Source organism: Erinaceus europaeus, chromosome 3 (assembly GCF_950295315.1).
Source record: "Erinaceus europaeus chromosome 3, mEriEur2.1, whole genome shotgun sequence".
Classification (NCBI taxonomy): Eukaryota; Metazoa; Chordata; class Mammalia; order Eulipotyphla; family Erinaceidae; genus Erinaceus; species Erinaceus europaeus.
This window is the reverse complement of record NC_080164.1, coordinates 142594922-142872077: the sequence shown is the minus strand read 5'-3', so window position 1 is coordinate 142872077 and position 277156 is coordinate 142594922. Positions and strand designations below refer to the sequence as shown.

The 277156-nt window shown below is 38.5% G+C and overlaps 4 protein-coding genes across 12 annotated transcripts in view; all 4 read left to right on the top strand.

The window, feature by feature from the left end:
• The first annotated feature begins 35066 nt into the window (after window positions 1-35066).
• EXOC1L (exocyst complex component 1 like) lies at window positions 35067-55142 on the top strand. Of its 2 annotated transcripts, none has more exons than XM_016193186.2 (3): window positions 35067-35384; window positions 49031-49161; window positions 54745-55142. In XM_016193186.2, exons 1-3 carry the CDS (start codon window positions 35348-35350, stop codon window positions 55009-55011), a joined length of 435 nt encoding a protein of 144 aa, XP_016048672.1. In that variant the 5' UTR covers window positions 35067-35347; the 3' UTR covers window positions 55012-55142. The 2 variants fall into 2 exon arrangements, with proteins under 2 accessions (XP_016048672.1, XP_007534680.1); XM_007534618.2 differs by having other exon boundaries at window positions 35067-35404.
• A 22541-nt stretch (window positions 55143-77683) lies between these two features.
• On the top strand, window positions 77684-146251 carry EXOC1 (exocyst complex component 1). Of its 7 annotated transcripts, XM_060188038.1 has the most exons (21): window positions 77684-77863; window positions 82134-82267; window positions 88794-88924; window positions 93793-93952; window positions 96065-96085; window positions 97684-97871; window positions 101993-102220; window positions 102636-102768; window positions 103678-103787; window positions 104669-104722; window positions 112124-112273; window positions 119561-119666; window positions 126674-126718; window positions 127919-128082; window positions 128582-128689; window positions 132271-132347; window positions 133497-133725; window positions 137712-137895; window positions 141431-141630; window positions 144004-144198; window positions 145601-146251. In XM_060188038.1, the coding sequence occupies exons 2-21, from the start codon at window positions 82144-82146 to the stop codon at window positions 145751-145753; spliced, it is 2760 nt and encodes a 919-aa protein (XP_060044021.1). In that variant the 5' UTR covers window positions 77684-77863; window positions 82134-82143; the 3' UTR covers window positions 145754-146251. The 7 variants fall into 7 exon arrangements, with proteins under 7 accessions (XP_060044021.1, XP_060044022.1, XP_060044023.1 ...); XM_060188039.1 differs by lacking the exon at window positions 96065-96085; XM_060188040.1 differs by lacking the exon at window positions 126674-126718.
• A 17133-nt stretch (window positions 146252-163384) lies between these two features.
• Window positions 163385-231000, top strand: CEP135 (centrosomal protein 135). 2 transcript variants are annotated; one of them, XM_007523852.3, is made up of 26 exons: window positions 163386-163538; window positions 166726-166882; window positions 169564-169754; window positions 174462-174629; window positions 176309-176450; window positions 179052-179136; window positions 181878-182006; window positions 184040-184255; window positions 187267-187332; window positions 194691-194829; window positions 196590-196813; window positions 200921-201073; window positions 202215-202367; window positions 206621-206698; window positions 211296-211447; window positions 214569-214684; window positions 214761-214915; window positions 215209-215264; window positions 216627-216795; window positions 217514-217624; window positions 218281-218466; window positions 220900-221109; window positions 223196-223398; window positions 224707-224811; window positions 226857-226970; window positions 229193-231000. In XM_007523852.3, the coding sequence occupies exons 2-25, from the start codon at window positions 166770-166772 to the stop codon at window positions 226957-226959; spliced, it is 3423 nt and encodes a 1140-aa protein (XP_007523914.1). In that variant the 5' UTR covers window positions 163386-163538; window positions 166726-166769; the 3' UTR covers window positions 226960-226970; window positions 229193-231000. The 2 variants fall into 2 exon arrangements, with proteins under 2 accessions (XP_060044020.1, XP_007523914.1); XM_060188037.1 differs by lacking the exon at window positions 181878-182006 and having other exon boundaries at window positions 163385-163538.
• An 11410-nt stretch (window positions 231001-242410) lies between these two features.
• Window positions 242411-277156, top strand: part of CRACD (capping protein inhibiting regulator of actin dynamics) — a 308316-nt gene continuing 273570 nt past the window's right edge. Inside the window, exon 1 of the mRNA XM_060188034.1 lies at window positions 242411-242548. The gene's annotated coding sequence lies outside the window, so the exon portion shown is untranslated. The remainder of the gene's footprint in view (window positions 242549-277156) is intronic.

Genomic DNA, 277156 nt, shown 5'->3' with positions numbered 1-277156 from the left:
TCTGTCCTATCCAACAACGATGACATCAGTAACAGTAACAATAACAACTACAACAATAAAAAAATAAGGGCAACAAAAGGGAAAAATTAATATTTTAAAAAAATCTCTCTGTGCATTTGCCTCAGGTGGATTTTATTTACACCATTAGTTCCTTGATTCTCATTAGAACTTTGGACTCAGGATGAATTTCACTTCCAGCTTTCATGGCTCTTCAAGTCCAATAACCAGTGCTCAATCAAAGTTTTACCCATCAATGATGATAATATATAATTATTTAACAATGGTAATGAGTGGGAAAATAAGAGCAGTTTATTGAAATTATTAGGAATACTTAATTTCTTTCTCCTTAGCCATTCTCATTGAATTTGTTCCCAATAAAATATCTTGAATCCATGTGCTGTTTAGTAACCCTGCCAGTGCCTTGGTTCAGGAAAGGGCTACTCATTAAAAATTCCACTGTTTCCTAATTCCATTTCATCCTGTCTCTGCTTGAAGAGACCATGTTGTTAATCTACCTAGATGTTAATTAGTTCTCTTGTCTATAGTATATGAAGTCCACTCTCTTTAGCATGGCCTCCAATATTCTATCTGACTCCAACTAATGTTTCCAAAGAAACTATTACAGCTTCTATATTCCAAAGCAGGCAGGTTCCATTAGAAAGAATGCCAGTGAGAAAGATGACAGTACAAGATATTAAAGGCATCCATCCCTGTCATCAGCGAGAATTCTAACAGCCGAAATACTCTGAATTCAAACTACCTTGAAAAAAAATCAACTTAACTGCCACTTCCAATTCCTCAGTGAAGAATTAATCCATTCAAAGAACTAACACCCATTCGCCTCAAACTCTTCCAGAAAATAGAAGAAGAAACACTCCCCAACACATTTTTTAAGACTAATATCATTCTGATCCCCCAAACAGGAAAGGACTCCACCCAAAAAGAAAACTATAAAGCTATATCCCGATGAACACTGATGCTAAGATCCTCAACAAAATCTTGGCTAATAAAATCCAACAATATATTCAGAGAATAACACATCAAAATCAAGTGGGATTCATCCCTGGGAAACAGGGATGGTTCAACTCCTGCAAATCAATGTAATCCATCTTATCAACAAAAAGAAAGATAAAAAAATCACATAGGGATAGGGAGTTGGGAGGCAGCGCAGCAGGTTAAGTGTATGTGGCGCAAAGCTCAAGGACCAGCACAAGGATCCCGGTTCGAGCCCCCAGCTCCCTACCTGCAAGCGAGTCGCTTCACAGGTGGTGAAGCAGGTCTGTAGGTGTCTTTCTCTCTCCCTCTGTCTTCCCCTCCACTCTCCATTTCTCTCAGTCCTATCCAACAACATCAACAACAATAACTACAACACCAATAAAAAACAAGGGCAACAAAAGGGAAAATAAATAAATATATATTAAAAAAAATTTAATCACATGATAAAAGTCACAGAAAAATACATTTGATAAGATCCAACACCCATTCATAATAAAGGCCCTCAAGAAATTGTAAGTGAAAGAAAAATATCTCAACATAATAAAGCAATATATGACAAACCTATAACTAACATTATAATCAACAGAGAAAAATTGAAAGCTTTCTCTCTAAAATCAGGAACAAGGCAAGGATGTCCACTCTAACCACTTCTATTCAAAATAGTCCTAGAAGTCCTTGCCATCGCAATCAGGCAAGAAAGAGATATTAATGGAATTCAAATAGAAAAGAAGAAAGATAAATTATCAATATTTGCAGATGATAAGTTGTTATATCTAGAGGACCCCAAAAACTCTGCCAAAAAAACTACTGGAAATCATCAATAAAGTGAGTAAAGTAGCAGGTTACAAAATCAATACTCATAAATTTGTGGCATATCTATATACAAAAATTGGGCCAGAAAAAAAAGAATTCAAGGAAGCAATTCATTTTTTAAAATTTATTATTTATTCATCCCCTTTTGTTGCCCTTGTTTTATTGTTGTAGTTATTATTGTTGTTGTTATGGTGTCATTGTTGTTGGATAGGACAGAGAGAAATGGAGAGAGGAGGCGAAGACCGAGAAGGGGAGAAAAAGACAGACACCTGCAGACCTGCTTCACCGCTTGTGAAGCGAGTCCCCTGCAGGTGGAGAGCCGGGGGCTCGAACCAGGATCTTTTGTCCGGTCCTCATACTTTGCGCCATGTGCACTTAACCCACTGTGCTACTGCCTGACCCCCGGAAGAAATCCATTTACAGTTTAATAAAAAAAGATAAATACCTAGGAATAAACCTAACAAAGGAGGTGAAGGACTTTAAAATTTTTTTTCATTTCTTTATTGGGGAATTAATGTTTTACATTTGACAGTAAATACAATAGTTTCTACATGCATAACATTTCCCAGTTTCCATATAACAATACAACCCCCACTAGGTCCTCTGTCCTTCTGGGACCTGTATTCTGCCCCCCCCCCCCCAGTCTTTTACTTTGGTACAATACACCAACTCCAGATCAGGTTCTACTTGTGTTTTCTCTTCTGATCTTGTTTTTTAACTTCTGCCTGAGAGTGAGATCATCTCATAGTCATCCTTCTGTTTCTGACTTATTTCACTTAACATGAATTTTTAAAGGTCCACCTAAGATTGGCTGAAAACAGTGAAGTCACCATTTTTTTATACCTGAGTAGTATTCCATTGTGTATATATACCACAACTTGCTCAGCCACTCATCTGTTGTTGGACCCCTGGGTTGCTTCCAGGTTTTGGCTATTACAAATTGTGCTGCTAAGAACATATGTGTACACAGATCTTTTTGGATGAGTGTGTTGGGTTCCTTAGGATATATCCCCAGGAGAGGAATTGCAAGATCTAACCTTCTGAGAGTTCTACAGACTGCTCTCCACAAAGGTTGGACCAATTTACATTCTGACCAGCAATTCAGGAGAGTTCCTTTGACCCCACAACCTCTCCAGCATTTGCTGCTGTTACCTTTTCTGATGTATGACATTCTCACAGGAGTGAAGTGGTATCTCATTGTTGTCTTTATTTGCATTTCTCTGATAATCAGAGACTTGGAGCATTTTTTCATGTGTTTCTCAGCCTTTTGGATCTCTTTTGTGGTGAATATTCTGTCCATGTCCTCTCCCCATTTTTGGATGGGGTTATTTGTTTTCTTCTTGTTGAGTTTGGCAAGCTCTTTATATATTTTGGTTAGTAGCCTCTTATCTGATATATGGCATGTAAAGATCTTCTCCCATTCTGTGAGGGGTCTCTTGGTTTGGGTAGTGGTTTCTTTTGCTGTGCAGAAGCTTTTTAATTTGATGTAGTCCCATAGGTTTATGCTTCCCTTAGTCTTCTTTGTAATTGCATTCATTTAATTGAAGATATCTTTAAAATTTATGCAGAAAAGAGTTCTGCCAACATTTTCCTCTAAGTATCTGATAGTTTCTGATCTAACTTCCAAGTCCTTGATCCACTTTTTACTTTTGTATTTGATGAAATACAGTGGTTCAGTTCCATTCTTCTGCATGTTTCAACCCATTTTTTCCAACACCATTTGTTGAAGAGACTCTGCTTTCCTCATTTAATAGTCTGGGTACCTTTGTCACAGATTAGATGTTCATAGGTGTGGGGGCTAACTTCTGGGCTCTCAATTCTATTCCACTGGTCAGTGTGTCTGTTCATATTCCAATACCAAGCAGTTTTGATGACAATGGCTCTATAATACAATTTGAGATCTGGGAGTGGGATGCCTCCAGTTCTGTTCTTTCTTCTCAAGATTGTTTTGGCAATTCTAGTTCTTTTCTGGTTCCAGATAAACGTTTGTAGCATTTTTTCTATTCTCCTAAAAAATGTGTTTGGGATCTTGATGGGGATAGCATTAAATTTCTATATGGCTCTGGGTAGTCTGTTCATTTTGATGATGTTAATTCTTCCAACCCAGAAACATGGAATATCTTTCCACTTCTTTGTGTCTTTTTCAGTTTTCTTGAGTAGTGACTCATACTTTTCAGTATACAAGTCTTTCACTTCCTTGGTTAGGTTTACTTCTAGATATTTTATTGTTTTGTTGCTATAGTAAAAGGAATTGATTTCTGGATTTCAACTTCTTCTACCTTAGTGTTTGCATAGAGGAATGCCACTGACTTTTGAATGTTAATTTTGTAGCCTGACACCTTACTGTATTGCCTGATGAAAAAAAAAAAAAAACCTAAAGCTTCTTGCTAGATTCTTTAGGTTTTTCTATGTATACTATCATGTCATCTGAAAATAGGGAGAGTTTGACTTCTTCTGTATCTGTATTTCCAATCTGAATTTCTTTAATTCCTTGCTCCTGCCCAACTGTTATGGCAAGAACTTCCAACACTATGTTGAATAGTAATGGTGATAGTGGGCAGCCCTGTCTAGTACCTGAGGTGGTGTCTCAAATGGTAAACTGCTGGACTGTTACCAGCCACTTAATCTCTTCCTGTGCTCCTCTCTGTCCATGAGCCACATGTGTTTGCACTCCCCAGTGATTTGTTGGGTTCCTGAAGTCATTATAGTCCTGTCTTGTTTCAGCCCCAGGTGGTCTCCTTTGGTATTCCTGGTTGACACAGGAGAGGAGAGGAGATAAACACAGCTGCTGTTGCTCTGTAGCCCCTGTGAAGGACCTTTTTAATGAAAACTATAAGACATTGTTAAGAGAAATGGGGGTGACATAAAGAAATGGAAGAAAATCCCTGTTCATGAGCTGGAAAAATCAGTATCTTTAAAATGGCCCAGCCCCCTCCCCCCCACCAGTGAAGCTGAACATCTCCCCCCCTCTCCTTCCACCCAGAGATTTTTACTTTGGTGCCATACTCCAAACTCAGTCAGAATGTGCTTTGAGTTTCCCTTTCTGTTCTTCTTTCTCAACTTCTGTTTATGAGTGGGATTATCCCATATTCATCTTTGTCTTTCTGACTTAGCTCACTTAACATAATTCCTCTATTTCTATCCAGGAAGGTCAGAGAAGGTAGGTTCATTGTTCTTAATAGTTGTGTAGTATTCCATTGTGTATATATACCACAGCTTTCTCAGCCATTCATCTGTTGTTAGGGAAGCTATTAAGGGAGGGGATTGGGTATGTAGCTCTGGAGGTGGGCACTGTGTTTAAAAGTACTCCTCTTATCCTATAGTCTTGTCAATATTTCCATTTTATAAATTAAAAAAAAATAATTCTTCACGTTAACCCCTAACATTCCATTGTTTATGTTAATAGTACCATTTTTTATAAATCCATATACAGTCTTCATAGGCTTGAAAATTGCTGAAGTAACCACCACATCAAAGAAATATCAAGATAGGGGGCTATAGGCAATGGTGCACCAGAATGAGTGCACATATTACCATGCACAAGAACAGGGGTCCAAGCCCCACCCTCCCTGCTCTCGACCTGCAGGGGAGATGCTTCATGAACAGTGAAGCGGTCTCTAGATACTGCTCTCCCTCTATCTCTCGCTCTCCTTACCTTCCCCTCCCCTCTCATTTGCTTTCTCTGTCCTTCAAATAAAATAGAAAGGAAAAAAAATGGCTGCCAGAAATGGTAGATACCTAGTTCTGGCATAGAGCCCCAGCAATAAGTAACCCTGATGACACAGACACCATCTACAAAGAATAGGAGACTAGCCCATAGGCTCATTGTAGAATAGGTGAAAAGGAAGAAGATGAAGGCATATAGAATGATAACTTACAATAGGAAGAGGTAACATATGACTCATACGCACTATGGAGGGGAAAAGTCTGGCATTAAAGACTCAGTTGCTTCTAAAGTTTCACAGAACAAGAGTACTCCACATCCTATTTTCTCTCCTTCATATTGTGTAAGTTTGGATGAGGCCAAGCCATTCTCAGCCAGGTTTTGAAGTGTCATTTGGCTGCCAGATGCCCATTATACTAATCAGATCAGTAGCTTTTTATCTCATTGACACAAGGATTCCAGGGATACTAATTTCTTCTGCATCATTAAAATTTAAGATAGCACCATACAATAAGCCATAAAATATTCATTGTACTCTAGTCTGTATTCTGCTTTTTCATTGTACTGTGAATCCAGTATAATTCTTCAAGAGCCTGTCTGAATGATGTAAAGAAATGCTAATAGTAAGTAGATGTCTCATGCTTAGACATTTAATTTTATATTCAGGACGACTTGAAGCTGTTGAAATATTTACAGGTTAATTGAATCATCATCTTTACTTTTTTTTTTCTTGAAGAGGTTATAAGATAGTTTCTCCAGTAGTAGAATACAAGCCATGTAGTGCATGAGGTCCTGGGTTTGAGCACAAGCATCAAGGGAGTTCCATGGATGGTGAAATAGTGCTGAGGTATCTATTATTGTTATTGTTATTGTTATTATTATTATTATTATTATTATTATTATCTTGTCTATCTTTTACGCACTCTTCTCTTTCTCCCCTTCCTATTCTTCTCAATCTTTCTCTTTCAAAGAAATACAAAATAACAAAAGATATAGTCTATGGAGGCCATATGCTACTACTACATATGAGTAAAGTCCTCAGTTTATTTTGTAGTACAGCATTAAAAAGCTCTATTTTTTGTTAAACCTTTAAAAACAACTGCCTTAATCTAAACATGCAGAAATCAGATAGTTTATAATAAAAAAATATTTACTATCTTCACACTCAAATTTTATTTTATTTTTAAATGATTTTATTTATAATTAATTATTAGAGAAACATAGAGACTAATCAAGACAGGAAAGAAAGATATGGAGGGAGAGAGAGAAAGAGACACAACTGCAGCACTATTTCACCACTCAGGAAACTTTCCCCATGCAAGTTGGGACCAGGGCCTTCGACTGAGGTTCTTGTGCACTGTAATGTGTTCACTTAACCAGGTGCACCACCACTTGGCCCTTTTACACTCAAAGTTGTAAATGTCTACATAAATATACTATACATATGGTTATATACACATATTAGATTCTAGAAAAATTCTATGAGCATTCCTATTTATGCTACTACTATTTATAGACAAACTGATTTATTTTTTCTACTTTTGTTTTCCATTTAAAAGGATAAAATTGAATAAAAATAACATCAGTCATTAATAAGTGAGTGCTTATTGAATGTAAAATTCCATTAAGACTGAATATTCATACTCTAAAACACGAGACTTCATGTTAGTGTTAGATTACTTAACTTTTTCCAAGAAAGAATCTCATGTGCAATGCATCTTGTATTTAACAGGTTCAGGGCTGCAGACAGTAGATTCTACTTTGATTGGCTGAAGAAAGGTTTTACTATGGGTATTGGGTATAGACCCTTGGGAAAAGTTACTGAAATAGTTTCTAAAGCAAGCTCTGGTGAAGATTCTGAGCAGATCTCAAAACCACTCTGTTTTAATCACAGTCAAAAGACCATGAGTGTCATCTCTACACAAAGAATAATGTGGTTTTTGTCAGTACTTAGCCTAATGCCCCATGTCCTACATTCTCACTCACATATATTAATTTCAAACCAAATGTCATGAAGCCATATCTGTCAAAATCTAAATTCACATATCTATAACTAGAAGGTTGGGGGTAAAGGGGTGGAAACATAAGCTTGTTATCTACATTGAGCTAGCAGGGTTTACAATGTGTGGGACTGGGAAAATGTAGCCTCTGTTCAAAGGATTCTGTATAGATCTTTATCATAAAATTTAGAGCACTTTACCTTTCACACTTTGTATATTTTTCTTCTTTCTAGATAGATAAGTGGACTATACTATCATCCAGTCATTTTTTCAAGTTGTTTTTGATAGTCTGCTTTTAAATTTCCATCTTTATGCTCAATTTTAGCTTCCTTCAGGTTGGTGCAAAAATTCATCACTATACCACATAAGTAAGTATAAAAGATATGTATTATCACATATTCATTCTGGTCAATATTTCACTTGTACCATGTCTTTGAAGTTCTGTTATGCTCTATTCACCACCTGTCATTGGCTTTCTAAAAGGAACTGCCAAGACCCAAATGGAATAATTTCATGTGACTTACTCTTGATAGATTGTGGTCTGGCAAAGTTGGAGCTGTACTTCATTTAGCAAACTGTGGAATAGCCTATTCTTCTTTATATATAGTTGAGTCTTTAAAGAAAGAGAGAGAGAGAGGAAGGAAGGAAGGAAGGGAGAAAAGAAGGAAGGAAGAAAAGTAAATAGCTCAGAAAAAGACTAAAGGAAAATGATATGATGATCTGTCATTAGCTCGGATTCCTTTAATGCTTTCAGTAACCAAAACAAGAGTAACATTTGTGTTTCCACATCTAACCTATTTTTATGAGGTAGATGTTGATAGCTAAAAATATTCTTATTTGTATTCCTAAGAATTGGGTAGGACCCTCATAGATCAGTTTATCTGGAAAGGCAGGGGACATTGATGTAGTGAGATTGTCTTCCCCCAAACTCGCATGGTTCCATGGTGCTAGTTAACCCTCACTTCTAGGAGCACGGTGGCATACAGTCCTTTAGAACTTACGTTTCCCAGATATGAAAGATAAGCCATGGGTCCGGAAAATAAAATTTAGTGTTGTCCAGGAATGTTCACTGAATATAAAGAGTCTAACATGCGCCCCACCGCCATTTTCCAAAGATTTTATATGCATTAATATTCCATCTGACTGCTCTCTTTGAGAAGGAACTGTGATGTAGTTACTATATTTTTAAAAGGTTTTCATTTCAAAAGGTCAAAAAACAAAGATATGCTCAGAACCACTAATTCACATACAAAGATTGTCAAAATGGATCAATGATCTAACTATGAGACCTAAAACCTATTAGAACAGAAAACAAAGGGGTAAACTTTCATAACTTTGAATTTTATAATGGATCCAACAAAGCACAAGCAATCAAAGAAAAAAATTAATTAAAGTTCATCAAAATTTAAAGCCTTTCATATCAAAGGACATTATCAAAAAAGGAAATAATATTACATATATAATGGGAGAAAATACTTGCAAATCATATTTTTAACAAACGTTTAGTACTAGTATACATAAAGAATTGGGTTGTCAGGAGTTGGGCAGTAGCACAGTGGATTAAGCGCATGTGGCGCGAAGCAAGGACCAGCATAAGGATCCTGGTTCGAGCCCCCGGCTCCCCACCTGCAGGGGAGTCGCTTCACAAGTGGTGAAGCAGGTCTGCAGGTGTCTATCTTTCTCTCCCTTGTCTTCCCCTCCTCTCTCCATTTCTCTCTGTCCTATCCAACAACAATGCCATCAATAACAACAACAAAAATAACTACAACAATAAAACAACAAGGGCAACAAAAGGGAATAAATAAAAACAAATAAACAAAAAAAAAGAATTGGGTTGTCAGAAAAGTCATGAGGTCAGAGGAAGACATAGTGGGGGTTTTATTGTTATGTGGAAATGTTATACATGTACAAAGTATTGTATTTTATTGTCGACGGTAAACCATTAGTCCCCCAATAAAGAAATTTTAAAAAAAGAAAAGTCTTTGCTGTAGTTTCTCTCCTGATCTTATGTCTCTATCTCTCTATATATAGGTGGAAAAAAATGTCTGGAGATACATAAACCATTAAAGAATAACTCCAGTTAGGAGGCAAAGACCTTTTAAAATGTAGGGTTAGTAAGATGGCATTGATTAGGAAACAGTACATCGCTGCATAAAACACCCTGTCCTCAGTTCTTAATCTTAAAACTTGCCTGCTGTCAGAATCCTCAGCTGGTCCCACTCTGTCATTTCTTTCTATACTGGAGACTGTCTAGTGATCTTTGTCTATAAATTACAATTGCCTTATGCATCCTCAGCAAAGTTGTAATCTTCAATGCTAGGCATATGAAAAAGTGAGTAAGTATAATATCTGTTCTCACATCTTCATGAATACACCTCTATCTAAAATAGATTAGCTTAAATCATGTCTACTTATAGTACTTTTTACAAGCTGTAAATTCACTGTCAAATTGAGAACTGTCTGCACTCAAACAAGAATATCAGTTCAGAGACTACATCAAATCGAAAAGCTTCTACACGGCAAAAGAAACCACCACCCAAACAGAATGATTCCTTACAAAATGGGAGATCTTTACATGCATACATCAGACAAAATATATAAAGAGCTCACCAAACTCAGCAACAAGAAAATAAATGACCCTATCCAAAAGTGGGGAAAAGATATAAACAGAATATTCACCAAAGAAGATATTGAAAAGGCCAACAGACATATGAAACAATGTTCCATGTCATTGATTGTCAGAGAAATGCAAATAAAGGAAATGAGATAACACTTCATCCCTGTGAGAATGTCATATATCAGAAAGGATAGTAACAATGAATGCTGGAAAGATTATGGGGGCAAAAGAACCCTCCTGCACTGCTAGTGAGAATGTAAGTTGGTCCAACCCCTGTAGAGAGCAGTCTGGAGAACTCTCAGAAGGCTAAAATGGACCTACCCTATGATTCTGCAATTCCTCTCCTGGGGATATATCCTAAGAAATCAAATACATTTATCCAAAACAATATGTGTACACCTATGTTCATAGCAGCACAATTTGTAATAGCTAAAACATGGAAACAACCCAAGTGCTCAACAACAGATGAGTAACTGAGTAAGTTGTGGTATATGTACACAGCAGAATACTACTCAGATATTAAGAATAATGATTTCATTTTCTTCACCTCATCTTGGATAGAACTTGAGGGAATCATTTTAAGTAAGATAAACCAGAAAGAGAAGGATGAATATGGGGTGATCATACTCATAGACATAAATTGAGAAATAAGAACAGAAAGTATTAACACAGGTGGGGATAGATAGCATAATGGTTATGCAAAGAGACTCTCATGCCTGGGACTCCAAAATCCCAGGTTCAATCCCATAAGCCAGAGCTGAGATGTGCTCTGGTAAAAAAAAAAAAAAAAAAAAAAAAAAAAGGAGGAGGAGGAGAAGGAGAGGGAGTCGGGCAGTAGCGCAGCAGGTTAAGCGCACATGACTGAAGCGCAAGGAGCAGCACAAGTATCCCGGTTCAAGCCCCTGGCTCCTCACCTGCAGGGGGTGTCATTTCACTGAAGGTGAAGCACATCCGCAGGTGTCTGTCTGTCTTCCCCTCCTCTTTTGATTTCTCTCTGTCCTATCAAAAAGAGAGAGAAAGAGAGAAGGAGAAGGAAAAATGAAAAAGAAAATAAGGAAGTAGTAACACAATGCAAAACTTGGACTGAGTTTGGTGTATTGCTCCAAAGTAAATTACTCTGGTTGGGTATGGGGCTTTTAGGTCCTAGTGCATGATGATGGGTAAGGACCTATTCTGGGGTGTTCTATTGAACACTGTGAAATTTTACCTATGTACCAATAACTATATTTTCTGTAAACCATTAATTCCCAAAAAAATGAGGAAAAAAATGGAATGTCAGTTCATAGCAACAATAACTTCCTTGGGTGTGATATTTACTAGAGCAGTATCCTCCCTGGCTACAGTGGCATAGGTGGATTCAAAGCAGTTGAAAACACTGACTTTTAGAAATGTATAATGCCAAGGATGATAAATACTGGTAATACAGCACTTCGATATTTTTTTTAGAATCCTCTAAAATGCTTTATATCTTAAAATGTTTAAAAATCAATATCTCTTTTTACTTAATAGTGGGTTTGCAAGACATCCTTTAGAGGCTATAACCTACAAATGTAAATTCAATTTACCTAAAAATATAAAAATTTTAATAGAAGTAGAGAAGTTTGACCTAATCTCTTAGGAACAGAAATCCTTATCTACATAATAGATCAATGAAGCAGATTCAAAAGTTAATAAATTAAAATTATAGCAAACATTCTAATAGGCTAAAAGTTTATTTACATTAAAACCCCACTGTTTATTTTTTTTTTAATTTTTTTTTTAAATTTTTTATTTAAGAAAGGATTAGTGAACAAAAGCATAAGGTAGGAGGGGTACAACTCCACACAATTCCCACCACCCAATCCCCATAACCCACTCCCTCCCATGGTAGCTTTCCCATTCTCTATCCCTCTGGGAGCATGGACCCAGGGTCGTTGAGGGTTGCAGAAGGTAGAAGGTCTGGCTTCTGTAGTTGCTTCCCCGCTGAACATGGGCGTTGACTGGTCGGTCCATACCCCCAGTCTGCCTCTCTCTTTCCCTAGTAGGGTGTGTCTCTGGGGAAGCTGAGCTCCAGGACACATTGGTGGGGTCTTCAATCCAGGGAAGCCTAGCCAGCATCCTGGTGGCATCTGGAACCTGGTGATTGAAAAGAGAGTTAACATATGAAGCCAAACAATTTGTTGAGCAATCATGGATCCCAAGCTTGGAATAGTGGAGAGGAAGTGTTAGGGAGGTACTCACTGCAAACTCTAGTGTAATCCTGCTTTCAGGTATATATTTTGCAGTAGTTTATGGATACGTGTGCACATAAGCTCTCTCTCACAGAAACTGGTGTATATCTAGGTTATGGGACTTTGTTAGAAAGTGAACTACCTGAGATGAAATTAGAGTGTACTATTAAAGGAAAGGTCTCACCCGAGTAATGAAGCTGAAGGGTTGTCATTCCACCTGTGAAGTCTCTGGATACAGTCTGAGGTGAAGCATGTTGAGATGGCAATCGTTGCTTTGGTTAGGTTGTGATCGGCGGATGCAATATTATTTGGTTTGGATTGTGAGATGTATACGGGAAAGTGGGCCCTATCCAAGGGTTCCAGGACTGGGGGAAGTAGGGGCTCTATAGTGAAGATGTGAGGTTCCTGCTGTCTTAGGGTTCAAAAAGACAATCAATAGTTAATATTATCATCACATTATTTGTTAATTGGGTTAACTTTGAAAAGTCCCTTTGTTATGGTTTGCTGTACAGTACCCAGTATCTTGTATATAGCTGTGCTATTGGAAGCTTCTAATCTACTTGGTCTAGGCTTTTGAGAGAGTCCGTATATCAAATCCCACTGTTTATTTTAAATAGATAGTACAGATAAATATAACCATGACAGGAATTCAATGAGTAATCCTTCTTTTTCTCTCTTTTTTCTCTTTTCTTTTTCTTCTCCTTTTCTTTCTTAACTTCTTTCTTTCTTTCTTTTTTTAACCAAGGCACTGCTCATCTCTGGCTTATAGTGGTGCCAGGAACTGAACCTGGGACCTTGGAACCTCAGACATGAGAGTTTCTTTGCATAACCACTATGCTGCCTCCCTTTACCCTGTTTCTTTAACTAATATATGAAATAAATTGATTTCCTCACTGGGACAAAAGAAAATATAAATATTCCAACTGTCTTTATGTAATCCAATTTTGTCTTTTCTGACCCCAAAATTAAGACAAGGATTAGAAAAGTTAAGAGTGTAAGAAAAATAATTTGATATATTTTTATTGTTATTAATCTGTTTTGATTAAAATAATAGAATAAAAACATAGTAACATTAGACTAACCATATACCAGAAGAAAAAAAAATTCTATATTTACCTCAGAGATATTTTCTTGACTTCTTAGCCTAGGTTGGATGAACAATAATTTCAGCTTTTCCACATCTTTTTTTCTGTAAAAGAAAGTGTGCATTTACATTGTGTCTATCCTATCTATACCTCATGAACACAATTTCTTTCACAAATTTGTAATCTTTATAATGCTCACTTCTGACTTTGCACCAACTGTTGTTGAAATAACTTTTAAGAAACTGACTTAGTTAAAACAAGTGAAGCACCACGTTTGAATTTTACTAGCCATGCTACAGAAAGATAGGTTTGAATACAGCTAAGAAAACGGGACCACTTAAACAAATTTAGAGAGACATTCATGATAAAATGCAATTTCTCGAGTTATGGGTATGAGTCATCTGAAAGATACAGTTTAACCTCATATCAACTCATCAGATGCCAAAATCCTGCACCTGAGAAACAAATCAAAGATACAAAGTTAAAAGCAATCCCTGAAATTCTAGGGCAGAACCAAGGTTACCAAATGAGGAATGGGAAGGGATAGACAGCTAAGTGTACTGGAAGGAGAAGGAGATTGTCACCTTGTTAATTTGTGTAACACACAAATCACTCACCTAAGACATACACAGTTTTACAAAAATAAAAACAGACTCATGAGGGCAGCTGGTAGCACATGAGGTTAAGTGCACAGAGTACCATGTGCCAGGACCTGAGCAGGATCCTGGTTAAAGCCCCAGCTCCCCGCCTGCAGGGAGGTCACTTGACCAGCAGGGAAGCAGGTCTGCAAGCTGCAGGTGTCTTTCTGTCTCTCTCCCTTTCTATCTTCCCCTTCCTTCCCTTCTCAATTTCTCTCTGTCCTGTCAAAAAACAAAAACAAAAAACAAACAAAAAAAAAAAAAAAGGAAAGGAAAGGAAAAAAGAAAAGAAAGAAGGAAAAGAAGAGGGGGAAAAAACAGCACACCAAGATAAATTAAACAAACAAAAACACTGTATGAAGGCAGACACAAGAGGCCCTGGCTCAAGTTTGATATCAGCTGGGAATACCCTAGCACGGGTGAAGCTCCAGTATTGTGCTGTCTCTCTCCCTCTCTTTGTCTCTCTCTGAATGAAAAATAAGTTACTTAGAAGTGGTCAAATTACACTTGGATAGTGCACTGCTTTGCCTGCTGTACGTTCAATTCTGGTTCAGGATAGCTCCCACAACATTGAAGGGAACTTGGGTGCTGTGGTTTTTGTCCTATCTTTTTCTGTCTCTCTGTACCTGGGGGGAAAAAAGTTCAGCCCGGAGCAGTGAAGTTCCAGAGTTGACCAAACAAAAAAGAATAAGAAATTGTGCGTGCGGGAGTCCCGTGGTAGCACAGTGGGTTAAGCGCAGGTGGCGCAAGTAGCAACAACCAGAGTAACGTTCCTGGTTCGACCCCCGGCTCCCCACCTGCAGGGGAGTCGATTCACAGGCGGTGAAGCAGGTCTGCAGGTGTCTATCTTTCCCCCTCGCTGTCTTCCCCTCCTCTTTCCATTTCTCTCTCTCCTATCCAAAAAAGGAAAGAAAGAAAGAAAGAGAGAAAGAGAGAAAGGAAGGAAGGAAGGAAGGAAGGAAGGAAGAAAGAAAGAAAGAGAGAAAGAGAGAAAGAAAGGAAGGAAGGAAGGAAGAAAGGAAGGAAGAAAGAAAGAAAGGAAGAAAGAAAGAAAGAAACTGTACATGCACTAGAGGAGTGATGGGGAGTGGTGGTAAGGGAGATGGAGGATCCCTGCTGGGTCACAGAGGTCCAGTCTGTGTAGCCCAGCCCGGTAAGCCCAGGAGGGGCAGCTTCGACACCTGCGCTGTGTTACCTTTTCATGTACAGGATGAATTTACAGACGTGCACCAGCTGCAGTCCTCCCTAGCCCTGGTGAGGAGCAGCCCTGGTTATGGCTTAGGACAGAAGCCATAACCATCCCAGAAGTGTTTGAATTCACCGACCCCAGGGACCAGCGTCGCCAAGGGTGGGCGGATCCCCGGAACCCACATCTTTGCACCAGCCTTAAGGGCTGTACTACTTGGTGGATTTCTTTCTCCCCTCCCCGCCCTTCAAAAAGCTCCCGCAATCCTACAATGAGCCCAGAATGGGGACCTTGGCTTTGTAACGGAAAATGCGTGCAAGGAAGTGGGGGGATTTGAATTCCTATTTTTCTGTGGCAACTTAGTGGAAATATCCTGGAGAAGTTGATGCGACCTTGACAGTTTTTTCTTTTTCTTTCTTTCTCTCTCTCTCTCTCTCTCTTTTTTTTTTTTTTACCTCCAGCATTGTTGGGGCTCGGTGCCTACACTACGAATCCACTGCTCCTGGAGGCTTTTTTCCCTCCCTTTTGTTGCCCTTGTTGTTTTTCATTGTTGTTGTTGCTATTACTGTTGTTATTGTTGTCATTGTTGGATAAAACAGAGAAATCGACTCTCAAAAGCCTAGACCAAGTAGATTAGAAGCTTCCAATAGCACAGCTATATACAAGATACTGGGTACTGTCCAGCAAACCATAACAAAGGGACTTTTCAAAGTTAACCCAATTAACAAATAATGTGATGATAATATTAACTATTGATTGTCTTTTTGAACCCTAAGACAGCAGGAACCTCACATCTTCACTATAGAGCCCCTACTTCCCCCAGTCCTGGAACCCTTGGATAGGGCCCACTTTCCCGTATGCATCTCCCAATCCAAACCAAATAACATTGCATCTGCCGATCACAACCTTACCAAAGCAACGATTGCTACCTCAACATGCTTCACCTCAGAATGTATCCAGAGACTTCACGTGTGGAATGACAACCCTTCAGCTTCATTACTCGGGTGAGACCTTTCCTTTAATAGTACACTCTAATTTCATCTCAGGTAGTTCACTTTCCAACAAAGTCCCATAACCTAGATATACACCAGTTTCTGTGAGAGAGAGCTTATGTGCACACGTATCCATAAACTACTGCAAAATATATACCTGAAAGCAGGACTACACTAGAGTTTGCAGTGAGTACCTCCCTAACACTTCCTCTCCACTATTCCAAGCTTGGGATCCATGATTGCTCAACAAATTGTTTGGCTTCATATGTTAACTCTCTTTTCAATCACCAGGTTCCAGATGCCACCAGGATGCTGGCTAGGCTTCCCTGGATTGAAGACCCCACCAATGTGTCCTGGAACTCAGCTTCCCCAGAGTCACACCCTACTAGGGAAAGAGAGAGGCAGACTGGGAGTATGGACCGACCAGTCAACGCCCATGTTCAGCGGGGAAGCAATTACAGAAGCCAGACCTTCTACCTTCTGCAACCCTCAACGACCTTGGGTCCATGCTCCCAGAGGGATAGAGAATGGGAAAGCTACCATGGGAGGGGGTGGGTTATGGGGATTGGGTGTTGAGAATTGTGTGGAGTTGTACCCCTCCTACCTTATGCTTTTGTTCACTAATCCTTTCTTAAATAAAAAATTAAAAAAAAAAACAAAACAGAGAAATCGAGAGAGGAGGGGGAGAGGAAGTAAAACCTGCAGACCTGCTTCACTGCCCGTCAGAGAAGCAAACCCCCTGCAGATGGGGATCCAGGCTCGAACCAGGATCCTTAAGCTGGTCCTTGCACTTTGCGCCATGTGCGCTTAACCCATTGCACTACCTCCCGGCCCCCTCTTTTTACTTTAATTATTAACTTAATAGTGATTGACAAGACCGGAGGACAAGAGAGGTTCTATTCCACACAATTCCCACCACCAGAGTTCCGCAACCCGCCCCTTCCACTGGAAGCTTTCCTATTCTTTATCTCTCTGGAAGCATGGACCCAGGATCATTATGGGGTGCAGAAGGTGGGAGGTCTGGCTTCTCTAATTGCTTCCCTGCTTAATATGGGTGTTGACAGGTCAATCCATACTCCCAACCTGTCTCTAACCTTCCCTAGTGAGGCAGGACTCCAGAGAGATGGGGTTCCAGGACACATGACATTCCTTTATAACAGTAAGTTAGCTTTCAGGGGATCCAGGGATACATTCCAGCAGCAGGGAGGTAACCTGGGGTGCAAGGATAAGAAGCTCTGAACCAGATGGTGGCACTACCGATTGCATGCACTTGTTACCATGCATCCTGGTTCAAGCTCCTGGTGGCCACTTACAGGGAAAAGTTTTGCAAGTAGTGAAACAGTGCTATAGGTGTCTCTCTTTCCTTCTCTATCTCCACCTTCCCTCTTGATTTCTCTCTGTCTCTATCCAAGAAATAAATATAATCTTGTAAAAATGAAAAATAGATGAATAATTATATTTTTTAAAAGAAACTATGAAAAAATTATTTTTGTGTGCAAGTGTTTCTTTAAAGATGAGCTTCTGATGGCAAGTCACTACATGTCTTGAGTCTCAAACTAGGAGGTGCCCTTCCACTGAACCAGGAATGTAGTCCCCAGAAACAAAAAGGGGACAGAACCCCAGACTTTTTCTCAAATCAAACTCCTTCCAAGAAATCATGGAACCTTCATCTGGGTCCTCTAGGAAAACATTGAATTAAAAAGGACAAAACACCACAAGCAGATGAACTTCTGGGAATGGGAGAGTGGAAATTAATGTCTATTGTGTTTCTAGAATAAAGAACCTTAAGAATTTCTGTTTGTTGGTTTGTCTTCACTAGTTTAATTTATATACCATTACCATTTTAGTGACAGAACTTAACAAGATTGCTCCTTTTGCTTTAAATTTCCTGAACTTAGTTAAATTTGTTATTTCTATCTAAAGTGACATCTCCAATGATGATTAAGAAATTTAGGGGTGGGATGAAAAAGAAAAAAAAATTTAATGTCAGAGTAGGGAAAGATAGCACAGTAGTTTATGCAAAGACTTTCATGCCTGAATCCCAGAGGTCTCAGGTTCAATCTTTAGTACCACCATAATCCAGAGCTGAACAATGCTCTGATTAAAAAAAAAAAAAAAAAGATATGAAAGTTTACATAAAATTTAGTTGGCTTGTGGAAACTCCTCAGCTTGAAAGTTGAAAGCATATATAATGCGTTAGATATTGTATTGATTATTACATTGAATATTACATTGTCTCTATTAAAGAATATCACCAATGTTTTATAATTTCCAATAGTAAAAGTTAAATAGTTGCACTGGTATGTTATCTTAGGTCAGTTGCTGAATGAATGTCTTAGGAAATAATATGTATTGTCTGGGATGATTGCTGAGTAAAACACTTCATCTACTTCACTTTTCCCCTGGTAGAAAATAATTTCTCTCCTTTTCCCATAACAGTATAGCTTGATTAGAATGTACAGTGTTATGTGTATATAAAATATATATCTCTTAAATGTTCTTTTATTTTGAGCCTTTGACATTGTTCACTAGGAAGATGGCTGCTTTGCTATGGCTTTCATGCAGGTTCAGGCTCTCCAGTATACCACATGGGAGTACTAATGCACCAGGGGAAGCTTCAGTGCTGTGGTGTCTCTTCCCATCTCTATCTTAAAAAGCCTCCCAGAGTGGTAAAGTCCTCCTGAAGACAAAAAAAAAAAAAGTGCTTTCTATTGTATCTACTTTCAACACAAAATTTTATCATTAGAAAGTGTGAAGATTATGCTTATTGTCCACCTCCAAAAAGGCTGGGAAAATTACAAACAAAATTGATTGGGAGTCAAAACAATGAAAGAGATGATCAAACAGGGTTCACTCATTCAGTACCCATGCATTTCTGGGTACTGTTTTACAAACATGATTTTGAGAGTTGTTTATGTCTTTAATTATGTGCATTGATATTTTTGTTAAAATTAGTGATTTAATTATGGTTCACATAATTAAAAAGTTATAGGGGAAAGTTCCACATATCAACCACTACCAAAGCACTGTGGTTTCACCACCCCAATGATAATCACCATAGTTCTCAGTATGCTAAAATGTCGATATTAGAAAGATCACTTGAGAACACAACAAGACAAGACTCAGAATACTTGAGGTACCCACCAAGTCACAAGTAAGTGCAAACATGTGTGACTCAAGGACAGAGAGGTGCCTAAGGAGAGATTCCTGGGGTTGAAATCCTGTATCTCCTTTGGAGCAACTGGTAACAGTTTGGCAGTTTGCCAGTTGAGGTACCACCTCAGGTCTGAGTTTTATTAACAAATAAACCACTGACAGTAAAAGAGAATCTCCTAAGGCTCACTAAATACAACCATGAGTCTCCATTGCTACTGTCCCTTGGAGGCTGAAGCAGCAGCAGGGTGGCCCTGTGCTGACACTGGGGGCAGAGACCTGATTGGGCAACTCAGGAGAAGACATACACTCCTAGTGGTCTGGAAGTGGGGTTTTATAATGGCACTTTTCCACACTGTTCTAATGAATTCAAAGACAACTTGAATAATTGCCTCAGAACCCACAGAGTACGAAAAGGATTTGTTTAGAAACTCACAGGGCCAGTGAATGCTGCCCCAGCTTCATTCTGGATGCTGTCATAGAAGTGAAATTGGGCCTGGGGATTTGGATCCTTAGGGGATGACAGTCTCTTTGCATATCTATCCCACACTCTGTTTTATCTATAGGTTAGGAGTGAGTAATTAAGCAAAAAAATCTACTTATAGCTAAAAACCCCACAGGCCTCCCATAGCCTACATGGATAAAGATCAAAAGAGGGTTTAACAGCTATAGTGCTTCAACTAAAGGGTTGAGACACATTGAAACAACTGTTAATTTCCACAACTGTGAACTCTATAAGTACCTTAATTAGACACAAGTCAAACTAGGCAAGTGTGATTAATGGATTGAACAGTACTGAGATAGGGACTTCATAACACAGCATATACAATAGTTAAACCAAGAAGAAACATTGGAGAAATGAACCAGAACAAAAGTCCAGATAAACTCCCCCCGAAAGGTAGAAGCATATAATAATGAGGACAAGATCCAAACACTAATTGAGGCATTAGTCACAGGTATGAGGGAAGAGCTTGAAAGCAATGGCATCAGAAATGAGGAAACAACAAATGAGACTCCAAAAGAAAACACTGACAAAAACACTGGAAACACTGGAAGTAATTAGAGAGCTGAAAGCTGAAATAGCTGAGCTAAGAACACAACTAGCTGAACAAGCTAATAGAGTATCAGAACAGAGTCACAAAATAACTGAGATACAGAAAACAACAGAGGGGAGAGAGAATAGAACAAATGAGGCAGAAAACATAATTAGCAAGATTGAGAATGAATTAGAGAAAACTAAGAAGATATCTCAAAAAGAGGTTAAGAAATACTGAAAACAAAAATAGAGACATGAGACAACATTGAAAGAAGTAATATACACATTACTGGCTTGCCAGAGGAAGAAAGAGAGGGAGGGGAAGAAAGCATTCTACAGGACATAATAGCTGAGAATTTCCCTACACTAGACAAGATAAAAAGACATAAAGGTTTTGGGACTTTGTTAGGAAGTGAACCTCCTGGAATGGAATTAGAGAATACTATGAAAGGAATGGTCTCACCCAAGTAATGAGGCTAAAGGTTGGCATTCCACACCTGACGTCTCTGGACACAGTCTGAAGTGAAGCATGCTGAGGTGGTACTCATTGCATTGATTAGACTGAGAACAGCAGATGCAATATCATTTGGTATGAATTGAGAGAAACATGCAGGAAAGTGAGCCCCACCCTAGAGGTTCTAGGCTGGAGGAAATATAGGTCTATAGAGGAAGCTGAGGTTCCTGCTGTCTTAGGGATTAACAAGGTGATAGATACTTATTGCTGTAATAAAATTATTTGGCAATTGGATTAACTTTGAAAATTCCTTTGTTAGGATTTGCTGTATCATACACATCACCATAATTTATGTCCTTTGACATTATTTGTATATAGCTGTGTCTTAATGCCACTGGTTGCTTCTGTTCTCTCTGGTCTAAGCTTTTAAGAGTGTCAACATTTCAAATACTCAGTCTATGGTCTGTGCATTAAAAAGTTTGAGACATTCAATCAATTTTGCCCCTCTCATATTAATTAAATAGTGATTTATACAACTAAAAGTTAATAGGAGTATACATAAACACCATTCCCACCACCAAAAGACTGTGTCTTAAGAGGAAAATATTGGCAAAACTCTTTTCCATCTAAACTTTAAAGGCATTGTCAATGAAACTAATCCAATTGCAAAAAAAAAAAAAAAGTTGAACAATAAACACAAAGCAAAACTTGGACCTGGGTCTGATGTATTGAATCAAAATAAAGGACTCTGGGGTCAGAAGGAAGGTTAAGAATATGATGGCAGAGGTGGACCTAGATGTGCATTGAATTATTATGTAGAAAACTGAGAAATGTGAACAGGGATAGATGGCATAACGGTTATGCAAAGAGACTCTTATTCCTGAGGCTCCGAAGTCTCAGGTTCATGGTGAATTTACCTTCTTTACCTCATCTTGGATGGAGTTTGAAAATATCAGGTTAAGTGAGATAAGTCAGAAACAAAAGGATAAATATGGGATGACCTCACTCATAGAAAGAAGTTGAAAAACAAGATCAGAAGGGAAAACTCTAAGCAGAACTTGGACTGGAGTTGGTGTAATGCACCAAAGTAAAAGACTAGGGTAGGGGAGAGGGTTCAGGTCCTGAAACATGATGGCAGAGGAAGACCTAGTGGGGCTTGTATTGTTATCTGGAAATATTATGCATGTACAAACTATTGTATTTTACTGTTGACAGTAAACCATTAATCTCCAATAAAGAAAAAATTTAAATGTCACTATTACATATAAAATAAAATAATATAAAATAATAATGTGAAAAAGTTAGTTACAAAAAAAAATTAAGTCGCTCAATTTTATAAAAAGTAAACCATGGAGAGGAGAGGTCTCTTGGCAAGGTGATTCAGTATTGTAAGTGGCATATTGAAGAGTTGAACAAACATGCCCTAAATTCAGGTTCAGCCTGGACTGGAGTTGGTGTATTGCACCAAAGTAAAAGACTTTAGGGTGGGGTGGGGGAGAGTACAGGTCCTAGAAAAGGATGACAGAGAACTTAGTGGGAGTTGTATTGTTATATGGAAAACTAAGAAATGTCATGCATGAATTAAAAAAAAAAAAGTAAAAGACTCTGGGGTGGGTGGGTGGATGGGAGGAGAATACAGGTTCAAAAAGGATGACAGAGGACTTAGTGGAGGTTGTATTGTTACATGGAAAACTGGGGAATGTTATGCATGTACAAACTATTGTATTTACTGTCGAATGTAAAACATTAATTCCCCAATAATAAAATTTAAAAAAGAGTCTTCTTCTTCAAGATCATAGGTAGCAAACAGTCCAAAACTATCAGTTGGCTTGTAATGGTGTTTGTTTTTTTAAATTTCTTTATTGGGGGATTAATGTCTTACTGTCAACAGTAAATATAATAGTTTGTACATGCATAACATGTCTCAGTTTTCCACACAACAATACAACTCCTGCTAGGTCCTCTGCCATCCTGTTCCAGGACCTGGACTCTCCCCACCACCCACCCCAGAGTCTTTTACTTTAGTGCAATACACCAACTCCAGTCCAAATGTAAAAAAAAAAAAAAAAGAAATGTCATGCATGTACAAACTATTGTGTTTACTGGTGACTATAAAACATCAATCCCCTAATAAAGGGAAAAAATAAAATAAATAAATAAAAATAAATAAATGTAAAGAAAATTCAGGCTCATCATCTTACCACCACAACACCCTATGATAGTATCTTTCTATATTCAAACAGACTTATGTGAATTCTGTTATACACTTTAAAAAAAAATATTTATTTATTCCCTTTTGTTGCCCTTGTTGTTTTATTGTTGTAGTTATTATTGTTGTTGATGATGATGTCATCATCATCGGATAGGACAGAGAGAAATGGAGAGAGGAGGGGAAGACAGAGATGGGGAGAGAAAGACAGACACCTGCAGACCTGCTTCACCTCCTGTGAAACGATTCCCCTGCAGGTGGGGAACCAGGGGCTCTAACCGGGATCCTTACGCTGGTCCTTGTGCTTTGCGCCACCTGCACTTAACACACTGACCTACCTCCCAACTCCCCTGTTATACACTTCTTAAATCACTTTTCTTTATATTTGTTAAGTACATAATAATAATACAGATCTTATTAATCTTTCTTAGCATTTTTGTTAAAAATTTAACTTTTTTTCTGTTCCAAAACCACTTTTAAAGTGAAATATTTTTCCTAATTCTCTACCATCAGATCAATAATTCTAATTGAATATAATTCCTGATTCCTGCATTCAGTGCTAACTCTCTTAGATGGTTGGAAAGTCTTTGCTATTGACATTATCCTTTAATTCTTTCTTTTTGATTGTTTTTTGTTTTTTAATTTCTTCATTGGAGGATTAATGGTTTACAGTTGACATTAAAATATAATAGTTTGCACATGCATAACATTTCTGCATAACAGTACAACCCCCACTAGGTCCTCTTCTGTGATCATGTTCCAGGATCTGAACCCTTCCCCTGACCCCAGGGTCTTTTAGTTTGGTGTAGTACACCGATATCCTTTAATTCTTGTGTGGAGCATCTTGTTCTGTCTACTTAACACTGTACAGAGAATGTTCTTGAGTGAAATAGATGAACAAGAGTCAGTTTGTTCTCTGCAGTTGCCAACTGTGAATTACAATGATCAAATGTATTGCAAGAATACCCATATTTGTTGCTCAACTTTTAAGTACTTTCTAAAATCTACTGGGTTGAGGGCAAAGGACAATTTTCCCAGTAACATTCCAGATACAATTAAGTTAGATTAGAAACATCTTCCAAAATTCCTGAATTATGTTGTACAAGGTATAAAAAGTGAACTGACCAATGTTAAGCTTCATGTGTAGTCACTATGTTAAATGGTATCTTGTAAGTGTAGGGTTTAATGGCATATTCGCTTCACAAGTAACTAGATTCAGCATTCTCTTAATTATTGCTTAAGGTGAGTGAAGGGAAGCACCACCCACATAGATTTCTCTAATTGAAAAAGAAATATTAGAGGAAGAGAAGAAGTATTTGCTAGCAGATCCAGTGTCATATAGCTCAGTGGTACAGATTCTGTTTGTCAATCTTGAAGCTCCAGGATCAAATCCCATAGGAGAGGAAGGAAATTTTCCCCTTTTATTATGGGAGTGGGGGAGCTGGCTAATGGTTTACAGTACAGTTGTTGACACATGGTAGACATTTTGGTTATTTCCAACCTTTCACTTCCAGAAATCAAGCTTTAACTGATAAGAGTGTGTGTGTGTGTGTGTGTGTGTGTATGTGTGCGCGCACGTGCGCGCATGTGTGAATACATATGTGTACATGCATGCAAGTGTATGTAATTCTGTCCACATATGAATATAAACAATGAACATGACTCCATGATTTCATAGGAATACGGAAGTCCAGACCACTCCCCCAGCACCTTCCCCTCCCCTCCTGGTGTATGTTTGGGTGGGTGGGGGCTTTAGGGTCCTGGTTCATGATGGTAGAGTGTTTTGCAGACACCTACTACAGAGAAATGAAAAATTATACACATGTGTTGACTGTACTGTAATTCATTAACACCCCCCAGTAAAGAAAAAAATTATTGTAGGATAAAATTCACAAATCGTCACAAATTCATTGGGCAGCTGTGGCTATTAGGAACAACTCCATGGCAGAGGGATTGTCTTGTTTTGTCCTGGTTTCCTTGTGAGTAAAGTAGGTGCAAAATTAACTAGTCACTTCCCAGCATCAAAGAATTTACATGGAACTCTGAAGTAAAATCGAAAACCATGCTTTTCTTCTTAGAGAATAAATGCAAAGTAGCACGGTTTATACTTGGGATGTAAGAGTTGTCACAAATAAGTTGGTGAGGAAAAAAATGTCAATCACTGGGACATTGTGACCCTGCTCTGGGGTCTCCAAGTTGACAAATTATAAAGCACTAACCATGCATGACAGTCTTTCCCCCGTATCAGCTAGAAAGACAGAAAAATATACACCAGTGCCATAAGACCCCCACATGATGGAGAGGCTTGCACTTGGGACTTGTGCATAGCAAGCCTTGAGCCCCACCCACTAAGCTATCTGGACCCCACTAACTTCTATGACAAGTAAAGAATTTCCATTTCAACTCAGTTGAAGTCACCAGGTTGGTATCAATTTTAATATGTGTTTTCCATGAGAAATATGATATCATTATAAAGAGCAGTGAGACTAAGAGTTATATATAATTTACCATGTTTCAGATTTTAGAGTAAAGCTCTGCATAGACACTGCTTCCAGCAATGCTCCATTAATTATCAGTTCAACAATACTAATGGACATCTACAAAGTAATTTTGTAAAGAAGTCTAAAGCCCTGTCATAAGCATATCCTCTAACACTGATAAAGTGTCCTTTCCCAGAGTAATGTACTTGTTGAGTCATAAATCTTAAGGCTTCTAAATAACACTTATTGTGCTTTCAAGTTACATCTCCTCATTGCAATATCATAAATTATTGTGTTCAGTTTGGTGTGGCTATTTCATCCAGGCTATGAGTTTTCTTGAGGCAAGTTGGCAAAGTACTACCAATAGAACAACTGCTAAAGCATTTGTAATATTTAAGTTATTAGTCAGAGTTTAGAATTGTGGAATATTAGCATTAAAATATAAATTAACAATCTATAGATATCTTCACCCCTTTTACTGTGAAGGCTAACCTAATATCCATTCAAGTATAGACATAATATCAGGCATTTCATTTGCCTCTCCCAAGGCAGCCCCACTAGTCAGGGGGACCAAGCAACATGCCCCAGGCCACACAGCTGGTCAGTGCTATGACCAGAACTCTGGCCAAGTTCATGGTATTTCAAGGCTTGTGCTTTGATGAAACCCAGAAAGAGAGATGTTACTTGAGTGCAGATTATTTTTTTTCCTGGGAGTCAGGACCTCATGCTTATGAGGTATCGCTGCTCCTGGGCTACTTTCTCATTAGAATAGAGAAAGGGAGATAGACAGAGACAGAGACAGAGACAGAGACAGAGAGAGGGATCACAGCATTGGAATTTTCCTGGCACCATCATCCTGGTACCCTCCCCCCATGGTACTAGAGCTTGTGCCAAGGCCATGTGCATAGAACAGAAGGCACCCTACAAGAAGAACTACAACTCTGACCCCCCATGCATATTCCAAGTTTAAAAAAAAATTAAGGAGTAAGTTTCTCTTTCTCTCCCCACATGTACTCCTGCATGTGTGTTCTCAATTTTCCTGAATAAAGTTTAAAAATATTTTTTGAGTTGCTGTTTACACTTAGTGAAATCTGAAAAGACTACACAAGTTTATTACTCCAGGAAAACTGTTACCCTAAATCAGCTTATAACTGAAAAGTCATCTTTCACTTCTTTCTGATTCCTTAAGGCCACAGAAGCTCAAGGTCAACTTACAGTCAAAGGAAGACAGGGAACTAAGGGGATGAAAGGGACTCTCCTGTCTCCTGAAACATCACTTAGTTCCAACATGCTAACTCTGTGTGTTGACAGAGGGCCCTGTCTTCCTTGTTCTATAAACTCATATTCTAGACCTAACCATGTGAAATTTCTGCAGACCCCATTTAATCACAGTAGATATATTTCAAGACTTTCAGTGGCTTCCTAAAGTTGTAGATAATAACAAGTACTATGTATACTGTCTTATACTATGCATGAACACCTCTGATAAATTTTAATTTATAAATTAGGCATCGCAAGAGATTAGCAATACCTAATAATACAATAGAAAAAAATGTAATGACATGTTGTACTATAGTTTGTTTAGACTTTCTCAAAATATCTTACTGTATATGTTTTCAGGCCAATACCACATTCCTGTGTGATAAAAACTATTGGCTATACTTTCATTATGTAATAGGCCCCCAAAGTTTTCTTGCTATCCTCCCCTCCCCCCTCCCTAGAATTCTTTTTTTATTATTTTTTAAAATATTTATTTATTCATGAAAAAGATAGGAGGAGAGAGAAAGAACCAGACATCACTCTGGTATATGTGCACCGGGGATTGAACTCAGGACCTCATGCTTGAGAATCCAATGCTTTATCCACCGCGCCACCTCCTGGACCACCCTCCCCAGAATTCTTTGCCTTAGTATAATACACCATGTCCAGTCCATGTTGCACTTTATGCCCTCCCTCCCCAAAGTCCTTGAGTGAGATAAGCCAAAAAGAGAAGGATGAATACCAAATGATCTCACTTATTAGCAGGACTTAATAAAGTAGGGATGGGAAGGGCGAGCACAAAGTGAAGCATGGGCTGGACATGGTGTACTGAAGACAACATTTTATGGTTCATCCTGCTTCTTGGGTCTGCATCAGAGTTTAATGCTTAATCTATAGCTTATGAGAGATTGCCAAAGTAGGGAGGAGGTATATAGGGGTGAACCCAGTCAGTAAAATTTCTGGGAAATCAAAGAGATTCAACTTACAAAGTATCATTCTCAAGAAAATACTGCTCATAGCTGCCAGATCCTTATTTTGTGCATCAATGATACTCTAAATCTTCACCTTTCATGAAATCAATAGACATAGACACAGCCAAATATCCATTGCCAACAAAGGTCATGATATATTACACATCATATGTAAATGAAGAATATTTCAAATGCTAGAGAAAGTTCAGTTGTCAAGGAGATCAACCTGAAGCCACCATCTTTCTTGGACATATGTGTGAGTTGGGTCTGGCTCTGAGAGGAGACCACACCCCAAACCTCCCAAATCTGTGAAGGAGAAAGGGAAAAAAGACCTGAGACATGGTCATCATTAGTCATCAGGATGCATCAAGAACTGCAGGTTCCCAACACCTAATGCCGAGTTCCCAGAACTTATTAACAGGGTAAGAAAAAAATATGGCCTCCTTGGTTGCATCAACACAGTCATGAATAATACCGTATAACTGCTACTATGATATAGAATCCCTTTAATATTACATGTAATTTTTCCTATGTGTACACACTATATATAAAAATATCTACAACGGGGGTCGGGCAGTGGCGCAGTGGGTTAAGTGGATGTGGCGCAAAGCGCAGGGACCTAAGGATCCTGGTTCGAGCCCCCGGCTGTGAAGCGAGTCTGCAGATGTCTATCTTTCTCTCCCCATCTCTGTCTTCCCCTCCTCTCTCCATTTATTTCTGTCCTATCCAACAACGAACAACATCAGTAATGGCAATAATAATAACCCCAACGAGGCTACAACAACAAGGGCAACAAAAGGGGGAAAAATGGCCTCCAGGAGCGGTGGATTCATGGTGCAGGCACCGAGCCCAGCAATAACCTGGAGGGGGAAAAAAAAAAAAATATATATATATATATATATATATATACATAAATATATATATATGTATATATATATGTATATATATATACATATATATACATATATATACATATATATGTATATATATAAATATATATAAATATATATATATTTATATATAAATATATATAAATATATATATATTTATGTATATATATATATATACATAAATATATATATATACACAACAGGGGAGTCTGGCGGTAGCGCATCGGGTTAAGCGAACGTGGCGCAAAGCACAAGGGCCGGTGTAAGGATACCGGTTCGAGCCCGGATTCCCCACCTGCAGGGGAGTCGCTTTACAGGCGGTGAAGCAGGTCTGCAGGCGTCTTACTCTCCCTCTCTCTGTCTTCTGCTCCTCTCTCAGTTCCTCTCTGTCCTATCCAGCAATGACGACATCAGTAACTACAACAATAAGACAACAAGGGCAACAAAAGGGAAGAAAGAAAGAAGAAAAAAAAATTTAATATCTACAACAAAACCCAATCTCTAGACTACTTACCACAAAACAACTGAGAAACTTTGTCCAGTTGGGAGTGCCTCTTGGACTTGAGTCCTTAGTTTTATTCTCTTACAAATTCACCTTAAGAATCCAAGTATGTTTATAAGTCACTATTTAATCAACATAAGAGGGCTCAAACTTCTTGATGTATAGACCCCAGTTCTGAGTATATATTCCTTCAATCTAAGCACTTAAGGTTTCAAATTGGTAACCTCATTGAAGTTCAATAGTGGGCTTAAACTGTTAATACATTTCTAATAATGATTTTCTTTTTGAAATATAAGATTACTTATAATCTTAGACCAGAATCAACTGGTCTTGTCAGTATAAGATAGTTATTTGTAAATAGCATAAAATGACATAAATCATGATAAGTTCTTATATGGTACACTCAATCCTAACCATGAAATTTTCAAAGTAAACCAAGTTCCCAAAGAACTTGGTTACAACAATAACTATCAATTACCTTTTTCTTTTTTTTTTTAATTGCCTTCTTAAATTTGAAGACAGCAGGACCTTTCCCCCATTCTCTATAAAACCCATATTTCTCCCAGTCCTGGATCCTCTGGGGCATGGCTCATTTTCCTTCACACTTCTCTTGATCCAAATGACCTGAATTTCTCTGCAAGACAATTATTGTATGGTTTAATTCATATATATATATATATATATATATATATATATATAATATAAAGGATTGAAACATGTGAACTTGTAAAAAAAAAAGGAGAAGGAGGAGGAGGAGGAGGAGAAGGAGAAGGAGAAGAAGAAGAAGAAGAGGAAGAAAAGAAAAAAAAAAGTAGTCAAACTGTCTCTAAGACTCTGAGAACTATGGTAGTTATTCCTGAGGTGATTCTTAAAGTGGGTAGAGGTGGTGGTGGGCATGGTATGGAACTATAGGCCTGTATCCTTATGATCTTGTAAACCACTATTCAATCACTAATAAAAGCAAGGAATAAATCAACAAACCTAATAAAAAAAACCTGCCAGCTTGCATGTAAGACCCAGGAATTAAAGAGAAGGGACATAAGGTGGTGGGTGTGGTGAGCGGGTATGAAATCATAATACAATGTTTAAATCTTATAGTGTTTAAAACAAAATTGAATCAATAATAAAAATCAATTTTAAAAAAGACTTGTAGCTTGGGAGTTGGACGGTAGCACAGTGGGTTGAGCGCACGTGGAGCAAAGTGGAAGGACCCGCGTAAGGACCCTGGTTCAAACCCCAGGCTTCCCATCTGCAGGGAAATCACTTCACAAGTGGTGAAGCAAGTCTGCAGGTGTCTATCTTTCTCTCCCCCTCTCTGTCTTCCCCTCCTCTCTCCATTTCTCTCTGTCCTATAGCAACAACAATAACAACAACTACAATAACAATGAAAAACAACAAGGGCAACAAAAGGCAAAATAAATAAATATAAAAAAACTTAAAAAAAAAGAAAACTTAAAAAAAAAACTTGTAAATTAATTAACCTTTGTGTTAACCAAAGAACCAAAACCTAGATTCTAAAAGGCCAACAACTAGAATAATGGACTGTAATTTTAAAATCTAAAAATAGTTGATATATGTTTTTAATCTTAATATATTTTTTCAGAGACTAAGAAACTATTTTTCTTTTAATGTTTCAGTTTTGGAATCTTGCTCTTACCCTTTTTCTGCCTAGTGTTTAAATTTTTTATATCTCTTGTAACCACAGAATTATATATTGGCATGAGAATTCTGGGAGAAAGTGTTCTGTTTGTCCATAAGTAACAGGACAGTAATGTGTGCAAATGATAGTGTGAGTCTCCCTTTGGCATCTTCACAGATGATAGGGATGGTAGGTTTGCACAGAGCTCAAGGCTAAGTTAATCAAGCCTCTAGAATTAGAGTTAGCTTAATAGGAAGTTTGTTGAACCAAAGTCCTCTTCTAAAGCTTGCTCTAGGTGAATGAGGACATTGTCAATATTTCCATTTTATAAATTTTTTAAAAAAGTGAGGCCCTGTCTCTCTTTGCAGAGTCTACCATTTACAAAATGGAAATATTGACAAGACCATAGGATAAGAGGGGCACAATCCAACACAGTTCCCACCACTAGAACTCCATATGCCATCCCCTCCTTTGAAAGCTTCTCTTGATCATTTGGCAATAGATATAAACTAAAGCAAGAAGAGTCCTTGAACATAGAAAACTCAAGGATAAAACTCCTAGACTTTACCTTTGGCCCCCTCCTCCTCAATTTTTAAAAAATGCAGAACAAGAGGGTGGGATGGGAAACTGCAGAATCATTATGCAAAAGACCTTCATGCCTGAAGCTCCAGGCTCTCAAGTTCAGCCAGAGGCACCACCATAAACTAAAGATGAAAGGGGGAAAAATGAGAAGAAACCATAAAGAAAGGGGGGCGGAGAGCATAAACTCTAAGCCTCTTGCACACAAGATAACAGTAAGTTCTTTCATGGATCCTTTCTTCCCCCTTTTATTTATTTATTACTTTTAATTTAGTAGAGGCGAAAAGAGAAAGAGGGAAAGGACACCACAGCACTGTTCCACCATTCATGGAGCTCCCCTGGTGCCTTCTATGGTGTTCCCTTATAGTGTTAAGGCTCAAAGCCAGGCCCCAACACATTGTAAAGCAAAGGCTTTAATGGGTGAACTACCTGCAGCTCACACTGTTAGGTTACTTTTACAACAGTTTGCGCCAGAAAAAACACCTCATTCAAATATAAACAATATGTAAGTTGAATACATAACACTCAGGTAAGATGCTGTGTATTATAAGAAAAATAGCAACAATCTGTAAGGAGGTCTTTTATTTCAAGCAATTTGCCTCCCTGTGCTTTTGCTGGGCTAACTCATCATAGACACAAACTTTATTACTTTACCAGGGTGATGGACTAGTTGGGCCTCACTAGTGAAATAGCAGCTATTAAAGATCACTTTCCTGTAAAAAATACAGTTATGGATGCTTAGTTTAAAAAATAAATAATAAAATGTTTAGAGAGAGGCAGGCTAGGAGTATGGATTGATCTGTCAATGCCCATGTTCAGCGGTGAAGCAATTACAGAAGCCAAATCTTCAACCTTCTGCACCCCACAAGGGCATTGGGTCCATACTCCCAGAGGGTTAAAGAATAGGAAAGCTATCAGGGGAGGGAATGGAATACAGAGTTCAGGTGGTGGGAATTGTGTGGAGTTGTACTCCTCTTATCCTACGGTTTTGTCAATGTTTCCTTTTTATAAATAAAAAAAGAAAGAAAAAAAATAAAAATAAAATGTTTTAGTAAAAACTACCAAATTATCTAGTGATTTTCTTGTCATCTACACCAACAATTCTATAGAGTTTCAAAAAATAAAATTATAGACTAGAGTAATTTTTGACTATGAGGATAAGATATTTTAATAATTTTATTAGATATCATAATAAATGCTTTGAGGGGTCTATTTTCTCGAACATCTTCTGCTGATTTTAGTTCCCTTAGATATAATAATATATCCTTCTTTGTATTAAGCTTATTTTATCTTATTTATTATTGGATAGAGACAGAGAGAAATTGAAAGGAGGGAGAGAGAGGGAGAGAGATAGAGAGACTCTTGCAGCCCTGCTTCACCACTCGTGAAACCTTCTCCCTGCAGATGGCAACCAGGGGCTTGAACCCGGGTCCTTGCACACTGTAGTGTGTGCACTTAGCAAGGTGCGCCACCACCTAAACCAATAACCTTCTTAGTTAACAAAGAAGTTAGCGTTTCTAAAGATTTTCTTATTCCACTTGAAGTGAATTATCATTTGTATTTCTATTAAGGTTGAATCCTTTCATTCTTAGAATTTAAATTTTTGATAAATTATCCTTATAACTAGTTAAAAGTTTAATATATTTATTAACATTACATTTTCATTATGCTTATCAGTCAAATTTATATTATTGTAGTTTAATCAATAAGCAAGTCATTACTGAACATACTTAGTTGATAGTAAACATGTCATTTTAGAATGAAAGGGTTACTATATCTGGTCCTAATCATATTAAAATCCACAGCCACTCTTCTTAAGACCTTCCAGAGAAAACTATAGTATTTCCTCTCTACGTACATTTGAGAGTTTCACAGTAAAGTCTGTGCATTCATGACTACCAATGCAAATGGATACTGAATCAGAAGATTTTGGTAAGACTAATAGTTCACTCCAGTTGCAACAAGATACCACTGCAAAATCAGCTATGCCAAAGAAAGAAGTCATTATAAGACTCCATGATTCACTCGTTTGTTTTTAGTAGTTATTTATAAATAAATTAATGAATGAATAAATGAAAGCAAGAATATCTGTAGGGGGTGGGGGAAAATTAAAAAAAAAGAATGTCTGTAAGATGCCAGCACAAGACATTATATACCCTGGATATGTGACATGCCAGAAAATGTGGTTTTTACCTCCATAAAATGAGATAAAAAAATCAAGTGATCATACAAACAAATATATAAAAATATTAGTGATAAAACTGTCAATGAGTTGCACTGATTGCCATACCAGAAGTTCTGCTCTCTCCCCCATATGAAGAAGACTTGTCAGGAAATCATTTTTTCATGGGTAAAAAGATGAAAATAATTTCTTTGAAAACCTATTTCCTGTGATTGAGTCCATTTACTCATTCTTAGATTGAAGTAGTAACTGTGTGTTAAACTGATTCTATCTTTCAGACCCAATTAGCCACAATTAGCTTATATATTTAATAATCCAAATATATTTTATATTTGTCTTCTCTTTTCCTTTTTTCATATCTAAAAGTACAGTATTGGTTTGCTTATCTATATTATTTTCATCAATACCTAGAATCATAAACAGAATAAAAGAATATTAAAATGCTGGGTGTTTTCCCTTCTTTCTTTCTCTTCCATCTAACCTACTAAATTTCACAAGAGCAAGAAAGTTAGGTTTTGCATTCCATAGTTTCAGGTCTTAGAACAGAGCCTAGCAGCGTCAGCGCTTGACAAATACTTGTTGAATAAATTCATGCCTCCAAATCTTCATTGACTTTCTGTAGAATAAAGTCCAAAGGACTAAAGCAACATTCAATGCCGTCAGTCTAGTTTCCCATCTTTTCATGCCTTTCACTTTTACACATGCTACAAAATGTGAAAACTGGATTATTTCCTATCCTTACAGACACCTTCTCTTACTGATCCAGGACTTCTGCTCACTATGGTTCTTTCTATAAAATGTGCTCCTTCTCCCCCAGCTCTTTCTTTCTTCAAGGTTCAAATCATTTACCATAACATTTTCTCTGATACTTTGTAGAAATACTATCTGAAGTCCTTTCTCTTTTGTGCCACTTACCATTTTAAACATTTATGATAATAATTTGATATATTTATCTATGCTAAATTTATAGTCTAAACTCCTTCAAGATAGGATAGGAAACTGACTCTCTCAAGAAACAGACAAACATAATGCTTGTCCCTATAGGTATTTGGTAGATGAGTTTTCTTTGTGAATGAAAGAATAAATGGCATCAAAGCAAGCCTATTTAATACAGTAAGTTGAATTCAGGGATTGGTGCTGACTACATGAAGCAAAGGTCTGTATGATTTGCAGGAGGGTAAAGAAAAGAAAGGGACTTGTTGGAAGTGTCAGGAGCAAGCACTGATGCTTTTTCTTTTGCCAATGATAGCAAAGTTCCTAATGGAAGATGATCCCAATCAATAGAACCAGACAGCTGATTTATATAATGGAATGAAGCTAAAGCAGTGGTCTTCCTTTACAGAGTGATGTGAGAGACAAAAAGGCTACTAAGCAAGAATAACCAGGGGACTCCACAAGTATATAAATGTGTTCCCCAATCAACAAACCACAGGAGAGCTCCAGAGAGCAGCCTCCTAGAGCCTGTCTGCTGGAGAGTGACGGTGGGGCTAGTGCCACCGGGCTGCTGTAATTTGGCTGCTGCCGCCACTGGGCAGATACCACAGAGAGGGGTCTGACAACACTGAGTGCTCTCCAGCCTGGCTCTGGCTCCAAAAAGAAGTGAAGAGAGTTAGGACTGACAAGTGGGCAGGACTCAACAAGGAACTGCAAAACAAGACATTTAGGGAGCAAAAGGGAAGAAGTGGTGATCTTGAGTCAAGAGATCAAGTCAAGTGGAGCTGGAGGAAATGTCATCACTGGTAAAGGAGGACCTGGAGAAGAAACTGTTTAAACCTCTCCGGCAGAATCTGTATGAGTTTATTGAAATTGAGTTCTCGGTCCAGGACAGGTATTACCTCTGTGTGTCAGGTAATCTGTTCTTCCTGTTATGATTTCAAAATGCAAATAATCCCAGGAGGTGTGGGTGAAAGAAGGGAATTTTGTATATTTTCTTATTTAATGATAGCACTTGTATCTTTTTGTTATTGAATGTAATCATGCCACACTTACATTTTTGGATTCTACAGGATATTCTTTAGTGCTAGAATGGAATACAAAAATATTGAGACTGTTTCGGCTAATTGTTCAGAAGTGAAAGTGGGTATGTTCTTTCCTGATAGGGTTACTTTGTCTCCAGCCTTTCATTCACTTGCACTGTATGCAGTTTTACTGTGGAAGAGCTCATTTTTAAAAATTCAACAGAGAGCACTCTGTATATTTTTAAATACATTGGAGAATTGAGTTATACAGCTCCATTTCCAACCAGTCTGCACAACAAGAGTTCTCCCTTTTCATGATACGAAAGATAAAAGAGCTTACAAGCTTTACTTCTGAGGGTTTATTTAAATTTCCTGGTGGCTTATTTTGAAAAGAGAAATTATCTTTTAAGAACTTTCTCTCTACTAAGGAAGCGTGTTCATTTAAATAGTGTTTTAATCACAAAGATAAAACTTTAAAGGGATGCTATCTAAACTATTTCACTAAGGTTACAGCTTTCCCTCATCCTTTAAACATTTATAAAAATTGTTCAAAAATTGTGCATATTGTTAAATAAAAAGTTCTAAGAATTCTTTAAAATTGTATATAATTCCTAGTCAGTATAGTAATATTTACTCAATAGTAAGAATGGTAATACTTCTCTAATACTTTACCTAGCAAATTTTGCTGTACATATAGACAAAGTGTGGAAAATTCATATGTTAGCAAAGTAAAAAAAATGAAATTCAGGGAAAAGTAATCAAATTATGGGGAAAAAAAACAAATGAAACTACTTTAGCAACTTAATTATATTCTATCAAATCACTAAATCTTAAAATATTTTGACTTACTGTACTAGAGAAGATGCTTATACCAACATTAAGATTTAATAGTTTTATACCTACTGTGCTTCTGCCTTATGTAAGTCATTCATTCATCTTAGTATACAAGTATTTTTCAAGAACAAACATAAAAGATAATCATAATAATACATATATCTAATTTATCAAATGCATCCCTCCAACTATAAAAATAACTAGACAGATTCTTTCTGGTATGGGGAAAGAAGTCCCTTAGAATTAAATTTTTTTAAACATATGAAACCCCCCCCCATACTCTCAAGTTCTGAGAAGGGCACTGTTAGCTGGGATCACCCACTGTCTTCTTTCATGAGATGAATCTTAGTAAGTAGGATTTATTGTTAACATGTGAGAAACATCCACCCATTTGAGAGAATTTTTCTGAATTAATCACACTGTCTTTATGACCACTTCAACTGCATTTAGACAGAACAGTGATTTGAAATAAATTCAGTGAGTGGTTAAGCAGTTAGATATAGGACTTGCATGTGGGAATCTCTAGGTTTGATCTCCAGCACTGTGATTTGCTAGTGAGAAACATGCTCTGGTTGTTGTTCTCTCTCTCTCCTCCCCCCCTTCCTCCCTCTCTTGTTTAAGTGAATTTTAAAGAAAAAACGTTCAGTGAGATGTTTGACAGCCATAAGTCTTTGACCATATTTTACTGATTCCCATTAATATGAGTCAAACAGATTACATCACAATTGTTAAGGTAGATAAGTAACTTCATGGTTACAATTTCCTCTTTATATGCATCACTAGTCAGCAATTTTTAATTTATGAGAATTGCAGGACCTAAGTAATCAAATTACTTCATATACATTTCAACTTAAAGAAGTAGTGTTTAAATAAGGCAAATTTTCTGTTTATCTGTTCAGAGTCTTATCTGTTGCTGGAATCTCACAACCATGTGGTTATGGTGTATGGTTATTTTGATGCTTTCCCTGATTAATGTCAAAAATTATACACCAATTCAGCAGAGAAGCAATTACAGAAGCCAGAACTCTCACCTTCTGTACCCCAAAAAGAATTTTGGCTCATACTTCCAGAGGGGAGAAATGTTAGAGGAAGATAACTAGAGGGTTCTGGAATCCAATTCCATCAGGACCCAAAGAGAGAAACAGAAAAAAGGAATGACATTCTGATGTAGTAATAGGTATAGGTGTGACTTAGGAAGAGAAAGCAGGACCATAGACATAATGGGTAAACAGATGATAGATAGATAGATAGATAGATAGATAGATAGATAGATAGATAGATAGATAGATAAGATAGATAGGCAGACAGTTATAGAAAGGATATTCACTCCATATCTGTGACCTTGGGAGAACCAGTGAAGATACCAATGGAGGGAATGGGATCACAAAACCCTGGTGGTGAGAACGGTGTGGAATTGTTCTCCTGTTATCTTGTAATTTTGTAAACCAATATTAAAGCACTAATTAAAAAATCATACATCATAAACTCAATCTCCCTCACTGTAGTTTGCTACAATTCGCATTAGGTATTTCCTGGTACCTCTGCTTCCTCTCATCTGAGGGCTTGCATAATCATTTCTCCTTGGGATTAGCTTTTTCTAGCCTTGAACACTGTAATTACTGGCAGTGAAAGTAATCTTCTTGTGAAGGAGAGAGGAGCTCTATTACGTGCAAGTACCAGAAAGGGATAAGCAGAATGTATAATACTAATGAGAATGCAAATGATTCCAAGAAATCCCAAAGGAACTGACACAGCAGATAAGGCATTAACCAAAACTGAATAAGTGATAGCAGGGCATGTTGGAATGGACTTAGTTATGTTTAGAATCAGGTGGGTTTGGTGTGAAACTTGACCACTTTGCTATCTGCTAGCTATGAAATTTGGGACAAGATAGCACCTTCATCTATACTGAGTGCTCTCCTGTTAAATCCTAACTTGGGAAAAACTAAATAAATTATACCCCAAACAAATTAAGGAGTAGGGTTATATTTTATAATTATACACACAAAAAATATTTTATGTGAAACACATACTGAAATATATATATGTATAATGTACTATAATAAAAATAAAATGAACAGTAACCATGTATAAGTCTATATATGTAATATAATGAAGGCTTTATGTTATATTTTTATAAGTAAAAATTACATACATATTCAGATAAGATTACTTTTAAGTATTCTCATATTTAGAGAAACACTTTTCATTCATATATTTAATTTGAAAGTAAATAACATTTACTATACTTATGAAAATGGCATTCTTAAATTCTTCACACTACTTTTTTTTTTGGTTATCACCAGGGCCTCACTGCACTGGAACTATTTTTTTAGATAGACAGAGAGAGGAAGAGAGAGAGAGAGACACTATAGCACCAAAACTTTCTGCAACACCGTGAGGTCAGGTTTACACCTGGGTAACAAGCCTGGCAAAGCAAGCACAATACTCAGGAATATTTGGCTCTTCATATTACATCTTTGCATAAGAACAGACATCTCTGAAAACCAGAGAATCTAATATTCTAACAATATGAAATAATAATATCAACAAAAAGAGTGCTAAATAAGTTAACAAGGAAAGAAACAAATTGCTCTGTACAGGTGGTCTACAGGAAATAAACATGTATTTCTCACAATACTGACAGCTGGGAAGTCTAAGTCTTTAGATTCAGTAAGTGAGGACTCCCAGTAAGGGAGAACCTGCTCCCTTACAGCCTGCCCCCTGTAACCTGGCACTACAGAAAAGGCAAAAGATCTCTCTGAGGTCTCTTTTGTAAGGACACTAATGCCATTCATGAGGCCTCTGCCTTCCTGACCTAATCGTCTCCCCAAAGCCCCACCTGCTACTACTGTCACTTTGGGGTTAGCATTGCAACATCTAAGTGGAGGAAGGACATATATATATTCAATCTCTAACACCCACATGGCCCCAATTTTTATGCAGATTTTGTTTGAAAATTACTTTTTTGATGGGAATACTAATAGCATCTCAGTGACTCCAAGACATTTTCCACATGTGGAACATTTCCACTGAGATTTTTTTTTCAGTTGGAAAAACACTGTTTTACAAGACAAAGGTACAACTGTTGTCTCAGAAGTACAACTCTACAGTCTCCACAATATGTGCCAAAACAGCTCGCATACCACCAAAGCACCCTCTCCCTATAAGCAAGGGGAAATTATATGATTCAAAGTAATAGCATTCAGTAGTCTTTGGTGATTAGTCTTAGACCTAATAAAACCAGAATACTAGTTTAAGTTGCTAAAGAAGGCATCATAAATTCTTCTCTCTTTTTTTTTTTTGTTGATTTTTTTTTTTTAATAGTGGTGCAGGGGATTGAACCTGGGACTTTGGACCCTCAGGCATGAGAGTATCTTTGCATAACCATTATGCTATCTAAACCCCCCACCACGACCGGCATCATAAATTATCTAATCTATTAGATTTAAGACCAGATTAGTTTGGCAATCTAGCAAAAAGGCCCAAAGAAGACAGATCCCAAGAAACTAATCCACCACAGGGCACTGTACCACCGATCTCCTTTTAAGCCTCTCTAACTTCCCCATCAGTGTGCTCAGATCTAGTGGTATAAATTAAGGGTTTATCCAAGTTTCACCCTATCTATTCTGCTTTTTTCTTTTCTTAAATCCTGCCTATGAATGAAATCATTCTGTATTTATAGTTCATTTAGCACAACCCTCCTCCAGTTCTATCCACGTTGTAGCAGAAATGAGGTTTCATATTTTCTTAGAGTTAAGTAATAGTCTGTTGTGTGTATATACAGCCCCATCCTTGTCCATTGCTCTGCCTTCGGGTACTTGGGTTGTTCCCAAACCTTGGTTATTGTATATAGCAATGCAATGAACATGAGTGATTCCACTAACAGGATTTTTTAAAATTTATTTCTTTATTGGGGGATTAATGTTTGTTGCTGTTGTTGTTGTTGTTGTTATTGTTGATGTCATTGTTGTTGGATAGGACAGAGAGAAGTGGAGAGAGGAGGGTAAGACAGAGACGGGGGTGAGAACATTAGACATTAGGAAGGGGTAGATAGCATAATGGTTATACAAAGAGACTCTCATGCCTGAGGCTTCAAAGTCCCAGTTTCAATCCCCTGCACCACCAGAGCTGAGCAGTGCTCTGGTAAAAAAAAAAAAAAAAAGTAAAAGAGAAAATTTAAAAAAAGATAGACACCTGCAGACCTGCTTCACCACCTGTGAAGCGACTCCCCTGCAGGTGGGGAGCCAGGGGCTCAAACCAGGATCCTTACGCTGGTCCTTGTGCTTTGCGCCACCTGCGCTTAACCCACTGCGCTACTCCTGGGGATTAAATGTTTTATAGTCAACATGCATAACATTTCTCAGTTTTGGGGAGTAAGGATCCAGTTCGCAGGTCTTTCTCTCCCCCTCTCTGTCTTCCCCTCCTCTCTCCATTTCTCGCTGTCCTATCCAACAACAATGACATCAATAACAACAACAATAACTTCAACAATAAAACAAGGGCAACAAAAGGGAATAAATAAATAAATATTTTTAAAAAACATTTCTCAGTTTTCCACACAACAATACAATCCTCACTAGGTCCTCTGCCATCCTGTTCCAGGACCTGAACTCTACAAGTTTATCTTTTTTTTTTTTTAAATCTTTGCTATATCATGGTAATTTCTCCTTTTACTTTATGTCAGTGACAAAAACAAGTATATAACACTGAGTTAGTAAAATAGCACTTGTTCAAAGTGTATCTATGTAGCTTACTGATAAGCTGCTATTCTTTTCTATGTTCTTTTGATTCTGCCAGATTATGTTGGTTCACTTGGTTAGTCTTCTTTTCATGTAATCTCATAAATAATACTATTTTACCTTGGTAATAAAGGCAATTATCAGTGACAATGTCTATTTTGTAGTAAAAGTGGAAATTAATATTGACATGAAGTTAAGACTTTAATTCTGTGAATACTAGCTAAAATTACTAAAATTGGAGCAAGCCCATTCTAAAACTTCCTGGGTCTTTAGTGTTGCTTAAAATCATAATCATAATTACATACTGGTTCCTCTGATGTTTCTGAAGCCAACTCTCCTTAATATTTTTACTATATAAACACATTACTGTTTTTAAGGCAATGTGCTAAGTTTCTACACTTTCACTGCATTAATGTGAATGTGACCATTTAATTTTATCTGGCAGCAGTGTTCAAGTGTGGAAATTAGAGGTTGGGCCCACTCCAGCCTTAAGAGATTTCCTTGGCTTTTGGCTAAAGACAATTCTTGGATCTTCCCTGGCTCCAGAGGAAGTTATTTTGCCAAATAAAGGAGGCTATATTATCTCTCTGTGCTGTATCACTGTATCAAAAGATTAACTTTTAGAAATAAAAATAGATTCACTTTTTAAATTATTTATTATTTATTTATTTACATTTTACTCAATAAAACAGAGAGAAATTGAGGGGGGAGGGAGATAGAGAAAGAAAGACACCTGCAGACCTGCTTCACTGCTTGTGCAGTGTCTCCACTGCAGGTGGGGAGTGGGGCCTGGAACCTGGGTCCTTGAACTTGCTTCTATGTGCGTTTAACCAGATGCACCACTGCCTGGCCCCTAGATTAACTTTTAAGAGAAGACCTCTTACTGTCTTAGCATTCTGTGAGTGAGACCATGACTGTGAATGTAAGAAAACTTGATAAATGATAGATTCTACCTTCTTAATATCTTTCTCCAGTCCCCTCAGTTAATCCAGCTTTTGTAAAACTATTCAAGAAAGTTTAAAATCTAAAGCTCACTTAAAGATCTTCAGTGGCAGCATCCATACTACTACCAAGTCCTCCTTGCCTGTATATATAGCTTTCAGGATTGAAAGTGAACTATTCTGCCTAGTTTCTCACAACCTTCAGGAAGTATTTACTGCTTAAACTCCTTCATACTCCTACTCACCCTCACACTTCACGAGTTATGACTCCAAAATCTCAACTGGTTCATACTTGAATATGATGGCTTTCCTACAACTTCTTCTGCCTCCCATTTTTTCACTCTGCTGACTCCAACCATCCTTTAAGAAAAATGATGAGTGATTTAATATTGATTTTAAAAGTTACATATCAACAGGGGTATAATGCCACACCATTCCCACCACTAGAGTTCTGAATCCCCAATCTCCCCACTGCAAATCACCACAATTCTCCTAAGTGTACAGACATGGGCCAGCCATCATCTCTACATATATCTACATTTGTACATAACTGGCCCCATTTCTTCCAGGTCCAGTCCTTTATTGCCCCCCCCAGCCACTCATGACACCACTACTATATCCAAATGTTCCTCCCCTTAAGAGCCCACTTATCCTCTTCCTCCTATCACTTCTCCCCCACTGGGACTATGGATCAAGACTGTGTTAAGGGTGCAGAAGGTAGGAGTTCTGGATTCTGTAATTGCCTCTCTGCTGGACATGGGTGTTGGCAGGTTGATCCATAGCCTCCAGCCTGTTTCTATCTTTCCCTGGTGGGCTAAAGCTCTGGAGAGGTGAAGTTCTGGACACTTTGGTGAAGTGGTCTGCCCAGAGAAGTCAGAATGGAATCATGGTAGCATCTGCAACTTGGTGTCTGGAAGGTAGCAGGACATAAAGTCAGACAAAATGGTTAATGAACAGAAACCAAAAAGTAAGAACAGAGCAGATGAGATTAAGGATTTTAGGATAGAATAAAGCTAGGAAGTCCATTTTAGGCATGTTTCTAGGGGCACACAACTACGGTAGTTTTGCTCAAGTTTAGTAGCTAGCATGAAGTTGGATAGAAATACTGTCTGAGAAAATGGTGTCAGAGTAGAGGAAAGGGCTAGAAAGCTGGATTAGGGCAGTGAGTAGCTCCCATTCTTGAAAAAACATTCTATGGATAAAATTAACTATTTACCTCCATACACCCAACCCAGGGCATATATATCTAACTTTTATAGTCCTTTCTTTATCTAATGATCATAGACTTCCTCCTAATTGTTTAAGCATCTAGTGGCATTTGTTGAATCCAATAAGGATTAGTTTCTTGGATCTGTCCTCTTTGGGCCTTTCTGCTAGACTGCCAAACTAAATCTAATAGATTAGAGAATTTATGGTGTCAGGTGGGAGGTTTAGATAGCATAATGGTTATGCAAAGATGCTCTCATGCCTGAGGGTCCAAAGTCCCAGGTTCAATCCCCTGCACCACCAAAAAAAAAAAATCTGGGAGTCAGGTGGTAGCAAAGCGGGTTAAGCACACATGGTGTAAAGCGCAAGGGCCGGCATAAGGATCCTGGTTGGAGCCTGGGCTCCCTACCTGCAGGAGGTCACTTTGAAAGTGGTGAAGCAGGTCTGTAGGTGTCTATCTTTTTCTATCTTTTTCTCCTCCTCTCTGTCTTTCCCTCCTCTCTCCATTTCTCTCTGTCCTATCCAACAACAACAGCTATGACAATAATAACAACTACAACAAGCACAATAACAAGGGCAACAAAATGGGGAAAAAATCAAAAGAAAAAAAGAAGTTATGATGCTTTCTTTAGCCACTTCAACTAGGATTCCGGTTTTATTAGGTCTAAGACTAATCACGAAAGACCACTGAGTGCTATTACTTTGAATTATATAATTTCCCCTTGCTAATAGATATATGTATACCTATACCCAGTACCCTAAACCCTAGCCTATATCTAGTGTCTGTAACTTTGTTAAATGATGGGCCTTCTAACTTGGATGTCGACAGTCCCATGTGTTAGGAAAGATCTCACTAAGTTTGAAGAGTTGCAAGGCTGATATCTCAGTCCCGATATTTCTGGTTACAGTCCACAGTAAGAATTCAGAAACATCATAAAGTAGGATGGTAGTGCAAGTAGCCATTTGGTTGAGGTGCCCACCATCCTTCACATTTCTGGCTACCTCCTTTAGGAAGTGCTCTCTGACCACCAGTTGGATGAAAATGTTCCTTATCAATGTCCCTGCCCATGCCTCATTCACAGCACTGTGCTCATATGTGTCTTTCTGAAGCCCTGACTATTAGTAATCTCAAAAAAAAAAAAAAGAGAGAAGATCTGGTGCTCTGTGGGAATTAATTTGTCAATTTTATTTTATTTTCATTTCTTTATTTTTAACTTTTTATTATTTTATTTATTTATCATTTTTACCAGAATACTGCTCAGCTCTGGCATATTGTGGTGCTGGGAACTGAACCCACAACCTTTGGTGCCTCAGACATGAAAGTCTTTTTTGTATAGCCATTATGTGATCTCTCCAGTCCAATATTCTCAATATTTAAAATAGCAATTTGCACAAAGGCTTCTTGAATACTTATCAAATTAATGACATTGAAAGAATGGGCCTATGGCCAATTAGCAATTTATCATAACATACAGATGAAGTATGTTATGATTCAAATTTTTATCATCCTACACACTTAATATTTCTCTATATTTCCCCACCGGCACCCATTCCTGCCAAATAAGCTGGAAACGAGACAGCTTGCTAGAACAAGAGTGTAGTAGTGTTTTGGCTCTGAGGTGAGGCCTACAAAAAGACACAGTGTCTCCCTATTAAGCTGACAGAATTAATTGTACCTCCAGTTGAATGCATCAGCTTAATTATTTGTTTTTACCAGAGTACTGCTCAACTCTGGTTTATTGTGGTGCTGGGGTAGAAACTGGGACCACAGAGCCTCAGGCATGCAAGGCTTTTTTGAATAGTCATTATGCTATCTCCCCAGCTCTTAATGGCTTCTTTTTTAATCCTCACCTCTTCCCAATGTTAACATCTAGAGCCATGAGGATGGACTTTTTTTTTTTTTTCCAGAGCTAGAGAAGCTTACAAAAGTGGAAACACACCATTCTGGGGACATGGTTTGAATGGCCTCATATACTCTGGGCCAGCTACTGACTCTGGGTTAAGATCTACTGCTTTAGATTTTCTCCATAACATGCCCTTCAATCACTCCCTCTGTCCCTGCAAAGTACACAGCCCTTCTTATTCCAAACTCTTGAATATGTTCTCAAAAGCACAGTCTTTTATCTCTCTCCTTCCATTTTTTTCTTTTTTAAATTTATCTTATGGAACCCAGGAATGGGTAAGCACTTACTCTTAGTACATGAAGGAGTCCTCTGTAAATTGTCTTCTGGCCTCATTCATGCCAGAGAAACTTCCCTTGGGGAGGAAATCAACGATCTTCACACAGCAGAGTCTGGATTGAATAATAGCTTTAATCATCAAACTGACTTTCTAAAATCACTGTTAGTCTCTGTCCTCTGGATTTCCACTGTTGGCTTCTCTCTCTCCCTCTCTCCCTCTCTCTTCCTCTCTCTCTCTCTCTCTTTCTCTCTCTCCCTCTCCTTCTCCCTCTCCCTCTCTCTTTTTCTCTCTCTGTTTTTAAATTTTTATTTTTTTAATAAGAGTAATACAAATAGAAAGTGATGATAGAGGGAGTTGGGTGGTCGTGCAGCAGGTTAAAGAACACGTGGTGCGAAGCACAGGACCTGTTTAAGGATCCCAGCTCAAACCCCCGGCTCCCCACCTGCAGGGGAGTTGCTTCACAAGTGGTGAAGCAGGTCTGCAGGTGTGTATCTTTCTGCCTCTCTGTCTTCCCCTCCTCTCTCCATTTCTCTCTGTCCTATCCAACAACGATGACAACATCAATCACAACTACAACAATAAAACAAGAGCAACAAAAGGGAATAAATATTTGAAAAATATTTTTTAAAAGACAGACAGATAGATATATAGATAGACAGACAGACACACACACACACACACACACACACACACACACACACACCAGATCAGTGCTCAGTTCTGGTTTTTGATGATGCTAGGAATTGAACTTGGGACCTTAGAACCTCAAACACAAAACTTTTCCATATAATCATTGTGCTGTTTCTACAGCCCCAGCTTTTTTCTTTTCTGATATCCTTTTGTCATACTTCTCTGCTTGTAACTATTTTCCCCTATGATCTTTACCTCTTTTCTCTTTTTTTCACATACACCTAATCTTTTTATTTCCACCAAGGTTTTCTCTAGAGCTGTATGTCTACTTTATTCCTCTTTCCAGAGATATTCTCTCCTTCTCTCTCTCTCTCTCCCTCTCTCTCTCTAGCTTTTCAAGATAGGAGGTGAAAGACAGAGTGGGAGAGATAAAGGGAGAGAAAAAAGATAGAAAAGACACCTGAGCACTGCTTCCCCACTCCTATAGCATCCCTATAGCCATGTTTCCATATAGTGGCCATGAGCTCAAATTTAGCCTTCACACAAGCCACAGTGTGTGGTTTACAGATGAGTGGCCTCCTGCCTCCCTGCACGTAGTCTTAAACCCCATCAACACAGAAAAATCCCAACTCTACACCTCCATTCATAAACTATAAAATTCTATCTCATTCTCTTCTGAGATAGTGTGTGGACACCTCATCTCTATGTCAAAAACTAAGCTCACTATTCTACCTAACCTACTCACCTTCTATACTTCCCTACTTTGATTTCTCCCAGTGTTATTTCCATCTATTGTTGCAAATGTCTTATCAAAACTTACTTGGATTAGCCATTTTTGTTTTCACTGCCCGTACCACCTGGTTTAATTACAACAGTCTCAAAAAGAGAAAGAAAGCACACTTTAACAATTTCTACCCCCCAAAAAGCATTTTCCAGGGTACAGGCAATGGTACACCTGGTTAAGCACAGACATTACAATGTGCCAGGACCCAAATTCAAGCCCCATATCCCCACCTGCAGGGGGAAAGCTTCACAAGTGGTGGAGCAGGGCTGCAGGTGTTTCTCTGTCTTCTTCCCTCTCTATCTCCTCCTCTCTTCTCTATTTTTCTCTGTCTCTATCCAATAAGAACTAAGTAATTTAAAAATAAAGAAAGCATTTTCCAAAGCTATTTATAGACTGTCTATTTTAATCTTTTTAAGATCTATTTTATTTATTTCACAGGATAGATACAGAGAGAGATCAATGCCTCACACTAGCATATGTGGTGCCTGGGATCAAACTCTGGACTCCACTTTTAAAGCCCAATGTTCTATCATACATATCTCCTGAGCCAAAATCTATTTAGCCTTTATACCTTATGGATTTGTATTACTCTGTTGTCCATATTACAACATGAGGAAACTGAGGTTTAGTGTCTCTAAAAGTGAAGTAATTTACACACTGTAGGAGGTGGTGCTATGATTTAAATAGAAAATGTTTAACATCAAAGTCCACTAAGTCTCACTGCCTCTTCCATGAGCCAACAGCTTTCTCTCTTTTTATTCTTCAGTGTGCAACAGTTTCTGAGGGCAAAAAAAAAGTCCCTTCATTTATGCTTTAATTTATAATTTTATTTATTTAGGTTTTTCTATTAAATTTTTAAATCGAAGTATCATTGTCATAGAACAGTACATATTGAGCAGTTTCAAGTGTGAATCACTGAAAATCAACATTTGTGTCCCATTTGGGGAAATGCCCCCTGACTGGGAGCCACTTTATCAGCTTCTGCTCCAGGAGCAAGGAGACCTACTGAATATGAATTACAAAATGAACTTTTACTGAACACTTGCTACAGATGTCAACCTGCACAGACTCCTCCCCCTTTCTCTCTCTTACAGGTGTTTTGTTTTGTTTTATTTTATTTTATTTTATTTTATTTTATTTTGTGTAAAGAGACCAGAGCTCTGGCATGTGTGATACTGAGGATCAAATCTAAGTCCTATTCTCTATTCCTCTGCTGTCTCCCCAACCTGACTCCCCTCTGTAGGAGACTGAACTGCATAGCACCATCCACTTAAATCCAGCTGGATGTTTTCATTACAGTCTCACCTCAACCTTCAGAGGATAATTATCCTTTTACCTCCACGAATTCTGAAACCCACACACACTATTCAAGCACCAGCCTGATGGGCAGCACTCCACCTCCCCACCAGTATAAATCACAAGACCCACCCAGCTCCCACCACACTAGGGAAGCTTTCACTCTCTCTCTTCATTTCTGTCTTTCTTTTTCTATCTGACAAAGTCAGTTCAAACCAATGAAGTCCGGATAATGACACACAAAAATCACAATACCAAATAGGTGAACAGTAACTATATATGTTTGTGTGTGTATAGTTGACATATATATGTAGTTCAACTATATATATATAGTTCATATATGTATGTATATGTGTGTGTGTGTGTGTGTGTGTGTGTGTGTGTGTGTGTGTGTGTGTGTGTGTGTAAAATCTTACAGCAACTTTGAAAGAAAGCATGCAGAGTAGTATTTACATGGTTAATCCTTAACACTGTTAAGGGTTACTGTGTAAGTAGAACAGTTTGCTTTCCTTAATTTTCTTATATTGCCATAAATCAAAATTCGAAGTTATGCTGGTAAACACTTTGGCATTGGCTAGATGTTAAAGTTTAGTCCTGTTTCCTTGCCCCAGCTGAACCCCACCTCCACTACAAAGCTCATAAGTCAAAGGACACAACTCAGTGTCCCACCTCACAGGCTTTATTATTGTAGGGTGTAACTACAATTATAGCAAAAAATAACAGACTGAGAAAATCTGGAGACACATTCATATATTAGTTTAGAAACATCAGGATTTATAGCTGGGATGCAATGGTGAGGTCATTTAATGAAAGGAGATATGCACATACTGAAGGGTGTGGTGATGGATAATTTGTCATTTAAAAGCTGGTGAAAACTAAGTATTTTTGTTGTTGTTCTACAGTGACCAAAAGTGAAGAAGTAAAAATAATTATGGTGAAACACTACAGAATAGGTTTAGATGAAAAATATGAAGTAAAAAAAAAGTGGTCTTTGAACGATCTGCAGAAGATTGATGGAAAAGAAGCAGATACAGTAAGTGGCCCTGTTTTGTAAGGAATGCATGGGACCAATAAACTCGAGAAGTTTATTATTTTACTCCTTTGACCACAGCACTGTTCAAGTCTGATTTGTGGTTGTGTTTGGGGACTGAACCTGTTTGTGGTTGTGTTTGGGGACTGAACCTGTTTGTGGTTGTGTTTGGGGACTTCAGAGCTCAGGCACAAAAGTCTCTTATATAAACCACTGTGCAATCTTCCCAGCCGTACACTAGAGACCTTTATCTTCACTTTACTTCACACCCTCTTAGTATGTACTAAGTGTTAAAATTACATGTTATTCTTAAGTGGTAGGTTTTGATCTCCTGGGATGACCTTGTAGGTCTTTCTCCTTCTCTCTCTCTCTCTATGCCTCTCTCTCTGTGCCTCTCTCTCTCTCTCTCTCTCTCTCTCATCACCAAGGCTATTTCTGCAGCTTTGCACCTGCATGAGAGTAGCAAATGTTTTCCACCACTCCTGGAAAACATTTGCTTCTCCCCCCCTTTTATTTGACAGGACAGAGAGAAATTGAGAGCAAAGGAGGAGAAAGAGAGTAGAAAGGGAGAAGAAAAGAGAGACAGCTGAAGCCCTGGTTTATTGCTCATGAAGCTTTTCCCCTGCAGGTGGGGACCAGTGACTGACTTGAAGCTAAGTTCTTGCTCATTGTAATATGTGTGATCATCTGGGTGTGCCACTGCCCAGCCCACTTTGCTGGGTTTCTTTCTTCTGTTTTTATGAATTTAAATTTGAATTTTGTCTATTGCATTTAGGCATTTTCCCCAGGGGCTCCTCCTCCTCCTCCCCCTCCCCCCTCTCCCTCCCCCTCCTCCCCCTCCTCCTCCTCCCCCTCCTCCTCCCCTCCTCCCTCCCTCCTCCCCCTCCTCCTCCCCCTCCCCCTCCCCCTCCTCCTCCTCCTCCTCTTTGTTTGGTCTGTTCTCCAGAGCTCAGATCTCACACAAACATGATTTCATTGTTCTGGGCCATTTTATATCTATATAGATCTATGCAGATGTCTATACACATAGACATAGCTATAGATACAGATATAGATGTATATCACAGCACCAGCACCAAAGTTTCCTCAGTACTATGGCACCTGTCCTGTGATGCTAGGGCTTGAAACTGGGCCCACCACATGGCAATCAAGGCAAGGCATAGCCTTCCCAGTGAGCTGTCTCTGGCCTAGAGTTTCTTTTAAAAAGAAACAAAAGACTGATTGATTGATTGATTGTAGTGAGAGGATCCAACTCAGGACTTCATACATGTAATTCTTGTACTCTACTCACTACACCACCTCCCCCACTACTCCAAAAACTCATTTCTTAAAGTTTTTATCTTTATTGGGTACAGACAGCTGGAAATCAAGAGGAATTAAGAGATAGAGAAGGATAGAGAGAGACACCTGAAGCATTGCTTCACCATCTCAAAGCTTTCCACCTGCAGGTGGGGACTGGGGGCTTGAACCCAGATACTTGTTCATTGTAGCATGTGCACTCAACCAGGTGCACTACCACCTATCCCCAAGCTCCAAGAACTTATTAGAAAATTCAGTTTAATCTGGGCTAGGTAGGTGGCTCAGCGATGAAGTATATGCACTGCATGCGTGGGGCCTCAGACTACCCTGGCATCACATAAAAACAAGACAAAACCAATGTCAGATTCACTGATTTGTCATTTTAAAAACTGACCATCACCCTTTATTTGGGGGGGGGTGTTTAATTTTTTTCTTGTTTTTTTTTCCCTGAAGCTATTAAATAACATTTAGAAATTTATAATTGATAGAAAAAGAGAAAGAGAACCAGAACACTACTCTGGCCATGTAGTGTTGGGAATTGATTCAGTGTCTCATACTTATGAGTCCTGCACTCTATTACTGCACAACCTCACCAGCTACACAAAGAGCAGTTTTTATAGATATTTCTTTCCTGTGGATGAAATAAAAAGATCTCTGTTGTTCTGGGATTTTCTACTTCTCTCTCTTGGAACTGGATCCTCAGTAGTCAGCATTTTTTTTTCAATAGCAAGTTTACTCCTAAATAATTTCAAGCCAGAAAGTTGTCAGCTAGCTTTAAAATGAAATGGAATTATAATTGAAGTCAATTTATAAAGCAAAAATAAAAATGACTAGGGATTTGAAATCTGACATGGTACAAGAGGGGAGAAGAAAATGTAGCAAAAATTGGAATTAGACTGGTTCTAATCAAAAATTGGAATTAGATCTTCCTGTCCTGGCCCTGCCAGTAACATGTGTGGCCTGGATTCCATCCCTCTGGCAATTATTATCCTGGCTACAAACAAGAGATTGCCAAATGACCTGTAAGACCCCTTTTTAATTCTAGAATTCTATTGAAAGAAAGAGAAAAAGAGGAATGGAGAGTGAATAGTAGGGAGGCAGGGAGATGGTAAGGCAGAAAAGGGAAGGGAAGGGAAGGGAAGAAAGCGAAAAGGGGGAGGAAAGGACCCTGTGTGCATATCTGCTCAAGCTATTGTTGTTATTACTATTATTATTATTGCCTCCAGGGTTATCACTGGGGCTCAGTGCCTGCACTACAAACCCACTGCTCCTGGAGGTCATTTTTTCCCATTTTTGTTGCCCTTGTTGTATTTATCATTATTGTTGTCGTTGCTATTGTTGGATAGGACAGAGAAAAGTTGAGAGAGGAGGGGAAGACAGAGAGGAAGAGAGAAAGATAGACACCTGCAGACCTGCTTCACTGCTTGTGAAATGACCCTCCTGCAGGTGGGGAGCCAGAGGCTGAAACTGGGATCCTTGCGCTTTGTTTTCCACCATGTACGTAACTTAACCCACTGTGCTACCACCCGGCCACCCAGGCTTTTATTCTTAAGCAAAAGTAAAAAAAAAAAAAAAAAAAATCTAATCTTAAGTATATACATTTTAATATTTATTCATTTTTGCTAGAGACAGAAATTGAGAAGGAAGGAAGAGATGGAGGAGGGGAGAGAGAGATAGCAGGTAACTACTAAGGGCTTGAACCTGGCTCCTTATGCATGGTAACATGTGCACTCAGCCAGTGCACCACCACCCAGCCCTAGTTCTAAGTATTTAAAAAGCATCGTGGATGTTTTTTTTTAATTTCTTTATTGATGGATTAATGGTTTACAGTTGACAGTAAAATTGCGGATATTTTCTACATAATGAGAAACATGTGGACCATGATTAATATCTGATGATAGGATGGATATGTTTTCCTTTTATTAAAATTTTCTATAGCAGTGTCTTTCACACTTTAATTAGGACAACTAGGAAAAAAAAATTCCAGGTGCGGATATTCAATTTAAGATCACATTACCAGGGGTCAGGCACAAAAACCTAGGCTCTATTCTTCAATCCCAACCTGGGGACAAAGATTCACATGTGGTGAAACAGTGCTTTCTCTCCCTCTCCGCTCCCCCCTTTCTCTCCTCCTTCCATCTCAGTTTCTCTCTTTATTCAATGAAACAAAAACGAACAGAGAAACCCCAGCAAAACAAAAGGAATAATGACTGCCAGAAGCAGTAGATTTGTCCTATGGACAGTTGCAGAGAAATGACTGGTGGCAAAAACCCCAGAGTAATAGCTCGTACTCAGTTCCTGCTCGACAAATCCACCATTCCCAACAGCAAAGAAAAAAAAAAAATCACATGACCTGGGTACATTTAGTTTTAAATTTTTATTCTTCCGTTTGTTTTTAGTGGTATAAAACAAGGCAGTATTAGCACCAATATGACAATTTTATGGGAAGATTTGAAAAAATGAGCTATCATTTATTAATTTCTGTATTCAGCAGTTCATATGAATTTTTCATATAAACTTCATAGTGACCCTAACTGAAATGAGGAAGAAAATGAGAGTTAGATCAGATAAGTATTTTGCCCATGATTCTATCAGTCATCTAAGTTTAAATTCATTTTTTTTGCTTCCTGAAATTTTCTATGTAAAATAGAAATAATAATTATATATTTTTTATTTTTGCCTCCTGTAAGAAATTTTCTTTTGGATGGTCCAGAAGGTGGCACAATGTGGTCCGGGAGGTGGCACAATGGATAAAGTGTTGGACTCTCAAGCATAAGGTCCTAAGTTCAATCCCCAGCAGCACATGTGCCAGAGTGATATCTGGTTCTTTCTCTCTCCTCCTATCCTTCTCATTAATAAATAAATAAAATATTATAAAAAAAGACATTTTCTTTTAGAAGGTCAGGTGTTGGCACACATATCACAGTGTACCTGAGTTCAAGCCTCTGGCCCCCACCTGCAGGGGGAAAGCTCTGTAAGTGGTGAAGCAGTGGTGCAGGTGTCTCTCTGTCTCTCTCCCTTTCTATCACCCCTTTCCTCTCTATTTCCGGCTGTCTCTATCCAATAAATAAATAAAAATAATAATAAATAATTGTAAAAGAATTTTCCTTTCAAAATAGAAATAGTATTTATATACTATATGGTAATAGGTTTCAGCACTGTGATTTGGTCCTTCTTCACCTTGTTGTCATTTAGAGCAGTGCTCATCAACTCTTTTCATAGGACTGCTTCAGATCAGCTCACTACGCATTTGTGGAGAACTTAGTAGTAACCAGGAATAAGTTTCAAGAATGCAAAGATAAATAATGTAACATCTCTGCCCTCAAAGAGAGTTAAGAATTGGATAACAAACATAAAAGCATTTTGTAAATGCCAAAGCTGTTTATAAATTCAAGACACCAATATTTCTACCAGTAGCAGTAGCTACTATTTTAAAATAGAGAAACTAGATCAGATTTGATGCCTATTTTTTTTCTGATACAACTCTACTAGAAGTATAACAGGACTCTAGAGCAATACAACAGAAGTGGCATTTTTAAAATTTATTTATTTATTCCCTTTTGTTGCCCTTGTTTTATTGTTGTAGTTATTATTGATGCTGTTGTTGTTGGATAGGACAGAGAGAAATGGAGAGAGGAGGGGAAGAGAGAGGGGGAAAGACACCTACAGACCTGCTTCACCACCCGTGAAGCAACTCCCCTGCAGTTAGGGAGCCGGGGGCTCAAACCTGGATCCTTACACTGGTCCTTGAGTTTGGCACCACCTGCATTTAACCCACTGCGCTACCGCCCAACTCTCCAGAAGTGGCATCTTTAATAGACTATCTGTTTCAGTCAAGTGAGTTTATGATCATTACTATTAGCTTCAAGTACTTCATTATTAACTTCAGAGTCAACAAGTTGGTCAAGTATTAATCATCCTCTAATTTCTCCTTCTACCTTTGGAATAGGAGGGGGACCAACCTCTCAATGCAGAAAAGGAGAAAGCTTTTCTCCTTTCCCAAAATATGTAAATAAGATTATTCTTCTTCCCCATCCCCACTCATGCTCTCATATTCACTACTCTGGAAAGACTAGAAAACTATGCATACTGACGCATGTTTTATTTATATAATGCAATATATTTGAAGCTGTAACTATAGATTCTAGAATCTGTAGATTCTAGAAATGTGTTTGATACAGATACTTTTGATCAATAAGCATATACAAGAGGATATGAGGGATTCAGGAAATACAGCTACTTTCCTGGCTGCAAACAAAATCATTTTTCTCTCTCTCTTTTTTCTAGGACAATCCATTTTTTGATCTGCACTTCAAGAAAGTGTACTGTTTAGAAGCATATAGTTGTGCTTCTAAGTATGCCTTTGCTCGAACTGTAAATAAGCTGAATCATGCATATCTTAAGAAGGACTTACAAATCGTGAACTTTGATTCTACTTACATTAATGATGATTCCATTTGGTCCTCCAATAACAAGGACTGCTTGGTTCTTATGAGAATATGCTTTTATGCTTTCAATCTTGTATGTTTGTCTCTATGTCCTTTGCCACTCTGAAAATACACATTCCTTCATCAGGGTTCTTTGAAAATGATTTCCTAAGTAAATACTGATAATCATAATTTTTGTTTTCTCTCTTCAGTAGTAACTTATTTTTATGAAAATAAAATTATGCCTTATAAATTGCAATGAAACATGTCTAATGCAATCATTCAACACCTGGACTTTTGCCTTTGTATCTCTTGGTAACTTTGGAATGAGTTTGAAGGTGTTTGCTTAAAAGTACTTGAAAGGCTTAAAATGAACAGAGCCCCTGTGTTTATGGACAGGAAGATTCGATATGGTAAAGATGTTAATCTATCCCAAAGTGACCTGCAGATTCTTTGCAATCCCTATCAAAATTTCTATTTAATAATATATTTATTTTTTAATTAATTAATTAATTTAAGAAAGGAGACATTAACAAAATCATAGGATGGGGGAGTACAACTCCACACAATTCCCACCACCCAATCTCCATATCCCACCCCCTCCCCTGATAGCTTTCCCATTCTCTATCCCTCTGGGAGCATGGACCCAGGGTCATTGTGGGATGCAGAAGGTAGAAGGTCTGGCTTCTGTAATTGCTTCCCCGCTGAACATGGGCGTTGACTGGTCAGTCCATACTCCCAGTCTGCCTCTCTCTTTCCCTAGTAGGGTGGGTCTCTGGGGAAGCGGAGCTCCAGGACACACTGGTGGGGTCTTCAGTCCAGGGAGGCCTGGCCAGCATCCTGATGACATCTGGAACCCGGTAACTAAAAAGAGAGTTAACATACGAAGCCAAATAAATTGTTGAAGAATCATGGACCGAAAGGTTGGAATAGTAGAGATGAAGTGTTGGGGGGTACTCACTGCAAACTCTAGTGTACTACTGCTTTCAGGTATATATTTGCCCTAGTTTATGGCAATATGGTAATAATATATTTCATTTATTTCAATGAGATAAAAACAAAGACAGAGAGAAAAACACTGCTCAGCTCAGGCCTATGGTGGTATGGGGGATTGAACATGCCTTATTGTACCTTGCTCTCAATGTAGAACAACAATGGTAGAAACTGGAGGAAGACTGGTCCTGAAATGAGTACAGGCTAGAATGTTCCTAGTTGTGACCATGGAATGTAAGCTCAGACTAACAGGGATGCAGAGGTTTCACAGGTTCCTATGCTAAATACGAATAGACACGGGCCCCAGATCAGATTGATGGGACTTAACAGTTAATGGTATTTATATAGTTTTCCCATATTAGGGAGCTACTCTCTTCCCTGATTCAGCTTTCTACTCTCATGTCCAACTCTGACACCATCTCCCCCAGAAGATACCTTTAGGCTACCTGCAAGTTAGCTGTCCCGGCTGAGGCAAAAATTAGTAAAAGTCATGGGCCCCTTGGAATATACCTAAAATAGACTTCCTAGATTTTTCCAATGTGGAGACCCCAAATTTCATCTGCTATATTCTTATCCTTCCTGTTTATTAAACAATTTGTTCTGCTTTATATCTTAATGCTTTTCAGCTACCAAGTTACAGATGCTACCACGACACCAACCTGACTTCCTTGGGCAGACAGCCTTATCAATATGTCCTGGAACCCCACCTCTCCAGAACCCTACCCCACTAGGGAAAGACAGAAATGGCTAGGAGTATGGATCAATGTGCTAATACCCGTGTCCAGCAGAGAAGCAGTTACGGAAGTCAGACCTCCCACCTTCTGAATCCCATAATGATCTTTAGTCAATACTCACAGAGGGATAAAGAATAGGGAAACAAACAAACAAAGAAAAAAGAATAGGGAAACAGGAGTTGGGGGGGGGGGGGTAGCCCAGCGGGTTAAGCCCATGTGACACAAAGCCTAAGAATCCAGTTTCCAGTCCCCTCCCCACCTGCAAGGAAGTCTCTTCACAGGCGGTGAAGCAGGTCTGCAGGTTATCTATCTTTCTCTCTCCCTCTCTGTCATCCCCTCCTCTCTCCATTTCTCTCTGTCCTATCCAACAACAACAACATCAATAACAACAATAATAACTACAATAATAAAACAACAGGGGCAACAAAAGAGAATAATAATAATTTTTTTAAAAGAATAGAGAAACTTCCAATGGAAAGGATATGATATGGAACTCTGGTGGTGGGAATTGTATGGAGCTGTACCCCTCTTATCCCACAGTCTTGTCGATCATTACTAAATTACTAATAAAAAATGGAGCAATTATACACAAATATAAATGAGAGTGGTAGAAATAATAGTTAACCCAAATATGCAACCTTAGGAAAACTGCTGTAGCTTACAATTAAAGTATTAGGGATTCAGAACTCTGTTGGTGGGAGCAGTATGGTATTATACCCCTGTTGACATATAATTACATATATCAACATTAAATCACTAATAAAATTTTAAAAACCCTGCCATATCAAAATTTCAATGACTTATTGTTGTTTCAGAAATGGAAAATCTCATGTTCAGATATATCTGCAATCATAAAACCCCTGAATATTTTAAACAAGCTTGAGGAAAAAAAATGGAGGACTTATACCTCCCCAATTTTAACATCTTAGAACAAAGCTAAAATAAGCAAAATTGTGTGGTACTGGCATAAGGTTAAATATATAATGTATAGGAGGCCAGGCAGTGGTGCACCAGGTTAAGCACAGATAGTACTAAGCACAAGGACTGACATAAGGATCCTGGTTCAAGCCCCTAGCCCCCCACCTTCAGGAGGGTCATTCACAAGTGGTGAAGCAGGTCTGTAGGTGTTTATCTTTCGCTCTACCTCTCTTTCTCTCCCCTCTCAATTTCTCTCTGTCCTATTAAAAAAAAATTAAAAAATGGCCACAGGAGCAGTGGATTCATAGTGTTGGCACTAAGCCCCAGAGATAAACCTAGAGACAAAAAAAAAGAAGAAAAAATATATATACAGAATTAAAAGTTCAGAAATAAACTCATATATCTGTGTTCATCTGATTTTTTGACAAGTGTGCCATAAACAATCAAGGAGAAAGAATAATTTCTTCAGGAAATGGTGCAGGGACAACAGGACATTCACATGGGGGAAAAAATGATGCCACCTCACTCACTCCAAAGCTAACCTTATCAAAGTAAGGACTACAAAAGTTGAATAAGGCAAGAGACCGCATGTTTTAAGGATGCCTCTTTAGTCACTATCAGGTCACCCCAACAGCTGGGACCCTAGTCGGGGAGTCCTGAGATTCTCACACAGACAAGAATGGCCTAGACCTCGAATAAATCCCTCTCTCCATTGTTACTGGTCATCTCTATCAGGAACAACACAAAAGGCCCTTCTGTGGGTCCCCATAGGACCTTGCCCTCAAGGTCCAAGGATCAACAAAGGTAGAGAATGTTCCATCCTCCAAAGGGAGGTTGGACAACATACTCTAACTACACCTGAGGAAGATGGGTCCTGACATTGGGGCAACTTGGAACATTCCTAATCTTGACCACAGAATGTGAGCTCAGATCTACAGGGATGCAGTGGTCACATAGGCTCCTAAGCTGAATATGGGCCCCATATCAGATCAAATTGATGGGGTTTACAGTCAACATTTATACACCTTTCCCATATTTAGGAGGTACTCTCTTTCCTGATCCAGCTTTCTGGTCCTTTTTCCAGCCATGACATCATTTCCCCAGATAATAACTTGGGCCCACCTGCATATCAGATGTCAGGCTCAGAAAAAAAAACACTGATATAGTCATGGGCCCTTTGGAATATAACTAAAATAGGCCTACTAACTATCTACAAAACGGAGACCCCCAAATCTTCATCTGCACTATTTCCAGCCTTTAGGTTAATGATTAGTCAACAATTTGTTTGGCTTTATATGTTAACTCTTCTTTCAGCCACCAGGTTCCAGATGCTACCACGATGCTGACCATACTTCCCTGGACAGACAACCCCACCAATATGTCCTGGAGCCCTGTTTCCCCAGAGCCCCGCCCCATCAGGGAAAGAGAGAGACAGGCTGGAAGTATGGATTGACTTCCTTTCATTCATTACTGCAGGATATGCAAAACAGTATAAATCGCTGTATAAATAGCAAACATTTGACATTATCTTGTAAAATATAGAATTACTCTTTGACCTGGCTACTTAATTTTATTCCTAGGACTCTATCCTAAAGATAATTTTCAAAGATAGCACAGTGATACATGCATAAGAATGCCATACTGCTTATAAGAGCAAAATATTTCAAGTAGCCCAGATCTCCAGCAATAGAGAATGAAATAAACAAACTATAGGGTATACATACAACACAGTACTATGCAGCAGTACAGAATGTTTTCAAGTATGCCTTGATTCAAAGCTGTTGGCATGAGAGAGTTGTGAGTACGCTAAGTAGAAGTGGGGCAAGTGGGGACAAGTGGAACAAGTGATTAACTGAAAATTTGTATCTCAATTAGAGAAGTTCTCCACTACTAACCAGTCCTGAACATCTGGGGCCTATTGCTCTAGGGTATTGTTATTTGACATTTTTGGACTGCTGCTATAGAAAGTAGTATTGCTATGCACAAGGACCCAGGTTCAAGCCCTCGATACCCACCTGAAGAGAGTAAGCTTCAAAAGTGGTGAAGCAGTGCTGCAGCTGTCTTTCCATTTCCCTCTCTAACACTCTTCCCTTCTCAATTCCTCTGTCTTATTAAAATAAATATTTAAAAGAAATTATGAAAAGAATCAAGAATAGACAAAATAAATAAATAAAAGAAGTTAAGCCCTGTCATAGTAACTTTACTGCACATGTTAATAGGAAATCTTGTTTTAAAAAGTAAATATGCAGAAAACAGTGGTAATCAAACTGTCTTGGACTTTGTGAGAACTATCATGGTTACAGGCAGGTTTATGTGGAGACTCTGGTGACATACACTGACCATTTGTGGTTGTGAAATTATGTCACTGAAACCTGATAATTTTGTAAAACTCTATTAAATCACTAATTTTAAAAAAAATAAAGGAGGAAAAAGTAGCAAGCAAGCATTTTCTAGGTTTCTCCACTAAAACCTTGAAGAAACCAGGAGCAATGAGTACCTTAGCTGGCAGGGATGGTCTATATGCATTATTTCCCACTAAAAAGAATAAAGGTTCCTTAAAGAAATTACTGATTTTTAAGTTTGAGGCAAAAATATGTACAAGATGTACACATAATAACTTCATGTGTCAAGAAGAAAGGAAGTTGGCCTTTTCTCTCTCGTCATGGCCCTCATGGGTCTGTCCCTACAAGCTTTCTTTGCACTCTAATATTCTTTTTTAAAATTATCTTTATTTACTTATTGGATAAAGACAGCTAGAAATTGAAAAGAAAGGGGTGACAGAGAGAGAGAGACAGAGACAGAGAGACACCTACAGCACTACTTCACCACTTGAGAAGCTTTCTCCCCGCAGGTGGGGACCTGGGGCTCGAACCCAGGTCCTTACGCACTGTAACCTGTGCACTCAACTAGGTGTGCCACCAACTGGCCCCTGAACTTAAATATTCTTTTTCACTTGTAACTCATGTCTTTTAATAAAGTTTATACTTTATATATCTAAAAAAAAAAAAGAAAGAAAGAAAGGATGCTATCACAGTCTATTGGGATCAGTCAAAGGTCACAGGAGCCATCCTGAAGTCATTCCTACAGTCCTAAAATGGACAATTTGAGCATTCCTAGGAAAATGACTGTAATAGAATAAGACACAGCAAATACATATAAGTCCATTAATTTCATAAATTTTATTAAACTACATTTGTAAACATTAGAACATCTGAAAATGGAGAAAGGAAGGAAAGACTCAGCACATGTCTTGTCCTTCCTGTTGGAATTTCATTTTAGGTAACAGATGGCAAGAAAAATTTTTAAGAATCCCAAGTAGTTACAGTAGGAATGATAGAACTAGAAGGGTACCATTGTGTATTTCCTAGTGAAGCTATAAATGTAGGCACTAATTATCAAGTAATGCTAAAACTATTGAGTGAAATATTATGGGAAGTTTAAGGACCAGAGGCATAGCTCATCAGGGCATCTGCTTTGCTATGTAGAGACCCAAGTTCAAACCCCTATACCACATGGGAAGTATTATCCAAACAAGCAACTCAAATGTTGATAAGTTAGAAAAGTATCTATCCTATGCCAAGTATTATATTGTTCGATCTAACAAAGAAAACTCTATCCATATAGCTCATCTATAATAGTTCCTTCTTAGGTAAAACGTTCAGATTGTGGCTAGCAAAAGTGACCACTTCCTATCTTGAAGTGTTGTATTTAAAGAGAGAATAAAGATAGTATCTTATCCATCTTTGATCATACACAGGAGGCACCTGAAATTTGTGTATTTATTTTCTTGGCATGTAATCCTTATAAAGGAAATCTAACATTTTAGGTCCTATAAAACCTGGTCACATTAGCATTGTTTTCTGTTTCTCCTCTCTCCCCTTTATCTTTGTGTTGTCTTTCCTTGCTCTTTTGTTTAAATTCTTCACAAGATAAAATGGCATTATTCCTCTTTTATCTTAGCCACTGCAAGCAGATTTGAAACTTTTAGAATTGGACTAGTGAAATAGCTCATTAGGATAATATGCTGCTTTGCTAGACCTATGACCAAGGTTAGAGCCTAGTCCCCACCTCACTGAAAGAAGCCTCAATGCTAAGGTTTCTTTCTTATCTCTGCTTTCCTGCCTGTCTGTTTCTATCTAAAAAATAAAAACAAAGACAAAAGACTGTAGACACTATCTACCAATACTGGCAGAGTCACCCATAGTATGTCACACAATAGTACCAACCCAAAGGGGAATCATTGCCTAGCCTTGAAAAATTAATGTAGATGACAACTTAAAGGCGAAACCTACCATTTCAGGCCACCCAGTCCTGTGGAGCAGCAGACAATAACACCAAGCTTTACAGACTCTCATCTGCATTCATACCGTACCAGGGAGCATTCTCTTCAAGACACATGCTAGCAGTTGTCCACACACTCTCTTGACCACATTCTGAGAATCTATATGCTCACAATAATGATATTACAAACAACTGTAAATTCAGTGACTTTTCAAAAGCACCAAATGATACCCCCTCAAAAAAAAAACAAAACCTCAAACAGTGGGGGTGGGGTGGTTGAGCACACATGTTTCAATGTGTAAGGACATAGATTTAAACTGGTGAAACAGTGCTGCAGGTGTCTCTCCTCTCTTTCTCCCTTCCTCTTCCCTCTCAGTTTCTCTCTGTCTCTATCCAATAAATAATAAATAAAATAAATTTTTTTAGAAAAATACTAAACATTCAGCATAAGTATCTTTGTATTGACTTATATGTGACAGATTGAGAGTGGGTTGAAGGAACCGTGCTAAACTCTGACTTTGTCTCATCATCAAGATGGGATTAGAAGGGTGCTGGTAACATAGAATATATTCTGCCTGCCCTGGTTCTAGAAATCGCCCATAGGTGAATTATGCAAGTTATTATATAATATGGTATTAATCATTTAGCATTCTATATTTTTATTTTAAATATCAAAAGGTATTCTTTAAATTTTTTTAATTATTTTTATGTATTTACTTATTGGATAGAGATAGAAATGGAGAGGGGAAGATGAGATAGGGAGAGAGATACCAACAGTCCTGCTTTATCACTCATGAATCTTTCCCCCTGCAGGTAGGGACAGGAGGTTTGAACCCAGGTCCTTATGCATCATAGCATGTGTATTCAACCAGGTGCACCACCAGGCCCCAGAAGGTATTCTTTATTCAAATTCAGTAAGATTTTTTTTTAACCAGATCACTGGTTAGTTCTGGCTTATGATGATGTAGGAGATTGAACCTGGGACCTCAGAGCCTCAGGCATAACCATTATGCTATCCCCCATACTATTTATTCAAATTCACGTCAAAGCATTGCATAAGCAAGGAAATGATAGCCTGAAAGGGTCAAGGACCAGTGGTCATCAGTTTTTATCTTAAGGTCCTTGATTATGCTAAAATTTTGTTCATCTTTGAGCTTATAATATAGTGGCTGTCCAAGTAGACATAAAAGTGAGCTTTTTTGGAAAACCAGATTGAATTTTTGTAACAAAGAAACCTAAATTTTTATGTTATTTTTTATTAGTGATTTAATAATAATTGACAAGATTGTAGGATAAGAGGGGTAAAATTCCATACAACTCCCACACCCGAGTTCCGTATCCCATCCCCTTCATTGGAGGTTTCCCTATTTGATATCCCTCTGGGGGCATGGACCAAAGGTAGGAGGTCTGGCTTCTGTAATTGCTTCTCTGCTGCACATTGGCATGTCGATGCATACCTCCAGGCTGGGAACCCTAAATTTTATAAGTAATTTATAAGTATTTCTTTGATTAGTATTTCTTTGATAAGTATTTCTTTGATTAGTAAAAGCCATACTTCCAATTTTCAAATGATAAATGCTTTTTTATTTTTTAAAAATATTTTACTTTCTATTAATGAGAAAGATAGAAGGATAGAAAGAGCCAGACATCACTCTGGTCCATGTGCTGCCAGGGATTGGACTCAGGACCTCATGCTTGAGAGGCCAGCACTTTATCCACTGTGCCATCTCCTGGACCACGATAAATGCTTTTTAAAAAAAAAAAAAAAAAACTTAATCAAGTAGAAGTTACATCTGTGATTCTGCAAGTCCATTATCCTGTTAGTCTTGAAGGCTTGTTGTGTGTGAAGTTTAAAAAAACTTAGTTTTCGGGTAAGTCCTGTTAAAGGAGAATTGATGACCACTTTGGCCACCATTTCCATAGCTTCTGAGAGTAACTTATTCATGAGATGAGAGCAGTAAATTTTTTTCCTTCTTGGGGAAGTGTGAGCCAAGAAATTATTAATTAACATAATCACTTCCCAGATACTGTAGGGGTACTTAAAGTGATGAATATTTTATCTGCTGCAATATATATTGTTTTGCTTTGTTTTATAAGAGAAAGATACTAGTGCTGTAGTTTTCCTATGTCCTACCTGGGGATTGGACTTGACAAGGTATGGCAACATGGCACCCTCCCAAGTGAGCTCTTTCTCGGGGCCTTGATGCACTATATTTAAATCATCTAGTTCACTATCATACCGAAAATCATATTAAAGGAAAATAACACAGCAATTGCCAGGAGCTAGGGGGAGGAAGGAAAGAGGAGTTATTGTTTACTGGGCATAAAATTTCAATTTCAAGAGATGAAAAGAAGTTTGGAGACAGATAGTGATGATAGTTACACAACAATGTAAATAAATGTATTTGATGCCTCTGAGGTATGCATTAAGACGTAAACTTTGTCATATATTTTTATGTTTATTTATTTATTTTCCCTTTTGTTGCCCTTGTTATTTATTGTTGTTGAAGTTATTATTGCTGTTGTTATTGATGTCATCATTGTTGGATAGGACAGAAAGAAATGGAGAGAAGAAGGGAAGACAGAGAAGGGAGAGAAAGATTGACACCTACAGACCTGCTTCACCACTTGTGAAGGGACTACCCTCCAGGTGGGGAGCTGGGGGCTCAAACTGGGATCCTTATGCTTGTTCTTTGTGCCACATGCGTTTAACCTGCTGCGCTACTGCCTGACTCCCTACTTTGTCATATATTTTACCATAAGAAAAAATAAACAAATAACTAGACTAAAGTAATAAACTAAAGTAATAAACTTTCCCAAAAAGTAATCAATTCTGAGAGTATTAAGTTAAATGAAGATACTTTTAGTTCTCTCTAGCTCATGTTTAGGGTATCTGCATTGCCATGCTCACAAGCCAGATTTGAGCCTTAGTACCACGTGAGAGATATTCTGACAATGGAGAGTGCTTTGGTGTCATGGTCTCTCTTTCTCTCTCTCTCTCTTTCTCTCTCTGAATATATAGAAAAAAGTGGTTCAGAGCAGTTAAATCATGTAAGTTCAGGGCTCTGGTTTCACCAATTAATAAATTATCTCAAACCAACTACTATATTTTACTATCAACTATAAACCATTAATTCCCCTCAATAAAGGGAAATAAGTAAATACATAAATTATCTCAAAAGCAAAGACTGACAAACTTTGTATATGGTTCCCTGTCAATAAGACACAAATTAAATTATGTATATATATCTTTCACAAGTAAATCTTTTATTTGGACAGTGCTAATAATGGAAGTTAGTCCTAGGTAAACTACTTTTTTATTGATTACTAGTCTGAATATCAAGTTTTTGCATTTGTTCTACAAGAAATACATTCCAAGTCAGACATCTTAGTGTAGACCACTTTACAGAATTTCCCTGAGCAACTGTGCTTTTCTATTTCATGGATTAACTCTACTCTTTTTGCTCAATACTGTATAGGGTTGCAGATTTACCAGCCCCAAGTGTGTCTTTGGCAAAAGGTTACCTTTATGGAATGGGTGCTGAAGGTAGGTTTGCCTCTAAAAGTGATTTTTACATGTAAACAGCCCACTAAGGGTGACTTCCTGGAAGACCTAATCTCCTTATAAGGACATAAATCTGAAGGCCAGACAGTTCACCAGATAGAGCACATGCCTTGTGTACTATATTAGGCCCTGTGTTTGATCCCTAGCACCATATAGTAGTATCATAGACAACATCAAAAGGAACTCCATGAATGGTAAAATAGTGCATTGGTTCCTTTCCCTGTCTATCTGCCTCTCCTTCTCTCCGACATTTTTCATGCTACTTCAATCTCTCTCTCCCTCTCCCTCTCTCTCTCCCTCTTTCTCTCCCTCTCTCTCCTCCAAGTGTACAGAATTTAAAAAGTAACTTACATCTACATACCCTGTGTCACTGTCCCTTCTTTGGTAACATTTCCTAACCGCTGGGGAGCCAGAGACGACCCGAACTGCCCCTGCGGCTCCAGACAGACTATGACCCACATAGTCAACGACTGCCACCTCTCCAGATTCAAAGGAGGTCTCGAAACTTTACATCAGGCTCAACCTGACGCTGTTGACTGGCTACGGAAGAAGGGCAAACACTAGAAGAAGAAGAAGAACCAGCTGTATTCTTCTGTTCAAAGTCCTTTGCACTAGCTAATCTATTTAAATATTGGTCTAAGACGGCATCATGAGTTATTTTCTGGATCTCACTTAGGTATGTAGAAGGTACACATATTACTGATAAATTTCTCCTTACTTTTTTTTTCCTTCTTATCAGTCTGTTTGATACCCTATCTGTGCAATCTCTAAAGACTCTAAGAATGGTACAGGACGCTTCTTTGGTGCATTGATCCTGCCAACTTTAAATACATTTTGTGAAGACTAAAGAAAATCATGGAAAATAGGTAATAAATTTATTACAGCAATACTAAATTTTGTTTTATTTACTTCCAGGCTTATTGCTGGGGCTCAATTGCCTGCACTACAAATCCACTGCTCCTATGGCCAGTTTTTATATTTTTTTTCTTTTTGGATAGGATAGAGAGAAACTGAGAGGGAAGGGGAAGATAAAAGAAAAGGTAAACAGACACCTGCAGATCTGCTTCACCACTTGTGAAGCTATCCCCCAACTCCTCAAACTGGGATCCTTGAGCAGGTCCTTGTGCTTCATATTATGTGCACTTAACCCAGTGCGCCACTGCCCTGCCTGACCCAGCCCCAATACTAGATTTTATATACAACAGTCTTAAGGATTGAATCCATATCTCTTCCAGGAAGCCCTTATCCTTAAGGGCCTTAATTGATGGCAAAAGTTATTTATCTACAGTCCCTGACACTAAGTAATGATAATAACAACAACCTTATCTTAGTTTAAATGCTACTTACTAGGAAATTACATACTGACTGGTATGTAGATATTTATTACTTATGTGATAATAGATCTTTCTATTGTTTTATCTATACAAATGTTAAACAATTTAGTGTTTTCTTGGGAGAAAAGGATGGCTGCAAGGCATAGTACTCAACCTTCAGTCTGGTGTTTTTCAGTAAAAATTAATATAGTCAAACCTGTGTAGTCATCTGTATTTATCTTGATTTGTTTACACTTCTAGGGTGCAAGTCTAGACTTGCCAGCATTACTCCTGATTTCCTCAAGTGCAGAGAGAAGAAAATCCTGAGTCTAGGATTTTCTTCTCTGGCGCTAGATTCAAGTGGATTACAAAGTCATATCAAGAATCATTAACTCCTTCGTGTCAAAACACGTATATTTTTGTTCATAGTGGCTGATTCTCAGAAGAGACTCAGAATTAGCTGAGAAATGATCTTTACATTTCTAGAGAGTCTCTTTCTTTGAATGTGCAAAAGAAACTTAGGTCTGCTCCTCTTACTGTAACACAACTCCACAATAAGTACATTGAATAAGGCAGTTGCATAAAAGTTTTGAGCTGGGAGGCGGTAGCGCGGCTGGTTAAAGCACATGTTGCACAAAGCGCAAGGACTGGAGTAAGGATCCAGGTTCTAGCACCCGCCCCCACCCGGCTCCCTCACCTGCAGGGGCGTTGCTTCACAGGCGGTGAAACAGGTCTGCAGGTTTCTTTCTCTCCCCCTCTCTGTCTTCCTCTCCTCTCTCCATTTCTCTCTGTCCTAACAACCACGACATCACTAACAACAAGAATAACTACAACAATAGAAAACAACAATGACAACAAAAGGGAAAAATAAAAAAGATATTTAAAATTTTTTTTAAGTTTTGAGCTACAATATGATTCTGCAAATCAAACTTTACTCTCCTTGCATTGCATCTTATTATACTATTTTTGTGTTATTAAAATGTGCACCTATTATCTAACTAATATTTCTTTCTAACATTTATTTAATAATAACATGCAGATAATTACCATTCTCACTTAGCTATTTCCTGACTTCCTTCTATAAAATTGTAAGAACTGGGGGTAGAGCACTAGTGCAGCGGGTTAAGCGCAGCACGAAGTGCAAGGACCAGCCTAAGGATCCCTGTTGGAGCCTCTGGCTCCCCACCTGCAGGGAGGTCACTTCACAGGCAGTGAAGCAGGTCTGCAGGTGTCTGTCATTCTCTCTCCCCTCTCTGTCTCCTCTCCCTCGATTTCTCTTTGTCCTATCCAACAACAACAACAGCAATGGCAACAATAATAATAATGACAACAAAAAAAGTAACAACAAGGGCAACAAAATGGGAAAAATGGCCTCCAGGAGCAGTGGATTCATAGTGTAGGCACTGAGCCCCAGCAATAACCCTGGAGGCAAAAAAAAAAATTGTAAGAACTAAAAGGTATTATTACATGGGGGATATTTACATCTGTTTCTAACAAAAGCTAAGCCAAATAGTAGTTGTTTTATGTGAATAGCAGTAGAAAACTATCTGGTAAATGGAATACATGTGATTCTCTTGCTTTCAGAAACTATTACTTCGTTTTCTTTGTGTTGAACTTAATGGTGTGACATCTTTGTCTTGTTCTTTCTTCCTCAGACAGGAATGTGCATAACCAGATTATATGAAAACAAAGCTATGCCACAGAAAAAGTAAAAAAAAAAAAAAAAATCAGAGTAACTGATACAGTAAAAGTGCCCAAAATTATGAATAAGGAAATAATGAAAGTACATAGGCCGACATGATTTCTTTTTTTCCCACAACTTCAGCATCACTTCACTGAGGAAGTGTTGACCATCCATCATTTGTTCAAACACTTAAAGATCCTGTAGCTGCACACTGAAGCTACAATCAGATTTAAATGAAGGGACAGTTTGGATTATAGTAAAAAGGGCCATATGGAAGCCCATTCCTGTGAGATCTGTGGGCTTTTTCACTAAACAAAATCTACAAAACCAATTAAATTAGCCACCCACTGGTATTTTATTAGGCAGAGAACTGAAGGCAATAGGACATTTGTCATTCCTCCTGCTGGGCATTCAAAGACGGGGACTTTTCTTTCCCAAAAGGTTTGAAATGCATGCAGGCTATGTTGAGTGTTCGGGAAGACAAATCTCCCCGAGCTTTCCATTTCTGTTTTACTGGTACACCCTCTCAAGAATGATTTCTCTGAAGAACCAGTTAGCTCCAGTAATGATACGTATATTGTTAAGTCATCACTATTTGCTGCTGTTGGTCACTTAAAGAGACCTTTACGTTGGAACTTGTAAACAACACAAATGATCATATGCCATTCCAGTATGGTTGCGTCATACATGATCAATAGATGTTAATAAATGCAGCTTTCTCTCTTTCAAAGGGAAGCAAGATCTTAGGATTTGAGTTATGATTATGTAATTTTCAAGAACTTAGATCCACCCAACTTAACCTCCTAAACCAACCTACATGTAATAATAGCAGCTCTACACTGAGAGCTTACTGTGTACCAAGTAATGTTATTTTGTAATGTAATATTATGAAATATGCATGATATTTCCTAAGGAATATATCAGCAAATTGCACAAGAGTCCTAAAATATGAGGGTTGTTAGCATGAATTTATAGATGCAGAAAGGCCCAGAAGAGTTAAGTAACCTGCCTCATCACCACTGAACCAGGAAAGACCAGATTTGAACACTGTGAAAACTAAATGAATATATGGAAAGTGTTTCAAATAGTGCATAGAACATACTAAATGCACTGTTAAGGGTTCTAAGAACTAAACAAAAAGATAAGATATCCTTGCCCTTGGTAGCTTACCTGGATACTGTGGCTGCTCTGTCAAGCACACCCAGGTTCCAGACCCCATCACACTGAAAGAAGCTTTGGTGCTGTGGTCGGTCTCTCTCTCCGTGTGTGTGTGTGTGTGTGTGTGTGTGTGTGTGTCTGTCTGTCTGTCTGTCTCCTTTATTATTTGCAAAAGTCAACTTCGAGTAGTGAAGCCTGGGCAGTGACAAAAAACAAAATACAATAAAAATAAATAAATAAAAGGTACAGACAGTTAAGTGCACATACTACAGTGCACAAGAAACAACGTTCAAGCCCCTGGTCCCCACCTGTGGGGGAAAGCTTCATGAGTGATGATGCAGGGCTGCAGATATCTTTCTGGCTCCCTCTCTATCTTGCCCTTCCTTTTCAATTTCTGTCTCTATCCAATAGTAAATAAAAGAAAAAAAATGTCCTTGTTCTCTTAATGATTCTCAGTGTGACTTCACAATGTATTCAAGCACCAGGCATAGGATTTTCTCCTCTCTCCACTTGGGGAATACAGAAGAAAGAATAATAACAGCACCTTGCCTCTCACCCCAGCACTAGATAACTACAGAAACTAGCCCTCCATGAAATGAGGAGCATATAGCACAAGCTTTACCAGTGTAGAAAGAAGCTGATGGATAAATGCTTTCCTCTTTCTTCTTCACTCCAGCGCAGAAATCTGAGACACATTCATAAAGACTCTCAGAAAGAACTACAGAATCAATCAAATTAGAACTTGTGGCAGGGGTCAACTTAATAAGGCATCCTTGTAAGTGATTTCTTTTCTCTGTTTTATTTTCTGTGAATCCTTTATTCTAGTCCCAGGACTCATATGCTCATTAAAAACTACCAGCAGCACACAAGCCTTTATTTTGGGCTCTGTGTTCAGAGGAATCTCCAACACCAACAGTGACTCTAGAACACAATGTATGGGATTTGGAAGGCTGATCCCAGGATACTGATAAAAAGACAATAAGGCCCCCTGCTGGTAGTGAATTGCAGGTGGCAACAATGCCTGGCAGCCTGACATACAGCTGCATCACAATTACAAGACCTTGGAGAAAAAAAAAAAAAAAGAAAAATGTTTCACTGTATTATATGGTGGTTGTGGCTGCTGAGTATTATGGAACAATGATAACTGTAAGGTAGGTTCTGGAGATTAATTAAAGATTATGACAGGTCCAACTCAACTAGCAAGCCACAGAATATGAGACATGAGGCTTCTGTGGCAGGATAACCATTGAGCAAGTTGTACTAAAAATAAGCCCTGATATATAGTCACATATCACCTAATATTTCCGCCAAAAAAGGGTTGCACACACAACATGATCCCAACATGCTATACCACAAACATAGGTGAGATAGGCTATGCCACCCCAGTTAGATTTGTATAATTAGGCTTGTTACTCTTGCACAACTACTCTGTGCCTAATAATGATGCATATCATTAAGAGATACATGATTATGTCACTGTAAGAGTAGCAGACCCTCAAAGTAGTCTGAACACATAAGCTTGAAACTATGTCAAAGCCAGGATCCTAATAAGGAAATGATGGAATCTAGAGGTCTAGAACAGGGACAGTTATGTGACATGGTTGATAATCTAAAACTTCAAGAATTTCTTTTCACCCTCTATATCAATAGAATTACTCTTGAAAAAAAGAAAGCAGCCTCTCCTTACATGGAAATGCTACAAAGAAACTGAAGCAAGTACGTCAGACTATGACTTCATTTTCCTCAATGTCTGCACCCATTAGCCTTTTTTCCTAAAACCTGTAGCAAGGTCAGATCTCAGTATAATCTATATAGGTAAGTGTAGTCCCTGCTCAAGGAAGACCTAGACCAAGGTATCTTACTCTAAGCATTAGTGATATTTTGGACAGGAAGATGTCCTGTATATTGCAGGTTCTTTATTTTATTTTTCTTTATTTGTGATTAATAGTAGATTACAAGGTTGTAAGACTACAGTGTATAGTTCCACATACATCTACCACCAAAGTTCTGTTTTCTCACTCTCTCACCTCCCAGAAGTTCTCATGAGTCTTAGGAACAGTTTGCTGCTTCTGTCTCTTCCTTTCTTTCTTTCTTCCTTTCTTTCTTTTTGTTCATGCATATAAGTTCTCTAGATGGCATATATATAAGTGAAATCATCCAGTACTTGTCTTTCATCTCTTTACTTATTTTGCTAAGTAATGTCACCTCCAATTCCATCCATTTTGTCCCAAAGGACACAACATTCTTGTTTTTGATTATAAAGTAGTATTCCTAGTATTCTATGGAAGATCTATACCATAATTTTTTTTTTTTTGCCTCCAGGGTTATCACTGAGGCTTGGTGCCTGCACTACAAATCCACTGCTCCTGGCAGCCATCTTTTTTCCATTGTTGTTGTTGCTGTTATTTTTGTTGTTGCTGCTGCTGTTGTTATTAGATAGGACAGAAAGAAATTGAGAGAGGAGAAGACAGAGAAAAGGGAGAGACAAATAGACACCTGCAAACCTGCTTCACCAACTGTGCACTACCACCTGGAGCCCTAAATCTTGATTGTTTTAATCCCACACCAACCATCTAGTTTTTAGGGTTTCTTTAAATCACGATAGTAGGGCCAATTATTTGTACTTCTAATCTGGATTTAATATTGGGCAAAAACATCTTAAATCACTCCTAATTCACAGTCTGAGTGTCTCCTTAAAACTTGGATGTAACAGCAACAACAAATGCTGGAGAGGTTGTGGGGACAAAGGAACCCTCCTCTACACTGCTGGTGAGAATGTAAACTGGTCCAACTCCTGTGGAGAATCCTCACAAAGCTAGAAATGGCCTTTCCATATGACTCAGTAATTCCTCTCCTAGGGATATACCCTAAGGAGTCAAGCACACCCATCCAAAAAGATAAAAGTACACCTATGTTCAAAGCAGCAGAATTTGTAATAGCCCAAACCTGGTAACAAACCAGGTGCCCAAAAACAGATGAATGACTGAGAAAGTTGTGGTATATATACACAATGGAATACTACTGAGCTATTAAGACTAATGAGCCCATTTTTTCAGATTATCCTGGATGGAGCTAGAAGGAATTATGTTAAGTGAGGTAAGTCAGAAAGAGAAAGATGAGTATGGGATGATTCACTCATAAACAGAAGTTGAAAAAGAAGAACAGAGAGAGAAATGCAAAGCAGAATTTGACCGAGTTTGGAGTATTGCACCAAAGTAAAAAAATACTAGGAGGAGGATGAGGGTAGATTCTCAGCTCCATTATAGCAGGGTGGGGTAGAGACACAGACTTTTGGTGGTGGGAATGGTGTTAATATATGCTCCTATTAACTTATAGCCTTATAAATCACTAGTTAATCATCATAAGAGAAAAACAGATTGAATGTCTCAAACTTTTTGATGCATAGACCCAGTCCTGAGTATATACTCCTTCAATCTAAGTATTTAAAGTTTCAAATTAGTAAACTGATTGAAGTTTAACGGTGGACTTAAATTGTTAGTGCATTTCTAATAATGACTTTTTAAAAAATATTAAATCACCTATAATCTTAAACCAGGGAGACCAGAAGCAACTGACCTTATCACTATATAAGATACAGTTATTTATAAATATCATTAAATGACATAAATTACCATAAGATCTTGTATGGTACAGTGAATCTTAGACATGGGATTTTTCAAAAGTAAACCAAATTCCCAAATAACTTGGTTATAACAATAACTATCTTTTGCCTTCTTAAACTCTAAGATAACAGAACCTTCCCCATTCTCTATAAAACCCATATTTCTCCCAGTCCTTGAACATCTGGGGAATGGTTCATTTTCCTTTATGTCTCTCTTGATCTATACCACTTGATACCACATCTGCTGATCTCAACTAAATGAATGGAACCAGTACCACCTCAACATGTTTCACTTAGACAATGTCCAGAGATGTGAGGCATGGGATGTCAACCATTCAGCTCCGTTACCCCAGTGAGACTTACAGGGATGCAGAGTTTACACAAGCTCCTGTGCTGAATATGAGCTCCAGATCTGATCAATGAGGTTTACAGTTAACACTATTTATATATTTTCCCCATATTTGGGAGCTACTCTCTTCCCTGATATAGCTTTATAGCCCTGTGTCCAAAACTGACACCATCTCCCCATGCATGTTAGTTGTCAGGCTCAGGCAAAAATTAGTAAAGTCACGAGCCCCTTAGAATATACCTAAAATAGACCTACTAGCTTTTTCCAAAATGGAGTCCCCAAATATCATCTGCTATATCCTTACCATTAGCTTCCTGATTATTAAACAGTTTGTTCTGCTTTATATCTTAATGCTTTTCAGCTACCCAGTTGCACTGCTACCATGATGCCAACCTGACTTCCTTAGGCAGATGACCTCATCAATGTGTCCTGAAACCCCACCTCTCCAGAGCCCTGCCCCACTATGGAAAGATAGAGAAGAAGTATGGATTGACCTGCCAACTCCCACGTCCAGTGGAAAAGCAATTACAGAAGCCAGACCTTCCACCTTCTGCACCCCATAAAGAATTTTGGTTCATACTCTCAGAGAGATGAATAGGAAAGCTTCCAATGGAGAGGATGGGATGCAGAACTCTAGTGGTGGGAATTATGTGGAATTGTACCCCTCTTATCCCACCTACTGTTGTTGATCATTATTAAATCATTTTTTTAAAAAGCTTGGATGTAATGACAGACTTTGCTAAATGAAATGTTAGGGCAATTTTGAATGAGTACTAATGAAATTAGAAAGTTAAGGGAAGCAGAAATGTTAGAAATAATTTTCTGTATGACCCTAAAGAACTACCATTAAGATTTACCAGAAGTAAGAATCTTAGTAATGAATTTATTGTAAAACTAAAGTACCCATCACTTGCATATAACGGAACAGAACAGCTATGATGCAAGTTGCCTAATGCTCAGGCCATTTGGACCATCAGGTCTAATAGCCTTAGTGGAATTTATGAGGGATAAGAGCTCTGGGCAAAGTTTTTGTAAAGTCCTAAGAAAGTTTCAGTGCAACTTCCTGATATTCTGCAAATCATGGCATCCCAAGCAGAGAACTATTCTGCACTGGGAAAAGCCAGAGCTCTCTGTCATGAGCTGGAAATTATCAGATCCAGCAGTCATAACAGCATGAGTGCAGGAGTAATGTACTGAAGCATGGGACAGTATAGGATTAAGTCTGTCCAGAGTAAGTGCAAAAAACAGAAACAAATTACGTGAAATAAGCAACTTAAATTCCAACAGCAGGAATCCGGTGGTAGCGCAGCGGGTTAAGTGCATGTGGTGCAAAGCGCAAGAACCCTCATAAGGATCCGGGTTGGAGCCCCCAGCTCCCCACCTGCAGGGAAGTCGCTTCACAGGCAGTGAAGTAGGTCTACAGGTGTCTATCTTTCTCTCCCCCTCTCTGTCATCCCCTCCTCTCTCCATTTCTCTCTGTTCTAACAACGATGACATCAATAGCAACAACAATAATAACTATAACATCTATAAAAAAAATTTCAACACCACTGACATCTCATCCTCAACTCACTCCTATGCCCTCTGGGAGTTCCTTATGACTACCTCACACTGAATAAATATCTTGAGGCTGGGCACATTATTTTGATGCTAGGTAAAACTTGACTGCTGATTTCACTACAGCACTGGGATGCATTGGATCGACCTTCTCGTGGTAAATCCTGTGAGTACCCATTCATTGGGGAAACTGACGATCCTTCCTAGCCGACTGAATCCACATGGATCCCAGTCACTTTCAAAGCCAGCAACAAGCAGCTCCTGATGTTAACTGGCTACGGAAGAAGGGCAAATGCTAGAAGAAGAAGAAGAACTATAGCACTACTCAAGGGGAGCTACAAAAATCAAAGGTGAAGGGGATTCTTTCCAGTTGGCAGAGTTTGAAGCAGTATTCTTCACTGTTTGCTTTAGGTCTGGACTAAAGTGGTGTGTTGGAAAGATAGCATAGTGGTTATGCAAAAATTCTTTCATATTTGAGGCATTACAGTCTTAAATTCAATCCTCAGTACTGCCATAAGTCAAAGCGAGCAGTGCTCTAGTAAAATCAAATAAAATTAAATAAAATTTTAAAATTTAGAATAAAACGATTTAAAAATCAGAGTTTTTACATACTGCTATGCTGGTCTTTTGTGCCTGGAGTGACTCTGTCAACACACACAATCATCAAAACTAACATTCTCAATTAACACTACCTCAGCCAAGGAATCCACTTTCAAGCCCCCTTCAAAAGAAGAATATACTTAAGATTATGGAACCCATAGTATTACCTTATCTGCCATCACTCAGAAGCAGCCAGTCTTATGCAAATAGTAGATGGCTTGTTATAGCCTCCACTAGTGTGCCTTCGTGGGGTTGTAGTATTTTCCTACAGGATGTAGTAAATGCACAAAACCAACCAACAGGTATCCCCAACAGCTGGGAGACATGGCTTGAGGAACCTAGAAATGGGAACTTGGTTTGTTCACATTATCATTATTCTCAATGCTTCACTTGCAGAATTGTATTTCACACTTCTCAAATTAAAACTTTGCTAGATTATAGTAACTACTTTCCCGAGGTTGGGTGAGTGGTATTTCCACCAGGATACACAGTATGGCATTTTTTTTTAACTTGAAAGTCTCTTGCCATCACTTACTCACTTTGGGTTTCTTTTCACTGTAAACTAGCCACCAAAGAAAGGAATTACAATAGTGGTAAAAGTAATTACCTATGATTAGAAAAAAATAATAATCTGGGGGGGTTGGGCAGTAGCGCAGCAGGTTAAGTACACATAATGCTAAGCACAAGAACCGGAGTAAGGATACCAGTTCCATCAGGCTCCCCACCTGGGGGGGGGGGTGTGCTTCATAGGCGGTGAAGCAGGTCTGCAGGTGTTAACAACAACAACAATGATAAACAACAAGGGCAACAAAAGAGAAAAAATGGCCTCTAGGAGCGGTGGATTCGTAGTGTAGGCACCAAGCCCAAGTGATAACCCTGGAGGCAAAATGTGTGTGTGTGTGTGTGTGTGTGTGTGTGTGTGTGTGTGTGTGTGTGTAAAAGAAGAAGAAGGAGAAGGAGGAGAAGGAGAAGAAGGAGGAGAAATAACCTGGGGTGGTTTCTGAGCAACAGCAACAGAAAGAAAGAAAACTAGAATCCAAGGCCTTCACTAGGGCTTAATTTGGTATTAAGGATTACTTGAACAGGCAATTAGAACAAGCATGGCACAACCAGAACAAATAAAATGAAGGCAGAAGGTCTAGGTTACCTTACTGGGGAAATCAACCAATATGCTGGACAAGAAAGAAAAAAAAGTTAAAGGGATAGTGAATGATAGAGAGTGTCAATGAAAGCAAGTATAACCTTGGTGTCAGTTTAGCAGGAGGAATTGAGGCTTATTCTGTTAACTCTCTTATAGTAAGCCCTTGTAGAGGTTGTGGCTGACCATCACCTTGAAAGGAGCTCTATTGACGAAGACTAGACTTAATGGAGCACATGAACAGATGTGAGTGGGTGGAGTAAGTAAGGAGTAAACTGAAATGGACACTTTCTGTGTTCTGTCGGTATTTCAAATCCCTTCAGTCTCTTATTCCAATTATTATTCCAACCTATTTTGAGCAAAGTTTGATGAACTCTGGGGAAGCTCAACACGACTATCTCTCTCTCTCTCTCCCTCTCCCTCTGTCTCACTAAAGTACCATGCAGTTCTGCTTTTCTGGTATAGAGAACTGAATGTGGGATTTCTCACAAGTAAGTCTTGTGCCCTACCACTGTGCTGTCTCCTTGGCCTCCTCTTCCTATCTCTAGACCTCTCTGATACAGGAGTCCCTGCATAGTTCTATATCATTTCTGCTGATTTTCCACTAAACTACATATGCAAAATGAAAAAAAAAACACTTAACTGAATCGCTTCTCAAATGAAATGCTAGTAAATGGCTGAGAACGTTTTACAGAAGGCAACACGCCGCGACAAACCCTACAGCTCACAGATTGCGCCAGCTAACGGCCCCACCCACGCCTGTGCTAGACACACCTCCAACCACGCCTCTCCCGCGAGACCTTGCCCCCACATCACGTCAGGCCACGCCCTCTCAACCTCTATTGGCCGCTCCGCTCTTCCTGTAGTCTCTCCTTCCTTCTCTGAGGGGTCACTTCCGGCGTGGCAATATGTCACGTGCCCGGATGTGGGAAGTGGTACCCGAGCGAAAGCTTTCTGTTCGCGGCTCAATTGAGGGCGCATTCAGTTAACCGTGATCGCCCCTGCCCCGTCCAGTCTCCGTCTTAGAGGACCGGCCTGGCCACAGCCGGGCTTTGTCCGCCCGTGCGGTAAGCTTTGGGCTGCAGCTGCCCCGTAGTCTGGCGGCGGCAGATAGACGGACGCCAAGGTCTGAGGCGACTGTCAGCCTCGCTGCTGCTGCTGCTGCTGCTGCTGCTGCTGCTGCTGCTGCTGCTGCTGCTGCTGCTGACGCTGCTGCTGCTGCTGCTGCTGCTGACGCTGACTCCTGGGGTTGGGACCCACTTTCTCTTTCGTCAATCTCCCCACACCCTTGTCATGGGGGTTTTCTTGCATTTTTCCTTTTCCGCCCATGGGAATTTTGCACCACAAAAAAAAAAAAAGAAAAAAAAAACCGGCCCTGATGTTGTGCTATTGGTGTGGGAGAGGAGGGTGTGGCAATACCATCTCTTGCCTTCTTGAAATCATTTTCTTCCAGATGGTTTAAGTGCATTTTCTCGGTCACCGTGCAGGATTTTTTTTTTTTTTTTGGATGACAGTACTCCAAGCAAAGACAGTTGGGTAATAAATCGGCCTCCTCTAGCACCCGCGTTCACACTGACAAGCTATTTGTTACACACAACTTCCCTCCCACCCCGCCCCCTGAGTTTAAGGTAGTGACCAACTGGCTGTGAAATGTGGTCCGGCGTGGATTTTTTTTGAATATATATATATTTATTTATTATTGGATAAAGACAGAGAAATTCAGAGGGGAAAATGAGAGATAGAGAGAGACAGAGACATCTGCAGCCCTGCTTCACCACTCGTGAAGCTTTCCCCCAGCAGGTGGGGACCAGGGGTTTGAACCCAGGTCCTTGTGCACTGTAATGTGAGCACTTAACCAGGTGCGCCACTGGCTGTTCCCCCGCCCCTAGACTTGGATGTTTTTAACCCGGAAAATAGTTTTCAAGGACTGCTAGTGATTTATTCACTGGCTTAGAAAAAAAAATCACTGTAAAAGCTGGAGAGTTAATCACTAATCCTTTTGAGTGTAAATGCCCCGGAGGTGCAATCTTCCAGTCTTTATGAACATGAGTTCCTGATTAAACAGTCTGTGGCCACAGTCACCTGAAACAGAGTGCCTGGCACTTAGTAGTTACCAGTGTACCTGGGTTTGCTTAGGGTCGCTTAGTTCTCTTCGTTATGCCTAACTAGTTCTTTGTGGGGTGTGCCTTGCTTTCTTTCCTCTTGTTCTACCATTTATCGATGCTTTTGACCACTTTGTGGTAAACATTGGCCATTATTAAGTTGACTATTTGACTCATTTTACATTCAGTTCATGTTATCCCTGGAACTATTTGTTCTTAGTAAGAAAGAGCACAGCACATTATTAGGGCATCTTTCAGAAGAGTTCTTAAGATCCTGAAGTTTATGATCTGTGAACCTATCAGATAGCAATTGTTTATTAAGTGCAGTGCTATAGCAATTGAAAGGAAAAATCAATTTAGATTAAGATCTTTATTGAATCAAGTCCATATCAATTGTGAAGTGTATTTAGAGTTTAGATAAGGAGGTAATGATATTCCCTGCATGAAAAGCCACCTTAATGTAAAGCTCTGGACAGAAGTGAGGGTTTGGAATGGAAAGTTTGTATTTAGGGATATTGTGGAAGTGTTGAGCAAAGGTGTGTTGTGATGAAAATTAAATTTAAAAATGTTTTTGTCAGGATTGGGGGTTGTCTGTAATCACATATTGTAGTGTTAAGTAGCTGATGTGAAGCTAAGGTTAGTATGTTGACAGCTAGAACAGAAATGAAGAAATAAATTATATGTAGGTAAAGGAGAATCAACAGATAGTGGTAGCAGATTTCATGTTAGCAACGCAGGAGGGGAATCAAATAATGAGATTTTGAACCTGAACATTTGATTCCAGAAATGAAAACTGGAAAAGAAGAGGAACAGTAGGGAAACTACAGTTGCCATATTGCCTGGCATTTTCATTTTGGTTAATTTATTAAGCATCTACAATGTTTTTACATAGTCCTAGGAATACAAAAATGAATAAAACATTGTCTTTGCTTATAAGGAGCTACTTTAATATGGGGGGGATACAGCTCACTAGAGAAGTATGATTTCTAAGTTCTCTGATAGAAGAATAGAGGTAAAAATGTTGCAGAGATTTAAAAAAAAAAAAGTTTGTGTCTAGTTTGCAGAAGAGGTGACAGTTTAGCTGGATCTTGAGGAATGAGTTGGAATTTCCTAAAGAGAATAGAATTCCAGGAAAAGGAAATCACGTCAACAGAAGTCCAGTGAGAGAAGTAAGTAAACTGGTCAGTATCCTGTGTGTTTGGGCATAGGATGGATAGCTTTTTTTTTTTAATATTCATTTTTCCCTCTTGTTGCCCTTGTTTTTTCTTTATTGTTGTAATTATTATCGATGTCGTCTGTTGGATAGGACAGAGAGAAATGGAGAGAGGAGGGGAAAACAGAGAGAGGGAGAGAAAGATAGACACCTGCAGACCTGCTTCACAGCTTGTGAAACGACCTCCCCTGCAGGTGGGGAGCTGGGAGCTTGAACCAGGATCCCTATGCCCGTCCTTGCGCTTCGCACAGGATGGGTAGCTTTTAACACAGTGTTTATGCCCTACAACATACTAAGGGATTGTGACAGGCTTTTTAAAGAGACAGAGTGGAGGTTAGGTTGAGAGAAGAGTAGAGAAGTTAAAAAAAAAAAAAGCGGTCGGGGAGACTTGCAGTTCTTGACATCTGTATTTAGAGTAATTGATAGCATTTACAGAGGAGGCTATTGTGAATGATGCTTCTGTGAACATTCATGTGCAAGTGTTTGAGCAGATGTATGTTCTCATGTGAGTATACTCGGAAATGGAATTATTTGGTTATGTAGTAGCTGGTAACTTCATAGTTAAATTTCTGATAAACTGCCCAACTCTTTTTTTCCCCTAAAGTGACTCCATTATTTTACAATTAAAGCTATGTATGAAAGTTCCTTTTTTCCTCCACGTCTTTACCACACTTTTTTTTTTTTTTTTTTGCCATCCTAGTGTATAAAGTGTCAGGTATCTCTTTGTGGTTTTGTTTCACATTTCCTTAATAGCTAACAATGTTGAGCATCTGTTTCATCTCCTTACTTACCATTTATATTCTTCCCCCTCTTCCCCCCTTCTCCCCTCCCTCCTTCTCCACCACCAGGGTTATGGCAGGGGCTCTTGCCAGCATTATGAACTCACCACTCCTAGCAGCCATTTCTTCCTTTTTTTTCTTTCTTTCTTTCTACTTTTTGATAGGACAAAGAAATTGCGAGTGGAAAAGGAGATAGAGAAAGACACCTGCAGGCCTGCTTCACTGCTCATGAAGCCTCCCCCCCCCCCCCCCCCCCGCATGTGTGGAGCAGGGCCTTGAACCCGGGTTCTTGTGTGTGGTAGCCCACACTCTCCATTTATATATCTTCTTTGGAGAAATGTCTGTACAAATTGCTATGCTTTTATCTAGGTCATTTGTCTTTTGTTGTTGAACTATAAAAGTTGTTTAACGGGAGTTGGGCGGTAGCGCAGCGGGTTAAAAGTCCATGTGGCGCAAAGCGCAAGGACCCGCACAAGGATCCTGGCTCAAGCCCCCCGCTCCCCACCGTCAGGGGAGTCGCATCACAGGCAGTGAAGCAGGTCTGCAGGTGTCTATCTTTCTCTCTCCCTCTCTGTCTTCCCCATCTCTCTCCACTTCTCTCTGTCCTATATAACAACAACGACATCAGTAATAACTACAACAATAAAAAACAAGGACAATAAAAGGGAATAAGTAAATATTTAAAAAATAGTTGTTTATATAAAAATTTTATTTTCAAAGTTCAAGCATGTGTTTTAGTTGGGGGGTGGATAGGGAAAAGACTGACTTTTTATTTTATTCAACATTTTACTTATTCATTTAACATTTTTTTCTTGGAGGGATTAATGGTATACAGTCAACAGTAAATATAGTAGTTGGCACATGTGTAACATTTCTCAGTTTTTTGCATAATACTCTAATCCCCCACCTAAGCCATCCTCTGAATCATGTTCCAGAACCTGACACCCCCCCCCACCCAGAGTCCTTTACTTTGGTGCATACACCTTTTTTTTTTTCTTAATTCATTGTTGCAATATATGTTAAGCATTTCCAAAGATTTTAAGGTTTGATATTACTGATTCTCTTAATTAATTAGTTAATTAAGCTTTCTGCTTTTTATTTGTAGGATATAAGAGTGTTGATTACTTAGTCATTTACCTTATGTTTATTTACTATAAGTAAGATCATTTTAAATCACAAGCAGAACAGTGTTAAGAGTGATTTTTGAGAATGTACTTAATATCTATACTCTGAATTTTTTCAGCTGAGTAACGATGACAGCAATCAAACATGCATTACAGAGAGACATTTTTACCCCAAATGATGAACGCTTGCTGAGTATTGTTAATGTCTGCAAAGCAGGAAAAAAGAAAAAGAACTGTTTTTTGTGTGCCACAGGTAGGTATTTAGTATTAAAAAGTTTGTGTTTGATGTTTGTATTCTTTATTACCAAAGGAACACTCCCTCCTTATTTGAGTGTCCCCTATTGCCTCCATAATTGAGAAAACTAATGGATCAACATTCATGTTTAATTATGTAATTAAATATTGAATAGATGCAAAAGAAGATAGCATACATATGATGTAAAAAGTAATCATACACTGAACACCATTGTACTCCCACTCAGAATAAGAATATTATCTTTCTTTTGAGGTGTACTGTATGCCCTTGCCTAAACCTCTCTCCTCCCCTCATTAAGAGCTAACTAGTATCCTGAATTTTGGTTGCCTATGGTAATCTCCCTCTAGTTGCAGTTTTGCTTTCCAGGTTCCATTACATGCACCTGAGTACAGTTGAGAGAGAGAAACCAAGTTCACATAACTTTTATTACAGTATTTCATCATTATCTACTTTATTGTTGTTGTTTTCAATCTCTTTTAGTCTGTATGCATGTAACTAATGTTTGTTATTGTTTAATTTACAAGTTTTAACTTTATTGTAAGGAATTGTACTCAGCAGTTCCTTGAGTGACATCCATTTGCTCAATGTCTTTTTGTTATAACATGATGAAAACAATCCTTTTGAAAGTTGAATGAAAAGGACAGTACTTAAGGGTCTATTTTCATTATAGTCCTTTAGCTTTAAATTACAGTTTCCAAGAACCTATTAGTGATGGTAAGGTCTTACTGTTTAGGAATAAGACATAGCATAGATAGAGTTTGGTACCATTTTTTATTTCAGGCATATACTGGAAATGTTGGAACTTATCTCCTCAAATGGGAGGGGGGTTACTATACTTCCGTGCTTTCCTTTACCAGTTTACCACATATATTTGTAATCACAGCATATTGTTTAGTTTTGCTCCTACAAACAGTGTCTTTTTGGTTCTCCACATTCTTTTTCTTTATTATTATTAGTCTTTTTTTTTTTGCCTCCAGGGTTATTAAGCTGGGGCTCAATGCCTGCATCACGAATCCACTCCTCCTGGAGGCCACTTTTTTTTTCCCCTTTTGTTGCACTTGTTGTATTGTATCGTTGTTGTGGTTATCAACATTGTTGTTGTTATTGATGTTGCCTAGGATACAGAGAAATGGAGAGAGGAGGGGAAGACAGGGAGGGGGAGAGAAAGATAGACACCTGCAGACCTGCTTCACTTCCCATGAAGCGACAGGTGGGGAGCCAGGGACTTGAACCGGGATCCTCATGCCGGTCTCTGTGCTTTGCGCCATGTGCGCTTAACCCCCTGCGCTACCACCCGACCCCCAGTTCTCCACATTCTTATGACATAGAACTTTTCATATTCAATTTCACAACTTTTTGTAATCTGTCTATCTTCTTTAGTGAAGATTTGTTTTACTTTTGTACTGTTGGTTTTAAGAGATTTTTGTATATTTTGAATTTTTATCAAATGTGTCTTTGAAAAAAATTATCTCCTAGTCTGTTATTTGTCTTCTAATTCTCTTGATGCTGTCTTTCTCAGAGAAAGATTTTTTTAATTTTAAAAAGCACTATATATTTAATATGTATTAAATTATTATTAGAATCTACAAATACAGATCCTTTTAATATGTATTTCTGTACTGGTCATATTAAACTTATTCTAATAATTAACCTATAGGCTGTTTGTTAAATGGTAGTATTTTAGCCAAAAGATAACCTGGTAGATTGCGTATTTTACCATGCACAAGGACCTGGGCTCAAGCTCCCAGCACCACATAGAAGCATTGTGCACAGTGGAAACTACAGACAGTTCAGTGGTTCTGCGATGTCCCTTTCTCTTTGTCTGTCTGTCTGTCTCTCTCTCTCCCTATTTCTTTCTGGTATTGAAAGGGGGACAAAAAGGCTCTCAGAAGCTGTGAAATTACCTGAGCATGTTAGTCCAGAGAAGCCCCCGTGTCAAAAAACAAGTAATATTTTCTTTTTTCCTTTCTAAGTTATATATAGTCAACTAGTGTTCTGGCTGACTTTTTCAGAAAGACAGACAGAGAGAAAAACCATAATATCAAAGCTTCATCTGGTGGTGGGTGCTGGGTTCAAACCTGGGTTTGCAATTTAAGACAAAGTAATGTACTAGCCAAGTGAGTTACTTTGCCAGCTAGGCTTTATCTTTTTAATAAATTTGTGCTGTATTAATTTGCTAATATAGTCTTCATTTTATTGGAATAACTATCTTTCAGAGTATTTGTTCTGATACTTGGCAATTGTCCTTATAGTGCTAAGTAAGTTTCCTTCTATTCCCTCCATGTACTCTGTTTTTGTTCTATCATGAGTGACTGTTGAGATTTAGCTAACAGTTTTTCAAATCATTGAGATTATCATTTGTTTTTCCCTTAATTTTAGTGTGTTAGTATAATACTTGCTTCTTCAATGATAAATTTATTTCATTCATCATGTACCACATATCATTCATAGCATATATTATTCTATTTTATGTACCACTAAAACTGCTGTGGTACCGCATTAGTTGTTAAGACTTATGCTGGTGCTACAGCTTTTTAAATGTGAAAGAGAAATGTTTATCTCAAGATTGATGAAGTATTTTTTGTAATACCTTTGGAGTAAGTTTACTACTATAAAATTTATTATAGAATTTTTATCCATGGGAGCCAAGTAGTGGCACACCTGATTAAGCATACATATTACATTGTGCAAGGACCTGGGTTCAAGCCCCTGGTCCCTACATATAGGGGGAAAGCTTCATAAGTGGTGAAGCAGGACTTCAGGTGTCTCTCTGTCTTTTCCTCTCTCTATTTCCCCTGCCCCTCTCAATTCCTCTCTGTCTTTATCCAATAACCAATAAATAAAACGATAAAAAAGAAAGAAAAGGATAAAAAGAAAAAATCTTTAAAAAAGAATTTTTATCCATGTTCAGTAGTTAATAGGTCCTATAGTATTGTTTTTTGCACTATCTTTGGCTTTATGACCAAAACTACAAAGTTGGGAGTATTTGCTTGTTTCCTGTATAACATAATAGTTTTTTTTATTTTTATTTATAAAAAGGAAACACTGACAAAATCCATAGGATAAAAGGGGTACAACTCCACACAATTCCCACCACCAGAACTCCGTGTCCTTTTCACTCCCCTGATAGCTTTCCATTCTTTATCCAGCCATGACATCATCTCCCCAGACAATAAATTGGATCCACCTGCATATCAGATGTCAGGCTCAGGAAAAAAAAAAAAAAAACGGAATAGGTTTTTAATCTTTAGTATTATTTATTGACATGTTTGACAAAAGAGACTGATAAGATTGTGTTGAAGTAGGGTTTTATTTATTTATTATTTATTTATTTTTATTTATTTTATTTATTCCCTTTTGTTGCCCTTGTTTTATTGTTGTAGTTACTATTGTTGTTGTTGTTGGATAGGACAGAGAGAAATGGAGAGAGGAGGGGAAGACAGAGAGGAGGAGAGAAAGATAGACACCTGCAGACCAGCTTCACCGCCTGTGAAGCGACTCCCCTGCAGGTGGGGAGCCGGGGTTCGAACCGGGATCCTTATGCCGGTCCTTGTGCTTTGCGCCACCTGCGCTTAACCCGCTGCGCTACAGCCCAACTCCCGAAGTAGGGGTTTTTTTTTGGGGGGACTAGGGTCATCCGTATGGCTAGGTGCTGGCTCAACAAATCATTGCTCCCAGTGGCCAATTTTTTCATTTTTTATCCTCTTTTTATTTGATTTGATAAGACAGAGAAATGGGGGAGGGTGGGGAGTAAAGCGGGAGAGAGATAGATAGCTGTAAACTTGTTTCACTGCCCATGAAGTATCCCTCTGCAGGTGGGGTGTAGAGGGCCAAACCTGGGCCCTTCTGTATGGTAATATGTGTACTTAACCAGATGTGTGACCATCTGGCCCCTGAGGTTTTTTAAAGATGTCATCACAGTTTTTAAACATGTCGGCATTCACTTCACTCCTATATTATGCCTCCTTTTAGTATTTAGAAACTACAGATCAGAGCATACCATTTCCCTAATTAAAGTCCTCTAGTAGTGGGGACCAGATGGTAGTGCAGCAGGCTAAGTGCACATGGCGTGAAGCCCAAGGACCAGCGTAAGGATCCTGGCTCAAGGCCTGGCCCCCACCTGAAGGGTTTGCTTCACAAGCAGTGAAGCAGGTCTACAGGTGTCTTTCTCTCCCTCTCTCTTGTCTTCCCCTCCTCTCTCAATTTCTTTCTGTCCTATCCAACAACAGCAATGGCAACAATAATAACAAGGGCAACAAAATGGGGGAAATGGCCTCTAGGAGCAGTGGATTGGTAATTCAGGCACCGAGCCCCAGTGATAACTCTAGAAGCAGGGGGAAAAAAATCCTCTAGTAGCACCCCCACAACTTCAGATAAAGACCTTTATTAGCTGAACTTTTTATCTTTTTAGTAACTTTATTTTCATCTTCTTTATTATACATACAGTAGTCCATTTTGAATGAACTGCTTTTCTGTAGAATGCTGTTACAGTCTTTCACACCCCTCTGTGTCATTTGATATGTCATTCTTCGGAGCTCTCTTTTTCTCACACAAGTCTTTTAAAACTAATTTGAAACTTCATTTCTTGAGGGCTCTCCCTCTTGCTGCTTCCTTCTGATTTAGATGCTCCTATTAGGATTCTGTACATTCTTCAGTAATAGCATGTGTAAAAATGCTATCTCTGCTTTAGTATTGTGTATGTGGTGTTCTGTTTGCATTGAGTAAGCAAATAATATTTCTTTTTAAAAATTTTTTATTTATAAAAAGGAAACATTGACTAAACCATAGGATAAGAGGGGTACAACTTACCACAGTTCCCACCACCAGAACTCTGTATCCCATCCCCTCCCCTGATAGCTTTCCTATTCTTTAACCCTCTGGAAGTATGGACCCTAGGTCATTGTGGGATGCAGAAGGTGGAAGGTCTGGCTTCTGTAATTGCCTCCCCGCTGAACATGGGCGTTGACAGATCAATCCATACTCCCAGCCTGCCTCTCTCTTTCCCTAGTGGGAAAGGGGTCTGGGCAAGCGGAGCTCCAGGACACATTGATGGGGTTGTCTGTCCCGGGAAGTCAGGTCGGCATCATGCTAGCATCTGGAACCTGGTGGTTGAAAAGAGAGTTAACATACGAAGCCAAACAAAATGTTGACCAATCATGGACCTAAAGGCTGGAATAGTGCAGATGAAGAGTTGGGTGGTCCTCCATTTTGTAATAGCTAGTAGGCATATTTTAGTTATATTCCAAAGGACCTGTGGCTATACTAGTTTTTTGGGTTTTTTTTTTTTTTCTTCTTTTTCCCTGAGCCTGAAATCTGATATGCCAGTGGATCCAGTTATTTTCTGGGGAGATGATGTCATGGTTGGAAAAAGGACCAGAAAGCTGGATCAGGGAAGAGAGTAGCTCCCTAATATGGGAAAGGGGTATAAATATTATTGACTGTAAACCCCATCGATTTGATGTGATCTGGGGCCCATAATCAGCTTAGGAGCCTATGTGACCTCTGCATCCCTCTAGATCTGAGCTCACATTCTGTGGTCATGAGTAGGAACATTCCAAGCTGCCCCAATATTAACCCATCTTCCTCAGTTATAGCACAGAGTATGTTGTCCATTCTCCCTTCAGAGGATGGAACATTCTCTACCATTGTTGATCCAAGTTGAGGACAAGGTCCTTTGGGGGCCCACAAAGGGGTCTATTGTGTTGCTTCTGATAGTGATGACCAGTAACACTGGAGAGAGGGATTTATTCGAGGTCTAGGCCCATCATGTCTGTTTGGGAATCTCAGGACTCCCCGATTAGGGCCCCAGCTGATGGGGTGGCCTCATAGTGACTAAAGAGTCATCATTAAAGTATGCCAGTCTCTTGTCCTTGTTCAGCTTTTGTAGTCCTTGCTTTGATGGTTAGCTTTGGAGTGAGTGAGAGAACTGTAATAGGAAGTAGGTGAGGAGGGTATCTAAGTCTAAGTAGACACTATTTCATTATGAACTTGATACTGACTCACTACAGACTATTGTGTATTTTTGCTTTCAGGTATATATTTTGCCCTAATTTATGAATACATGTGCACATATGCTCTATCTTACGGGACCTGGTCTGTACCTAGGTTTTGGGACTTTATTAGGAAGTGATCCTCCTGGAATGGAATTAGAGAATCCTATGAAAGGAAAGGTCTCACCTAAGTAATGAGGATGAAGGGTTGGCATTCCATGCCTGACACAGTCTGAGGTGAAGCATGCTGAGGTAGTACTTGTTGCGTTGGTTAGGTTGGGATGGGCAGATGCAATATCATTTGGTATGAATTGAGAGAAGCATGCAGGAAATTGAGCCCCACTCTAGAAGTTTCAGGACTGGGGGAAATATAGGCTCTATAGAAGTGGGAGGTTCCTGCTGTCTTACGGTTTAAGAAGACAATAGATAGTTATTGCTATAATCACATTATTTGGCAATTGGGTTAACTTTGAAATGTTGCGTATGATATAGCAAATAATATTTCTAATGAAAGCATTTGTTTTACTTAACAGTTACAACTGAACGACCTGTTCAGGTAAAGGTAGTTAAAGTCAAGAAATCTGATAAAGGAGATTTCTACAAAAGACAGATTGCTTGGGCCCTTCGAGACCTTACTGTGGTTGATGCTAAGGATGCTATTAAAGTATGTATTTCTTCCTTCTTTTATTCTTGGACCTATATTCAGGAAGTTTCTTTGACTTTATAACATACTGTGTCTTTAAGATGATATAAACATGCCTTGTGACCTACCAAATTAATCAAGAATTAATTTAAAGTGTATTATTTATTATTTTTATTATTCAGTATATTATTTTCTCCCACTTCTCACTCTCAGGCTACTGAGAATAAACATGTATATTGTATTGGTTTTACTTTTTTCTTCTTTTTTGAGCTACGGTTTTGTTTATCACAAACTATCTAAGGACAAAATAACTTTGCCATCTATGTTTATATATGTTTCTTTTTTATATTTATTATTTACTGGGTAGAGACAGAAATTGAGATGGGCTTGATTTTTGGGTCCTTGCTCATGGTAACATGTACACTTAACTAGGTGGACTACCATCTCGCCCCAAACACAAATGTTTCTGTATTTAAATTAGGTATATATAGTCTAAAATTCTTATATTCCGTATGAATCTTAAGGTGGTATTATATGTATGTGTTCAAAAATCATATATAGAATGACCACAGTAATTTTTTCCTTAGTCCTGATGAATGAATGTGGAATGACCAGCTGAGGCAGGCAAAAACTGGATGTTTGATGTCATGATTTGATCGTTGTTGCTTAAGTAAAGAGCTGGTAGTAAGCTACACAACTTATTTTTTTAATATTTTTTTCCCTTTTTTTGCCCTTGTTTTTTTATTGTTGTAGTTATTATTGTTGTTATTGATGTCATCATTGTTGGATAGGAAAGAGAGAAATGGAGAGAGGAGAGAAAAATAAACACCTGCAGACCTGCTTCTTTTAAGGAACTTGAGGAATTAGATTTCAGAATATAAATCTCGGGCCAGGAGAGTAGAGTGCATGACACAAGACTACCCTCAGTTTGAGCCTCAGCATCACACAAAAGCACCACGGATAGACCAGTGAAGCTCCACAGATGGTGGAGTAGTTAGTGATATGGTGCCTCTCCTCTGTCTTTTTCTCACTCTCTTTGTCTCAGAGGGAAAAAAAATTAGATTGAACAGTCCAGGAAGTGGTACAACTGCAAGCATAACCCCCCCCTTTTTTAAAATTTGATAGAGACAGAGAGAAACTGAGAAGGAAGGAGGAGATAGAGGGAAAGAGACAGAGAGACACCTGCAGCCCTGCTTCTTGTGAAGCTTTCCCCCTGCATATGGGAACTGGGGACTTAAACCTGGGTCCTTACATACTGTAATGTGTGTGTGCTTAACCAGGTATGCCACTGCCTGGCCCCTATTTTTTTATGTAATTTTTAAATTTATAAAATGGAAATATTGATAAGACCATAGGGCCAGAAGGGTACATTTCTACACAATTCCCACCACCAGAATTCTGTATCCTATCCCCTCTTCCCTTGACCGCTTTCCTATTCTTTATCCCTTTGGTAGTATGGACCAAAATTCTTTATGGGGTGCAGAAGGTGGAAGGTCTGGCTTCTGTAATTGCTTCCCCACTGAACATGGGTGTTGACAGGTCGATCCATACTCCCAGCCTGTCTCTCCCTAGTGGGGCAGGAATCTGGGGAGGCAGGGCTCCAGGATACATGGTAGGGTTGTCTGCCCAGGGAAGTCCAGTTGGTATCATGGTAGCATCTGGAACCTGGTGGCTAAAAAAGAGTTAAGATATGAAGCAGAACAAATTGTTGACTAATCATGAATCTAAAGGCAAAAATACTGCAGATGAACATGTGGGGACTCCATTTTGGAAAAAGCTAGTAGGTCTATTTTAGGTATATTTCAAGGAGCCCATGATTTTACTAGTTTTTTTTCCTGAGCCTGATGTCAAATATGCATTTCCCCAGGTTATTGTCTGGGGAGATGGTGTCATAGTTGGAAAAAGGACTGGAAAGCTGGATCAGGGAAGAGAGTAGCTCCCAAATATGGGAAAAGTATATAAATTTTGTTAACTGTGAACCCCATCGATTTGATCTGGGTCCCATATTCACCACAGGAGACTATGTAGCCTCTGCATCCCTGTAAGGTCTGAGCTCACATTCTGTGGTCACGGCTAGGAACATTCCAGGCTGCACTGATTTCAGGACCCATCTTGCTCAGGTGATAGGCAGAGTATGCTATCCAATCTCCCTTCAGAGAATGGAACACTCCCCACCCTTGTTGATCCACATTGAGGGCCAGGTCCTGTAGGGGCCCACAAAGGGGTCCGTTATGTTGTTCCTGATGGAGCTGCCCAGTGACAGTGGTGAGGTCTAGACCCATCATGTCTGTGGGAATCCCAGGACTCCCACAGTGGGGGTGAAGACCCCACTTTTATCCGTAATATAGCATGTGCTAGAGTAGTGCTCTGGTTCTTTCTCTTGCTTTCTCTCACATGTTATAAGTTAAAAGAAACAAATATATTAGGCCGGGAAATCAATCACCATTATTGCACATACATGAGACCCTGGGTTCATTCCTCAGAGCTACATTTATGTATGTCTTAATACCTTTCATTTAAGCCACAAACTACAAAAACAAATTTTTGGAGACCCCTGTATATCCATAGTACCGAGATTTCTTCCAAATGTAGACAGTGCCATTTCTTTGAAGTATTTTAGAAAAACTAGACCTTTGTTTTACCCCTAAGGAATACCTAATTTTTAGAAAATTTCAAAACTAGGATTTGACAGGTGCTTTTAGGATATGTATATACATATGTGTTCAGAAAAAAATAAAATGAGCTTATCAAAACATTTTGATAAATCATTTAATAAATATTTCTATTGGGTGGAAGGAAGAAGGATCAAGACTTGAGACTTTTTCGGGTAGGTTTCAGTTTCAGAGAAAACATTTTACAAACTTCTTAGAAATGCATCTTTATTAAAGATCCTTTCTCTTCAATAGCTTTGCATTTCATAGCCCGTTGACTTGCATAATTTACCAACACTGCTGAATACTTATTTGGATGCTTCTTCAGAGCTGACGCCTCATTGCTGACTTGCTTAATGGATTTCATTTTATGTAGGCACCTTGATGTGTGTGCACTATATATGGATATAAAACATAAAAATTTTATACATAGCTAACAGTAGCCATTTAGTATCGCACATTGATTTGTGCTAGTGTTGCCACTAGAGCACTCAGCTGCTTTGATGACATTATGGGAAATATTCCCAGGAAAGAAATCATTTCCCATCAAGTTTTATGTTACTTGCTAATACTCTTAGATTTTTTTTTTTTTTTACAAATAATAATAATGTAATTACCTTTTTGCTATAAATGCAGTTTTCTGTCTTGACACTTCAATGCTGCTTATTAAGTTACAAATTACTTTAATTTTGTAAGTTAAAGTAGTTCCATATTACTGTTATACTCTGCTGTACCACAGATCAAGTCTCAATCTCTAAATTATCCCAACACAGTAACAGCCTGTGAAATCTGATATAACTTAAAGTCTGACCTAACTTTCCTTTAAGTTTTTATGTATATTTTGTTTCCAGTAAGTACCACATGGAACATATTATTAACCTTCTGTACGTTAACAAACATTTCAGCCTAATTTTAATTCCTCAGATACAAAAAAAAAAGTTCACTTTATATTTTCATCTTTTATGTAATAGTCTAGTAGTTTTATTCAAAAGAGAAGTATTAGCATAGTGTGAAATTACTGCCTTAATATGATTTGAGAGACACATGGAAAACACAATACAATTTTTTCTCACATCATTTGCACCTTTTTCCCCCCTCTTTAGAGTTAGACTTTGTATGTGTGTGATTTCACTGCTCTGGGCTGCTTTTTCAAAGGAGGTGAGGGAGAGGGAGAAGAGAACACAAAGGAGCACTATAGCACAGCACTGGAGCTCCCTCTAGTGCCATAGCACTTCCCTTGTGGTGTCAGGGTTCAGGTCTGATTTACATGCATACAAAGCATGCATCCTACCCTGCAGTCTCTCTAGTCCTAAATTTTTACATTTTAAAAATGTTAAAGATATCTAAGTGCTTTTACTGTTGTGACGTCTTTTAGTCATTCCATATTTTCATAATTGAAAACAGAAACTTAGCCCTTGCAATTCACCTTGTGTAATCTAGGCAACCGCACCAGGATGCAGATTGTATTTTCCCCCTTATAATTAGAAGATAAGGTCTTTATCATGAAGTTAGTGACAACTTACAGTTAAGAAGATTAGTATATTTTCAAATATAGAACTCTAAAATTCCAGACAGTTTTTTTTTGTCAGATGATTTTTTAAACTATTAACATCAAAACTAGAGACTATTGTTCTCTTACAGACTTTGAAACGCAAAGCTATTAAGTAGCCCTCTATTTCCACTCAGACTGGAGGGACATAGAAAGGAAATTACCAAAACACTTTTATCCAGCTTCTTTTGAGAGGCAGAGTTTTTACTGTAAACTGAATTCTGCAAAGCCATTTTTTGCTAGTCATTTAGCAGATCATTTTTGGTTTGCATTTCAAAGATTTATTTCATTAGATAGATGAGAACAGCACTCTAGCATATGTGGCACTGGAGGTTGGACTTATGCTTACAAGTTGAGAGAAAGACTACTGTGCTGCCTCCCAGACCATGATGCAGATTGTTTAAAAAAAAATACACACACACACACACAATTTAAATGAGAGATAACAGAGAAAAATACAGAGATTGAAAGACTAAAGCACAGATCAGCTCTGGTTTGTGGTGGTGGTGCTGGGGATTGAACCTGAGGCCTCAGCCTCAGGCATGAAAGTATTTTGCATGATCATCATGCTGTCTCTCCAGCCTTAATAGAGATTTTTTTCAGCAGCAAATAAATAAATAAAGCTTTTACAGTAATGAAGAGGACTATGATGAACTAATAATAATGTATTTTGTATGTTTTAATCTCAGGAAAATCCTGAATTTGATTTACATTTTGAGAAAATATACAAATGGGTTGCCAGCAGCACAGCTGAAAAAAATACATTTATTTCATGCATTTGGAAACTAAATCAGCGTTATCTCCGGAAGAAAATCGATTTTCTCAATGTTAGTTCACAACTTTTGGAAGGTAAAGTTAAATAAAATTGTATATAATGAAACCAGGTGTTTCTGTAAGTGAATATGTAATCTGACATCATCCAAAACAATATGGAACTGAAGCACCATTTTTTGTAAAGGAATTAAAAATAAGTTTTCTGGTTGCAGAAGTGATGCTTATTCATTATAGAAAATTGGTGAAATAAAAATCACTGTTAACTTATCTCAGAGATAACAACTGTTAACTTTTTTTTTTTGGTTGTCACTGTGGCATCACTGCTTTATTTATGCCAGCTTTTTCACATAGACAGAGGTAGAGAGATAGAGAGAAAGACACAACCACACTGAAGCTTCTCAGTATAGTGGGGGCCAGACTCAGACTAGGATTATGCTCAGACAAAGTAAACACTATCCAAGTGAGCTATCTTACTGGCCCTTTATTTAAATACTTTTAAATAAAGAAATTTACATTCCTACCCATCTTTTTAATGAACACTTTTTATGTAATTAAATACTCCAACATTATTTTTAATGACACCATAGTATTTCATTGTGTGGAACTTCCATAACTTACTTAATCATTTAAAATTATTTTTCAGTTTGTTGCTTATTATAACTCTGAAGTGAATGTCTGTGTAGCTGTATTTTATACAGAGCATAAGTGTGGTCATTATAACACAACTGGAATCAGAATGCCTAGCTTCAGTTTCCCTTATCTTGAAAATAGAGGTGGTAGTAGTATTCATTGCATATAGTTGTTGTGACAATTAAATTGCCTAATTATGAACTTGATGAAAACATCAAGTATATATGTAAGTAATTGTTAGTTATTATATAATCAGAATACAATTCTTAGGTATGAAATTAGAATAGTTTTGATCAGCATTATCTTCAGAAGTGTTGTTGATTGTATTACAAGACAAAAACTACTGTTATTTATTGATAATGTACAGTAAGGTTTTATTCTCTTATATTTCTTTCATAGAAATATAGACATTGTATTAAATGGTTTATTATGCTTTGTGGATGAAACTTTATAATATCCCTTATCTCAAAGAAAGCAGTTGAAATAAGAGACAGCGAGTGTGCAGGAGAGCAGAGTTGTTGTTCCTTGTTACTGAGGAAAAAAACTTAGATTTGTCCTAAATTATATAGTAGAAACTTTAGGTTTATATTGTAGTATATTAACATTTAAAAGTATTATGTCAGGCTGAAACATCTGAAAGTACCCTTATTCAAATATATTGACTTGAAAAAGAACAATTTTAGATACAATAAACTGTTCATTTAGTCACTTACTGCTGTCCTTTTTCCATTTTGTCCTACTTGTTTCTTTTCTTCTTGCACCTCAATCTTCCTTCCCTTGTATGCTTTCTTAACATGTATTATTCAGTAAATATTATTATTGGCTTCAGGCATGATGCTTGGAACTAACTTAAAGCAAGTCACCTCTGAAATCAGGTTAATTTTCCTATTTTAAAAAATATCCTAAGCTTTGGATAATGTTAGAAAACAAATGAGAAACAATCACCATCTACTTTCCTAAGGAAAGTAAGACTGTTCATTGTGACTGAATGTTGATATTAATAATTGGGGCTTCTCGGCAGAGTAAGGCTTTTTAAAAGAAGACTTATTTTAGCCTTTCTGACCAGATAAGGAAAAACTTAATCAAATCTTTGAAGTCTATCTTGGGAAAATTTACTTATTTGTAGTTTGTATTGTAGTTGCCTGACGCATGTCCTTTCTAACAGTGTTTCATGGACTAATTCATTGTGAGGGAATGTCTGGATAATGGTTTGGATCTTGAGTGAAATATAACTACTTAAAAGTCCCCAGGAAGTGATTTGTTTTCCAGTTTTCCCCTACAGGGAATAGTCAGTACTGTTTGTTAAAAGACTAAGAGGAAACAGAAAGATTAATGTGGTTTTAGTCATAATCAGAAAAATGAATAAGAAGGATGATTCTGAAAATTTGCCTTTTCACTTTGAAGCTGATTTTCAAATTGTCTTTTAAGCCTTAGTACAGCATAAGTTCAAATGAAATATGGGTAGTATTTAACTATTTTAAACCTGTATACTTTTCTACCCAGCTAATATTCTTTGCTTACTTTCCTCTGCTTTTTTCATACCTTTTTACTCTCCAGAACTGCCTAAAGTTACAGAAGGTGCGTAACACCTTTTCTTCTTATTCTATTCCATATATTTTTATGACTTGCCATTGTTTTGTACTGTTAGTTGCAAACTTTACAAAGTTGTGTATAGAGACATGCCTATTGCTACAAAATCCATATAATAGTAAAATTAATGGTAATATTCATTGACTTCTAAATGACTATTTTATGGGGAAAATACTTCTCAAGCAGTTATGATCATTTCACATTTTGCTTATTTTAAATATTTACTTGTATGTGAAACTGTACAGAAGATATGGGCAATCCTTATTCCATAGTGGCTAATAAGCTGTCACATATGGCCATTTGGAATTTCCACAAAGTGCTCATTCAAAGGAGCTAGACGATGCCTCTCTAAAGAACTGACTGATTTTTGTAATCTGTGATTGCTCTTACCAGAGTTTTAGTTGCCTTTTATTTTTGTCCTTGAGATACTATCGAAATGTAATTCTTAAAGTAAATCCTTTGCTATTTTGAATTAGCTGGGTTTCTTTCTAAAAAAAAAAAAAAAAAGTAAGCTATACCATGTTTATTTCATGCAAGATAATGAGCATTTCAAATACCCAGGATTTCTCATTTAGATTGTGTCCAATTTCATTACATGAAAGTCAGTAACTTTATAGAGTGGTTTACTTAGGGGTTAAAAATTATTTTTTTTGTCCCTCAGTCTCAAATTTTATATAAAATGCTCACATGTTGTGTTTTATGAAAACATTAATCTTAAATATCTGGGAGGAAACTCCTCTTGGTTATTTGTTATGAAGCATGAAGACCATTCACATTTTTGTTATTTCAAATAACTGTGTTGCTATTCTTTTCTTACTATAGAGCTATTGAAAAAGTGCCATTGCTGGCCTTTAGAATTTGTTTTTTATCTTTAGAAATTTTAACATTGCATGCAAAATTTTCTAGACAAAGTTGCCATCAATTTTCAGTGCTCAAAATAGTGCATTGTAAATATTTTTTACTATTGTGGGACCAGGGAAATGTCAATAGCATAGTGATTTGTGTAACAGTTTCATACCTGATGCACCAGAGGTCCTAGTTTCAATCCCTGTCACTACTGTAAGTCAGAGCTGAGCAGTGCTCTGGTTAGAGCAAACAAAAAATATATTATTATAAGAAAAAAAATTAATTTTAATTAAAATTATTATTAAAAACAATTAAGTTGTAAAGAACAAAAAATAAAGATAATACCTAGGGGGAAAAAAAGAGAAAATTCTTTTCATGTGTCTTGAATTCATAAGTTATGTTTTATTAGAATAGCAACCATCTCAGGTAGGAGAAGTTGTATTTGTTTTCATGTATCTTGTTTATGTTTTTTAGTTTGTGTCTTGGGAGATGTGACTAAAAACCTGTCTTAACATTTAGAAGTCAGTGAATTAGATTGCATGCTTTTTATTTGCTAAAATAGAAATTACTATAATATATTACAATTCTTTATAAAATTGTTTATATATTTTTAATTATTCTTTTCTGTTTTTCAGCCACTAAATGTGACCTGTGCTTATAACTGATCTTACCTTTAAGTACAATTTTATAGTCCTTTCTACTTTTTTACTACTATATTTCTAATTTTTACCCTCTTTAAGAATCTGTACCAAGTGGAGAAAATCAGAGTGTGACAGGAGGTGATGAAGAATCTGTAGATGAATACCAAGAGTTAAATGCAAGAGAAGAGCAGGATATTGAAATAATGATGGAAGGCTGTGAATGTGCAATCTCTAATGCTGAGGCCTTTGCAGAAAGATTATCCAGAGAACTGCAGGTGTTAGATGGGGTAAGGCTTTCTTCTAATGTATAAATGAATAATATGTAGTGAGAAGAGAAGATGGTAATATTCCTGTTTTATTGATTTAGTATCTGAGCCTATAGTTAGATTATTTTTACCTTTCTTTGTAATGAGATTGCTAGCTGTTGTCTGTCTTCCACTGTTCTGTTCAGACCACAGAATCATCCCAGTAGTTTAGCTTGTAACAATAGCTGAAGTTCTGAATTTGGGTATTTGTTTGTCTATTATTTATTTATTTATTTGTTTTGGTTTTGGGTTTTTTGATACTAGTATTATCAATGGACATTTACCTATGCTATTCCACCACTTCTGGCCAACTCTTCCTCCACCCCCCACCTCCACCCCACCCACTAGATAGACAGCAAGGAGAGATACCATATACCATAACTGAGCAGTGTTCTGATCTCTGTTTTGTGAAAATTAATCCTTTAGAAAAAGGAAAGAATTTTGGCATTCTATACATGAAAGGTACAGAAATTATGAGGTTGAATTTAGGCCCACAGAATACATGTATAGTCAAGTTTACAAACTTACAAACTATAGAAGCAAAGCTTAGCTATCAGGGGAGGGGATGGGATACAGAGCTCTGGTGGTAGCAATTGTACCCCTCTTATCTTATGGCCTTGTCAGTGTTTCCATTTTATAAATAAATAAACTTAAAAAAAGAAGAAGATACTTGAAGATGTTAAAGTAGACATTGGTTAAGAACAATTCAAGTCCCAACTCTGCTACTTAAGAGATATAATTAGTGGATTGGAGTACTACTATTCATCTTAATGTTGATCTACACTTACAGTTGAGTTATTATGAACAGAACAGAATAGAATAGAAAAGAAAATGAAATGTTTGGATTTATAATACCATTTTTACATTCAATGTTTTGTGAGTTGTCCCAATTTTTTCCCCTCATACTATGTTATCACCTTTCTTTTTTCTTTTTGTTACTTTTATTTGTGTGGAGAACCATAGTCTTAGTAGAAAAGAAAACACAGGAATGTGTAATAAAATAGGAGACCACAATGGATACATCAGATAAAGAATGTAGATACGATAAAAATCACATTTGAATCAACAGAAAAATAATCATTTGATTTAAATGGTTCCGAGACAACTAACTAGCAGTTTAAAAATAAAAAAGTTAATTCTAAGTTGTGCTGTATACCAGCTAAATCCAAATTAGTTGAAACTTAATTTATGAGATATGTAGTAAAAGTACCAAAAGAATAGTTAAGTACTAGGTGTTCTAATAAACTTTTCTGGATTAAGTAAAACAAAATTTAATTGCCCAAAGTAACACCTAGCAAATGGCTGAGTAGGAGTTGAACCAAAGCAAATAAGTGAAAGCACTGAATTACACAACAGGTAAAAACATAAAGAAATTGTGGTCCGGGAGGTGGCACAGTGGATAAAGCAGTGGACTCTCAAGCATGAGGTCTTGAGTTCAATCCCCAGCCACACATGTACCAGAGTGATGTCTGGCTCTTTCTCTCTCCTCCTATGTTTCTCTTTAATAAATAAATAAATAAATAAGATAAGATAAAACATAAAGGAATTGTATACCATCTAAGGAAAGGGAGTGCATTTTAATGGTAACATGGAAAATTACAGTCCTTTCTGTGAATTGATATAGGAAAATCAACTGAGATAATGGGTGCAGTGTTTATGACTTTAAAATGTTGCTGTCCTTAGTACATTCAGTAGTCTTGTATCAATAAGGGAGAAAATTTAAAGAAAAGTAGAGAAAAAAAATACAAGAAAAACATAAAAATGGCTAATAATTTTAATAGCCACAAATTATTGCTAATTGGTCTGTGAAAATGAATTGTAGGTGTCTATTCATTTCTACAGAAAGATAAACACTCTGTTTCTAAATAAAATTATTGATGTTAAATAGTTTATTGTCATCTTAGGAAATGTCAGATAGTTTGACACTACTGAGTGGGATCTCATTTATAGAGTGAGTGCTTCTCTAGTGCTTCTTGCAGGGTTGCTTTGGTGGTGATAAATTCCTTAAACTGTTATTTATCTGAGAAATAATTCTCCCCTTCAAGTCTGAATGATTTCCTACCCGGGTAGAGTATTGTTAGATATCTTTCCCATTCAACACTTTGATTTTTTTTTAAATTTTTTAAAAATGTATTTTATTTATTTTCCCTTTTGTTGCCCTTGTTTTTTTATTGTTGCTGTAGTTATTATTGTTGTTATTGATGTTGTTGTTGTTGTTAGATAGGACTGAGAGAAATGGGGAGAGGAGGGGAAGACAGAGAGGGGGAGAGAAAGATAGACACTTGCAGACCTGCTTCACCACTTGTGAAACGACTCCCCTGCAGGTGGCGAGCTGGAGGCTCAAACTGGGATCCTTATGCCAGTCCTTGTGCTTTGGGCTACGTGTGTTTAACCCACTGCACTACCACCCGACTCCCTCCCATTCAATACTTTGAATCCTACCAATCTCTTCAGAAGTCTGATGATGGTCCTTTATCTCTGTGTATGTGACATTTTTCTCTTGTTGTTTTCATAATTCTCTCTTTATCTTTGACATTTTAGTGGTAATTTGTTTAAGTGAGCATCTGTTTAGATTGTTCTAAATTCATTGAGCTGTCTGAATCTGGGTCTGTCTCCTTATTTGGGAGGACGTTCTCAGCTAATTTCTTTAAATAACCATTCTGCTCTTTTCTCTCATTTCTCCTGGAATTCCTATAATGAGAGTGTTGTTCCTTTTGATATACTCATTAAACTCCTGTGTTGTTTTTATTTGTTTCAGTTCTTTGAACTTTTTTTATGATTGGTGTTGATAACCTGTCCTTTACCCTGTAACATCTCTACTGTATCCTGATTTTACTTTCAACTATTATTGTTTTGTTATTGCGCCCCTCTGTTGTATTTTCAGTTTGGCCACTATTCTTTGGTTGTATGATACCTGCTTGGACATTTCTCACATTTTCTCTGACTTTACTGAATTTTTTTTCCCTTCTACTGATCTCCTCATTCCAATAAACAATAGTAGAATTGTTACTTTGAAGTTTCCCTCAGTTAGTTTACATAACTCTATTATATTTGGGATATTTCCTAGGCTATTGTCTTGATCTACTGGGGTGGCATGCAGCATGAGGACTTTAGAAATCTCTTCCTAACTGTAATTGGTGACTGGAAACTAATAAGTTATCTTTTCTGGTGTGTATCTTTTCTCTATTTCTACTTTCTGCTTAGATGTTATCTCTTTATTCTTTACTGTGGAATCTGCTTACATAGGTTTCAATGTGAACAGTTTTCTGCTTTGGTTCAGTTTGGCTCTGTTCACTGGAGGAGGTAAACAAAGATATCTCCTACTGGTGTGTCTTGGCAGAAGTAGCCTTATCTGTCTTCTTAAAATGACTTAGTCATTTATGTATTCTTTCTTAATTAATATTGCATATATGTTCCAAGTCATTCTCCTACTTTGCAGTTTAACTTTGGATTTGGAAGCTTCCATATTTCAGAGAATTAATAATCAATGAGACAGAATCTTGTGCAGTAATAATAGGATGGTTATTTGTTACTGCTTTGCCTGGAAGAAATGTAGTTGAAAAGGAAAGAGAAAAGAAAGTAGGTGATAGTATGTCCTATCTTATGGCCTTATGCTTTTCCACATCTTTATTATTAGGAATTATACTACCATTATGATTTGGCTCCCTGTATCTTTCAAAAATTAGTAGAGCACTGCTACCCCCTTACTTACTTTTTTAGATTTTACCTAAATGTTAAGATGTATAGAAGAACCCTATAGTTAATTGAATTGGAAAAAATATTAGAGACTACATTATTTAATGCTCCTTGATTTATAGAAATTGGAATATACCATTACCAATGATACATTGTAAGGCAGGACTTTCCTGTGGGGTCTGTGGAAACATAAAATAGTATGGCATGATCTCTAACTTTGATATAGAGGTAAATGCACCTTCTAGAAATAATGTGTGAATAGTGGACATAAATATAAAGTGCTAAGCTAAAATTGGTGTGTTGAGTTTTTTCTTTATTTCTTTTCTCAGAAATTTAGCAAAAAAAAATTATTTTTTGCTTCCATTAAGCATTTAATCAATATGAATTGCATTTTGAAATCTTTGTAGGCTAACATACAGTCAATCATGGCCTCTGAAAAGCAGGTGAACATCCTGATGAAGTTACTGGATGAGGCTCTAAAGGAAGTAGATCAGATTGAATTGAAACTGAGCAGTTATGAAGAAATGCTTCAAAGTGTAAAAGAACAAATGGACCAGATCTCTGAAAGCAACCACCTAATTCATCTCAGTAATACCAATAATGTAAAGCTTCTGTCTGAGATAGAGTTCCTTGTAGTAAGTATGATTATAAATTACCTAAGCAAACAAAATCGCTAATGATAATACATAAAACCCACTTGTGACAGGAGTCGGGCAGTAGTTCAGCGGGCTAAGCACACATGACACTAAGTGCAAGGACTGGCACAAGTATCCCGGTTCAAGCCCCTGGGTCCCTACCTATAGGGGGGTCACTTCCCGGGTGGTGAAGCAGATCTGCAGGTATCTGCCTGTCTTCCCTTCCTCTCTTGATTTCTCTCTGTCCTATCCAGAAAAAGAAAAAGAAAGAAAGAAAACCCATTTGTGAATATTTTTTAATTTTCTGATGAGAGATTAAAAATAATTCTGAAAACCTACTGATAAAATTGAGTAATATCTTACCTGTAAATATCCCAAAATTGCATGTGCAGATGGTATACTTATATTGTTTCAGAACCACATGGACTTGGCTAAAGGTCACATAAAGGCCCTTCAAGAAGGAGATCTTGCTTCTTCCAGAGGCATTGAGGCCTGCACCAATGCTGCTGATGCCCTTCTACAATGCATGAATGTAGCTCTTCGGCCAGGTATATTCACTGGAAACAATCAGGTCTAACCAGGGATATGACATGAAGCCTGTAACTTGGCATAATGCTTTCAATGAAATGCTTTAGGGGATAGGAAATAGCTCAGCAATAGAGCATAGGATTTGCAAGCATTAAGATCCTAGATACCACATACATCAGAGCTGTATAGTGATCTCATAGAAGTAAAATAAATAAGCCTTTTTTTAAAAGAAGAAAATATACATGGTGTGAGTAATTTAAAGCTATATTATTAGTTGCTCAAATGAGTTTCACTTCTTTCTAAATGTATTTCTATTGGCACCAAGAATTTTTTCATTTCAGTTACTTTTGATTAACCATCATGACTTATTAACACTGCAGTGTTTCTTTACTCTTTCCCTCCCTCCCTTCCTTCCTTCTTTTTTGGCAGAGCTGGGGATTTGAGATACCGCAGCCATAAAACCTTCCATGTTGAGCCAGACCTTGAACCTGGGCTAAATGTATGGCAAGTCATGTTCCCTGGCTCAACACTGTAATTTTTATTTGTACTATCTAAAAAGCTTAATACAAAGTAAACAGTTTGGTTAGACTAGAGAGCATAAGGATTTGATGGACCAGTTTTTTCCAAAGTGGAGTTTGTATAAAAATCACCTATATGACTTGTTAAAATAAGGAATCCCAGGTACAACCCCCAGACTTAGTAGGTCTGGGTAAGGTGCTAAAATCTACATTTCTACAGTTTCTAGATGATGCTGAGGTAGGATTACACTTTGAAAACCATTGTAAACCACTTTTTTTTTAAATCAAGCAAGTGAATAAACTAGTTAGATTGTTCCATGTTGTAAATATGCATATTAGCACTGTAACTATCTTCATTAGTCATCAGGAAAATCTTTTACCCACTGAGTCAGTGAAATGTTCTCATTTCAGGTCATGACATGCTTATGGCAGTCAAAAAGCAACAGCAGCTCTTCAGTGAGTTGCGAGAGCAATTTGCCCGGAGACTGGCCAGTCACCTCAACAATGTTTTTGTTCAACAGGTAATTTTACTTTACTATTAAAATCTGCATATTCCTATAGCCTTTTAATCTATTACCCTAAATGTAAATTCCCACAAAAAGCCTATGTTTAATTGGGATCACAAGTATTTTCTTTCACAATTTTTTTATCTTAAAATTTTTAAATATGTACATAAAAAATTTTACTTGGAGTAGCTTGGGCCTTAGCTACCTCTTCAGGGCATACAGTCCAGTTCCTTTCAGCTAAACACTGATTCTAGGAATCAGTTATATAACTGTGCTCACTTAATTTATATATCATTTAGACCTTATTTACAAAAAACAATTCAAACTTATTAGTGTTTACTATTTGTCTTGTTTTATTTTTCAATAATTTGAGGTGAGAGCTAGCACATGACTCAGTGTTTTGAATGTTTCATTTACTCTGTGAACTTAATTACATGAGAGAAATGACTATAACTCAATTTTAAATTCCACTTGATTTACTATTATATAATCCCTCTGTCCATATTTTAAATACGGTGTAAGGACTGAGAAGATAGCAAAATAGTTATGTAGAAAAACTGTAATTCCTGAGGTGCCAAAGGTCCCGGGTTCAATCCTAGCTAGCAATGCTCTGATAAAATAAGTAAATATGTTGTAAAAAATAAAGGGGGGGAGGCTTGTAATAAAGGCGTTTATCTGGAGAATAAAGAATGTATTCTAGGAATTTTAATGAGAAGCATTTTATTATCTGATTAGTTAATCAAGTCTAGTTTTTTTATCTTAGTATTTTTGAATTTAGGTGAAAAAAATGAAGGAAATCCTGTTCATCAAGAAATGCTATCTGAAACTTTGGATTCTTTGTTTGTACTTTGCAATATTCTAAAATAATGTATTTACTGTATTTTATTTTCAATTAGTTTACTCAGGCGCTCCTTCAGCTCTATAACAGGTCCTACTTTCTTTCGGTGCCTGTGAGTACATCAAGTTTGGCTAAAGCTTCTCTGATTCTTTTCAATAAAATTTGCTAAACTTAACAGCAGCAATCTTTGTAGACTATAACTTACTGATATGAGCTACCTGTTAAACCATATTTACAGCAGGTTTTTAATATCCCATGGCATAAAGTTTATTTTGGGCCAAAAAAGGTACTTAATCTCATTCTGCTTACTTTTTTTGCCTGTCATTCTGTCACTCAGTTTTTATTTATCTAGAAATCGTTTGCCAGGTAATTTAGAAGCCTACCAGAAGAGATGTACTTGGAGTAGCTAAATACTGGTCCTGTTGTTGAGTTGTTTCGATTTAGGAAGAGAAACAGAAATATACTCAGCAAAGATAAATGTTATGATAATAGTGCTACAGGAACATAAAGGAAGACTGACCACTTAACTAACCCTATGTGGAGAATCAAGTAGCACACTCAACATTTCACATGACCTGCAAGATATCAAGGAAACCCCAAAAGTCTCATGGAAAATATTCACATTTTCTTATATTACTATTTTAATAGTCTCTATTTCTGTACAATTCCTTAGACTTAAAAGTGACATTGATGTCATTTGACATTGATGAGGTCTCTAATATCAGTGGTAATGTTATACACATTTGTAGATAATATTGAAAATACCAGGAGGCTGGGCAGTGGCACACTGGGTTAAGCACACATAATACAAAGTGCAAAGACTGGTTGAAAGATCCTGGTTAGAGCCCCTGACTTCCCACCTGCAGGGGCTCACTTCACAAGTGGTGAATCAGCTCTGCAGATGTCTTTCTCTTCCCTCTCTACCTTCCCCTCCTCTCACAATTTCTCTCTGTCCTTCCTATCCAGTAAAACAGGGGGAAGATATATATAGATAGATAGATATAGATAGATAGGCTTCAGGAGCAATGGATTTGTAGTGCCAGCACTGAGTCCTAGTGATAACCCTGGAGGGAAAAGAGAGAGAGAATAAACCATGGTCCTTTCTGCACCCTTAATTGTTTATGATAACTTGCATTTATTTATTTATGATTTTGCTTCTTTGTCTTTTAAACTAATGGCTTTGTTTAAAGTGAATGCTTCCCAGCTCTAAAAATCTAATATGTATTCTTACATGTGAGTGATGCATGTTAACGACAACTGTTGCAACAACCTAGGATATTCTGAAGAAAGTGGGAAGAGGATGTCCCAGATACAGAAGAGAGATTTTTCTTTGTGTTAAATTCAGTCCCGTGTATCATCTATTTGGGAATCTATAGTTGGGTTTCATGAGTATTTCTATTCCTGATTGTAGGAGAAACTAGCCGAATTTTCTAAAGGAATCAGGCTGAGATAAGCCAGAAGTTGAAGGACAAATACTGGATGACCTCACCCATATGAGGAACTTAAGAAATGCATAGTGAAACCTACACTAGATCTTTTGCAGCAGATCCAAAAACTCAATAAAGGGAGGAGGTGGGAGTGTACTGAAAGGGGGCTGGAGACCCAGGACATTGCTGTTAAGGAAGCTGCCCATTGAATGGTGGGTGTGGCGTGCAGATACCTATCATGGGGAGATGAGAAAGTGTACAGAGATGATTACTGTCCACAGGTAGCTAATTCTCCCAACAAGGTGAATTTTCAAAAAGCTTAGAAATAATTCTGACTCTTTAGGATCAGTTTTTATGATGTTTGTTAGATTTTGTTCAGATTTTCTTTTCTTGAGAAAAATATGCCATAGTATTGAAAGAATTTTCTTATCTTAGAAACTGTTTCAGCATTTGGTGGAAATGTGTCCTTTCTTTTGCTAAATTATATAGTTTTGATTAAGAGTACAGAAACTGGAAATAAATTTCCTGGATTAAAAATCCTGGCCCTTCTACCTCCTAGCTGTTTGACCTTGGATGAATAAATAACCTCTTTTTGCCTCTTTAGTTGCCTTATCTAAATAAAGGTGGTAATAAAAAATTCCTGCTCCATGGGATTGTTAACAGGATTTGTGTTTTTATGCATTTAACACTTAGAACTATATATGGTTAAATTATTCAAAATTGGCTGATCTTATTACAAATTCTAGTGATGTATGCACTAATGAAAATTTATAGCTAATAAAATTTAATAAATATACTTAAATTTTAAGACAGGGTCTATTGAAATAGCTCACTTCGATAGTACACTGCTTTGTCATGTGTGCAACCCAAGTTCAAGCCCAGCCCCCACAATCTTGAAGGAAATTTTGGTGCTGTGATGGGTCTTTTTCACTCCTTTTCTCTGTTCCTGTCTCTGTCTCTATCCGAAAAATAAAAGAACAAAATTTAATTTTTGAAAAACTAGTATTTAAATTATGTAAATAATATATTTTTGCTACTTTTCAAATGAGAAAGGTAGTTTGCAAGGATATTATGAAGATTAAATTTATATGTAAAAAGAGCCAAGGAGAATAACTTGTAGGACACAGTGTTAGTATGCCAGAGATCCCCGAGACCTCAGGTTCTGCCTCTTTCACTACCATAAGCTAGAGCTGAGCAGTGCTCTAGTATATGTCTTTCTCTCATAAAAATAAATCTATCACAGAAGCCAGACCTTCCACCTTCTGCAACCCACAACGACCCTGGGTCCATGCTCCCAGAGGGATAGAGAATGGGAAAGCTATCAGGGGAGGGGGTGGGATATGGAGATTGGGTGGTGGGAATTGTGTGGAGTTGTACCCTCCTACCCTATGGATTTGTTAATTTATCCTTTCTTAAATTAAATAAATAAATAAATAAATAAATAAATAAGAAAAAAAAGAAATCTATCTTTAAAAAAGAATGTGTGTGAATAAAGTAATTAGCAAAGTAGTAGGCATTCAGTATTGTTATTGTTACTAATTTTTCATTTATGAGAAACTTTAGTTAACTTTATCCTTTTGAAAATATATCAAAAATAAGTTTTTTGCACATCAAAGTTCTTGATATGGTAGTTATGCTGTTGGCTTGGATTAACTGAAAGTATTTGATTTTTCTATTTTGTGTAGTTATTTTTTATGATTTTTTTTCTAAAATTAAGTCTTTTAACACTGATAGCTTTATTTTAGCATAGGAATTTGAAGGTAATGATCTTCATACTAGAAGGGATTCTTTTAAGTGATGTGATCTTAAAATGCTGATTGCAAACGAAAGCTTTGAATAGTAAAGTTTATGGAAGGTCTTTGGAAACTATGAAATCTTCTAAAAATCATAATTAATTCTTCCATTTTCAGGAGAGGAGGTTTTTTTCACTGAAGATCTTTCCTGACCCTAAATTAAACAACTTAGCATGTAATGTTCTAAGTTGTATAAGGACATAAACTATAATCTCAAATCTTGAATCACTGAGAAAAATTACTGAAGAAGAATGTTCTAGGTAGAGAAAAGAGATCTAGTAAAATAACATTTGAAAAAAAAAATTGTCAGCTGTAACAAGTTTGTCAAATATTCTTCCCTTTTAATTCATATAACCAAGATACACAATTTAGAGATACTAGTGGATGTGAAAACTATAATATCTTTTATGCCTGTGATTGAATGTAAACCAGGTTATCTCTATTATAGTTTTATAAGCACATCTTCTGATGTGACAATTAAAAAATCATTTCTGGGAGTCCAGGTGGTGATGCGCCCAGTTAAGCACACATGTCACCTTTTACAAGAACCAGGGTCCAAGGCCTGCTCCCCACCTTCAGAGGTAAGCTTCACAAGTCGTGAAGCAGGTTTGCAGGTGTCTCTCTCTCCCTCTCTATTTCTTCCCCCCTTCAATTTCTCCCTGTTCTGTCAAGTATAATAGAAAGGAGAGGGCGGAAAAATGGCTTCTGGGAACAGTGGATTCATAGTACTGGCACCAAGTCCCAGTGATAACCCTGGTGGCATTAAAAAAAAAAAAAAGACATTTCTGGAAGAAAAATTTCTGGGACCAAGTGTAAAACATGCTTCACCACGTACAAGATTCTGGGCTCAGCTCTACTGGTGAACCCAGTTGAGTGCACATTTTACTATGCAGAAGGACCTGGGTTTAAGTCCCAGTTCCCCCACCTGCAGGGGGGAAACTTCATAAGCAGTGGAGCAGTATTACAGGTCTCCAGATATACTTTCTTCATATTTCTCTCTCCCACTCTCTCTATTCCTCCCTCTTCCCCCTTTTCTCTCCTGTTTTTCTCTGTAGAAAAATAAAAAGCCATCACCCATACCCATTACCAAAAAAAAAAAAAAAAAAAAAAAAAAAAAATCAGGGTTTCATTCCTAACCTCATGTGGGTATCATGAGAAGACCAAGGAAACTGTTGAAGCAGTGCTTTGGTGCTTCTCTATTTCTCTCCTTTCTTCTCTCTTTATATTTATATTTCTTCTCAGAAATATAAAAATAAAAGCTGGGGCCCATCATTCATTCCACAAGACTATATATGTATACAAAGTCACACTTTTTTTTATTGTAATGTTTTTATTGACCTTGGGTAACTAGAGGTAGAGGACATAGGGTATAGTTTAGTAGTAATATCTGTGTGTCTTACTTGATACAATTTATTTTGTTCATATTTATGTTTAATCTTTGCTTTCATATAAAGCTGTAGGTGCCCAGGCATTCCAAATACACAGAATAGTTCCTTCCATGTAGCTATTAACCATTCATGACTGTTGGAAGATATGAAAGTTTTATACTCAATCAGCCATCCAGAAAAGTATGCTTATACTTATGTATGCTCACTTGTCTAAATCCCTTGGACTCAGCTAATTTGTTTTCAGATTTTGGGAAAATAATGCAGTGTGTATATTGTATATTAAATAACCACTCTAAGAGGATCTGGAACGTTGCCTTGTAATCAGGCTTAATAATGTTTCTACAACAAAAATATGAATAGTCTCACTAAGCACTGTAAATATACTCATGCCACTTCAGGTCAAGTGCTGCCTACAAAATGTGTTTTGGCATCAAAGTTAAATTTAACAACTTTCAGAGCTTTTTGTGTTTTAGAATTATAGAAAAAGATTACATATATATATATATATATATATATATAAAACATCTGTGATTTCTGTGAACTTCTACTGTCTCCATTTTATGATTTTTCTTATTTAAATCAGTCTAGCTTTTTTTTTTTTTCATCTAGTTTTCTAATAGGTCTCTTCTATCTCTCTTCCAGTTTCCAAAGTCAAACTAAGTATATATCATTGTGGTTCATGGAGATATATATTGACTTTTTTTACACAGTTTAATAAGTATTCATATTTTTCATCTCCATTTTAATTAGGAAAATTGGAAATTATGTGAATAAAGTTCTCCAGAAAATATATTTAAAGACTTTTGTGAGAGGACTTCACTTCTCTAGACAAAACATTTTTCTAAGTACTCATATTTAAAAGTACATAATCAGGAGTTGGGTGGTAGCGCACCAGGCTAAGTGCATGTGGTGCAAAGCGCAAAGACCGGCATAAGGATCCTGGTTTGAGCCCCCAGCTTCCCATCTGCAGGGGAATTACTTCACAAGCGGTGAAGCAGGTCTGTAGGTATCTATCTTCTCTCCCCCTCTCTGTCTTCCTGTCCTCTCTCCATTTCTCTCTGTCCTATCCAACAATGACATCAATAACTACAACTAAAAACAAGGGTAACAAAAGGGAATAAAAATAAATAAAAGTAGATAATCACTTAAGTTCTTATTTTGTATATAGAGTAAAATACACAAGTTAGAAGAAGTAAATATCTTACATTAAGAGAATTTTAACTTCAAATTCAGGATATTATAAGCTAATATATATCAACTAATATACATTTAATTCACTATAGGTAGCTCTACAAGTAATTAGATAACCAGATCCCAAATGATAATATATTATTTTTTAAATAATACAGTGCCAAGGACCAAGGTCAGGGTATTCAAGGTACATGTTTTAGCCACTGAGCCACAGCCCTCCCTACCAATTAGTGCCACTTTAATACAGTTTTCACATAATTGCTAAAAATTAACTGCAGAGTTGCTAGGCAAGTCAGATTGAGTAAGCATAATTTTAGAAATAAATCTGGGTTTTCTTTTGGGAGTGGTGGATTGGCTGTGTGCATTCATTATTCTTAGGAACTTAAGACTTCAAAGGAGACCTACTCCTTTAATCTTTCAATGCCCTCTTAGACTGGCTCTTGAGTTCTATGACAGAGGCTTATCAAGTAGTAGAGAAAGAGGCCTAGGTTAATTTAAAGGTAGGCTGCAAAGAATTATATTATTTTATTTTTTGAAGGGTATTTGCAATTATTGAATATCGTTAAAATTATTTTTAAATATTTTTTTAAATAGCAAACTGAGAGATAAGGTTCAAATTATAGCTTTGCTCTGATTTGGTCTGAGCAAATTCCTTTAGTCTTCATTCTTTTCTAGAAAATAAAGTTATTGAATCAGATTATGTTTTCCAAAGCCAAAAACAGAATGCGTCATGTAAAACTGTTTAATAAATTTATTTTCTTTTTAGGACTTTTGAAGGTATAATGATAAAATCCTGTATGGCTATTTAACAAATTGTTTTAAATAAGAAATTAAAATTATTATTCTGGGAAATCTAGGTTATGTATAGTCCTACTTCTAAAATTCTATATCATATATACATATATATATATATTTACCAATTGTTTTAGTACTAAAGACACTGAGAAATAATAGATGTAGACAATTTGTTTTGAAGGGTTTATTTTAAAGGTTTTTAAGTACAGTTTAAATTCATTTGTTTGGTTAATTGTAAAATGATATGGTAAGGGAGAGACAAACTTGCCTAAAACATTCATTCTCAGCTACATTAGATGAATTAGTTGATTTTTCAGAGTGCCATTCTTTGGTGTTTATTATTATTTTATGGTGGTGTTATTCAGTTGATAAAAGAAGATAAGTAAGTACTTGGTTTTATTATTTTTTTTATTTTTTATATTTTTTTATTTTTTTTTATTTAAGAAAGGATTAATTAACAAAACCATAGGGTAGGAGGGGTACAACTCCACACAATTCCCACCGCCCAATCTCCATATCCCACCCCCTCCCCCGATAGCTTTCCCATTCTCTATCCCTCTGGGAGCATGGACCCAGGGTCATTGAGGGTTGCAGAAGGTAGAAGGTCTGGCTTCTGTAATTGCTTCCTCGCTGAACATGGGCGTTGACTGGTCAGTCCACACTCCCAGTCTGCCTCTCTCTTTCCCTAGTAGGATGGGTCTCTGGGGAAGCTGAGCTCCAGGACACATTGGTGGTGTCTTCATCAGGATGCCAGCCAGACTTCCCTGGATTGAAGACACCACCACCAATGTGGTTTTATTTTTCTACGATCTACGATCTTTTGTTTTTTCTTGGCCACATTTGATTGCTGTTTAGAATTACTAATTATAACAACGTTTCTTTGTATTGTTGGTGATATGTATTTATTTCCTTACTCTAGGGTCATGATCAGAGTTCAACTCTTGCTCAACACTCAATTGAACTGACTTTACCCAATCATCATCCATTTCATAGAGACTTGCTTCGATATGCTAAGTTGATGGAGTGGCTTAAGAGTACTGATTATGGAAAATATGAAGGACTAACAAAGGTATGAATTTGACATCAACTACTCGCATATATTGTATTGAGAATCAAAAAGTTATGTATTGAGTTCAGAAAGTAACTTTTTAAAAAAATGTATTGGTTAGAGACAGAGAAAAATTGAGAGGGAAGGGGGAGATACAGGAGAGACACTGCTTCACTACCTGAGAAGCTTCCCCCCTGCTGGTAGAGATGGGACTTGAAGGCAGGTCCTTGTTCATTAATAACACGTTGCTCAACTGGGTGAGCCACCACCCAACTCCCAAATGCCTAGTAATGTTCTTAGCAAGATAGAAAGTTATGGAAATTCTAGTACTCATTAGCTAGTAGAACATTTATTTACTTGGATAATAAAGGACTTAGTTTTTGAGCTTCAGTTTAGTCTGGTATCAGGCTACATCATTCAGTTTAGTTAATGCTATGATTATTTTATGAGTTTATAACATAAAATCTAATATAAATATAAGGTAATTATAATATAAATTTGTATTTAAAGTGTAAAATCTAAATATTATGAAGGTATGTACAGCATTTATCCTTTAGGAATTTGTAATCTCTTTAAGGAACTGTAAAGTCTAGAACAGAAAGAAGAACTGATTCTAACTAGTGTGGTCTGTATGCCTCTAACTGAATGAGAGCTTGGTTTTTATTATGTAGAAACAAAAACTCACTCTACTACACATGTAATGTATTCATTTCTAAAGAGTAACTGAGAAGAACAATTAGACATGATATAGTCAGTGAAAAATAAAGTGCTAACCTGGACATAAATTTAAGTATATGCAGTTCAGAGAAGAGAGATCCTCCTGATCTGAAGCCATCGGGGAAAAACTGTGGGATATGTAAGACTTAAATGGTTATTAAATGATTAGGTGAATAGGGTAAACCCCAAATAAGAGGAGAGCAATCCCATATTGAAGAGCAGAATGTGCAAAGGTGGAAAAATGCACCATTTTTCCAGGACAATAAGCAGGTTACATCAAAGCAGAAATTTTCACATTCTGAATCAGTGAAAAATTGCTGAAAGACATGAGTCATGAAACCAACCTAACAGTATTCTCATTCAAGGAGAAAAATAGCAAAAATTGAGAACCCAGTGTGATAATTCAAATGAAATGAAATCATAAACCAGGAAAATAGTAGCAGGAATAGAAAAAGACTACCTGTGATCTGTTGCAGCGAGGAGCAAGGTATGGGGGCTAGAAATGGCGGGAGGAGGGGAATGAGTAAGCATTAGTGATGGAGGACCCCAAGCTGCTGGTAGGATTGATGTAGATACTTATCATGAAAAGATAGAAACTGAATCAATATAACAACTGTTTTGTGAATCACTATTTCTCTAATACAGGAAAAATAAATAAAGACTCCACTTTCTGCAAAATAAAAAAGAAAATGTTTTTAAAAAATTAAATGCTCTGGGTGGGGGATGATAGCGTAATAGTTATGCAAAGAGACTTTCATGTCTGAGACTCCAAATCCCAGGTTCAATTCCCTATCTACCATAAGCCAGAGCTACTCTGGTAAAAAAAAAAAAAAAAAAAAAAAATTTAGGGAGTCAGGCAGTAGCGCAGCCGTTTCGCACACGTGACGCAAAGTGCAAGGACCAGTGTTAAGGATCCCGGTTCAAGCCCACGGCTCCCCACCTGCAGGGGAGTCGCTTCACAGGCGGTGAGGCAAGTCTGCAGGTGTCTTTCTCTCTCCTTTTGTCTTCCCCTCCTCTCTCCATTTCTCTCAGTCCTGTCTAACAAAGACGACATCAATAACAACAACTACAACAACAATAAAAAACAAGGGCAACAAAAGGGAAAATAAAATAAATATTAAAAATTTTTTAAAAAATAAATGCTCTAAGATATCTCTTTATCTCTCTCTCCATATATATATACACACATACATATGTGTGTTATGTATATCTTATTTGGCTATTTTTGATAAGAATATTTTTGTTCCTTGTGTTTAATCTATTAGGTGTTATGCAACTCTACAGTTGTATTATATTTAATTTGTTTGGTTTTCACTCAACACTATTCTTGTCTGGAGATAGGAAAAAGTATTTACATTACTTTTTTTTTTTGCCTTTTGAAGTTTTAGAAGGTTTTTTTAAAATTATCTTTATTATATGTATGAAATATATATGTAGAAATCGAGAGGGAAGGGGGAGGTAGAGAGGGAGAGAGACGGAGAGACACCTACAAAACTGCTTCAGCACTCACAAAGCTTTCCCCCTGCTGGTGGGTACCGGAGCTTGAGCTCAGGTTCTTTGTGCATTGTAACATGGTTACTTAACCAGGTGTGCCAAACCCAGCCCTGAAGGATTAATATTTTGAATAATTAAACATGGTTGTTATATCTCCTTAAGAGATATGGGCCAGTATGTGCTTTGTCCTCTAGTGAATATTCAAATAAGAAATCAACCTTTTTGCCTAATTGTGTTTTCAGTGAGTATTATTGCCCTATCTATATATGAATGTAATGTAAAGAAGCAAAACTAGATAGCCAATTTACTAATAACTTTTGGTATCGCTCTGTGTTTACTGTTTACTTTTAATTGACAACATTTTTTTCTTTTAAATGAGCTTTTTTAAAAAATGAAATCGTGTGCTGAAAAAAAAAAATGAAATCGACACGTTTCCCAGGAATTTTACTTGATCTTATGGTTGAACTTTTGGCAGGCTGTGTTATACTGCATAGTAGTCTAATTTAGTTGCAGAAGTATTATCAAATACATTTTTTTCAGAAGAAATAAATGAGAGAGGAAGACAGGCAGGAATGTTTCTATGCTAAGAAATAATAAATAAAATCCAGATAACTATTTCTCCTTGATTGTGCATACACAGATCACACTTTCTGGCAGGAAAAGAGTCTCTCCCAAGGTGAGATAGCACACCTGAGAGGGATACCTACTTCTCTATGCCTTGTAATTACACAGTTTCAGTCCCTTGTAAACCACATTGGAATACTGTAGCAATGAGGGAAGCTTTGGTGCTGTGGTCTGTCTGTCTGTCTGTCTTTCTCTGTAACTGGATAAGCCACCTTGGATCAGTGAGGCCCTGGAAATGACAAATAAATACCCTGTTCCAAATTATTTAAGAGTAAATATTAATAGCTACTGCCCTAACTCTGCTTGTGGCTGAATCCTAACAAAGACCACCTTTTTCTTACACCTCTACAGAACCTGTGGAAAATAGAACTGGTTTTGTCTTGCAGTGAGCTCAGTTGTCTCGATTCCCTTCTCCCCAATACTGTAACCTTCACCTGTAGTTCTGGTTTACACATGTAGAGAAACTAATAGAGATGGTCTGTCCAGGCTTGGATAGGAATTGAACTTTCTTCTCATCATGTTCTCTTGTCTTAAAGATTTCTCACATGTCTCCTTTCACTTTCAATTCTACATCTATGTAATTTATCTTAGTGATCGTTGATTGTGGTGCAGAGGATTTAACCTGGGACTTTGAGCCTCAGGCATGAGAATGTCTTTGCATAACCATTATGCTATCTACCCCACCCAATAGTTAAGTTTTAATGTTAGGTGATATATAGAAGTCTCTAAGAGGAATAACATTCAATGAGAGATGTTTTCAGCATTTGGTGAATTAATGTACTATTAATCACATTTAAATGGCTGGCCTATCATTTGAGTCCCATTGGAAAAAAAAAAAGGTGATTTTAATAGTCTACTCAAGCCACTGTTTTCTGGATACTAAAATAGTTGTTTCAAAATTGCTTAGTACTGTTTACTTGAAGTAATTTAGGCATCAGAGTGCATGCTGTTACAATAAGTGATTTGAGTAGAGACCAGTGCTGAAGATTTTACATATTATGAAAAGATAATTTCCCACTTGTCAATCATGTACTGATTTGCAGTAATCATTACTTTTATGAGAATTTAAACTTGAAGAAGAAACAGTAGAAAAATGAGAAACCAAGAAAGTAATTCATGTCTTCCGTGCCTGACGCCCTGGATTCAAGCCTGTGCACCACATGGGAACACCATGTATAGCACCAGGAGGAACTGGTGCTGTACATGAATGGTGGAGAAGTACTGTGGTGTCTTTCCTCTTTCTTATCTCTCCTGTGTTACTCTTCCCACTACTAAGAAAGAAAGAATGAAAACATTGAGCCTTGGGAGTGCCACCCCATGATCGTGAATGCTTGAGACCCTAGGCTTATTTAACTGGTGCCACATTTTTTTCAAATAAGAAAATGAGACAGCTCAATGAAATATGAATTAATTTTAGGCTATATTTTCATTTACATTTGCTTTTAAAGTAAAAAAATGATCACAGGATTGAATTGTCTATTTAACTTCTCTTACAGAGACTATGTGGGAAATACTTATGATCTACAAGCAAAAAAAACCAGTAGAATCTATACTGTTTATTGTAAATACTATTTTAGAACAATATAGCTGTAAAATATCTACAAAAGTCAGTTGTGAAATGTGTGTCACTATACAAATATTTATATAATATAGACCTCCTGATTTCAGCAAGGTGAACCTATTCTAAAACTGGAAATACTGATACATAATTTAGTTGAAGTTTAGATTACTTGATAAACCCAAAAAGCTAGCTCAGTACAGTTTTCTGCTATGGATTTATTATATGTCTAGTCAAACTCTGTATAGCATTTAATTTGGGACTTGGAAATACTTGCAGCCTCATATTGATAAAAAAAAAAATTTTGCCTGGAACACTAAATTTGAAGAAGATATCCAGGGCCACGTGGTGACATGCATCTGGTGAAGCTCACACATTACAGTGCAAAGGACCTAGGCTCAAGTCTCCGGTCCCCACCTGCAGGGGGGGGGGGGGGGCAGTTTCACAAGTGGTGGAGCAGGGCTGCAGGTGTCTTTCTCTCTCTCTCTCTCTCCATATCTATCTCCCCCACTCCTCTCAATTTCTCTCTGTCACTATCCAATAATAAATATTTTTTTTAATTTAAGAAAAGATATCCAGAAATCAATACCCTTTACTATAATAGCAAAAACAATAAAATATTTGGGAATGAAATTAACAAAGGAAGTGGGAGACTTATACATTGAAAAATATGAGTCACTCTTCAAGGAAATAAAGGTACAAAGAAATGGAAGCATATCCAGTGTTCATGGATTGAAAGAATTAACATCCTACTCAGAACCATTTACATACAGACTTAATGCCAACTACACCAAAGCACCACCAAATTTCTTTAAAGAAATAGGACAAAAGTTACAAACGTTTATCTGAAACTAGAAAATACCTAGGATTGCCAAAGCAATTGAGAAAAAGAAAAAATAAAAATCTTGGTGGCCAGGCTGTGATGCACCTGGTTAAGTGCAGATAGTACTGCAAGGATCCAGGTTTGAGCCTCTGGTTCCCCATCTGCAGGGAGGACACTTCACGAGTGGTGACGCAGGTCTGCAGATGTGTACCTTTCTTGCTCTCTGTCTCGACCTCCTTCTCAATTTTTCTCTGTCCCAGTCAATTAAATGGAAAAAATGGCTACTAGGAGCAGTGGATTTGTACTGCTGGCACTTCTTCTAGCGTTTGCCCACTGCTGGCACTGAGCCCCAGCAGTAACCCTAGAGGCAAAAAAAAAAAAAAAAAATCTTGCCTGGTAAAGGATATGTAATACTTATATGTGATGATAAGCATATATAATGAAGAAATTAGTTTATATGCTAAATAATAATTGTTTCATTTAAGAAATCATGACCCAAGTTTTCTTTAAAAAATAATTATAAGAAATATAAGATGTGCTAGTTAAATCCTTACTGAAAACTACTAGGGCCAGACGGTAACACACAGGGTAGAACACATATGTTACAATGCCTGAGGACCCACTTCAAGCTCCTGGTCCCCACCTGCCAGAGGGAAGCTTCACAAGTACTGGAGTAGTGCTGCAAGTGTCTTTCTCTTCCCCCCTCCTTCATTTTTCCTCCAAGTTTATCACTGGGTTATGCCTGCACTACGAATCCACTGCTCCTGGAGGCTTATTTTTCCCATTTTTGTTGCCCTTGTTGTTATTGTTATTGCTGTTGTTGCCAGACAGGACAGAAAGTAATCAAAAGAGGAGGGGAAGACAGAGAGGGGGCAGAGAAAGACAGACACCTGCAGACCTGCTTCATTACTTCTGAGGTGAGCCCCTTGCAGGTGGGGAGCGGGGAGCTCGAACCGAGATCCTTACGCTGGTCCTTTCATTTTGCTTCATGTACACTTAACACACTATGCTACCTCCTGGGCCCCTCTCTCTCCCTTCCTGTCTCCCCTTTCTCTCTGTCTTTATACAATTAATTAAAAAAATGAAATGCTTGAAAAAAGAAAGAAAAATATATTAGGGAAAATACTCCAGTCATATAAGAGTATATGAAATTAAATGCAGTTACCTGTTAACAATTTAAATTATACCTGTTTAAAAATAACTGGTATAATTGTTTATAAAGCAGAATGACTTTAAGTCAAGTTTTTTATTCTACGTAGCCTTGTGGTTCCCATCCTTAGGAAGCTAATTCAGGGGAACAATTCATTAGAGATTAAAAAACAAACAAACCTGGGAGTTGGGCAGTAGCACAATGGGTTAAGCCCATGTGGCACACAGTGCAAGGATGGGCATAAGGATCCCAGTTCGAGCCCCCGGCTCCCCATCTGCAGGGGAGTCCCTTCCCAAGCGGTGAAGCAGGTCTGCAGGTGTCTTTCTCCCCCTGTCTGTCTTCCCCTCCTCTCAACATTTCTCTCTGTCCTATCTAACAACAACAACATCAGTAGCAACAACAATAGTAACTACAACAGCAATGAAAAACAACAAGGGCAACAAAAGGGAAAAAAAAAAAATATATATATATATATAACCTTACTGTAACATTGCATGTTATAGTGAAGCATCATACAAATAATCCACATTAGAAAATTAGTTGACTAAATTATGGCACATCAGCAAAATTTAACACTTTAGTCTTTAATGAGATTAGAGATTGTTCTGAATCAGAGATCCTTCACAGTTTAATTGCAACTATACTTAAAATGTTTGAAAGGTTTTGTGTAAAAAATTCAAGTGTAGTTATGTTCTACTTCATAGGTTTTTTAATTGTTAAAGTTATGATTTTTCAGTATTTTAAGCAAAAGTTTCAATTTGTATATTCAATAAAATGCATCCATGTTTTAGACTTCAAATTTAAAGCAAACATAAAGGGTTTGGGGTACTGAATCATAGAATTTTTCATGTTTGTTTTACTAATACATACATGTTGGGTATATACATTTATATTTAAAATATTTGTTATTATAAAATGTTAACATGTTGGTTTTATTTTAAGAATTACATGGATTACTTATCACGACTGTATGAGAGAGAAATTAAAGACTTCTTTGAAGTTGCGAAAATTAAGATGACTGGCACTACTAAAGAAAGCAAGAAGTTTGGTAAGCTTGCACATCTAAGTTTCATTGTCTTCTAAAATGATTTTATTTATAACAAATAATTCTAAGACTCTTCAAGCAAGGCGGGAGAAGATACAAATGGACTAATGAAAGAGTAAGTCTAATGGGTTGGTTAGATTCAAAGGTATTTCATAGAACAAGTATTACTTATATTTGTATATGTTTTTAACTAATTAAAAGTTCCATCATGTGAATATGACAGCAATAGTATATTCATGTTGTGATTTAATATACATATTTATAGGAAAAGCAGTTGGCCAGAAAATGAAGTGCAGTCTGCAAGAGAAAGTATTAAGAGATAATATGTTAGGAGCTCAGCTTCTTACTTCCTGAAAGACCTTTTATCTCTATTGGGAAGTAAGTCACTGGTCTCTTAAGTTGCTGTTCCATACAGGGAAATGAAAATGATTCCTGGCTTCTTACTTCTCACTGGCTATTTTCATTCAAAAAAAAAGTTGATAAATATTCTTTCTTGCTAAGAAGCTTAAAAAGCATCACCAGTTTTTCTCCTATTTATTTTTTTCCATAAAGATATTTTTGTTGTAGTTGCTTCTAAATTTATTATGTGGATAAAGGGGTGATTTGAAAGAATAGCCAGTGAAAGTATCAAGTTGAGAGGAAGGTGATTTGCTGAGGCTACATTCTGCTCTTGCATGTATCCATCTCTGGAGTTACTTTCGGATGGAGTTCTGTGGCCATTGAGGTCAAAGCCTGGCCTTAAGTGGCCACAACGTGTATTCAGTGTGTCTGTATAATGCCCCTTTAGAACAATGAGTTTAGCATTTATTTGTTGAAAGGAGCCTATGCCCAAGTCATTTCAGTAACCAAGAAGAAAGATTGAAAATTGACAGCACCTTTTTACATTCTTTACCTTAGGACAGAGAAAACTATAATTAGTGAGTAATTATTTTATAGTTTAATATTTACTTTTTAAATAAACACTAATTTTGATTATACTAGTGCAGATTTTTGAAAAGATTTGAATTTGTGTACAAATTTGTTATACTTAGTTGAAGATACTGATAAGAATCTTGGGACAATAGGCTTTTGGAAACAGAGATGCTAACTCATCCTAAAGGTTAATTGTTAATAAGCAGCAGTGTGTTTAAATCCTTGTTAATGTTTCAGTGTGGATATGTTATGCTTTTTTCCCCCCAGTAAACGTATACTATTAAGGCAGTTACATGTTTAATGTTTTCATTAAGTATTTGTCACCACTTGTTAGTGAATTGTTTTATTTTGAAATAACTCTTCTCCAGCTTATAAAGACTGCAGGTAATATGAAATAGTTTTTAATTATCTTAATAGACAGTCATTAATCCCAATATTGGAATAGTTTATTAGGCCAAAAATTTAATTCACATTGAAATAAATAACATAAATCAAGTGTAGTAGGATCTTAATGATATCATCACCTATTAACCTAAAGCATAAGTTTTACCTTTCTTTTCACCTTGAGAAGTTTTTAAATTAAAGTTCTTAAATTATCATGTTAGAAATATTTTTAGGGCTGGAAGATAGCTCACCCAGTAGATGCATTCTGCCATGTACAAGACCCTGGGTTTGTATATGACTCCCACCACCACAAGGGAGTACCATGGACAGCACCAGAGGGCCTCTATGGAGGGTAAAGTGGTGCTGTAGTATTTCTCCTTTGTTTTTCTCTTTCTAAATAAAAAGTGGATAAAAATGGACTCAGGAGGCTGTTGGATAGTATCATGCATATGCAAGGTACTGCATTCATTCCCCTATGCCACATTAAAAATTTTAAGTTAGCAGTGGAACTGTGTAGATGCAAGGCCCTATCACTAACAGATGGGATGGTGGAAGGAGATACATTTTCAATGATGTAAATTAAATTCAAATTAATTTTTTTTTATGTAGCACCAGGGAATTAACCCAGAACCTTGCATATGTATGATAACACCACCAAGCAACCTTCCTGGCACAGCTTTTTCATTCATTAATTTTTCGATGAGGTGGACTGAGAGAAGCAACATCACATCCTGGTTTTACCATCCCCTGTACACCCGCTGGGTGTCATCCATGGTGCTTCTGTGTGATTTGGGAACTCAAACTCAGGAAACACACATGGAAAGCATTTATTCTATTAAGTGAACTATCTATTGGCCCTGTAAGCTAATTTTTATAGTAACTAATTAAAATTGAAACCTGAAATTATGGAAAGCTAACTTTTTAGTGAATCAACGCTAAGTAATTATAAATATATTTTACATAAAATAGTTTCTTACTTGCTCTGAAAGTTCTGGGTCATATGTTAGTAAAAATAGAAACTCAGATTGAAAGTAGCTTTTAAGAATGTAGCCATTAAAGCCAAAGAGATTCAGAGGAACACTTTTTAAAAAATTTTTTATTTATAAAAAGGAAACATTGACTAAACCATAGGATAAGAGGGGTACAACTCCACACAGTTCCCACCACCAGAACTCTGCATCCCATCCCCTCCCTTGATAGCTTTCCTATTCTTTAATCCTCTGGGAGTATGGACCCAAGGTCATTGTGGGATGCAGAAGGTTGAAGGTCTGGTTTCTGTAATTGCTTCCCTGCTGAACATGGGCGTTGACAGGTCGATCCATACTCCCATCCTGCCTCTCTCTTTCCCTAGTGGGGAAGCACCCTGGGGAAGTAGGTCCAGGACACATTGGTGGGATTGTCTGTTCAGGGAAGTCTAGTCGGCATCGTGCTAGCATCTGGAACCTGGTGGTTGAAAAGAGAGTTAACATGCAAAGCCAAACAAATTGTTGACCAATCATGGACCTAAAGGCTGGAATAGTGCAGATGAAGAGTTGGGGGGGGGGGTGTATCTCCATTTTGTAGATAGCAAGTAGGCATGTTTTAGTTATATTCCAAAGGGCCTGTGGCTATACTAGTTTTGTTTTGTTTTGTTTTTTTCTTTTTCTTTTTTTTTTTTTTTTTTTTGCCTGAGCCTGAAATCTGATATGCAGGTGGTTTCAAGTTATTGTCTGAGGAGATGATGTCATGGCTGGCAGAAGGACCAGAAAGCTGGGTCAGGGAAGGAAGTAGCTCCCAAATATGGGAAAGGGTTATAAAAGTTGTGACTGTAAACCCCATCAATTTGATGTGATCTGGGACCCATATTCAGCTTAGGAGCCTATGTGACCTCTGCATCCCTGTAGATCTGAGCTCACATTCTGTGGTCATGGGTAGGAACATTCCAAGCTGCCCCAATAACCCATCTTCCTCAGGTGCAACATAGAGTATGTTGTCCATCCTCCCTTCAGAGAATGGAACATTCTCTACCATTGTTGTTCCAAGTTGAGGGCAAGGTCCTATGGGGGCCCACAAAGGGGTCTATTGTGTAGGAACACTCTTTTTAAGCCACTCTTGTTTCAAGGTTTTTTTTTTTTTTCATTATTTAAATAATGAAAAATAATGTTAAAATGCCAGTAAAATATTTTCTTTGTGATAAAGTCTTAATATAGATAGATCATTGCCTTTTGTTATTAACAGGTTTACTTTGATATCCCTAAAGGCATAGAATTTCCACACACTAACACACACACATAAACCCAGGCATGATATTTTAGTGGATTTTTTCCCCTTTGTATTCTACAAATATGCTTAAATGGAATGGCAGACCAAGAAAATGTAGTTTTTTTAAAAAAAAATTTATTATCTTAATTTATTTGTTAGAGACAGCCAAAAATTGAGAAGGGGGATATAGAGAGGGAAAGAGACAGAGAGACACCTGTAGCCCTACTTCACCACTTGTGAGGTTTTCCCCCTGATGGTGGGGACCAATGGCTTGAACCTGGGTCCTTGCACACTATAACATGTGCGCTCAGCCAGATGGGCCACCACCCCATCCCATGTCATTATCTTTTAATCACTAGGTTTTTCTGTCTTCAGCTAAGAAAACCCAGATACGTATGTTTGTTTAGTAGCATGCACGTGTATATAATTATTGCCTCTCATATTTAATAATTCAAAATGTTTAATATTACATGCCAACATCATGTTTTATTTTCTCCAATAAACTAAGACACCTAGTGATTCCAAAAAGACTCTTAAATATAAAATGAATTCAGTACTAGCTGGAAAACTTAATGACTTTATTAATTCACTGCTATGGACCAGTTAGAGCTCAGAACTTTTTTATTTTTTATTTATAACAGGGAAACACTGTCTAAACCATAGGATAAGAAGGGTACAACTCCACACAGTTCCCACCACCAGAACTCTGTATCCCATCCCCTCTCCTAATAGCTTTCCTATTCTTTAACCCTCTGGAAGTATGGACCCAAGGTCGTTGTGGGATGCAGAAGGTGGAAGGTCTGGCTTCTCTAATTGCTTCCCTGCTGAACATGGGCGTTGACAGGTTGATCCATACTCCCAGCCTGCCTCTCTTCCTAGTGGGGAAGCGCTCTGATGAAGTGAAGCTTCAGGACATATTGGTGGGGTTGTCTGTCCAGGGAAGTCTGGTCAGCATCATGCTAGCATCTGGAACCTGGTAGTTGAAAAGAGTTAACATACAAAGCCAAACAAAATGTTGACCAATCATGGACCTAAAGGCTGGAATAGTGCAGATGAAGAGTTGGGGGAGGGGGGGTGTATCTCCATTTTGTAGATAGCAAGTAGGCATATTTTAGTTATATTCCAAAGGACCTGTGGCTATACTAGTTTTTTTTTTTTTTTTTTTTGCCTGAGCCTGAAATCTGATATGCAGGTGGATTCAAGTTATTGTCTGGGGAGATGCTGTCATGGCTGGCAGAAGGACCAGAAAGCTGGATCAGGGAAGAGAGTAGCTCCCAAATATGGGAAAGGGTTATAAAAGTTGTGACTGTAAACCCCGTCGATTTTTTTTTTTTTTATTAAATTTTTTTTTTTTATATTTTATTTTATTTATTTATTCCCTTTTGTTGCCCTTGTTGTTTTATTGTTGTAGTTATTATTGTTGTTGTCGTTGTTGGATAGGACAGAGAGAAATGGAGAGAGGAGGGGAAGACAGAGAGGAGGAGAGAAAGATAGACACCTGCAGACCTGCTTCACCGCCTGTGAAACGACTCCCCTGCAGGTGGGGAGCCCCGTCGATTTGATGTGATCTGAGACCCATATTCAGCTTAGAAGCCTATGTGACCTCTGCATCCCTGTAGATCTGAGCTCACATTCTGTGGTCATGAATAGGAATGTTCCAAGCTGCCCCAATATCAGGACCCATCTTCCTCAGGTGTAGCATAGAGTATATTATTGTCCAGCCTCCCTCAGAGGATGGAACATTCTCTACCATTGTTGATCCAAGTTGAGGGCAAGATCCTATGGGGGCCCACAAAGTGTCTATTGTGTTGTTCCTGATAGAAATGACCGGTAACAATGGAGAGAGGGATTTATTCAAGGTCTAGGCCCATCATGTATGTTTCAAAATCTCAGGACTTTCTGACTGGGACCCCAGCTGATGGGGTGGCCTGATAGTGACTAAAGAGTCACGGTTAAAAGTATGCCAGTCTCTTGCCCTTATTCAATTGTAATAGGAAGTAAGACAAGGAGGGTATCTAAGTCTAAGTAGACACTATTTCATTATGAACTTGATACTGACTCACTACAGACTATTGTGTATTTTTGCTTTCAGGTATAAATTTTGCCCTAATTTATGGATACATGTGAACATATTGGAGCTCAGAACTTTTATACCTGAGGCCTCCCAAAGCCACGGTTCAGTCTCCAACACCACCTTATGCCAGAGCACAACAGTGTTTTACTCTCTCTCTTGTCCCTCATAAAATGTTTTTAAATAAAAGTAACAAGTTTACCTTAGTACTGCTTGTTGCTGATAAGCAGTAGCCTTTTTATTAGCCCAAATTATCATTAGTAGATACTACTAATAACTGTATTCATTTTTTATTATTGAAAAGAAAATATACATATGCAAAATATTAAGCTTTACTTTGAAATTCATTAGCATTAGATAGTAGTCCCTTAAGGCTACTTAGAAGTAAGTTTAGGTTGAACAGCTATTAATCTTATCTCTAGTACTATCCCTGCTTGCCCTGTTAATGTCCAGCCAGATTGCTGCAGATTCCATTAAGTTTCAGGAAACCGGCACTAAAAAGTTCCATTTGGTTGGTGTGACATATTAATAGTTTTATTCTTGGGCTTTTGCTTTGGAATTTGTCAGGAATAGTGACAGTTGACTCATTATTCCCTGATAGTTTTGGGTTATAATTCTCTTTGCACATTCTATTTCTTTACCTTTTACCTTAAGTTATAATTTTAGTTTAGATCATTTCTCAATACTCTCTCTACAATTAAACAACTATATAGAGAGAAGTTTTAGAATAAAAGTAATGCCAAATGAACCTTTAAAAATCCAAATTCCTATGTTAAGCCTGTTTCTGCAGCTTTATTCTTCTGTCTACCCATCTCCTGATAGTTATAATTAAGGTAATACACCTTTCCTTTTAGATGTTCACAAAGCCAGTGACTGCTTGGTATTTTGAAATATTTTTAAATTCCTATTCATATAATGTTTTAACAAAATTAGTAAACTTGTAGTAACTTTTAGACAGTAGAGATTGTTGGTGCATCTGATGTCTAAATTTACAACTTCAATATAATAAATTCCCACTATTAAATTATATAACTGAACTTGTATTTTTTTTCAGAAACCAAAACTTATTATTATAATCTGTAAAATCTAAATATAACAGCTTCATAAACTTACAAAAATCATTTAAAGTGTGTGTTTGGCTTGTAAATAATAGATATTTTTACCTGAATATTTGAGTGAAAACTACATTAAAAGACTTAAAGTTTTTTTTTTTCCATATAATTTTTCAAACTGTAGCTGACCAACTAAACAATGTGTTTGCACCTCTTGTTACTTGATGCTCATGGTTCTTTGCATGTGTCTTTTAAACTAGAGCTTTAACTTCCTCTTGTGCATGGTTTGTGCAAAATGCAGTTTATTAACTTGTCTTTGTCTTTGATGCTTGCAACCTAATCCATCACAGCTACACTGCCTCGAAAAGAGAGTGCTGTCAAACAGGAAACAGAGAGTGAGTATGCTTAGTGTACTAGAAGGTTTTCTCAATGCATGTCTGTTTAATGTCTAGAAATTTGTTGTCCTGAAAAAAAATATTACAATAAAAATGTTGATTGCTCTGAGTTGCCAGATATTGGTAAAAGAATATCAACATGATGGTAGTGATGTGGCCACATTCAAGAAACATATAATGTAGTTTAAAACATATAACAGGTGGTAAAACTATTCATCTCAGTTTATGAAAAGACATAACCATTATATTTCTGTTTCAGGCTCCCTTTCATAACTAAATATTTTAATCATATAGTCAGATTTTGCATAAGAAGTCAAAGTTTTTGTCCTTACTTTGTTTTCATATGTCCCATCTGACCATTGGCAAGTAAAAGCAACATGTTTTCTTGTTAAAATAGAAACTTTTGATTCCTAGATGTGTGGATGATATTGTCCAGTCATATTTCTCTTATTTGTACATGGCTATGGATATCTAAGATTATTATACCTGAAAAAAGACATCATTACTAATAAGGTTAATGATATATGTGTTATATATTTAAGTTTTATTTTAAATACAAAAAAGTTCATGGTATTGTTTTCCCCCTTATTTTGTTTAGTTTTTAAGGAATTCAGTAAAAATACAGTCTGTGGTCCAGGAATGTATTTGTAGTCAACTTTATCTTATAAGGCAAAATATGACACAGTATAGCCAGTTTGAGATGGTTTAATTTCATATAGAAACAGTGTTGGGTTATGAGAGTTTTCTCCAGAAATAAAATTATATGAGGTAGTACACTCAGGTTCAGTAATGCTTCATCCATATTTGTATCATTTGATCATTTAGTGCTGAGATATCACATCTTCATATCTTCATTTTAGATATCACAAGATATGAGATATGAAGATATGAGATATCACATCTTCATATCTTCATCTTAGATATCACATCTAAGACAGCTTCATCTTTTAAGATTGGACAAAGCATAGACTGTATGATCTTTCAGTCATATTCTATGGATCTGTATAGTTTTACTTCTCTTTATAATATGCCCAGGAAAAAAAGACACCAATATTAGTAAAAGATAAGGTCATTCTACAGCCTGGCCCACATGGTAAACTTGGCCCTGGGAAGATCGAAACAGTGGAAGATAGCTGTGAGTTGTACTATGGATCTTTTAATTATGAAGTATATAATTTTCAAAGTGTTATTATCTCTTAGGTCTTCATGGAAGTTCTGGGAAACTAACAGGATCTACTTCTAGTCTAAATAAACTCAGTGTTCAGAGTTCAGGGAATCGCAGATCACAGTCCTCTTCCTTGTTGGATATGGGAAACATGTCAGCCTCTGATCTTGATGTCGCTGACAGAACCAAATTTGATAAGGTAAAGTGGAAAAACACATACTTCTTAAACGTTTAGAAGTAGTTTTCTACCATCAATTTGTTGTTGTTCTAAATGTGTTCAGAAATTGGGTCTATGTTTGTTCTCTTAGACATTACTCATTTCTAAATCTGAAAAAAAGAAACCTAGTTAATTTCTTAGTAATCATAAATTACCTAAATCTAAGTTCTATACAAAGTTTATGAAGAAATAACAGCATGTTGAAGTTACCATCACTAGAACGCATTAAATACAGTTAAAAGATTTATCTTTGTGTTCCTTTTTCTAGATTTAAAATAAATAATTGTTACTTTATTTTAGATATGTTCTAGCCCCGTTATACCCTGATGAAAATGCATGGACCTGTCAGTCTTAGAAGAGTTTGCACTTTGGTGATCAATTGAGTTTATAAAGTATTTATAATTCCTGCTGAGAAGTAAAATAAATGTAGAATGTTTTATAAGCAATTCTTTCATTATTGTGTTATTTTAATTTTCTTTAGATCTTTGAACAGGTATTGAGTGAACTGGAGCCACTGTGTCTGGCAGAACAGGACTTTATAAGTAAATTTTTCAAACTTCAACAACATCAGAGTATGCCTGGAACAATGGTATGGTTCACATTGACTTATTGACTAGCATTTATGATCTGTAACATAGATAGCTAATTAGTACCTTGTCACAAATGTTAGTATTCAAACAGAAAATTTTGAAAGAATTGATGATATAAGGGTTTTTTGTCATAATAAAGTAAGAGTTTTAGTATCTAATGTAATATTCCAGCTTGTATGTGTGTGGGGTGGGTGTCTCAAAAAAAAAAAAAAAGACTTTTCCTCCCATTTTTATTAACAGTGTTTTACAAAATTATAAGGCTTCAGCACATAAGTTTACACACACACACACACACACACACACACACACACACACACACACACACAGCTCTGCACACCGCTAACCCCCAGCCGCACCTCATAACTACTGTAAATCTCACAAAGTTTAAGAGACAGGTTGGCTACCATTGTTTTTGCAAGTTCATTTGTTTCAGTCATCTATATTCCACATAGAAATGAAGCCATCTAGTAGTTGTCCTTCACCATTTTACTTACTTCATATAGCATAAATATCTCCAGTTCCATCCATTTTTTCCCAAATGATACAATCTCATCTTTTTGGATTGCATAGTATTATACCATTAAATGGATTCCTTAACTCCTCCTCCTCCTCCATCTTCTTCTTCTTTTTTAAGATGTATTCATTTATGAGAGAGAGGAAGAGAGAGATCGAAAACTAGAGCATTACTTTGGCATATGGTATGCTGGGGATGGAACCTCATTCTTGAGAGTCCAATTACCTTATTCACTACACCACCTCCAGGATCATACCCCACAACTTTTTTAAAAAGACATTTTATGTATTTATTGGATAGAGAAAAAAAGAAAATAAGAGGTGGGGGGGGGTAGAGAGGCACCTACAACAGTGCTGTTTCACCTCTTGTGAAGCTTCCCCCCCCCCACACACAGATGGAAAGCCGGCGCTTGTGCATGGTAACATACATGCTCAACTGAGCACAGCACTGTGCATTTCCCTCTTACTTTCCCCCCACTCCCCACTCTGTCATTGGGGTTTAGGTAGCTTCCATATTTTGGTTACTGTAAATAGCGTAACTGTGAACATAGGAATGCGTATATCCTTAAATTAGTGCTCCCGTGTCCTTTATATGCTCCATGGTATTTGCTGGATTATAAGGCATTTCCATCTTAACAACAATTCTCCAAGCTCGTTTCCACAGGGGCTGCACCAGTTTGGATACCCACCAACAGCATACCAGAATTCACTTTTCTCTATATCCTCTCCAACATTTCTCATCTCTTGTTTTATGTTTTATGTGGGCCAGTCACACAAGTGTGAGGTTTTTACCTCATTGTGATCTTAATTTTCATTTCCCTAATGATAATTGATGGCAGGCATTTTTTTTTATAATTTCTGTAGGCCATCTGAATGTTTTTTTTTTTTTTCTGAATGTCTTTTTTAGAGAACTGCCTATTTAAATCTCTTGTCTACTTTTTTATTGGGTTGTCTGTTTTTGTTGTTGTTGTTGAACTGTATGATTTCTTTATATATTTTTTATGTCAATGTTTTGTTGGGTATGTCATGTACAAATATTTCCTCCTAGTTTCTTTTGCCTTTTTATCCTTGCAGAAGAAAAAAAAACCATTGCTAAGGAAACCTGGGAAGTGACTCAGGAGGCAGAGATCATTCCTAGCATGCACAAGGCCTCAGGTTTAGTTTCTGGCAAACAGATGGCAGAGTATGATGCTCTGTTCTCTGTCTTTCTCATAAAATAAATCTATTTTAAGGGAACATTGTTTTAAAAGCAATTTAAACATTATGTTTATTATCAGGAAAAATTAGAACTAAAATGTTTAAGTTTACTTTTTCTAAGTATTTCATTTGTTTCTTATTGGATAGAGACAAATTGAGAGGGACAGGGGAGATAAGAAAAGGAGAAAAACACGTGCAGCAGCATTTCACCACTCATGAAGTATCCCCCCTGCAGGTGGGGACCAGGGGCTTGAACCTTTATCCTTGGGCAATAGATATGCCACCACCTGGCTCCCTAAAAATATTTATATTGTTTAATATAAAATGTTTAAGTTTATATCATTTGTAGAGAAATAAAAGTAAATCTTCCACATGCTTTGTTAGTAATTAGTGCTGAGACGACTTTAAACAATTTATTTAATTCCTAGTTTTTCTCAGCTGTAAAATGTGTATAGTAATGCTGATGCACTATGCTGCTAGATGGAATAAATATAAAAGAATAAAGTGAGACATTTGCTAGAATATTTTGAAGAAGTTTAAAGGCATAAATAGAATAATTTTTGAAATAAGGCCATCTTGGGGCCTGGTGGTGGAGCATCTAGTTGAGCACACAGGTTACAATGAGCAAGGACCTGGGTTCGAGCCCCCAGTTCCTTGCCTGCAGGGGGAAAGCTTTGAAAGTGGTAAAGCAGTATTTCAGATGTCTCTCTGTCTCTCCCTCTCTATCACCTCATTCCCTCTCAATTTCTGGCTGCCTCCAACACATAAGTAAAGATAATAATAAAAAAAAGTCCATCTCAAAAAATATGCATCAGAAAACCAATACATAAACATATATGTATCTAAAAAGAACTCCTGGGAGTCGGGCTGTAGAGCAGCGGGTTAAGCGCCCGTGGCTCGAAGCGCAAGGACCAGCATAAGGATCCTGGTTCAAGCCCCCGGCTCCCCACCTGCAGGGAGTCGCTTCACAGACAGTGAAGCAGGTCTGCAGGTGTCTATCTGTCTCTCCCCTCCTTTCTTGATTTCTCTCTGTCCTATCCAATGACAGCAGCAGCAACAACAATAATAATAACCACAACAATGATAAAAACAACAAGGGCAACAAAAAGGAAAAAAAATGTCTCCAGGAGCAGTGGATTCGTGGTGCAGGCACAAAGCCCCCACAATGACCCTGGAGGCAAAAAAAAAAAAAAAAAAGAGGAACTCCTAAATGGGGCCAGGCAGTGGTACACCTGGTTAAGTGACCACATTAGAGTGCACAAGGACCTAGGCTCAAGCCCTTGGTCCCCTATTTCCTCCTTCCCTCTCATTTTCTCTCTCTATATATCCAATAATAAATAAAAATTAAAATAATTAAAAATTTAAAAAAGAACTACAGTGAAGTGAAATTTTCAATTAGTTGGGGTTTGTTGCTGGCAGTATAAATCGGCATGTTTCTTGACTTCTGTAAGAGTTTCCAGTATCATTTTCTCAAATGCCCATAATTTACTGGCATGTTTGCGATATTGTTTTAAAAGTTTTAAAAGTTCTCTTGTGAAAATTATTTCGAGATGTTTTCCAGTTTTGTTAAACTTCCCTCCACTCCCACATCCCTCTTAGCCTTCTACACCTCCCTTCTCTCATGTGCAGACTCAGACATAATTTTCACTGTAGTTGTTCTCAAGCCTAAGAGCAAAGGTTTTTATGATTGAATATTCTTGATCAACATATTATATTATGTAGCTTTATCAGTAATATTACTTTTAAAAAACATTTTCCGTAATTTATTCTCTCCTAGGAATTTTAAGACTAAGCAGGCTTTTGCTATGTAAACTATAAGTAGTCAGATTGTTGTCGTTTATTATGTAAAGTACCTGAATAATTTTTGCAGACCGAAGCAGAGGACCTTGATGGAGGCTTGCTGTCACGGCAGCATAATTCTGGTGCACTACAGCCTGTTTCATCTGAGTATGTTTTTATCTATTGTTTTTGTTTGTTTGTTTTACCAGAGCACTGATCAGCTCTGGTTTATGGTGATTCAGGGGATCAAACCTAAGACTTTGGAGCCTCAGGCATGACATAACCATTATGCATAACCATTATGCTATCTACTCCCACCCATAATCCATGGTTTATTTAAAAAAAAAAAATAGACTTTAAGTGGGAAAAAGAGGCATTCTGCTCAGTTTAGAGCCCAGATGACTGTCAGTAACCTGACAGCACTCAGAGTCTGAAATGAGCCCACTGTCTTCTCTGACATCTTTCTTACTGGATAAAAAGTAGTCCTGTTTTTGGCTCTTCAACTCTCTTTTTGTTCCAGCAGTCACAAAAAAATACCATCAATTCTTATGTTTGCTGATAGGAAGTAACATTTGAATTGTAATGTATTTCTTGGAAGTCATGAAACACATTTTCAGATTCTGCTTTATAAATGACAAAGTAATTTTTGAATATTAAACCTTAACTTCAGGACCAGGGAGAGAGTGTAAATGTAGCACACCATACTTTGTATGCCTAAGGCTTAGAGGTCCCAGGATCATTCCCTGGTACCACCAGAGGCCAGAGCTGAGCTGAGCAGTGCTCTGGTCTCCCTCTTCCTTTTTCTCTTTAAAACAAATATTTGGGGGTCCAGCGGTGGTGCAGCTGGTTAAGCACCCGTGGTGCAAAGCGCACGGACCAGCGGAAGGATCCCAGTTCAAGCCCCTGGCTGCCCACCTGCAGGGAAGTCGCTTCACAAGCGGTGAAGCAGGTCTGCAGGTGTCTAACTTTCTCTCCCCCTCTCTGTCTTCCCCTCCTCTCTCCACTTCTCTCTGTCCTATCCAACAACAATGACATCAATAACCACAACAGTGTTAAACAACAGGGCAACAAAAGGGAAAATTAAAAAGGAAAAAAAAAACTAAGAACAACCTAGACTGTGCTTGTGAGGTGATTTAAAAAAAAAATTGTAAAATATTTTTATGTTGAAAACTACTATAGAATAATTAGATTATATTTAGATAGCTTTAATTGAAATGTCAAATTTCATTCACTTTCTATATCTCCAGTAGATTAAAGCTTAAAATTAATATACCTGCAGCTTTTGTAACTTTCTATATTTTGCATCTTTCTAAACAGGAAAGACATGATCCGCCAAATGATGATTAAAATATTTCGCTGCATTGAGCCAGAACTGAACAATCTAATTGCATTAGGAGACAAAATTGATAGCTTTAACTCCCTTTACATGTTAGTCAAAATGAGTCATCATGTATGGACTGCACAAAATGTGGACCCTGCTTCATTTCTGAGTACTACATTGGGAAATGTTTTGGTGACTGTCAAAAGGAATTTCGACAAATGCATTGTAAGTTTTTAAGATAACTTTGAATCATTGCAAAAAATAGACAAATGTGTTTGAATCAAGAGATTTCCAGCTTTTCACTAGGGGATGCACTGTTCACATCTCACCGTGACACAAAATGGGTTGATCTCCATATATATGAACAGACTTAGTGGGGTGGTATTCTGCCCCCTCATTTCCCTGCTGTCCTATAAGTTTAAGGTGATACTGAGTATCAGAGATCCACAATTTCAGTGTACTATTTAGTGACCATAAATATAAGGAAACAATTTAAACTTCCATTTGAATTTATTGTTTTTATCTTCTAATGTATTATAGCAAAAACTGATAATTCAAGTATTTTGATTAGGTAAGTTATAATTTACTTTAGTTTTTTAGATTATTAAATTAGCTTAACACCTTTACTTAGTAATTATATTGCTTTAAGAACAAAGTATTCAGAGCCCAACCCCTACTGTATTAGGAGAAGTTTTGATGCTGTGATGTCTTCCTCTCTGTCTATCTCTTTCTGTCTGAAAAACTCTACTTGGACTGGTAAAACCCCAGTAGTAAATAATAATAAAATGAAGAAGTTGTTCCTGGAGCCAGGTGGTGGCATACCTACATGGAGCTCACATATGACTGACCATATGGGAGCACTGGTTCAAGCTCCCATTATTCCACCTGCAGAGATAAGCTTCACAAGTGGTGAAACATTGCCACGTGTGTCTTTCTTAATTTTCCTCTTCCTATCTCACCCTCTGTCGAAGAAGAAAAAAAGCCCTCCAGATGGCCATGGAGTTGTCCAGTCAGGCACTGAGCCCCAACAATAGCCCCAGTGGCAATCACTGCTTACCTCCTTTTAACAGAAAAAACAATCCCTAGTTTTTATTTTCTGACGGATTTATAGGGAGCTTGTAAGTATATGTTGGACTGGTTCTTTACTAATATTTTGATTGTTTAACCCTTTTTACTTTTATTTTTATTTATTGGCTAGAGATAGAAATTGAGAGGATGGGGGAATAGTGGATGGAGACAGATACCTGAAGTACTATTCCCCATTCAAAAAGGTTTCCTTCTGTGGGTGGAGGCCAGGGTCTTAAACCTGGGTCCTTGCACATTGTAACATGTCTGCTCTCACAGTTGCACCACTACCTGGCCCTTATTAATTATTTTAGTATGTAAAAGGAGATATGAGGGACTGGACAGTAGCACAACGGGTTACGTGTACATGGTATGAAGTAAAGGAATCGGTGTAAGGATCCTGGTTCAAGCCCCTGGCCCCCACCTGCAGGGGTGTCTATCTTTTTTTTTTTTTAAAGACAGCCAGAAATTGAGATGGAGGAGGGAGAGAGACAGAGAGATACCTGCATCCCTGCTCCACCACTCGTGAAGCTTTCCCCTGCAGATGGGGGACTAGAGGCTTGAACCTGGGGTCTTGTGTGCTTAACCAGGTGCACCGCTGCCTGGCCCCCAGGTATCTATCTTTCTCTCCCCCTCTCTGTCTTCTCCTCTCTAGATTTCTCTCTCTCTCTTATCCAACAACAACAACAGCAATGGCAATAGTAACAATAACAAGGGCAACAAAAATTAGAAAAATGGCCTCCAGGAGCAGTGGATTCATAGTGCAGGTACCAAGCCCCTACAATAACCCTGGAGGCAAAAAAAAAAAAAAAGTAGACATGTCTCTCTGACTTTCTCCCTCTTTATCTCCCCCTCCTCAATTTGTCTCTGCACCTATCGAATAATAAATAAGCAAAAACAAAAAAAAAAAATCATAGGATGTGGTATTAGATGTGGATGTTGGTTCAGATGAAGTGCTTAGCACATTGCCTGATCCAGAACAAGAGCTTACTTAAATGACAGTGGATAGTAGCTAGACCTTTGGTGGTAGGCATGGTATAATATATGCATTTGTTGAATAGTGAAACTACTCCTGAAATTTACAGACTGTTGTAAATCATTGCTATCTCATTAAAAAAAAAAAAAGAAGAACACACACACACAAAAAAAATACTGATAATTTCTTAATAGTGGTGTAGTGATAATAGCAGTAACAAATACCTTTATTTCTTTATTGGGGATTAATGTTTTACAGTCAACAGTAAATACAATAGTTTGTACATGCATAACATTTCCCAGTTTTCCACATAACAATACAACCCCCACTAGTTCCTCTGCCATCCTGTTCCAAGACCTGAACCCTCCCCCACCTCTCCACTCATGCCAGAGTCTTTTACTTTAGTGCAATACACCAACTCCATTCCAAGTTCCGCTTAGTGTTTTCTCTTTCAACTTCTGCCTGTGAGTGAGAAATACTACTTTATTAAAGACTATTCATGTTGCTTTCAAGATAGTAGTAGAGGTGTTATATAAAATTAACCTCGACAAAGCTATGAATGCACAATTTCTCCTAAATTAATTTATGAAGGTTCTACCTTTTGTCACATAAGGAAAGGATAGTTCCTTTTGTTGCCTGACATCTTTGTCTCTTTTAACTCACTTCTTCTCACAGCATCTGGTAAGTTGTGTGTGCTCAGTAAGTGTTAACATGTTTTAATATTTGGGACAAGATCAGGACCCAGGGCATGCCTTGAAAAGATAGTGAATGAGATAATGTGTATAAGGCAAAATATATCTGATGAGGTTACTAACACATCGGGTTCTGCCAGTCTAGACTCTGCATTGCATTACATTTGTGAATTCCTTTTAGAAGTTTTCAATATGCCTCATACCATCATGAAATAGATTTGCACCCTGAAACTTGAAAATGATAGGATTTGGTGAAATTGCCTTGGCTAGCATAAAAATTGAAATCTTAAACACTGAATACTCACTGTGTCCTTCTGGGGGTGATTGTATGATTTGACAGTCAACCTGAAGTAATGTGTACCTTCTATTTGTTAGAAATTTTATTTTTCTGGTATTTAGTTCATTCATGACTCCTTTCTCAAATGATTGCACTATTTTTACTTGATCAGTTACAAATCTATAATACTTTCCTACTGATATTCAAGTACTATATATTCAGGTTATAGTTATATACTGTTTATAGGACTAAAACAGAACAAAAATCTTCATGCAAGTAGACCAGTTGTTAAGTGCTTACTGTGTACCAGTAAGCACTTAACAACTAAGTACTTTGCCTACAGCAAAGTAAGTACTTTGCATACAGCCTCTCAACTAATCCTTGTAGCCTCCTATTGTACTCCAATAGATACCCAAAGAACTTAGATTTCTTTCTCCAAGTCAAAAGTTAAAAGGTGTGATAGAGTTGGTATTCATGTCCAGACAACCTGTACTCTTATGCTCACTATCTACTCTTTCCTGCACCTAACTTTACTCATCATAGTCATCAAAAGCAGTGAAATTGAATAGTCAATATAATATGAAATGGCTGCCAGTACTCAATAGGTCTTTTTTACATTATTCCTTGTAGCTTAGAACTAATTATTTTTTCTAACTTGCGTTTCATATGGTTTTCAGGTCATACCCTTGCCCCCCAAATCACCACACAGTGAACTTTTAGGTGGATGTTGAAAATGATGTAGCAGTATAATTCTTACTGTGACCAGATTTACATCTGGTACAGATCTACATCTGTGTACATCTTAGGACTCCCTAAGATGTGCACAGAACCATAAATGAATTGTGCTGTGTTTCCATCATAGACTTTGTTGAACTAATATTCAGAATAGGTAGCTGATAAAATGGGAAACTATAGAATGAAAATCCATAGTAAAAGGATGGCTGTGATTCCCAAACTCGACCTCTGGCCACAAACCAGAAGTAAACTAGAAAGATCCTTTGTGTGTGTTTTGATTCCTACTGTGTTTTGTAGAGAATAATATATAGGTAACAGCCGTCATCCCTACTGTAGTACTCTTTACCTAACAAGCACCCAGTCATTCCAGACACTAAATTATGTCCTGCCTCTGTAACATATAAATTTGATTATATTGTGTTGTTTAAGTTGCTTGGTTATTTCTTTTCTTTTCTGCCTAACCTAGAGTAACCAAATAAGACAAATGGAAGAAGTAAAGATCTCAAAAAAGAGTAAAGTAGGAATTCTTCCATTTGTTGCTGAGTTTGAAGAATTTGCTGGACTTGCAGAGTCAATCTTTAAAAATGCAGAACGTCGTGGAGATTTAGATAAAGCCTACACTAAATTAATCAGAGGAGTATTTGTGAATGGTAAGTTTCTGTTACATTCTAGAGAATTTTAAATTTTCTTCTCACTCTTTCATGCTAACTCAAGTTGCAAGATATATTCACTACTTTCTATACTTTATAGTCTTGATAGTTGCTTTATTTTTAATCTTCAACCACTATTATTGTTATAGCTTCTAGAAATTAGACCCAAAAGTGTAGAAATACATTTAGGATGTTATATTTTTGTTTGGTTGGTTGAGGTTTTTTTGTTTTGTTTTGTTTTTTAGGATAGATAGATATTTATTAGTGATTTAATACTTATTTACAAAATTATGAGATAATGGATATAATTCCACACCATTCCCACCACCAGAGTTTTGTGTCCTTATTCCCCTGCCTGAAGGGACAGTTTCGACTGCCCTTTCATTATTATTATTATTTTTAAGCGAGCAAACCTCCCTCTGCTCCACTGTCTTTTTTTTTTTTTTTTTTTATAAAAAGGAAACACTGACAAAACCATAGGATAAAAGGGGTACAACTCCACACAATTCCCACCACCAGCTCTCTGTATCCCATCCCCTCCCCTGATAGCTTTCCTATTCTTTATCCCTCTGGGAGCATGGACCCAAGGTCATTGGGGGATGCAGAAGGTGGAAGGTCCGGCTTCTGTAATTGTTTCCCTGCTGAACCTGGGCATTGACAGGCCGATCCGTACTCCCAGTCTGCCTCTCTCTTTCCCTAGTAGGGTGGGGCTCTGGGGAAGCAGAGCTCCAGTACACATTGGTGGGTTTGTCTGTTCAGGGAAGTCTGTCTGGTCAGCATCATGCTAGCATCTGGAACCTGGTGGTTGAAAAGAGAGTTAACATACAAAGCCAAACAAATTGTTGACCAATCATGGACCTAAAGGCTGGAATAGTGCAGATGAAGAGTTGGCGGGGTGGGGGATCCTCCATTTTGTAGACAGCAAGTAGGCCTATTTTAGTTATATTCCAAAGGGCCTGTGGATATACTAGTTTTTTGTGTTTTGTTTTTCTTGCCTGAGCCTGAAATATGATATGCAGGTGGATTCAAGTTATTGTTTGGGTAGATGATGTCATGGCTAGAAAAGGACCTGGAAGCTGGATCAGGGAAGAAAGTAGCTCTCTAATATGGGGGAGGGGTATAAAAATTGTTGACTGTAAACCCCATAAATTTGATTTGGTCTGGGGCCCATATTCAGCTTAGGAGCCTATGTGACCTCTGCATCCCTGTAGCTATTATTATTATTATTATTATTATTATTATTATTATTATTATTACCAATGCACTGCTCAGCTCTGCCTTGTAGTGGTACGTGGAATTGAACCTGAACCTGGGACAAGTCCTTATTCCCTCTACTGGAGAATGCATTAATTCTCCCAAGATCACAGATATGCTTTGACTGTTATTTCTGTAACTATCTATATTTATATATATTTGCCCTTTTTGTTATTCTTATGATCCTGCCATCTCTTCCTTTTTAAGTCACACCTACTACTTCCAAGTGTCCTTCCTTTTTGAAATCCACTTTTAAATACACAAAAAAGGACCTCCTAGATTAGTTGACACTTATTAAGAGTTTAAGAGTTTTTCTGGCAATGATAGGCAGTAATATTTACCTTTAGTATATCAATTTACTTGTTTTGTCTTTAATTTTCATATTTGTCAAACAAGGTAGACTAATGCTAACATACTATCATTCTTTTTGTTGAATCAGTAGTTAAGTTGCAGAAGTATTGTGGACTTGTCATCTACTTTGTGTTGGGTAGTATGCCAGCTCCCCCGGCTTAAAGCTTCTGTCTCATCTCCTCCTCCTCCTCCTCCTCCTCCTCCTCCTCCTCCTCCTCCTCCTCCTTCTTTTTCTTCTTCTTCTTCTCCTTCTTCTTTCTTCTTCTTTCTTCTTCTTCTTCTAGTGTATGCCCTTCTTCCTTAGCCAGTTAACAGCGTCAGGTTGAGCCTGATGTAAAGTTTCCACTACTTAACAAAGCACCACCGGCATGCCTGCAGGGCATTGGTTTAATCCCATTTAAAGCTGCGGTCTATTTACATGAACCACTGTTAACTAAGCACCACCCTCCCTCCAGGGCATTGGTTTAATCCCCACTTGTTCACGATGTCTTTTTGCTCCGCCCCCTCTCTTAGTCACCCTGATCTCCACCACTGTCTTTCCACTCCACCCTCTCTACCTCACACCCTGTTTCCACCCTGTTTGGCTAGTCTATATACAAGCTGCTTTTCTGAGTAAAAACACTTGGAATTGCTTTCTGGCTTTGAGAGTTCCAGAGTCTATCTCCTGAGACTTTAGCTTGGCACGAGTTCCTGATCCCTCTCCCACACAGCAGCCTAGATTGGCTCCAGTTGAGTTCTCTCCAACCCAGAGAGCACTTGCTCGGGAAGAAGCACCCTCAGGCTATCCCGGCACTTTGAAGCCAGTGATCTCATTGTATGTTTTCAGGAGTTCTTAAAACTCAAAAATTGGCTTGAAGTAGACTCATTTCACCAGTTGTATAATAATGTTTTCAGTAGTATATGGAAATAATCAATTATTTGATTGGATGTTTAAATGTCTTTTTCTTTGAAAATTCAAATTAGCTTTGCTTTATCTAATTGTGAAGTAATACATACTCAATTTATATCCCCCCCACAAAAATCAGTGGGGAAATAAAGATAATTTATTATTGCATCATGAAAAGAAAACATTTCACTTCTATCTTTACAGACTTTCAGTATTTTTTTTTCCTCATCTCTCTCTCTATATATATGTTGTGCATATGTTCTTTTTTCCTCCACTTAAGTGGAGGGTTAATGATTTACAGTAAAGTTGTAGATAATAGGTGCAACCTCTCATCTCCCTGATAGGTGCCTGCAAGACTCGCTCCCCCAGCCTATTTTGCTGACCCTAGAATTATCATTTTTTAACCAACATTGTTTTCCTTAGGACTTGCAATTATATTCGTGTACTTGTCTGCTTTTTACATTTTAAGTACCTGAGTAATTTCTAATCTGTTTGATGGAAAAATGTGAATTAAAAATCCAAATGTAGTGTTTATATAAGGACTAGCTGGATGTCCTAAGATATCTTGAGTAATTCATTTTTTCCTCACTAATTTGAAAGCCACTTTTATTGTATTCTAAGTCATATTCATGTGTGTGTGTGTGTGTGTGTGTGTGTATGTGTGTAACTACTTTTAGGACTTTATTAAGTTTGGGTTGATATGAACACCTCTCAGTATTATATATCTTAATAAGGCTAGAAATGTGTTTACTTTTTAAATTGAAAATGAAAATCATTCATGTAAAGGTTTTATAGCAAAATGTCATACTCATGTGTCTTAGGAGATGCATAGTGGCTAGAGTATTGGGCTCTCAAGCATGAGGTGCCAAGTTCAGCTGCAGTAGTATCAATGTGCCAGAGTGATCTTCTGGTCTCTCAGCTTCTCTCTCTCTCTCTCTGTCTCTCTCTCCCTCCCTCTCTCATAAATAAACCATTTTAAAATTAAAAGATAAGTGTATCATACTCATATTAAAATGTTATAATATTTTTAAATTTTTATTTTAGTGGAAAAAGTAGCAAATGAAAGCCAGAAAACTCCTAGAGATGTTGTTATGATGGAAAACTTTCACCATATTTTTGCAACACTTTCTCGTTTGAAAATTTCATGTCTGGAAGCTGAAAAAAAAGAAGCCAAACAAAAATACACAGATCACCTTCAGTCTTACGTAATTTATTCTTTAGGTCAACCTCTTGAAAAACTAAACGTAAGTTAATTTTCATTCTGAATTTTTCCAAATTATGAAATTATGTAAATTTGTTTACATGTAAATAATACAGTGAACATTTTTAATTTTTATTTTCCCTTTTGTTGCCTTTTTTGTAGTTGTTGTTGTTAGTGATAGTGTCATTGTTAGGACAGAGAGAAATGGAGAGAGGAGGGAAAGACAGAGATGGGGAGAGAAAGAAAAACACCTGCAGACCTGCTTCACTGCTTGTGAAGTGACTCCCCTGCAGGTGGGGAGCCAGAGGTTCGTACTTGGATCCTTATGCTGGTCCCTGCGCATCGCGCCACCTGCGCTTAACTCATTGAGCTACCACCGAACTCCCCACAGTGAACATTTTTTTAAAATGTGTTTACATATTGATGCAGGGGATGATACAGTAATAGAAACTCAGCTGGGGGCCAGGCGGTGGCACACCTGGTTAAGCGTTCATATTACAGTGCACAAGATCCTAGGTTCAAACCCCTGGTCTCCACCTGCAGGGAGAAAGCTTCATAAGTGGTGAAGCAGGACTGCAGGTGTCTTTCTGTTTCTTCCCCCCCTTTTTTTTTAATTTATTTTTTAAATTTTTAAAAATATTTCTTTATTCCGTTTTGTTGCCCTAGTTTTTTTTTTTTGTTATAGTTACTATTGTTGTCGTTGTTGTTGGATAGGACAGAGAAAAATGGAGAGAGGAGGGGAGGACAAAGACAGAGAAATGGAGAGAGGAGGGGAGGACAAAGACAGAGAGAAATGGAGAGAGGAGGGGAAGACAAAGAGGGGGAGAGAAAGATAGACACCTACAGACCTGTTTTACCGCCTGTGAAGCGACTTCCCTGCAGGTGGGGAGCCGGGGGCTTGAACCCAGATTCTTTTTTTTTTTAATTTTTTTTTATTTAAGAAAGGATTAATTAACAAAACCATAGGGTAGGAGGGGTACAACTCCACACAGTTCCCACCACCCAATCTCCATATCCCACCCCCTCCCCTGATAGCTTTCCCATTCTCTATCCCTCTGGGAGCATGGACCCATGAACCCAGATTCTTAAGCCAGTCCTTATGCTTTGCGCCACGTGCACTTAACCCGCTGCACTACTGCCGGACTCCCTCTTCCCCCTTTCTATCTCCCTCTCCCCCTCACAATTTTCTCTGTCTCTCTAAATAAACAAAAATACATAAAAAAAGAGAAAAAATCTACTAGTAAAGTTGCCATTGAGCCATAATAGTGCTAAATACTCTGTATTTAACATGTCTTTCAATTATTGTAAATAATATTAGATAAAATAACAGTCTGGTGGTCCAGGAGATGGCACAGTGGATAAAGCATTGAATTCTGAAGCACAAGGTCCCAAGTTCAGTCCCTGGCAGCGCATGTACTGTGTAATGTCTTTCTCTCTCACCCTTCCTATCTTTCTCTTTAATAAATAAAATCTTTTTTAAAAAAATAACAGTCTGATGTACTCTTGAGAAATGTAAACAAACTTTTTTGCAACTCAGTTTGTATAAATGAAAAATCCTTAGGGAAGTCCCTTCACAAGCAGTGAAGCATGTCTGCAGGTGTCTATCTTTCTCTCCCCCAGTCTTCCCCTCCTCTCTCCATTTCTCTCTGCCCTATCCAATAACGATAATATCAATAACAACAATAACTACAACAATAAAACAACAAGGGCAACAAAAGGAATAAATAAAAGAAGAACATCACAATACTGGGGGAAGCTCTGATGTTTCTCTCTATCTCTTTATCAGAATGAAAAAAGCAGACTAGGAACAGTGAGGCTCCAATTCCACACAAAATAATAAAATCTTAGTAGATTTTTATCAACTCTGAAAGTGATATTCAGTACTGAAACATTAAATGACAGTGAATAAATTAATAATGGTTCATTTATTGGAATGAAGGTTATGCAGCTATTAATGTATACTTGGGAAAATACACAATATTTAGTAAAAATACAAAGCTCTACATGCTCACATTAAAAGAGTAGAGGGAAATATATATTATTAGCAGTGGTTATGTCTTGAGATGGTTAATATTTTACCCTTTTTTAACAAACTTTTTTTATAAACTTAAAAAAAAATTTTTTTAGCATCTTTATTTATTGGCTAGAGACAGCCAGGAATCAAGAGGACAATAGAGAGATAACTGCAGCATTGCTTCACCACTTGCAAAACTTTCCCCCTGCAGGTCAGGACCGGGGACTCAAACCTGGGTCCGTGTGCATTGTAATACGTGCGCTCAACCAGGTGCGCCACCACCCAGCCCCTATTTTACCCTTTGTATTTGTGTACATTGTGTAATTTTTACACAGTAAATATGTTGCTTTAAGTGATAATAAATGTATTTCTTACCTGTTATTTCTTTGTGTTTCGTTGAAGCATTTCTTTGAAGGTGTTGAGGCTCGTGTAGCACAGGGTATAAGAGAAGAAGAAGTAAGCTATCAGCTTGCATTTAATAAGCAAGAACTTCGTAAAGTTATTAAAGAATATCCTGGAAAGGAAGTGAAAAAGGGTTTGGATAATCTCTATAAGAAGGTTGATAAACATTTATGTGAAGAGGAGAACTTACTTCAAGTATGTTCAGTTCTTTTGACCATTTAGCTTGAGCCTAAGTTTATATAACTACTTCCTTTTGTTTTTCTGTTTTATGATTTTGAAATGTAATGTTTTTCTACCCATTAGAAATGGATTTACATTGTTTTTTTATTGGATTGTCGGAAAAGTTGTGACGTATTTTTCCATGTCTTTCTATGCAAATATGCTTCATGACATGCAGTGTAGTTTAGTACAGCAGTGTGATTTTGAGTGTAGGGGTTGGTGTTAGAGTCTTTATCTGGTGCCAGATTAAGCTCCATGACCTTCAGTAAATTACTAAACCTCTCTGAGCCTCCTTTTCCTTTTATTTGTAAAGTGGTAATAATGCTCTTCTTTGATAGTGGACATTATACTGTCACTGTCTTTATATAAGTGAAATAAAAAGAAAGACACAGTCATATGACCAGGAGCCCATAACTTATGAATGGCCGAGCCAGATTAAACCCCAAATCAACCTTTTCTTTATAAACCATTCTAGGAGCTTTCAAGAGAGTTACTACATTTATATTCACTTCTGAAAGTCAAATTAATAATTTAACATAAAAAAGAATTAGGTGAAGTGTCATTCCAGGTGAAAAAAATGCCATGAACTAGAAGTTAAAAGCAAAAGCTTACTGCTGTTTATTAAATAGTCATAAGTTGACAGGAATTTAGAATAGTAAGATTTAGGTTTTATTAGGAAAAAAACCATTTCAGATCTCAGATAAGGATGAAGATCATATGATAAGTGCTCAACCTCATCAGATTGATTTGAGACTTAAAATAGGACATAAGGCATTTGTACTGTTCTTATATAGCATCAAAAATGGAACCTATTAATATTAGCTAATATATCAGTGTGTTTTAGTTTCATTCTTGATGGTTGTTCTAAGAGCTTTCATACATTCACTCATTTAATCTTTAGAAGACACTCATGAGAATGGTATTTACCCTGCTGTATAAATGAGAAACCTGAGGCATAGAGGAGTGACATAAAATACTAGAGATTACAGATCATATAAATAGAAGGAACTGTGATTCTATTCCAATTCCAGAATGTTCTTTAATCATTATACTATGTGAAATCTTAAGACTTGTTTTGGGCTGTATGTGCATTAGCGCGCACGTGTGTGTGTGTGTGTGTGTGTGTGTGTGTGTGTGTGTGTGTGTGTGTGTGTGTGTGTGTGTGTGTGTGTGTGAGAGAGAGAGAGAGAGAGAGAAAAACTCCAATGCAATGAGAGCTGGACTTGAATCTAGCTTGTGGGCATGGCAAAGCTGCACACTATCCAACAGAGCTATTTTGTTGGTCCTTAGAATATGTTTTTTACATTGTTTCTACTTAATTGATTATGTATTATTTCCATTCATAGTTTCATGACATTTATTTTCACTTTCATAATAGGTAGTTTGGCACTCCATGCAGGATGAATTTATACGCCAGTACAAGCACTTTGAAGGTTTGATAGCTCGCTGTTACCCTGGATCTGGTGTGACAATGGAATTCACTATTCAGGACATTCTGGATTATTGTTCCAGCATTGCACAGTCCCACTAAATCTTATGAAAGAAGATGAAGAAGCACTCTGGAATACACCAGATACTATTTAAAAATGCCGAACAGTTGTTTTGGCAATCCAGACTTGAAACTTTTTTATATTATTTAATGTGAAATAATAGACAATACCATGCTACAAATATTAAGAGCAAAAGTACCAATGTCTGTCACAGTTTTACTTGTCCAACAGGTTGTTCACTAACTTAAAGCACTTAACTCATAAGATGTCTTTAGCATTTTTCCATGATAGAATAGGAGATTTATCCTTTCTGCCTAACTTAATTGTATTTGAGAGTGGTTATCCTATGGTGAATGCATTGGGAGTTTTCCAGCTTTCACTAATTCAGTATTGCTTATAAGTCATGTAACTACTGAAGTACTGTACAAAATATTTTCCTCTGTCTAGCTAATGTGCATGTGGATTGGGGATCTTTTACTAATTATAAACTTTGATTTTTTTAAGTTATGTAACTGTGCAATAAATCTGAAGAAATTTTCCAAAAAGAAAGAAATCTTAGACCTATTCAATTTAAAAATTATATGTCCCTTTACTATAACACATGTATAAGAGTGCAAGTGTTATATAATATATGTGCATATACTAACATAAAATATTTAGTATTTAGGATTAACTCTAAGTTAGTGTTTTAGACAGAATTATTTGGATAGAATTAGGGTGAAAGCCCTAATTGCCCCAGCACTCCATTATGATTGTAACAGGTAGGTCCTTTAAGGAGTGGTTAAGGTTAAATAAGGTCATAAAAGTAGAATCTTGATCTAGTAGAACTGATACTAGATTCAGCACTTCACTACAATGTGAGAGCACAGGAAAAATCCAGCCATCTGTGCAAGTCAGAGCTTTTATCATGCTGTTGTTACTTGGTATCAGACTCCCAGTCTCCAGAACTATGAGAGTACTAATTCTGTAGTTTCAGCTACCCAGTGTGGCATTTTGTTGTAGCCTGAACTGACTAATACAAAATGTACCTAACCTTTGTGGGAGAGAATTATAAAACTATTGAAAGATATTACAGAAGGCCTGAACAAATGGAATGTTTCTTATTCCGAGATAACATAGTAGAAATGGCAGTTACTCACAATTTTTTTTAATTTATTTTTTATTTAAGAAAGGATAAATTAACAAAACCATAGGATAGGAGGGGTACAACTCCACACAGATCCCACCACCCAATCTCCATATCCCATCCCCTCCCCTGATAGCTTTCCCTTTCTCTATCCCTCTGGGAGCATGGACCCAGGGTCATTGTGGGTTGCAAAAGGTAGAAGGTCTGGCTTCTGTAATTGCTTCCCCGCTGAACATGGACGTTGACTGGTCGGTCCATACTCCCAGTCTGCCTCTCTCTTTCCCTAGTAGGGTGGGTCTCTGGGGAAGCAGAGCTCCAGGACGCATTGGTGGGGTCTTCAATCCAGGGAAGACTGGCTGGCATCCTGATGGCATCTGGAACCTGGTGGCTGAAGAGAGTTAACATACAAAGTCAAACAAATTGTTGAGCAATCATGGGCCCAAAGCTTGGAATAGTGGAGAGGAAGTGGTGGTGGTGGGGGGTTCTCACTGCAAACTCTAGTGTACTTCTGCTTTCAGGTATATATTTTGCACTAGTATATGGATACGTGTGAAGAACATATGCTCTCTCTCACAGAATCTGGTCTATATCTAGGTTTTGGGACTTTGTTAGAAAGTGAACCACCGGGGATAGAATTAGAGAATACTATGAAAGGAAAGGTCTCACCCAAGTAATGAAGCTGAAGGGTTGTCATTCCACACCTGAAGTCTCTGGACACAGTCTGAGCTGAAGCATGTTGAGGTGGCAATCGTTGCATTGATTAGGTTGCGATTGGCAGGTGCAATATTATTTGATATGGATTGGGAGAGGCATACGGGAAAGTGGGCCCTATCCAAGGGTTCCAGGACTGGGGGAAGTAGAGGCTCTATAGTGGAGATGTGAGGTACCTGCTGTCTTAGGGTTCAAAAGACAATTGATAGTTATTGTTATCATCACATTATTTGGTAATTGGGTTAAATTTGAAAAGTCCCTTTGTTAGGGTTTGCTGTATAGTACCCAGTATCTTGTATATAGCTGTGCCACTGGTTGCTTCTGATCTACTTGGTCTAGGCTTTTGAGAGAGTCCGCATATCAAATACACAGCCTATATATTAAAAAGACTCAGTCTGTGGTTTAAAAACTTCGAGACATACAATTAATTTTCCCCCTCATATTAATTAACTAGTGATTTATATGGCTACACATTACTAGGGGTGTACATAAACACCATTTCCACCACCAAAAGACTCTGTCCCATCCCACCCACCCACCCCCACTGGCCAAGGAAGCCGTCTGTCTACCTCTCACCACAGGGTTTTTACTTTGGTGCCCTACTTTCAATTTATTCAGATCCTGCTTTTAGTTTCCCTTTCAGATCTTCTTTCTCAACTTCTGTTGATGAGTGGGATCATTCCATACTCATCTTTATCTTTCTGATTTAGCTCACTTAACAAAATTCCTTCTAACTCTGTCCAAGATGGGTCAGAGAAGGTGGGTTCATTGTTCTTGATAGTTGTATAGTATTCCATTGTGTATATATACCACAGCTTTCTCAGCCACTCATCTGTTGTTGGGCACCTGGGTTGCTTCCAAGTTTTAGCTATTGTGAATTGTGCTGCTATGAACATAGGAGTACACAACTCTTTTTGGTTGGGTGTTATGGAGTCCTTGGGGTATAACCCCAGGAGAGAAATTACTGGATCATATGGAAGGCCCATGTCCAGCCTTGTGAGACTTCTCCAGACTGCTCTCCAAAGAGGCTGGACCAATTTACATTCCCACCAGAAATGCAAAAGGGTTCCTCTGTCCCCACAGCCTCTCCACCATTTGTTACTGCTGTCCTTTTTAACGTATGCCATTCTTACATGAGTGAGGTGGTATCTTAGTGTTGTCTTAATTTGCATTTCTCTGACAATCAGTGATCTAGAGCAGTTTTTCATGTTTGTTAGCCTTTTGGATCTCCTCTGAGGTGAATGTTTTGTTCATATCCTCTGCCCATTTTGGATGGGGTCATTTGCTTTTTTGTTGCTAAGTTTGCTGAGCTCTTTATATATTTTGGTGATTAGTTTCTTGTCTGATGTATGGCATGTGAAGATCTTCTCCCATTCTGTGAGGGGTCTCTTTGTTTAATAGTTTCTTTGGATGTGCAGAAGCTTTTCAATTTGATGTAGTCCCATTGGTTTGTTTCTGCTTTAGTCTCCCTTGCAATTGGGTTTATTTCATCAAAGATGTCCTTGAGGTGTAGGTGGGAAAGTGTTCCACCAATGTTTTCCTCAAAGTATTTGATTGTTTCTGGTCTAACATCCAGGTCTTTGATCCATTTGGAGTTGATTTTTGTTTCTGGCGAGATAAAGTAGTTCAAGTTCATTCTTCTGCATGTTTCAACCCAGTTTTCCCAGCACCATTTATTGAAGAGAGCCTCCTTCTTCCATTTAATACCCTGGGCTCCCTTATCAAAGATTAGATGTCCATAGGTATGGGGATTTATTTCTGTTCCACTGGTCTGTGTGCCTATTTTTGTTCCAGTACATGCTGTTTTGATGATGGTGGCTTTATAACATAGTTTGAGATCTGGGAATGTGATGCCTACATTTCTGTTTCTTTTCCTCAAGATGGTTTTGGCAATTCTAGGTGTTTTCAGGTTCCAGATAAATGATTGTAGTGTTTGTTCTATTCTCTTAAAGAATCTTGGTGGAACTTTGATGGGTATTGCATTAAATTTGTATATAGCTCTGGGGAGAATATTCATTTTGATGATATTTATTCTTCCAATCCATGAGCATGGGATGTCTTTCCATTTCTTGGTATCAGTTTCTATTTCCTTGAGTAGAGACTCATAGTTTTCAGTATACAAGTCTTTCACTTCTTTGGTCAACTTTATTCCTAGGTATTTTATTGGTTTTGCTGAAATAGTAAATGGGAGTGATTTCTGGATGTCTTCTTCTTCAGATTTAGTGTTTGCATAAAGAAATGCCACTGATTTTGTACATTGATTTTGTATCCTGACACCTTGCTATATTGCCTAATAACTTCCAGTAGTTTTCTGCTGGATTCTTTAGGTTTTTCTATGTATACTATCATATCATCTGCAAATAGTGAGAGCTTGACTTCTTCCCTTCCAATCTGTATTCCTTTGATTTCTTTCTCTTGCCTGATTGCTATGGCAAGAACTTCCAATACTATGTTGAAGAGTAATGGTGACAGTGAACATCCCTGTCTAGTCCCCGATCTGAGGGGGAATGCTTTCAGCTTCTGTCCATTGAGTATGATGTTGGCTGTAGGTTTACTATATATTGATTCCACTAGATTGAGAAATTTCCCATCTATTCCCATTTTTTGTGGAGTTTTGAGCATGAATGGGTGTTGAATTTTGTCAAAGGCTTTCTCTGCATCTATTGAGATAATCATGTGGTTTTTGGCTTTGCTTTTATCGATGTGGTGAATGACATTGATTGACTTACGGATGTTGAACCTGGGATGAATCCCACTTGGTCGTGATGCGTGATGAACAGTTTTTTTGATGTGCTGTTGTATCCGGTTGGACAACATCTTGTTTAATATTTTGGCATCTATATTCATCAGAGATATTTGTCTGTAGTTTTCCTTTTTTGTTGTGTCCCTATCTGCTTTTGGTATCAGGGTGATGTTGGTTTCATAGAAGGTGGAAAGGAGTATTCCTGTTTCTCCAATCTTATGGAAAAGCTTAAGAAGTATGGGTACTAACTGTTTCCTGAAAGTTTTGTAGAATTTGTTTGTGAAGCCATCTGGTCCAGGACTTTTGTTGTTGGGGAGATTCTTAATAACGGTTTCAATTTCTTTGTCTGTGATTGGTGCATTTAGGTTTTGTAGTTCTTCTTGGTTCAGTTTTGGAAGGGCATATGTTTCTAGGAATTGTTCCATTTCTTCCAGATTCTCTAGCTTGGTGGCGTATAGTTCTTCATAGAAGTTTTGCATGATTTTCTGGATTTCTGTGGTGTCAGTTGTGATATCTCCTCCATCGTTTACAATTCTATGAATTTGAGTCTTCTCTCTTTTTTGTTTGGTGAGTCTGGCTAGGGGTTTGTCAATTTTGTTTAATCTTTCAAAGAAGCAACATTTGGCTTTATTGATCTTTTGTATGGTTCTCTTATTTTAAGAGAGGCTCACAGGGCAAGGCACTGCCAAAACTGGAGAAATGAAGTGAATATGGAGAATCACAACTTCTAGAGTGGAAACCCACAACCTGAAATCTCCAAAAAAAAAAAAAAAAAACTGAGGTGGGATCGCTGGTCATCTCTATGAGGAACAGCTTCATGGACCATCTTGTGGGTCTCTACAAGACCTTGCTCTCAATGTGGAGCAACAATGGTAGGTACTATCCCATTCGCCAAAGGGAGGCTGGGTCAACATACTCTGATACTGGAGGAAGATTGGTCCTGGAAATGAGTGTAGCCTAGAATGTTCCTAGCTATGACCATGGAATGCACACTCAGACCTACAGAAATACAGAGGTTACACAGGCTCCTGTGCTGAATATGGGCCTCAGGTCAAATCAATGAGGTTTACAGTTAACGGTATTTATATACTTTTCTCATATTTGGGAGCTATTCTCTTCCTTGATCCAGCTTTCTACTCCTATGTCCAACTTTAACACCATCTCCCCAGACAATACTTTTGGCCCACCTGCATGTTAGCTGTCAGGCTTAGGCAAAGGTTAGTAAAGTCATGGGCCCCTTTGAATAGACTTAAAATAGACTGACTCCTTTTTTCCTAAATGGAGACCCCAAATCTCATTTGATACTTTTTTTTTTTTTGCCTTTAGGTTCCTGATTATTAAACAATTTGTTCTGCTTTATATCTTAATGCTTTTCAGTCACCAAGTTGCAGATGCCACCATGATGCCAAACTGACATCCCTTGGCAGATGACCTCACCAGTGTGTCCTTGAATCCCACCTCTCCAGAGCCCTGCCCCTCTAGGAAGGGATAAAGACAGGCTGGGAGTATGAATTGATCTGCCAACAATTCTGCAATTACAGAAGCCAGACCTTCCACTTTCTGCACTCCATAGTGATCCTGGGTCCATACTTCCAGAGAGATAAAGAATAGGAAAGCTTTCAATGAAAAGGATGGGATATGGGACTCTGGTGGTGGGAATTGCATGAAACTTTACCCCTCTTACCCTATAATCTTGTCAATATTTTTATAAATTTTTTTAAAAAGCTAATAAAAATTGAGGGGAAATAGTGAACTGTAATTAACAAATTTCTGGATACTGAATTAGATTAAGACTGAAAACTTAAAACTCTAGGGGAATCCAGTTATTGAGGGTAAAACTTCTGTGACTTTTACCTCCTATAGCTCAACCAGATTCTCACAATGAGTATCAGAGCAGCAACCTCTTTTGCTACCAGATTGGTAACTCAGTCTGTAGACTGCAGGACTTATCTGGCTTCAGTTCCTGACACTGCATATGCAGGAACAGAACAGTGCTCTGGGTTCTCCCTCCCTCCCTCCCTCCTTCTCACCATTTACTTTTAGACAGTCTTTCCTGACATTCTTAATTGAACTACATTGATGTACTGTAATCCTCATATGATGCTATTCTTCTCATGGAAGTTACTACAAAATTTGAAATACATTTGTCTTTATTTCCCCAGTGTCTCACCTTCTCTGCCTAGATAGCAGACTTTATAACTAGGATGGAGGCCATTCTGTTGACTGGTGTCTCTCTAGCACTTAGTAAATAATTGAGTTTAAAAAGTGAGAAAAGGGGGATGGGTGGTGGCGCACCTGGTTGATCACATGTATTACAATGCACAAGGACCCAGGTTCGAGCCCTGGCCCCCACCTGCAGGGGGAAAGCTTTGTGAGTGGTGAAGCAGGGCTGCAGGTGTCTTCCTCTCTCTCTCTCTCTCTCTCTCTCTCACTCTTATCCCTCTTGATTTCTGGCTGTCTCTATCCAATAAATAATGATTTTTTTAAAAAAAGTGAGAAAAGAAGTAGAATTCAGAGGTGGTGTATTGCACCAAAATAAAAGACTCTGGGGTGGGTGGGGGGAGAGTACAGGTCCTACAAAAGGGTGACAGAGGACCTAGTGAGGGTTGTATTGTTATGTGGAAAACTAAGAAATGTTATGCATGTACAAACTATTATATTCACTGTCAAAAGTAAAACACTAATCCCCCAATAAAGAAAAAAAAAAAGAAGAAGTAGAATTCGGATTCTTAGTTCATGAAGTTAGGAGGCAGTCACTCATTTATTTCTTTACTATTCTCTTCAATGTTGAGAGCATAATCATTCTCAAATGTAAGATGGATCAGGACAGGACACCTGCCAGCTTTTTTCACTGCTGGAGCCCAATAGCCAATATGCTGCCTTGCTTTAATTATTTAGTATATATTGAAGATTAGTATTTACTTTATTTGCTGAGTAGGAGATTTATTGCAAGGAAGCTGGCCTACAAGTTAAAAAAGTGTTCTGTTCCTAATGTTTACTTTATTCACATTGAAAATCATGTATACCTGTGTAAATTCAATATGTCTAATGAACTGAATTCTTGGAGGAACCTGAATGAAAGCTGACAGATATGTTATCTTCACAGGGGCTGGGGAGGGCCCTTCTAGCCCTTGGGGTGTGTGTGTGTGTGTGTGTGTGTGTGTGTGTGTAGTTTCTGGGATACGCTGTGATCTGTGGGGTCTTTCTACTAGTCCTTGCTAATGCACCTCTCCACTTTTTAAAAAGTAGACGAAAACCCTGAATAAGGCAAAATAAATCAAAATTGGCACCCCAGTCAAACCAATAAAGATTTCTAGAGTTGGGACTCAAATGTTTTTACAAAACTTTTGGTTAGGATAAACTGCGGAAGCACTGAACTGGTTGATCTGAGGCAGCCACGATAATCCAGTTCTCCTTCACCTTTATTTGGTTTAGAGATAGACATCTGTGTGATCCATTCTGGCTGGTAAGATATTAGAGATAATCTGCTAAGAGGTCCTGGAAAAGATTTTTCTATTCTAATAAAAGAAGCCACTCGGGGGTTGGGCGGTGGCGTAGTGGGTTAAGCGCATGTGGCGCAAAGCGCAAGGACCAGCGTAAGTATCCCGGTTGGAGCCCTCAGCTCCCCACCTGCAGGGGAGCCGCTACACAGGTGCTGAAGCCGGTCTGCAGGTGTCTATCTTTCTCTCCCCCTCTCCGCCTTCCCCTCCTCTCCATTTATCTCTGTCCTATCCAACAACGAACAACATCAACAATGGCAATAACAATAACCACAACGAGGCTACAACAACAAGGGCAACAAAAGGGGGAAAAAATGGCCTCCAGGAGCAGTGGATTCATGGTGCAGGCACCCAGCCCAACAATAACCCTGGAGGAAAAAAAAAAGAAGCCACTCATACATATACATAGGATCTTTTCCTTCTTTCTTTTCTGACAGGGTGTGTTTTGTGGCATGTGTGATCATGAAGAAACAGGAGCAGAACAATGAGATGAGTGACCAAAAAAACAAGAGCTTATTTACAGTCACAATTCTTAGAATGTGGCCTCAGGGAGAGGCATGTCACTTTAGGTCTCTTCAAAGATAAAGTATTCCATTTATTATACTTACTAACTGTCCCTTCTCACTTTTCTGTATAGAGAACTGTAATGAGTTTTGTGACTTGACCAATCTTACAACAGACTACTACTGAATAAACAAATATGGAAGTGAATTTGTATGAACACAAGTTAGAAGCAGGTGACATTTATAGCTATAGTTAATTTAAATAAACTCCACTTATATTCTCCCAATATAATAAAGTTACATAAATTTAATTTTTAGGGGTCCAGGTGGTGGCACACCTGGTTGAGCGCACATATTACAACACTCAAGAACCCAGTTTGAACTCCCGGTTCCCACCTGCAGGGGGAAAGCTTTGCGAGTGGTGAAGCAGGGCTGCAGGTGTCTCTCTGTCTCTCTTCCTTTCTATCACCTCTTTCCCTCTTGATTTCTGGCTGTCTCTATCCAATAAATAAGTATAATAAAAATATATAATTTTTAGTACAAGTCATTTTAAGAACTGTTTTTTCTAAATTAAATTTTAGGACCTACAAACTTCCTTATGAAAATATATAGTGTTTGAGGTTATTCCACTCCTTAGGAACTCCTTTTAGAGGATAGTGGTTGAGCACATGGTACCATGCACACGGATTCAAGTTTAAGCCCCCTATTCCCACCTGCAGGGTTCGAGAAGCTTCATGAGTAGTGAAGAGCGTACTTTAGAGTACTTTAGGTGTCTCTCTTCCTCTTTCCCTCTCCTCTTTCAATTTATCTCTGTCCTACCTGGGGCCCAGAATAAAAACCATGAATTTATTAAAATAATCTTGGGTTTGCATATCCAGAGTCCCCTGTAAAATATATCAAAGGGAAAGAAATTTTGTGGGGAAAAGGCCCACTGTCTGGGAAGTCCAGGCCATTATTTCCATGAGAGTTGACCTGGAGTTCACCCCCCTCTCCTGGGGGCAGTAGGTGGTCCTTGCCTGACCTCAAGAACTTGCATGTCTCAAAGTTTTTCAAAACACAAACTGAATCTTTTCTCAATATATGCAGTGTAATTGATATGCAGACTCTCTCAAAAGCCTAGACCAAGTAGATCAGAAGCAACCAATAGCACAGCTATATACAAGATACTGGGTACTGTACAGCAAACCATAACAAAAGGACTTTTCAAAGTTAACCCAATTACCAAATAATGTGATGATAACATTAACTATCGATTGTCTTTTTGAACCCTAAGACAGCAGGAACCTCACATCTCCACTATAGAGCCTCTACTTCCCCCAGTCCTGGAACCCTTGGATAGGACCCACTTTCCCGTATGCCTCTCCCAATCCTTATCAAATAATATTGCATCTGCCGATCACAACCTAACCAATACAACGATTGCCACCTCAACATGCTTCACTTCAGACTGTGTCCAGAGACTTCACGTGTGGAATGACAACCCTTCAGCTTCATTACTCGGGTGAGACCTTTCCTTTCATAGTACACTCTAATTTCATCTCAGGTGGTTCACTTTCTAACAAAGTCCCAAAACCTAGATATACACCAGTTTCTGTGAGAGAGAGCATATGTTCACACGTATCCGTAAACTACTGCAAAATATATACCTGAAAACAGAAGTACACTAGAGTTTGCAGTGAGTATCCCCCTAACACTTCCTCTCGGAAAGAGAGAGGCAGACTGGGAGTATGGACTGACCAGTCAACGCCCATGTTCAGCGGGGAAGCAATTACAGAAGCCAGACCTTCTACTTTCTGCAGCCCACAATGACCCTGGGTCCATGCTTCCAGAGGGATAGAGAATGGGAAAGCTATCAGGGGAGGGGGTGGGATATGGAGAATGGGTGGTGGGAATTGTGTGGAATTGTACCCCTCCTACCCTATGGTTTTGTTAATTAATACTTTCTTAAATAAAAAAAAATAAAAAAAGAACTTATAATGGATGGACTTCCCCAGATGGGGCACCTTCCTACACATGCTACCCAATCGCCTTTAAACAAAGGCCATGAATTATTGTGTACGGCCGATTTAAAACCCACTACAAATATCCTGGTTTTACTCAATTGCTCCCTTCCCCCTGCCTGGAGGTGCTTGTAATTTACCCTCAGAGAAAAAAATGCCTGTCCTTGCACTATGAGCTCATGACCAAGTCTTGTATGGCAACTTTCCAGTTGTGATCAAATACTTTGTAGGTCAAGATGTAACTATGCATTGTGTGTGGGTTAATGATTACTTCAACCTTCTCTCTGGATTATGGGTATATCTACTTGCTTTTATCCCTCAATAAATGTCCCTCAGTGGCTTCTCCTGGAGCTGGGTGAGTCTGGCATGACTTTCCTCTCTGAAAATGTCACCCTAGACACCAGGAACCCCTCTAGGATCCTCCAGGGGCCGCTCTGACCCCCCGCTGCCAGTGGCCCAGGAGGTGGAGGGCCTAGAACGACTCGCAAAATTTAATCCATGAAATTGTGTGCTAACAAAAAATCAATGGAAGGACTAGAGAAGCAAAAGTCTCAGGACCACCAGACCGGAAACTTAGGATCTCCTCCCTACAGCCATAATCCATGGTCTCTATGACTGTGACCACTGTAGCCCCCCTACTTAACTTCCAAATAAGGACAGGAAGGAAGACAGGTATTGATTTAGTTGACTGTAGATGTGGATGACAGAAATGAAGGTTTGTTCCTTCCACTAGCAATCTCAGCCTAGCCTGATTAGAAACACCTCCCTAGTTTTTCTAGAGAGCCTGTAGTTGTAATTAACCTTGAGCACAATTGGCAAAACAGTGTGATCAGAACGTGTGATCTGGTTTCATTCTCACAAGAAGCACACTTGTATAGAGATTAAGCTGCTAATCAAGCAGGTTGCACTGCTAGGAAAATCATTAGCTTATAAAATAATAAATACAAAATAGCAGGATTGAAAAAGTCCAATAATTCTCAGTAACATAAAATTTATCCTCTAAAATCTAATATTTGAATCTTTTAGTAATCAATCTGACATTACTAGTCATTTCCAATCTTATCATCCATGCCTTTCACACAGTCCCCATCAGATGTAGCCTTTGTAATGACTGAAGCAATCCTGCTTCCTTAATATCTTTCTCATCATGCACTCCCCTTTCTTCTTTTTCTAACCTCCCAAATGTTTTTTTTCCTTCCTCTCTGTGCATAGTTCTAGTTGGTTGCTTCAAAGCTCAGATCCAGGTTTAACAATTGGACCCCTGGGGGTGGGTGGTAGCACAACTGGTTGAGCACATGTTACAATTTACCTGGCCTGGGTTTGAACTCCCCGTCCTCAACTGCAGGGGGAAAGCTTTGCAAGTGGTGAAGCAGTGCTGCAGGTCTCTCTCTTTCTCTTTTCCTCTCTATCTCCCCACTACCCTCTCAATTTCTGGCTTTCTCTATCCAATAAATAACTATAATTTTAAAAATTAGCTCTCTGAAACTTTGAAACTCTAAGTGTTTTTTTATCCTCAGAGGATTTTTTTTCTTTCAGGAATCCCTGTGATATTTATTCTGTATCATTAGCTAGTGGGATGCATTGGATCGGCCTTCTCGTGGTGCATCCCGTGAGTACCCATTTATTGGGGAAACTGACAATCCTTCCTAGCCGACTGAATCCACATGGATCCCAGTCACTTTCAAAGCCAGCAACAAGCAGCTCCTGACAGCTTTCAACCTGACCTGTTGAAAAGGGTAAACTACGGAACTACGGAAGAAGGGTAAACGCTAGAAGAAGAATTAGCTAGTAGTTTTATACACTCACTTACTCACTTGAGCTTGCTCTACTGCTATGACAAAGTCCCACAAATTGAGCTGCTCAATTTGGGCCCATGTGGATAATCCAGGACAAATTCTCCACTTTAAATCCTTAAATCTTAATTACATCTGTTTTTTTGTTTGTTGGTTGATTGGTTGGTTTTACCAGAGCACTGTTCAGCTCTGGTTTAGGATGGTGTGGGGGATTGTATCTGGGACTTTGAAGCCTCAGGCAGGACAGTCTCTTTGCATAACCCCCACCCTATTTCTTATTTTCTTCTTTTTGTAATGTTTTAAAGGATTATGTCTCAAATAATTTTAAAAAATTGTTTTATTTATAAAAAGGAAATATTGACTAAACCATAGGATAAGAGTGGTACAACTTCCCACAATTCCCACCACCAGACCTCCGTATACCAACCCCTCCACTGGTAGCTTTCCTACTCTTTAAGCCTCTGGGAGTATGGACCCAAGATCCTTGTGAGATGCAGAAGGTTGAAGGTCTGGCTTCTGTCATTGCTTCCCCGCTGAACATGGGCGTTGACAGGTAGATCCACACTCCCAGCCTGTCTCTCTCTTTCCCTAGTGGGGAAGGGCTCTGGGGAAGCCGAACTCCAAGGCACATTGGTGGGGTTGTCTGTCCGGGGAAGTCTGGTTGCATCCTGCTAGCAACTGGAACCTGGTGGCTGAAAAGAGAGTTAATATACAAAGCCAATGCCAGGATAGCCTGAGGGTGCTTCTTCCCGAGGAAATGCTCTCTGGGTTGGAGAGAACTCAACTGGAGCCAACCTAGGCTGCTGCGTGGGAGAGGGATCAGGAACTCTAGCTTTGCAGGAGATAGACTCCGGAACTCTTGGAGCAGGAAGGCAAACCCAAGTGTGTTAGAAGAGCAGCTGTATATATACTTGCCAAGTAGGGTGGAAACAGGATGTGATGCAAAAAGGGTGGAGCAAAAAGAGACTGGTGGAAATCAAGGTGACTACGAGAGGGGGCGGAGCAAAAAGACAGTGAACCAGTGGGGATTAAACCAATGCCCTGCTGGCAGGGTGGTTCCTAGGTAACTGGTTATGTAAATAGACCACAGGGATAAGCAGGGGGAAGCTGGTACTGCCCAGCAGCCAAACAAAATTGTTGACCAATCATGGACCTAAAGGCTGGAATAGTGCAGATGAAGAGTTGGCAGGGGGTCCTCCATTTTGTAGATAGCTAGTAGGCATACTTTAATTATATTTCAAAGGGCCTGTAGCTATACTAGTGGTTTTTTGTTTATTTGTTTTTGCCTGAGCCGGAAATCTGATATGCAGGTGAATCCTAATTATTGTCAGGGGAGATGATATCATGGCTGGGAAAGGGACCAGAAAGCTGTATCAGGAAAGAGAGTAGCTCCCAAATATGGGAAAGGGGTATAAATATTGTTGACTGTAAACCCCATAGATCTGATGTGATCTGGGGCCCATAATTAGCTTAGGAGCCTGTGTGACCTCTACATCCCTCTAGATCTGAGCTCACATTCTGTGATCATGAGTAGGAACATTCCATGCTGCCCCAGTATCGACCTATCTTCCTCAGGTGTAACATAGAGTATGTTGTCTATCCTTCCTTCAGAGGATGGAACATTCTCTACCATTGTTGATCCAGGTTGAGGGCAAGGTCCTATGGGGGCCCACAAAGGGGTCTATTTTGTTGTCCCTGATAGAGATGACCAGTAACAATGGAGAGAGGGGTTTATTCGAGGTCTAGGCCCATCAAGTCTTTTTGGGAGTCTCGGGACTCCCCGATTAGGGCCCCAGCTGGTCTTTTTGTAATTTTTAAAATTTATTCTTATTATTGGATATAGATAGAGAAATTCAAAGAGGAGGGGGAAATAGAGTAGGAGATCAACAGAGAGCTCTGCAGTCCTGCTTCACCACTCGTGAAGCTTTTCTCCTACATGTGGGGACCTCAAGTTTTAGCCTGGGTTCTTGCTCACTATAATGTGTGCGCTTAACTAGGTGGGCCATTGCCTACCCGCCCCCTCCATTTCTTATTTTCTTTAACAATATATTTTATTTATTTGTCTGCATTGTATTCTCAGTAAATTCCCTTATTATTATTTTGCCTCGGTTTTCGCAGTACAAATCAACTGCTCTGGGTGGCCATCTTTTTTCCATGTTGTTGTTATTGTTGTATAGGACACAAAGAAATTGAGAGAGGAGAAGACAGGGGGGGAGAGAAAGATACCTGCATATCTGCTTCACCTCTAGCAAAGTGACCCACCTGCAGGTGGGGAGTCAGGGGCTCAAAACAGGATTTGTACACAGGTCCTTGCACTTCACACTATGTATGCTTAACCCCGGTACGCTACCGCCCACCCCTCAATTCTCTAATTCTTTTAACTGTCTTATCCTACTTAGTAATTTAAAAAAGGTGGGCCAGACGGTGGCACTCCTGGTTAAAAGCACACATTACAGTGCGCAAGGACCCAGGTTGAAGTCCCTGGTCCCCATCTGCAGGAGGAAAGCTTCACAAGAGGTGAAGCAGGGCTGCAGGTGTCTGTCTCTCTTCATCTCTACCTCCACCTCCCCTCTCAATTGCTGTCTTTATGCAGAAATAACTAAACGAAATGGTGAGGTTTAAAACATTTTTTAAAAAAAATCTTTGTTTTCAAGTTCTCTTTTTACACACATCTATTCGTGTTTCATTTAATGATTCTCTTTTTCCTTTCTTTCTTTCTTTCTTTCTTTTTTTTTTTTTTTTTTTTTTTTTGCCTGTAGGGTTATCACTGGGGCTCAGTGCCAGCACTACCAATCCACTGCTCCTGGAGGTCATTTTTTCCCATTTTGTTGCCCTTGTTGTTGTTGTTATTGTTGCCGTTGCTGTTGTTATTGGGCAGGACAGAGAGAAATGGAGAGAGGAGGGGAAGACAGAGAGGTGGAGAGAAAGATAGACATCTGCATACCTGCTTCACTACTTGTGAATCGACCCCCCTGCCGGTGGGGAGCTGCTTGAACCCGAATCCTTACAACGGCTCTTGCACTTCGCGCCATGTGCACTTAACCCGTTGCACTACAGCCCGACCCCTTCTCTTTTTCTTTTTATGGGTAGTTATTCCTTTATTTAGACCATGGTTTTAAAAGGTGATTTTGCCACGCAAAGGGTCATTGGTGATATCTAGTGTTGGTTTTTACAACTAGGGGGATGTTACTGACACCTAGTGGTTGGAAGTCAGAAATGCTGCTAAGAATTTTACATTTTCTCCAAATTTTACATTCCTCTCTGAATTAGTCAGCTTTACAGATCAAAGTTGCTGAGGTTGAGAAATTTTGACCTAGATTATCATCGTTATCAGACTTGTATCATCTATAAAAGTAATGTTTTGATGGTTTATTTCATTAGCTATCATTGTTAGCATTAGATTTCTTTATTCTTGCATTTTGGTTCGCAAGCTCATTTTTAGTGAAAGATTGCTTATTGCTTCTTCTACCTAAATTTATCACTTCCATTTTCAGTTTTGAGGTTGGTCCTACCAAGATGACCTCGTTCAAGAATCAAGTTTCAAAAGGACAGTTCTGAGTTTCTCTCTGATTTTTGAAAGCTCAGTGGACTGAATTTCTCCTGTGATTATATTTTCTTTTTTCCTTTTAGAGGTTTTGAGTTCAACTGTATTCTCCCAGCTGACTTCATCATTCTTTTTAAAAAATGTATTTACTTGGTCGAGGCAAAGAGAAATTGAGAGGGGGAGTGGAGATAGAGTGGGAGACAGGAAGAGAGACAACCGCAACACTATTCACGGCTTGTGAAATTTCTCTCCATACAGGTGGGGACTGGGGGCTTGAACGTGGGTCCTTGCACACTGTAACATGTAGGCGCAACCAGGTATGCCACCACCTAGTCCCTTTTTCATTCTTTTTAATTCAATGAGAGCGAGGAAGGGAAAGAGACTACAGCACCACTCCAGTATCAGGTGAACCTCCCCTGGTGCCATGTTGTTCCCACGGGCCTCACAAGTTGCAATGTGTGCACTCTCCCAGGTGAGCGCTCTCTCAGTCCTGATTTTTATTTATTTATTTACATTTTTTTAATGTATGTGTTTCGGGCAAAGGGAAAGCTAAAGAGTCATTTGAACTGAATGGCTGCTCACAGCCATTTGCTACGAAATAAATTTATTTACGGATACCTGTTTTGTTCTGGAAAAAAAAAGTTTGGTTCAAGACTACAAAAACTACCTATAGGACTTAACTCATTACTTCTGGAAATCCCATTAAATGACTCATTAAGGGTGTGAAGACACAAGGCATATACAATAAAAAGCTACGTAATGAGGGAGTCAGAAGGTAGCAGCAGGCTAAGCGCACGTGGCACAAAGTGCAAGGACTGAGGTAAGCATCCCGGCTCCCCTAGGGGAGCCGCTTCACAAGTAGTGAAGCAGGTCTGCAGGTGTCTATCTTGCTCTCCCCCTCTCTGTCTTCCCCTCCTCTCTCCATTTCTCTGTTCTACCCAACAACGACGACATCAATAACAACAATAACTACAATAAAAACTATGTAATGTATAAATGGGTATAAAGTTATTCATAGCCCACAAAGCAAATACATGATAGAAAAAGGGGGGTGCCATTTGAAAAGTGGAAAGCCAATCGATCTGGGAGAACAGTGACTAGAAAGCAATAGATTTTGTCATCTAGAACTTTTTAGGGGAGACGTGGAACTCTAGGATTAGCTCATGAGTTCTCTGTGTGAGCAGACTATAACCGGTTCATTTCAACTTCATTCCATTCATGAGTATTGTGGCAGTTCCTATACAGAAATATAACGAAGTAGGATAATCTCAAGAAATTCAAGTTGGGGACGGCAAGGAGCGACGTGCAAACACATTTGCTTTGATGAGCTTGTAGTTCATAGGTTCAAAGTATCCATTCATTCATCATAATGGGATGAGCATAATGTAAAGGACAACGCTAAGCCTTAGGGGGCCGCGGGCGTGGGAGTTAATTGCATTAGGCAGTTGTCGGGCAAAGTTGCAAAGACAACGTGATATTTAAACTAGGAATTTCGAAGTGAATAGGCGGCGGCCCGCAGGTGAAGTCTGATCAGCTTCAGTGGTCAGGGCTGGAGAGGCGCTCGGCCGCTGGAACCTCATCTGGGGCAGCCGCTGAGGTTCGGGCTTTGCAGCCGCCAGAGGGCGCCGTAGCCCCGCGCCGTCGGTCGTTGCATTTCCGGACACCGGGACACAGAGTCGCCATCGCCGCCGGGCGCGCTCCCGCCGCGCGCCGCGAATCATCCGCCGCTCCCGTTACCGGGGCAACCGCGGCACCTCCTCCGAGCCGGCCCGGATCGTCTCTCCGCGCCATTTTCAAACTGACCTAACGCCGGAGCCTGAGTCTGGGGCGGAGAAAGCCTGCGAGGGAGGCGAGGCCCGAGGGGCGATGCGATTGTTGGCGGAGGGAGCGGCGGCCAGAGCTGCGGGTGAGCGCGGCCCCGGCGGGAGGGCCCGGCGGGACGGCGGCGACCTCCACTGCCAGGCGGTGCCCGCGGGTCGGGCCCGGGCGCTGCCGGGAGGGCGGCCGCGCGGCCGCGCGGCCGCGGGAGGAAGTGAGGCGGGGCGCCGCCTCCCCGCAGGCCCGCTGGCCGCGGCGCCCGCTGACTTCCGACTCCCCGAGGTCCCGCCTGGCCGGGGGGCTGGTCCGCGCCCCCGCCTCCTCCTCCCGGAGCCCGCGGGCGGCGCTGCGGGCTGTGCTGTGCGGGGGCCCGGCCTATCTGCTGCCGCTGGGTTGACTTAAAAAGCTAAAAGTGCTCCCGGTGTAGGAATCCTACTCTGCACAACAAGTGCCCCCAGCCGTAGGTCGAAAGCCCTTTGTTGTTCTCGGGCAGCTTTGCAAAAACGCGCCCTCGGCTTTCCAGGCTCTGCTCTTTGTAGTTCAGTAACTAAAGGCCCGAAATGACCTGCGTGCAGCGGGTTTGTCTGTCTGACTCTGCGCGCGCACACGCAGATGGCATTTTGTGAAAATAAGATGCGCAGCTTTTTTTTTTTCTTTTTTGCCTTCAGGGTGATTGCTGGGGCTCGGTGCCTGCACTGCAAATCCACTGCTCCTGGAGGCTTTTTTTTTTTTTTTCACTTGTTACCCTTATTGTTTATTGTTTTTGGAGAGGACAGAGAGAAATGGAGAGAGATGGGGAAGACAGGAGGAGAGAAAGACACCTGCAGACCTGCTTCACCGCCTGTGAAGTAAAACCCCCCTGCAGGTGGGGAGCCGGGGGCTCCTTATGCGGGGCCTTGCGCCTCCTGTGCACTTAACGCTGCGCTACTGCCGGTCCCGCTGCTGACTTGTAATCGTCAACTCTACCACACACCTTCATCTCACATGCCCAGGGTTAACTCAGATTTAAGTGTGGGCTTGCTAAACCTATCTTTAAATATTTACATATATAACCTCCAGAGCGTTGCATAGCTCTGGGATATGATGGTACTGGGTATTGAACTTGGGACCTCAGAATCTCAGACATGAGTCTGTTCAGTAACTGCTGTTCTAACTCCTACTCCCTCCCCAAATCTAGCTTTTTACATATATCTGTATTTGAATTTCACAGGGATGATGGGAACCAGAGACTGCAGCCTAGGGTGGAGAGAGCCTAATACATGCCTTTTGTATTAGGCTTTCTCATGAAGGCTCTTAAGTCTTTTTAAAATCTTTCCTATGTGTTGCGGCCAGATTTAAGAAAAAAAGAAAAAAGGGTTTGTGTGTGTGTGTGTGTGTGCGCACGTGCATTTAGCATTAGTTAACAATAGGTGTAATATTTCGGTACAGCCGCATATGTAAACTCATGAATATATAAACTTTGCCACCAAAGTTCTCATCACACCATCCAAATGGCCCTTCTGCTTACTCATATCACTCTCTTCTCCTTTCTTTCTGGTAACCACCATAGTTTTCAGAGTCTGTTATTTTCGGGTGTATCTTGACAGTTCCTTGTTTGCATTATTTGTGTTCCACATTTGAGTAAGACCTTCAGGTAGTAGTTGTCTTTCACTTTCTGCCTTATTTTACTTAACATAATCACTTCAAGTTCCATCCATGCAAAAGGGATGATACCATCTTTTAAAATAGTTGAGTGATGGATGTTTAGCTTAACCAAGTGTGCCACTGCCCCATGACAAATATTCTTGTAGAGTAGATGTTTATTTTCATTTCTTTGAATAAATACATAGGAATAGAATTAATAACGATATAGGTAGAGAAGTTTATTTAAATTATAAGAAATGGCAGACTTTTTCCATTGTGGTATCACACTTCTCTCAGCACGTGTGAAGACTCCAGTCGCTTCAAATCCTTGACAACATTTGATGTTATGAGTCCTTTTTATTTTAACCACTCTGGCATAGGTGAAATTGCACCTCATTGTAGTTTTCTGCTTTCCAGATACAAGTGTTAAGTACCTGTCATTATGTACCTTTTGTTAGGTGCTTTTTTGAATTGTTTAGTCAATTTATTTATTTTTATTGAGGGGATTAATGCTTTACAGTGTAGCCCTTGTCACATGCATATAATTTCATTATGTATCTGGCCCCATATTCTCTCCCACTCTTCCCTCCCCTCTTCCAGAGTTCCTTCTTGGATTCAGTCCACAATCCTCAGTTCATGCTTCTTTTTGTTTTCTCCCTCCCTGTCCCTAATTATTAGGTCCCACTTGTAAGTGAGATCATTCAGTATTTGTCCTCTTTCTTTTTAGCCCATTTTAAAATTGTTTATCTTATTGAATCATAAGAGCTCTCTATTGTGAACACATCCTTTGTTAGATATTGTGTGAATATTTTTTTCTCACCATTTTTTTTTTTTTTTCACCAGAGCACTGCTGATCTCTGGCTTATGGAGGTGTAGGGGATTGAACCTGGGACTTTGGAACCTCAGGCATGAGAGTCTTTTTTGCATAATCTTTATGCTACCTACCTTCTTTTTGCCCCTTGTTAAAATTCGGCAGCTCCAGCTGGCCGGGCTAGCTTCACGGGCAGGTAACAGAGACGACCAGAGACATACGGCTGGGCAGGGAAGCTGTATTTCTTTATTCAGGAACAACGATTCATAAACTAAACCAAACTAATCACTAAACAGAACTCTGCTGCCTCTTTCTCCTACAGTGGCACCAAGCACTCTCTAACTCTGCAACTCTGGAACTCTGGCCCCCTCTCTCGGGGTTCCTTGGGGCGGGGCCAAGCAGGCAGTGAAATTAGCAGGACTGATCCAATTTTCTTGGCTGGGGGAGAGCTAGAACAAACCAATGTAAAGCATACAACAGCCCCTTTCTTAGTGGAACATTTTAATTTTGGCATTTTACATGCAGTGTTGTTCCATCAAGTCTTTCTTCTAGACTGAGTGATTTTAAGAGGTTTCTATAGGAATTCTTTATCTGGCTCAGATTTGGAGAGGTAGTCTTTTTCTTCTAAAAGCCTTATTTTTAAATTTTACATGTAGATTTATGAAGAGATGCTTATTTTATTGCAGCAGTATGAGTATCATAAGAATTGGGTTTAAATCATTCTAAATATTCCAGAAGGCTGTCTGCCTGAGGAGAAAAAAGAAATTGTGTCATATTTAAAACATTTATCATGAAGCAATAATAATAGCTATAGTGGTGATGTTTTTCTCTTTTCTTTTAGGACTTTAATTTTTAACGTGAATTAAATTAGTTTTGGAAGTCAAGATGACTACAGCTGCAGAAAGAAAATATATTAATATTAGAAAAAGATTGGATCAGTTGGGATACCGACAGCCTCTGTCAGTGGAATGTTTGCCTTTGGTAGAAAAACTTTTCAGGTAAGGAAAATAACAGTACTGAATCTATAGAATTTGTAAATCAATTTATATAATATCTGATTGAGCTTCTTACTTTAGTTAAAAAAGGGCGGGTGCTAGATTTGTTAGAAAGACTTAAGGACTTGGAGATAGCTCACCCAGTAGAGCACCCATCTTGTTTCTGAGGCCTTGGGTTTGATTATGGACATCACACAGGAACACCATGAGTAGAGGTGGGGAGAGCTCCATGGGTGGTGGAGTAATGCTGTTGTGTCTTTCCTCTCTGTGTCTGTCTGGCCCTCTCTCTAAAAGAATGAGAATAGAGACCAGGTGGTGGCACTTGGCCTTGAGCAAGGACCCAGGTTCTTTCTCCCAACTCCCACCTCTAGGGGGCAAGTTTCACAAGTGGTGAAGCACTGTTGCAGATGTCTCTTTTTCTCTTTTCTTCTTTATCTTTATTCCCTCATTCCTTCTCAATTTCTCTCTGTCCTTTCCAGAAAAAAAAATGGTCTCTAGGAGCAATGGACTATATAGGCACCAAGCCCCATTGATAACCCTGGTGGCAAAATGAAAATAAATAAATAAAAAGAATGAAAACAGTGGCTTGAGGAACTTGCTCAGTGATGGTATTATGCATATATGAGGCCCTGAATTCATTCTCCAGTGCCACAATAAAAATCAGTGAAAGTGGGGACCGGGCGGTGTTGCATAGGGTTAAGCACACATAGTACGAAGCACAAGGACCCATGCAGGTATCCTGGTTCTAGCACCAGGCCCCCCACCTGCAGGGGGGGGGGGTCACTTCATAAGTGGTAGAAGCAGGTCTGTAGGTGTGTATCTTTCTCTCTCCCTATCTTTCCCTCCTCTCTCAATTTCTCTGTCCTATCCAAAAAAAAAAAAAAAAATCAGAAGCTCATCTCCTCATCTCTGATTCAACTCCCTTGCTATCAACTCCAGACCTGCATGTTGAAAATTTCTAGGAGCCACTGTTTATTCTGTGCCATTTGGAATAACTGCCTCGAGGGGTACTCTGCTCATAGATTTAGAAATTTCTTTTTTTAAGTTACTTTATTGGAGAAATGTTGGTTTACATGGCTGTGGTGGTTATCACAGGTGTATTGTTTCAGATCTTCCCATGATAAGTGTCATCATACCACACCCTCCACTAATTTGCCATCTTCCTTCGCCAAACAGAATTTCTTATGTGGTCATTCTGATGTAAGTGCGATTTCTAGGTCTGCCTTACTCTTTGTTCTTGAATGAAGTTACTGCACTATAATCAATGATTCTTTTAGCATGTGGTTGGTTATCACTTAACTGTTACATGCTACCTTAACTGAAAGACTGATTTTTGTTCTTTTCCATACGTGTTCTATTATTCTGCTTTGAGATTTAAATAGGAAAAATGACTTAGAAAACATTTACAGTAGGATTGTAAGTAGTGATGGTGGAAAGGAGATAATGGATTAAAGATATTTTGTGACCTTTTGTATGGCCTCCAGAAGCCTTTGTCATCTAGCCCCGGCACCTGCTTTTCCCATGCAGTGAATCACTTGAAGCTCACTAAGTGCGTGCACACTCTCCCCTAGGTCTCTTCAGGTGCTGTTCTGTTTGCCTATAAAGTTCCTTTCCCTTCCCCCCCTTCTCTTTTTATGTTTAATTAGCTATATAACCTGCAGGAGTGCCTTTTTTTTTTTTTGCCACTAGGCTTATCATTTGGGTCTCAGTGCCTGGCAGCCTTTTTTTCCCCCCCTAATATTGAAAGGTAGAGAAAGACACCTACAGAGCTGTTTCACCACTTGTGAAGCATCTCCGCTTCAAGTAGGGAGTGGGGACTCAAACCTGGGTCTTTGCACTTGGCAATATGTGCACTCAACCCGGTGCACCATGGCCTGGCCCCACTGCAAGACTCTTTTCTACCTTACCCACATGCCACTATCAGATACATGCTTTTTGTTTTCTCTTTTAGAATGTATACCAGGAGGATGTATACATTGACTGTCACTGCGTAACCATAGACAGGCTGAGCATATAGTTGACAGTGAAATATTTGTTGAGATTTTTCACACAGTATTCGTATTTTGATGAACTGTCAGTGGAATGTAAACTCCATGGTAGTGGATTCTTTTTTTTTTTTTTTTAGATTTATTTCTTAATGAGAGAGGAAGGAGACAGAGAGAAGTATAATATCCCAGGGATGGGACTTGGGACCTCATGCTTGAGAGTCCAACTTCTTAACCACTGCACAGTAGCAGATTCTTTGTTATTATGTTCCTGGTTCACTAAATGTTGATGAAATGAATATATCACTGGTCTGTATCCTTAGAAGTAAGGAAGTGATTCTTATTTATCATGTCCTTGGCACTGAACATAGAGCAGGTATTCAGTAAATCTTTACTAAATGAGCAGATAAGTTTCATAGATTCTACAGGATTAAATGACCAATTGAACATGGATGAATGAGAACAGAAATTCAAATAAGAGTCTGTACTTGATAGCTTTATAAATTCTAATTAGCCTTGTTTTGAGTATTGTGTACTTCCTCATATTTTGAAAGACCCCCTAATTCATTGTTTGTATTTAGACTAGAGTTCATTTAGTGTGCTCACACACACACACAAACATTTTCTAAGGATATTTTTAGCTATTACAAAATTAATAGAATGTTTCCTTGTATTTATATTTTCTGTCTTCAATTTTAGTGACCTAGTTCATACAACAGAAAGTCTTCGGAAATCAAAATTAACTGCTGTGAAAGCCGAAAAAGAAAGTGCTAATTTTGATTTTGTTTTGGAGCCTTACAAACTTGAAAATGCAAAATTGAGCAAGGAAAACAATGAATTATACCTGGAATTAATGAAACTAAGAGAACATTCAGATCAACACATTAAAGGTAAAATTTTGTCATTTCATTATGCTGTTTTGTCTATTTTTGAAACTGTTGATTAGAAAATGTAGGAGGCTGGGCGGTAGCGCAGTAGGAGAAGTGCACATGGCGCAAAGCGCAAGGACCAGCATAAGGATCCGAGTTGGAGCCCCCGACTTCCCACCTGCAGGGGGGGTCACTTCACAAGCAGTGCAGCAGGTCTGCAGGTGTCTTTCTTTCCCCCCTCTCTGTCTTCCCCTCTTCTCTCAATTTCTTTCTGTCCTATCCAACAACAGTAACAACAGTGGCAACAAAATGGGAAAGAATGGCCTCCAGGAGCAGTGGATTTGTAGTGCAGGCACTTCTTCTTCTAGCGTTTGCCCTTATTCCATAGCCAGTCAACAGCGTCAGGTTGAGCCTGATGTAAAGTTTCGAGACCTCCTTTGAATCTGGAGAGGTGGCAGTCATTGACTATGTGGGTCATAGTCTGTCTGTAGCTGCAGGGGCAGTTCAGGTTGTCTCTGGCTCCCTAGCGATGGAACATAGTGGCGCACCGGCCATGGCCTGTTCGATAGCGATTGAGGAGGGCCCAATCATAACATGCTAGGTCAAAGCCGGGTTGACGCTTGCAGGGGTCTGTGATGAGGTGTTTGTTCTTTACCTCAGCTGACTGCCAACTCTGTTTCCAAGAGACTGGAACAGAGAAGTTCAGTGTAGGCATAGGGGACCAGATTGGGTGACGAGACGTCAAGCGTTGGACAGGGTGGGCGAAGATATCCGCGTATATTGGCAGGTCCGGTCGAGCGTAGACGTGGGAAATGAACTTAGATGATGCCGCATCCCGATGAATATCTGGCGGGGCGATGTTGCTAAGAACTGGCAGCCATGGAACCGGGGTGGAACGGATGGTTCCAGAAATGATCCTCATGGAGGAATATAATTTGGAATCGACCAAGTGGACATGGGGGCTACGGAACCATACTGGGGCACAGTATTCTGCAGTGGAATAGCATAATGCCAGAGATGATGATCGTAGTGTGGAAGCGCTCACGCCCCATGAGGAGCTGGCCAGTCTTGCAATGATGTTATTCCTCGCGCCCACCTTTGCTGCAGTTTTTATGAGATGTTTGTGAAATGACAGAGTGCGATCGAGAGTAACGCCAAGATAGACTGGCTGGGTTTCATGCCGGATTCTCGTATCGCCAAGCTGCACATTAAGCTCACGCGAGGCCGAGGCATGGTGTAGATGGAAAACAGATGATACCGTTTTTGCAGTGCTAGGGATTAGTCGCCATTTTTTTTACAGTAATCAGATATCAGAGACATGTCTTTCGTGAGTGTTTCCTCGAGGATGTCGAACTTTGATGCCTGAGTTGCACAGCAGATGTCATCGACGTAGATGAACTTCCTTGAAGAAGTTTCTGGGAGGTCAATGATGTAAATATTAAATAGTGTAGGAGCCAGAACAGAGCCCTGGGGGAGGCCACTTGAGACAAGTCTCCATCTGCTAGACTTGTCACCCAGATGCACCCAGAATCTTCTGTTTTGGAGAAGAAACCCATGGAGGCAGGCATCTTGAGATCTTGACTAGGAGACCACGGTGCCAGACCGTGTCATAGGCTGCTGTGAGATCAACAAAGACAGCACCCGTCTTTAAATTCTTCTGGAATCCATTTTCAATGTAAATTGAGAGGGCCAGGGCTTGTTCGCAGGTAGATCTTCCTGGGCGGAAACCAGCTTGGGCGGGTGATAGGAATTTCTCTGTAAGATGAGAAATACGTGACAGAAGCAGCCTCTCAAGGAGTTTGTAACACACGGAAAGGAGAGAAATTGGTCTATAGCTGGTGGCCAGTGTTGGGTCTTTCTTTGGTTTCAAAACCGCTATTACCTTCGCACGACGCCAAACTTTGGGCATAGAGTCAGATTCCAAGATGTGGGACAGGAATGAAGCGAGCCACTTCTTTGCCGCGGGACCCAGGTTAAGAATGAGTTCTGGGGTGATGTTATCATAGCCAGCAGCTGTTCCCGGTTTAACCCTCTTCAAAGCGTCTTCCAGTTGAGACAGTGTAAAGGGAGAGAGTTTTGGAGATGGACAAGATAACCGGAAGTGGGATGACCACTCGTGGGAAATTTCTCTTTTTCAGACTTAGTGCAGGCGCTAAGCCCCAGCGATAATCCTGGAGGCAAAAAAAAAAAAAAGTAATAATCTAATAGCTCTTGAAATATGGTAGGATGTGTCAGAGTTCCTAAAAGGAAAATTATTTTGCTCTCTTAGCTGTCTACTCATCTTTACTACATAATGGATTAAATTTTTAGAATTAAATTTGTGTAGGAAAAAAGAGCTGATGGGGGGGGGCTGGTCAGTATTGCACTGGGATAAGTGCATAGTGAAAGCACAAGGACCTGTGTGTAATGTTCCCAGTTTGAGCCCCTGGCTCTCCACATGCAAGGGGGTCACTTCACAGGCAGTGAAGCAGATCTGCAGGCGTCTTACTCTCCCCCTCTCTGTCTTCTCCTCCTCTCTCAATTTCTGTCCTATCCAATAACAACAAAAATGGGAAAAAATGGCCACCAGGAGCAGTGGATTTGTAGTGCAGGCACTAAACCCCCGCAATAACCCTGGAGGTTAAAAGAGGAGAGGGGAAAGGGGAAAGACAAGCTAGAAAATAGCTTGCCTGGTAGAACTGCATACCTTACTGTCCATGAGGCCCAGGGTCCAAGCTCCAGAACTGCAGAGAGACACCATGGATGATAACGGGAGCTCCATTGATGGTGGAGTGATGCTGTGGTGTCTGCCTTCTCTCTCTTGTTCAAAAAAGAGAAAAAATAGAAAATTAGAGACCTTGGATTTGTTCTCTGGCACCGTATTAAAAAATTGCTATAGAAAATAATTCTTTTTGACCAATGCTTTATTCAGTTCTGGCTTATGGTGATGCTAGGGATTGAACCTAGGATCCTGGAATCTAAAGCGTAGAAATTCTAATTAGAATTCTAAAGCATAGAAATCCTCTGCATAACCATTGTACTATCTCTTCAACTCTAGTAAATATTAAATGCTAGAACTGGGCCGGCAAGACAGCCCTACTGGATAGAAGATCTACTGTCTCATGCATGCAACCCAGGTCCATACCAGGCACCCACTGCATGGGGGGGAGCTTTGCTGCTGTGTCATCTTTCCCTCTCTCCCATGGCTTTTTTGTCTCTACTTCTTTCTGGAAAATTTGGTCCAGCAATGACAATGACAAAAATGCTGGAACTTAAGAAGTATTTTCCAAATATCTTTTCTTCTCTTTCTGAAAATAAAACATGTAAATTTGCCGGGCTGAGCTTCACTGACGGGAGACAGATGACCCAGGACTCATGGTTGAGCTGTACACAGTTTCTCTTTATTCACGCAGAACGCAGCACAATCCAAACCCAGCTAAACTAAACTAACTAAAACGAACAATGCTGTCCTTATATATACTTTCCAAGTAGGGTGCGAACAGGATGTGACGTAGAGAGGGTGGAGAGAAAAGTGACTGGTGAAAATCAGGGTGTGACAAGGAGAGGGGCCAGAGCAGGTGAGAATTCTACTACTGAACCACCAATGCCCTGGAGGGAGGGTGGTGCTTTATGTAAATGTAAAAGTGATTTATGTAAATAGACCGAAGCTTTGAGTGGGATCAAACCAATCCCATACAGGCATACCGGTGCTTAAGCAGGATTAGAGACAGAAGCCGAGGGGAGCTGGCATACTACCCAACATAAATTAATGTTAAAAGTTGTGTTTCACCCTGGTTACTTAATATCCCATCTTTGAGCTGGAAGGTAAAATAGAATGATTTCAAAGATAACTGGACAAAGGACAAGTAGATGACTATATTATTTATAAAGTCTTCTTATATTCAAAAGGAAATTCTAAAATACCTGGCAAAATTCATCATCCCTTAGCCCTGTACCTACTTTACTGGATCAAAATCTTAGTTTAAAACTTTTTTTTTTTTTTTGCCAGAGCACTGCTTATCTCTAGCTTTTAATGTTATGGAGATTGAACCTGGACAAAATCTTGATTTATATTAAGTACTTGCAACAGAAGAAAAACAAAATTCCTTTTTATGTTTACTGATTTACTTTGCTTATTTTACAGTAGTAGGAAAGGTAATAGTCTTTTCTAGAATGCATATAAAACTCAAATGAAACCTTTTAATTCTTTTCATTTTTTAAAGATTTGTTGATAATGGGACCAAAGTACAAGTATAAAGAAGTATAAAACTATTCGTCTGCATATCTATCTCTCTGTCTGTCTATCTATCGGAGCAGTGGACGTTTCATTTTATTTTTACTAGAGTACTGCTTAGCTCTGGTTTATGGTGGTGCTGGGGATTGAACGTAGGACCTTGGAGCCTCAGACTGGAAAGTCTTTTTGCATGACCATTATGTTGTCTCCCCAGCCCAGTGGATGTTTTTAAAGAGTTTTTAAAATTGATGTGACTTTTCATATTTTGTAAAATGAAAGGAGTTCATATATTTATTATTATTTTTTGTTTTTGGCATATAAAGATTTTATTTATTGGAAAGATAGGGAGAGAGAGAGAAAATAAAAACAAACAGATATCACTCTGGTATATGTGCTGCCAGTAATCAAACTCAGAACCTCATGCTTGAAAGTCTAGCACTTTATCTACTGCACCACATCTTGGATTGCCATATGTTTCTTATTCTAAAAATCGCCTTCTAATCTTTCATTTTAAGAGTTAAAAACTACTTTGAAGAAATGTGCACGGGAAACATCTGATCTGAAATTTTTAAATAACCAGTATGTTCATAAACTCAAACTTCTAGAGAAAGAGAGCAAAGCTAAGAATGAAAAAATTCAACAACTTCAAGAAAAGAATTTGCACGCTGTGGTGTTAACTCCAGGTAAGTCTATTATATCTGAAAGATATATAACTATAAACTAAAACAGGCTTTGAAATTTCTTGCTTAGATTTTAGTGTTTCAGATACATGTTTGTATAGCCATATAAAGTTCTGATTTATTTTAAAGATTCAGGTAGGGGGGCCGGACAGTAGTGCACTGGACTAAGCGCACATAGGGCAAAACTCAAGGACCAGCTCAAGGATCCTGGTTTGAGCCCCGGCTCCCCACCTGCAGGGGAGTTGCTTCACAGGTGGTGAAGCAGGGCTGCAGGTGTCTATCTCTCCCCCTCTCTGTCTTCCTCTCCTCTCTCCATTTCTCTCTGTCTTATCCAACAACATCCATAACAACAATAATAACTACAACAACAAAAAAAGGGCAACAAGGAGTTGGGCGGTGGCACAACGGGTTAAGTGCACATGGTGCAAAGCATAAGGACCAGCTGAAGGATCCCGGTTCAAGCCCCCAGATCCCCACCTGTAAGGGAGTCGCTTCACAGGCAGTGAAGCAGGTCTGCAGGTGTCTAGCTTTCCCCGTCTTCCCCTCCTCTCTCCATTTCTCTCGGTCCTATCCAACAATGACATCAGTAACAACATCAGTAAGAACTACAACAATAAAACAAGGGCAACAAAAGGGAATGAATAAATAAAATAAAATAAATATTTTTTTTAAAAAAGAATAATGAATTCACTGTTTTCACATCATCTTGGATGGAGCTTGAAGGAATCATGTTAAATGAGATAGACCAGAAAGAGAAGGATGAATACTGGATAACCTTACTCATAGACAGAAGTTGAGAAATAAGAACAGAAAAGGGAAACAATGCAAAACTTGATCTGTGTTTGGTGTATTGCACCAAAGTAAAGAACTCAGGAGTGAGTGGGGGTTGGGGGGGTGGGGGCTGCTTTCAGGTCCTGGTGCACAATGGTGGAGGAAGACCTAGGCTGGGAGTGAGTGTTTTGCAGAAAACTGAAAAATTTTACACATATATCAATAACTGTATTTACTGTAAACCATTAATCTCCAATTAAATAGGTTAGTCCTTTTCTGTCTCTCCCTTCCTTTTGATCTCTCTTTCTGTATCCTGTAAGTAAATTAAAAAATACATTTATTGGTTAGAGTCAGCTGGAAATCGAGAGGGTAGGGGAAGATAGGGGAAAGAGAGAGATACCTTGGTTTTTTGTAAGGATTGAAGAGTTTTTAGGTATGTGTCTAATCTCATACAAAAATTTGAAAAGGCAAATTATCCATGTAATTTGGACCAAGAGATGATAACTCTTAGGTGTCTATCTTTCTCTCCCCCTCTCTGTCTTCCTCTCCTCTCTCCATTTCTCTCGGTCCTATCCAACAATGGCGACATCAATAACAATAATAACTACAACAATAAAACAAGGGCAACAAAAGGGAATAAATAAATATTGTTTAAAATTATCTTTATTTAAAATTGCAGAGCCAGCCAGAAATTGAGAGGGTAGGGGGAGGTTGGGGAGAGATAGATGGGGGGGGAGAAGGAGACTTTGACAGCACTGCTTCACCACTTGCAAAGCTTTCCCCTGAAGTGGGGCACCCAGGGCTCAAACCCCGGTCCTTACTCACTCTATATAGCATGTGTGCTCAACCAGGCACTCCACCACCCAGCCCAATAAAATATTCTTTAAAAAATACACGTTTTTCTTTTCTAGGTGGAAAGAAAAGAAGTATCGCTTTCAGGCGCCAGTGTATGCACATAGATGAGCCAGTCCCTCCCTCTGAAGTCAGTTCATACCCAGTTCCTCAGCCAGATGACCCTTACATTGCGGACCTCCTTCAAGTGGCTGACAATAGGTGCATTAAGTAATTTTTGTTTCTAATTAAACTAATTTTTAATTGATCTCTTAATTAACAATAGAGCTTTTGTCTCCAGTGTCTCAGTAAATGCTACCTGAATATACTTTGATGATAGACTGATTTTTTTTTTACTTATCTTAAAACTTTAAATTCCATAGATCATATATCTGATAGTTCTGTCCACATTAGTTTTAGAACAATTTAGTACCTAACTCCTCTATTTCTTTGGAGCTAATGGACATTATTATCAAGTAATCTTCTATAGAGCACATTATCATTCCTGATTTATGTCAAATGCCAGTGGACATGAATAAGATTTATTACTAACTTTGATATTCTTGCTTCATGTTCTGCTTTATTTAAGATTTTTAAAAGCATCCTGGAAAAAGACACTATGTAAATATTCTAGGAACATAAAAGTAAATAAGAGAGTATTGCTGTTTTGAGCAGTATATAGCCTAGTACTGAACTGAGCCAAAAGAAATACACAAACGGCTATTGAGGGTTCAGAGGAGCAAGAGAGCTCTAGTGACAGCTTCTCTGTTCATGGCTAGGGAAGCATGTCAAAATATGGAGTACGTTAGTGAAAATAGTCCTTATAGGTTTTTATTTTATAGATTACGTGGGAAATATATGGGGACATTTTTCCATGTTATTAGTCTCTGTATAACAATCTGAGAAAAGCAATGTTGATCTCTTAGATCAGTTATTCTCATATAGTAATTTGTATCTATATATAGTTTACTCTAAATTGTAAAATGTTTTGTTTCATTCTGTTATAATTACAATCTTTGACACTCCCATCTCCACCTAACGTTTTATTATTTAAGGAGCTTTTAAGGCTGTTTTCATAATTTTCTTCCTTTTTTTTTTTTTTTTGCCTCCAGGGTTATTGTTGGGGCTCGGTGCCTGCACTATGAATCCACCACTCCAGGAGGCCATTTTTTTCCCATTTTGTTGCCATTGTTGTCATTATTTTTATTATTGCCTTTGGTGGTGGTGTTGTTGGATAGGACAGAGAGAAATCAGGAGAGGAGGGGAGAAAGAGGGAGAGAGAGAAAGAGAGACACCTGCAGACCTGCTTCACTGCTTGTGAAGTGACCTCCCTGCAGGTGGGGAGCCAGGGGTTCAAACCGGGATCCTTATGCCGGTCCTTGTGCTTTGCACCACCTGCGCTTAACCCACTACACTACCGCCCGACTCCCAAAGCTACAGTACACACACACACACACACACACACACACACACACACACACGCAGAGTCTCAGGGTCTAGGGAGCTGGTTCTGGCAAAGCTAAGACTATTCCCTATTTGTTTTGTTACTATTGTAGTTATTGATGTCGTCGTTGTTGGATAGTACAGAGAGAAATGGGGGGGAGACAGAGAGGGGGAGGGAAAGACATCTGCAGAACTGCTTCACCGCTTGTGAAGTGACTCCCCGGCAGGTGGGGAGCCGGGGGATGGAACCAGGATCCTTCCGGCTGGTCCTTTGGTGCTTTGTGCCACCTGCGCTTAACCCTACTGTGCTACCGTCTGACTCCCAAAGCTACAAATTTTTAAGGTATCTACAGCAAAAAAAAACTTACTTCTTTCTGGAACTGGTTAATTTTAACAGGATAAATTTTTCCAACTTATCTGAATTCTACAATTGCCCAAATGTTTTTATACTATACTTAAATATCAGCATTAACATAACTATGACATAATCACTTCCATGTAAGAACAATAAGACCCCAAATGAGGTCTGTTTTAAAGAGATACTTTTCATTGGAGTATGATAAATGAAGCTATATGTAGCTTGTTCCTACTACTACTAGAACCAAGATTTCCCACTAATCTAGGTTTAGGAAAAAAGCATGTATGCAACTGTACTTAGATATGAACTTAGATGATTCTGAATATGGAAAACTGCATGTGCAAACTAAAACAAAAATGGCAACCAAGAAACTAATGCCACCTATGATACTTAGTAGAAAATAAAGCCCGCAGGCGGTGAAGCAGGTCTGCAGGTGTCTATCTTTCTCTCCTCCTCTCTGTCTTCCCCTCCTCTCTCCATTTCTCTCTGTCTTATCCAACAACGACGACAACAATAATATTAACAACAACAACGATAGATAACAAGGGCAACAAAAGGGAGTAAATAAATAATAAAATATTTTTTTTAATTGTAGCTTTTCTCAATACTTTTATTACATTCACAGTAGCTTATTAGAAAAAGGCAGGGTTTGTTTTACAATCAGGAAATACATTTTAGTCCCACATTTCACTTGTAATTCTAAGAATTTTAGACTATAACTGTAGTTTTATGAACCTAATAACTAGCAATGAATAGCTATCCTAAGAATAAAAACGTAGGAGTACTTGTTTTGTTGTATGATATCTGTGTTTCAAAATTACTTACCACTCTTTTCTATCTAACTATATAATATAAAATCTACAAGATGATGTGCTCTATTTGTTCTGTGCCTTTGAATCCATGGACATACCTGATACCACATTGGGATACCTCATTGAGAGGGAATATATAAAAAGAATACATCTTGCTATTTTGTATTCCTAAACAAATGTATATTGGCATTAGTTATAAATACATTTCAGAATTCAAGAACTTCAAGAAGAAGTCTACCACTTACAAGAAAAGTTATCAATGATGGAGAATGGACTGAGGAATTACAACATGCAGGTAGGATTTTTGTTCTAAGAGTTAGGATAGTTCTGCTAGAATTATATATCAAATTGGCTTCATGTTAGGTTGCTGAATTTTTAATACAACATATCTCATTTTCACAAGTTTCTTAATAGAGTTGGTAGTTAGAATGACTAAGATGGGCTCATCTTCATCCCTTGGAGTGAACAGTAGTATTTTGGTTGTCTTTTCCACTTTGGTCGATCATCTACCCAAATATAGTTTTATAGTTATATTCCATTTTCATTTCAGAAAGTATTTTTTGAAGTGTGCTAAGCTTTACTTAAAATGAAATGCAATATTTTAACAATTTCTAAACTCTCAAATTGTTAAAGATTTGACATTTTTGAGCATAACTCATTTTTGAGCATAAGTCTCTTTGAAGGTTTCTCTTCAGCACTGCCATATTTGTAGTGTGTTTCCTCTGCAAGTACCAACACCCCATATAGTAGTTTTCTAACTAAAGTAATTGATGTAAACTTAGATTATAACCATTACAAATTTTATTTCTTTATATTTTCTGGTACTGTGTAGATCAATTCAGATTTGGTTAATTATAGGTTTTCTTTCTTAACACGCTTACTGAAGTTTAAATTGGGTAACACACTTAATTTTCTTCACATACTTTTTTTGGAGTGAAGTGATCTGTACAAACAGATATACAAGTAGGTGTGATTGTTAAGTTTGCAAAGTACTTTGAAGATTATCTTAATTAAAATGAAGTTTTAAAAAAAAAATTAGAACTTAATGTTAACCATAAAGTTTACTTTGTGGAGAGAAGTTGAAAATAAAATATATGTGAGTTGAATGCTAATGATATTTTGCAGTTTATAATTATATTTTGTCACATTTTTTTCCAAGTACTTTACAGATAGAAACTGATTCCTAGTCTTTTTTTTTTTTTTTTTTTTTTTTTTTTTTTTTTTTTTTTTGTGATGCGGCTTAAGCATTTAGTGGAAATAATCTAACCATGTTAATTGAATCCATCAGATTGTTTTAGTTACAGATTGTTTTGGTTATTAATCTTAGTTGAGTTACTCCTTTGGTTAATGGCAGTACCATCTCTTAAGCCAACATTGTAAATCTTTCAAGGTCTCATTCTTTTCCCTACATGTATCACTCACCCAAGTTCTGTCATTTGTCCTACCTAAGTACTTAAAAAAAAAAATTATGGGGGGTTTAGTGGTTTACAGTATGGCCTTTAACACATTGACACAATCACTTATCTCACCATAATTGGTGTCTAAGGAGACAGCAGAGGACCTAATGTCCCTTCATCATGACCCTTTCCAGAGTCCTTTGGCTTGGTGCAATATGCCACACCCAATATCCTTTATTATTCTTTGTTCTTAAATTCCACCTGTAAGTGAGATCATTTGCAGTATTGGTCTTTCTCTTTCTGGTTTGTCACACAACCTAAGGACTTTTAAATACTTCTTTTACAACACCCTACCCCACTTTTATTTTTAGGTCTAATCATATCTCTTCTATGATGTCTCCCTTCTTCTCCTATTATTATTACCAAATTCATTCCTTAATCCAGAGTAGTACTTCTTCCTGACAAAATATTCAACGTTTATTGGTTCCACCTGGTTCTTAAGTCTTTCACATTAACTCTTGCATTAAAATCCATTCATAATGAGCCATATATACTCCCTCAAACATACATAGCATGTTGTTACAGTGCTTCTTTGTCATCAGATGGAGGGAACATCCTTCCTTTCTTTTCTTCATATGATCATTGATAGCCTTCTTGGATATATTTATTTCATAAAGCCTACACTGCCTTCCACAGACATGAATATATCTTGGACAGTAATCCACCACTATTTCTATATCCCCTTTTGTGCCATGTACTATTTCTTTTATTCTACCATTAAACAACAGATTTATATTACAATTAGTGATTTAGTTACTAGTTTTCCTTCTAAAGCTGCATGTTCTGCAAGGGAGAAACCATGTTTTATTTATCTTAGTACACCTAAGATTGTGTTGAATTGTTGAATTGAATGCTTGGTTTTTGTTTTCAATTTTTTTTTTTTGGAAAGCCAACACTTGTGTGTGTGTGTGTGTGTGTGTTTTCCCATATTCTTGCATGCAAATTAGTGTGATGGTCATCTTCTGCTTTTTTTTTTATACATTTGTTTCTATAAATAACATAATTAAATTCAGCTTAACCTTTTTTTTTAAGATTGAGTTTCAGTAGCAGTTCACTTCCTTTGTGTTTTCGTTCCTTTATTCCACCAAGCACTGAAGTAGTTCAGATGCCATTCAGTAGCTTCTTTTTATATAAACTTTGCCTAGACTTGGGAGTGGATTCATAAACCAGAACAAATCTGAGCAATAGAAATACTAATGATATTATGTAGACAATTCATTTTTATTTTTGCCACCAGGATTATCACTGTTTCACTGTTTGTAAAGCATCGCCTTTGAAAATAGTGACTAGGTGCTTGAACTCAGGTCCTTGTGCTGGTAATGTGTGCACTCTGTTGGGTGTGCCATTGCTAGGCCAATGTAGGTAATTTTTTTGTTGGCACTTAACGGTGCTGATTACTTTTGCTCTTCATAAAGTACATTTCATAATCCCATATATGTATGAGTACATATATGAATGATAATCTCTTGTTTACATTGTAGAACATAAGAAAATTTATTTAAATAAGTGTCTATTCAATTGAATGATTTCAGTTCAAAACTAAATTTTTAAAAGTGATAACACAACTTTATGTTGTCAGATTGAGCTCAGAGAACGTGAGATTGAACGTTTGTCACTTGCATTGGATAGTGGGCGCTCTCCTGATATCCTTTCTCTGGAGACTAGAAATAAAAACAATGAAAAGCTTATTGCTCATTTGAATATTCAGGTAAGGACTTCTGTAATCACTTCACTGTACAATGGTCTGTGAACTTGTAAAATTACAGGTTTGTTCACAAGTCTTTATAGTGGGGGAATTTTTATAGAGCCAAAAGATCCTGGAGTAGGATTGTGGTATTGTGAAATAATGCTTTCTAAGTATATTTAGGAATTAGAGGCTAGCTCATCCGGAAGTGTACGTGCCTTGCTATGAGTATCCTCAAATTCAAACCCTAGCACCACTCTCTCTCTTGTGTCTTTCTGAAATCAAAATCTTTAAAAATTTGTTTCTCTGAGAGATGGAATTACCCGTGCATTGATGCCCCCACACCACCTAAATAAATAAGCAAATACATTTTAATGAGATGGGAAAATGTACACCACAATGTTAAATATTTAAAAGAATAAACTAGATACAATGTGATCTTCAATTTTCATTTTTCACTAAAAGTACGTACTTGAACTTGGAGACATACTTTAGAATCTACTCAGGTATGTTAACAATGTTTGTGTTGGTATTATTTTTCTTTATGATTTTTCTGCTTAGATTTTTTGAAATATATATTTTATAACATGAAACATAAATATAAAAATCAATCATGTATTTTTTACTTGCCTAATAAGTTTTTTTTATCTTTTTGTATTATCATTATTTATTTATTGGATAGAGACAGCCAGAAACCAAAAGGGAAGGGGTTGTTAGATAGGGAGAGGGACAAAGAGACAATGGCAGCCCTGCTTCACCACTTGCAAAGCTTTCCCCCTGCAGGTGGGGACTTGGAGCTCAAACTTGGGTCCTTGTGCATTGTAATATGTGTGCTCAATCCGGTGCACCATCTCCCAGGCCCTCATGAGTTTTCTTGTCATGCATTTGACCTAAGAGTGGAAGAATAAAAGAGCTCTATAAGGATGACATAGGGCTTTCAGAAATTTACATATAGCTGTGCTAACCTGGGCTACAACCAGAACAGAGTTAAGTCATATATCAGCCTAGGCCCTAAAGTAGTGCTGTTCAGTAGAAATGTGAGCCATATATGCAATTAAAACTTCTTAAAGCCGGATGAAACAAAAGCACTTGAAATTAATGTTAGTATTTGCATTTACCAGAGGACCCGTATGATGAATTCAGAAAAAGGAAGCACATGTAGGTATTTTTTAAAAAATTTTATTTATTCTCATTTGTTGCCCTTATTTTATTGTTGTAGCTTATTATTGTTGTTATTGATGTCGTAGATGTTGGATAGGACAGAGAGAAATGGAGAGAGGAGGGGAAGACGGGGAGAGAAAGACAGGCACCTGCAGGCCTGCTTCACCGCTTGTGAAAGGACTCCCCTGCAGGTGGGGAGCCGGGGGCTCGAACCGGGATCCTTATGCTGGTCCTTGTGCTTTGCGCCACCTGCATTTAACCCGCTGTGCTACTGCCCAACTCCCTACATGTAGGTTTTTCAGTGATGCACACTTGTAATTTAATGTTGTAAGGCAGTATACCTTTAACTTTTAAATGTTAAAAAATATTTACCTCTCTGTATGAAATTGCTATCATTTAAATATAGAATGGTTATAAAACAGCACTGAGATGTTTTATGTATCTTTTTCTACACTGAATTAATTGATTTTTTGTATAGTTCACATCTATAGCACATCTGAGTTTTGGGAGGCGAGAGCGCTGCCATGGGACTGGTTCGCTCTCCCACCTGAGTTTTGGATTAGTCATATCCACCTTGGATACCACCTTGGGCAGCACAATCTAGAATAACAGCACCACAAAGATATTCTTGTCATACTTGTAGAACTTTGAACTGGGCAAAGGTTCACACAGATGTCTTACTTGTCATTTCTTCCTGTACTTTAAAATTGGAGCCCACCAATATCTGTTTTTATGAAGCCACTCATTGTTAGTTTTATAAATCAAAACAATAAGTTTACATATGTAAAGTAACTGTGGTTTTAACTTCCAGTTCCTAAAAATACAGTATTTGTGAAGTTCAGTATTTAGAATCATTTCCCAGTTTATAAACCTTATAAATTACAAATTCAATTTAGGTTGACTTTCTTCAACAAGCTAATAAAGGTCTGGAGAAGCATATACAAGAGCTTATGGAAACCAAGCAAACAGTGACTTCTGAAGTTGTTAATTTAAGTAACAAAAATGAAAAACTCTGCCAAGAATTAACTGAAATAGACCAGTTAGCACAGCAGTTGGAAAGACATAAAGAAGAAGTACTTGAAACTGCTGATAAAGAACTTGAGGAAGCAAAGGTATGTCTACATTGTGGCAATATTCATTAATTCTCCTAGACCATAGTGAACCTGAGCCTCTTGATATCTTTAAGTTGGTTGATTTGTTTTCTTTCTCCTTATTTATTTTTTTATATTTTATTAATAAAAAGGAAACACTGACAAGACCATAGGATAAGAGGGATACAGTTCCCACCACCAGAGCTCCTTATCCCATCCCCTTCCCTAATAGCTTTCCTATTCTTTAACCCCCTGGGAGTATGAATCCAGGGTCATTATGGGGTGCAGAAGGTGGAAGGTCTGGCTTCTGTCATTGCTTCCCTGCTGAAGATGGGCATTGACAGGTCGGTCCATAATCCCAGCCTGTCTCTCTCCCTAGTGGGGCAGAGCTCTGAGTAAACAGGGCTCCAGGACACATTGGTGAGGTCATCTGTCCAGGGAAGTCCGGTTGGCATCATGGTAGCATCTGGAACCTGGTGGCCGAACTTCAAAACTGAAGCAGCCTGTTTGCAGAGCTCAGGCCATGTGTTGTTTCCAAGTCACCATCTTGGCTCCACCCTCCTCTTTCTCCTTTTTAGTTTATTTTTTAAAAATAGTTTTATCTATATTTTTAATTTATTTTTATAGAGAAATAGAAAAGTTGAGAGGGAAATAGAAAAAAAAGTGACATCTGCATCACTGCTTCACACTTGTGAAACTCCCCCTGCAGGTGATTACTGGGGGCTTAATTAAGCACAGGTCCTTGCACTGCTTCCCAGCCCCTATTTTCTAAAGTATTATTTGTGTTTTTCAAATATTTGCACGTTTTATGTGTTTGAATATCTTTCTGAAATCTACTTTTTCTTAGGATAGTTCTCCAGACTCTGACCTAATCTCCTTTTCAAAAATGTCATCTCTGTTCTTTGTCTCTGCATTGAGAACAAACTTGAAGTTTTTTTTTCTGTCATTGTGCCTACAGACTTTTTTTTTTTTGAGAGTTGTATCAATGTTTTTACTAGTGATTTAATATTGATGTACAAAATTAGAAGATAATGGGTATAATTCCACAGCATTCCCACCACAGTTCTGTGGTCACATTCCCTCCATTGGAAAGTACAGTGGTTCTCTCAAGGTCACAAATATGGATTGATTATTTTTCCTACAACTGTTTATATTTATATATGTTTTTGCCCATTTTTTTCTATGGTCCTGCCTTCTCTTCCTTTCTAAGTCATACCTATTACTACTTCTGAATGGCCTTCCTTTTTTCCTCTTCTCTCTCTGGGTCTTGATGGATTGGGGTTCAGAATTCTCTGGTCATCTTCCCTGTGGAAAAATTTCTTCTCCTGTGGGAGTGTGACCAAAATTGTTTTTGGGGTGCAGAGGTGGGAGTTCTGACTTCTGTAATTGCTTCTCCGCTGGATTTGGGCCTTAGCAGGGCCTACAGACCTTTTAAAAGTATATTTTTTAAGGGAGTCGGGAGGTAGTGCAGCGGGTTAAGCACAGGTGGTGCAAAGCACAGGCACCAGTGTAAGGATCCCAGTTAGAGCCCCTGGCTCCCCACCTGCAGGGAAGCAGGTCTGCAGGTGTCTATCTTTCTCTCCCCCCTCTGTCTTCCCCTCCTTTCTCCATTTCTCTCTGTCCTATCCAACGACGTCAATAGCAACGACAATAATAGCTACAACAATAAAACAAGGGCAACAAAAGGGAATAAAAAATAAATATTAAAAGAGTATATTTTTTAATTCTATTCTTGTATATTTTAAATTAGTAGCTAATGTTTTCATCTTTAAATAGGCCCCATGAGTAATTTTCAATCTATTGTAAATACTGATATTTTTTAAAATAAAAATATATTATTCTCTTATATATAAATATATCCAGTAGACTCCAAATCACCTTTTTTTCCTTGAGCTCCCCACAATTTTTTGTTTTATTTTAGAATATTTTGTGCTGTACTATATTTTATGGTAAGCAAACTCTGTAATAATATAATACATTAAAATTTTTATCTTAACACTATTCTAAGATTTGAAGTGTTGGAATTATTAGATAAAAATGACAAATACAGCACTATTGTGTATAGTTATTAAATAAAGTAACATTTTCTTGAGAATCACTGCCTTAAAAAAGATAATTTGAGCAACCTGGGAGGTAGTTCAGTTGGTAAACCACCACACTTGCAATCACAATTGACACACAAAGCTCAAATGTATTTCTATACATTAATCATCAGCAATTTTAAAAAGAAACTTTAAAAATAGGTATGAATAATAGCATCAAAAAGAATAAAATGCTTAGGAATAAACGTAACCATGGGAGTGAAAGATAGTACACTGAAAGTTATAAAATATTACTAAAAGTAATTAAGATAGAAAGTAGTGGAAAGATAACTGTTTATGATTAGAAGACTGTTGTTCAAATGCCCATATACAGAGGCATTTCTATATATTCAATGCAATTCCTGTCCAACCCCAATGATTTTTTGTTTCTTTGTTTTTTGTAGAAATAGAAAATTTTAACATTCATATAGAACCCCAAGAGACCTCAAATAGCCACAACAGTCTTAAAAATTAACATAATTAGTGCAGTTTTAATTCTGCTGTTGTGACTTTAGTTTCACTGTAACATTCCTATATCTTCTCTCTCTCTCTCTCTCTCTCTCATTTCTTGAGGGATTAATGTTTTACAGCCGACAGTGTTATCTGTCTTTTGTCAACTCCTTTTGCATCTTATATGTTCACGTTTATAACATAGTAAACATGGCTTCTTATTGACAACACTCAGGAATGGCAACTTATCTCTGTAAGAGCCCTTGCCAGTCACATATTTTTTCTCTTGACATTTAGCATTCTCATTACATATAGAGGATCCACGTTTGTACAAGTTAGGTGAAAGCAAATAGGACAAGATAATCAGGAAACGACTGTTACAAAATGAAACCTAAAAATCAAGACACAAGGAAAGAAAATTATTTTGCAAAATTTGTACTGTCATTTAGTGATAAGTATTCAAGACTGTTAAGTGTTTACCTAATAGACTTTTATTCCTAGAAAGAGATTAAAAGGAAGCTCTCTGAAATGCGGGACCTTGAAGAAACAATGGCAAAACTTCAACTGGTAAGTAAATGTTATATGAAATTGGTAGAGTTGTCAGTAAGAAAAATGTTATGCTTTCTTTGACAAAAATATACAAGTGCACATTGGCATTGGCACCAAAAAGGTGCAACTATCACTACTGTCTGATCCCAGAATATTTTTATTACTCAAAATAGCAGTCACTTCCTTTCTCCCTCTGGTTGGCCTCTAATAACTACTAATCTGATTTGTTTCCTTAGATTTTCCTGTTCTGGACATTTGATATAAGTGGAATTTACAGAATAAAACATTTAGTGTCTGGTTTCTATCACCACAGTGTTTTTTTTCTTTTTCCATTTATTTATGTATTTATGGTTTTTGTTTATTTGTTTCCTAAGAGTTAAGAGTTATTGAGTACAGTGTGTCAAACATAGTAATTTATGAGGTAAGTTCTGTTGTTTTTGCCATTTTATTCACTTATTTATTTGATAGAAATAGAGAAGGAAGAGGGAGAGATACTTGCAGCCCTGCTTCACCGCTGAAGCATCCTCCATACAGGTGGGGAGTGGGGGCTCGAACTTGGGTCCTTGCACATGGTAATATATGAGGCTCAATTTGGTGTGCCACTGTCCGACTTCCTATCTTTACCATTTTAGAGGCAAAAAAAAGGCTCAGAGAGGTTAAGTAAGTTGCTTGGGTCATACAGGTAGACAGTGGAGAAAAGAGATTTGAACAGGAAGCCCTCATTCAGCCACTCTATCTTTCACAATAGAAGTCCATGCATAGTTTACTGTAACTTTATTATTATGGATTAGACTAGCAGCTGGACCAGTGATGCTCTGAGTTAAAAATCTTAAGCTTTTTTATAAGTTCATTTTTTTTAAATTTATTTATTTACTAGATACTGACAGAGGGAAGCGAGAGGGAAAGAGACAGAGACACCTGTAGCCCCACTTCACCACTCGTGAAGCTTCCCCTTGCAGGGGCTTGAACCTGGTTCCTTGCATACTGTAATATTTGCACTTAACCAGGTGTGCCATGGCCTGGCCCCCTTTCTTATATTTCTATCCATGGTATAGCTTATGTATTTTTTTTTCTTTTTTTTTTTTAAATAATTTATTTCTTTATTGGGGAATTAATGTTTTACATTCAACAGTAAATACAATAGGTTGTACATGCATAACATTCCCCAGATTCCCATTTAACAATACAACCCCCACTATGTCATTCATCATCTTTCATGGACCTGTATTCTGCCCACCCACCCACCCCAGAGTCTTTTACTTTGGTGTAATACTCCAATTCCATTTCAGGTTCGACTTGTGTTTTCTTTTCTAATCTTGTTTTTCAACTTCAGCCTGAGAGTGAGATCATCCCATATTCATCCTTCTGTTTCTGACTTATTTCACTCAACATGATTTTTTCAAGGTCCATCCAAGATCAGCTGAAAACGGTGAAGTCACCATTTTTTACAGCTGAGTAGTATTCCATTGTGTATATAGACCACAACTTGCTCAGCCACTCATCTGTTGTTGGACACCTGGGTTGCTTCCAGGTTTTGGCTATTACAAATTGTGCTGCCAAGAACATATGTGTACACAGATCTTTTTGGATGGATGTGTTGGGTTCCTTAGGATATATCCCCAGGAGGGGAATTGCAGGGTCATAGGATAGGTCCATTTCTAGCCTTCTGAGAGTTTTCCAGACTGTTCCCCACAGAGGCTGGACCAATTGACATTCCCAGCAGCAGTGCAGGATGGTTCCTTTGACCCCACACCCTTTCCAGCATTTGCTGCTGTTACCTTTTCTGATGTATGACATTCTCACAGGAGTGAAGTGATATCTCATTGTTGTCTTTATTTGCATTTCCCTGACAGTCAGAGACTTAGAGCATTTTTTCATGTGTTTCTTGGCCTTTTGGATCTCTTCTGTGGTGAATATTCTGTCCAAGTCCTCCCCCCATTTTTGGATGGGGTTATTTGTTGTCTTGTTGTTGAGTCTGGCAAGCTCTTTATATATGTTGGTTATTAAACTCTTATCTGATGTATGGCATGTAAAGATCTTCTCCCATTCTGTGAGGGGTCTCTTGGTTTGGGTAGTGGTTTCTTTTGCTGTGAAGAATAGGTTTATACTTGCCTTAGTCTTCCTTGGAATTGGATTCGTTTCATTGAAAATGTCTTTAAAATTTATGCGTAAAAAAAGTTCTGCCAATATTTTCCTCTAAGTATCTGATAGTTTCTGGTCTAACATCCAAGTCCTTGATCCACTTGGAATTTACTTTTGTATTTGGTGAAATACAGTGATTCAGTTTCATTCTTCTGCATGTTTCAACCCATTGTTTCCAACACCATTTGCTGAAGAGACTCTGCTTTCCCCATGTAATAGTCTGGGCCCCTTTGTCAAAGATTAGATGTCCATAGGTGTGGGGCCTCATTTCTGGGCTCTCTATTCTATTCCACTGGTCAGTGTGTCTATTCATGGTCTAGTACCAAGCAGTTTTGATGACAATGGCCCTATAATACAGTTTGAGATCTGGGAGTGTGATGCCTCCGGTTCTGTTCTTTTTTCTCAAGATTGTTTTGGCAATTCTAGGTCTTTTCTGGTTCCAGATAAACATTTGTAGCATTTTTTCTATTCTCCTAAAAAAATGTGCTTGGGATCTTGATGGGGATAGCATTAAATTTGTAGATGGCTCTGGGTAATATATTCATTTTGATGATGTTAATTCTTCCAACCCATGAACATGGAATATCTTTCCACTTCTTTGTGTCTTTTTCAATTTCTTTGAGTAGTGACTCATAATTTTCAGTATATAAGTCTTTCACTTCTTTGGTTAGGTTTACTCCTAGATATTTTATTGTTTTTGATGCTATAGAAAAAGGAACTGATTTCTGGATTTCAATTTCTTCTAACTTAGTGTTTGCATAGAGGAATGCCACTGACTTTTGAATGTTAATTTTATAGCCTGACACCTTACTGTATTGCCTGATGATTTCCAAAAGCTTCTTGCTGGATTCCTTAGGTTTTTCCATGTATACTATCATGTCATCTGCAAATAAGGAGAGTTTGACTTCTTCTCTTCCAATCTGTATGTCTTTAATTCCTTGCTCCTGCCTGATTGCTATGGCAAGAACTTCCAACACTATGTTGAATAGTAATGGTGATAGTGGGCAGCCCTGTCTAGTACCTGATCTGAGGGGAAACGCTTCCAATTTTTCACCATTGAGTATGATGTTGGCTGTAGGTTTGCTATATATAGACTCCACTATCTTCAGGAATTTTCCATCTATTCCCATTTTTTGTAGTGTTTTGATCATAAAGGGATGTTGTATTTTGTCAAAGGCTTTCTCTGCATCTATTGATATGACCATGTGGTTTTTGGTCTTGCTTTTGTTGATGTGGTGGATCACATTGATTGATTTACGTATATTAAACCAAACTTGCATGCCTGGGATAAACCCCACTTGGTCATGTTGAACAATCTTTTTGATATACTGCTGTATCCGGTTGGCTAGAATTTTGTTCAATATTTTCGCATCTATGTTCATCAGAGATGTTGGTCTGTAGTTTTCTTTTTTGGTTGTATCCCTGTCTGCTTTTGGTATCAGGGTGATGTTGGCTTCATAGAAGCTGGCAGGGAGTATTCCAGTGTCTTCAATCCTCTGGAAGACTTTTAAAAGTATAGGTATTAGTTCTTCTTTGAAGGTTTTGTAGAATTCATTTGTAAAACCATCTGGTCCAGGACTTTTATTTTTGGGAAGATTTTTGATAACTGTTTCAATTTCATTAGCTCTGATGGGCCTGTTCATGTTATCCACTTCCTCTTTACTTAGTTTTGGAAGTTGGTAGTATCTAGGAAATCATTCATTTCTTCCAGGTTCTCTAGCTTGGTGGCATATAGTTGTTCACAGAAGCCTCGCATGATATGTTGAATTTCTGCAGTGTCTGTTTTGATATCTCCTCTTTCATTTACTATCCAATTTATCTCGGTCTTCTCCCTTTTTTGTTTTGTGAGTCTGGCTAAAGGTTTGTCAATTTTGTTTACTCTTTCGAAGAACCAACATTTACTTTCATTGATCTTTTGTATGGTTTTCCTATTCTCAATGTTATTTATTTCTGCCCTAACTTTAGTGATTTCTGTCCTTCTGGTTGCTTTAGGATTCCTTTGTTGTTCTTCTTCTAGGTCTTTAAGATGTGCAATCAGGCTGTTTCTTTGTGCCTTTTCTTGTTTCCTAATGTGTGCTTATATAGCTATGAACTTCCCTCTTAAGACTGCTTTAGCTGTGTCCCAAATATTTTGATAGCTTGTGTCTTCATTTTCATTGAACTCTTGAAACATTTTGATTTCTTCCTTGATTTCCTCTTTGACCCAGAAGTTGTTAAGAAGTGTACTGTTGAGCTTCCACATTTTGGGACTGTTACTAATCTTTTGTTGATTGTTAAGTGTTAGTTTAATTCCACTGTGGTCTGAGAAGATGCTTGGGATGATTTCAGTGCTCTTGAATTGGCTGATGCTGTCTTTGTGGCCTAACATATGGTCTATCCTTGAGAATGATCCATGTGGATTTGAGTAAAATTTGTATTTCAGTTTCTTGGGATGAATGACTCTGAAAATGTCCAATAGTTCTAGTTTATCTATGTCTTCATTTAGCTCCCTTATGTCTTTACTGATTTTCTTCCTGGATGATCTGTCAAGTTGAGATAGTGGGGTGTTGAAGTCCCCTACTATGATTGTGTTACTGTTAATATATTGCTGTAGCTCTTTCAGTAGAAGTTTGATGTATTTAGATGGCTTCTCATTGGGTGCATAGATGTTAATAATTGTTAAGTCCTCTTGATTGACTGATCCTCTGAGCATTAAGTAGTGTCCATTTCTATCTTTTTTAATCTTATCTATTTTAAAGTCTATCATGTCAGATATGAGAATAGCTGTTCCTGCCCTTTTTTGTGGGCCATTGGCTTGTATGATAGTTTTTCATCCTTTCACTTTAAGTCTGTGTTTGTCTTGTTGAGTTAGGTGAGTTTCCTGTAGACAACATATTGTTGGGTTGTGTTTTCTGATCCATCTTCCTACTCTGTGTCTTTTAATAGGTGAATTCAGACCATTGACATTTATTGATATCAAAGATTGAAGATATTTTAACGCCATTCTTGTAGAGTTTTAGAGTGTTTTGAAATATGTCCTATTTGTGGTAGTCTGGTTGTTTATAGGAGACCTTTCAGAACTTCTTTCAGGGCAGGCTTGGTGATGGTTGCTTCCTTCTACTGTTGCTTGTCTGAGAAGGTTTTGATGCTTCCATCTAGTCTGAATGACATTCTAGCAGGATATAGTATTCTTGGCTGAAAGCCTTTCTCATTGAGCACTTGATAGATATCTTGCCATTCTCTTCTGGCCTGTAGTGTTTGTGTGGAGAAGTCTGCTGCTAATCTTATGGGTTTTCCTTTGTAGGTGACTCTTTGTTTTTCTCTTGCAGCCTTGAGGATCCTTTCTTTATCCTTATTCCTTTCCATTCTAAGTATGACATTTCTTGGTGTCTTTAGGTCTGGGTTAATTCTGTTTGGGACCCTCTGGGCTTCTTGAATCTTTATGTCTTTGATGTTGTCTAGACTAGAGAAATTTTCAGCTATTATGGCCTGGAGAATGCTTTCTTCCTCTCCTTCTCTTTCTTCCTCTGGTAAGCCAATAATGCGTATAGTGTTTCTTTTGAAGTCATCCCATAGGACTCTGTTGTTGTTTTTAGCATCTCTTCATCTCTTTTTGAGATCTCTTACTTCTTTTTTAGTTGTCTCTAATTCATCCTCAATCTTGCTAATTCTGTCTTCAGCCTCATAGATTCTATTCTCTCTGCCCTCTACTGCTTTCTGGAGTTCATCTATTTTGTTGCCCTGCTCTGATACTGTTTTAGCTTGCTCAACTAGTTGTGTTCTTAGCTCAGCGATTTCAGCTTTCAGCTCTCTAATAACCATGAGATAATTAGAATTTTCTTCCATATTCTCATTTGTTGTTCCTGCATTTCTGATTACAATTTTTTCAAATTCTTTACTCACTCCTGTTATTATTTCCTTAGCTAATGTTTGGATGTTGAACTCGTTGTTTTGTGCTTCACCCTCTGGAGGACATTTAGCTGGACTTTTGTCCTGGTTCGAGTCTCCAATATTTTTTCTTGTTGTTTTAACCATTTTATATATTATGTTATGAGTTCCCTTTATCAGTACTTTTCAAATTATTGATCACTATTACCTGGATTGACTTGTGTCTAAGTAATTTAATTAAAGGGTTTACCGTGGTGGATGTTAACAGTTTTTTCAGTCCCTGAGTTGGAGCTCAGTGGTGTAAAAGCCTCTTTTTTTTTCCTTCCCTGTAGGCTATGGGAGCCTGAGGGCTTTTCAACTATCAATAGGCTTCTTAGCTTAATCACTGACTCCTGACCAAGAGATAAAGCAGGGTGTGGCAGAGATAATCCAGTGGTTATGCAAAGAGACTTTCACAGCCCCTCAGCTATGCCACCTAGGTATAGGTCTTCTCCTGAGTTTCCCAGTTAGATCTCTGTCCCCTGGTGTCCCTCCCTGTTGCTGCTCCAGATTCTGAGGGTAGTAGCAATGGAGACTCAGAGTTGCACTTGGTGAGTCTCTGGGGAGTCCTCTCCTCCCTTCAGCTGTCCCCTTGTTGTGGAGCAGACTGGAGGTGGTGTCTCAACTGATAAACTGCCGAACTGTTAGCAGTCACTTAATCTCTCCTTAGGCCCCTCTCTCCTCTCTGTCACCAGCCACGCGTGTTTGTACTCACGGGTGATTTACTGGGTTCCTGTGGTCATTCTAGTCCTGTCTTGTTTTGGTCCCGGGTGGTCTCCTTTGGTATTCCTAGTTGATCTGGGAGAGGAGAGGAGAGGAGAGGAGAGGAGAGGAGAGGAGAGGAGAGGAGAGGAGAGGAGAGGAGAGGAGAGGAGAGGAGAGGAGAGGAGAGGAGAGGAGAGAAGCGATCTGCTGCTCATAGCTCTGCCTCCGGAAGTCGAATCCTCAGCTTATGTGTTTTTAAGATAGGCCCTAGTGATTTTTATATAATCAAATATAAAGATATAGTGATTCTTATTACGCATCTGCCATGTACTGGACATTGCAGAATGCTTTACATTCATAGATTGTCTTTACTAGCTTATCCTCAATTTCCAGGTGCAGCTCTTAAAGCTTCGTTATATCTTCCTATGGCTCTCCATTAAAGAAAAAAAAAAAAGAGCTTTTACAAATTTAGCCACAAATGATAAGTATAGTTGAAATCATGTATTTGACTGACTAAAAGTTTATGTATATGTGAATTACTCTTAAATAAATGCTTATCAGAGTATTTAAGTGCAGAAGTATAAAGTGGTTAGAAATATTAATTATAGTATTAAAATCAACAGGAATTAAGCCTGTGTCATAAAGAAAAGGAGAGACTGAATGATGAACTTCTTATAAAATCAGACCTAGAAACTGTTGTTCATCAGCTTGAACAAGAAAAGCAAAGACTTACCAGAAAATTGGAAGGTTTTGCTACTACAGGTAAATTATCAAAGACTGATAATTTTAAAAATGCTAGTAATTTCCTTTTACTGTAGTGTGTGTGTAACCTTTTATTCAATCATTGTGTAAATGTTGAGTGCTTGCTCTATACCAGGAACCAGATGAAGAACTGAGATACTTTAGAAAATCTCTCCCTCACGACCCTTACAAGTTTCCTTTATATTTTCATGAGCTGGTACAAAGAACCTTGCTAGAGTGTTTTTCAATAGAAATATATAAAGGGACTGGAAAAATAGCTCACTTAGATTGTGGGCTACTTTGCCATGTTCATGACCCAGGGTTGAGTCTAGCCCCTGCTGCATTGAAGGAAACTTCAGTGGTCTCGGTCTCTCTCTCTCTCTCTCTCTCTCTCTCTCTCTCTCTCTCTCTCTGTCTTTCTTCCTTTTCTGTCTCTGGCTTAAAGAAAAATCACATTTGCACACATATGTGACAGACTGATAGCAGAATTCACTTACCCCCAGCTGAATCTTCTGATGCACTGAGAGATCACAGAGAAACCAACTTTATTCCATGGTTTTAGACGGGAGAGGGGTGAAGGGAGAGAGAAAGAGAGAGACACCAGTGTTCTGTTCTGCTACCCAGGAAGCTCCTTCTGGTGCTGTTCATGGTGCCTTCATGGATTAAACCCAGCACCTGACACAAAAAAGAAAAGCTGTACCATCTTAGCTGTCTTCCAGGCCTTGACTCGTATTTTCTTCTTATCTCTGATCACCCCTTCTTGAGATAAATTTGCCAGTTGCATTGCATGGTGATCTTTTGTAATTTTTATCCTACTAGAATTCAAATTTTTTACCTTTCCTATGTTTTACTATACTTAGATCCTTAGATGTCTCTGGGTATGTAGTAAATGCTCACTGGGTATTTGTTAAATGAATGAAAGAAGAGATAGAAGTGACTCAAAATACATCTTGAGAACTATTTCATTTCTTATCGTTGTAATGATAATTAAATTAGATTGAACTTTATGAAATGACTGACATTAGCCTACTTTTGATATTTGAAAAAGTGATTTTTGGAAGTCAGGCAGTAGTGCAGCGGGTTAAGCGCATGTGGCGCAAAGTGTAAGGACCTGCGTAAGGATCCCAGTTCAAGCTCCTGGCTCCCCATATGCAGGGGGATTGCTTCACAGGTAATAAAGCAGGTCTGCAGGTCTGCAGGTATCTATCTTTCTCTCCCCCCTCTGTCTTCCCCTCGTCTCTCCATTTCTCTCTGTCCTATCCAACAATGACGACAGCAACAACAACAATAATAACTACAACAATAAAAAAAGGGCAACAAAAAGGAATATAAATATTAAAAAAATAAACATTAAAAAAAGAAAAAGTGATTTCTGTAGTAAAGTTAATAATGTGTTTATTTGGGGAAAGACAAGTTGTTTTGATGTCTTTGTGTATATATAATGTTAAATTCAAGTTTAATGTTAAAATTGTTTATAATATATATTAGTGCATTTGTAAGTCATTAGAAAGTGTCATTGCTAGTTAATTGTTTTATTCTGTAGCACTAAAAATACTTATTCTTCTGAGAGGAGGAAAGCAGGAGGACTTTCAACAATTCTTTTTTTTTTCTTCAAGTTTTGCTTTTTTTTTCTCCTCCAATTTTGCCTCTTTCACATTTGGTAATATACAAAGTAGTGATTTTTATAGTCTGGATTATAAAAGCTATTGATACAATTTATATGACTAATATCATATTTTGTATCTGACACTATTTTAAGATTTAGTTACTTTGATTTGCAGAAAGAAAACTTACTTTGGAAGTTGAGAGGATGAGGGTAGAGCATGGAATAAAGCGTCGAGATAAGTCGCCTTCTCGTTTAGATACATTTCTGAAAGGCATTGAAGAAGAACGAGACTATTATAAGAAAGAGCTTGAAAGACTTCAACATATAATACATCGAAGATCTTGCTCTACAGCATACTCTTTACGTGATAAAAATTCATCATACAAAACACCAGAAAAGGTAATATCTCTATATAAGTTACTGGGAAGTATAGAGAGTATCTTCAAGAACAAACATTTCTGGTTTTGTTATTATATTAAATATAACTTTATTCATACTCACTTTTAAAAATCTTACTTTGTTTTTCTCAACAGTCTATGTTATAGGAACACTGCATTAATCAGAAAAACTGCTTAACAAAGCATAGTATATTAATGCCTGAATCAAAGCATAAGATTACAGAAATGTAAGGAGAGTAAATAGCTCTACACATGCACAGGAGGAGTGCAGGGACATCTGGACTTCCAGAAACTGGAACCAGTGATGCATGCTCTCAGACATTTCCTTTCTTTCTGTCCTATACTTGAGGCATCAACTTCAGTTTTCTCCCTCTGAGCACAGTGACTTTGTCCACACAATAGGCAATATGAATTCTTGCCACTGCCAGCCTTGGATTAGTCAGAAAAGTGATCATCTTGTACAGAGCAAGCATCTTCCATGTTCGCCAGGCAGTAGGAGAAGGGAGAAATTGGTGGTCAGAAGTGTGCTGGGCAAATCAAACTGTTTGTTTACTCCATGCATATTTATACATTGGTAGTCCAAAGATGTTTATCTTGTAAAGTTAGCAATGATTCTTAAGAGATTAAAACCAAGTCTTTTTACATGTCTTGGTTATTATAAACATTTCATAAGTACCATGTGAGTTGTTTAGAGTTTTCATTTAAGCTTTGGAACTGTAGGAGTCTTTGGAAACTTATATGACCTAAACATTATCTATATACTAGATAAAATGAGAGGAAATTGAAGTGAAAGTAAAGTAAACTCAATGCAGTCAGTTTTAGGCTTTGTTGAATTCCCTAATTCTGGCTCCTCTCTTTATAAACCGCCCCCCCCCCCAAAAAAAAAGTTGCTATGTCCATTGCTAAATATTTTTGGGTCTTTTTCCTTCCCTTCCCTTTCCTCCTCTTTGTTTTTTTGCATCCACGGTTGTCACTGGAGCTCGGTGCCTACACCATGAATCCACTGCTCCTGGAGGCTATTTTTAAAAAATATTTATTCTCTTTTGTTGCTCTTACTGTTTTATTGTTGTAGTTATTATTGTTGTTGTTGTTGGATAGGACAGAGAGAAATGGAGAGAGGAGGAGAAGACAGGGGGAGAGAAAGACAGACACCTGCAGACCTGCTTCACCACCTGTGAAGGGACTCCCCTGCAGGTGGGGAGCTGGGGGCTTGAACCGGGGTCCTTATGCGGGTCCTTGCACTTTGCACCACGCTTAACCTGCTGCACTGCCGCCTGACTCCCAAGGCTATTTTTTTTTTTTTACCTTTTGTTACCCTTGTTGTTTATTGTTGTTGTGATTATTATTGCTGTTGTTATTGATGTCGTTGTTGGATAAGACAGAAAGAAATGAGAGAGAAGGGGAAGACAGAGGGGGAGAGAAAGATAGACACCTGCAGACCTGCTTCACCGCCTGTGAAGCGATTCCCCTGCAGGTGGGGACCCTGGGGCTCGAACCAGGATCCTTACACTGGTCGCCCAGGATCCTTACACTGGTCTTTGCGCTTCTGCCATGTGCGCTTAACCCACTGCACTACTGCCCGACCCCTTCTTTTAATTTTTTTAAAAATTTTATTAATGATTTAATAATGGTTAATAAGATTGTAAGATAACAGGTACAGTTCCATACAGTTTCCTCCACTGAAAACTTTCTTATACTTTATCCCTCTGAGAGTATGGACCAGAATTCTTTATGGGGTGCAGAAGATGGAAGCTTCTATAATTGCTTCTCCACTGGACATGGCATGTCAATCCATATGTTGGGTCTTCTTTTTTTTAATGCTTCTTTTTTTAATTCTTTTTAAATTATCTTTATTTACTTATTGGATAGAGATAGCCAGAAATCGAGAAGGAAGGGATGATAGGGAGGAGAGAGACACCTGCAGCTCTGCTTCACCACTCATGAAGCTTTCCCTCTGCAGGTGGGGACAGGGGCTTGAACCTGGGTCCTTGCGCGCTGTAACATGTGCGCTTAGCCAGGTGCACCACCGCGCGGCCCCACGTTGGGTCTTTTTCTGAGTAAACTCTTTTAACCTCAGTGACTAATGACTACATTTAATTTATAGTTATCAGTATAAACACTTTGCTATGTAGTCTAGCAGGTGCTATACCACTGAGTCACCTACCAGTTCCAGCAAAATCTTCTTTAAAGTATCATTAGTGTAAACTATCTATCTCTCTCTGTGTGTGTGTGTGTGTGTGTGTGTGTGTGTGTGTGTGTGTGTGTGCGCTTACCAGGGCACTACTCAGCTCTGACATATGATGGTGCTGGGGATTGAACCTGAGACCTCAGACACTCAGGCTGAGGAAACAGCATAATGCTTAGGAAAATAATTTTGATGCCTGAGTGTTGGAGTGTTATAGTTATCTGTACTTGGTGAGCAGGCACACACATGTCCTCTTGTTCCTTCCCCTGGAGAGGGCTATGAATTAGTGGTTTCTGGCCATTAGTGTGCAGCAGAATTACCTAATTCTTCATAGAACTTAGTAACTGTTCTATTTCTCATTTCTTGTTTTTTTTTTTTCAATTTTTTAAATATTTATTTATTTTCCCTTTTGTTGCCCTTGTTTTATTGTTGTAGCTATTATTGTTGTTGTTATTGATGTCATTGGCTAGGACAGAGAGAAATGGAGAGAGGAGGGGAAGACAGAGAGGGGGAGAGAAGACAGACACTTGCGGACCTGCTTCACCACCTGTGAAGCGACTCCCCTGCAGGTGGGGAACCAGGGGCTCGAACCAGGATCCTTAACGCAGGTCCTTGCGCTTTGCGCCACGTGCGCTTAACCCGCTGCACTACCACCGACTCCCATTTCTCATTTCTTGATCATGTCTTTCCCCAAACTTTTATGTCTTAAGAAGTTCCTAGATGTTGCTGACACTTCCATCTGGTGATTATGGGTTAGTTATCACCAGTTAAAATAATTCCAAAAGAATGACAGTTGAAACATATGATCAGTCTGTTTCATTGACTGTTAGGTTCCTTTTTTGGCACCTGAAGGCCAGAAAATTTGCTGTAGTACTCCCAGTGCTCTCAACTCATGCTTTCATTATAGATTAGTATCTGTGTTCTCTAGTTATACGAAAGGAACTTGTGTTTCCTCGTCTGTTAGTATCATTAGCATTCTTATGACAGTTGTGCAGTGATAATTATAACAAATGATAACTTCTGTTCATAAATTATGTTTCAGGGTGATTACAGTTCAGAAATTCATCTGGTCACAAGAGAAAGACATGAACTTTGGCATATACTTAGATTTAAAAAATATGGAGGATTTTCAGTCTAATGTTAATTTTTTTTATTGCAGAGACAACTGGTTTAAGAAACAATATATAGCTAGAGTTCTCTAGTAATAAAAGAAGATTTTTATGTAATGTAGTGGACACCATTTCACTATAAATATTCCGAGAGAGGTTGGATAACCACCAGTCAATATTATTATAGAAAAAAGATCAAATCTTAGATCTCTGTTTTATTACTTATCCTTGAATCTTCACCATAAATACCTTACCAGGTTATGAGGGCACATGCCCATTGACAGAAAAAGTGACCCTTTCAGAGGCAGACAGAGCCAGACTTGTAATTCTCACAGTGTTGCTGCAGACTCTGTCTCAGATAATGTGACTTATTAAAAATACAAGATTTTAAAAATACAAATTCCTTGCTGTTCTCCATAATCAATGGCCTGTACCATATACCTCAGATAGTACTAGGAATATGCATTATTTTCTTTATGTATATTTGACATATATTACATTAATTTTTAAAATTTCTTTATTGGGTACATTAATTTTAATTGTACAGTATGATTCATTATTTGTACACCTGATGAAATGATTATCACAATAAGCCAACTTGGCACCTATCTCTATCCATAGTTATAATTTCTATTTGCATTTCTATTTCAGTTCCCTTTACCCATAATCCCCTGTCCTACTCCCCACCTCCACTTTTACTAACCACCAATCTGTTTCTATCCATAAGCTCAGTTTTTTGTTTCTTTGTGTTTTTAAAAATACATATTTTTATAAGTATAACATGATATATTCTGTTTTTTAATTTATGTTTCAGGATGATTACAATTCAGAAATTCATATGATTGCAAGAGAAAGAGATGAACTTCAACATATGCTAGAAAGATTTGAAAAACATATGGAAGACATACAGTCCAATGTTAAATTATTGACAGCAGAAAGAGATAAACTAAATGTCTTATATAATGAAGTAAGAAATTTGATTTTAATTAAATCAACAAAGTATATAGAAACAATTAACCATACTGGTACCAAACCTATATTCTTTGAATTACTATAACTTATGGGCTTTATGATATTGCTTCATAATTAGGAAGTAAATAGTTTGTACTATCATCTTATTCCCAAATTAGAAATTTCTGCTATTTTTCCATTTTTATCTATTTTCTTTTCCTTTTTTTTTTTTTTTACCATCTTTTATTTAGTTATTGAATAGAGACAGCAAAAAATTGAGAAGGAAGGGCATGATTGAGAGGGAGGGAGACAGATACCTGCAGCACTGCTTTACCACTTGCAGAGCTTTCCCCCTGCAAGTGGGGCCTGGAGATTCAAACCCAGATCCTTGGTTTGAATTGTAACATTGTGTGTTACACATTGTAACATGTGTGCTCAGCTAGGTGCACCACCACCTGCACCCTATCCTTTTTCTTTGCTAGCCTATGTTAGTTAAAGATAATCAAACTATCTACAATGGGTCTCAGCTTGACTCTCAGCGAGTTTAGCCTTGAGATTCAGATATGCTGGGTAATGTCTTCCAAACTGTGGGTGGTGCTTGCTATTTGGTTCTATGAAATACGGAGGACTTAGCCGCTAGGGAAGAGGAAATCCATATAGCTCTGGCACCTTTACTAAATGTGACTTGTCAAGGACAAGGTGAGTCTGAGTAAAGCATGATGTCTATCACTAAATTTGTCCCATATAAATTGCCCATGAAATCTTTCTACTGCTCCAAGACAGGGAGAAGAATGAGTAAGCTAAAAGGTCAAATCATAAAAGCTATTTTCACTTTTGGAGCTTTTTTGGGATCCTGATATGCAAATTGGTCTACTTCTGTGCTTTCCCCACTGTTGGCATAGATTTCAGTGTTCTTGGGTCTGCTTAGATAATTGCTAGCTGTCCATCTGCTGTTTGGTTTCCGTAATTTTATGGCTGCCACTTTTCTCAACTCCTTGTCTTTTGGTTTTTATTATAGCTTGTTTTAATCCTTTTACCTCTAATTTGTTGAAGTTTGGGAAGAGAGCAAAGGTAGTAAGTGTTTATTCTAATAATTTTTTTCTAGCTGGGAATATATTCAGTGTTTTATTATTTTTTGTAAATTTTAATTCTTTAAGGCTCAAGAAGAATTAACTGCACTAAGAAAAGAAGCCACTCAAACTGTAGCCTCCCATAATATTGTTAGTCTTATGGAAAAGGAAAAAGAACTTGCATTGTCTGACTTAAGAAGGATTATGGCAGAAAAGGAAGCCTTAAAAGAAAAGTTGAAAGTAAGTATTAAAATTGACTTATTTTATGGGGGTCAGGCAGTAGAGCAGCCAGTGAAGCACAAGAACTGGCATAAGGATCCCGGTTCGAGCCACCAGCACCCCACCTGCAGGGGGTTTGCTTCGCAAGCGGTAAAGCAGGTCTGCAGGTGTCTATCTTTCTCTCCTGCTCTCTGTCTTCCCCTCCTCTCTGGATTTCTCTCTGTCCTATCCAACAACAGCAGCAGCAATGACAACAATAATAACAACAACAATGATAAAAAGCAAGGTTAACAAAAGGGGGAAAAAATAGCCTTCAGGAATAGTGGATTCATAGTGTAGGTACTAAGCCCCAGCAATAACCCTTAAGGCAAGAAAAAAAAAGACTTATTTTAAAAAGACAATTTATTGAGAAAAGGGAAATTTTCAGCTATGTTTTTCTTATGGGGTAAATTATAGTATACTTAAAAGTTGGAGTGCATACCAAAGTAAAAGACTGTGGAGTAGGTCGGGGGGGAGAGTACAGGTCCTGGAAAGGGATGACAGAAGACCTAGTGGGGGCTGTATTGTTATGTGGAAAACTGAGAAATATTATGCATATACAAATTATTATATTTGCTGTCGAATGTAGAACATTAATCCCCCAATAAAAAATTTAAAAGTTGGAGTGCATGAAAGTAACTAAAAATACACTACCAGGGAATGAACCCATGACCTTGTGCATATACTTCACTCTTGAACCACCATGACCCATTTTATCTGTTGTCTGTTTTTATGAGGGAGGGGAAGGATGGTGAGAGAGAGGACAAAGCCAAGTTTCGCCATACTTGGAGTTCCACCTGGCACTGCTTTTAGTATTCTCATGCAGTACCAGGGGTCAAACTCAGGTCTCATGCATGAGAGGCATGTCCTCTACTCACTGGCCTACTTCGCAGCCCTTCCTTTGCTACTTTTAAGTTGGGTTATTTGTTTCATGCTTTCTGAGTTTTCAAAGTTCTTTAATACTCTCAACATAAACTTTTTGATACAAGTTTTGCAAATACCCCATTCTATGGGTTTTCTTTTTATGAATGTATTATTTGGAGCACAGAAGTTTTTAATTTCTCTCTCTCTCTCTCTCTTTTATCATTTACTTATTGAGAAAACCAGCTCATCACTCTAGCATATGTGACCATACTGGGACCTTATACTTGCACTTCAGCCCCTCCCAGATAATCGGTTTTTCTTTTTCTTTTGTTTTCCAATTTAGGTGATATATATATATATATATCAAAACAAATTAAATAGATTAATACACATAAATCACTTTATAAGTATATTATTGATTTATATATTATTTATATAATATTTTTATATTACAGTTTCTTATTATAGAACCCATGCTTTACTTCTAATAAGTATTATAAGTTAATGCTTTGAAATTAGTAGCTAAAATTATGTATAAGGACATTATTTTTACATAGAGACATGGGAGCAGAGATGGGGGAAAGAACACAGAAGCTTCCATCAACAAAGTGGGGGACAGACTTGAACCAATTAGATTTCATGGCAAAGCAGGACACTAAGTGCACTATTTTGCCAGCCCAGAGCACTTTAGCACTATAATAGTAGTCTGTATATGAAAAGTTTTAGCCTGACGACCCAGTTTTCCTGACAATTTAAGAATGCTTTTAATTAACATCTTTGGATTACTGCCTTCCAGAAAGTTTTTTTCTTTTATAAAAAGTATGTGTTAAAATACCAAATGAGAAAGTTCTGTGCAGTATGGCAGCTTTTAACACAAGCTACTCCTTTATCCTTTTTTGTATCTGTTGAAATGACCAAGAAATATAAAAGTAGGGATAAAAAATGTAGTAGGGGCAGGGGTAGATAACATAGTGGTTATGCAAAAAGACTGTCATGCCTGAGGCTCCAAAGTCCCAGGTTCAATCCCCACACCACCATAAGTCAGAGCTGAGCGGTGCTCTGGTGTTTCTCTCTGTATCTTTCTCTCTCTGCATCTCTCTCAAAAATAAAATAAATACTTTAAAAAAAGTTTCTAAAAAAAATGTAGTAGAACTAAAAACTTGGAAAAGTGACACTCTTATCACCAGAAATCTGTCACATTGTAGGAGGGAGAATTTGAGTTTACAGCAAGTCTTTTTCTTAAAAACTGAATTATCTCAATTTGTATGTTTCCTCTAGTAGTTTCTCATTATATTGCCCACCAGTTGTTGAACCCAAACATACTGATTCTTCACTCCATGAAAGCTTTTATCTCTCAATTAATTGCCTACTAATGTAACATTTATTAAGCCCTTCTCATTGATGGTGTTTTTTTCCTAAGTGCTTTTTACATGGGTTGTCTTAGAATCTCTTAAAAATAGCCTTTTTCAAGTAGGTAGTACTTAATAGATGATAACTTTGTTATAGAGAGTTTGCATTTACCCATAGTCACCTAGTCATAGTTGATGCTGACTACTCTTTAGTTTCTCTTGAACCTTTTTTCCATTACCCTACTCTGTTCTTACCATTCTCTCACCCACATTTCTGCTATTAGTGTCCTCTGTACTATCAGTCTTGCCCCTCTCAAATCTATATTTGACAGTGAGAAGTCAGAATCATCTTTCAGATAGGTCAGTCTGATCACACCATTTCCTATCTAAATCATTAACTGTTTCTAAGAATTTCTGTGACTGGCCCATGCTACTTTAAGATGTAACAGGCTGCTGCCCCTTGCCCCCTCCCCCTCCTTCTCGTTCTTTGCATTCCCAGTGGCCATTTTTTTCCTTTTCCTTCTTTTTGATAGAAAGAGAGGAGTGATACCTACAAGACTCTTCACTACCTGTGAAGCTTACCTACCACATGGTATGTGCTCTGCCAGGTGAGCCAGCACTTGACCCTGAGGTTTAGCTTCTTTTACTTAGTAGCTTACCACTCATTTTCTCAAGACTCCAGGCCTTAGAGACTTTTGATTGTATTCAACTTTCCAAATAGGCTGTTGAAAAGTTCCTTCACCAGGCTGGCCAGTGACACACCTGGTAGAGCATACATTACCATATACTCGGAAATTAGAGTCAAGCCATCAGTCCCCACTGGCAGGGGGAAGCTTCATAAGCAGTGGACCAGTGCTGCAGGTCTCTTTTCTTCCTTCCCTCCTCTCTTCCCCTCTTTCTCCATTTCTGCCTCAAGAAAGAAAAGGAAGGAATAAAAATAAGTAGTTTCTGGGAGGGGTGGGTTTATTGTGCAGGCACTGAGCCCCTGTAATAAGCCTGATGACCAAAAAAAAAAAAAGTAACTAATAATCTTACAGGGACCGAGTGGCGCACCTGGTTGAGCACACAAGTTACAATGTTCAAAAGACCCAGGTTTAAGCACCCAGTCCCTACCTGCAGGGGGAAACCTTCGCAAGTGGTGAGGCAGTGCTGCAGGTGTGTCTCTGTCTCTCACTTTCTGTCTCCCCTACCCTCTCAATTTCTGTCTATCTCTATCAAAGAATAATCTTTCACAACATCTAATTCCAACATCTGGATAATTCCTTTTCATCCTTCAGGGCCAGACTAACCACTGTTCCTAAAAAAAAAAAAAGGAAGTGCCTTAGATTCTAGAGTCCCTCTTGATATATTACTGGAAACTTTTCTTTTTCCTAGCAGAACATTTCTGAATTTTATTTTAATCTCCTATTAAAGGTTTGTCTTTACTACTAAATTATAGTACATATGATACCAGAATCTATCCATTCTACTGACTACTGTGTACTTGACACTGGTGTTTATCCTAGTTTATTCTCAGTACTTGTAGCATATACTCAACAATTGTAGCATGAGTTAATAATTGAAAAAAAGTATATAGCACAATGACCCTTTCAACCAAATATGTAATCTAAACATTTGACGTCTTTGTTTTTAAGGAATAGCATGGTTAGAAGCATGAGTCCATACTAGACAAACTATCAGGTAACTACACCTGTTTACATCACTTGTCCTAGACTTAATACCACCAAGAGCTAGAAAGGGTAATATAACAAAAAACAGCAGTTGTGTTTGCATTGTTGTTTATTTTCTCTTTTGTATGATCTTGTAGTATTTTTCATGTGTCTCTAATCTCATCTTTTCTTTTATATTCTTTATGAACATACCAAATAGTGACAGGGAAGACGGTTCAGTGGGAAAAACATTCATGAGACCTTGAGTTTATTCTCTGGAGCCTTATTAAAAAAGAGACAAAGTAATATTACCAGAGACTTCTATTACTTACTTTGTTAATTTTATTTTATTATGTTACAAATTCTCTTTCAGAGTCTCCAGGAAATGAATCATTTTGGAAAATCAGAGTTAGAGAAAGTGATAGAGCATTTGACGTGTGTTAATCATCAGGTAACTTATCAAAAATGGATTTTAGGTACTTTGTGTTATGTGAATGACTACTTCAGTTATAGGTTGTTTTTGGTTTTGTTTTTTGTTGCTGTTGTTTTGCCGCCAGGGTTATTGCTGAGGTTCGGTGCCTGTACTACAAATCCACTGGAGGCCATTTTTTGTTGCCCTTGTTATTATTGTTATTGTTGTGATAGCTGTTGTTGTTGGATAGGACAGAGAGAAATGGAGAGGGGGAGAGAAAGACACTTGCAGACCTGATTCACTACCTGTGAAGTGACCCCCCCCCCGCCACAGGTGGGAAGCCGGGGGCTTGAACCAGGATCCTTACGCAGGCCCTTCCCCTTTGTGCAATGTGCACCAAACCTGCTACACTACCTCCCGGCTTCCAGTTACATTTTTAAATGTATTATAGATTTTAAAAATAATTTACTGGAAAGACTGTTTAACAATCATTAGGAGTATGTATTCTGAAGGTGGCCTATTTAGATTTAGATCTGTCTCTCCCACCTGTGTTGTAAAAGTGGAGATACTTGAACTTTCCATCCCTCAAGTTCTCCAGGGTCAACACTGGGGCTTGATGACTGCACCACGAACCCATTACTCTTGGTGGCCAGTTTTTCCATTTTATTGGACAAGACAGAGAGAAATGGAGAGAGAAGGGAAGATAGAGAGGGAGAGAAAGAGACACCCCTGCAGATAGGGAACCAGGGACTCATCCCTCTAGTTATTTATTTGTGGAAAAAAAAATGCAATAATACTAGTATGTACTTCTGAAGGGTTTTGTAATTACATACACATGAAGAACTTAGAAAAATTTGCAACATCTTGTGACATTTATTAAATATTTGCAACAATAACTATTTAGCTCTTGTGGGGGGAAAATCAGAGTACTGAGAGTAAAAAGTGAAATATTTTGGGGGACGGGCAGTAGCACAGCACGTGGCATGAAGCACAAGGACCCGGCTAAGGATCCCTGTTTGAGCCTGCAGGGAGGTCGTTTCACAAGTGGTGAAGCAGGTCTGCAGGTGTATCTTTCTCTTCCCCTCTCTGTCTTCCCCTCCTCTCTCCATTTCTCTCTGTCCTTTCCAACAACAATAACAGCAGTAACAATAACAGTAACAACAATGGCAACAAAATGGAAAAAAAGGTCTCTAGGAGCAGTGGATTCATAGTGCAGGCACTGAACCCCAGCAATAACCCTGGAGGCAAAAAAAAAGTGAAATATTTTTATTTCAGTCTTTATTGGGAGGATTAATGGTTTACAGTCAACAGTAAAATACAGTAGTTTGTTCATTTCTTAGTTTTCCACTGTTTCAGTCTTTCATTCCTCATTGTTCTCACTACAGATAGGGTTCTTAACAATTTGGTATGTGCTCTGATTTTGTGTGTGTGTTTCATTTTGGCTAATTTTTATTACTGTCTTAAAAATATTAGTGAATTATGCTCACTTTGGCAGCACATATACTAAGAATATTAGTTATTTAATAATGATTTACACAAGTATAAGATAGTAGGGTTATAGTTTTATAACATACATATACACACACACACACACACACATTAACTGCTACAGTTCTCACAAAGTCTTAGAAACAGTTTTGTTACACTTTTTATTTTCTTTTTTATTGATTAACAAAACTGTAGGATAGGAAGGGTACAATTCCACATAGTTCCCACCACCAGAATTTCACATCCCATCTCCTCCATTGGAAGCTTTCGTGTTCTTTATCCCTCTGGGACCCAGGATCATTATGGAGTGCAGAAAGTGGAAGGTCTGGCTTCCGTAATTATTTCTCCACTAGACATGGGCATTGGCAGGTTGATCCATACTCCCAGCCTGTCTCTCTCCCTAGTGGGGTAAGACTCTGGAGAGGTGGGGTTCCAGGACACATTGGTGCAGTCATCTTCCCAGGGAAGTCAGGTTGGCATCATGGTAGTATCTGCAACTTGGTGGCTGAAAAGCTTTAAGATATAAAGCAGAACAAACTCTTTAATAATCAGGAACCTAAAGATAAGGGTATAGGAGATGCGATTTAGGGTCTCCAGTTTGGAAAAGGCTAGTAAGTCTATTTTAGGTATATTCTAAGAGGCCCATAACTTTACTAATTTTTCCCCAAGCCTGACAGCTAACATGCAAGTGGGCTAAAGGTATTGTCTGAGTTGTCAGAGTTGGATATAGGACTAGGACTAGAAAGCTGCATCAGAGAGAGAGTAGCTCACTTTTTATTTGTAAGTTTATGTGTCTCAATTCTCTATATTCCACATATGAGTGAAATTATTCAATAGTTGTCTCTCACTTCCTTTTTCAGTAAGTATAATCACCTCCAGTTCCATCCATTTTCTCCCGATAAAAAACAAAATTTTTTTAAACTGCAGAGAAGTATTCCACTAACTATATGTCCCATAAATTGTTACTATGTCTTTACTATTTTTGTCTATTATTCATTGTCATTTCTGAGTAGACTGTTTTCTTCCTCGTGGGTAATATTTTCTTGCTTCTCTGTATGTCTGCTGATTTTAGATTGGATGCCACATTGTGAATTTTACCATCTTGACATCTTGATTGCTGAATAGCTTGTATTTCTCTAAATACTCTAGAAGTTTGTCCCAAGATACTGTTAAGTCATTTGGAATTAGCCCTTTTCAGTTTTGCTTTTAAGCTTCCTCATGGGATAAGAGTAACATTTAGTCTTGAACTAAATTTGTTTCACTATGAAGACAGATCTTTTTGAGTATACTGTTGATTGCCCCATGATTTAGGAGATTTTCAAATAACTGAGGAGAACAGAAACTATTCTTGCTTTTCATGAGTTCACTAATCTTTGACTTTTTTTTTTTTACTTTTTTTTTTTGTGTGTGTGTAAGCAAACAGAAGTTTTACCAAACATTATTCTTTCTATGCATGAGATACACTGTGGTATTTTTCAATCTATCCTATTTAGAAGCTTTTCTTTTTATTAGACAATTTAATTGTAGCTTTTTTGTGTGTTGAGCTCTCAAGGGCACTGTGTACAACTCTTTTGAGTTCCCACTCTGTACAGCTCTCCTTCAATATCTGTCCTGAAAAATCTTTACTGCTTTGACCTTTGGCTCTCAGCCCTTTCTTCTTAACTTAGGGGAATCCTTAGACTACACCAGGGTTCTCTTCTCTGCTCCACATCTGAAAATTCTTCAGGAAATGAAGTTGAACAATTATAGGGTTCAGCTTATTTGTTTCCTGCCTTTCAACAGTTACTGTCCACTGTTGTTTGATGCTCAGGGATGTTAAAACCCTTGTTTCATATGTTTTAGTCATTTTGGATATGATTGAAAATTAATAAACTGGAAACCATGTTTTAAATACAATATTTAAATATAATTTGCTGAAAGAGATTAAAAATAGAAGATAAAATTAAGCCAAAATCTTAGACAATAAAGAAGAATATATATATATATAGTTAGATATCTAGGAGAATATACTAGAATGTGGGTGAAGCAACAGTTCTATAGCTAATGACTTATATTTTTCTAGATATTATAAAAATGCAAGAATTCTATAGCTCATAATACACAAGGAATTCTAGAAACATGAATAACTCTAAACAAGATTTAAACATACTTTGTTAATGGTTATAAATAATGCAAGATATCTATGTATAAATTTGTAGAATTTATAGAAATAATTATACAAGTTTATTGAATTATATTAAAGAGAATCTCAGTAATGGAATTAACTTGAAAAAACCATGTTAAATGAGACAAACCAAAAAAAGACAAGTACCAAATGGGCAGAACTTAAGCAACAAGGACAGAAAGGGAAAACAAAGTGAAACTTGTACTGAGTGTGTTGTATTGCATCAAAGCAGAGGACTGTAGGGAAGAAGGAGAAGGGGGGGAGAGAAGAGGGAATGGGGTCCTTTTGCATGATGGTGGAAAAGGACCAAAGTGGGGCATGAGAGTGTTTTGCAGACACCTATCACAGTGTATGGGAAATTGGACCCATGTGTTAACAACTATACTCTAAGCCATTAACCTTTCAATAAAATGATAAAAAAAGAGAAAAATCTAAATAGAGAAATATATCTGGTTTATGAAAAGGTGACATTACATATGTATAAGAAGAATGTAAATTCCTCCCTAATTGTCTATAGATGATGTAGTTCTGAAATTCCAAGATGAAGTGTGTGTGTGTGTGTGTGTGTGTGTGTGTGTGTGTGTGTGTGTGAATTGACAACACATAATATATATGCCACAAACTACAAAGAATATTTTTAAAAGAACATGGTGTAGGACTTGGCCTGCCAAATTTGAAGGTTTTAGAGTCACATTTTTACTCAGCTCAAGGTTTACCTTTCTGTTTCATTGCTTTTATGTATCTGTTTTATTTTCTGTTTTTTCTCTTCAGTGGTACTAAGGCGATACATACATATATGCCTCTCCTGGCATCTAAGCCTGAAACATACATAGACTTTTAAAGTGTTTTTTAAAACAAGTATAATTTATTTTCTTAGTTTTATTTTTGGAAATACTATTTTTTTCTGGAAATATTATTAAAATGTGATAAAGGAAAAATAAAAGCGTGACATTTGTCTATTAACCTTTAAATTTTGAATTACAGCTTGAAGAGGAAAAACGTGAATTAGTGTCTAAGATGTTAGTAATGAAAGAAACAATAGAGTCATTAGAAAGTAGAATGAAAATTCAAGCTCACAAACTTAGCCATGCAGCCGGTGACACATCTCATCAGAAAACAGAGTTGAACTCACTTAGGTAAGTTTATTGAAAGTGTGTTTATTTCATTTCTGGGACTGCATTTGTAGTTATGTAGTTTCAGAACCTGGAGTGTGCCTTTGAAGCCATGGTTCCTAAAGTTGTCCTTTGTGACAAACTCACAGAACACACTTTCAGAAAGTATGGAATTAGGCTTTATTCTATTGGGGTTTTGATTCACTGAGTGAACCTATATCTTTTTAAAGCTGTTCATTGATATGTTTACAGTCAAGTTAGGGTTTAGAATCATACTTCTAGAATTTGTTGTGCTTTCTGAGTCAGAGTATTCCTATGCCTTTATAATATCTAGAATCTCTTTTTTAAAATGCCAATTACAGCAGTGGCTGCTCCTAGGGTGTTATATAACCATACAAAGCTCTATGTTCAAACTCTAGCACCACGTGGGAACACCATGGCACTTAGAGAAATCCCATATATCTCTCAAAAAAAGACTCAGTAACAGACTTCATGTCATTTACACTCCAGAGTATATGACTGCTGAAAATTATAGACTGTTTTGCTTCCCATGTCATTTTTTTTCATTCCTTTAAAAAAAAATGTGGCATCACAAAAAAAGTGTGATGTGTCTGAAAAATGGTAAGATCAGGAAAGAATAGACATACAAGTTATGAAAATTTTGGTGTGGTAACCCAGTTTGAATTTTACCTTATAAGCCTGAAGAGCAAACACATTTTCATTTAATTGGGATAATGAATTACAGTATAGTTGTTGACACACGGGTAAATTTTTCATCTCCCATGAAAGGTCTCTGTAAAACATCCTCACACCCAACTTAGGACCTTTACCTCCACTATGCACCAGGACCCCAATGCCCTCCTTTACCCTTCCTTCCTCCCACACAGACCCCACCCAAGATCTTTACTTTGGTGCAGTGCACCACACCCCATTCAGGTTTCACCCTGTCTGTGCTCTCCCTTTCTTCTCTCAGGGTTACATAAGTAGCATGCATTTAGGAAACAAACTCTAGTGGGAGTTGGGAAGATGGATTTGGAGTCTTAGAGTTGCCTACCATGTGTTGTTCATACCTTATGTCCGGAATGAAACAATGGCAGTGAACTTGAACAGAGGCCAGTTAGGAAACATTTATTTAAAATACAAAATTAGAAAGATTAAGTGATATATGGGAATGAGAGAATGGCATAGTAGTGCAGAACATTTCCAAAGATGATTGAATCATTACTGAATTGTGAATCAATTTAGAATCCAAAAGCCTGGGGGTTGGACACACGCATTACAATGTGCAAGGACACAGGCTGGAGTCCTCAGTCCCCACTTGTCACAAGTGGTAAAGCAGTGCCGCAGGTGTCTCTCTTTCCACTTCTGTCTCCCCTTTTAACTTCTCTCTGTCTCCATCCAGAATTAATAATTTTTTTTAAGATTTTAAAAATTAATTCAAAAGACAGATGGAAAGGGCTGGGTGGTGGCACACTTAGTTGAGCCCACATACTGCTATGCAAGGACCTGGATTGGAGTTCCTGCTTCCCAGCTTCAGAGGGCAAGCTTCACGGGTGGTGAAGCAGGTTTCAGGTGTGTCTGTTGCTTTCCTTTTCTGTCTTCCCCTCCCCTGAATCAATTTCTCTCTGTCCTATCTAATAAAAAAGTCAATTATTTAAAAAAAAAAAGACAGATGTAAACAAACAAAAAAAAAGTGAAGTTACATATTTCCCCCTGAACTTGGTACCTGCAATAAGTAAAAAGATACTGTAAATCAACAGTCAGGAATCATGCTGAAGGATCAGAGAAACCCCCACCTGCAGAGGGAAAGCTTCATAAGTGGTGAAGCAGATCTGCAGGTGTCTCCCTGTCTCTCTCACTCTCCCCCTCCCTTCTCAATTTCTTTGTTGCTATTCAATAATAAACAAAAATTTTAAAAGTCAGAGAAACTATTTCTCTTGAAATTGCATTTGTAATAAAAAGGGATCGATTTTCAGATGTCAGCATGACATTTCTTTCTTTTACCAGAGCACTCCCTAGCCTTGGCTTATTTTGGTGCCAGGGATTGAATTTAGCTCTACATGATACGAGAGTAAATTCTTATTGCTTTTGTACATCCAGAGAACCTTGCTTCTGTTCCCTGAGAGTAATCTCTAGCCTTAAATCCCCTCTGCACTATAAGAATACCTACTTTTCCTATTTAGTGAGACCTTTGGTTGTATATCCAAAAAAAAAAAAAAAGAATTGGAAGCAAAATTAAAGCTCACTGTCAGGTTGATCAGAATTTATGAATGCATCCTTTGAAGTGTCAGACTGTTCTATAAAAGAAGGGTTTTCCCTTTGTTCCCACTACTGGAAATAAAGTTTAAAAGTGAGAAAAATGGAATTAGGAAAGTGAGAAAAAACTTTAAAACTCTAGAAAAGATGATACAATTAGTTTGATCTTTATGTATTGTATATGTTATATTTAGAATGAAGGAACCATCTTGAAGACTAATAGACAGTAAGAAATAAAATGCCATTGATGATACTATAAAAACTCTCAAATAAGAAATAAAATAAACTTTAAAAATTAAAAAAACAAATCTCTCTTTAAAAGATATTCCTAGGATCCCGGCTCGAGCCCCGGCTCCCCACCTGCAGGGGAGTCACTTCACAGGCGGTGAAGCAGGTCTGCAGGTGTCTGTCTTTCTCTCCTCCTCTCTGTTTTCCCCTCCTCTCTCCATTTCTCTCTGTCCTATCCAACAACGACGACAACAACAATAATAACTACAACAATAAAACAACAAGGGCAACAAAAGGGAATAAATAAAATAAAAATTTTAAAAAAAATTTAAAAAAAAAGATATTCCTACGAGAGTCAACAGTTGATTGCTTTAGGGGTTGGGTGGTAGCATGCCTGGTTGAGTGTTACAGTGTGCTAGGACCCAGTATTGAACCCCTGACCCCACCTGCAGGGAGAAAGCTTTGCAAGTGGTGAAGCAGTGCTGCAGGTGTTTCTCTTTCTCTCCCTCTCTACCTCCTCCCTCTTACCTCTAGATTTCTGGCTATCTTTATCCAATAAATAAATAAAAGATAATAAAAATATTGAAAAAGAAACAGATAATACCATTATTTCTAATAGATTAACAAATAATACCACTTTTTCCTCCGACTGATTCTTTAGGATAGTAAATGAGCAGCTACAGCAGTCACTTGATGATTACCAACACCGACTTTCCATAAAAAGGAATGAGGTTGAAATAGCCCAAGCACAAATTAAAACACTGGAGGATAAAATAGGTAAATGTTTTTATATTTTCCATTTGTAATCTTGAGTTGCTTTGTCTAACGAATGTACTTTTTCTTTTATTTATAGATCAGCTGCACCTTAAGATGACCACACAGAATGAGGAGGCCCATGTAATGAAAAAGACCATTGGTGTTATTGATAAAGAAAAAGACTATCTTCAGGAGACTGTAGATGAAAAGACAGAAAAGATCGCAAACTTGCAAGAAAGCCTAGTTGGCAAAGTATGTGACTACTAAATTTCAGTATTCTAAACAGGAAAGATGATTCCAGAACACAGTTCTTGATCCCCATGCTCAAATTCCTGAGGTCCAGAGCTACACTTCTAATTTGTTTAAATTTCATTTGAATTTTTATTTTAACTCAGTAGTTTGAATCTTTTAAAAGGTGTTCCCAATTCAAGACTTTAAGTTGGTAGTGGTGCATAGATAACTATCTATAAAATAAAAGAACTTTAAATAAGTGAAAATTTCTATATGAATAGTTTAGAATCTGACATATCTTTAAATTTCTATAGGAAAAAGCTATTACTCAAATGAAGGCAGCAATCTCAGAGTATGAATCTTCTGTGAAGTAAGTAAGCAACAAAATGGTATAGATTTTTTAAGAAGTGTTTGAAGGGGAGGGGTCAGGTGATGGTACACTTAGGAAAGTGCATATATTACCATGCTGGAGGACCCGGGTTCAACCCCCTGGTTCCCACTTGCAGGGGGAAAGCTTCACAAGTGGTGGAGCAGTACTGCAGTCATCTCTCCCTCCCTCACCCTATATCAAAGAAAAGAAAAGAAAAATCCCTAGAAGTGGTCGGGTTGTGCAGGCATCACATTAATGTGATAACCCTGGTTTTAAAAAAAAAGAATGCAACTTTACTTACTTAAATAACACACTGACAATAGGAAAATTTCCTTTAAATTTTTTTCCATTTTTCTTTTTTGAATCTTTTTCTCAGGGTTATATGAACTGTATTCTTTTCTTTAACTGTTTCATCTTTTTTAAGGGGGGGTTAAAGTCACAAGTTTTTGTTTGTTTGTTTGTTTGTTTTTGCCTCCAGGGTTATAGCTGGGGGGCTCAGTGTCTGCACTACAAAGCCACTGCTCATGGAGGCTATTTTTCCCATTTTGTTGCCCTTGTTGTGGTTATTATTGTTGTTATAGCTGTTGTTGTTGTTGGATAGGACAGAGAGAAATTAAGAGAGATGGGGAAGACAGGAAGAGAGAAAGACAGACACCTGCAGACCAGCTTCACTGCTTGCAAAGCGACGTCTTGCAGGTGTGGAGTCGGGTGCTCGAAACGGGATCCTTATGCCTGGCCCTTGTGCTTTGCGCTTCGTGCGCTCAACCCGCTGCACTACTGTCCGACTCCCAACACCTGAGTAACTTAGTTAATTTAGTGCTTTGATTTATTCTACATCTACCCCTATTTTGAACACTTAGAAATTTTAAGCTTTGCATCCATTTTCTCCAGATTCTTTTGTTGTTGTTGTTTCCTTTTTCTTAATTTTATTTTTTATTATGGTGCTTATGGGATTGAACCTGGGACTTTGGAGCATCAGACATGAGAGTCTCTTTACATAACCATTATGCTATCTCCCCACCCCTCCATCTTACCCCTATCAACACAAAAAATCATCACTTATATTTACTTTCCTTACACTTGATGTTGTAATGGGGATATAAACATTAAATGTTTGCCAATAAATTATGTTTTATTTCTGATGTTTGGAAGTTTTCTGTTTTTACTTGACTTTTAAAATGATTTATGACTTTATCTGTGTATGATTGAAGATCTAAAATGTTTGCTTTACCTAATTAGTGTTTTAATGGCAGTAAGTATAATTTTGTGTATTCTTAGTATATTTAATTCAAAGCACAATTTTTTTTAATGAAGTAAGTCAAAGAAGCTTTCTTTATTATTTACACATCCCTCATATAACAGCCAACTAAAAGAAACACTGACTAATCGGGACTGTGAGATAAACAGTCTTCGGCGCCAGCTTGATGCAGCTCACAAAGAACTTGATGAAGTAGGAAGAACTAAAGAACTGTCTTTTAAGGAAAACAGAAGATTACAAGATGATCTGGCTACGATGGCAAGAGAAAACCAAGTATGATAATGTTAAGCTCTAATAGTTTTACAATGATTTAAATATTTAGTAGTTTATAGTATGTTCATGATTTGCTGAGTTTTAGAAATTTTGTTTATTTATCTTTGTAGTGTCTTAGAGAAGGCATATCTGTAAGTAAATTATTGAATATTCTTGAACGGTGAACACTGGTTTTGGTATTGGTTTTGTTAGTGCTGGCTTACTAAAGGACTATACCAAAAGACCAATACTTTTCCTTATAAATAAACTTAAAATATTTCAGTAAAAGTTTAATATTATCCAGCCTACAATATATTTCTGATAAGTAAGTTTTAAGTATGTACCTGCTAAGTAGATCTGACCCTTAATATAAATACCAGATGTATGGTCAGTACTGTTGTGAGAAACATGTGGCAACATTTGGCTAGAAGTTTAAGATCCGGGGTCTGGGGAGGGAGCCTGATATTTAGAATGCAGCACTTGTATGCATGTCATCCCAAGTTTGATCCCTGGCACCACATATCTAAAGTGACACTTTAGTCTCTCTCCTCTTTTCTCATATAAGTAAATCTTAAAAAGAAAACATGTCAAGACCAGCTAAGAAAAATGTGTGAAAATAGCATCTAGGAGTAGTGTTAGTCTTTTACTATTATTTCACAAATTCAGAAGAATCTATTTGAATGTAAAAAGAACTTACCAAGTTTTGCATTTGTCTTGTCTTCAATTTTCTAACATGTAGGAAATCTCATTGGAATTGGAAGTAGCAGTGCAAGAAAAGGAAGAAATGAAGAGTAGAGTTCATAATTACATAACTGAGGTGTCACGATGGGAGAGCTTGATGGCTACTAAGGTGAAAAACATTGTTGAGGTTGACTTGAAGATGGATTTTTTTTTTAATTTTTTATTTAAGAAAGGATTAGTGAACAAAAGCATAAGGTAGGAGGGGTACAACTCCACACAATTCCCAACACCCAATCCCCATAACCCACCCCCTCCCATGGTAGCTTTCCCATTCTCTAGCCCTCTGGGAGCATGGACCCAGGGTCGTTGAGGGTTGCAGAAGGTAGAAGGTCTGGCTTCTGTAATTGCTTCCCCGCTGAACATGGGCGTTGACTGGTCGGTCCATACCCCCAGTCTGCCTCTCTCTTTCCCTAGTAGGGTGTGACTCTGGGGAAGCTGAGCTCCAGGACACATTGGTGGGGTCTTCAATCCAGGGAAGCCTAGCCAGCATCCTGGTGGCATCTGGAACCTGGTGATTGAAAAGAGAGTTAACATATGAAGCCAAACAATTTGTTGAGCAATGGATTTTTTTTTTAAACTTTCCATGTTTGCTGGTTTTATCTCCTCTATTATATATTGACTCCTAAGTGTGGAAGTCTCTCCTACTGCCTTTTTTATATTGCTCCACAGATCTTAGTTTAGTATCTGCATAGATATCATATGTTTATGACATATATTTGAGTAAATGACAATTACTAACTTAAAAACAATTTATGCTTAAACCAGGAAAAAGAAAATAAAGATTTATTAGATAGATTCCAGATGCTTCATAGCCGTGCCGAAGACTGGGAGGTCAAAGCTCACCAAGCTGAGGGACAGAGCAGCTCAGTTCGACTGGAACTTCTTTCTGTTGACACAGAGAGGAGACACCTTCGAGAAAGAGTGGAACTATTAGAAAAGGAAATTCAGGAGGTAATATATTTTACTTTTCTTGGGAAGACATGATTTGGTAAACAGGAAAACTCTTAAGTAACTGCACTGCTGTGAGGATTAAACACTCATAAAAATCAAATTCAAAGATAATCTTTTTCTTTGATAGTTTTCGTTTTGAGGTAACCTAGGTTTACAAGCCTATACTTTAGAAGTACATTTTCAGGAGTTGGGCAATAGCACAGTGGGTTAAGCACACACAGCACAAAGCGCGAGGACCCGTGTAAGGATCCCAGTTCAAGCCCCCGGCTCCCCACCTGCAGAGGAGTCACTTCACAGGCGGTGAAGCAGGTCTGCAGGTGTCTATCTTTCTCTCCCCCTCTCTGTCTTCCCCTCCTCTCTCCATTTCTCTGTCCTATCCAACGACGACAACATCAGCAATAATAATAACTACAACAACAATAAAAACAAGGGCAACAAAAAGTAAATAGATATTAAAAAAAGAAGAAATACATTTTCTTGCTTCTTCAGAATGCGTTCCACCACCCACCATCCCCAAGAAAGCACTAGTATCCCTCTACCAAAGTCCATTCAACACCTCTTCTTTTGCACCCGTCTACCCCCAGTTCCTTTAGCCTTAGTTCTGCTGAGTCCATAGGTTTGTCATCATTAGGTTTTATTTGTTTTCCTTATTTGTATATTTACACTTTATGCAGAGAAGCTGCCGTACTTCCCATTTTTGTGGTAAAATAGACATAACTTCAACTTTACCTTTACAAAATAAGTTAATTAAATAATAGTTCTGTGGGAGTTAGTTCAGTCATCACCACCACCCATCTTCAGAACTTTTTTATCTTTCAAATTTAAATACCACAGGACTTACTTATTTATTTTAATCCAGCCAATAGTCATTTGATTCATTCCACTAATGGCTATTGGGAATAATGGTGTTATGAATAAGGTTGTAAAATCTCTACTTAAATTCTTGCTTTTCAGTTCTTCAGAATATACACCCTGACATGGTTTCTATGAGAGCAGCACTATTTTACATACCCAGGATTTCAGTTTTTTCACATTCTTGCTTGCAGTTAATTTTTGGATGATTTGTCTTTAATTGCCATCATAATGGAAGTGAATGCTATCTCATTTTGATTTAGATGTCCATTTTGGGGAGTGGTGGGTGAAAGGGAGACCAAAACTCTGCTCTGCCTTTATATAATGTTCTATTTTTATATTTCTTATTTTTTTATGCAGTGCCTGGGCTTTATTCAGGCACTCTGCTGAACTGCCTCCCATTCCTTTGATTTATATTTTTTTAATTAATTTATTTATTTAAGAAAGGAGACATTAACAAAACCATAGGACAAGAGGGATACAACTCCACACAATTTCCACCACCAGATCTCCATATCCCATCCCCTCCCCTGATAGCTTTCCTATTCTTTATCCCTCTGGGAATATGGACCCAAGGCCATTGTGGGATGCAGAATGTGGAAGGTTTGGCTTCTGTCATTGCTTCCCCACTGAACATGGGCGTTGACTGGTCGGTCCATACTCCCAGTCTGCCTCTCTCTTTCCCTAGTAGGGTGGGGCTCTGGGGAAGTGACGCTCCAGGACACATTGGTGGGGTTGATTTACAGTTTTTAATGATTGGTGATATTGAACACCATATGTTTATTGGCTGTTTGTTTACCTTGTAGCAATGTCTGTCCTAACCCTTTGCCCTTTTATTATTTTAATACAGCACTGGGGAATGAATCCAGGGCTTTACATATATGTGTGGTCCTAATGGTGAGAGTCCAGTATTCTCATTTAAAGAGAGGAAGGAGGAAAAGAAAGACAGAGGAGAGAGGGAGCCAGGCGGTAGCGCAGTGGGTCGAAGAACAAATGGCTGAAAGCACAAGGACTGGCTTAAAGATCTTGGTTTGAGCCCCACCTCCCTATCTGCTGGGGGGGTCACTTCACAAGTGGTGAAGCAGGTCTTCAGATGTCTGTCTTTCTCTCCCTCTCACTGTCTTCCCCTTCTCTTTGAATTTCTGTCCTATGCAACAACAGCAACAAGGGCAACACTTTGGCACATGTGATGCCAGGGATTGAACTCTAGACCTCATGCTTTAGAATCCCTTACTTTATCCATTGTACTACATCCCAGGCCATATAACAAAGATAATTTATAAAAGAAAAATGTAACTTCAAGGATCTTTCATATTCACAAGGCCCTAGAATTCCTTCCATCTTGCATCTTGCAGATATTTCATGGGGTACTTAGTTACCATACCTCACAGTTATACATGATTCATTGTTATGCATTAAATAGGCCATATTTAAATAAAGCAGGTAACTTCTTGAGAGTATCTTAAAATATGCAAAAAAATTGACTCACATATCTTTATAAAATGAGGTTGTATCTACACAGAATCAGGCCTTTAAAATTATTTGGCTATTTTAACTTTTTACCTGTTTAATTTTTTCCAGCACATAAATGCACATCATGCTTATGAATCTCAGATCTCATCAATGGCAAAAGTCGTGTCTAGGTTAGAAGAAGAACTGAGGCAGCAAGAAGATGACAAAGCATCAGTGTTAAGTGATCTGACATCTCTTAGAGAACTTTGCATTAAGCTTGATTCAGGCAAAGATATTATGACCCAACAACTAAATTCCAAAAGCCTTGAGTTGGAAAGGGTAAGATTTGAAAAGAAACTATTATATAGCAGTTGTTTTTTGAATACCACTCTAATACTAAGTAATCACTACTCATATGGGGAGAACAAACAAGGCATGGAATAAACAAAGTCAAAGATAAGCCTTTTGTCTTGGGACTACTGAATTGAGATTATCAAGGAAGTCTGGGGTAGAAGAGCATGATTTATAAAGGTGGAGTATATTTCTTTCCCTTTAGAACTGTTAAGTTTTATTACAGAATTTTAACAAGTATATTCAAACATGATTATGAGATTTAGTTCTCTCTCTTTTGGAGTTACGTATTTAGAGACTAATTAGAACACAGGAGCATATCCCAATACATTCCCCCTCTGCTTTAAAAAAAGGTGTGAATACACAATTATGGCAGCTCATTGCTTCCTAAGTGAAATATTTTTTCCTGTTTAAATTCTAAAGGAGGGGCCAGGTGATGGTACACCATGTGAAAGGACCCAGGTTCAAGCCCCATGGAGGAGGGGAACATCCTGAACAATGAAGCAGTGGTACAGATGTTTCAGTCTCTCTGCCTTTCTTCCCCGCCCCTCCCCTCTACCTTTCTCTTTTATTTTATTTCATGTTATTTATTGGATGGAGACAGAGAAATTGAGAAGGAAGAAAGAGAGAGAGAGATACCCGAAGAACTGCTTCACTACTATGAATCTTCCCTCACAGCTAGGGGCTGAGAGCTTGAACCCAGATCCTTGTGCATTATAACATGTACACTTTACAGGATGCACCACAATCTGGCCTCCCTTTCTACCTCTGCCCCCTTTCAATTTCTTTTGAATAAAAAAGAAAGAAATAGAAGAGAAAATGACCAGCAGAAGTAGTGAATTCATCTTATAGTCACTGAGCTCCAGCAATAAGCCTGTTTGCAATTACAAAAAAAAAAAATCTAAAGGCATTTAAATTATATTTAGCAATCTAGTTAGCTGCAACTCCTTTTTCCCAAAATGAGTTACTTTAAGCAACCCAGATTGTATTTTCAAACATAATACTTTAAATTTGCATGTTCCATTGTCTTTATTTTCAGATAGTTGAGAAGCTCCAAAACTATGTAGTACATATCTTTAAAAGCCTAGCCTTCTTGCTCATGTTAGTTGTTCAGACTTAAATAATCCTCTCTTGACAAGGTAGTCTGAATAAAACCTATTTGAAGATTTAGTAGTCCTATAGCTAATTAATCCTTTCATGAAAGTAGCAAAGAATATTTTGAAAGTAAATTGTTTTTCTTAATGTTTTAATAAATTGGAAAACTTAGAAGTGAAGACATTCTTGGAATCATACAACCTTCCAGGAGTGAATCAGGAAGAGACAGAAAACTACTCATTAACAGTAACATCAAAAGATTAATTTCCATGGAATATATTTAACAAAGGTATTGAAAGACTTGTACAATGAAAACTAAATCACAGCTAATAGTCCCTGCTCATTGTTAAAAAATGACTATCTCACCCAAAACAACATACATATTCAATGTAATTTCTACCAAAATTCCAGTGGCATTCTTTAACAAATACACAACAAATACTACTGATTTTTTTTTATTGCCACCAAGGTTATTATTGGAACTTGGTACCAGCACTATGAATCCACCACTTCTGGTGGCTTTCTTTTTTTCTTAATAGACAGGACAGAGAGAAATTGAGTGAAGATGGGGAGATAGAGAGAGGCAGGGAGAGAAAGACAGACACCTGCAAACTTCTTTCACTGCTCATGAAGCAGATCCCTGCAGGTGGGGAGTGGGGGCTTGAACCTGGACCCTTGCACTTGGTAATATGTGCACTAAACCCGGTGCACCATCGCCCCGTCCCCTATTATCAAATTTGTTTGAAATTACATAAAGCCCTGAATTGCCAAAGCAATTCTAAGAAGAAAAGAACAAAATGGAGGCATCATATGCCCCACTAATCTCCAAAAAGAAAAGAAAATACTTTTCTTATGCTTAAACAGCTCAATATCTTTAACATGTTCCAAACTGAAGAAAGTGATGTGTGTACAACTCTGCATTTAATTCTTCAGACTCTTCCACAGCTGTAGTGAAATAATCTTTTTGCTTTTTCTGTAGGTGATGGTGGAATTAGAAAATGTAAAAACAGAATCAGACTTGTTAAAAAAACAACTTTCAAGTGAGAGACATACAATCAAAAACCTTGAAACATTGTTGGCTACAAACAGAGATAAAGAATTTCAGTCTCATTTATCCTCCCACGAGAAGGATACAGAAATTCAGCTACTTAAAGAGAAGTTAAACCTTTCCGAAAGCAAATTGTAAGTGTCATAAACCAGCCTTCATGAGAAAAATAACTGGTTTAAATAATTTTTCCATTTTGTCTGGAAAAGAGAATGGGAATGTGGAGAGTGGAGAGTGGTACAAAACCAAAATACTTGGCTGACATGGCTACTGCTTTTGGAAATTCAAGAGTTTGGGTCAGATGAGAGAAGTGTTTAGAGATGTGGATTTGTATGTCTCCACCACAGAGTGGTACACATGGGAGTGAATGAGTGAGCTTTAGAAAAATGCCTGATCTTGAGGAACAGAGAGAGGAGTAGGCAAAGTAGAGGGCATTTCAGGATGGAGAGAACCTCCTCTGATTTGTACAAGGGGTTAAGAGAATGACTTCAGAAAGACTGAGTTTTGACTCTCATGACTGTTAAATAATCTTCTAGGAGATGTTGGGTGAGGGGAGGAAGTCCATATTAGACAGTATAAGTAGAAAATTAACTTTTTTTTTTTTACAGTAGTTAGAAGTGTTTCTTTTCTGTACCAGGACCCAGTAGAGTACATACCTTACCATGTGCAAAACCTTGGGCTTAAGCCCCAGAACCATATGGGAACACCATAGCACCCTGGGAAAATTCCACAGGTGGTTGAACCAAATGCTATGGTATCTCTCCTCCTTTTGTCTCTTTTTCTATTTGAAATAAAAAGAATGAAAAATCCAGCCCAGGAGCAGTAAGAGTGTGCATACATGAGTCCCTGGCACTGCAGAAAAAGAATCTCTTCAGATGATAGTCAAAGAAAACCAATAAAAATATTTTGCATCTTGATATAAAATATCTTGTTCGGATTATCTCCAGCACTGCTATAGTGCCTAACACATATTGGTAGCTCAATAAATATTAACTGAGATGAATAAAAAGGAGATCATTATAGAAACTATGAGAATTATTTTTTTTAAGTCTTGATAGTTTTTTTTTATTATTCTTAAATATCACCACCTTTTGTATTTATTAATGCCTAACACAAAAATCCATAGCACTTCACTCTGGAAAAATGGAACATTTGCTTTATTTTCCTTCCCATCCTTCCTCTTCTCCCTCCCTCCTTCCTTCTCTCTCTTCTCTCCTCTCTCTCTCTCTCTCTCTCTCTCTCTCTCTCATAAAATGTTAATTTTGTCAGCATGAGAGAATGAGGAGGGGGCAAAAAAAAAGACTAGAGCACTTAAGATGTGGCATATGGTGGTTCTGGGGATTAAATCTGTGGCCCCTGGAGCCTCAAGCGTGCAAGTTTGATGCTCTAACAGACTCGGCTATCTCCCTGACCCTGTTTCTTTATTTTTAATATTTGTTTTTAAGAAATAGTCAAGGCCGGGAAAACACCATGCTTCGGACTAAAGTGGCACAACTACAAACAGATCATGATACTCTGAAAAGGCAGATTTCAACTGAGAGATTTGAACGGTAAGGGAATGATTTAACATTGAGCAATGTTTTGTTTTTTTAAAAAATATTTATTTCCTGTTTGTTGCCCTTGTTTTTATTGTTGTTGATGTCATCGTTGTTGGATAGGACAGAGAGAAATGGAGAGAGGAGGGGAAGACAGAGAGGGGGAGAGAAAGATAGACACCTGCAGACCTTCTTCACCGCCTGTGAAGCAACTCCCCTGCAGGTGGGGAGCCAGGGGCTAGAACCGGGATCCTTAGGCTGGTTCTTGCACTTTGCGCCATGGGTGTTTAACCCACTGAGCTACCACCCGACCCCCTGAGCAGTGTTTTTATTTGTTCCCTATTCTAGTCCAGAAATACTTAACAGGACTTACAACAGTAAAACTTTTTATCATTAATATATAAAATGCATTTTGTGGTAATTCTTCCTTAAAAGGCAACAAACATTATAAGGTACAGCACTGCTACACTAAATGAAGTACTAAATTCTTCAGTGTTCTTTGGGCAAAATTGGGCCATTATTTCAAAGTTTAAGGAATTAACAAGATAGTAATGATTCTACAAGGTGTCCAATAGGAAATTCCACATACAAATCATTATAAACATGGTGATGATCAAAAGAACAATAAGAAAATTATTAACACACTATAAACATAGCTAATTAATTTGACTAACAGTCTATTAGTGTTTATGATATAGGAAACTGAAGTCACACAAATAGTAAATGTCCCAAGTTTAAAAAAAAAAATCTAGGGAAGCCCTTCTAAAATTTTAAATCCTATGATGCTTTTAGTCTCTTTAATATACTCCTTATAGTTTAATACTTTTTCACATTGACTTATATCTTGGTTCATTTACTTTATCATGTTGAAAATTGTAATCCCCAACTGTTAATAGTAATGACACCTGATTACACAGCTAAAATCTAAACGGAATTTGTGAATCACTCCTTCACACTTTGGACCAGGACCCAGTAGAGTACATACCTTACTATGTGTAAAACCTTGGGTTTAAGCCCCAGAACTATATGGGGACACTGTAGTATCCTGGGAAAGTTCTGTGGGTTGTTGAGCCCAGCCCCAGGTCACACATTCTCAGAAGGGAAACTTTGCATATATGCCCCCTCTTCCCCATCTGATTCTTGAGGGGAGAAGGATTAGCAAAAAGTCTTAGGTATTACAATGGTTTATGGCCCTCCCTAGAAACACAGTATATAAGCAGTGTATTTGTGTTTGGAAATTTCATTGGATAGAAAGCCATTGGGGGGGGGGGTGTCTTCTGAAAGTTCATTTAGGGAGATAGTAATAAAAATAAGTTTGTGAAATACTGAGTCAGATAGAAATCTGGATGGTAAGGAACTCAAAGTTGAAAAGGTCAAGGTAGGGAGCCGGGAGGTAGCAGCGCAAGGACCAGCCTAAGGATCCCGGTTTGAGCCCCCGGTTCCCCACCTGCAGGGGAGTCGCTTCACAGGCGGTGAAGAAGGTCTGCAGGTGTCTATCTTTCTCTCCCACTCTCTGTCTTCCCCTCCTCTCTCCATTTCTCTGTCCTATCTAACAATGACGACATCAATAACAACAATAATAATAACAACAATAAACAAGGGCAACAAAAGGGAAAATAAATAAATATATATAAAAAAAAAGAAAAGGTCGATGTCAGAGTATGAATAGTCTACAAAGGAGATGACAATGTGGTCTGTGGGACAGAAACAGAAAAGAAAACACAACAGAGAAAAGGAATTATTTCACTTCTATACTTGGAGTTCCTGTTCTGCACAGAAAGAAGAACGTCTAGATTAACATACTAGCATAGAGGAAGGCATAAACCAGCTTTGAAAATTTATACTCAGGTGCTCTATATTAATAAGATTTTACGGCTTGAAGAATTTTTAATAGTACAAGTTATCTAATTGAAATCCGTTATCTATTAAAAATTATGTAAGGACCTAGGGATTATATTTAGTAGAGATATAAATTAATTGAGTAGAAATGACCAGTAGCAGTAACCTAATATTTGTTTACTTTTTGGGCTTTCATGGTGCTCTTTGATCTTTCTTGACAGAGAACGAGCAATCCAAGAGATGCGTCGACATGGTCTTTCTACACAACCCCTTAGTTCTACTTTGAGGTCACCTTTACAGTCTCCTGAACATGTGAATTTATAATTATCAAAAAGGTATGTATGTAGTATCAAGGACAGGCAAACTATTTGTAGTTATAAGAAGGAAGTCAGGGAAACTTGAAGTGATGGAATATTCAATAATTTGATTGTATTATATTTTTTCATGCTTGATTCATCGCTGCATTTTAGATCAGGAAAACCCACTTCACTGCCTGATTTTTTAAATGAAGCTTTATTGGAGCAAAGCCACACCTGTCTATTTTTTTTTAATATTTATTTTATTTATTTATTCCCTTTTGTTGCCCTTGTTGTTTTATTGTTGTAGTTATTATTATTGTTGTTGTTGATGTTGGATAGGACAGAGAGAAATGGAGAGAGGAGGGGAAGACAGAGAGGAGGAGAGAAAGACAGACACCTGCAGACCAGCTTCACCGCCTGTGAAGCGACTCCCCTGCAGGTGGGGAGCCGGGGTTCGAACCGGGATCCTTATACCGGTCCTTGTGCTTTGCGCCACTTGCGCTTAACCCGCTGCGCTACAGCCCGACTCCCACACCTGTCTATTTTTATTTTTACTTTTATTTTTATTTTTATTTTTATTTTTTTGAAGTGATAGTAAGGAGAAGGCCAGGAGGCACCAAAGTATTCTTCCTTCTCTTTACCTTGTGCACATTCTTCCTCTCTAAAACAGAAAATAACTGGCCTAAGAGATGGCACATTGGTATTATGAACAGACACGGGCCTGGGTATGTCTCTGATACCACATTTTAAAAAGCCAGAATTTGGGAGTCGGGCAGTAGCACAGCGGGTTAAGTGCATGTGGCACAAAGCTCAAGGATCAGTGTAAGAATCCTGGTTCGTGCCTCAGGCTCCCCACCTACAGGGGAGTCGCTTCACAGGCCGTGAAGCAGGTCTGCAGGTGTCTTTCTCTCCCCCTCTCTGTCTTCCCCTCCTCTCTCAATTTCTTTCTGTCCTATTCAACAACGACATCAATAACAACAGTAATAACTACAACAACAATTTTTTTTAAAAAGGGCAACAAAAAAAGGAAAATAAATAAATAAACTTAATAATAACAATAATAATAATAATAATAAGCCAGAATTTTATGTAGCCATCACCAATTCCAATAGAATAATATTTTCAGGGCAACTCATGTTGTATGTGTCAGAGTATCTTAACCTTTTATGCCTGAATAAATATCTAATGTATGCATATACTATCCATCAGTTGATAGATATTGGATTGCTCTCACCTTGCTCGTTTGGTTGTTGTGGAAATACTGCTGTGAATATAGATATACAAATCAAAATAGCTTTTAATTCTATAATCCAGAGAAAATATCAATTAACATTTGATGTACTAATATCTTATTAGTACATCAAATTAGAAATACATAGATAATTCTGATAGAGCTCTTACTGAAAGACTTTTTTGTTTTGTTTTTTATTGTACTTTTTTTTTTTTTTTGAGATTTTCCCCCTTAAGATTGCTATAAGCAATTTATTCTTATTATTAAGTGTTTTTTTTTTCCAAAATGTCATTTTAAAATGGTGATCTAATGGTTCATCACATGAATATTCTGTGATTTATTCAATCACTGCTCCTATGGAACATGTGGCTTGTTTCCATTGTTCTCCTAACTAATGTTTTACATCACTAATAGACAACATGTCTAATAACAGAAACATGGAATTGCTCATTGTGGTGCTTATTATCTTAGCATGTAAGTTTTAACTGGTAAGGTGAGTAGATACAAAATCAAAATATTTGGGAAAATATTGGCAACTCATCATTTTTAAGAAACAACAATTTTCAGTACTTATCTATGAGTTTATTAGACTTAAATATGTATCATCCCTTTTGTGAGAGATTCCCCCCACTGATATGCTATATTATCTCTTTCTTTTCACTGTGTAAGAGTCCTTTAGTCCTCCTAGTGGGGGTTGTATTATATGGTTGTGTTATATGGAAAACTGGGAAATGTTATGCATGCACCAACTATTGTATTTACTGTCGAATGTAAAACATTAATTCCCCAATAAAGAAATTTTTTAAAAAATGAGTCCTTTAGTCCTCATGTACTTTGTGCATTGATGGCTTATAGGGAGTATCTTTTTGAAGTATAGAGTAGTATTTCTTAACTATTGTATATAACTTGATTGTGAGCACAACTTTTATTAGAGACTATTTTGAATTAAAACACTAATGAATTTCAGTTTTTTGCTCTTACTGAGTAATTCTATCATTTTTAACCAACTTTCCCCCTTCTTTTTCAGAATGGATGACTTATAATGAGTTGAATTTTCTAAAGGACAGAGCAGTAATGAAATATTTGAAGTACCTGTTACTGAAAATCATGAGCATTGACACAGATTCTACCTCTGTCAACTTTTATTTAAATCAGTGAATATTTATGTAAAATTTTTGGTTTAAAAAGAGCTATATCTTCATGTATATTTCCCTATGTGCAACAAAGCAAAATATGTACTAATAGTACTATATGGTGCTTTATCTGTATTTTTATTATTCCTGACCTAAATTACTCCTCAAAATGTGTTGATACTGTGAATTAATATAATGTTTTGTTCACTTTATACTTTAATAAGTTTTTGCTTTAAAAGCCATGATATATGAAAGTTAATATTCTTACAATACTTGTTTTTTAAAGTGCTTTTAGTTTTTATTCCTGTGTTTATAACCTATGTCTTTAATGCATTCACAAAATATTGTCACCTTTAATCTCATGGCACTTTTTAATTCACCAATTGCTCCCATTAATTCACCAATTGCTCCCATTGTGAGGTCTTCTGTAGCAGAGTCTTAAAATAGCAGCGATTTCATAAGATATGATTACCACATAAACTGTTACTGCCAGTCAGTGGAAATGTTATGGGAAAGCTATCCTGGCTGTCACATGGACTCCTCACATAAGACAAATTCTATCAAAATCAAACCAAAAGTTAAATTCATAATTTTGTGAAACAATACAACAGTGTACTATAGTAAAAATTTTATTAATTTCCCAGTATACATGCAGTCTTAGTTTTTTGTTTCTAAACCTGTATGTTACAATTTGTCAGTTTTCTAGAATAAGTATGTAACTACTGAATTGAGACATAGTAAATTTTTTACAACTTTAAAAAAGTTACAATTTTAAAACTGCAAGCATTACACATCAAATATTAATAAAGAGAATAAAACTACAAAACAGAATGGCAGCTAGAAAATTTAATATTTGAACCATACATATTTGAAGAAAATCAAGTTATTCTTACTAAATTTAATTTTGATTGAAAAAACTTAAAAACTAACAAAGAAGTAGGAGACCAATTATTTAAGTACATTTTGTTTTTCCCTGTGGTTTAATAAAATGGAGTTTGCGTGTTTGTATATATGTTTGTGTGTATTTGGGGGTGGGCACTGTTCTTTTTATAAAGTGAATATACTTTACATTGGTTATGCCACTGAATAGTTTGGTGTGCATATGGGTATGATGTAGCTTACCTCTATCATCTCTGTAACTATGTATTCCACCTCCTCTGTGTAAAGGCATATACCATAGCAAAATAGAAGAGAAATGGGACTATTTGCAATGCCATATGTGAAAGTCTTCTAATAAGTATGTGTAAATAAAATCAAAGTATTTGTCCCCACCTTACCCAAAAGAAGTTATATTTTAATATTTAATTAACATTTTATATAATTAAAAATGTATGTTAATACAATTGTTATTTTGATAACCATGATACTATAATTTTTTTAATTATTTTAAAATATTGAATGTTTTGACCACTTATAGATGTTTTCATTTGTTTTAAATCATTTTAAATTATGGAGCTTGACATAGATTTTCCAATAAACTTTCCAGTCTATTTTCTCTTTCTTACAATTTTTTTTTAATGAATTGGTAGTATTCCTAAGTATGAAATTTATTTAAACCAAATTTTATCCTCGTGAAGCATGAGAGTTAGTCTTGAACAGGGGTGATAGGTATTTTTTTGAAACTTATCTTTATTCAAAAATATAAGATTATATTTTCTATTTGTAATGCAGCTACAAAATGGTTAAAACAGATTTATATGTACATTTTTCTCACAAGTGCTCTTTATTCAGAATGTTAATTATGTTGCCTATCCCACCTGCTATCCTACCTAACTGCAATTTATCACACATCTGATTTTATACCTCCCTCCCCAATTCTTAGATTTTAGTATCTGCCTTATTCTTTATCTTTCTGCCACTAGTTCTCATTGATCTTTTATTATGTCAATACCTTATTTGACCAATTGTTATTACAAGGGACATATGTTGGACTTGTCCAGACAATTTAAATGAAGACCTGTGTCTGAACCTTACCTCAGTCCAAATCAGAATCTACACCTTGTAATCTTACAATCTTGTAAGCCACTAATAAAATAGAAAATAAAATACATTTACAAATAAGAAAAAAAATGTTCAATGGCTACTATCTATCTTAGGCTGGGGAGAACAGTAGATGTTCCAAATAGAGCCGAAATAACTTAGAATAATTAAATTATAATACAACCACTATAATCAGTTGTGGAGTACAATTAAAGTGTGAATATGTTAATGGGGCCCAGCAGGACAGCTGACCTGGAAGGTATCTGCTTTGCCATGTGCTCTACCCTGAGTTGAGGCTGGTCCCCACTGTACAGGGGAAAACTTCAGTACTATGGTGTCTCTCTCCCTTTACTTCACTCACTGTCTCTGCCTCTCTATCTGAAAAAGTGAACCTGGAACAGTGAACCTCTGCTAACAACAAAAAATTGTATCTTGGAAATAGAACGCAACAAGAATGCAAGCATCTAACTAAAGAGAGTGGAAAAAGTTAACAGCAACTCCTGTTGACCACCTCATGTAGTAAAGGGCTGAAAACAATGATAGGGCAATAGTGCTAAGGACAAAACTTGAGGTTACTAAAACAGTTAAAGCAATACAGAGTTGCTTAATAACTTTACTTGAAATGAGATTTATAAGAAGGCCCAAAGGTGGTTCACCCAGTAGGGTGTGTGCTGTGCCATGCCTACAACCTAGATTTGAGCACCATCACCATCTATATGAGAAAGCTTTGACACCAGGAGAGGCTCTAGGGCTGTGGTGTCTTGCCCTTTCTGTCTCTATCTGAAAAATAATTAAAGGGCCTAGGTGGTGGCATACCTAGTTGAGTGCAAATGTTACAGTGCTCAAGGACCTGGGTTTGAGCCCCTGGTCCCCCCTGCAGGGGAAAAGCTCTGCAAGTGGTGAGGCAGTGCTGTAGGTGTCTCCCTCTCCATCTCCCCCTTCTCTCGATTTCTGGCTGTTTCTATCAAATAAAGGTGATTAAAATTTTTTTTTAATAATAAAGTTGCCCGAGAAGCATGTGAGACATGTGAGACTCTAGAACTGCCCCCCTCCAAAAAAGAAAAGAAAATGGGGGAGGGTATATATGTAATTTCAATGTCAAAAGAGAAAAAATTACTACAAATACATCAGATGTCAAGAAAGTGTTATGAGCAATTGCATGTTAATGTAATGCATGCAAGGTAAGTTCCCAGAAAATTAAAAATAGTACAGAAATATAACAATGTGTATTAAGAAATTGGGAGACAGTCAAATGAAAATCTGGAATTTGATTTAACCTAACTTACAGCTATTAAAGATAAGCTATTACTGTTTTCTGTGTATGTTAGCAAGAAATAAAAGATTTCTGGGCCAGAGACAAAGGCCTTGTGTTACTCAATGCACCTAAGTATCCTCCTTACATTGGCTCACCTTGACCCTAAGTCCCTTGGAATCAATGTGGACATGCCTAGATGAAATCTAAGCATGCAGAGGTTCGTGTCACAGTCTAAGACCACTGTGCTTAGGAAATCCATTTTATTATTTTTTTTCTTCCAAGGTTATCATTGGGGCTTGGTGCCAGCACTACAAATCCGCTGCTCCTGGAGGCTATTTTTCCCATTTTGTTGCCCTTGTTGTAGTTGTTATTGTTGTTATAGCTGTTGTTGGATAGGACAGAGAGAATTGGAGAGAGGAGGGGAAGACAGAGGGGGAGAGAAAGACACCCGTAGACCTGCTTCACCACTTGTGAAACAAACCCCCTACAGGTGGGGAGCTGGGGGCTCAAACTGGGATCCTTGCGCCAGTCCTTGCGCTTTGAGCCATGTGCGCTTAATCCACTGTGCTACTGCGCAGCCTCCAGGAAATCCATTTTAAAACAATAAGAAGCCTGCACGTTGTATCAGTTGAGACTGCTCATCACAAACCCACAGCAGAGAAATGACCTGGATTTATATTGATCAAGTATTTGTGCTTTTGCCACATTCAGAGAAAGAATGTGCAGGACTGCTCAGGGTCAATGTCAAATCATCCATCAAAATACAGGCCACCTCTAGACCAATTTTGATCTTTCATGTAGGTGTGCTGCTTGATTAGCCACCCTGCTTAATCACTGCAACAGAGCCTGGAACCAAGCTTGCACAATTTGTCTCACATAGTAATGATTAAGACTATTATCAGTAGAATTCCAAGCAGTATGAACCTGAACCAACAGCACTGATCCTAGATATGCCTCCCAGGAACCCAAACGTAGTCAACTGTGAGGAACTGTGGCGTAAGGTGGGTTATTTAGACATCCTGAAGGCAGTCTAAAGCTAGTCTGTTACCCACTACGATTCATGAAATTTTGACTAAGCGATACGGACTGTTAGCCTGATGTCATTGGCAGTGTGGCAACCAACAAGTCAAAAGACAACCCTTATCCACAATGAAGAGATAGTCCACCGTCATCTCTCCCCCTGACATGAAGCCCAAAAAGTTACAAGTCACTCCACTTTGAGATTGTCTTTTACACTTGGTTCAGTTAAGAAACACAGGCCATAACCCTGAGTAGCTGCAGCCTTGATAAACCAATGCTGCTCAGCAGTCAGAAGAAGCATATGAATTTGTATAAATCTAAGTTTAAAAGAGGTTGTGCTGGTCTGTATATTTGCTTCTAAGATTGATACATATTTCAAAAGAGCCAACAGCATGAGTTTTTAGCATGTGGACAGGGATGGACAGACTGAGCAGCAGGTTAGATTTCCAGACACTCCACTATGCAGACCATATGATTCTTCTACCAGGCTACTATGTAGCCTCTTTGTAGGAGACAAAGAAAGCATTCATTGCTATTGGGCAGGATCCCACTCAAAGAATGCTGATTTATGGGCTAGCTGACATATAGGACCAAATAGAGCAATCAAGTGAGGCACATAATGTCTCCAGTTCCTAAAAAGCTTAAGGAGTAACAGACTTTCTTTTAGGGTGAGGCAAGACCCAGAGAACAACACTTTCTTCTGGGGTGGAGTGTTGTAAATCTGCCCAAGAAGCCTCACCAGAGTGATCTGGGAAGTAGCACAATGAATAAAGCAGTGGACTCCTGGGGTCAGGCAGTGGCACACCTGATTAAGCTCCAAATTTGTGTGCCTGTAATGTGTGTGCCACTGTAATGTGTGCTCAAGGACTTGGGTTCAAGCCCCTGGTACCCACCTGTGGGGGAAAGCTTCACAAGTAGTGAAGCAGGGCTGCAGGTGTCTCTCAGTCTCTCTCCCTATCTACCTTTTGCTCCCTTCTCAATTTCTCTCTGTTTTAATCCAGTAATAAAAAGATATTTAAAAAGAACTTTTTTAAAAAAGCACTGGACTCCTAAGCTTGAGGTCCCAAGTCTAGTTCCCAGTAGCACATGTGCCAATGATACTTTGGTTCTTCTCTCCCTTTTTTAAAAAAATTTATTTATAGAATGGAAATAATGACAAGATTATAGGGTGAGAGGGGTACAATTCCCACCACCAGAACTCTGTATCCAATCCCATCCCCTGACAGTTTTCCTATTCTTTATCCCTCTGGGAGTACGGACCCAGGATCATTATGAGGTGCAGATTGTGGAATGTCTGGCTTCTATAACTGCTTCCCTGATGAACATGGGCATTGGCAAGTCAATCCGTACTCCCAGTCTGTCTCTCTCTTTCCCTAGTGGGGCAGGGGTCTGGGAAAGTGAGGCTTCAGGACACATTGGTGGGGTCTTCTGACCAGGGAAGTCAAATTGGCATCATGGTATCACCTGGAACCTGGTGGCTAAAAAAGAGTTAGGCTATAAAGTAGAACAAATTGTTCACTAATCATGAACCTAAAGGCAAGAATATTACAGATGAAGATTTGGGGTCTATTTTAGGTATATTCCCAGGGGCCCATGACTTTACTAGTTTTTGTCTGCTCCTGACATCCACTATGCAGGTGGATCCAAGTTATTGCCTGGGGAGATGGTGTCATAGTTGGAAAAAGGGCTAGAAAGCTTGATCAGGGAAGAGAGTAGCTACCAAATATATATATATATATATATATATATATATATATATATATATATATATATATATATAGTTAATTGTGAACCCTATCGATTTGATCTGGGGTCCATATTCAGCACAAGAGCATATGTAACTTCTACATCCCTGTAGGTCTGAGCTCACATTCTGTGGTCACAGTTAGGAATATTCCAGGCTGCACTAATTTCAGGAACCATCTTCCTCGGGTAGTAGGCAGAGTATGTTATCCAACCTCCCTTCAGAGAATGGAGCATTCCCCCCTGCTAGCATTGGTCCATATTGAGGGCAAGGTCATAGGGGCCCACAAAGGGGTCTATTATGTTGTTCCTGATGGAGATGACCAGTGACAGTAGTGAAAGGGATCTGTACACAGTCGTTTGCAGTGAGTCAATAAATGTAGAAAGCAAGTAGAAAGACACAAAAACGACACCATAAAATACCTAATGAAATAGTTTATACTTAGACCTAGATACCCTCATCAACCTTCTATTGCACATCCCTCAATCACTCCAAAGCTAATCTTGTCAAACAAAGTAAGGACTACAAAAGATGAATAAGGGAAAGAGACTGGCATACTTTAATGATGACTAGGTCTAAGTATAAACTATTTCATTAGGTATTTTATGGTGTCGTTTTTGTGTCTTTCTACTTGATTTCTACATTTATTGACTCACTGCAAACGACTGTGTACTTTTGCTTTGTGTGTGTGTGTGTGTGTGTGTGTGTGTGTGTGTACTTTTGCTTTAAGGCATATGTTTTCCCCGAAGTTATGGATACATGTATATATGCCTTATCTCATGGGCCCTGGTCTGTATCTAGGTTTTGAGGTTTGTTAACCTCAATTGGATTTTGAAAATCCCATTGTTGGGATTTGCTGTATCCACAAGACCTCACCATAAGTTATATCCTGTTATGCTATTTACATATAGCTGTATCTTATAAAGTAACACCACCAGTTGCTTCTGTCCTCCCTGGTCTAAGCTTTTAGGAGATTTAATATGTCAAAGAACAAGTCATTATTAGAAATGTATTAACAGTTTGAGCCCACTGTTAACATTCAATCTGATTACCAATTTGAAGTCTTAAGTGCGTAGATTGAAGGAACATATACTCAGAGCTATGGTCTATGCACCAAAAAGTTTGAGACATTCGATCCACTTTTCCCCTCATATTAATTAAACAGTGACTTATGAGACTTTAAGGACTATACGAGTGTATATTAACACCATTCACACCACCAAAGGTCTGTGTCCTCTTTCCTCCACCCCACCCCACCCCCAGTGAAGCTGGACATCTACCCTCACCCTCAACCCTGAGATTGTTACTTTGGTGTCATCCTCCAAACTCAGTCAGAGTCTGCTTTGAGTTTCCCTTTCTGCTCTTCTTTCTCAATTTCTGTTTATGAGTGGGATCATCCCATACTCATCTTTGTCTTTCTGACTTAGCTCACTTAACATAATTCCTTCTAGCTCCATCCAAGATGGGTCAGAGAAAGTGGGCTCATTGTTCTTAATAGCTGCATAGTATTCCATTGTGTAAATATACCACAGTTTTCCCAGCCATTCATCTATTGTTGGGAAACTGCTTCCAGGTTTTAGCTATTACGAATTGTGCTGCTATGAACATAGATGTGCATATGTCTTTTTGGTTGGGTGTTATGGATATATCCCTCAAAGAGAAATTACTGGGTCATATGATGAGGTCTGTTTCTATCCTTGTGAGAGTTCTCCAGACTGCTCTCCACAGAGGTTGGACCAATTTACATTCCCACCAGCTGTGCAGAAGGGTTCCTTTGTCCCCACAACCTCTCCAACATTTGTTGCTGCTGTCCTTTTTGATGTATGCCATTCTCACAGGGATGAGGTGATATCTCAGTGTTGTCTTTATTTGCATTTCTCTGACAATCAGTGATCTGGAGCAATTTTTCATGTGTTGTTAGCCTTTTGGATCTCTGTAGTGAATGTTCTGTTTATATCCTCTGCCCATTTTTGGATGGGGTCATTAGCCTTTTCATTGCTAAGTTTGGTGAGCCCTTTATTTTGTTTATTAGTCTCTTGTCTGATGTATAGCATGTGAAGATCCTCTTCCATTCTGTGAGGGGTCTCTTTGTTTGGGTGATGGTTTCTTTGGCTGTGCAGAAGCTCTTCAATTTGATGTAGTCCCATTGATTTGTTTTTGTTTTAGTCTTCCTTGTAACTGGGCTTGTAACATCAAAGATATCCTTGAGGTTTATGTGGGAAAGTGTCCCACCAATGTTGCCTCTAAGTATTTGATAGTTTCTGGTCTAACATCCAGGTCCATTTGGATGTTGATTTTTGTTTCTGGTGAGATAAAGTGGTTCAGTTTCATTCTTACGCACATTTCAACCTAGTTTTCCCAGCACCATTTATTGAAGAAAGCCTCCTTCCTCCATTTAATAATTTGGGATCCTTTATAAAAAATTAGATGTCCACAGGTGTGGGGGTTTAGTTCTGGGCTTTCAATTCTGTTCCACTGGTTTGTGTACCTGTTTTTTGTTCCAGTACCAGGATGTTTTGATTGTGATGGCCTTATAGTATAGTTTGAGATCTAGGAGTGTGATGCCTCCATTTCCGTTTCTTTTCTTTAAGATTGTTTTGACGATTCTAGGTGTTTTCTGGTTCCAGATAAATTACTGTAATTTTTGTTTTATTCTCTTAAAGAAACTTGGTGGGACTTTGATGGGTATAACATTTAATTTGTATATTCCTCTCTTTTCTCTTTCTTTCTTTCTTTCTTTCTTTCTTTCTTTCTTTCACCTCCAGGGTTATTGCTGGGGGCTGGGTGCCTGCACCATGAATCCACTGCTCCTGGAGGCTATCTTTTCCCCTTTGTTACCATTATTGTGGTTATTATTATCGTTGCCATTGATGTCATTATTGTTAGACAGGACAGAGAGAAATGGAGACAGGAGGGGAAGACAGAGGGGAGAGAGAAAGATAGACACCTGTAGATCCGCTTCACTGCCTATGAAGCCAGTCCCCTGCAGGCGGGGAGCCAGGGGCTTGAACCTGGATCCCTATGCTGGTCCCTGCGCCCTGTGCCAGGTGCGCCCAACCCGCTGCACCACCGCCCAAACCCCTCTTTCTCTTTTTTTGTCTCCAGTGTTATCGCTGGGGCTCAGTGCTGGCACTACGAATCCATTGCTCCTGGTGTTTTTCATTTTTGTTGGATAGGACAGAAAGAAATTGAGATGGGAGGGGGAAACAGAGAGGGAGAGAGACACCTGCAGACCTGCTTCATTACTTGTGAAGCTACCCCTTGCAGATGGGGAGCTGTGGGCTTGGAGTCCTTGCACCTAGTACTATGCGCACTTAACCCAGTGTGCCACTGCCCGATCCCCTTCTTCTCTCTTCCTATCTTTCACATTAAAAAGTAAACAGAATATTAAAGAGAAAGGAAAGAAAGGAGGGAAGAAAGAAAGGAAAGGAGGGAGGAAGGAAGGAAGGAAGGAAGGAAGGAAGGAAGGAAGACAGAAAGACAGCAAGCAAGAAAGAAAAACTTCTCCAGGAAAGCAGGGGGTTTTCAGCCATCTCTGGTCTAATGGGTGTGATAATCAGGGACTAGAGACTGAAGCTCCAGACTAGCCATTATCTATAGGGTGAGACCTTGAAGCCAGAGGGTAGAGGCATATATCTAAATCCTAACTTACTAGTGACAAATGGCAGGGATTCTGTGCCACTATCATGTCTCTACTCTCTCCCCAGAGGAAGATAATCATTTGTGATTCGAGGAACATGCAACAACATACCAACTCCTATGCATATCTGGTGTAGAGCTTGTAATTTCGATGCAAGGGGAGATGTGACAACTATCCTCGTTGTCCAGATCCGAATGTCTGGAGTTCAGCAAGTTGTCCATAACTCATGCTTAGGGCTAGAAATTTAGCACTGCAAGTATTGGGTATGTTCTGACTCCCACCCCATCCTAGGAGCTGCTGCCTCCCCTCTGGGCTGCTTATGTAAGCCCCGTCACTTCCCTTGCATTGTAAATATTCACAACAGTCTGTCACTTAAAATGTCAGAAGGGGATTACTAGTCTTATGACGGAATGGTGGAAACATGAATGTATAATTCCATTTACTCACTTGTGAAGTCAAGGCTATTGAAAAGCCTTGACAGGGTTATGAAGTTGTAGGGAACAACCAAGAAATCTTCTACACCGCCAGATCTACACTGTTTTCCCTGTTTTTTTCACCTAGAATTTATAGTCTATGTAGCTTTTGTTTGCACAGTTGGTTTTTGCTCCACACTATTATTCAGTCCTTCCAGGCTTTGGGGCTAGGAGATAGCTCACCTGGTGATGATCCAGTTTTTTAAACTATTCCTTTTTATCTTTTACTCATTAATTTCTTTTAAGGAGACACAAGGAAGGATTGATAGAGACCAGAGCATTTAGGTTTATGGTGGTGTTGGGGATTGAACCTGTGGCCTTAGAGCCTCAGGCATGAAAGTCGTTTTGCATAATCATTATGCTATCTCCTCAGTCCAGTGATGACTCAGTTTTGAGCCTCTGGCCACCACAGGAGCTTCTAGGTAGAAAAGCTTCATGAGAGGTGGAACAGTATCAGAGAGTATCTTTCCTCCTATCTCTTCCTCATGACTTTCTCCCTCTTTCTCTCTCTCTCTCTCCCTCTCTTTCTCTTTCTCTCCTCCTTCCTTTACTTTTTACCTTCTATTAAAAAAAAAAAAAGTCCAGGGGCCCAGAAGTAGTGTCCTGAGTTAAGCACACATAGGGCGAAGCTCAAGCTCAAGTTCAAGCTCAAGGATCGGCTCAGCCATTTTGGTTTGAACCCCCGGCTGTGTGTGTGTGTGTGTGTGTGTTCACTTCGCAAGTGGTAAAGCAGGTCAGCAGGTGTCTATCTTTCTATCCCCCTCTCTGTCTTCCCCTCCTCTCTCAATTTCTTTCTGTCCTATTCAACAACAGCAATAGACGTAGCGGCAGCAGCAACAACAAATGGAAAAGATGGCTGCCTGGGACAATGGATTCGTGGTGCAGGCACCAAGCCCCAGCAATAACCCTGGAGGCAAGTAAATAAATAAAAGAAAAAGCAAGAAAGAAATCCATCAGGAGAAATTCCCCAGAATTCTGCAAAAATAAAGCCCCAGCAGAAAATGTATGGTGGTAAAAAGAGAAGAATCTGAAGGCTCTCGAAGTTCCTTAGTTTGGACACTATTGACATTTGGGGCCCAATAATTCTTGGCTGTGGGGACTGCCTTCTACATTGTAGGATGTTTAGCAGCATCTCTGGCCTCTACCCACTAGATGCCAGCAGTAGCACCTGCCAACAAGTTGCGACAACCAAAAAACATCTCCAGACACTGACAAATGTTCTCTAGATAAAAACAAAAACAAAAAACACCCATGATATATATGACAACATAGTCTTTTTCTCACAGGCTTCCTATAATTCCTACTACAGTAGCTTAAATGACTTTAATTTTTTCTAATGTTCAGCATCTTTTTTTCCTACTATTTTATGGTCTCTGGAAATCTCTCCACCAGGAAGTTAATAGTGGACTGATGGATCCTTTTACCACACTGTTATTATAGTTCTGTTTGTAGTAACTAAGAACCAACGTGTTTAATACATGAAGGAAAAAACAGTGCTGTTTTAAAAGCAGTGCTTGATAGCTTCTGATTTCCAAGGTCTATGAGATGCAAATTCCAACAAGAACACTCTAATATGATCATCAATTCTCCAGTACTCTTACTGTTTTAAGGGTGTATTAACTGGGGTAACTTTCTCTGCAAAATTCAAAGACTAAAGGCTTACACTTGACTTATACAAATATTAATTGCTATCATGAATTTATGTGCAGTTGGCTCTAGAGTCATAGATCAAGAGACTGCAGTTATATATTCCACGAAAATTTAAATTTTGATTTCTGAGAAGTTATAGTGCTTAATCAGAGGGAACTTGTTCAACCTTTTACAAAACTCTTCATTATTCTTATTTGGAACAAAGTAGACATAATGTGTAGTCACTAAATAACACATGATATCTATACTGACGAAATGTACAGCCGTATATATTTTATGCTAGTGTCAATTAAAATATTTATCCAGAAAAACACCTATGTAAGGTAACATGCATGAGATTCTTCCATACTCCTTCTACCTAAAGTACCTGCATTAAACGGATCAATCTTTAGCATTGGTACAAGGGACTCAATATCGAACAGCTTTTGAGATTATTATTCATCTTTTGCATCTATTGCCATTGAGGAGGTGTTTTTTTCGTTTGTTTTGTTTTTATTTCAAATTTCCAGAGGAATGATGATATTAAGTTTTTTTTTTTTTTTTGCATCTTTGTACATACAGCAAATGGAAAGATCATGAGAAATGGATTTTTAAGAGTTACATTGAAACAGTCACAACGAAAAGTATGGAGACAATTTACCAGTGTTTCTAACTAGGCCACAAAAGAAAAATCTTTTCCAGAAAAAAAAAAAAAACAGAAAAGAAAAGAAAAGAAAAACAAACAAAAACGAAAGCCATTAGTTAACGTTATTATGACTAGGGACACATGACACCCCAATACCAGTCTATACTGATGTACAGCGACCCGGGCAAAGACATTTCACTTCTGCTTGACCTCTTTTGACTTGTTCAACTTTCAGGGGTCCTAGTACCACTTTCTCACTGTTGGGCTCTGCAGGGGAAGCTCCCTTTGGAGTCCAGGTCGCCCCTGCTGGCCTCGGGCTTCTCCAGATAGCAGGGACGGGCCTGGGTCTTGGCCCACCAGCTGCGCTTACTTGGGAGCCCATCGCAGTAACCGCGTCCAGCGCATCAACCATCTGTGGGGGGGGGGGGCATGCAGAGGTGGGGTGCGCACTGGCGAGCCCACGCCCTGCCCTGTGCCGGCTCCGTTTCTGGGCGCCCCCAAGGTGGGTGCCATCAGGAGCAGGTCGTTTCCGGAGGGTACCTATGGGAATTCGGGGAGTTGGTGGCCCCCCGGCAGCGCTCCGCGGTCCAGGGGTGAAGCCGGGCGGGGCTGCAGCGCGGGTCCGAGCGCCCGAGGCGCCGGCGGAGCATGTGACCACGCCGCGCGGGGCCGGGCGCGTAGTGCCGCGCGGTGGCGGTGGCGGGGAGCGCAATGGAGGCCGCGGGCTTCTGAGAGGCGGGTGCGTTGTCGGTGCTGCTGCGGAGACTGCCGGTGCTGCGGGGCAGCCGAGTCTGCCACGCCTGAGGGACCGCGGGTCGCCGTCCAGCCGCTCGGCCGCCCAGGACGCCTGGCGGGGAGCTCAGGTGAGTGCCGCTCTGCCGCGGCCGGAACCGAGACAATAGGGGCGGCGGGCGGGCTCCTCGCCGCCGGGCACGCGCGATCCCCGCCCCGGCCGGCTTCCCGCGGCTCCCCGGCGTTGCCCAAACTGCCGGCACCCGGGGCCGGGGGCTCGGCGGGGTCGGCAGTGCACTTTGGGGCGCGGTCTCCTGTGCGGCGCGCACCCTGCGCGAGCAGCACGAGCGGCGGCCGCGAGCCGGCGGGTCTCACGGCGGGGAACCTGCAGACGGGCTGCGCCCAGCGAGCGCGCCCTGGACCTGCCGGCCCCCTGCGCCTTGGCAGCGCGTCCCGGGGCCCCCAGCCGGGTCTCGGCCACCGCGGGGCCGGGGGTGCGGGGGTGCGGTGGTGCGCGCACAGCCAGACTCGCCGGCTGGGAACCCGGGCGCTGACCCGCGCAGCCCTGTCCCCCGCCGGGGCTGCGGCGCTTTGTTTAACCTTTGCCGAGCGGTCTCGCACAAACTCTTGCTGCCCCAGTTCTGATAACCAGCCGGTTTGCTAGTGGAGGCGAGAGACAAAGGTTTTCCTCGGTCCACCACGGACTGGAGCAGAAAGACCGCTCGCTGCCCGTGGCGCACCGCGTTTTTCTTGTCTGCTCCCGGGGTTTCCTGAGAAGGTTTTCCGGGTCCTAGAATCGATCGCCCTTTCTTGCTAAGCGAGATGGGACCTCCTGACCCAAGGGAACGGTGGGTGGGTTAGGGTGCGTGGCGAGCGGTCAACAGGAGGGTAGACGTTTCGATTTTATATCAATGCTCTCAGGATCGAGGCATCGCAATTGCTTTCTGAATTTCAGATTTCAAGAAAAAAAAATAAATTGGGGGCGGGGCAGGACCGCTGGGTAGTGGGGGGGAGAAACTATTGATAACTATTGATAGTAACTACCATAATACGTTGTAAAATTTTAAGTTTTTTTTTTTTTACAAATAATATCCTGGAAAGTGATCTGATGCCGGGTGGGGTGTGTGGTGTGTGTGTGTGTGCGCGCGCGTGCCGGCTTCTTGGGTCTGGTGGTGATGGGTGATGGAGAGGGAGTGGTTAGAATACAAAGGATAAAGCTTTTTTTTTTTTTTAAGTAAAAGGCTCTTGGTAAATATCCTGTAGCAACATTTTAGTTCATTAAGATGTGATTAAATCACTGTTCGCCTGTAAAAAGGTGGTAGTTGTTAATTATATATAAAACGGGCTTTGAGGTTGTATGTGACTCAGGAATCTTAATACAACAGTCACTTTGGAGTAATTTAAAAAGTCAACAAAGGAAAGACACCCTCACTTCTTCCTCCTCTACTGGATGAATATATATATTCGACAGAAAATTGTCAGAAAAAGGCAGTTTTTTAAAAAGGAAAAATGAATCTTGAATAAGTAGTATGATTGCATTATGGATTACTTCACAACTCAGAAAAATGAAGGGAGAAATCATTTTAGTAGATTACCTCTTAACAGTATTATTTAATATATTTCACTCAAAGAGCTGTTTTCACACTTACCTCTGATATGGAGAAACTTTTTCATTTTGAAGACTTAACAGAACTTAGCACTAAATATGAAGTCAGGAAGAGGAATAACACTGACATGACATTGGTGTAAGAAACAAAATCAACCACATGGTTCCTTTTAAATTGTAAAAAATTCTAAGTGTATGTTGTTATTGTTATTAGATGAGGCTGTGCTTAACAATTTTTGAAAGGTTGATGGAAATTAATATGAAATCCTCTTGTACTAAGAAACAATCTTTTTTATTGTCCATATTTCTCATCTGGCATGTAGCAGGTGTTCAATTAAGTAGTTGTGAGAACAATGAATCATTGGCAACAGGGAAGTTGCTCAGTGGGTAGAGTGTAGGACCTGCATGTATGAAGTGCTCAGTTTGAGACCCAGTGCTCCAAATGTTTGAGTAATGATCTTGACCTCTCATTAAATAAGCCTTTTAAAACAGATGAATTAATGCAAAAAAAATTGATGGTGAAATCATGCAGTAGAGGCATTGTGGTCATTTTCTGAATTATCTTGGTTTGAGCCCCATGAAGAATACAGATTGAATTGGTTTCTTTTAATTTAATGACATTTATAGCAGGCCTGCTATGTGCCAAGAACTGTGCAGTGTTTTCACATACAGTTTATAAAAGCCTGGTGACTTTCATTTTCAGATCATATATGTTGTGTGTTTCTGTGAAGACTGGGCCCCTTTGGGTGGTATAATGACCATCTCACATAACTGAGTAGTACAAAAAAACCTTTTCACTTGCTGTATGTCCATATACGTTCTCACAATGGCCTATGGGGAGGCAGGGCAGATATTATCACTCCCGTTTTGTAGGTGAGGAAATCCAGACTCTTGAGATTAAATGACTTGCCAACTCCTCACCACCCAGGCAGCAATGCCAGGGGCAGAAGCTGGCTCTTAAGGTAGTGCTTTCACTTCTGAATCACACTTACTGCCTTCTCCAAGATAAGCCGCAGATCCACAAAGTTGCTTTTAAATTGGGCCTTGTAAGAGTCTTTTGAATTACTTTCACATCAGGACAAGGTATATTCCACAGCCTAGTGCTTAGTGAAGTGGTTCTGAATGTGCAAGTTCTGGAGTCAGGTAACTGCATTTGAGTCCTGGATTTACCAGTTCCTAACTCTGCATTCTTGGCAAGTGACTTAACCTATGTCTCAACTTTATACATCTGTAAAATGGTAGAAATAACAACACCTACTTTACAAGATTTGGGGAAAGAGCAAATGAAATAATGTACATGCTTATAGTTTGCTATTTAACACAAAGTAGGCATTCTTTGTCAGCTAGGTATTGTTATTCTTATTACTATTAAGTGCACCAGTGGCTTTTCTGCTTTTTGAGGGTGGTGCACAGGAAGAGATGTGTTTGACATTGTGATCTAATATTTAGAAACATTAAAAATATGCTAAATAAAAAATTACAGACTAATGCACAGACTTCCTCTGCAATACATTTTAAAAAAATATTTATTCCCTTTTGTTGCCCTTGTTGTTGTTACTGATGTCGTCGTTGTTGTATAGGACAGAGAGAAATGGAGAGAGGAGGGGAAAACAGAGGGGGAGAGAATGATAGACACCTGCAGACCTGCAGGTGAAGCGACGCCCTTGCAGGTGGGGAGCCGAGGGGTCGAACCAGGATCCTTACACCAGTCCTTGCACTTTGTGCCACATGCGCTTAACCCACTGTGCTACCGCCTGACTCCCATGCAATACATTTTTATCCTATTCTATCTAGAAATTCTTGTTAAAGGCCACCAAATAATTTCACATTCAATTAATTTGTTCGGACCTATAGCTTCAAAAGAACATAAAGGGTAGTCAGACTAAGTGATTTAAAGAAGATTTTGTTAATTGAAAATTTTTCTCATTTATTCTTTTCTTATACTTGATAGGACGGAGATAAATTGAGAAGGGAGTGGGGAGATAGGGAGAGAGAAAAGAGCCACCTGCAGCACTGCTTCATCACTTGTGAAACTTCCACCCTGCAGGTAGAGACCCGGGGCTTGTGGTTCTTGCAACATGGTAACGTGTGCACTCAACCAAGTGTGCCACCACCTAGCTCCAGTTATTAGATATTTTAATGTTCCTTCTAATAATTTTTAACATCAGTTGGAATTTTAACATTAAATTAAAAAGAAGGAAGTTCTTAGATATGTCTTAGTAATTACAGTCATGTGTTGAGTATTTGTAGGTCTAGTTCAGGCATTGAGTATTTTTAAAAAATATTTTATTTATTTATTTATTAATGAGAAAGATAAGAGGAGAGAGAGAAAGAACCAGACATCTTCCTGGTTCATATGCTGCCAGGGATTGAACTTAGGACCTCATGCTAGAGAATCCGATGCTTTATCCGCTGCGCCACCTCCCGGACCACAGGCATTGAGTCTTGACTGGTCTATTTTCTGTGCTGTCTGTATGTCATCTAATTGAGTATTCATAAAGTGCTCTAAGTTGGTCTTATGTTTCCATTTGATAATTGAAACTAGACTCAAAGGGCTTTTATTAACTTGCCAAAGGTCATAAAGTTAGAGATGAAGCAAATTCATTCAATATTAACAGAGTTTTATTTTATTTATTTATTTATTTTTATTTAAGAAAGGATTAATTAACAAAACCATAGGGAAGGAGGGGCACAACTCCACACAATTCCCACCACCCAATCTCCATAACCCACCCCCTCCCCTGATAGCTTTCCCATTCTCTATCTCTGTGGGAGCATGGACCCAGGGTCATTGAGGGTTGCAGAAGGTAGAAGGTCTGGCTTCTGTAATTGCTTCCCCGCTGAACATGGGCGTTGACTGGCCGGTCCATACTCCCAGTCTGCCTCTCTCTTTCCCTAGTAGGGTGTGTCTCTGGGGAAGCTGAGCTCCAGGACATATTGGTGGGGTCTTCAATCCAGGGAAGCCTGGCCAGCATCCTGATGGCATCTGGAACCTGGTGATTGAAAAGAGAGTTAACATACGAAGCCAAACAAATTGTTGAGCAATCATGGACCCAAAGCTTGGAATAGTGGAGAGGAAGTGTTAGGGAGGTACTCACTGCAAACTCTAGTGTACTTCTGCTTTCAGGTATATATTTTGCAGTAGTTTATGGATACGTGTGAACATAAGCTCTCTCTCTCACAGAAACTGGTGTATATCTAGGTTATGGGACTTTGTTAGAAAGTGAACCACCTGAGATGAAATTAGAGTGTACTATAAAAGGAAAGGTCTCACCCGAGTAATGAAGCTGAAGGGTTAACAGAGTTTTATTTGACCTAAAGGTGTCTGCTTTTCTCTTCACCTTCATATGTGGCATCTGAGTATCACTTCTTTTTCTTTTTTAACTGATAGTTTGCTTTTGTAAAAGTTTTTATGTATAAAAGGGAAACATTGACAAAACCATAGGATAAGAGGGGTACAACTCCACACAATTCCCACCATCAGAATTCCATATCCCATCCTCTCCCCTGATAGCTTTCCTATTCTTTTTTTTTTAAAATATTTACTTATTCCCTTTTGTTGCCCTTGTTGTTTTATTGTTCTAATTATTATTGTTGCTGTCGTTGTTGGATAGGGCAGAGAGAAGTGGAGAGAGGAAGGTAAGACAGAGAAGGGGAGAGAAAGACACCTGAAGACCTGCTTCACTGCAGGTGGGGAGCCAGGGGCCTCCAACCAGGATCCTTATGCCGGTCCTTGTGCTTTTGCCACATGCACTTAACCACGCTACTGCCCGAACCCCTGGAGGCTTAGTTTACAGCATAATCTTTAACACATTGGCACAACCTCTCATCTCCCCTTGATTGGTGTCCAGGAGACAACAACAGGACTTCTTTTAAGTAAATTTGAATGATACTGTGAGTATTTATCCATTGTAGTGCAATTTCTGTGTTTTCCTTTGAATGGACCCATTAGAAGAAGTTTCAACTTAGTTGAAAGAGTACAAGGATAAACTTGGAATCCATTTTTATTTTTGCTGGGTTTTGATGTACATATTTTGGAATGATGTCTCAGCTCTGTCATCAGTCAATCAATGACTGAGTTAATTAACTGGCCAGTATTCTCAAACACCCAAAGGTCTAATATATCTTCGGGAGAGACATGAAATAGCTGTGTAACTATGAAAAGACTTCATTATGAACAAATATTGACTTCTGTTAAGGCACAAATGAAGCCTTAAGAGCTACAAATAGTACTTTATAGTCTATTGATTTGTCTCAAAGTCACCAGGCAATGAAGCTAATTTATTTTGTAGAGTACTTGTAAGAAATGACTATTAAATGCCATATTAATTGCTTTTGTTTTCAGCTCTTTGCAATGGTTCATTAAATTTTAGCACTATTTTAATTTCAAGTTTTTGCTATTTCCTTTAAAAAATATTTTCAGGACTTACTTTTGAAGAGGTATGAGAAAATCATGAAACATACACAAAAATATAAGTCTGTTACTTCAGTAAAGAAAAAAAAAGCTAGTAAAGTGGGCCAGGAGCTGGCACACCCAGCTAAGTACACAGGTTACTATGTACAGGGACCAGAGTTTGAACCCTCACTCCCCACCTGCATGGAAAATGCTTCATGAGCAGTGTAGAAGATCTTCAAGAGTCTATTATCTTTCTATTTTCCTATCTCCTTGCCCCTTTCAATTTCTTTCTGTCAGAGACAGACAGACAGACAGACAGACACACACACACACACACACACACACACACACACAGAGAGAGAGATAGAGAGAGAGAGAGAGAGAAGGAAATGGCTACCTGGAGTGGTGGGTGCTGACACTGGGTCTCAGCAATAACCCTGATTGGGAAAAAAAAAAAAGTCAGTAAGGAGAAACTTTTTTTTTTTTTTTTTTTTGGTGGAGGGTTGTCACTTGGGCTTTTCTGTTCCAGGCCGAGTTTCTCAGATAGAAAAAGACAGAGACCTAGAGACAGAGAGAGGGACTAGGCAGGGGTGCATCCAATAGAGCACACACATTACCATGTGCAAGGACCTAGGTTCAACCCCTTGGTTCTCACCTGCAGGAGGGCAGGAGTGGTGAAGCAGTGCTGCAGGTGTCCTCTTTCTCCCTTTCTACTTCATTCTCTGTTTCTCTGTGTCTATCAGAAAGAAAAAGGGGAAAATAATCGCTGGAATGGTGGAGTCATTGTGTAGGCACAAGCCCCACTAATAGTCCTGGTAAGAAAACAAATGAACGAATTTAGTTAATTAAATGAGAGAAAGGAAAAAGACACAACACCACTGAAGCTTCCTTCAGTGTGGTGGTGGGGGACCAGGCTTTCATACCTGGGTTATGCTCATGACAATGCAAGTGCAGGGAAAGACTGTCTGAAAGATACATATGCATACATAATATCTATAGGTTCCGGGAGATGCTCATTAGTAGAGCATACTCTTTGCAGTGTATGAGACCCTAGGTTCAAGGCTCAGCACCACATGGGAGCACCATGGACAGCACCAGGGGAGGCTTTGTAGAGATCAAAATGGTGGTGTAGTGTTTCTTCTCTCTGACTTTCCATCACCCCTCTTTCTCTCTTTTTTTTTAAAAAAAGAAGGAGGTGGAGGAGGAGGAGAAGAATTGGCTTGAGGAAGTAAAAGAGGCTGGCAAAATTACTAACTTGAATAAAGTACTGGTTGCCATGCATGTGAGCCAGGTTCAGGCCTGGCCCCCATTACACTGAAGGAAACTTCATTGTTTCTTCCCTTTTCTCTATCTGAGAAAATCAGCCTGGACCAGTGAAGTCCTAGTGATGAAAAACAAACCAGAAAGAAAAGAAGAGATAAAGGTACTTATAATATACAAATAGATATTAAAAAGATGTTTATTAATGAGAAAGAAGAGAGAACCAGAGACTGGCCCACTGGGGAAGGATAGAAACAGGCTGGGGATATGGATCAACCTGTCAATCAATGCTCACGTCCAGTGGAGAAGCAATTATAGATGCCAGAACTCCTACCCTTTGCACCCCCAAAACAACCTTAATCCATACTCCCAGTGGGGGAGAAGTGATAGGAGGAAGAAGTTAAGAGGGCTTTGAACTCCAGCTTCATCAGCACCCAGAGAGAGGAGGCAAAGGAGAGGTACATATGGAAGTAGTAATGTTGTCATGAGTGGCTTGGAGGAGAAGAGAGGATACAGGGTAGGAATGTGTCTTACAAGTACTTAAAGATACATAAACACACCCCTGCTTTTGCATTACAGCTTCTGTGTGCATGGAGCTTTAATATTTTAACTATATGTTTAAACCATATATTTGTTGAATATTTCAGAACAGATTTTTTTTTTTTTTACCACCAGGGTTTCTCTGGAGCTTTGTGCCTATGTAATTCCACCTGCCAGATAGAAGGTGAGAGACAGAGAGGGGTGGGACACCGTAGTACCACTCCACACTCCAGTGCTGGTGAAGCTTCCCCTTTGCTTTGGTGTTCCCATGCGATGGTTGGGGGCTTGAAACCAGTTCCTTGAAAAGGATAAAATGTGTGCTCTACTGGATGAGTTATTTCCTGGCCTCAAAGCTGACAATTTAAAAATCAGAGTTTGAGGCCGTGAGATAGCTCACCTGGTATACACTTTACCATGAACGAGGACCGTGAATGTTTGAGCACTTGGCATCACATGGGAACACCGTGTCTGACTCCAGGGGACGTTCTGTGAATGGTGGAACAGTACTGTATTACTCCTCTCTCTCTCTCTCTCTCTCTCTCTCTCTCTCTCTATATATATATATATATATATATACACACATATTATATATATATATACACATATTATATATATATATATATATAATATATATGAAATTAAGAGGAGAAATCACTCTGCCAGAATGCCAGAACAGTAGAGTGTCTGGTGGGTGGGGTCTGGCAGGCTTACATTTATCCCTTTAGCACTTGACCCTTAATGGGTTAGTATAGTTTTTGTGAACATCAAAAACCTTTCACATTTTTTGAATAGTCTCTATGGTTAGTATATTCATTTTACTACCATTACATTTTATATTACTTTTTTTTTCTTTCTGTCATTGGGGCTTCCTGCTTCAAGCAGACTTTTTTCCCAGATAGAGACAAACAGAGACAGAGACAGTGAGACAAAATGAGAGAGGGGATACTGCAGTCCTGAAGCTCCCTCCACTGCAGTGGGGGCTGGGCTGCAGCCTGGGTTGTGTGCATTAACCAGACATACTACTCATGTGAGCTGTTTTATCAACCCTACTGCTATTATTCATATGTGAAAAATTTTAGAGATGAGAATAACAAAATCAGTTTATTTACTTGTACTAATTGCTTTGAGGCAGGTATATATATTATGTTTATATTCATGTGTGATTTCTACAGATATATGAGAAGTGCAGTATTACAGACTCTTAAATCCAGAAACTAAAAGTTTATCTTAAATAACTGTGGAAATAAAAATTACTAAGGACCTGCAAGATAGCATAGTATTCATTGCAAAAGACTTTCATGCCTGATCCTTGAAGTCTTGCATTTAGTTTCCAGTACTACCATAAGCCAGTGTCCTGGCAAAAGAATAATATTAAGCAAAAGTGTTAAAAAATGTGAATGCATCAGAAATATTTAGGAAGTCAAACAGAGTAACCATATGTAATAGCTTTTATATTCTAGAAAGTTTGTGTGAGGATGGCCAGGCAGTGGTGCACCTGGTTGAAGGCTGGCATTATAGTGTGAAAAAACCCGATTCAAGCCCCTGGTCCCTATATACAGGAGAGGAAAGTTTTACAAGTGGTGAAGCAGGGCTGCAAGTGTTTCTCTGTCTCTCTCCCTCTCTATCTCCTTATCCCCTCTCAACTTCTCTCTGTCTCTATCCAATAATAAATAAGTATGCAATAAAAATAAAAATAGAAAGATTGGAGTTGGGTGGTAGTGCAGTGCGTTAAGCACACGTGGCACAAAGTGCAAGGACTGGCATAAGGATCCTGGTTCCAGCCCCCGCCTCCCCACCTGCAGGGGAGTCGCTTCATAGGCAGTGAAGCAGGTCTGCAGGTGTCTGTCTTTCTCTCTCCCTCTTTGTCTTCCCCTCCTCTCTTCATTTCTCTCTGTCCTATCCAACAACCACGACATCAATAACAACAACAATAATAACCACAACAATGGTAAAGCAACTAGGGTAACAAAAGGGAAAAATGGCCTCGAGGAGCAGTGGATTTGTGGTGCAGGCACTGAGCCCCGGCAATAACCCTGCAGACAAATAAATAAATAAATAAATAATTTAAAAAGTTTGTGTGGTTTCATTTAAATGTCAAAATTTTTTTTGGTCATCATTGGGTTTTTACTGTTCCAGGCCAACTTGTTCAGGTAGAGAGAGATAAGAGAGACAGAGAGAAAGACACTACAGTATCACAGTTTCTTTCAGTGCAGCAGGGGCCAGGCTCAACCACAGGCCATTATCCAAGTGAGCTAACTTGCTGGCCCGATTTGTGAAAATTTTCAAGTAATTTCAATAAAGTTGCCTCTGAAACTGGTGCTATGTTAAGTATTAAATGAGGAAAAGACACAAAACTTCATCCTCGACACATGTGGGGAAATAAAGATTATTTTTATTTATTGAGGCAGAGGAAGGCGGGGGGGAGGAGTGATTTAACATACAGAAGCCAAAGCACAAGCATCATAGGGGGTCAGACTGGAGGCCTCAGCCATGCAAGTCCTGTGCTCTACCAGTTGAATTATTTTCCTGGTTGTTAAAGCACTTTAATTTTTTAAAGCTTTGTTTTATTTATTTTACAAGGGGAAAAGAGATCTGAGCATCACTCTGGCATATATGGTGCCAGGAATGAGACTTAGGACTTCATGCTTGCAAGTCCAGTGCTATACTGCTGTGCAGCCTCCCCAGCCCATCTTAGGAAATATTTAAATCAGATGACAAGACTTCAGCTTACCAAAGGGAGGTTACTGTAACTGACTTTAAGCATATATAGCAGCTGATAAGGGCTGATTTTCTCACTAGCAAGAAAGGAAGGACATATGCTAAAAAGGTGTTGATTTTTTTTTTTTCAAACCAGGGTTGAGTTCTACTGGCTTCACCCCATATAGGAGAGACTTGATATAGGAGAGACTTGATATAGGAGAGACTTGATATAGGAGAGACTTGGTTGACAGAGAGGTGGGTGGGAGGGAAGGATCCAGAAGCAGAGAAACATGGGTATTATTAAGATCTGGGATAAACTGGATTCAAGATATAGTCGTTTAATAATCTTGTATATAATTGGTAATCCACAAGTTCCTCAATAGGAAAAATGGAAGCGAAGCTGTGGCTCTAGATTACTCTTAGTAAGAGTGACCCTCCAGATCCCCACTGTCAAAGAAATTTAAAATTGTAGGTGGGGGCTGCAGCTGGTGTTCTCAGGGAAGCTATGACAGATTCACAAGTTGCCGTGACATGGCTGGTGAATTCCTTTTTGTCCTGGGTTGTATCCAGGATTTTCTTCATTTTGAAAAGTTGGTAATAAATACCATGTAGCCTTTTCTCTAGCAAAGTATCACCATAATATTGTCGTGTATTTTTTTTTTTTTTTTTTGCCTCCAGTGTTATCACTGGGGCTTGGTGCCTGCACTATGAATCCACTGCTCCTGGAGGTCATTTTTTCCCATTGTTGCTGTTGTTGTTGGATAGGACATAGAGAAGTTGAGAGAGGAGGGGAAGACAGAGGGGGAGAGAAAGATAGACACCTGCAGACCTGCTTCGCTGCTTGAAAAGCGATCCCTCCCTCCTCTGCAGGTGAGGAGCTGGGGGCTGGAACAGGAGTTCTTGCTCCAGTCCTTCTGCTTCACACTATATATGCTACCGCCTAACTCCCTCTAGTGTACTTTCTTGATTCACCATGATACCAGCTGCCTAGCCATATTTGTGATGGGTTAACTGTCTTCTAGAGTTAATGAGGTCGAGGTCACTGGTTCAGTTCCTGGGGAGATCATTTAGCTTTGCTCTGTTCTCAGGTCTCAAATTGTGCTTTAAACTCAGACCAGCCATCTGGCAAAGGCAGATCATTGATCACAAAGGGACTAATAAGCAAGATAGTGTGGGAGGAGCAATAGGAATCTCTTTCTGTGGATATTGAGTGAGTAATCAGAGAAACAATTCCAACAGCACTTGCACAAATTTGCATTTCATAGCATTATTTTAATATGTGGAAGATAGCATGCTGTCAGATATTTTTCTTTGTAATTTCTTTTTTTTAAAAGAAATTCTTTTTTTAAACTTTATTTATTTGTTATTGGATAGAGACAGAGAAATTGAGAGAGAAGGGGGAGATAGAGAGGAAGAGAGACAGAGAGACACCTGCAGACCTGCTTCACTGCCTGTGAAGCCACTCCTCTGCAGGTGGGGAGCCGGGGGCTTGAACTGGGATCCTGACCAGTCCTTGCACTTTGTGCCACGTGTGCTTAACCCGCTGTACTACCGCCTGACTCCCTCTTTGTAATTTCTGTTGAACCATTATTTTAAGAGATTTTTCTTTTTCTTTTTAGAGGTCTCGCTCATACAGCAATTGTACCTTGTCCTGAAAGGTCTTTTAACTTCCCTCTAGTTTTGGTAGCAAGAACAAGGTAAATCTGAAAGTAGTAGATCAAAGACTCAGTTGTTTATTCCACTGAATTGAAAAGTAAGTTAATAAATACAAGGCCATTCTGAACAAGAGCAAACAGAATATGCAGGAAAGCATATTATAGTTTCCTTGATCTACAGATCAACTGTTCCCTTTAGGAAAATTTACTGTAGTGTTGTGAGACATGTCACAGACCTGTGCTGTCTTATATAGTAGTCACTGTTTTGTGTGGCTGTAAATTACTTGAAAATGTAGCTTGTGTAAGTTGCTGTGAGTTTAAAATACCAGCTTTAAATGTATCAACCAATGATACAAAAAAGATTTTAAGATATGACATTAATAATTTTTTTGATATTGATCACATATTGAACCATTTACTGGGCTATGTTAGATTGGTTCAACTACTACTAACATTAATTTGACCTATTTATTTTTAAGTATGTGACTGTTAGAAAGTTAAAAGTTACACATGTGGTTCACATTTGTGGCTTGCATTGGTGGTGCTGAGCTACAGAAGTAGACACCCAGAACTCCTGATGTGGTGATGATGGATATTCTGGTGGGAGAGGTCGACATTAAACAGTAAAAATAGCAAGTATAGTATATTGTTTGGCAGTGATAAGTGCAGTAAAGAAGCTGAGACTGAGGAAGTGGCATCAAAAGAAAACCAAAGAGCAACCCAGAGGACTTTGAGTAAAGTAGAAGATGGCATGGAAATACTTAAAACCTTTTGTGTATCTCAGATGGTAGCCCTAATTGAATGAGAAGCTATGTGAGTTCTCTCTCTTCCACATTGATTAAAATTGGTTTGCAAATAGATGCTATTCTTACTATTTTGATTAGTTCCACCAGCATAGTTATTGATGGGCAGAAATCTTTTAGCAGTCCATCTCTTAAATAGCTTAAGTACAGCATAATCTCATTTTAGAAAGTAGTTTCTTTGGTGTTTTGAAACTGTGCCACTTATGTTGGTAATTTGGAACTTGTCTTTTTCCCTCAGAACATTATCCATCTCAAGCCTTGTGGATTATCAAAGTGAGAAAATACAGTCAGATTTAAGGCAGACATTCAATATATTGAATAGCTCTCCTAAATTATTTTAATATAAATTAAAATGAAGTGGGAGCCCTGGGACAGTGCTGTTTTAATTAGAGTTGGAATGCCTCTTCTGAGACTGTTTCTCCAGTTATAAACATAGTAGTGGCATTAGGATTTTTTTTTTAAAGACTCATTAATAGACTAGGACTATCCTGAAGTCTTAATATTTGGTTTCTAGATAATTCCTGTCAAATCAAATGAAAAAAGTGAAGAAAGCAAACATTCTTGGGCCCTAAACTTTTACTGAGTGATGTGAAACAGAGTAGCAGTAACCAGCAATAGGAGGATGTGCTTAGAACTAGCTTGTTCCCATATTTGAGCTGTTAGGTTGGCAGACATGAATAGATTATTGACTGGAGATGATTCACACATGATTTTAAGTTGTCATTCCACAAATTATGTCTGCAGTGGTGGGAACCTACAAGTGGTAGATTATTATGGTTTTAGAAGAGAGAGAAAGATGTGATCCCTGACCTAATTGTGGCAGGGAATCCAGTCTATGCTTCTGTGTTTCCTTGCCTTGTAGTTCACAGCCAGAGAAATTGTTCCTGCCTGAATTATTTAACTCATTGTAACCTTTAAGAGAGTTACAAGGAGTTGTTATAGAACTGAATGACTTATGCAGTTGGGACTTGTGCATATATCTTTATGCTTCCTTCATTTTAACCTATGCAGATATTTTCATGCATTCTGTGTGTTCACTTTTTACTCTGTGGACAATATATATTTTTTAATTTCTTTATTGGGGGATTAATGCTTTACATTCAACAGTAATTACAATAGTTTGTACATGCATAACATTTCTCAGTTTTCCACATAACTATACAATCCCCACCAGGTCCTCTGTCATCCTTTTTGGACCTGTACTCTCCCCCACACCCCTACCCCAGAGTCCTACTTTGGTGCAATACACCAACTCCAGTTCAGGTTCTACTTGTGTTTTCTCTTCTGATCTTGTTTTTCAACTTCTGACTGAGAGTGAGATCATCCCATAATCATGCTTCTGTTTCTGATTTATTTCACTTACCATGATATCTTCAAGCTTCATCCAAGATGGACTGAAAATGGTGAAGTCACCGTTTTTAATAGCAGAGCAGTATTCCATTGTGTATATAAACCACAACTTGCTCAGCCACTCATCTGTTGTTAGACACCTGGGTTGCTTGCAGGTTTTGGTTATTACAAATTGTGCTGCTAAGAACATATGTGTACACAGATCTTTTTGAATGGGTGTGTTGGGTTCCTTAGGATATATTCCCAGGAGAGGAATTGCAGGATCATAGGGTAGGTCCATTTCTAACCTTCTGAGGGTTCTCCAGACTGTTCTTCACAGGGGTTGGACCAATTTACATTCCCATCAGCAGTGAAGCAGGGTTCTTTTGACCCCACAACTTCTCCAGCATTTGCTGCTGTTAAATTTTCTGATGTATGACATTCTCACAGGAGTCAAATAGTATCTCATTATTGTCTTTATTTACATTTCTCTGACAATAAAAGACTTGGAGCATTTTTTCATGTGTTTCTCAGCCTCTTGGATCTCTTCTGTGGTGAATATTCTGTCCATGTCCTTTCCCCATTTTTGGATGAGGGTGTTTGTTTTCTTGTTGTTGAGTTTGGTAAGCTCTTTATATATTTTGGTTATTAAACTCTTGTCTGATGTATGGCATGTAAAGATCTTCTCCCATTCTGTGAGGGGTCTCTTGGTTTGGGTAGTGGTTTCTTTTGCTGTGAAAAAGCTTTTTAATGTGCTGTAGTCCCATAGGTTAATACTTGCCTTAGTCTTCTTTGTAATTGGATTTGTTTCATTGAAGATATCTTTAAAATTTTTGCGGAAAAGAATTCTGCCAATATTTTCCTCTAAGTGTCTGATAGTTTCTGGTCTAACATCCAAGTCCTTGATCCACTTGGAATTTACTTTTGTATTTGGTGAAATACAGTGGTTCAGTTTCATTCTTCTGCATGTTTCAACCCATTTTTTCCAACATCATTTGCTGAAGAGACTCTGCGTTTCCCATTTAATAGTCTGGGCACCTTTGTCAAGATTAGATGTCCATAGGTGTGGGGGCTTACTTCTGGGCTCTCGATTCTATTCCACTGGTCAGTGTGTCTATTCATGTTCCAGTACCAAGCAGTTTTGATGACAATGGCCCTATAATACAACTTGAGATCTGGGATTGTGATGCCTCCAGTTCTGTTCTTTTTTCTCAAGATTGTTTTGGCAATTATTTCTAGGTCTTTTCTGGTTCCAAAAAACATTTGTAGCATTTGTTCTATTCTCCTAAAAAATATGGTTGATGGGGATAGCATTAAATTTGTATATGACTCTGGGTAGTATATTCATTTTGATAATGTTAATTCTTCAAACCCATAAACAGGGAATATCTTTCCACTTCTTTGTGTCTTTTTCAATTTCGTTGAGTAGTGACTCATACTTTTCAGTATCCACATCTTTCACTTCTTTGGTTCAGTTTATTCCTAGATAGTATACTGTTTTTGTTGCTATAGTAAAAGGAGTTGATTTCTGGATTTCATCTTCTTCTAACTTGATGTTTGCATAGAGGAATGCCACTGACTTTTGAATGTTAATTTTTTAGCCTGACACCTTACTGTATTGCTTGATGATTTCCAAAAGCTTCTTGCTGGATTCCTTAGGTTTTTTTATGTATATTATCATGTCATCTGCAAATAGGGAGAGTTTGACTTCTTCTCTTCCAATCTGTATACCTTTAATTCCTTGCTCCTGCCTGATTGCTATGGAAAGGACTTCCAAAACTATGTTGAATCGTAATGGTGATAGTGGGCAGCCCTGTTTAGTACCTGGTCTGAGTAGAAATGCTTCCAGTTTTTCACCATTGAGTATGATGTCAGCTGTAGGTTTGCTATATAGAGACTCCGCTATTTTCAGAAATTTTCCATCTATTCCCATTTTTTGTAGCATTTTGATCATAAAGGGAAACTGTATTTTGTCAAAGGCTTTCTCTGCATCTATTGATATGACCATGTGGTTTTGGTCTTGCTTTTTTTCATGTGGTGGATCATGTTGATTGATTTACCTATATTAAACCAACCTTGCATGCCTGGGATAAACCCCACTTGGTCATGATGGACAATCTTTTTAATATACTGCTGTATATGGTTGGCTAGAATTTTGTTTAATATTTTAGCATCTATGTTCATCAGAGATATTGGTCTGTAGTTTTCTTTTTGGTTGTGTCCTTGTCTACTTTTGGTATCAGAGTGATGTTGGCTTCATAGAAGCTAGAAGGGAGTATACCTGTGTCTTCAAACTTCTGGAAGACTTTTAAAAGTAGAGGTATTAGTTCTTCTTTGAAGGTTTTGTAGAATTCATTTGTAAAACCATCTGGTCCAGGACTTTTATTTTTGGGAAGTCTTTTGATAACTGTTTCAGTTTTGTTAGCTGTGATGGGCCTGCTCATGTTATCTAGTTCCTCTTTATTTAATTTTGGAAGTTGGTAGGTATCTAGGAAATCGTCCATTTCTTCAGGTTCTCTAGCTTGGTGGCATATAGTTGTTCATAGAAGCCTTGCATGATATGTTGAATTTCTGCGGTATCTGTTGTGATATCTCCTCTTTCATTTACAATCCAATTTATTTGGGTCTTCTCCCTTTTTTGTTTTGTGAGTCTGGCTAAAGCTTTGTCAATTTTGTTTACTCTTTCGAAGAATCAACATTTACTTTTGTTGATCTTTTGTATGGCTTTCTTTCTTTCTTTTTTTTTTAATATGTATATATTTTTTTCCCTCCAGGGTTATTGCTGGGCTCGGTGCCTGCACCACGAATCCACTGCTCCTGGAGGCCATTTTCCCCCCCTTTTGTTGCCCTTGTTGTTGTAGCCTCGTTGTGGTTATTATTATTGCCCTTGTTGACGCTATTCGTTGTTGGATAGGACAGAGAGAAATGGAGAGAGGAGGGGAAGACAGAGTGGGGGAGAGAAAGTGAGACACCTGCAGACCTGCTTCACCGCCTGTGAAGCGACCCCCCTGCAGGTGGGGAGCTGGGGGCTCGAACCGGGATCCTTACGCCGGTCCTTGCGCTTTGCGCCACATGCGCTTAACCCGCTGCGCCACTGCCTGACCCCCTCTTTTTTTTTTTTCCTCCTCCAGTGTTATTGCTGGGCTCTGTGCCTGCACCATGAATCCGCCGCTCCTGGAGGCCATTTTTCCCCCTTTTTGTTGCCCTAGTTATTGCAGCCTCGTTGCGGTTATTATTGCCATTGTTGATGTTGCTTTGTTGTTGGATAGGACAGAGAGAAATGGAGAGAGGAGGGGAAGACAGATAGAGAGGGGAGAGAAAAATAGACACCTGCAGACTTGCTTCACCGCCCGTGAAGCGACTCCCCTGCAGGTGGGGAGCCGGGGGCTCGAACCGGGATCTTTATGCCTGTCCCTGCGCTTTGCGCCACGTGCTCTTAACCCACTGCGCCACCGCCCGACTCCCTTGTATGGCTTTCTTATATTCAATGTTATTTATTTCTTTCCTAACTTTAGTTATTTCTGTGTTTCTGGTTGCTTTAGGGTTCTTTTGTTCTTCTTCTAGGTCTTTAAGGTCTTTAAGGTGTGCAATCAGGTTGTTTATTTTATGTTTTTTCTTGTTTCCTAATGTGTGCTTGTTTAGCTATGAACTTCCCTCTCCGTACTGCCTTAGCTGTGTCCCAATTATCTTGATAACAAGCTTATGTCTTCATTTTCATTGAACTCTTGAAACATTTTGATTTCTTCCTTTATTTCCTCTTTGACCCAGTAGTTGTTAAGTAGTGTACTATTGAGCTTCTGCATTTTGGGACTATTACTAATCTTTTGTTGATTGTTAAGTGTTAGTTTAATTCCACTGTGGTCTGAGAAGATGGATGCTTGGGATGACTTCAATGCTCTTGAATTTGCTGATGCTGTCTTTGTGGCCTAACATATGGTCTGGAGAATGACCTAACATACCCTTGAGAATGACTCATGTGGACTTGAGAAGAGTGTGTATTTCAGCTTCTTGGGGTGGATGATTCTGAAACTGTCCAATAGTTCTAGTTATCTACCTCCTCATTTAGCTCCCTCATTTTTTTATAGATTTTTTGCCTGGCTCATCTGTCAGGTTGAGAGAGTGGGGTGTTGAAGTCCTCTACTAGGACTGTGTTGCTGTTAATATATTGCTGTAGCTCTTTCAGTAAATGTTTGATGTATTTAGGTGTCTTCTCATCGGGTGCATAGATGTTATTAATTGTTACTAATTATTATTAGTAACAATTATTAGTAGTAATTAATAATTATTACTAATTATAATTATTGATTGATCCACTGAGCATTTAGTGTCCATTCCTATCTTTTTGAATTTTATTTATTTTAAAGTCTATCATGTCAGATATGAGAATAGCTGGTCCTGCCCTTTTTGGTGAGTCATTGGCTTGTATAATAGTTTTCCATCCTTTCACTTTGAATTTGTGTTTGTCTTGTTGAGTTAGGTGGGTTTACTGTAGACATCATATTGTTGGGTTGTATTTTCTGATCCATCTTCCTACTCTGTGCCTTTTAATAAGTGAATTCAGGCTGTTGAAATTTATTGACATCATAGATTGAAGATATTTTAATGCCATTCTTGTAGAGTTTTAGAGTGTTCTGATATATGGCATATTTATGGTGGTCTGACTGTTTATAGAAGGCCTTTCAGAACTTCAGGCTTGGTGACAGTTGATTCTTTCAATTGTTGCTTGTTTGAGAAGGTTTTGATGCCTCCATCTAGTCTGAATGACAGTCTAGAAGAATACAGTAGTTTGAAGAATACAATTAGTTTCTCTTAGTTTATGAATCGTTGTTCCTGAATAAAGAAATACAGTTTCCCTGCCCAGCCGTTGTCTCCGCGTCTCTGTTCACCACCACGAAGCTAGACCCGCCAGCTAGAGTCTCCGAATTTTAACAACAAATGGCACCCACGTGGACCTGACCTGCGCATCTCTCAGATAAGTAAAGACAATTTGGCTACCTATGCACTATGGCCTTCTCTTCTGCTTGTGAAGAGATCTCCAAAGGCCTCTGCTCTTTCTTCACGAGACTGTTTTGCTGTTTCTGGAACATTTATCTCTGGACCACTCTGTGGTTCCCATTTGCTCGGGCGAACTCAGAACAGCCAGCGGGAAGAGCCAGCGGGTGGGAGGCGAGGCGCGGAGCTGCTGTTTCCACCTGGTTAAACAGCCAGCCAGCCGGCTGCGCCTAGACAACCCCGCGCACCGCGCCCGCAGCCTCGCAGCCCGCAGGAGGCCAACGCCAGCACACAAGAGCCCCTGGAGCCCGAGGCCAACACGCAAGAGCCCGAGGCCAGCCCACAGGAGCCGGCTCTCCACCGCGTGGCGCAGGGCACTGGACGCGTGATCCCTCCACGCTGCTCGGCCACTGCGAACAGGGCAGCAGACATGTCAGGGCCATGGGGCAGGGCCGCAGCGGCCTATCATGGCCGCCACCCCTGGGCACCTAGGCCCATGCCTTCTACAAAGATGGCCTGCCTGCCCTCTTGCTATAAATTCTGGAACCATCCCGGGCCTCCCGGACCCCCGGGCTCCCTGCCGAAACTGGGCACACGAGATCTCCAGCTGCCGTCCGGTCTGAAGGCAGACAAGCTGGAGTACGCAGAGATTTGTGCAGAGATCACAACCTGCAATTCCTAAAAGTGGAGCTGCGCGGGAAGCCACCTCCGGATGGTGAAACCCCCCCCCCCCAACAACTAAGACAGTATAGATTTAAATTCGTGTTTAAAATGACATGTCTTCGTAACAAAGGTTTCTCTCCTGTTTATGTGTATGTTTAAAGTTTGGTAAACAGTAACTTTAAGGCTAAATTCTTACTAGACAAAGTTAAATGAAAAAGGTTGTCAACATAATTCTCATAAAGATAAAATTAACTTACATTTAAAGTCTAAGGTAAAAATTAGTTAACAATCAATATATTTTAACTAAGTTAGTCTAAACAAAAGGTTAAATAGACTTGTTGATATGTAAAACTCTCCACTACCTTCTCTATTAGAAATGGTAGATCGCACAATGGCTATGCTAATTATTCTCATGCCTGAGGTTTCCTCTCCGGCCCACACCTAGGGTGTGTCTCCATCTTGAATGGATGTAACAAAAGGTTAAAAGATGTTGTTGATATGTAAAAGTCTCAAATTCCTTCTCTATTAGAAACGTTGGATCGTGCAGTAGATATGCTAATAACAAGTTTTGTTTCATAGTAAGTAAGTTGCAGCCAGCTGCCTTTGGGACTCTAGGCCGTTCCCCGCCCCCATGCAAATGTCCGTCGAGACAGGTACGCCCCCCAGAGGCAAGAAATGTTTTTTTTTTTAAGCTGATAAAGTTTAGCCCACAGAGGCAGATATGGCCCCCTCAGGCCTTCCCTTGGCAACATGCTGGTTTTTGTTATATATGTTTCTGTTCACCCCACACCCTTGATACTATAGTCATTTAAAAGAAAAGGGGGAATTGTTGTATGCTTTACATTGGGTAGTTCTCCCCCTCCAAGAGAATTGCATCAGTCCTGTTAATTTCTCGGGCCCGCTTGGCCCCGCCCCTAGGGACCCCACCAGAGTTCCAGAGTTCGAGAGTTGGAGAGAGAGTTCGGGGAGTGCCAGAGTTGGAGAGTTCCTGAGTTACAGATTTATGAATCGTTGTTCCTGAATAAAGAAATTCAGCTTCCCTGCCCAGCCGTTGTCTCCGCGTCTCTGTTACCCGCCCGTGAAGCCAACCTGGCCAGCTGGAGACGTCCGAAATTTTAACAACACTCTTGGTTGAAAGCCTTTCTCATTGAGCACTCGATAGGTATCTTGCCATTCTCTTCTGGCCTGTAGTGTTTGTGTGGAGAAGTCTGCTGCTAATCTTATGGGTTTTTTTTTTTTGTAGGTAGCTCTGTGTTTTTCTCTTGCAGCCTTCAGGATCCTTGCCCTATCCTTATTCCTTTCCATGCTAAATATGATGTGTCTTGGTGTCTTTAAGTCTGGGTTAATTCTGTTTGGGACCCTCTAGGCTTTTTGAACCTCTATGTCTTTGATGTTGTCTAGACTAGAGAAGTTCTCAGCTATTATGGCCTGAAGAATGCTTTCTTCCTCTCCCTCCCTCTCTTCCAATAGGCCAATAATGTGTATATTATTTCTTTTGAAGTCATCCCATAGGTCTCTGTTGTTGTTTTCAGCATCTCTTAGTCTCTTTTTGAGATCTCTTACTTCTTTTTTAGTTGTCTCTAATTCATCCTCGATCTTGCTAATTCTGTCTTCAGCCTCATTGATTCTATTCTCTCTGCCCTCTACTGTTTTCTGGAGTTCATCTATTTTGTTTCCCTGTTCTGATACTGTTTTAGCTTGCTCAGCTAGTTGTGTTCTTAGCTCAGCTATTTCAGCTTTCAGCTCTCTATTAACCTTGAGATAATTAGTGTTTTCTTCCAGAGTCTGATTTTTTTGTTTCTGCATTTCTGATGACAATTCATTCAAACTCTTTACTCACTCCTGCAACTATTTCCTTAACAAGCGTTTGGATGTTGACCTCACTGTTTAGTAGTTCAACCCTTGGGGGTGGGGGGGCTTTTACTGGACTCTTGTCCTGGTTCATTTCTCCAATATTTCTCCTTGTTGGTTTACCCATTCTATGTATTATGTTCTGAGTTTCCTCTCTCAGTACTTTTCAAATTACTGATCACTGTTGCCTGGATTGACTTGTGTCTAAGTAAGGTACTTAAAGAGTTCACAGTTGTGGAAACTAACAGTTGTTTCAATATTATTATTATTTTTGGTTAATATTTATTTATTTATCCCCTTTTATTATTTTTTTATTGTTGCAGTTATTGTTTTCATGTTGGATAGGACAGCGAGAAATGGAGAGAGCAGGGGAATACAGAGAGGGGAAGAGAAAGACACCTGCAGACCTGCTTCACAGCTTGTGAAGTGTCTCCCGTGCCAATGGGTAGCTGGGGGCTCCAACTGGAATCCTTATGCTATTTCTTGTACTTTGCGCTACCTGCGCTTAACTGCTGCGCTACCACATGACTCCCTCAGTATTATTTCAATCACTGAGTTGGAGCACAGAGGCTGTTAAAAGACTCTTTTGTTCTTTGCTTCCCTATGGGAAGCTATGGGAGCCTGAGGGCTTTTCAAGTATAAGTATGCTTCTTAGCTTAATCACTTACTCCTGACCAAAAAATAAAGCATGTTGGGGAGGGATAGCACAGTGATTATGCAAAGAGACTCTCACACCCCAAGGATCCAAAGGTGCAGGCTCAATTCAGCTTTTTTGCCAAGCCAGGCAGCACTGCTGGGTCCTGTGAGTTTCTAAACAAGTCCTGTTTATAGTCTGTAGGCTCTTAGGTCTGTAGGCAATTATTCACCATGTTCTTATCAGGAGAACAATGTGGAAAGCCTCCCACTATACAGCCCCACTGCTAGGCCACGGAGGTGTAGCTCTTCTGAGTTTCTTTGTCCTTTCTCTGGTCAGTTTCTCTGTCAGATGTCAGCACTGGGCCTCCCCTCTGTTGCTCCAGCCTCTGAGGGCAGTAGCAATGGAGACTCACAGGTGCATTTGCTGAGTCTTAGGGGAGTCCTTTAGCAGTCTTTTTGTTGGTAAAACAGATTGGATGTGGTGCCTCAAATGGTTAACTGCCAGACTGTTACCAGGCACTCAGTCTCTCCTTAGGCTCCTCCTTGTCCACAAGCCACTGGTGTTTGCACTCAACGGTGGTTTGGTGGGTTCCTGAAGTCATTCTAGTCCTGCCTTATTGCGGTCCCAGGTAGTCTCCTTTGGTATTCCTAGTTGACCCAGGAGAGGAGAGGAGAGAAACACAGCTGCTGTTGCTCTGTAGCCCCTCATGCATTTTAATATGTCGGACAATATTTTTTGATGCACAAATATAAACATTGTCATGAAGTCTAGCTATTTTTTTTGTTGTTATCCATACCATTGATATATCAAGGAAATCATTGCCAGTTCCACTGTTAGGAATTTTGGCTATCTTTTCTTCAAATAGTCTTATTATTTTTATATCTTACACTTTAGTCTTTGATCCATTTTGAATTAATTTTTGTATATGGTATTAGATAAGGGTTCAAATCCATCTTTTGCATATGACTATCAAATTTTTGTCACTATTTGTTGAAAAGATAATTTCCCCCCATTGAGTGGTCTTGTAACCTTTGTTAAAAATCATTAACCCTGGGGTCGGGCGGTGGCGCAGTGGGTTAAGCGCATGTGGCGCAAAGCGCAGGGACCGGCGTAAGGATCCCGGTTCGAGCCCCCGGCCCCCCACCTGCAGGGGAGTCGCTTCACAGGCGGTGAAGCAGGTCTGCAGGTGTCTATCTTTCTCTCCCCTTCTCTGTCTTCCCCTCCTCTCTTCATTTCTCTCTGTCCTATCCAACAACGAATTGTGTCAACAAGGGGAATAGTAATAACCACAACGAAGCTACAACAAGGGCAACAAAAGGGGGAAAAAAATGGCCTCCAGGAGCGGTGGATTCATGGTGCAGGCACCGAGCCCAGCAATAACCCTGGAGGAGGAAAAAAAAAAAACATTAACCCTTTTGTCTGGTGTATGTTATGTAAAACTATCCTCCCATTCCATAAGGAGCCTTTCTATTTGGGTTGTGATTCCTTTTGCAATAAAGTTAAAAAAAAAAAAAAAAGCAATACTTCACAGAATGGTGACTAGAAATGCAAGACAGTTTCATCTGTGTGCCCAGGCTATGAGGAACTGTAGCAATCACCACAATTTCCCTTTGTTTGGAGCTCGGTAATAAATATTACTAGATCTATCTTATGAGCAGTAGAAAAAAAAGGGGGGGCTGGGGAGACACCATAATGGTTACACAAAGACTTTCATGCTCTCAGGTTCAATCCCCATCACTGCTATAAGCCAGAACTGAACAGTAGTCTGGTCTTTTTCTCTGTGTCTCTCGGTGTCTCATTAAAATAAAGTGAAATATAATATATTTAAAAAAAAAAAAAGGAAAGGAAGAAAATGAAAGAAGGGGTCTGGGTGGTGGCCCATCCACTTGAGCATACACGTTACCATGCTCAAGGACCATGGGCTCAATCCCCTACCCCTGCCCATCCCAACCTGAAGGGGGGTCTTCAGGAATGGTGAAGCAGGACTGCATGTGCCTCTGTCTCTCCCTCTCTATCCCTTCTCAATTTCTCTCTGTCCTATTAAGTAAAAATAAGAAGGGAAAAAAAAAAAAGAAAAATTGGCTACGAGAAGCTGTGGATTTGTCAAGAAGGCACCAAGCCCCAGTGATAAACCTGGTGGAAATTTAAAAAAAAAAAAGGAAAGGATTTGGTTGATGGTGCACCCAGTTAAGTGCACATATTACCATGCACAAGGACCCAGGTTCAAGCCCCTGACCCCACCTGCAGGGGGGAAGCTTCATGAGTGGTGAAGCAGGGCTGTAAATGTCTCTTTGACTGTCTCCCTCTCTATCTCTGTCTCTCCCCTTTCAATTTCTCTCTGTCTCTATCCAATAATAAATAAATAAAATATAAAAAAGAACTTTAAAAATAAATAAATAAAAGAGAAGAAATATCTTTATTCACTACTGTATCTTATTAAAAGAGAAGATGTATGCTGTCATGATTTCTTTGCACTGCTAAAAGAAAGTCAATAAAGGGGGCTGGGTGGTGCTGCACTTGGTTGAGCACATATGTTACAATGCTCAGGGACCCAAGTTCAAGCCCCCAGTCCCCACCAGCAGGAGTAAAGCTTCACAAGTGGTGATAGTTACATGGGCAGAGGGAGGCTGGTACACCTAGTTAAGAGCACATAGTACTAAGCACAAGGAACCTGGTTCAAGTCCCCAGCTCCCTACCTATGGGGGGGGGGTTGCTTCACAAGCAGTGAAGCAGGTCTGCAGATGTCTATATCCTTTCCCCCTGTTTTCCCCTTCTCTCTCAATTTCTCTCTGTCCTATCCAATAAAATTGGAAAAAATGGCCTCCAGGAGCAGTGGATTTGTAGTGCTTCTTCAAGTCATGGCTGCTAACATGGCATAAAGTTGAATATTGGTAATTCATGTATTTTTCTCTACATGTTGCTTTTAAATCCTTACTGTAAACCCCTTCATTCTGTTTTTCTTGCATATACCTATCCATTCTGATTCAACACTGATATTCTATCTACAGGGTTCACCTGATTTTTCCTGCCACAGTTCCTCCTGTGCTAATTGCACATCTTTCTTACTCACATTTAAGTTAGGAACCTCCTGGTGTGCCCATTGCTTTATCTGGAGAGAGAAAAGCTACCCACCGGGCATGGGAATAACCCAGATGTGCTTTCACTTTAGTTATTTTTAGAGGGGGTAAGGGTAGGCATTATAATTATACCCACACCTACAAGGTGTTTTTCATTATAAGTCTTTAGTTTGCAACTGCTATGTCCAGTTTTCTCAGGAAATTTTCATTTTCAGTCTGGAATTGTCATAGTTTGTTTACAACCTAGAGTGATATTTTGGGTGCTTAATTTTGGGTGCTCAATGTCAAAATGAGCAAAATTGCCTTTACTACTTCCCCCAAATACATGCTCAAGACAATGGAAAGAAAACCCAAGTTGTGTTTATTAGCTTTCTTCTCTGACATACTACTTTGTGGTGGTATGTAGATCTGAGTAAGAAAGCAGAAACACTTGGAATGTGTTTATAATGTTTAGAGAAACAACATGAGGAGAATCATGGGTTCAGTAAGTCACCACTTGGCCTTAGTTCTAATATTGAAAGCAAACAACAAATTCTTTGGGAGAATGATGATAATTAGGAAGTTCAGAAATAGGAAATATATTGTCATATATCTATTAAGGTTCAAAGATGGAAAGTAGACACCTCTCTTTTAGAGTTCTGTCTCTAGTTAACGAGAAGAATGCATGTAAGCACCCAATTCTCCCCCAAGTGTAGAATTAATATTGAAAAAGAGCTACTAATTATGTCTTCCCCCACTCCCAGGGTGGCAGACTCACACATTTATACAGAAAGAAATTAAGTAACCATAAAATTATTCTAGCAAAACAGTTTTATGATGTTATTATTTCACCAACTAAAAGTGGACGTTCAACTGTATATGAATAAGACCTATAGTCTAGTAGGAAGACAAAAAAGGAGGAGAAAAAGGAGGCAGAGACTGTGACAACAACAAAACTGGGGGCTAGCAAAATAACTATTGAAATATTAAAATAACTTGGATAGATGTCTGTTTTGCCATGGATGTGACCTAGGTTTGAGCCTAGCCCCCACCACCTTAGAAGAAAGTTCAGTGCTGTGAGGTCAGGGTCTGTCAGCCTCAGTCAGTCTCTTTCTCTCTGAAAAAAGTCACCACAGAGCAGTGAAACCCTGGTGATGAGAGAGAGAGAGAGAACGAATATTGGTCCAAATTTTACAATAACTGAATCTATTTGTGAAAAACTGGGATCATAAAACTTACCCATTCATAGACTCTAGAGGTTCCAGGTTCAATCTCCAGCACCACAGTATTCCTGAGCTGATCTGTGCTCTGATCTCTTGTCTCTCATAAAAATAAACAAGTATTTTCAAAGTGGAAAGACATCTTTTAAATTAAAAAAAAATTATTATCTTTATTTATTGGGTAGAGACAGAAATTGAGAGAGAAGGGGGTGATAGAGAGGGAGAGAGATAGAGAGACACCTGCAGCACTGCTTCAGCACTCGCAAAGCTTTCCTCCTGCAGGTGTCTTGAACCTGGGTCCTTGCGCACTGTAACATGTGTCCTCAACCGGGACGCCACCCCCCACCCCCCATCTTTTAAATTGTTTTACTCATTCTTGAAAACTCACCGGTGACTTCATATTAATGCAATCTTACTTGTAAGTATTTTCCCAAAAAATATGGAACTTGTGTTTGACTGGATAAAACCAGTATGTTTTAAAAGGTAATAAATGAAAAAGGATTTCCTTAGAGTCTATTTTAGAGTTTACTGTACCAAGTAATGTTTCAGTGTAAAACAAGAAGCCATTTTTATATCTAGCCTCAGGTTATAATATCTTGAAGTATTTTTTGACCTCCTTCCCTTAGCTGCTACAATGTTAGCATCTGTCCCCGAGCTAAAAAAAGTTTATATAAATTCCATACCACCCACCTTGCAGTCATCGAAGAAATGAATAAGAATTATGTTTTTCTCAGCAGCGTGAGACTTTCAGACCCTAGCCTTAGCAGGTCTTAATGTCATCAAATAATCTATAGGCTATCTTTAATGATTTTTTCCCCTGCCTGCCCTGGAAGTGATTACAGTCTTATTGATTTATTATTTCTTTATTGAGGGATTAATATTTTACAGTCAACAGTAAATACAATAGTTTGTATATACATAACATTTCTTAGTTTTCCACGTAACAGTACAACCCCCACTAGGTCCTCTGTCATCCTTTTCCAGGGCCTGTACTATTTATCTCTGATAAATTTTATAAGGAGTAGAAACGACAGATTTGGACAATCTGGATTTAGGATTAAACTGATCCCATAATACTCATCTACACCTACCAGCACATTGAGAATTCCTTGCAAAATTGAGTGTGTGTGTTTTCTTCCCCCCTTTCCCCTCCCTCTTCTTTCCCTTCCTCTCTCCTTTCCTCTCCCTCCCTTCCTCCCTCTCTTCCATCCTCTCTCTCTCTCTCTCTCTCTCACCTCTCCCACCCCCGTAGAGTCTGGCCTATTTACCAGAAATGGTAAACCTTTTCCTGAGCCAATGTTCTCATCCTATTAATTTAGAGATTAAAAGAGGTAGGAGGAAGGAGAGGATAAATAGTGATGAATAGAGAAGAGAGACACTAGGGCTGCTCCGTCATCCTTAGAGCTCCCATGCAGCTTGTCCATGATGCCCACCTGTGTTGTAGGAGCTTAATCCCAGGGTCTTGAGGAAAGTAAGGTGTGTGTTTTACTGGGTGAGCCATCTCTCAGTCCCTAGAACTCCCTTCTTTGACTATAGTCATTTTTCTCCATTCCACCATTTATTTACTCATAATGTAGTCTTTCATTTTTGCCTTCACTATGACGTCCCCCCCCCCCCGTGCATCAGTATACTAGTACTCAGCTCTAACTTGATGAGCAAGTATTTTAACACCCACCAGCACCTGCTTTTCTAGTACCCCCTTCTGTACCTACATGGAATCCCAGTTGAGGTACCCTGGGATAAGGCCATCTACTTTTAGGTCTCTTCGGATGCCCATTATGCCTTTATATTGCCCATTCTTGGCTGAGCCATCATCATGTGTCAGGACTAAAAGGTTTCCAATAAAGTGTTGATTAACATTGCAATGACATGTTTTATTGCTTTTAACCACCCTGCAGATTTTTCAATAAGTTATTTCAAATAATTTCCATATAGTTCCAGTTTACCTTCATTTTTAAAATATTTATTTATAAAATGGAAACACTGACAAGACCATAGGATAAGAGGAGTACAATTCCCACCACCAGAGCTCCGTATCCCACCCCCTCCCATGATAGCTTTCCTATTCTTTAACTCTCTGGGAGCATGGACCCAGAGTCATTATGGGGTGCAGAAGGTGGAAGGTCTGGCTTCTGTAATTGCTTCCCCGCTGAACATGGGCGTTGACAGGTCAGTCCATACTCCCAGCCTGCCTCTCTCTTTCCCTAGTTGGGCAGAGCACAGAGGAAGCGGAGCTCCAGGACACATTGGTGGGGTCATCTGTCCAGGGAAGTCAGGTTGGCATCATGGTAGCATCTGGAACCTGGTGGCTGAAAAAGAGTTAACATATAAAGCCAAACAAATTGTTGATTATCACCTTCATTTTTAAATGACTTAGTCTCATACCTTTCTCAAGAAATTCAGCACGGGTTTACTTTTCTTCCTTCTCTCCTTTTTAAGTATTTTAAGATGTTCCCAGAACTACCCCCACTCTGTTAGGTTTTCTCTAGATCTTGGTTATTTTGAAAGACATTTTTGAATGCCTGTTCTGTTGACATTTGGGAGGTGCTGTGATAGAGCGAACCAGCACACATTATAAGGTGCATTCAAACATTTTATCTTAGTTACTAGCCAAGCTTCTCTTCTTCAGTGTCAGCAGAAGAGAAATGTTTTTTCCTGGTCAGACATTTTTTTTTTCTTGTAACCTCATTACCTCCACCTCCACATTATCACTTTAATTAAGCCCTTCTAGCCTCAACCTGTTACGACTCTTTGAAAGAGTCCATTTAATTGACTGTAATTTTTCTTTTGAGGTCAAGTATCTCTTTTGGAGTGTGAGAAGAACAGGAGACTCCGTTTCTTTGCTGCTCTGTAAGTCTTCTGGAAAAATTCTAAATTCACTCTTGAATGAGATCTAGGGTTCTCCATACTTCTCTGATATAAAAGATTCCTGATGGAAGGTACCTGAAGTTAGTAGTAAAAACTGAATGAGCTTAAAAGAAGGTCTTTAGTGTGGATCAATGATTTTAGGGAATGTTCCATTCTCCGAAGGGAGATTGAACAACATACTCTGCCTGAGGAAGATGGGTCCTGAAATCAGTGCAGCCTGGAATGTTCCTAACCATGACCACAGAATGCAAGCTCAGACCTACAGGGATGCAGAGGTTATATAAGCTCCTGTACTGAATATGGACCCCAGATCAAATCAGTGGGGTTTACAGTTAACAATATTTGCATACTTTCTCCAAATTTTGGAGCTACTGTCTTCCCTGATCCAGCTTCCTATCCCTTTTTCCAACTATGACACCATCTCCCCAGACAATAACCTGAGTCCACCTGCATGTTCGCTGTCAGGTTCAGGCCAAAACTAGTAAAGTCATGGGACCCTTGGAATATACCTAAAATAGACCTATGAGCTTTTTCCAAAATGGAGACCCCAAATCTTCATCTGCAATATTCTTGCCTTTAGGTTCATGATTAGTGAACAATTTGTTCTACTTTATATCTTAACTCTTTTTCAGCCACCAGGTTCCAGATGCTACCATGATGCCAACCAGACTTTCCTGGGCAGATGACCCCACAGTGTGTCCTGGATCCTCACCTCCCTAGATCCCTAGGGAAAGAGAGAGACAGACTGGGAGTATAGATTGACCTACCAACACCCACACTCAGCGGAGAAGCAATTACAGAAGCCAGACTTTCACCTTCTGCACCCCACAATGATCCTGGGTCCATGCTCCCAGAGGAATAAAGAATAGGGAAGCTATCAAGGGTGAGAATTGGATATGGAGTTCTGGGGGTGGAAATTGTGTGGAAACATACCCCTCTTATCCTACAGTCTTGTCAGTATTTCCATTTTATAAATAAAAATTGAAAAAGGAGGTATTGGGGCTGGGAGATTACTTATTCAGTAGGATCACACATTTCACCATTCCTGAGGACCTGTGTTCAATACCTGTGACATCACATGGAAGCATTTTGTAAAGGGGAAGCTTCACAAGCAGTGGAGCAGTGTTGTGGTATCTCTCTTTCTCTCCCTCTATCTCTGTCTCTCACTTAGCTCTCTTTAAAAAAGAATCCATCAAGAGTAGTGGCATTGTGTAGGCTTAAAGTGCCTGTGAATAGCTAACAACTTGTAATAATCATGTAAGTTAAACTTATAGCTGAACTGGTACTGATGTGATTATTATTAGTTGATAATCATTTTCTTTTTTTTAACGATAATTTTCTTTTGTATTTTTTATTTTATTTATGATACAAACAGAGAGAAATTATGAGAGAGGGGGGAGATAGAAAGGGGAAAAGAGAGACACCTGCAGTACTGCTTCACTACTCATGAAGCTTTCTGCTTGTGGTGGTGGGGGGGTGGATCTGGGGCTTGAACAAAGGTCCTTGAATATTATAATGTGTGTTATAACACAACCCCGCCTCCGTTGATAACTATTTTCTTTTTTTTAAATTTTTAATGTATTTTTAGATATTTTATTTGCTTTATTTGAATGAGAGACACAGAGGAAGATACAGAGGAGAGAAACCAGACTTTATTTTATTTATTTATTTTTCCCTTTGTTGCCCTTGTTGTTTTTCATTGTTGTTGTAGTTATTATTGTTTTTATTGATGTCGACATTGTTAGGACAGAGAGAAACAGAGAGAGGACACCATCAAGAAATGAGAACAGGGAGCCAGGCAGCGGTGGAGTGGGATAAGCGCACATGGTGCAATGCAAACAGACCCATGCAAGGATTCTGGTTCGACCCCCAGGGTCCCCACCTGCAAGGGCATCACTTCACAAAAGGTGAAGCAGGTCTGAAGGTGTTTGTCTTTCTCTCCCCCCTCTGTCTTCCCCTCCTCTCTCCATTTCTCTCTGTCCTATCTGGCAACAACAGCATCAATAACAACAACAATAATAACCACAACAACGATGAAACAACAAGGGCAACAAAAGGGAAAAAAATAGCCTCCAGGAGCAGTGGATTCATGGTGCAGGCACTGAGCCACAGCAATAACCCTGGAGGCAAAAAAAATGTTTTAAAAGATTCTTTCTCTGTAATTCTAGATACAACGCTTTTAACAGATATGGGAGTTACACATTCTCTATGCTATTTTTGGATTGTTCTCATTTTTTTTATTTTATAATTTTTTCCCTCTTGTTGCCGTTGTTTATTGTTGTTGTTATTATTATTACTGTTATTGTTGTCACTGTTGGATAGGACAGAGAGAAATTGAAAGAGTAGGGAAAGACATAGAGGGGGAGAGAAAGACAGACACCTGCAGACCGGCTTCACCTCTCGTGAAGTGACTCCCCTGCAGGTGGGGAGCCGGGGGCTCGAACCTGGATTCTTGCACTGGTCCGTGTGCTTTGCACCATGTGCACTTATCCTGCTGCGCTGCTGCCTGGCTCCATGTTCTCACTTCTTGATGGTGTCCATTGAAGCACATCACTTAAATTATAGGAAGTCGGGCGGCAGCGCACCAGGTTAAGTGCACATAGTACAAAGTGTGATGAACTTGAACTTTAAAATTATTACCTAGTCCAGTTTTTTTTTTTTTTTTTTTTGCTATTGGTGCTTTTGGTATCAGATTTGAGAGATCGTTGACTGTTCATAAAGTTTAATGTCTATTCTTTCTAAAGGTTTATATATTTTACTCTTAGTATTTTTAGTCTTTAACTAGTGATTGATATACTGTTCATTTAGTTTTGTAACCTATTTTTGTTAATTTTTACATGTATGCAAGATATGGATATGGGTTCCAGTTTTCTTCTTTTGCACGCAGATATCCCAGCACCATTTGTTTAAAAGACTATTATTTTCTTTCATTGATTTGTCTTGACCTGTTGTAGAAAACCAATTGACCATAAATATAAGGGTATATTTCTGGACTGTCAGTTCTATGTTCCTTTGTTCTACATGTCTATTCTTACTCTAGTGACACTGTGTCTTGACTAATGTGACTTTATTAATTTCCTGTTTTAGTACTTAAACTTTAAAAAGGAGTGGAGTTGTCTCTTGTTGGATTAGGTAGTAAAGCTAGTGGGAAAGGTACAAAGTAAACCAAATATAGTTACCCTTGAAAATCCTTGGGGAGGTACGAACATTGGAGCTCAAGCACAATTTCTCATGAGTTCTGCACAATCAGTTTTTCATCTAGTTGTTTCTATGACTGAGTACCAGTTGAAGGAATTTATGTATTTCCCAGAGCACTGCTTAGCTCTGGCATATTATTGAAAAAGGATGTATCCTAATCATCATAAGAGGTATATGAAACTGATAGAAATATTAATGACAAAAGTAAAATCATCCTGCTAGCTACACTGTAGTCATATGAAACTTTAGTTCAGGATCACTCACTATCTCATATCTTTTAGCTAGTGATTCCTTTGGTTCTGTTTTTAATGTGGAACACGAATTCTCAAAAGAGGTGACATTACCTTTAAGGGGACAAAGAGCGGTTCTTGGGGGGATATGCAAAAATCTTAGATATAATAATGGCTAATCATATAAAAGAGCAACACAGTATAGAATCAGACATTTATGCAACCCAGGAAGTGTTGCAGTGGATAAAGCCTTGGACTCTTCAACACAAGGTTCTGAGTTGAATCCTTTGTAGCACAAGTACCAGAGTGATGCTTAGTATTCGCCCCGCCCCGCCCCCACCCTCTCATGCTCATTGACAAAGGAATGAAATCTAAAGTAAAAATCCGACATACATTTACATATCATGGAGAAAGGAATAGTAGGGGAAAGATTCTTGAAGGGGAGGGAGGCTTCCCCCTCAAATTCATATGCTTTTTTATTTATTTATTTATTTTTTTTATTTAAGAAAGGATTAATTAACAAAACCATAGGGTAGGAGGGGTACAACTCCACACAATTCCCACCGCCCAATCTCCATATCCCACCCCCTCCCCCAATAGCTTTCCCATTCTCTGTCCCTCTGGGAGCATGGACCCAGGGTCATTGAGGGTTGCAGAAGGTAGAAGGTCTGGCTTCTGTAATTGCTTCCTCGCTGAACATGGGCGTTGACTGGTCGGTCCATACTCCCAGTCTGCCTCTCTCTTTCCCTAGTAGGATGGGTCTCTGGGGAAGCTGAGCTCCAGGACACATTGGTGGTGTCTTCAATCCAGGGAAGTCTGGCCGGCATCCTGATGATACCTGGAACCTGGTGACTGAAAAGAGAGTTAACATACAAAGCCAAACAAATTGTTGAGCAATCATGGACCCAAAGCTTGGAAAAGTGGAGAGGAAGTATTAGGGAGGTACTCACTGCAAACTCTAGTATACTTCTGCTTTCTTACTTTGGTGCCATATTCCAAACTCAGTCAATTTCTGCTTTGCGTTTCTACTTCTTCTTTTTTTTTTTACATGCATAACATTCCCCAGATTCCCATTTAGCAATAAAACCCCCACTATTTCATTCATCATTTTTCATGGACCTGTATTCTCCCCACCCACCCACCCACCCCAGAGTCTTTTACTTTGGTGTAATACTCCAATTCCATTTCAGGTTCGACTTGTGTTTTCTTTTCTAATCTTGTTTTTCAACTTCGGCCTGAGAGTGAGATCATCCCATATTCATCCTTCTGTTTCTGACTTATTTCACTCAACATGATTTTTTCAAGGTCCATCCAAGATCGGCTGAAAACGGTGAAGTCACCATTTTTTACAGCTGAGTAGTATTCCATTGTGTATATATACCACAACTTGCTCTGAATGACTCTGAAAATGTCCAATAGTTCTAGGTTATCTATCTCTTCATTTAGCTCCCTTATGTCTTTACTGATTTTCTTCCTGGATGATCTGTCAAGTTGAGATAGTGGGGTGTTGAAGTCCCCTACTATGATTGTGTTACTGTTAATATATTGCTGTAGCTCTTTCAGTAGAAGTTTGATGTATTTAGATGGCTTCTCATTGGGTGCATAGATATTAATAATTGTTAAGTCCTCTTGATTGACTGATCCTCTGAGCATTAAGTAGTGTCCATTCCTATCTTTTTTAATCTTATCTATTTTAAAGTCTATCATGTCAGATATGAGAATAGCTGTTTCTGCC

Coding starts and splice junctions, on each gene's coding strand:
- EXOC1L (XM_007534618.2), top strand. CDS start 35,284: ATGTCATCACTGGTAAAGGAGGACCTGGAGAAGAAACTGTTTAAACCT. Junction 35,405..49,030: donor GTATTACCTCTGTGTGTCAG/GTAATCTGTTCT, acceptor GTTGTTCTACAG/TGACCAAAAGTGAAGAAGTA. Junction 49,162..54,744: donor ATGGAAAAGAAGCAGATACA/GTAAGTGGCCCT, acceptor TCTTTTTTCTAG/GACAATCCATTTTTTGATCT.
- EXOC1 (XM_060188038.1), top strand. CDS start 82,144: ATGACAGCAATCAAACATGCATTACAGAGAGACATTTTTACCCCAAAT. Junction 93,953..96,064: donor TAGTTCACAACTTTTGGAAG/GTAAAGTTAAAT, acceptor TTTACTCTCCAG/AACTGCCTAAAGTTACAGAA. Junction 128,083..128,581: donor ACAGAACCAAATTTGATAAG/GTAAAGTGGAAA, acceptor AATTTTCTTTAG/ATCTTTGAACAGGTATTGAG.
- CEP135 (XM_007523852.3), top strand. CDS start 166,770: ATGACTACAGCTGCAGAAAGAAAATATATTAATATTAGAAAAAGATTG. Junction 174,630..176,308: donor CGCTGTGGTGTTAACTCCAG/GTAAGTCTATTA, acceptor TTTCTTTTCTAG/GTGGAAAGAAAAGAAGTATC. Junction 218,467..220,899: donor TAGAAAAGGAAATTCAGGAG/GTAATATATTTT, acceptor AATTTTTTCCAG/CACATAAATGCACATCATGC.